The sequence below is a fragment of the Aedes aegypti genome, chromosome 1 (genome assembly GCF_002204515.2).
Source record: "Aedes aegypti strain LVP_AGWG chromosome 1, AaegL5.0 Primary Assembly, whole genome shotgun sequence".
In the NCBI taxonomy this organism is placed as follows: Eukaryota; Metazoa; Arthropoda; class Insecta; order Diptera; family Culicidae; genus Aedes; species Aedes aegypti.
In genome coordinates this window covers 54,413,065-54,701,422 of record NC_035107.1, presented here as the reverse complement: position 1 = coordinate 54,701,422, position 288,358 = coordinate 54,413,065, and the positions used below count along the sequence as shown (strand labels likewise).

Below are 288,358 nucleotides of genomic sequence, written 5' to 3'. Positions count from 1 at the left end.
GCACATCATCTAATGTTTCGTTCAGGAAATGTGTTGTTCGTGTCCAATTGAATGTCAAATATACTATTCGATACCAAAGGGGGCTAATGAATTATGAAACATAAAATTAGTACAATTGCGGTTTAAGGGACCATCCAGGTAGCCATAGAAACCAACTTTTACTATGGTTCGCTAATTCGATATCGAAATATAAAATATCGTGTTGGGGAATGTTGACTGCATGCACCTGCATGTACAATAGACTGATGCAAATTTGAAGTTTTTGCTTCCCTATGCTTAAACCATGTAAAATATGATGAAAAACATTCTCCCTATATTTGAAGTGATTTGATAAAAAATGACTGTGCACACCCCATTTGAAGTTTATATGGAAACAACAATGAAAAAGGCATTTTTTGTGTTCAGTCCTCTCAATCTATGGAAAAGTGAACAAACTTTTCTCAATTGAAATCTTCCCACTACGACTTTGCTGAAGATTACATTTTGATAGTAAGGATAATGTGTTATTGTTGTGTGCGTTTGAAACGCAAATATCAAATGCGGAAACACCAAACGAAGTCAAAGCTTGATTTTCTTTGCTAGGTTGGCGGAGATATGGAGCATGATTGCAAATTATCCTTTGGCTACTTTGTGTTGCCGCATTTGAAGCTTAGTTAGACTAGATTTGCACGTCAAACGCAAACAGCAATATTATTGATAATAAAGTGTGAATCATTCTGTAGATGTAGAACATAGTGATCTATTCTACCCTAGGACAGGACGTGACAGCTCAACTGAGACTGCCCCGTTGTTTTTCAGTCGATAACCTTGACGATACAAAAGCCAGTGTGGCCAGAATTCTTTTTAAGCAAATCTTGTGGACAAATTCAAAATGCAAGGCTCATAATTTGATTGTTTCTTGCACGCCTTATTCATTTATGGCAAAAAAAGATGCCATTTTTTTCCGGTTCAAATTCAAAACAGGCGATATTTTTAGGGAAAATTGGCACAATATCCATTATTTTGCTCTCAATTCAGTATTTTTTGTTTTATTTTAGTATTGTACACAGGCGGTCTGCTAATCAAAGACAAGTTTTTCTGTCATAAAAGTACCTTACCCTCAACCCTTCCGCATGAGCAGGCGTAGATGCAGGGGTATAAAGGGCGAACACGAAATTATTGCGACACCGAAAATGTCATGCCAATTTTCTTATAATGTTTTGAATCAAACCAAAATTTTAGGGTAGTTTTATACATATATTTACTTCAAAAATCAAAAGAAAAGTTAATATATGGAGCCTTGAGTGTAAAATTGAAGGTATTTTCGCTTGATGCCCTACATCAAAGTCTTTACAGTGTCATGCGGTACCAGTTTCTCAGTATTTTTTTTCATTTTCTTAACATGTCCTTCTCGTCTTTGACTGTCTTCTTGCTCTTCCGAAGTTCCCGCTTCATTATTGCTCAGTACTGATCCACCGGACGCAGCTCCGGACAGTTTGGTGGATTCATGTCCTTTGGAACAAAATGGACACAATTGGCTCCATACCACTCCAGGACACTTTTAGAATAGTGGCATGATGCCACATCTGGCTAAAATAGCGGAGCTTCGACGTGCTGCTGCAAGAACGGCAAAAAGCGCTTCTCGAGGCACTCAGATTTTTAGATCTCGCCATTTACTGTGGGGAGTTCTGTACCTTGTATGTATGTAGTCCAACTCTCTTCTTTGCATTCTGGACGTAGCTCTGCGACATGCCGATCTTTTTAGCCAAATCACGGCTTGAGACGTTGGGATTTGCTTTAATCATCCGCTTCACCTTTCCCTCCGTCTTTTTGTTCTCCGGTCCCGGTTTTTTTTCCAGCTTTTTTCCGTGGCCCAACGTCAACCGCTCCTGGAACCGCTTCAATACTCTGGAGACGGTTGAATGGTGAATGCTCAACATTTTTCCTAACTGCCGGTGCGACAGGTCTGGAAGTTCTAGGTGTTTGGAAAGAATGTGTTCTCTCGACTCGCGTTGGTTGACCTCCATTTTTGTTGAATCGAAAAACACGACTTCGAGTTTGACAGCATGTAAACAATACACATCAATGAGAAAGTGCGCAAAATGTGGTTGATTATTACCCAATGGTAGAAAAGTTATGCCCTGTTGAATGTGTCGCAATAATTTCGTGTTCGCTCTTTATCCGGTCTATAATGAGCCAGTTCCAAAAGCAACATCAATTTATCTCCCTTCTCCTGTGGAATACTGGAGTAGCTCAAGCTTTAAACTTCGTATTGCACTGATTTTGGCTACAGTTGTTTTGAAACGGTGAATGCCAAAAGATTCACCTTCAATGATTTCTTTCGGTCATCTCTGCATTCAAAAAATACATTGCGTTTTTCTTACTGGCTGGACACCACTTGCTGAATAGATCTTGGATCACCTATAGATGGATATTCCCTGATTTGATCTTGCGCAACCCATGGCGCAACCAGGATTTGGTTCTGGGGGGAGGGGTTTGTGAAGCTGGAGGTTATGCTTTTTGAAAACCAAATTGACTTTTGTGTCTACGACGAAATTTGGAATCTGAATGTCAAAAATGTGTTTGATTTCACTGTTATGATTTTATGAAAGCTTCGATAGCGTTCTGAAGTTTTTAGTCTCTGTAATCTTTAAAACCCAAATGGCTTCTTCGTAGTTCATGTGCTCTTGACTTAAAGCTGCGCCAAATGAAATATTTTTAATGTTTCTAATCAGTAGGGACAATGGAAATTCGCGGCAAAATTCATGAAATTTCGCGTTTGTCCAAAGCTACAAATTCAAAATTTCGCGGCTTTATCGCGGTCCCAAAATTTTGACTATTTCATACATAAAAATACACATTTTCAGTGAAAATAGCTTTCACGGAATGTTTTAGACGGGGTTGGTGGTTTAATGGCTACCGCTTCTGCTTAATAAGCAGAAGGTCATGGGTTCAATCCCAGGCCCGTCCCTTTCCTCGTACTTTGTAGTTGTATCTTTCACTTGCTTTCTATCTTCCACTCTAAATCTATCACACTCACACACTATCCGTTCATAGCAAACGCTAGAACCAGAAACGGACAAGAAACCGTTTCCCTACGCTTCCACTCTATCGCATGATTATAGCATGCCTTTCCTTACGCTTGCTACATAGGCAGTAGTGTGGGACAAAATTTAGATCCTCACTCCAGTCCACTTTTTGGATTGCATTTAGGTCCCATAATAACTGTGCAAAATTTCAGCTCGATCGGTGAAATTATATTTACGCGCCAGCCCTTGAAAGTTTGTATGGGATTTACTATGGGAAAACTTACTTTTGCAAAGAAAAATCGCCAGAGGTCGCCCATTGACCTCTATAAAAATTCTGAATGCTGACCTCGATAGGTATTTCTGCGATCAAGAATATTGTCGACGACCGCGAAACAATCCGACACTTGTGAAAAAAGTTATTCAATGAAAACCTATTTGCAATTCGACGTTGATTAACACGTAAAGGAATAACAATAATAACAAAATCGGGCAAAATTTACAAATAGTATTTGTTTAATAACTTTTTTCACAAGCATCGGATTGCTTTGCGGTCTTCGACAATGTTGTTCATCGTAAAAATACCTTTTGAGAGCTGTGTTCAGTATTTTTATAGAGGTCAATGCGCGACCTCTGGCGATTTTTCTTTGCAAAAGTATGTTTTTCCATAGTAAATCCCATACAAACTTTGAACGGCTGGCGCGTAAATATAGTTTCACCGATCAAGCTGAAATTTTGCACAGTTGTTATGGGACCTAAATGCAATCCAAAAAGTGGACTGGAGCGAGAATCTAAATTTTTCATATAACCGTGTCCCAGGCTAATAGGCAGTCTGCTAACCAAAGAGCAAACCTCTCTGCCATGCCTTTCCACCAACCCATACACACCCGCATGAACTGGCGTAGATGCAGTGGTATATACGGTCTACCGTGGGAGCAAGTTCAATGCATCATCAATTCCTCCCCCTTCCCCACATTGCTCAGCATTCTGACGTGGCAGGCGCCATTGTTGTCTAAAAATGGAGATCACCGGCACTTATACACTGAGGGTGTCTGTTAGTCCCAAGCAGTCATCTGGTTGGTTCCTTGTGTAAGTGCAGCTGATTTGGCAATACTGGAGTAGCAACCCCGGGCGGCCAATCAAGCTCAAGCTACATATTTAGATGATATGTTTTATATCAGAGTGGTACTGAAAAAATCAAAACAAAAATAGCAACGCAGAAAGACGTCCTAGTTGAAACTAAACGATAAAACATTTTTGATGGAACTCTTCAAGATGATTAAACCATTTTCATAAACAAAAACTTGGAATTCACTGTGGTTATCATAAAAAATCGCCAAATTCAACTAATTTCTCGGCATTTTACGGGGTTTCATAAATTTCGCGGGAAAGGCCAAATTTCGCGGCTTCCGCGAAATCGCGAATTTCCATTGTCCCTGCTTATCAGGTAAGCAGGTATATACCTAAATATTTGACGAACTTACCACACAAAGCCGTCAGTTTGTTTTTCAGAGGAGCAGGATTTTTTTAGCTATATGATAGTAGCAATTTACATTATATTATGAATATGGTAACATTTTGTCGTAATAAAGGGCTTCAGCAGGATTACCAAGGTATTTCCATATTATTCTCATAGGAATCTTAAAGGTTTCCGACAGAACTCCAATAGGAATTCAACAGGATTCTCTCAGTATTCTTACAGGATTCCCAAAGTATACCCACTGAATTCCCATATGAATTTCCTAATGATGCTAATGAAAGTAATGGGGAATTCTTATAGGATTCTCACCAATTCCTGCAGCATTTGTTCACAATTTCCACATTTTTCCTAAAGGTTTCGCACAAAGTTCCCAGAGAATTCTCACATGACTCATTTTACATGACTCAAGAAGTATTTCCTGGGGACTCTCTCAGAAATACAATTTGATTGCCACATAACTCTCACAGGATTTCCTCTGAACAAACACCGGATCCTCCCAGAATTTCTAGAGGATTTCCACAGGACATTCCCAAGAATTTCGACATTCCAGTAAGACTCCCAAGGTATTGTCAAACTATTTCCTCACTATTGTATTGTCAAACTATTTCCTCACTATTTCCGCAGTATTTCCACAACATTCCTCAAAATCTTCTCTGAAATCTCTGGTTTCACACTGGAATTCCACGACCCACGCTACAATCCCAAGATCCAAACTGGAATACCAGGATGCACACTGGAATTCCAGCATCCATACTTCAATCCCAACATTCACACTGAAATTCCACGGTCAATACTGAAATCCCAGAATCCATACTAAAATATCATGATCCATAATAGAATTCAAGACCCACGCTAAAATCCGAAGATTCTAATTGGAATTCCACGATCAACACTACAATTTTAGGATCCATACTGGAAAACCAGGGTCAATACTAGAGATGGACAAACGGCTGTAGTAAACGGATCCGATCCGAATCACTCATTTTAGTAGAGATGGGCAAAATGAATCGGAGCCGTTCAAAACAACCGAATAACTCTATTGAACGAGTGATCCGTGGCTATTTTTTTGGCGAGAGTCGGTTCATTCGATCAGCATCGGATCCAATAAAATGTGACCGGTAAAAAGAACAAACTGATAATTGTCTTCTATTCTCTTTTGTCCGTTTCTCGGCTTTATTACGCTTGACGCGTGTCTCGATTTGCGCGTCACGCCACACAAGCAACCAGTAGCAGTTTGCTACTACTCCGTGCTCTCAGCGCTCTCAGCGCAGATAGACAAATTTTCCCCGCCCACTTGCAAAACGTAAGATAAAAAATGAAATCACAAAGTGCATAGTTTAGCATCTCTCGTTACGTTCGGGTAGTGGAAATCGGCCGAGTCGTGAGTTTCAGGAGAACAATGTACGAAAAAAGAACTGCAAAAGATCGTACAACACAAGGCACGCGAATCGCACAACACGGAATGAACAGATGGATGCGTTCACTCGGTTCAGTTCACTCTGAGAGCTGCAGGGCCACTGAACCGTTCAAAAGATCCGATTCGCGGAAGTGATTGATTGGGATCGGATCTGCTCACATAAAATTGCCGATTTCCCCATCTCTACATTTTAGTGATCCGGATCTTTTGAACGGTTCAGTGGCTCGCAAAGGAAGAGCGAACTGAACCGAGTGAATGGAAAAAAAGAGCGTTTCAACCCTTTTGCGCGACATGCGACGTACCTTTCATATCTTTCGCTCTCTCATTCTTCCCCAGAAACTCACGATATGCTCGGCAGATTTCCCCTACCCGAACCAAAAGGAAGAAGCACAATGTTTGCCTTTGTGGGCACTTTTTCTCTCTATCTTTCAGCTGCCTGTTGCAAGTGGGGGTGTCAAATTTTGGACAATCATTTAAAAAGGGACCAAGAGGTATTGAACCTTTTTTCAGAAACGTTGCTGTTGAGCCCTTTTTAGCCCGCCCACGCAAGCAAAACACTACTATCATAAAGATTGGTGTTAGCTCTTCCTGATAGAGGTATTGGTGAGCGTGATCGAGTTGAATTGGGCTCAACAACTTCGGGGTCATGCACAAATTACGTCACGCTCCAAGGGGGGGAGGGGGTCAAGCCAAGCGTGTCAAGCCTTACAAAATTTTCGAAGGACTCATACAAAAAAAAACGTGACAAAGGGGGGGGGAGGTGGTCTAAAAATTCGAAATTTAGCGTGACATAATTATGTACCATCCCTTCTTGCAAAGTCAATGTTTACCAATGTCGATGTGCCCTTTTGAAATTCTAAAGCCCTGTCCCAATTTTAGTGCCGAACGCTTAAGTTTAGGCTAAAATCACATGTGAACTCAATCTTTTAATGTTTTTTGTTTGTTTAAGTCCAAACAACATCTTGTTTATGTTTTTTTAGATTTTGTCACACTTTTTGGGTTAAACTCAGATTTTTGGGTATATTTTGTATTTCGTGTCCCTTCCGAAATGTTTCTATCTGACAACCCCAGTGCTAAAACTACAACCCCTGTGATGTTTTTGTCGACTAAGCAAACGTCGAACACAGGCCCATGGCACGGGACGATTTTTAGCGTAGTCAACATCTCCATGTGTTTACTCATTTTCGGGTAATTTGAATCGAGAGTACAATCAGAATGTGAAGTTTTGTTTAATGTTTATGATCCATAATCGAGCAAGAGTCGCAATCAAATCACTGATTGCTTGCTTGGAGGCTTGCAGGATGCCTTTTAATGTTTGCTCTCCTTCCAAAGTCATCGAAATGTTGAATGGGCTTCAACTTTTTGGCACATTATTAGCTGATTTAACAATATCAAAAATTGATAATCAAATCATAACAAACAATTAAACAAAACAATGGTCTCTATTTTCACAGTTCTTACAACTGACAGTGGGCGATATTCACTTATCGCCCGGGACATCCTGGCTACAAAGCACACTGTGTATCGATATATGGTCGAACATGACCAAAAGTGACAAGGTTCATTTATGGATACAATTTTAATATTAAAGTTTAAATATGATATGGCCGTTATTTACGCGAGAAAAATTGCTAAAGTAGTTGCAGTAATATGCTCTTTCATGTTATTAAATAAAACAAGATTTCATTAAACATTTTAGGACCCTATTAGTTGTTGGTTGTGTATTAGAGATGGGCGAAATGATCAAATTTTGAGAGCGAATCGTAGGTGACTCACTCACAAAAGTGAATCGACTCTTTTGATCGATTCGGTGACTCATTTATAAAACCAAAAATAAATCATGTATTTAACACAAGAAACAAAAAGTATAACAGTTTTTGATTGAGAATATTTTTCGTACAGCAGCTTTAACTATTAATACATGTCCGAATTGTTTGACTATGACAATTGCAACTCGAAAATATGATTCCTAGTAAATTTTTAGGCCCTCTTCCAAAATATTAGGTGCAAATGAATCATTACTCTTTTGAAAAGAACCGTGATTCGTTCACTCATTTTTGAGAGTCGACTCTTTTGAATGATTCGTGAGTGAGTCGCCCATCTCTATTGTGTATGCTGAGAGTTTGGAGCTGCAGCAAATGGTGTTTGCATGTGTGCCGTGGCGCGCAAAGCAACGCGTGGTAAACGTTATGATAAAGCCGAGAAACGAACGAAATAGAATAAAGGAAAATAATCAAAATCACCGAAAAGAGCCACGGATCACTCGTTCTTTTGAGTAATCCGGATCTCTCTATCGGCTCCGATTCTTTTTGCCCATCTCTAGAATCAACAAACACTGGAATTAAAGGATCTAGCCAGTAATCATCCTGGAATTCCAGGGTCCATATTGATATCCCAGGATCCAAACTGAAATACCAGGTTTTACACTGGAACACGAGTATTAACACTGCAATCTTAGAATCCACACAAGAATACCAGGATCCACATGGGAGTCAAAGGATCCACACAGGAAACCTGGGAATCAAAGTCCACTGATATCTAAATTTTGTGTGTACATTACAATTCCAGGATCCACTTCGGAATCCTACGATCCACGCTACAATCCCAGGATCCACACTGAAATCCCAAGAACCATACTGTAATCCCCACTTAAACACCTGGGTTCACATTGGTAATCCAGGATGCACACAGGAATTCCAGGCAGAGTTACCACATTAAAATCTGTATATTTTCCTTGAAAAATCTGTATTTCTATTTCGTTCAACGCTCCGTCATCGTAATCATCTTCATCATCGAAACTTCAAAAGCAGTTTTTCTGTTCAAAACTAAAAAATATTCGATGAAAATGTGTTCACTGCGTTTCGGTTAGAGAATAGACTACAGTGACCATTTTTTCACGTATATTTTCTTGATTTTGAACGAAAAAACTGCTTTTGAAAATTCCGAAATCAATGACGGATCCTGCCCCCTTAAGCACAATGCTACAAATTGTCAGTGTATTTTCATCAGCAGTAGTAGCAACAGCAGCAGCATCAGCAGCAGCATCAGCAGTAGATACCAGCTATTGAACACTTCAACCATTTCCGCTTAGCTTTCCTATTAAATCCTTGTCTTTTCTCCCTCTGTTCCCCAACAGACTTAGCTCCTAACACCACCAACAACAACCATGGCTGATGATGAGGCAAAGAAGGCCAAACAGGCCGAAATCGAACGCAAGCGCGCTGAGGTGCGCAAGCGTATGGAGGAGGCCTCCAAGGCAAAGAAGGCCAAGAAGGGTTTCATGACTCCAGAAAGAAAGAAGAAACTCAGGGTAAGTTACGATGAGTGTGGAAAATGAGGACACCGTATTGATTTCCTTTCTGTTTTAAATTTCCCTCGAAAACAGTTGTTGTTGCGTAAGAAAGCCGCCGAAGAACTGAAGAAAGAACAGGAGCGTAAAGCAGCGGAACGTAGGCGCATCATCGAGGAGCGATGCGGCAAGCCCAAGAACATCGAAGATGCCAACGAAGGTATTGTTGATCATGTCGCCCATTCTAGAGCGTAGGCGTACTTTAGTCACAATTCGAATCCGCACACCCAAAAGTAGTAGTACTATTGACTGTTGCTGATTGTTTTCCGATTAGCCTCACCTTTTGAGCCTAGTCACTTAGGGAAAATCATGCATCATTCTTTCTATCTCATCAGCGTCATCATTTTTTTAAGTGTCCATCTCTTTCCGCCATTTTGGTCATAGTGTACACTGAAAAAAAAATCATCAGCTCATTTTTTATCTCACCTTCTCATCTCATGCCACATGGAAAAATGCACACATCCAAAAAATCGCATAAAAATATGTTACACACTTTCTACATTACCCCTCGCCATTCCCCTCCACCGCCCAACCACCAACTCAGAGCAAATAAGGAAAGTCCTCCGCGACTATCACGCCAGAATCAATGCACTGGAAGAGGAGAAGTTTGACCTTGAATATGTAGTGAAGAGGAAAGATTTCGAGGTATAGCAGCATTACTACAAACAAACCAACACTCTTTCTCTGTCTCTCAAACTTTCACTGTCTCTATCTTTTTTGGTATCACTGTACAACGACTCTACAAAATTGAACTGCCTGAACACTAGGAGAAACAATCTACGACCCTCTTAACAGTTCTCTGATAAAAATAAGCTCTTCTCAACTGTCTCTGTTTCTGTTCCTACTTCTGTAATCCTCAGCTTGAGTTTCCTTTCGGTGAAAGGAAGTTTTTCAATCTAGTAACCACCGCCTTGCTCGATCTATTTTTTGTGTTTTGCTCTCGGATGAAAAGCGATCCATCATTGGAAGACCCCTCGTTCGGTGACTACACTGAAACGAAAACCTACCCTGGATTGCTAATGTTTTTTTTTTTGTGGAACGTCCATTTTTTTGTCGACTGACTATTTGTTTTTTGATGTTGTGTAATTGTTGTCACTAAACCTTTCGAATCGCGAGAGATGTCTTAGGAGGTAGATGATTTCAGGTTCAGGAGAAGATCGATAGGTGCTAACCAATTCCCCAACCATCCGGCTTGAATCAATCAATCAATCAACCAATCGAGTGAAAGCGATAGGCTTCTGTAGAAGTAGCGAACGCTTGTTGCTTGTTGAAAATTGGGAACCGTCTAAAATTGTTGTCAAAATTTCCCCCTTTCTGTTTTTGTAGCAAGTGTGAAGCACATATGCAAAGAATACCACAAAAGAATTTGTACCCTGGAAGCGGAAAAGATTGATTATGAGTATGAAGTGGCTAGGAAGGACCTCGAGGCAAGAATCGATTTTTGTTTTTGTTTCTACTATGCGATCCGTTTTGCCTTCGGCACATTTATATGGTCTTGTACGAGAAGAGTATTTAACGCCTCCTAAACATTCACACCAGTACACACTGATAGAAAAACAAGTATTCACCATATAAACACTGCCGCCGTTTAAAAACCAAAACTGAAACCGGAATGTCTGACAGTAGCCGCCGTAACTGCCGCCGCCGCCGAGCGCTTGCCGTTGCGCCGCTGCTTCTCACGTGCGCTAATAACGAAGTTTCTCACTCTTCCTCCTGCTCCTCCTCTTCTAGCCTCCTTCTCTCTGTCTACTATCTGTTGCTGAATCTCTCAATTGACCCAGCAGCTTCATTAATCATTTGTGCCAGGCCTTGCTACGGATTTTTTTTTGTCTCTTGATAAACACCGAACTTAAACCAACCGGATTTGCTTCGATTTTTGTGTCTCTAAAACACCATTCTCTCGATGATCCTTTCGCGAAATCCGGCCCTGAACACAACCTGCAACACAAATACACGCACACACATCATACTCGTTGATCCGGGACGCAAACCCCAATCACCGTTTGTCCGCTTCAACCGAGGGCGCACTCCGAGGAAAAAGCTACCAACTTTGTATCATCGTTCAGAACAGACCCAGAACCAAAAACAGAACTTACTATCACATTCCAAAATTCATTTTTGATCCACCTGTCAACAGTTTTTTGACCGCCCAAAACAAATTACAACCAATTTACTTACCAATGATTCAAACCCTCCGTGTATTTATCCACTAGCCGAGCTTCAAACTATTGTCCGCGAATATTGGAATAGGATGTTTCTTTTGGAAGGTGACAAGTACGATTTAGAAAGAGGGGAAAAATTAAAACAGTTTGAGGTAAAATTTTCCAAACGACTTGTCCAAATTTTCACGAGTTTGCCAAATAAAATATTAAAAACCAAAAACAAACGAAACAAACGCCACAAACACAAATAAACACATTGCGCAACCGTCCATTTTTGTTTACATTGACACTGTTTTTTGTTTTTTTGTTTACCAACTGCCAACAATCAGAGCCCAAACAGAATTCAACCCTGTACAATCGGCATTGACACAACCACACTGAAACAAATACTACCCCTAAAAACGAGCAGATTTTTGTTTTGCTATTTTTACTCTCGAACAAATATTTTATTTTTGATTAACCTCTCTCTAGAAACTAAGTCAAGAAAAGAAAACAAAAAAATACAAAATACAATCAAACTACACCTAGATGCGAAGAAAATGCTAAAGAAAAAATAACAAGAGATGATCGTGTCGGAATTTGAACCGTCCGCAAACATGGCCGCAATCGTCATTTCGCAATCGCAGACTCATGACTCATTCAATATCAGTCCAGCTCTGTCGCAGAACTATTTGAAAGTAAACCGCCCCCGAACAACCTGCCCAAATGTCATTTATCTGATCACTCAAAGTGTGCAAACCTTGCAAATACTTTCCAATCGAAACAATTGATCGAAAATCTCAGTAGAAAAATCAGCACCAACCAACGCATCGAAGCGTATCGTTCACTTTTGACATTCCTCTTTGATATCCTCGTTCTCGTCTCTCTCTCTATCTCTCTCACACACACATAAGCTATCTCTCTATGTCACTGTCAAACAAAGGCAAACTTAAATTGACCGTGTTGCACATTCGTTTTCCCATTCGCAGACGTGTTGAGAGACATTGTTAAAGAATATTTCGACCGTATGTATACATGTGAAGGCCAAAAATGGGATTTGGAATTCGAAGTCCGGAAAAGAGATTGGGAGGTACTGCCGAACATATCCACATAATAATCTGTTTCTTATACTCATCTGAAGTTCGTTTTTTAGTTTTTCGTTTTCATTTTGTTCGTTTTCCTAGTTTTGTTTTTGACGTATCGAATTCAGAAATTAATCGTTCCAAACATTGTCCAAAGTTTGCGTATCACTTCGTTACCAAACAACCAGTAAATAGTTAATTAATAGACCCATCACTTGTTTTTTTGTTTACATTTCACTAAAACAAAATAAAAATTGACAATCACTCCCGCGAGCGAAGTTTTGATAGCTTCCTTTGCAAAGCCTTTTCGAATTTGCAATCGATCACAACGGTCGGAGCGATAGCAGGACGCCATAGCGATGGATCAAGACTCGCATCGCAGCAAACCTTGCTTCCTAGCCTGTTAATCGGGATGGAATCGGAGCCTTTGACTGTTTTAAAAAATGTCTTGATGCTTCGCTCTTTTTGATGTCAAAATGACGAATCGCGATCGTTAGCGCTCTGACCGGATCGGAAGTGAAGCCAATATCAACCAAACACCACCCACCACCATCAATGAGATTTTGAATTGGAGTTTTCGTTTCTGACTAATCGACTGACCAATGGTTTTATCGTGTTCCATTTTTTCGTACTGTGTGAAACACGCACACCAACAAAAATTCATCAAAACTAGTTCGCGAAATCGTTGTTTTTTGTTGTTCATTCTAATAAAGTAGGCCACGATGCGTTGATAGTTGACAGATTTTTGCAAAAAAAGTCTTACGCCAGTGCATCGTATGGTAACTTTTTGAATGAAATTTCGGTGTAAAATCGCGTTTTTTTTCGAACGATAGGGATTTTTTTTTCTTCAAAGACAAGTGTCAAATAAATACACATAAATGCGACAATTATTACCCTCCTCAACAGTTGTTTACTAACACCGTAGTTGCGTAGGATTTTTCTCAAAGTTTTTGGTACATAGCTTTAATGTGTACAGTAAGCATAGATTGCCGGGTACTGTTTCATGACTTCCTACTTCCGTAGACGCACAAGTGACGTGTCGAACGATTCGTGGAATGGTACCTACAGTAGAGCAGCTGTAAATATTTAGCGCTAGATCATTGCACTTGCGAAAACGGTTCTACAGCTCAGCCAGTGCGCCCAAACATGTCCAAATTTCAACCAACCTACATCGGGTCGTAGACATCCGCAACCTAATTGTCATGGCCTGCTGTGCATCTGTCAACTAATCGCATGTCATTTTCTTCGTTCTCACTTTCTGCCTATTCTTTCTGTCCAAAGTACTAACCATCTCTTGCAATTGACAGCCGTTTGTATATCGTGTAAAACAAGCTCTTGTATCATTGTATCATACACTGAAGTAAAAATGAATCGTCAATTCTACATGACAATTACACTTAGCACATGCCATTTTTTTCTCAAAGTGACCACTGCGCTTCCTACAAGCGCATGTGGGCGGCATCATTGCCGTAACAATGCAATCAACTACACCATTTTGTGATATATATTTAAACGTAAATATGACTGCCAAAGCAACCAATTGAAGATATCTCTCATAAGTGACAGGAAAAACGGAGAAAACTACAACACTCTCAAACTTCAAGCTGTTAGAATGTTTCCGATTAGAACAGAAAAACTAATTCAGCTTGTTATTTGCCCGCGCGTGTCTCTCCCCCGGTAGTGTAACCTTTGATCTGTCGTTAGGAATCGATCGTTTCAATCGGTGTTTAGCCCTAATTTGCCTATAGCTTGCTACTTAGTTTTGTTTGTTAATAATGTTGACCAATTTGTGACAGAAAAAAAAACAATCAACTGAAAGTCTAGAAACAGTATGGCACAAAACCTGAGAACTGTAACCGTTTTTCGCCGCCGCCGTCGCCAATCATCCCTTCATGTAATCGACCCTTGTTCCATTCATCCGATCCATTTCAGAGTGAACGCAGCTGTCAAAACAATTATTCCTGACCAACAAGCATTAGGAATTTGACAGTTACTGCCATTTTGTCGTCCTAGATGTCAAAACGTTCCCACCGTTTCTCCAAAGCATAACCCCCCGTTATCTAACGTTCGTTTTGTTTATTATCTGTTCATTTCCGTTTTCATTTTTTGTTTCGCTTTTCTTTCCCTCTCTTTGTCATACCGAATGGAAATCCGTCCAGTGGAAACCTCGAAACAAAACTAAACTAGCCCAGTTTTGCACGTGGTTTTTGTGATTTCTTTTATAATTTCATTTTACAGTGTACTAACCTCGAGACCCGTCACATTTGAATGTTGTTATGTGTTATTTGACATGCGATCAGTCCGGGAAAACTTGTTTTGTGTCTAGCTAATTCTTTACTTTCTGTTTGGATTTCATTTGAGTAAATTTAGCTAATATATTGAACAAACGATTGAAATCACTTTATGTGCCATACTGTGCAGTACCTTCACAAGACGACTATCTCTTTCTCATTTTGATATCTGTCAAATTGTACACACACTTTTATCGTACTAAGAATGAATAACCGATGCATTCCGGGAGCTAAATCCACCAACAAATTCTAAATCCATTGAAACAAAGCAAAAAGTGCCTTTCTAAGCTAAGTAAAGTTGAACACTCTACAGCCTGGTCAAGTTGTCACCCATGTAACTGTCAAGCTATCGACGAATTTCAGACAAACAAAAACCTGATTGCAATCAGTCCTGTGTCTTGTTGCGATATCATCCAATCTGTCTCAATGTTGAATATTTTGATTCTGTTTCAACATCGCGCGGGCCGTGTATTTGTCATTGTACTATCTCTGTCTCTTTCAATGTTCCTGCCTTGTTGTGGTGTCTCTTTCCTTCCCGTGAAAGTGACACTACTCGTTCAACCAACCAAATTCCAAATTCGTACCAACCAATCAGTCAAGAAATGTCAATGTAGTAGATGTTTTGTATTTTTTCGTTTTTCCTTTCATTGTTTTGTTCAACACAAATTAAAAATGAACACGTAGAAAAAAACACACACAAGTAAATTTTACCGTGTTTCTCTAACACGCCAGTCTAGTTCTCCGGAAAGGGGAATAACAGTGTCCCACCCTCTGTGTCTGTGTTTTGCGATTGTTGTTCCCCTTTCCAGTGGCTCTACTGTGACATAGATATAATGCCAGCTTTCACGAAAAACACAACTCACCACAATTAACACTGTTACTAATGTAGCTCTTAAGAATACTATTATCTTAACCGACTTCCTCATGGAATAAAAAAAAGAACCTAACCTAACTTTTTAGTGAAGATTCACTTGAATGCTGTGTCTACTAGTAGTAGTCCAATACCACTTGTCTAACACTTGTACATTTCCGATACCTGTATTTTCCACTACTCACTGTATAAATTTCAAACTAGTTTTTCCCGTTAATGTTTTCCCATAAACATCTATCCCCTCAATTCACCAATCGCACATATTAATTTATCTCGTTTTCTATCCCGTGCCCTCCTGTCTCATCTGGATCCGACCGATAGATTTCCGACCTGAACGCCCAAGTCAACGACCTTCGCGGTAAATTGTAAGTACTTACCCTGCGCTTTTCGTCCAGTGTACCGGTTGCTCATTTTTTGCGTCCCTTTCCAGCGTCAAGCCCACGCTGAAGAAGGTCTCCAAGTACGAGAACAAATTCGCCAAGCTGCAGAAGAAGGCCGCCGAATTCAACTTCCGCAACCAGCTCAAGGTTGTCAAAAAGAAGGAATTCACCCTGGAAGAGGAAGATAAGGAGGTAAGTCCACGTTGTGACATTAGAGCGCATTTTTTCCGGCTCAAGGTGCAAATCAGATTTTTGAAGCACAGCAAACAATAAATCGCGAGTTGTTTTTGGCTCAGTGTACGAACGCTACTGGGAGCTCGATCCATCCAAGTAGCCCACTGATGCAATCTTTACGTTTTAAGTTTTGCGCGACAACCACTGAGTGGTCTCGCCAAGCCTGCTGTGATGAAATTTTTGAAACAGCGATGGCCGCCGAAGAAACCACGCGTTCTCAAACGGTTGATTTTTGACGAGACGCTGGCAAAGCTGAACGATCGACGTTCATTAACCGCCTTTTCGTTTTTCGAAACCATTCTCTCTTTCTCGCAGGCTAAGAAATCGGAGAAGGCTGACTGGCAGAAGAAGTAGAGGGAATTACAAAACCATTTTTCTTTTAATTACCATTTTTGTATATTTAAAATTAACTGCAAAACCATATGTGTCTATTTATTAGTTTCGCCAATTATTGTTAATTTTTAACAACACAAAAACGTAACAAAAAAAGGCTTAAAGCTCATGATTTGTTACAAAAACCGTCGCTACCAGCAGTTATACAGAGAGTAACTAATCGAAAATTTCGCAAATAAAAGCATCGTGGTACGGAACAACTGCGTTGGTGTGATTCAGTAGATTAAAAGAAAACGAGTTTTGTATCTGTCCGTCAGTTCCGAGGAACTGAGCGTAAGATTCGCCCAAGCAAAAAGTCAGTCAAATGTTTGTTGTGGAAATAGGTAAACAACGTCAGTTTTAGACTTTTGAATGGATTGTCATTTCCGTGAAGAACCCCTTTCCCGAGAATCTTTCTCTCTGCTAAAGCTTGAATGAGTGAATTGCCATTGCAAACGAAAACATTACGAACCACAGTTTTCAATTGTATCTTAGTAAAGCACCTCACAGGTAGAGTATGGTACCATCGATGACGCACAGTCAAAATCTGACATGATTGTAGAACTGCGCATTTGGCTGCACTGACTACTAAACACAGTGTTGCCATTTTTTCCATTCCGTTTCAATTGTCACAGCTTTAGAAGATTTTGACTGCGCACGCATCGCTTAGATCGAATATTAGCACGGCTTCGAGTCCTACCCTTGAAGATGATCCAACTTAAACCCTTCAGCATTTTACTCACACTACAATTTGCTCATTCCTTAAAAAAATCACATACATGGTTTATACTAATGCAAATATTATTCTTTTTCCATTTATTTCCTCCTCTCTTGCCGCGAGCAGAAGAAACCCGATTGGTCCAAGAAGGGCGACAGCAAGGTAACGGCCGAAGCGGTCGATGCCGAGGCATAAGGCATCTCCTGTGCGCTAATTCTAAATCTTCGTCCTTACCACCACTTAAAATCCATAAGCACTCTCATCTTTATTTGTCTGTTTTTTAATCTAAAAATATTAAATAAAAAGAAGGCAAACACATATGTATGTACAATTGTCAACCGTAGCCGGAGCGTGGAGTTGAACGAGAAATCGAAGAGAAAAGAAGGAGTCCCGTCCCCCTACCCACCCTTATCAGTGTTTCTGTCCCTAATCAACTCAAAAACCCCCTTCCCCAAAACAAAAGCAATCTCCACCAGAGGTGTCACTAGATATCAACCTTGGGCCAGTCTAGTGGTATAATCGCTCTGTCGTCGAACAAAACCTCCTTTAATTCTATATGTATTTATGACGTCAAAATAAACGTGTATTTTGGAACGAGTAAAAATCATTCTGTGAACTAATCGCCTCGTTGGTACCGTGTTTTGTGTCTCAGTGTCAATTTCTTCGAAACCCACATTCAAACTCGACCCTATTCTGTTTTAAGGAGGAGGAAGCTGCCGCCTAAGCCTTGACTCGCCTTTGGAAAACCGCTTCCCTCCCGCATCGATCTTAAGTAAGTGTTCGACGAATCGCCGCACGTCAATCAGTCGATTTGTTTCAGTGTCATTCTTACCCCACATCGACTAAACTCGCTTCCAACTGTTGCAGGAGGGCTGAGCGCCTAACAAAATACCACTCGAAAGCATTCACCATACCTTTTTTATAATAAAAATCCCCGCTGATCGATTTGGACTCATCGCACAACACCTGCCGCCATCTACCGGAGGGAGGAGGATCCGGACGGCCGACCCACCCTGCATGACAACCCTGGAATGTTTCTTTTGATACATACAAATGGCCAACGCAAACCACTCGATAATAAATAGTTTCGTTATAATTTAATGGCTTTACACACTGTGGAGATGTACACAATTAGGGAAATAAATAAGAACTAAGAATACCGATTTTAATTTATACAATACATGGTAGTGACATCTGTTGAAGTCAATCGAAGGAAACACACTCTCATAGTAGGCTAAGGTATGCAAAGGCAAGCGTCTCCTGTTGATTTTCTCTCTCTGTAATGTTCCGATTTTGTTGAGCTTTCTAGTGTATTTCAGTAAAGCTTTTTTAAATAATCTGAAGGAAAATCCAGTAGTTTTCTTTAAGTGTTACTTTGACTTGAATAAAATAGTTTTCCTAGCAAATGTCCAGGAGCATCTTTAAGGACGGGCAAGAGGTAATCCAGATATGTATGAAAGCAGTACTTCGATGAGCACTTGAATGGTGCAGAGAACATTGACAGATGCTCTTGCAAGCGAAGGTGACAACGTCTACACAGCGTACAGTGGAAACCAGTTCGTATTATAGGGGAAGTTGAGGATGTCTTTCAGCATCTTCAAACAACAAGGTTGCCAAGAATGCTACCGGTCCCGAACTCATCAAGATGAGTTCGGAGACGATTAGCCGCTTGCCTGCATTGGTTAGCATCCAGAATCTAGGAGACGGAATCTAAAAAGTTCAAACTGGCGTTAAAACTGTCGGGCAAAGACGTGCGCTAAACGCTGCCTCAAAGAAAGTTACCAGCGGGTTTTATCGATGCCGGTCGCCAATTGGCCAGATCTTTTTCGCGTGACAAACCCTCCGCCAATGTCGTGATTATTCCCGAGCAAAGTCGAATAACAACCGCATAACATAGTGATAACAAGATATACATGATGAATTCATTTTGTTGTCACATTTTGATTTGTCAGATCGAGGATGCCACCGACGGGTGAATGTCGTCGAATGTTTGTTATCATAATTCGATCTTTATAACTAACTGATAACATAATGAGTTATCAATGAGGGAAATTGGCTGTATAACAAAACTTGTTATCAACCTGTTTCAAACGATAACACAATGAGATATTTATATGATATTTTTAGTATAAACTTTTGTTATCACGTTTGTTATGTTGCTGATTATTCAACCAAAATGAAAACAAACGAAATAAAATACTTGTTATCGGATAACTCAACTTGTTATCGTTTTGTCACTCAACTTTGCTCGGGTAAGCTATCAACAATTAAACAACACAAGCAAAACAAATGGAGAACAAAAACGAGGCAATTCTAAAGTTACAAAATTCGAAACTTTCAGTTGGTCATGGAAATTAAGCATGGACAGAACTAGAAGATTTATGTGTCATTTTTGCAGCTACAAGATAAAAATTAGGAACGCTTGTTTAAATGTTCTTATTTTTTATTCAATTTGGCGAAGATATATAGAAAATTTACATTTTCCTGATTCAGTTTAGATCTGAAGTACCGCGAGTTTTAGATTTCCCAAATAAGCCGACCACGAAATTTCCTTTTTCCGTAAATACCCCTTGACTGTAATCACGGTCGTCCATAGTTTTAATTTGTCTACTTAAATCATCCTAACCACTGACGTTCTTTAACATTTGATTCAAATCGTCAAACTTCTAGAATATTCTAGATCACAACTGTAAATGAGCGTTTATATAAACTCCAGTCATTTTTCTTTACCTTTTTGGATAGATTGAAATTTTGCAAAAAGAAATCTTCTGGTAAGCAAAGGCCACGGTAAAAAGCAGCAAGGTATTATACTCCGAGAAATGACATTTGGCAGTGACGTCATTCCTATCGCAAACTCGAACGAGTGCAAAAGAAAGCAAGGCCTGCTCTCCTTTACTATCCTCAAGGCCTCATGCTTGACGATAGGAATGACGGCACATGTTTTGATGGAAAATCGTTGTTTACACATTGGCCTACCTTGTTATGCATACCGTGAGCATAGGCATTATTCTATGTTTATTACGGTAAATCAATCTGAGGCTTAAATGTTCTATCGTTTCAATGATTCACTTTTTAAGTCAATCTTATCAATTGCATATTGAACATTCTTATTTGAGTGAAATTGAAGAACAATCAATGATTGTTTTTTGCCATGCTTCTGCTTCTGCAACCATTGGGCGATTCGTACCCGACTTACGTCAGCCCAGGGAGTCATTCTGATTTAGAATCAGACCACCCGGTGTACGTGAAGGTTGCTGTAGAGTAAATTCCAAAATGTTTGTAACCTAACTTCATGGTTTGTGCAAGCAGTTTTGAAATGAGGAATAACTTGAATAAGTCTAAATTTGCATGTGGCGTCTCACCTGGTCCGTCGTCGAAATCAGATCGTAAATTTTCGCACTTCAATCGATATTCGGTATACATAGGTGAATTCGGTGTAATACGCCCCAACGAGGCAATACTCTCCATTTTCACGGGATTGAGGCTTCTTTTACACGAAAATATGATCACATATCTTGAATATTCGCGTAAAAATGATGCTGAGCATATATGTTCTTTGAGAAGTAGATATAATCAATGAAAATTCTAAAAATATATAAAATCAGGTTCATGTTTGAAAATTTTGCTTCTGATAAGAAGCCTCAGGTTGAATTAACCACATTCTTTACTGTTGTACTTATTACAAAAACTTTTACCGGAAGACGAATGCTAAAGGACCCTCTTAAGCTTAGCAGGTGGTGGAATTCTCCTTGGAAACATTTCTTCAACGCTATGGACCTTTTTTTCTATGGGAGGGGCATACTGCGCGGATTGTTTCGAAACGTAAACATTGGGACCATTTACAAAAAAACATCTTGTACACTTCTTTGAAGCAACCTGGAAAGAAAAAGTTACGTGCAGAGCATGACCAACTAAATAACACCTTGACATAAAAAAAACTTTAGAAGTGATGCATTTGCTACTGCGATAGAGAGGTATTTCCTCAAGGAGAGCGTATTACACCTTTTTACCACGGTCATTTTTGACATTTGGCAGTGACGTCATTCCTATCGCAAACTCAAATGAATGCAAAAAGAAGCAAGGCCTACTCTAGCAACCTCAAGGCCTCATGCTTTACGATAGGAATGACGACACATGTTTTGATGGAAAATCGTTGTTTACACGTGGGAATAGCCTACCTTGTTGTGTCTACCGTGCCTTTTTACCTTATTATACCTAAAATTGATTGAAGTGTGAAAATTTGTAACAGTCATACTCAACAGTCATACAGTGTCACAGCCAGGTTAGTGATCAGCACAGGTTAGTGATTAAAAACCACTGAGTCAATGGGTCACATGAAAGGCCATGTGGATACCTACTAATGAAATATCATTGTGTTGTTAGAAACAGTTCAATAGAGCGGCATTTTTCATTATAGCAAAAAATGATGTATGCAACTCGTTGCAAAAGTCGATTTTTTCAGCACTCGTTGTATTTATCCAACTCGGCGAGCCTCGTTGGATAGATGTACAACTCGTGCTGAAAAAATCAACTTGTTGCATAAATAACTAGGTATTATCAAATCACAAACAATTTTGTCATTATAAAATACATGAGTAAGTCTTAGGACTTTCAATATTTCGAAATTGTGTTATTTCATACGTTGGACCTGTTTGAAACTTCCTGAAGCTCACAAGACCGATTAGAGCGACGACGAACAGTGTGCGAATCTGCGTGAAGATCTCGGGCGAACACTCCGGTGCGTTTGAATTTCGCCGAAAAATATGATAAACTTTCGTGCCTACTGTTCAATAAGGGGTCATCCAAAAATGACGTGCATCGTTTGGGGGAGGGGAGGGGGTCTATGAAAGTGTGACAGTGCATGTATTAGGTATTGGAAATAGTGTGACAGAGGGGAGTCTAGAAACCCGAAAAACGATGGACGTCATATTTGAATCGTCCCTAAGGTTCTGTGTAGAGATTTGGGTTCAACAAGGGACGAAATTCACTAGATCCGGTCAGTTTGTTTGCTTCGCCGGCAACATGGCTATTATCGACTATTCCCGATAGACAATATGCAACGGTGGCAGATATGTTCAGTTCACCCGCCTGAAACTGCTATCGAAAAAAAATTCACCTCCACAACAAGACCGAGAGACTTGGAACATACTGGAAGAGGACCTGCAATTGCTTGGAGTCAATTACAAGAATAATTTAGTCCTAGACTAGTTCATCTCGGGATGAAGGGCTTTACTTCGCTTACTCAATCAACAGTTCATTCATCATAGAAAAGTATTATACAATAAATTCCTTATTCTACAAATAATGAGTTCGTTAGCAACTTTCAACATTAGATCGATTTTATAAGTACAGGTCGGACTCGATTATCCGGAGTATCGATTTTTTTTCACTCCGGATAATCAAATCCTCCGGATAATCGAATCACTAAGAAAAAATTGAAATCTTTGACAAAAGAACTCAAATGTTATCTTTTTTTCGTTATTTTATTCATATGATGCGATGGCGTAGCCAGAAATTTTTTCTAGGGACAGTGAGGTTCCTACAAGAAAAAAAAAATTGACCGGTATACACAAAAAAAAAAAACACTTTTTCAAACCTACGTTCTGAACTGCAAAACCAATCATATGTATATTGCAATACCAAATTATCTCAGATTTATGCATAAAAAATGAAAAAAAGAACATCTAAAAATAAATTCCGGATAATCGAGTCTAAAATTCCGGATAATCGAATCCCGGGTAATCGAGTCCGATCTGTATCTTTACAAAACAGTGATGATGTTATATCATATTGATTTTTCATTTAGAGGAAAACAATCTTTTCAGATAAAAAAGCTCTTACTTGAAACAAATAAAATCTTAAAAGCTAGGACCCTAACACTAATTACATAAAGCACGCAACATATCAAAAGAAGAACTTTCACATTTCTGATAATGGTTTGATCTAACGCTATTGCAGTACTGATCTAGGGTTTCTATACGACTAATTTCATGTAATTCGCTGGTGCTAAACCAAGGATTTACCTCCATTTTTAAACATTTGTTTTGAAAAACTTGTAGCTTTTTCCTATGGAACATGGCACACTCGGACCATACTGGCGAAGCGTAGGCTAGAGTTGATCTAAATACAGTTTTGTACAGCAACATTTTATTTCGAGTATTTAGTCTTGATTTTCGATTAATGAAAGGATACATAATTCTAATCAATTTCTCACATCTCTCAAGTTTATACTGAGAATGTTTTTGAAACGTAAGTTTTTATCTAAAATTAAACCTAGATACTTAGCTTCATCTTTTCACGGTATATCAAATCCATTAAAATTCTTGGACTTCTGAACCTTGTAAAGAAAACAGCTTCGATTTTATTTTCATTGACCTTAATTTTCCATTTTTTGCAATAATAGATCATTTCCGTCAGATCCAACCCCCAGTTTATGTATTTTTCTTCGAAAGACAATCATTTTTAATAAATATTAACGCTTTCAGATTTTGTTTAAATGCGTGGTGATTTTGCAACACTTTTTCGATTCCACCCCTGCATTGGAATGCTTGTTTACATTTGCAAACGTCAAATCAGGTGCGCTCAAACTGACCGTGATCCCGGTCAGGGCGCCCCAAACAGGAGCCCACCGAAACTACTCAAACAAACGTTTTTAAACCAGGTTGGAACTGGCGCACCCCGTTCTGAATAATAGTTCCAACTCCAACCCGATTCAAGTCTTCCTTTAAGAAAATATATTTTCCTCCGCAGATTCGAAATTCAAAACCACCCCCTAACAACAAATCTCTCATCCACCCAGCAGCTACGATACCGCTAGTTCTGCTAGAGGCTATTTTTTACTATTGATGCCGACAAATGCCTTAATCTATCTGTTGGCTGTTGATCCGGAAGATTTCCGCCTTGAGGCAGCAACAGCCGCGTAAGGATATTTTGAGCGGCTTATGCTGCCTCTAGGCGGGAATCTTCCGGCATATTCAATCCCTATTATCCTCGTCGGCACAAAGCAGAGAGATCAGTCATCTGTCGACTACAAACCTTGCGTTACAGAACCGTGCGGTCATAACCGGCCGGCGCGGTGATTACGGAGACTTCAGGAGCCGTGAAGGAAGGAGGGAGCGAAACCGCAACGGAGCCCATTATGATGAATGAAAACATAAACAAAAATCATCTGGTCATGCCAGCTGATCGTAAATTCACCACAACGTGGTGGCAAAATCATAGGGGAAAAAGGGGTCTGCATTTTTTCGAGGTGAAACAAATTGTTGGGGACCGAAGGGTGAACTAACGTGCCGCAAGTTTTTCATTGTTTTCTAACAGTTATAGGCTCCAAAACATATCGGTTCCTTAGGAAAGTTTGTTCAGTAAATTGACAGAAAGCATATAAGCCAATAAAAAAATTTCACGGAAATGGTCTATTGGAATACTGGACTAGACTCGCATTGAGATTATACAACACGGGAGATAAAACGCTCCCTTGAGGGATGCCAGCAGGAACAGTTTGTAACAGAGAGGTTTCGAATGAATTAATTTTACCAGATAAGTAGGAAAATTCAAATTGATCATTTTGAAAATCAAACCATTGTGCCAAACCGTATCGAATGCTTTTTCATTGTCTAACAGAACTAGTTCAGTAGACTTCTTGATTTCGCGGTTATTTTTTATATTCCTAGTTAATCGATGCAATTGGTGAACTGTAGAATCAGCCCTGTCGTCCTGCTTAGTCGCGCTTAGTCGACGACTAAGAAGCTTTTCTCAGATTTTTTTTTAATTTTTGTGCAAAATCAACAACAATCTAACGCCCCATAAGATATCAATCGAAATTTCCAAATTGTACCTACCAACGCTCTGTTACCCTATTTCTTTCAGAACTTCATATTGAACATATTACCGCTCTGTAAAAAATCCATCGAAATTTTTGAACTGTATCAACGCCCTAGAATAATTTCACATTACTCCACGTAGATCAAAATTGTAAACTACAAGCTGAATTAACGCCCTGGAGTAATTTTACTTTGTCCCATATAGATCCGTAGCATCCTAACGCCCTGTATGACATAAATTAAAAATTCAAGCTTTATCAACGCCGAAGAGTAACTTGACCTCCCTTATGTAGACCAAGTGCATCCTTACGCCCATCTTTACGCCCCACATCACTTGAATATTTTAAGCATTATCAACGCCCTGGAGTAACTTGGACTCGTTCCATGTAAATCAGCTGTATATTAACGCCCTGTGGGACAAATATCAAGGTGTACAAACGCCCTTGACTGATTTGACCTTGTCTCACGTAGATCAGGTGTACCTCAATGATCTGCATCGATTGAAAACTACAATCTATTGACGCCCTAGAGTGGTTTGAACTTGTCATATATAGATCAGCAACATTTTAACGTACAGGGCTGTAGGACATTATTAAAGAATTTCAAGCTGTTTAGATGCTTGACTAATTGCCCTAGACTAACTTAACCTCATCCCAAGTAAATCAAGTGCATCTTGACGCCCTGTGTGACCTCAATAGAAACTTCAAGCACTATCAACGCTCTGGAGTAATTTGACCTAATCCTATGTCGATCAAATACATCTCATCGCTTTGTATGACATAAATTAAAAATTCAAGCTTTATCAACGTCCTGGAGTAATGTGACCTCATTTTACGTAGACCAAGTGCACCTTTACGCCCTGTAGTACATCAATTGAATATTCAACACCCCGGAGTGAGTTGACCTTGTTACATGTAAATAAGCTGCATTTTAACGCCCTGTGGGACAAATGTTAAGATGTATAAACGCCCTTCACTTATATGACCTTGTCTTACGAAGATCAGGTGCACCTCAATGCCCTGTATTGATTGAAAATTCCAATCTGTATTGACGCCCTGGAGTAATTCAACCTTGTCTCACGTAGATCTTAGATAAGGTGCACATTAACGCCCTGTAGGACATCAATTGAAAACTCCATGCAGTATCAACGTCCTGGAGTAATTTGGACTCGTGCCATGTAATCAATTCATATTAACGCCCTGTTCGATATCTATTTTCCTTGTCTTACGACCTTGTCCAATGACCTTATCTTACGTAAATCAGGTGCAACCTAATACCCAGTATCCATTGAAAATTCCAAGCTGTATCAATGCCCTGGAGTAATTTGAGCTTATTTTATGTAGATCAGGTACATCGCAACGTCCTGTAGGACATCAATTAAAAATTCCGAGCTTTTGCAACGCCCTGGAGTAATTTGGCCTTATTTCACATAGTTCAGGAACATCTTAACACTTTGTATAACATCAATCGACCAAGCTATTTCAATGATCTGAAGTAATTCTATTTATTCCATATAGACCTTTGCAAAATCTGGAGGATATTTACGCCGTGTTTAAAATCAATAGAAATTTCTTAGTAGTATCAACGCCCTGGAGTAATTTGACTTTGTCCTTAGAAGATCAGGTGCATCTCAACGCTCTGATTGATGTCATCGAAATTGTCAAAATATATCAACGCTCTAGATTAATTTGTTCATTTCTCACGTATATCTTGCCATCAATTGAAAATTCTAGCCTGTTCAACGTCCTGGAATATTTCAAGCTTATCTTATGTAGTTCAGGTGCATCTTAACGCCCTTTAGAACATCAATTGAATAATCCAAACTCTATTACCGCCCAGGAGTAATTTGACCTTATTAGATCTAGACCTTAGTAGATCTCAATGCTCTGTAGGTCATTACTTGAAAATTCCAAGCTCTATCAACATTCTGCAGTAATTTAATTTAAGTCCACGTAACGCCATGTAAAAATCAATCAAATTTTTCATTCTGTATCAACGCCCTGAAGTGATAATACTTTATTTCACGTAGATCAGCTGCATCTTAACGCCCTGTAAAAATAACAATTAAATTTTGTTTGCGCTCTGACCTTAACTAACGTATATCAAGTGGAGAGTAGTATTTGGAACTTTAGTTGCATCGTCTGTCTTTATTTATTTATTTATTTATTGTCGTCAATCATGTTTGTAGACCGTTACAGAGAGTTTCTTATGCGCTAGTTACACTGTATTATTGGTGAGTTCTTTCCGTTTTATAGGGCTCATTCATTTATTTCATAACGCTAAAATTGACCATTTTGGACACCCACCCAACGCTTTTGTGGGACCCCTTTTGTAACGCTTTTTGTGTGAACATTATTCAATTTTTGTATGAGCCGTAACATCCTTAGGACACCCACCTACCCCCTCAAGCGTTATGATATTTGTGAATGGGCCCATACGTTGTTTATAATATCTATATTTTGTCTCATATTATATTTCCATACTATTTGTCAAACGATTTTGCTTCTTTTCCTCGAATGTCGCTTCTGCGAATGACAGTTCCCCGAATAATCCTTTTCCTCGAATCCCATTTTTCCGAATGACCTGTCGCTTCGAGAAATTATGCAGTTCATGAAAGTGCAAGAATAGTTCTTAGTGACAGAGTGCTACCAGATGACTGGTCCGTTCACTACTCTGAAATGTAGGAAGTTGTGAAACGGGATATTCGGAGAACAGACATTCAAGGGACTGACGTTCGAGAAAACGACATTTGGGGAATCAATATGTAGGGCAAAGTAGCACAGTCCCTTAATTAAATGGGCTGTATGCGCTTTATCCCAAATATTCGGTATTATTAAAGAAATTGTTGGTTAAATTATCTTGAGAGATCCTTCGATAACAGCACGTGATTATTAAGAGGTCCAAGACCACTCTCGAAGTTTGATGAAATATGTTAATGTTTATAGCTGAAAAAAATTTCAACTTATATGTTCTTAAGACAGGCAGTTCATACCCTTGTTTATTTTGGACCAATAATTTTCAAGTGAACTTTCATAATCAAGTATGCAAAAAGAGCAGCATTTTCGTGTTATTAAATTTGATAAAATTCTGTAATTGATACTTGACAATTCCAAGATTCACAAATATATCCAACGTAAAATTACAAAAGATAAAACCAAAGCGAAATATATTGAAATCCAGAGCAATTGTTTACTTATTTTTCATTTTGATATCACTTCAAGAGCGATATTTTATTTTAATTTAAGCCAGCCGTAGCGGTAAACGCGCAGCTATTCAGCATGACCAAGCTGAGGGTCGTGGGTTCGAATACCACCGGTCGAGGATCTTTTCGGGTTGGAAATTTTCTCGACTTCCCAGGGCATGGACGGAATCAAAAAAAGTGGGACATGTGGGTTTGCGCCAAAACTATCGATTTTAGCGTTTTGGTGTCTTCTGCAATGTTTCTTCTTTTTAAGAGTACTTTATTATAGAAATAAAAAAAAAATCGTTTTCAATTGTATACACTGAGAAAAAAAAAATAACTTTTTAATTTTTTCTCAAAATTGAAAACTACCTAAGGAAGTATTGTAGGTAACGTCATTTGAAGAAACTTTGTCGAAGACGAAAAAAATCTAGCTCTCATACTTACTAAGTTATATGGTAAAAATTATGTTAACCCCCTTAAAAATGATTTTTTTACAATATCTTTTTTATATGATTTTTTTAATTTTTACAATGTTCTACAATGTTGTAGATACTCCAAAAATACACATTTTTGCTGAAAAGACTAAAGCGCTATCTCTTATTTTGAAAGAGCTATGAACTATTTCTTCTTTTTTATACGTCACCTTTAAGGGTTAACAGCTTGCAAAGTTGCAGGTAGTAGCAGTTAATTTTGACGTTATACTGTTCAGTAACTTACACACTTTCAAAACATATATGAACCAGAGCGGGATCCAATGGGATCAATAATGTTTTTTAAGTTTAACGATCTTGATGTTATAACATAATATTGCAGTTTTCAACAATAATGATGGACATATTATGCTTCTGAATAATTTTATATTGCTTTTGAGGTTCATATGTATTGCAAAACAATAGTAAGCAATTGGTTTCAATATTGGAGTACCTTTTTTAACTCATGTTAGAATATTGATTTATTTTCGGAGATGTTTCCTTCATCCAAATTTAGTTCATATTTGTTCAACAAATTCATCGAATTCTAATATCGAAACATCTGCTCAGCTATATGTAAAGCATTACGACTGGTACAAAATGCCATCCAGTGTTCACCGTGTTCTGATTCATGGCGCTGAAATAGTCAGACATTGCATCGTTCCAGTCGGAACTTTATCTGAAGAACCTCAAGAATGTCGAAATAAGGACATCAAAAGTTTTCGCGAAAATCGATTAAGGAAATGCTCACGGTAAACTTTTCAAATATTTATGTCTTCTCAAATAATAAAGCATACTTTTCTTTTTAACAGTGTAGCAACCAATCAGGACATTTTCAACCGCCTCATGGTATCTTCGGATCCGCTGATTTCATCCATGCGAAAAATTCCAAAGAGGAAAAGTATTCCGTTTCGAAAAGAAGTATTGGAATGTTTGAAAGAACCAGATGTTTCTCACAACGATTGGTCAAATTCCTCCGACGATGAAGATTGGGAAGAAAATGATTTAAATGAGCTTCAATTATAACTCCAGCAGAAGAAAATATTAGAATTCGATGAATTTGTTGAACAAATATGAACTAAATTTGGATGAAGGAAACATCTCCGAAAATAAATCAATATTCTAACATGAGTTAAAAAAGGTACTCCAATATTGAAACCAATTGCTTACTATTGTTTTGCAATACATATGAACCTCAAAAGCAATATAAAATTATTCAGAAGCATAATATGTCCATCATAATTGTTGAAAACTGCAATATTATGTTATAACATCAAGATCGTCAAACTTAAAAAACATTATTGATCCCATTGGATCCCGCTCTGGTTCATATATGTTTTGAAAGTGTGTAAGTTACTGAACAATATAACGTCAAAATTAACTGCTACTACCTGCAACTTTGCAAGCTGTTAACCCTTAAAGGTGACGTATAAAAAAGAAGAAATAGTTCATAGCTCTTTCAAAATAAGAGATAGCGCTTTAGTCTCTTCAGCAAAAATGTGTATTTTTGGAGTATCTACAACATTGTAGAACATTGTAAAAATTAAAAAAATCATATAAAAAAGATATTGTAAAAAAATCTTTTTTAAGGGGGTTAACATAATTTTTACCATATAACTTAGTAAGTATGAGAGCTAGAATTTTTTCGTCTTCGACAAAGTTTCTTCAAATGACGTTACCTACAATACTTCCTTAGGTAGTTTTCAATTTTGAGAAAAAATTAAAAAGTTATTTTTTTTTTCTCAGTGTATACAATTGAAAACGATTTTTTTTTTATTTCTATAATAAAGTACTCTTAAAAAGAAGAAACATTGCAGAAGACACCAAAACGCTAAAATCGATAGTTTTGGCGCAAACCCACATGTCCCACTTTTTTTGATTCCGTCCCACTGTGGGGCATAGAGTATCTTCGTACCTGCCACACGATATACGCAAGCAAAAATGGTCATTGGCACAGTAAGCTCACAGTTAATAACTGTGGAAGTGCTCATAAGAACACTAAGCTGAGAAGCAGGTTCTGTCCCAGTGGGGACGTAATGCCAGAAAGAAGATTTGGCTGAAAATTGAACACCTCTTCTTAAAGTTGAAAAAGTTCGAACGTTCTAGATGTCCTGCTTTTAGAAAACTCAAAAAAAGTTTTTGTTAGCTTAATTATTTGATTTATTTTTTTAAAGAAAAAAATATAATATTTTTCATATATTATACTATGAATACTTTACGTTCAAATATAATCGATCATTTGAAACATTGAATATTAAGTATTAATTTATGTATGCTTAACTTTAAAACTTTTCTTTGCTTCCTAATCAAATTTTCTTAGTTTGACAAGACTGAGAATACGCATAATACTTCGTCAAAAATTTTTTCGAGTTATGTTTGAGTAATTATCGCTGAAATGTGATTACCATTGGCATACATAATTAGATTTACAGTTTGTTTCGTATTTCGCTTCAATTTCATAAAACTAGAGGAGAAGCGTTTTGGTTAATTAAAATTGCGAGGCGAATGAACTGGCTAATCAAGTTTAAACCCTCATAAATAAAAAAAAAAAAACAAAAATATAACTCAAAATGCTGATAGACTGAGTTTATTTCATGGATTGAGATTAATTTTAAAGTGCACATCGTAATAGTCTTAGTTGTTAGATTCTAATAAATAGTCACAGGCATTCTTATGGTAGTTTCAAATGGTACAAGGAGTAAATAATTTTCACCTTTTACATTAGCAAATTTATCAACTGAATCATTTTAAGCCCATGTACTTGATATCTTCGTTCCATATTTTAATAGACATGGAATACAAACTAAATACGTACAAAAGCATATTAGTTCTCGTTTGTTAGGAATGTATATTGAAGTATTTGTGATATATGTAATTTTTTTATATTAAATGTTGCTAAGGGATTTCCGTTTATGATCTGTACAGACTAAAAGTCGAAAACCAATAGCAAATTTAACCTCCGTCATAGTTGATCCCTATATACTAAAATATGTGTGATATTTCTTATGAGAAAACATCATAACGCCTGGAAACAGAAGCGCCCTCTGGGCTATGGTAACGCCCCCCTCAAAAAGAGACGACTAAGAAGCTCAAATTTTACGACGACAGGGCTGTGTAGAATGCTCAGTCCTGAATCCGAGCTGAGTTTCTGAAATTATATTGTTTTCTGAGATATGTTGATTGAGTCGGTTTAGTAAAACTTTCTCGAAGATTTTACTTAAACTGCTCAATAGACTAATAGGACGGTAGTTTCGCGGGTCAGAATGGTCTTTATTTGGCTTCGGAATTGCTATAACCTTAGCATGTTTCCATGCCGAGGGGAAGTACCGTAAATTCGGGTGTAATTGATCAGTAGGGTGAAATTGATCACCTTGTCACGCGATTTTATTTCTTATTAATGATGCACCAAATTCATTACAACATATAGTAAATGAACGTTGTTTGTCTTAAGTAATGTCTAATTGTGTATAGTAAAGTTTTTTGTGCCACAACATCCATAAACTTCTAGTTCTAAATAAGAATTTAGACATGGTGTAAACCTGAAAGTTTGTGAGGATGCTAAAAATATATCTCCAAAACAAAATTTACTAGCAAAACTCTTACCAATTTGCTCGTTTTGTTGAAAAATTTGATTTTCTGCTACAAAGTATGGAAATCCTTCGGAAATTGCCTACATTTAGGCGTTTTTCGCGGTATTCTTGAAATTTAATTATTGATTAGGCTGATACAAATATTAAATTTCTTTTATGTCCGAGACCACTTGTAAGGTTCGAGGGGGGGGGGCGATAAAAATAAATAAGGAACAAAAAAATTAAAATGAAAAAAAAGTTATTTTTTCGAATTTTTATTTTTAACGATACTTGTTTTTACTTGTGTTTACTTGATTTTACTTGTTTTTTACTTTAAAAAATGAAAAAACCTAACTGATGTCAAATAAATGATGAATCTTTTTTTTTTCTCCCCTTCAAAATTTTCGGATTTTTGAAGGGGGGGGGGGGGGTGACATAAAAGAAAATTAATATTTGTATCAGCCTTATTTCCATAAATATTGTCTCGTTAAAAATTTGGCAATCATATTTGGATTCAGGAGGCCCAAATTAAGAATGTAGGGTTGATTTCAAAACTAACAATAATCACATTGACAAGTGATCAATTGCACCCCGAAATGGGATTCCCCGTTATAAAATTTTAGAGCTGATTTTTGGCACTAACATCGCATTTTTTAGAAAATTTCGGTACATGAGCCAATGGGATTCACCGTTGTACTAGTTTTCCTGCATTAAGTTGTATGGTATTGATAACATTTTAGAAAGCATACCTTGAAAACAGTGAAAAATGATCAATTTCACCCGAAATTACGGTAATTCAGTTTTATGCACGAATTGAAAATAAATGTCAAAAGTACGAGAGCTTTTCTCGGTAATCTTTTTAAACACCGATTATTTATTTGGTCAAAGCCAGGAGATTAGTTGATTTTCAACTTTTTTAGAAAGTGTAATATTTCCTTCGATTTGACTAGCCTCCGAGTATCAAGTTCAACTTGTTCGTGTTTTGCAAGAAAATTATCAACTGATGAATTAACTTCGAATTCCATGGGACTTTGATCATGAAAGGTAGTGAGATGTGCTCTGGTAAAGTTATTTCCAATTTCTTCACATTTTTCTTTATCGGTAATCAATAATTTACCGTCTTTTGTAAGTGCTGGTATGAAATTATGTTTGTTTTTGAAAAGTTTACCAAAATTGCACATTTTGTTGCGATTATTTCGATCGTAATTCATGCTCAGCAAGTTATCTGACCATGATTTGTTCCTGAACTCGTCGATACGTTTTTTGACTAAAGTACATACATAGTCATAGACGGATTTAAGGTATGAATCTCTCCGATGTCGTTGCCATTGTCTCCGGCGACTATTTCTTAATCTTATCAAACGAAGAATATCATCAGGTAAAATAAGCTTGTATCTGTCTGGAACAATTAGCGGAATAAATGTTTCATGAGCTTGGTGCATAATAGTGGTAAAATATTCAATATGGTTGTCAATTTGATAGGTTTCATGAATTGTACTCAAATTAAGTTGTTGTAGATCAATGTTATCATTGAGGAAATGAAGCCCAGTCAAGACAATTTTAGTCATTCTGTCTTCATCTCGCACGTAAGTGAAGAAATTTGCTTTTTGCTGTTTCAGGTAGGAAACGAGCTTGGCGTGGTCTTGGATTGTGTACATGAACACATTGACCCCAGTTGATGTTCGCTTGACGTTGAACATTTGCGTGATAGGCAGCACGTTGGTATCACTGCCAGCTAGAGTGCCAAACTGATTTGATGTGGCGATGTTGTAACCGTAGGTGATAGAGGAGCACGAGGCGTTTTGTTGATCTGTTATATCCATGATCGGGAGCTCAATGGCGTATAAGTCACTTTTGCAGCTACGAGTGTGAAGATACATATTTGCAAATTACTTCTTACATCATTATAGGCAATAATAGTACAAATTACAAGGTTTTTCTTGGAAAATAATGGAATTGGCGCTTAGAACAGTTTTGCGATTATGCGTATACTATATGTCATTTATGCAAATTGCAGTTCTTTCCACCAGAAAAAAACTTTTCCCTTCATACCAAGGTGCTTAAATGGCTTGATCTTCCAGTTTTGATTTTTGTCCCGCATCTCCATACATTCAACGTACTGTGCGCCGTTTGATATTACTGTGGAACTATTCCGATTTTGACCAGCGGCCACCGGTGCTAGATCGATGCTGCAACAACGATAGGAGATCACGAAAACAAAAGACTGTTGGAATAATAGATCGAGAATAAAGCGCGATGAATAATACGTCCGATCACAACGAGAGCGGTTTTCAAACTGCTTCGCTTACTAATTACTATACTAGGTCCATCCCCAATCAGCAGGGGAACGGTGTTTTGCGATGAGAAATGGGTTACGTGCTAGTCTAAGTCTGCGGCAAACCCAGCATCCTGAATTTGGCTAAAGCAGGAAGGGTTCGCTGGGAAGGACATGTTGTAATACTGCCAGGTATGTCAGGTAGTAAATTGGTAAAAGAAAGGTTTTCGTGTCAAAACCGGTTGAAACAACAAAACGCAACGAACTAGGTGGATTGGCCAGTTTAGCAACAGGATTTATGGAGCGAGGATCAAATTTCGTAAAGAAAAAATAAATGCTCCAAGCTCGTTCTGAAGCGGAACATGACAAATTGATAGTGTAACCGTTCGTTACAATCTGGTAAACATTTTTTTTTAATTCGTGTTAGTTTTTATTTGTATACTGCAGTCACTTTTCTAGTGTTTAGTAATGTTGGAATAGTGAATGTTATTAATGGTTATAGATTGTTAAAATGTATACGATATGATTGTTAGTAGATTAGCAGAATTGTTAAATTTAAATTACACAGTTGGAAAAATTGCATGCAAGCTCTGGGTACTGGTACACTAAGTGGGCCAGCAGGCGTATTGCACGCAACAGGTAGTAACAACCTTCAACCCACTAGGTGGATCTATAATGGCACTCTAAATGATCAATTTCAAAGAGGGTTATTTTTAGGCTTCTTTTGATAATTTATTTAAAATTAATTGTTTGTTCTAGAGATCAATTTATTTTGTTGGCAGCTTTTGACGATTGGAAAGAATACACTACTAAAATTGTACATCAATGATCAAAATATGTGTTAATATTTTTCAAATTATGTTATGAGTCATTGTCATTGACGGTAATTGAGGTCACGGAAAAATAAACACAACAACCGATGACATTTTCCACCGAAAGGAGATATATTAGTAATATTCAATTGTCAGGTTCTATACCATTTCCAGGAGAGATACATTTCCCGGAAAGACATTTCCCAGAATGGCCCATTTCCCGTAAAGATATTCAAGAATAATTAAAATATTCAAGATTGCGAGAAATGAGCTGTGACTTGATATGTTTTAACGATAATAATACTTCGTAAATAGCCTTTAAATTGTCATAGATTAGTTCTTTGTTGAACGTCAGAGCCATGAGTTGCATCGAAATGGGCGGTCAAAGCCATCCTGTAAGCTCAATGTCACTCGGCGCGGCGGTAATTCTATATGAATGTAACGTTTGGAAAATCTAGGCTTAATTCCATCCTCATTTTTTAATGTTGAATAAAAATATTTAAAAATTAAGAGATCGCAGCAAGCCATGCGCGCGGGAGGCCGCGTTTTGAATTTTGTGTCACGTATACCTCGTCCGCGTTTCTTTTTTTTTCATTTTAAGTTCCGCTGGTGAAAATCAGATTCGGCGGATGGTGCTACGCCACGTGCGAATGTTCTGTGAACACATGTTTTTCACGACCCGTTTTTTCTATCTCCCGTGCGTGTTGATTCAAAAATGGAATGTGGTTCATGGATGCTCGGTTCGGAATGGATTAAGAACTGCAGTGCGAGCATTTCGATGGGCACTGCTAGGTTACGGCTCGCACTATCGTTCATTATTATTAGAGGAGCGACAGATTTCAGAGGATTTTCGAAAAAGGAATTTGGTGAGTTTGTTCTGATTATCAGCGCATAATCACAATGCGTAAATATCAACCATTTGTCGGCCAGAACGTCTACCGAACGTATCCTATGGCACTACCCTTTCCATCAACATTCCACAACATCCCGTAACACCTATGAGAGGACGTAGAGTTCTCTGCATCTTTCTTAAGTAGGTGTTCAATCAATTATCCTTTCCCATTCCCCAGCTTGCGCAAGGACGTGACCAGGACAGCTCTCGATTATTGGAGGATGCGTCAATCTTGTCTAGGAGTTAGAGGTTAGTCCCAAATCTCTGACTTTGGTAACGGACGGGAAGGAGGCAACCCTCATACAATGGTCTAGGACTGTACCACCTACGAAATTGAGCGAAATGCTTAATGCTAATCAAAATATTTATGAAATTAGCAACAAGCAACGTGATTTCAACTTTTGTCCTTATATTTGATAATCTGATTTGAAAACCAGTTTCACCGACTTATTTAGTAGCAAATTATTACAGTGAAACCGCTGAAAAAATATTTGCTGTTGTAATGATTCTTTTCACCATATTTTCAGTTAGAGAGTTAGGTTAAGCGTTGAGCTAGATTTTTCATTAGATCGAGAATTTTGACGGGCGTGATTTTTTTTCGATCAGTCCGATTGCAAGTTAGTTTAGTCTTTTAATAGGGGGTTGTCAAAATAATAAAGTTTAAACGTTAAAACATATCGAGCGACAACTCGTTTTTCATGTCTTGCCATAAATAGAGTAACAGTAGACTCAGAGTGCATATTTGGCTATACCACACTGATAAAAATCCACACGCTCGATCTTTGTGTTTAACATTATGGATCGATTCATGAACGTCCATATCAACTTGCTGTGATTTTCTTGCAAACTTCGTGTGTGCTACACATTAAATTCCATTGTTTTGCTTCATGGATTGATTCATCAAACGACAACAGAGATTCCATATTTTTTCCACATGAGTTCCGGAAGCTTTCTCTTCAGATTCGTATGCATCAACCTATGGACGCATAGATCATCCCTCCAACACGGATTCAGTGTGTTTTGCTCATGGTTATCTTGTGTCGTAATTATCATGTTCGAGTTGGTCGATTCATTGATTTGCGCAATGAGTTTGTTATGATGGATTCGATAAGCTCTACTATCGATTACCATGTTTAATTGTTTGTGATCAACCCACAGTGAACTGAATTACGGTTGGACCTAGTGTCGAACGACAGTCATCATCATGCTTCCAAAGAGAAAAAGCAAATTTTGAAGCTGAAAGTGTTAGATGAAAATTTGTGAATTCGATTTTTCTTTTAATGGTGAAGTTGACCTCTCTATAAGAAAATATTGATTATTATGTATAGTAGAAAAACCGGATTCCACTAACAGATTTACCGGTTTTCAGCTTCGAATAAAATGGAATATGCTAATCCCAGGCTTCCCAAATTATGGATTTGCGACGCCCTACTTGTTGCTGGCTCACACGTTTGAAAAAAAATCAAGTAAGCTTGTGACAAGCAGAGGAGGCTCGGATCCATATTTTGGAAAGCAAGAGTTCTTCTACCAAATTTCTTCTTTCAGTCTCATGACTTTCATGATCTGTCACACATGGCTATCCAAAGTCACTACATATCGTATTCAATAAGCAAATCAGTCGGGTTTCATGATTTAACTTTTAGGCATTCATGTTGGCTTCACATGACAACCTTATGTTGATACATTATACCGTGAAGCCAATGACGAAATTCATATGGCTTCCACACTCGAGTCATGTGGTTTTCCTTATTGCGCAAATCTGTAAGTAAAACACACGACCTTGACGTGTAGATTTTTCACAGTGCAGGTACCCACGTTGGTTTGACCACATTTAATCTGAACACTTTAATTTTTATCCCGCTAATTTGCATATCATTCAGATTAAAAATGGTTCATACATCATTTAGTTGCTGGAACGGAGTAGAGTGAAATGGAACGTTGTGCAACGGAACGCAGAATCTAAAGTTATTAACTGAGAACTTTCTTTGCCAATGTTGCCATTTTCGCATCTCGTTCGATAAATGCCGTAATACCTTTCAATATACTTTTGGCGTGCTCCGTGAAGTAAAATTGTAATATAGAAGTTAAGAGGTCTATTTTGTATGTCCCTGAATATCACCAAAAATAACTAATCTCTAGATATGGAGTAGGTGTACCAGTTTTGGACATAATGGTTCCCTATTTCGTCAAATGAATCTTGATGTTAAAACATTCAAAAATATTCAAAATGTGAAAATTTTCGAGAAAACACATACGGCTAAATAAAAAAACCACTATAGCCATAACTGGTAGGCTTTCCCTGGTAAAATTAGTAAAAAATCTATATAAAAACGTATTAGTGTAAATAAATGGGATTATCCATAATACTATTTTTAAAATGCGTTCGATCACAATAGTAAAATGCTAAAGAAATGATTCTCTTATTCGGAAATGGTTTTGGAGCTATAGATCCATTAAAGCGCTAAATAAAATATTAGTGGTATCTTTTATAGTGTGGGTAACTTGGATAGCGTTGGACCCACAGCATGCTACACGAAATCACATGATTTCTGGTAATCAGTTAAGCAAGCAGATTGCAAAAGATACAAGTTTCTATTTTCGCTGAAATTGAGATTATTCGAGACTACGTTTACGGTACATACATATGCAGATTAGCCATAGAAAACGACTGGTAGGCAGAATTTGATGGAGATTTTTCTGACAATTACGTCCTGGGGAGTATCGTGGCACATATTGTGTTATTTTGTTTGCTCTAATGAGTCTCCAACTCAGGGCTTCCTTATTCGAAAACTTTAGGCTATCGCAAATCCTATCCTCTATCCAAGCTCAACGCCAAAATTAAACACCCCTCGTATGTCCCGATTTAAAAAAAAAGCTTCATTCTGAAAAGCTCCCCGCAAGACTGCCCTAACATCGTTAAATCTTGAATGATGAGCTCGTGTTGCTTCCTCGTTCTTTTGATTTGACGTCTGGCTGTTTTCCGCCGCTTCGAATTCCTTCACACAATCTGCATCTCGGGAAAAACTCACCAACACCATCGCACAGGAACCACGCGGAACAGGTACATGGGAGTGGAAATTCCGCGCATAACGCCCGCTATCACGTAACGTGCGGCGCCCAAAATGCGGCTATAAAAAACCAAAACAAAACCAGGGATGTCGAGGGTAAGTGGGGTCACTTTTCCGGTTATCGTTATCAGTTAGAGGCGATATGCTTTCTTTTTTAAGAATGTTGCTCAGAAAACTACTCAAATATTGTTTCACGATTTTTGGAATCAAAAACGTGGATTAGAAAGCTTTCCCAGTTTGCACCGAATGGGAAAACGCCCGGATGCGCCGACTCGGAACCATCGCACAGGATTTCGAGCGAGTTGTTGCATATCGGCAGGCAGAACCGAGAAGAAAAGTCTCTACACTCCAACTCTTTGGAGGTTTTCCGAACGATGGCTGTTGTTTTCTCTTATACAAGACAAAATTGTCGAAAAATCTTACAAAATCTTCTAAATTGTAGCTAAATTTTACACTAGTTTTACAGTGCAGTAGTTAAGTGTTCGATAGGTGTCGATAAGGTTACATCAATTTAGGCGTAAATGTTAGATTTGTGGAAAAGAAAATCGTACCAATATCAATCGCTACTATTTAGCATAAGACGGAAAAATCCACTTTTCCGCAGTTTTTTCGTGCTCTAGACATAGAACCGTTTGAAGATATCTGCTATTTTGAGGCACAGAGTGATTTTTCGTGCACCAAGTTACTAACATTTAAGGATCGAAGCTCATAAAGCCGAGCAAAACCCCAGAAATCGATTGTTGGTTTGTTGCTTTTGCATGGGTCATATCGATAAGAAGCCAGAGACAACACAGAGAAAAAGCGAATCAAGGATGAAATTTTGCAGGTAGGGGAATCAAGTGGTTGAAGAGTTTTTTTTTTGCCCATTTTCATAACCTTGCGAACTCCACTCCCATTGTCTGGCGTCTCCCCCACGAGGCTCCCATCGCGGTAGCCTTGACTTTCTCCTGATAATAGGCAACATGTACGGCAGCAGTGAAATTTAGAAAAACGCCTATTGAAAACCCCTTGCCCTCTCAATGCTGGGAAAACGAATCAAGCAAAAGACCCCACCTCAGTGACCCACCCATTCGCATCACTGGAATGTGATTTCAATGTTTTAGTATGGAGTCCTTGCAAAAAAGGGTCCTTCTGTCGTCCCAACTGTAGCTCGTCGTGGAATGGGTGGGAATCAACAGAGAAGATCAACGAATGTGACGTGATAAGAGGCTTCTGATTAAGTCCTATTCAGTGTAAATCAAACCTGCTGCCGGTAGCAGAGCCGGGAATAGAATTTTGATGGAAATCGAGTTTTGCCGCCTGGATGTAGGCATAGGGAAATGGGAAACATCATTCCGACATGGGTTAGCACGGTGTGTCTGAAAACGGTATTAACGAAACAAATGACCATAAATTTCGTACTCAGCACTCGAAAGATATGGTATCGCGGCATCCTCTCCGTGAATTTGAAAATTCTACATCAAAACTGATTATGATTTGAACTATTTTAAAGAAATGTTTTCATGTTTAAAAATAGGCAAAAGGTTTTTGCAACTACAAATACGGAAACAAAACTGTTTCATAGAATATTAAAAACTGCTCCATTATGATTGAAGCTATTTACCATTACAATTTATAGGTCCTCGGCACCATTAGACTACTATCAGCAAACATTATTGAAACGTTAAATTCTCATTTTTTTATCATATTACTCCAACAAATACATTCAGATAATCCTTTGCACATATAGCATCACCTTGATACGATTTCCAAGAATGAATAAACAATTTCGCCTGAATTATCATTAATCAAAATCAATACTGTTCAAAAAGCGATTGGTTTCGAATTGCCGATTATAGAACAACAAATTAACTCGCAATTCTTATGGTTAGGTTACCAAAGAAAATAAGGCTTCCGACAATAGTCACACTTGCATTTAAAGTTCGAAGCATTGTAAGAACGTTTCAAAATTTGGACAATTTTGTTTGAATGAGGATTAGCACAAATGCAAACAAGCAAGGGGTCGCCCATTAATTACGTGAGGGTTCTTGAGAGGAGCGGGGTTTGAGATTTCTTACGTGCTTAAAAAACTGTATTAAATCTTCATACAAAAAACCTTTCCATGGGAGGAACGGTCCGATAAACCGTCAAAATTGGCTTACATAATTAATGGAGAGCCCCCAAATACAAAATCTGTCATTGTATGTAAGAGATGATTGCAAGAGAAGTTAGGTAATGGCTAAGACGATCGAGAATTCTTCTATCATGTTTCATAAATAATCAAAATTGATCCATCAACTGTCAGGAAACGGTGCTAAAAATTAGTTCTAAATAGATTTCTGAACAACCAAGTCTTTCGATTTTAAAATTTTTTAATACATAAACATATTCAACATAGCAGTAGCAAGGAACAAAGAGACTTAAAGGATGTGTAAAAAAATGTCTTCCTAAAAATAAAGCGTTACAATGGATTAGACTTCATATCTCAGCCATCAGACAATAGAGGTAGAAAACTATAGAGGACGAATGTCGCTGATGTTCGTTTTTTTCTCGCTCGGAAACATGTCGGGTACATAACTGTCAAACTGCATACATTTTCGCGTTGACATGCATAGCCCCGCTTATCTCCGACAGCAAAAGATGTTCCGACAGTGACATTCTTCCTCTATAGTTTATTACCTCTATTCATCAGACAAAAAAAAATATTTCACCGTTGGAAACATTCAAAACCAGCATTGCAGGGGAAAATATAAAACAGAGTCTTAGCAATGCAAATGAAGCATGGGAAACTCACATTTGAAATGTTTACCAAACCTTTAAAAAAATATTACGGTGCAACTATACCATCAATAGTTGATTTTGCTTCACGATTCGACACTTCTATTGTATTCGAAAGTAAAATAATAAACAAGGTCGTAGCTAGAACAAACAATGTTAAGGGGCTTCCATTAAAAAGATGTACAAAAACTTCAAAAAATCATAACTTTTTATTGAACAGACCAATTTTGTTTTGGTTTTACCATTTGAATGGTTAAAGTTATGTATTTCAGAGAAAACAGTATTACACATAGTCGTAGTAAGATATAAGCTTTATAAAGAGTAGCTCCTATTTCTTGATCCCTTTTTCCAAAATTCAAAGCGATGATATGTAGTGTTTTCCCCATAAAATTGATTATAGAATCAATGGCAGTGCTTCGTGAAGCCCAAGCAGAACGGCTCGTTTTTTTTTTTTTTTGTCACCGTAGAAGTTTTTTTCTTGTTTTCGCGCGCTTTGCTGGGCAGTGCTTCGTGAAGCCCAAGCAAGCTTGCCTTTATGCTTCAAGCTTTTTGGTGACGAAATTGAAGTGATTTCGAGCTCCCCCGTCAGCGATGGATCATCAACTGGTGAGCTCGTTTCATGCTTCTATTTCCAAAGAGTAGAATAAATTTACACATATCTTTATCTTGATAACGGTATGAATGTTACATTTGTGTGTTTGTGTTGTTTACTTATTACATACTTCTGCTTGTAATTACATGAAAACTTTGAATAGTTCGACATAATAAGTGTCGACATATTTTTCATAGACTGACAGAAGATTATTTCAGAGCAAACTCTTTGAATGGTTCTTCACTAGAGGTGTCGACATAATTTTGTACAGAATCTAATTTTGTAGCTTAGTAGAAGACTATGTAAAAAGAAAAGTTATTAAATTGATATTACATGAATCACATCACTTACCAAGGTGAATCCAGATTGTGTAGGTTCTGAAGTAGCAATGGATATCACACTAACATTCCTTCCCTTCCCCGATGACCGTAAGAACGCAACCGGCGCCGTTATTGACTTTTTAATATTTGGAATTCTCGAAATTATACACTGTACAGTATGGCCCATAAAAAAGTGCGTCATATCATGTTTTATGGTAGTTTTCATATGAAAAATGTGAACGAAATATAAATATTGTTCATAATTTTTTTATTCTCCATTTACTTAATTTATTGAGCTTTTATTCACCAGCTTGAGCATCACCAGAGCGGATTCAAATTTGACAGTTGTTCTTTTTAGTACATGTTGATTGGAAACATATTTTAGAAAAGTTGTAAAAGTGTTATGCATAGTTTGGACAAATCACAACTTTTCTTTAGCAGTTAGTGGTTTTTGTGTTACATAAATTGGATAACAATTTTTAGCGTAACAAAATTATGACCGTACATTTCTAGGCATTCTCGGATCATTTTTATGAAAATTTTAGCATGACTGCAGCCTGGCTGCTTCTTGATTTTTAGTTCGCATCCCCCAGGTTAAATCTATGTGTGGATCTGATCCGACGTTACCTGTGATGTTGCTTTTCCAGAGAGAAGTCCATTATTCCTTGCCGTTGGTCGATCGTCATGTTATCCATGTTCGCTCAGAAGAGGGTCAGTTGTCAGTCCACTTTCAGACGGCCATGGTGTTGGACAGGTGGAGCTCGTGTAGTTTTCAAGCGGACTGACGAAGAGTTTTTTGTTTGGGGGGCTGGGAATCAAATCCATGACGATCCGCTTATGAAGTGAACGTGTAGCCAACTACGCCACGTTGCCCCCCAACTTTATTCATTATTTGTATTGTTTGATCTGTTTAAACTCAGTTTTTCGCTTTGAAAATGATTTTTATCTGTTACTTTCGCTTTACTAGAGAGGAATTGGAAGCATACCTTCAAATTTGATCATGCAGTCATCGAGTTCAATATCTTTATGATGAAAGGTTCTAAAACATCAACGATGGGGTGAGGATTATCACAGGCCTTGTCTCCAGCATTCGCCCATATCAAATGATAGAATGGGTTCACATCTGGGTCATTGGAGACTTAAACATATTCTCGAACAAACGGCTCATTCTTGAGAGCCGTGGTTGAACCTTCATATAAGTGTGATAAGCGGCTCTGTTTTACTCAAAACCAATGAGCTAGTATAGATAAGTTGTCTCTAACCGGAAGAACAAATTTATTCTTCAAAAAATTGTTCAGGACCTCTGTGATTATTTTTTTATTAAACTTAAACAAAAAAATAAAGGCACATCAAACCCATAAGACGCAAATGCACACAAAAAAGGTCACAAAATTATTGTGGCCATGAAAAACACGTTTTCTAAGAACTCCTCCATCCTCTGATGCCAAACAAACTAATACTTTCAACAACAAAGTATGATTTTCGAAGGTGGAAAGTTTATCACCAGAGTATAAGGCAATCTGAGTTTAATCACCCTTCTCTTTTCCACAACCGAGCGTAAATGGGTTGTTTTCATACGGAAATCGTTTCCGTATGAAAACAACAAACAAAAAATTCCATTTGATCTTGTTGCTGGAAAGAGAAGGCTGAGAGAGCTTTATAGGACAATCAAACGCTGTTTCTAACTTTGAGCGGACAAAACCTTCAAACTTCTTTGCTTTATTACATTACTTATTTTTGTCAGTACGAAAAATATGACAAAATTACTTAAGATAGCAAAGCTATGTCAGAATATACTACACGGAGAAAATGAAGTACTCAAATTTGGGTTCTTCTAACCCAACTCGGCACCTTTGTGCGTTACCCCAAATTTGAGTAAATACCCTAGTACTCAAATTTGAGTAGTTGCACCAAATTAAGGCAGTAGGTTATTTTTACCCAACATAACCTTTGGTAAAAATACTTAAAAATAAGTAGTTTTCGAAGCAAAATGCATCTGTCATTATTTTGTAATTTATTAGGAGAAACAGAATTTAATTTTAGTTTTGAAACCATTTATTTTCCTTCGTTTTGAAGCTGCATTATTAACATTTATTATTTATTCAAAAACTCAGTATTAATTTATCGTCAAATTACAACTATTAACAAAATGAATTAAGTTGTATGTAAAATAAATTGACGAACGAGGACGACCGTAGAAGTTTTAAGTTTACTATGTGGAGGAGCATTTTAGTTTCAGTGCGCCGCGGTTTGGATCCAATGCTGCAGCCGATGTTATTGCCCGGAGTGAGAGAGCGTTGGTGGACCATGCCCGAGGGATGTTGGCATGGAAGTGCTGGAGTAATGCGCCAGTGCGAAACGCGTTGTACTCACTGTAAGTTTTGAGCTCTCGTACTTTCTGCGCCAAACAAGATCCGGACGATGATAAATCGGTGCCAGAGTCGAAACCGGTGCAATTATCGAGTCAGCTTACAGCCCTTGTGATATTGTTCTCGATGGTCCTTAATCGTCGGAAGCAGTGCCGGGACTCTTCGGTTCTGACATTGTTCACGGTGGCAGGAACGGCAGAAGTAGTAGTTGGAATGGGGTGGCTATCGGGAACCGCACAATAAATTCATCGGAGAAAGTAACTTCTGGGTTGCGACAATCGTGTACAACCAACAAATATCTGAAAAAAAAATGGAATCGTTTAATATTATTCTCATCGGTGAAAGTTATGTGAAATATTTACCTTAAAAATTCCAGTATATTTGCTGGTCAGCTCCTCGAGTTTTGCACAAAACAACGTCAGGAACACTAGTGCAGCTTTAATTAATACATATTGAACAAAATTTTAGTTTTTCTTTACAAATTTTATTCAAAATATCTAGAAAATGACGTTTACGTCTTACACTATTGATGACTTGTCTAGAATGACCATTCCAAAATGGCTGTTGCGTTTTTTCATCCAAATTTGAGTTTAAACTACTCAAAGTCTAGAATTCAGCCTAAATTACATGCGTTGAGTTATTTCTACTCAACTTTGCGTTTTTTGACGTTTGGCAAATTAATGTGCGATTTAAATTTATATGATTGAACATTTAAAATTCTCTTACATTGATAAGATTGCAATTTCAGAGCGATTGTGAATACGTTGAATGACTAATTTAATTTAAAATAACATTTTGTATTGAACAGATGAAAAATTGAACAAGTTTATTTATACTCAAAATTGAGTTTTCGTTGAACAACTCAAAAGTTGGGTTAAATTTACGTATTCAGCAGAATTAAAATCACCCAATTCTTAAGTTCCACAGTCTTTACTTAATTTTGAGTATAAAAAAAACTCAATTTTGAGTACTTCGTTTTCTCCGTGTACAGTATTCAGAAACTACGTTCACTCACAAAAACAACGATAATAACGCCTGTGGATGCTGTTGGCGAAACCACAGGGCAGTTCTCGCACTCCAACGAGTGAGTCCCGACTACACCCTTTTCACTTGAACGATCCGTTGACAGCTACGTCATCTGCCTACAACTATCTACAACACCCTACAACTAAACTTAAACCTTAAAGTACGGATTTGTTAAAATCATCAATTGGATTGTAGTTACATTGAATTCGAAAGGTAATTGCTAGTGATACCTGCTAAAATTTATTATGCTATATGTAAAACTATTATCACAGATTGACATAAAAGGGAAGCACAGTGAGGATAAAATTATAACCTAAAACGTAAAAAGAATACCAAAATTTGAGTACAGAATTTAAAAATATGTGAATTATGTAAATAAAACAATTTTCTAGCTTTCAAGCTGTGTCAAAGGACCTGCTAACGAGGAGTGTTCAATTACAGTCCGAACTGCGATTTTTCCCAACAGATGCTGAACTCACGTTCAAAAATTTTCGCATTTTTTATGGACCATACTGTAGATAATAAGCTACTCCCAAGCTCCATCTTCTGGTTCCTTGTGCAATTTCGATTATTCTGGTCAATCACGGAGTAGCAACTACGAATTGTACGGTCATCAATGCTCATGTTTTTAAAATTGATTATTGAACTAATTTGAGTAGATATATACATTTGAAAACACATAAACTATTTTAAATTTCGCTTAATAACTACTGAAAAAACGTTTTTATAGTCTGTTTATCCGTAGCCCAAAGTTTAAAGCTATGACATGTTGTTTTTTTGACATAAAATTGATTGTAGAAGTCAAGTGAAGATGTATGAATAAGAATAAAAAAAAAATATGATTACACTCAACATTTATTTTACATAAGAAACTGCTAAAACCCCTATTTTATGAGCCTGTTTGCCGGTAAATGTAACTTGCCTGAAGAAGCTGTTTGAAAAGAAACAAAATTTTTTTTTGTTAAAACTTGAAACTTATTTAACCTAAGAAACTACAAAAAATAGTTCTTTTCGTGAGCTTGTTTGTCTATAAATTGAAAATTCAGAGCGACACCCTGTAGCATAAGTTGGTCGGATGTTACGAAAATATAATTCTAATTTCATATTTTTTTAACTTAGTTTTTTTGTTCCGTAGAAATTCGTCAACATTTTTTTACGAGTTGGGTAAATTTGAACAGAGAAATTAAAGTTTTAGGTCCCTGTCCTGGCGAATTTCTCTACGACTAAGCTACTAGGATCAATTTAGTTTGCAAGTTTAAAATGCCCCACAATTCTAAACATTTAGATTCTATTTAGTATACTACGAGGGACCTTGAGTATTCATCATTCATCATTTTATCTGACTGACAAACATTCTTCAACTTCATCCAGCAAGCATACTCTGCACATGCTGAGAAACAAACTGAAATGTGCATAACTTTTCTTGTTTTTCGATGGATTTTGTTTTCAAAACTTCCCAGAAAAAAACTCTTCTAGTTTATTGTCCGGGAAACTTGGGAATATGGTCCAAGTGGTTCCGGAATTATTCCGGATTGTCTTGGGGGTACCAAAATTGGCCAAACAATCCATTCAACGGATATCTCAAGACCCAGATGAGCTAGAAGGCTGATTACTTCGGCAAATTAGTTGCAAAAAGCGTTGTCTTTGTACCAATTATGACAATAGCGTTCCTGGCATTCGACATAAAAGTGTACCAAATATGGACTAGCGAATATTTGCACGAAATGAACTCAAATGCCATCCAGAGCGAATGATAATGCAACGCTTATAAGTAATGAAGTGATTGCTCATATTTTTTTCCAAACAATTTGTGTCAAATCGATGTTAAATCAATTCATTGCAATGGGTTCATGGGAGCAAATGAATTTTCGAAACAGGAGTCAAAATGTAGTGAAAATGCAAAATATGACACAAACCGGCATTGATGAACTCAAATTACCTTTCCAGCACCTAATTTTAACGAGAAAAGAGCGAAAATTCAAAAATCTAGTATCGCTGACAACCCTTCCCTGCCATGAAATTAGCATCTTCCGCTTGCAAACGTTTTCGAACGTGTGATTGAAAAATCTTAGTAATTGAGTACAAAACATGAAAATAATGCCTTACCGAGCCGTCCCGTCGTGGAAGTCACCCGTAAAATAGCTTTATTTCTTTTATTTCACTGATCAAAAAATGTAAACAAACCGCCTCCAGAGTATCGCCATAATTGGGCTCTCATACACTCTTTGTACCAGTTATCGACATAGTGAAAATAACACGATTTCCAACTTAAAATAGTAGATTTAGTTGCTCACCAGCTAAATTTGTTCATTTGTTCTCAGTAGGCAAAATACATTTATCGGTTGAAGCTGTTTACCGGATGAAAACATACATTTCGTAACGGGTGTCCTTAGCAAACTGCTAAGAATGCGACATATGTGTGAGGAAACAATTTCAAATGTTCATATTTCGAAGTTTATTGCACGAATGTTCTTATCAAGGTTTAGTTACCATCAAAAACAAATAGATTTATCATTTCTGTGAATAGTAGCCGTTATATTCGAGTGAAACAATAAGAAAAATCTCTTTTTGTTCCCACTATTGTCATAATTGGTACTATAGCCATAATTGGTACTTCTACCCTAGTTGAGGGGTTATGCCTAAGGTTAATTTAACGTGTAATATAAAAAATCCGTAGCTTCAATATTTTTCTACAATTAACCTATCACAGAAGAATAGCCTGATGGTATTAAAATAATTTCAAACATGTTTTTCCCTTAGTTACACGGAAAATAAAATGTCCAGTTCTCTAGATCTGTGCTCTTGAAAATTCGAGGTTTAGTTTCAATGCAAATAAACCTTAAAGCGCTATTTTGTTGCTTATGACAAACAAATGTTCCGTAAAGGTATTAATTTTCCACAAATTATTTTCCATAAACGATGTGAAAATAACTTACATCGATTTTAAAAAGGAATCGAGATTTGAGTTTTGCTAATAGTAGGTGGATAAGGGGCATAATGGACCAAAGAATGGCAATATTATATTGTTCCACCGCCTTGCTCATAAACTAATTAGAAGCGGAGAAAAAAATAAAGTAATGTTTCAGAAGATAATTGATGCAAAACATAAACTTGTATACCGTCAAACAGTTCATATACTATACAGATTTCTTACAGTGTATAAAATTTTGGTGAAATATGCACATTCACAGAGTATAATGAGGTGTCTATTTCGCCCCGTGTGTTAATTATGTCCCTAATCCCCCTACTAAATACTTAATTTTGATGATAGTACTTGATAAAACAATATGTAATGATGATAAATACGCAAACCTGGTGACCAGGGATGGAATTCTGAGGAAATTGAAAGTATCTCTCACTTATCGCTCTCTGTAACGATCATGCACACTAAGCTCTTACGGTGAATTTCACCGTAATCTCAACAGCTGAACAGTTCGGTGAAATAAAACACCGTAATTCCGTCGAAATTTTACGGATTCCGGTGATTTTTCACGGAATACTGTAAAAATTTACCGTACTCCGTTAATTTATTTCACAGAACTGTTCAGCTGTTGAGATTTTACAGGAATCCGTAATATAATTTAAGTGTGTGAGAGCCTGTTTATCATCTTTTGCTACAGCGCTGGTTTGATCGGAGGGATAACAGTGCATGATAAAACTCATCTAAACAAGCTCCAAACAAAGGGGTCGCTATTGCTATCAGAAGCTCGGGGATTATTAAATCATCTCGGAGATTCTATAAGAGATCTCTCCAACGATTCTTTCAGAAATTTTTCAAGGGGTTAAAAGGGTGTCTACTACCTGGAAAAACCTGGAAAACCTGGAATTATCAGGGAATTTTATTTAACCTGGAAAAACCTGGAATTCTCAGGGAGTTTCGGCCATAATCAAGGAAATTATTTTGAATCAGTAATACATGTCCTTTTTGTGTCATAAAAATTTTCGGCTGCACCACTGTCAAGACACTACTAGAGATGTTCAGTCCTAAAATTTTTATAACGATTTTTATTTATCCAACATAAAACATGTTTAGATAAGGATGCAAAACTTAAAATTTAAAAGATGGTAAAGGCAAGTTCAGTTCTCATTTACGGTTGGGTTTTGTTCATGAGCATATGAAACTCGGTTGAAAATATTCCAAATTTGTTTACAAAAATGTTTTTCGACTCTCAAGTTCTGGAGGAAATTTCTAGGAATGCTTCAGGTATTCTAGTGATTCTTTCTGAAATATCTTAATGAACTTCTTCAGGGATGCTACCAGTATTTTTTCAAGGGATACTCAAACGAATTCCTTCACAAATGTTTTCAAGAAAATCGTAGATTTTACTTCCAGTGATTTTCACATAGATCACTCTGAAAAAAAAGACGGTGGTTATCCCAGGATTTTCTTCAGATGTTTTCCACTGATTCATTCACCGATTTATCTAGTTGTTACTTCTAGGGCTCATTCACAAATTTCATAACGCTGAAGGGGGTGGTGGGCGTCCTTATGATGTTACGGCTCATACAAATTTGTTGAATATTCATACAAAAAGCGTGGCCATTTTTAGCGTTATGGAATTTGTGAATGAACCCCTATGAGATTTACCCCATATCCTTAAGAAGTTCTTCCACAAGGGTTCATTCCATAGTGTCAATATTTTTTTCCAAGAAACGCTAAATCAATTGTATAATAATACGCCGATTTTTTTAAATTTTGCATCTGTATTCTGTAGAAAAATCATTAACAATTACTTTCAGAAATTGCTCCGAAAACTTTTTCAGGCATTATTCGATGAAATCTTTCATATCATTTTCCAAGAATTCCTCAATAAAATTGACCTGGAATTCCGTTTTAAGTTCCTCTAGAAATTTCACTCCGAATTTCTCCAGCATTTCATGAAACTAATAATGCTGTAGTATAACCAAACTTCATAGATTCTTCAAAACTTCATTCAAGGTTCCATATTAGTTATTAAAATGGCTGTATTCTTACAGGTATTTTTCAAATTATTCATCCTTAAATTTTTCCAGGGAGTCTCTCCGAATATCTTCAACAAGTTTTGTAGGACATTATTCAGACATTAGATGTTTTTTTTTTCAGTTGTATTAAAATTTTATCAAGAGAATCCTAAGAAGAATCTCATCAAAAATAAAGTTTTTTTTAAAGATCCTCGTAGAAATTCATCAAATCATACTTAGAACTCACACAAAAATTTTCTTTAGAAATTCCAAGCGGATTTTTTTCAAAACTTCTTCAAAAATTGGAAACAAATTTTTGACATTTCCCTGGAAAAATTTTTGGAAGAATGACAACACTTTTTTTTATTTGTTTGGGAACTAACAGGAATTTCCGAATGAAATTTGAAGATGCTTTAAACGGGAATGTTGGAGAAAGTCCTATGGCAATCAATGGAAAAATTGAATGATATATTTCTTGAGAACATGGGACATCCTTTGAAAATTTCTCCAACGGTTTTAGAGGGCTTCCATGGTTATCCTCAGAAAAACTCCAGATTGAGTTCTTGAAGGTATCCAAAACTAAATTCTTGGAAGAATTTCTTTAAAAAATCTTGAAAAATCACAAAACAAACTCCTGCAGATATCGTTGGAGTAAGATGTGAGAGAAATCCACAGTAAAACAAGCAATCATATTTGTCGTTGTGTCAGTGGACTCTAAAAAAGTCCTAAAATCATTCTTAGAGGAATGTCCGTTCAAATGAGGAACCAAAATCTGATGACGTGGTTCATCTTGGGTTTCTTTTTGTACTCATAATTCATGTATGGTGTCTTTTTGGTTAATGTCTGTTTTTTTATCAGGCAAGAGGTATTTAAAATTCTATTTCCAAACGATCAAACGCTACCAGACGCGATTTCCCCAAGATAAAATTTTGGAATAAAATACAAAACGCCCTCTAGAGATATTTTGTGGGTGTATCGCTGATGTCCATAATTCAGAATCCCATTTTAAGGGAAAGGTTTTTCCTTTAAGTTCGAATAGACTATTATCTGATTTTGATGATTAAAGGCCGTTTCAGATCATTTAACAAGAATTTTTTTTTGTGGAAATTAAAAAAATTTTTTTTTGTCTAATATTGTTTACACGTTTAGAACAAACTGATAATATATTTTTTCTTAATAAGATGAAAAATGCTTTGAAATTTATCTTTTTTTCTTGTTTAAGTGCTTTGAAGCACTTTTTTAAAAATATGTAAATTTTTAATCATGTAAAATAAACTATTCGTCAATCATTTATGTATTTTGGAGAATTTCTAGAAACTGGAATTGTTAACCTGGAAAAACCTGGAAATCTCAGGGAATTTCATTTCTGTAAATGAGTAGACACCCTGGTTAAGATCTACCAGTGAGCCATAATTCTGCCTGCTTCAAACGAAGAGAACAGGATATTATCGTAATCAATGGAACATTTATTAGTCCTTGTTACATTTCAAACCTTGATCTTGAACCAAGAAAAATAAATTAGGTAGAATTCAACTAGGGTAGGTGTACCAGTTATGGCCATAGTGGTTCCCTATTTCGCCATATGTGGTAAATTTAATGTCTCCACATTTTAAAAAGTTTGGTGAGTTTTAGCAGTAAGATAAAGGATATTTCTTGATGTTAAAACATTTGAAAACGTTAAAAATGTCAAGGTTATCGAAATATCACATATGGCCAAATAGGGAACCACTATGACCATAACTGGTACACTTTCCCTACTTGTTTTCTAACCTTCTATTTATTTTGTTTTGTATAGTTTGAAGAAGTAAGGACAAGGATTCTGATGCGTGGACAATATTGGTGTCTTTTCTTGACTTCTTGACGCCTTGGAAAAAAAAATATGATAAAAAATAAGATTTTTAGGGGCCATTCACATACAACGGCATATATCTCAAAAAGTATAAGAGATAGAAAAATCGTGTCTTCGGCAAAGTTATTTTAAATAGCCAATACTCCAACTTTGCCGAAAACACCATATGTCTTTCTAAATGTTATGAAAAAATAGTTTTTCTATCTCACTGCTAGGTGCACTGATCAGAGTTTTGTTTGACCTTTCGACCTTGACGCTTGCTTCTGCGGGGGCGGTGACGAGGGCAAGATCAAACATGTCGAGCGTAGGTCGAGTAGTGAAATGAAAATGCGCAGCGGATCGTTAGTAGTGTATGATCTATTGATCGAGTCGCTTGCTCTTGCGTGGGCGAGTGATGAACACTTGTTCGGCGTACAATGCATGAAAATAGCAATGGTTATCAGATGTCGAGCTCGGTTATATTTCAAACAGTGTTAATCATGCATCACTGGTTAACAGGTGAACAATTCGTTAGGAATCAGAGTCGTAGTAGCAGTAGCAGTACTACCGATCGTTCATGGAATACTTATGGCTCGAAATCAACAAGTCGCTCTCGTTCTAGATCTTTCAATCGGAGACAATCGCGCCCAAAGTGTAGTGCGTCCGATGCACCGTTTCGGAATCATGAACTGGTTCAAGTCCATCAATTAGATAAGGAATGTGATAAAAAATGGGATTGGAAGCTGCTAGTGATCACAATAAAACATAGACAGCTGTTCGATAAAATATCCAATCTGGAGAACAAAAGTGATGAGGAGAGCTTGAAGGATGAAAGCACGTTAGATGTAGACTTAATCGTAGATGAAATTTCGCAGCGGATTCCAATATCAACAAACGTTTCGGACGGTATGAGTTCCAATCATCCATCGACGATAGGTGCAACCTCTACTATAGGCTCGTTGGAGGTCCACACAAGATTCCATTGGAATATCTCTGGGTATCGTGTAACATATGAAGATAGTGTTTATGCTGATCAGGTTGATCTAGAGGAGTTGTGTGATTCGAAGAACTCAAATCACAGTAATATGTATGAATTGAGTACTAGTGAACACGCTGGATTCAATCATCAATACAACAGAAACCAAAGTGTTGACTGGTGCAACGTTGTGATGACGCATTCTCACAATGTTGAAGTGTTTATGATCACGAGCAGAACCAGGCGTAGCAGTTTATTTACTGCAACACAATGCGAACATAGGAGTATCCTTGAGACATTTAACAATCGAATGGTGCAGGGGAGGATATCTTCGAGAATAGATATGGAGATGGTCGAGCTCCTTTCACAATCGATAGGAAGTGCTCATACAGAAGTAGTGCAGTCCACGGATTTTGTACACTGAGCAATTGGTAAAACTGGTCCCATTGACCAGTGTTACGGGGGAGAGACTGTTGCTGCCAGCACTGGTCAGTTGTGTCACTTCAATCGGTTGACTCCGAGCTGTCACCATATCTATTGCCAAGTGTCAATGAAAACGTTAAACAGACATGCAAGTTGTTGTTTGTGGAAGAATAACGTGCAATGTGCGTTAGGCACGCACGTATCAGAACTACATAATTAATTACTACTTAAATCTATAGTATATTTGCATTTGAAGTTGATGTCGAAAAGTTGGAACAAATTGAACTTAATCTAAACTAATTGTATCACAGTAAGTTGTTTCTTAAATCTACTTGAACTAAACCTAACCTATAATTATATCACAGATTGTAAAAGGGGAGAGCATAGAGGCTAAAACTAAGTTAACATTGCTCACATGCCGAATACCGATAAATGTAAGTTAATAATTGAAATTGTAACCAGGAAAACCTAATAAAATGAATATTTACAGCTTTTAGCTTTTTCGCACCTGAAACGATGAGTTTGCGAGCTGCTTATTAGAATTTGGTCCGAGGCACCTCTTTGCTCCCGTAACAATGCATTTATCGAATTATATCGCGAATCCGATTAGGCGTGATTATATCAGGGATCGCATCACCATCCATTGGTGACTCCCAGATCTTTACCTTATCCCACTAATCCAATATACTTTCCATGACAACTATGGAGATGCAGAGGTATACTCGGTCTCTAGTAACAACGGTTGCCTAACTAACATTCCTTCCCTTCCCCGATGACCGTAAGGACGTGGCCAGCGCCGTTATTGACTTTTAAAATTTGAGCTCTCGATTTGTGCACATTGAAGAATGGTAAGCTAATCCCAAACCCCACTCATAAATTCCCTGTGCAACTTCGATTGTTCTGGTCAATCACGGAGCAGCAACTACGAATTGTACAGTCATCTATGCTCATGCTCATGCTCATGCTCACTGCTAGGTGCATTGATCACAAAACTTGTTGCATCAAAAGATGCCATTTAAATACCAAGAAACTTATCCGAACAAACTATATCGCTAAAATCAACTGTTTGGGCACTATTCAAAAAGCGTATGAAATCAACGAAATCCAACACAGTGCAGATAAAAGTAGATCTAAATATTGTTCGCAGTGGTCAGGACAAAGAAAGGATTTCTCGAAGAGTACATTGAGAAATTACTCCATAGATTTATTTATAAGATTCTTTCAGGGATGCTCCCTTTGATTCAGATATATATTTTACATGGAAGCTTACAAAGATTTTTCAAGGTTTTCTTCCAGAAGCTCATAAAATAAAAGAAAAATTTTGGAAAAAAATCCCGGAGGGGGTATTTTCAAAGTAAATAGTAAAATAATCTCTGATAAAATATCTGGACTTTTGAAGAAATATCTGAATAAGTCCTATAATGGCTAAAGTTATTACAAAAAAAACAATCAAATCTCTGGATAACATTACGCAGCATTTTCTGAAGGAATTTGTTGAAAAGCATCCGATAAATTCTTAAAGATTTTTTTGTATGAATGCTCGGATGAATTACTGAAATAATTGCTGTAGTGTTAACTGGTGTGGAGCTTTTAATAAACTTTTGAAAGTTCGAAAAGCTTTTTTTAGATATTCCTTGAGATTTTTTTTATGAACTGCAGGAGTAATTCTTGAATGAAATGCTAGAGAAATTAATAGAAATATAAATTAGGAGAACATCATGATGATCGCAAAATTGTCCCTTGTTCTATGGGTCTTCCTATATACATGGGACATATTTTGGATATGTTTCTACAATTTTACAAAGTATTACCTGAGAAAATTACTTGACTTAGTAGCGTTGGATAGCTCATGGTTTTCATGGATCAAATTCTGGAGAATACCCTGTAAGCAATACTTGAAAAATCACTAGAAGATTTTTTAGGAGAATTAGAGGGATCGTAAGAAGAATTTCTGGAGAGTTCCCTGTAGGAGTCCCTTAAAATGTTCTAAATGAAATCTACAGAGAAGTAGGATAAATCATGAACCATTATTTGTGAACCATTTCTGATCTAGAGGAATATAAAAAAAATCGTTGACGAGCCTCGATAAGTCACATTTTAATCGCAGGATTCACTGCACAGACCGTTAAGAGTAACCCTCTAATACCCAAACTTAAATTTAGGATCTAAATATAATTTTTAGTTATCTGAAATCGTTCTAAACACGTTTTGGGGAATGATTTGTTTTTTTCACGAATCTATGAAATTTGGTTTTTGATTTTTATAATTTTTATATTTTTAAATCCCCATCCTTTTTCATTTTTTTAATTAACGGAAAACAGGTTTGAAATTATTTTAATACCATCAAGCTTATCTTCTGTGATAGGTTGATCGTAGAAAAATATAAAAGGTACGATTTTTTATATTACATGTTAAATGGACCAATTTTTCAAACAATTTTCGAAAATACAAAAGAAGTTTCAAAAATCATTCAAAGCTTTTCTTACTTGCATGTTATGAGTCAAGGTTTAAACCAAAAATAAAATCATTTTGATTTCCGAGCTACGAAAAGTACACCAAATTCCGTCTAAAAGCGGGGTCGGGTATTAGAGGGTTGAAATATGACTTAAGAGAACTTCCATTAAAAATAAAGACCTGCTACCAGCCCTGCAGTTTTCATCAAAGCTTTTGAAATCCAAGGCGAGATTACAAGTATACCAAAAATATATAAAAAAATTAAAAAAAAACTGGTCATTTTTCCATAGACAATGATTTAAGACACACCGTGCTCGGCCGTGGTGGGGGTAGTGAGGGAGACGTGATTCGTTGTTCGCCTCCCCAATGTGTCACTCGTTCAACCACCTGTAGCCATGTTTTTTGCTAATGATGCTTCTTTCCTTTTTCCGGTCTTTCGTCGCTGTTTCCGTCGTCGCAACATCAGAATTGAAAGCACACGAGGAATTTCTGACCGTTGTCGACGCTGTTGTTGGTATTGTTGCAGCATTGTTCCTGCTCCTAAGCATTCAGGGTGCATTTAAGCCAAAATTGCGAGGCCATTTTAGTTCGTTCATTTGGACCCGAAAGCAACGCGATGGATGCTGGTGTGCTGATTGCCTGCCTAGCACTGGTGGGAACGTTGCTGATTGTGCTGATGTTGCTGTGTCGATTAGTGCAGCCGTACGACATTGCCTGGTTTTTGTCCAATCGGGAGGATAAACTTAACCTGTCCAAGATGAGGCTGTATAATGCGAACGGATATCTGGTAAGTGATTCGATTTTAGGCTTGGTTACTAATTAGAATTATTTGAAAAAGGAATATTTACTGAATCTTTATCTCCTACGAGCATTTGAAAAAATCTTCATATCTCACTTTTATATTGCTGAAAAACTATTAGGGTAGGTGTAGTTATCTGCATAGTGGTTTCATATTTCGCCATCAATTGATTTCGAAGTTTTAATCATTTTGTTTGTTAAATACCGTAAAATGGGATAACTTGATTAGTTTTTTGGAAGATAATCTGATTATTTCTACATTCTGTTTTGAAGATTTTGATAAAATATTTTCAAAACTAGTACTTCTTTTTCTTCTTGGCATTATGTCCTCACTTCCACAGTTATTAACAGAGATTTCTTTGCCATAGTTGTTATTTTCGCATTCCTATATCGTGTGGCAGGTAAGATGATACTCTATGACCAAGGAAGTCAAGAAAATTCCCATTACGAAAAGATCCTGTACCGACCGAGAATAGACAATTTCAGCTTGACTTTGCATTGTAATCGCGGACTCTAACCACTCGACTATCTTAATTATCGATTGCAGATAAAGGATAGCATAACGAAACGGGCCAAAAAATGTCGCAATAGAGAGCTTTTGTCGCTATAAAAGTTGTCGTTATAACGAGCTTCGGCTGTAAATTCATAACCAAATACTGATTGTAAATTCATAACCAAATAGTTGCAGTCCGAACTGGATTGGAGAATGTTAATAGAGAACGTGTATTACATTTTAAGCATAAGAGTATAGAATTTATAGAAAACATCATTCTCAAAAGTGTTTTATTTCTTTATTAAGATGAGTTCTAGCCATTGTCAAATGAAAATTAACGAACATAAATAAATTAAATTATTTCGTTTAGTATGGTGTGGGTCCCGCACAATCAAGGCCGTTTCACGATAGTAACATATCAATTATATGTTGATGGTAAGACACTTAAAAAGGTTCAAAATGTGAGAATTTTCGAAATTTTTCATATGGCGAAATAGGAAACCACTACGGCTGTAACTGGCATACCTTACCCATTCATATAAACGGATGAAATTGAGCTATAAGTTATACCGCTTTTTTAAATCATGATCTATCACATGCATTGGTAAATGTTTCAACAAGGTGTCCAAGTCACAAGTAATTTCTCCTTTTTTTGTAGATTTATAGATGATAAATTCTTAAAATTTGAAGTACCGTAATCTGTGGCCAAATTGACCACTATTTTACAATTTTCTGTTATATTATTTTTTGGAATTCAAATATTTTCAATTCAATTTCGAAAAAAAATAGGTACTTCGTTGAATTGTATTAGTTTATGTTTGTTTATGTTTCATGAAATAATATTTAAATTTTAGTAAAATTAGTTTTAATATTAAAAATTTAAAATTACACACTGGGGCAAAACTCAAATCACCACATATAGAGCAGGTTTAAGAATAAAAATATCTCTATCTACTAAATTTGGGTCCCCTGAACCAAAAACGATGTCAAAATTCCTACAACTCGTGTATTCGATCATTTTATAACAAAATTAAACTTTACAAATCTGCACAATATGCCTAAATGTTATATGTAAAACTGACCTTATAAAAATGAATTACTTAAAAATCATCATTAGACATCTTCAAACTAGAAAATATGGTATGCGATGCCAACTAAATAGTAAGCATCATTTGAAGGAAATGCTTTTTGGTACCGCATTTGGCATCAAATTAACGTGTTTGTTTAACTATTGATTTTAGAATACCAATTAGGGATTTTGAACACTTCTGTAAGTATTTAGCTTAGATCTTTTGTTTTAAAATTATAAAAATTTAAAATAGAGTAGGCACTATCAATAAAAAAAAACAACAATCAAATTTGAATACTGATAGTATGTGCAGTAGCTATCGTTTAACTGATCATTATTTTATCAAAACCATTACAAAATACCTTACTTAAAATGCTTTTTCCTGCACAACTTGATAAAAATAACCATTGAATAGTTCGACATAATGAATGTCGACGAAAGACTTTTTTTTTGTTGCAACGTAACGTTTTTTTTTTTTAATTTTCAATCATACTTTAAATGGTTCATCATTATATGTGTCGACAATACCCTTATTTCTGTTACATACAATTTTAAAATACATAAACCTTTCTGTTTTCGTCATTACTAAAAATAACCTCCATGAGTCGATATCTGAAGGGACAATGGACTCATGAAAATATCGAGTTATGGAAACTGATGCCTTTGTTTTGTTTTTCAAAGAAGCACCGGTTTTCAAATATTGTAACTAGATAGTATTTATTTTTTGAAAGTTGGAAACATGTTGAGAAAAATTTTGATACAATTGTTGGTAACATTTCCGTTTTAAAGCAAAATTCATGCTCTCCGAATCTGAATATGAAGACATGCTTCTGATAAGTAAAACATTTTTTATGGTTTTGTTTTATGTGATTAGGGGTCGTTTATTATTTTGTAAGGTTTCGTATGGGGTGAGGGAGGGAGGTTGAGATTTTTTACACACCATACAATAAAAACGCCTAAATGCAGGCAACTAAAAAAGAAATTACTACATTTTATGCAGTAGTTCCATTATTTTGCTAAATCAAACGAACATATGAGAATATGCACGATGAAATCATCTTTGGCAATTTAAATTTAGTAATAACATCAACATCCTTGTCTATACCGCTCACGGAAAGCAAGTAAAGCGTGAATATATATTATAAGGTGGGGACGGACCTGGTGTAGTGGTTAGAACACACGCCTCTCACGCCGAGGACCTGGGATCGAATCCCATCCCCGAGATAGTCACTAAAAAAATTTTAGTGACGACTTCCTTCGGAAGGGAAGTAAAGCCATTGGTCCCGAGATGAACTAGCCTAGGGTTAAAAATCTCGTTAATAAAGATAGAAAAAAAAATATTATAAGGTTACTTTACTTCAAAATTACTTTTAACCGTAAAGTTGCTCGGACGGAATTCGAATTTTAGTTTTCTTATGTATACCTTCCAAATTGTTGATCGGAGAATCTTCTAGTCATTAACGAAATAAATGTTTTGACAACAGATGCTCACCACACCATCCCCACCTCTTGGAAAATGATGGATTTAACACAAACATTCAAAATAGCTTCCGGGGAGTCCCTCTTGATCAAATGTAGAAGTGATGCCATGAGTGAGATGCAACTAAAAAAATGCCTTTTGGAAATTCTGGGTCACCTGTATGAGTAATTTATTGAATACTTGCTAAAGGAATTCCTGGATTGATCATAGAAGGATTACCAGAAATAATTGATTGAAATTTTCAAGGAATCCTGAACTAATTATTTAATGAATTCTGAAGAAATCCCTACAGAAATGTTAATGTTAAATCTGGAAGAGACGTGCCGTCAGAAAAAATCTTAAGCAAATTCTTGTTGGGCTTAATGTTCAAAAAAATTCCATGGAAGAAGCCATGAGATTCTTAGACATTCCTATGTAACAGGAAACGACGTTAATATCTGAGAAATTCTTGGAAAAAGTCTGAAAAAATCAGGACGAATACCTAAAAAATCTCTAGATGAACTCGTAGAATGTCCAACAAACAATCACTCATTTAACAAACACCATTATAGAAGTTTTAATCAGCATCATGTTTTACAATATGTTAATTATTTTTATGTGCAAGCATTGTTCTGACATAGTTCACATAAATTCGGAGAAACTTTAAAGCATGTCGTTGAACAACAACTTTTTTGTTCTACTACAGAATCGTTTTATAAGCATTTAGTACAGCTTTTACTCAATTAGCAACGAAATAATTAAAACAAAAATGACAAAAATTTGCTTCTTAATATATTTTAAACTCAGTGTATAAACTTATTATGAAATAATAATCACTTTTAACACATTACCTGGATACTGGATTCGAACTCGAGACGTTCCCATCGTCACCGGTACGCCTTGTCATCAGTGCCATCCTTAAACCTTCCAGTGTCAAATCTAAAACTCTTGTAGCTGAATGGACCGATGCACGAGTTCACTATTTGACTTTTGAGCGGTGCCGTGTTATTTACGAGACTATGGCAACGAGTGAATTCGGCACCGCTCAAACGTCAAATTAGTGAACCCGTGCACAGGTCCATTCATGTGACCATGGCAACGAGTAAATTCGGCACCGCTCAAATGTTACATTAGTTAACTCGTGCATCGGTCCATCGGTGAACTGGTGCACTGGTCCATAGTGATCATGTTTGAGTTCCTATTCAACAATGTCTAATCAACATATGGTATTTTAATCAACAACTGAACAAGCGTATTATTCCGCTGCTGTTCAGCTTCATCATAATGACTGGTGGAATTTTTAATCCCTTGAAAAATGTCTGGAAAAAATATTTGGAGTATTTACTATGAGATTATTAGTTGTTCTACTCAAGTTAACTTTGTCAAAATCACTTCATCTGCACATCAGTCGTAAACATGGTATACTCAACCACATCTTCTGAACGTACAAAGATTTGTCCATGTTTAAATCGGTATGGCAATCGATAGAACTAGTTTATAAAATTGTCGAAAAAGATGTAAAAGTATGAGTGGGATTCCAACCTTGGTCTATCGAGAGAATGCCGCACTGAGGAAATTGAGTTTAATTTGCTACAAGTCTGGTGATGATCATCGAAATGAGTTTGTTGGCATTTTCATGGATTGAATCCGATCACGGTCTGAAAAAATTATGTGATGGAACTGTGATCATTTAAACATAATTTGAAGAAGTGGACCGTTTCAGAAAACCGTTCCTGGATTCACCAACGACTTTTTAGGGACATTTCCATTCTCAACGGAGCCACTCCAAAGCATAAGATATATGTTCTACCAGGGCCACTTTGGGAACATTTCCGTATTAAGAAAAAAAAACCGTGTGATATCTCATTCTTCGGTAGTTCGGAAGAACAAGTCAATAAATCAAGAATAAAGCCAGTATGTACTGATGTGTCTATTTCAAGGATACTTCATTACGTATTAGAAGATTCAAACCATTAAGCTCACTTAATCATTAGAGAAACAACTATGCTAGTTAGACATTCTAGAACATAATCTATCTTTTATTAAAAGATTTGTATATATGATAAATGCTTATCAAAACGCATCAAATTGAGAACTTTTATTATTATTATTTTTATTATTATTATTCTCAGTTCTATGACTGGTTCATTTCCGTAGCGCTAGCAGAAGTTATGTGAGACATAAATCTTCGGTTGTGTCATCCTTAACCATTGAAATTGTTGTTTCGAAAAGTCGACAAATTTACGCATGAAGTCACTGAAATTTTCGCAAAAATCTTAATTTTCATTAGCCTATGAATATAAGAAGAAAAACGCGCAATTCATGCTTTGGAAATGTTCCTTCAATAAATGATGATACGAACTTTTTACGAGGTAAGTCATTCCGATCAATTTTACCCCAGATTACGGTACCACAATGCTGGTGTATATTCCTCTGTCATTTATATGGAAGTATAGCTTCATAAGGCTAATATACTGTTGCCTCACATATCCAAAACGCTTTTTGTAACAAGTTTCTGATGACAAATCTTCTGAGAATCAGTATCGCATCACATAAACGCGAACTTGATTATATTATGATTCAAATGCGAAATTAGTTGCATGATCGAATTAAAGGGTTGAACCCCACCAATCGAAATTTTCCCTCCTCAGATGCATTCCGGCTCGGAGATCTATCTCGGGTCGACCGGGAGCTTCCAACGGTTTGATTCCGTAGATCGTGACTACAAACCCCAATATGGCCAAGGATCCGGTCTCACCGTCCCGCCATGGCGAACTTCATCCACCGAAGAGGCTGAAATACCTCCTCAGCCATTGAGGCCAGCACCCTCACCCAAGGAACCGAAATTAACCCGAGAGAAGGCTATTCACAAGCAAACGTCTGTTAATTATCATTCTCAATGAACAATTAATGATTGTGCAAATATTTCAGATCGGAGCCCAAGCCTCCAACCGGAGCAATAATCATATCCCCGATACCGCGTCCCGTTCCTCGGAAGCAGCACTCGGCCCCGATATCATTTCCACTGCCAGTACTCAGCTCACCCCGAGAAAAGCGCTTCCATAATGAACCTCACATATGCACTAATCCCTTCCTCAACGAACCTCCTCTCAAAGAAGAGAACGACCCACTCGTCCCGCCCCCATCGCCCCCGTTTCTACAACGGCTCATTAGATCCGCCAACAACCCATTCCTGTCCTTCTCGGACTCCCGCAAGCCCGAAGAAGAATGCATCTTCAACTTTGAACCTGCCACAGTTCAATCGGTCTTTGCCGATGAAGACCCCCTCCGGAGGGCGGAGAAACGTCTCTCTAAAATGGAGAATCTTCGCAAAATGTCCCGACTCATCGAGAGCAATCAAGTCCTGTTGAATATCTATCAACAGTTCAACAATCCCTTCGATCGATCCAACGATAGTGAACCAACTCCGCCATCGTCAGCTCGACAGCAACCTCCGCCAACGCGGATAGCCGGACCCAGTTCATCGTCATCAACATCCCCACTGATTTCCCCAAAACTTCTAGAAACAACCTCAAATCCAGTACCACCTCGAATATCTCCTCCCCCTTCATGTTCACCCGTCCTTCCAACTGTCCGACCCGATCACAGCAAGTATCAGGACTCACCCCGGACGGACGTGGCCGACAACATTCGTATACCAACGGTGTCCAATAGCATCAAACACATCCTCCGGAATCGATCCTTCTCCGAGACGGAGTTCAGCGAACGGAAGCTGATCAAGAGCTTTGCCATTGTGGCCGGGGAAACTAACCAAGGCGTGGGCATGAGTGGTACGTCTCCACCGCCTCCGCCCCTAGTGAAGAACTCATCCTACAAAGATCTAGGGCGATACTACGGAACGACGCAGCAGCAGAACCCTTTCGGAGGCGAATCTGTGCTGCAGAAGACCGTATCGGAATCGTTCCTGGAGCGATACTCTCTGGGAAGGGGAGAGTACCAGGATTCGGAGGTGGCGGGACCGGCCGGAGTTGGATCGATGATCGGAGCCGGGGCGTTCAACAGTGCCAGTTCAGCCGATCGACTGCGATCGGTAATGCCTTCGACGTCCAGCGAATCCGTTGCTTCGCAATCGTCGGTGATCTTCAGCGATCTGGAACCGGTCCAGGCCATTACCGGGTATCTCTGCGTGGGATTGCAGTATGACAAGTATGGGCGGTCGTTGATCAAGGTTGTGATAAATCAAATAAATGATCAATTCTAGATCCAGCACGACAATCGAAGGTATGGAACTGCTGGTGACGATACAGGAAGCGAAGCAGCTGCTTGGTCCGCCGGATGTTGAGATGGATACGTTTGTGAAGGTGTTTATCGTACCTGACGAGAGCAAGGTGCTTCAAACTAAGGTGATTCCTCTTCTACTTATAAGAATGATCAATTCTGGGGTTCTACAAATCGCGAATTTCTATTTTAAGGTGTGCAAGGCTTCCAATTATCCTAGCTATCAGGAAACGTTTAATTTTTGGATCACACATAAGAGCATTAGAAGGTCACTTTGGTTCCATGTGTATCATACGAGTGCGACTGAGCAGACATTAATTGGTGAGTACTAATTTATTTTTCAAAATAGTACGTTTATGCCTTAATAATGTTTATGGTTTGCCTTCTAATAGTAATGTTATCTGTTTGAGTATGAAACTGCATTTAATCAAATTGAATGGAAATCATTTCAATCCTTCATTCACTCAACTACTCTGCTACTCTACTCTACTCTACTCTACTCTACTCTACTCTGCTCTACTCTACTCTACTCTACTCTACTCTACTCTACTCTACTAAAAAGTGTTTATGTGTTCTCGGCTATACACTTTCATATGTTAATAATTTGATTGATTTCGTGCTTTTGTCATCTTCATTTTATCCGACCAATCAGTAAGTTTGATGAACGATCATATGGATGAAAGGACGTAAACACCTGCCCGACCAACCAGTCTTAACAATTCTTTATAGATCTTTGACCAACGATGGCGATCGCTAACGGTTCGAAACGAATCTATATCGATCGCTATCGAAAATCACTGACTGGTTGACCGGGTGGTCACTGTCATAGCAACCTGGTTTATACGCTAAACAAACACTAGTCCAACTGTGCGTTCATTCGGATAAGTTGGTGTGTGTGCTCATGTCAATCCGCTTTCCCCTTATAATTCAAATATTTTCGAACAAAAAAAAATCGCATGTGTTTTGTTCGAAAATATTTGAATTATAAGGGGAAAGCGGATTGACATGAGTTCGCATGTTAAACGAGTATATTATAAGATAAAGAATGCATAGCAATGAAAAAAACGCATTTTGATCATATTGGCGCCTACGTCGACTAAGCAGTACGACGAAGAGAAATCGATCAATGCAGATACGCCTGTATGATACTAAACGCGAGATATGTAATATGCTCTTGACATAACGCCAGATCTGTTAATCGCACTGGAAAACTGAACACTAAATGCGACAGTGCATTTCCTTCAATTTATCTAACGTTAGGGAAACTTCACCGGTGGTCCAAATCACCGATTGGATTCAAATTCCAGACCATATTAAAAATTGAAGTTCGCACTGAAAAAGTTAACACCTGAGACGAGACTCGCGGAGACGGTCTTCTTTTTCTGCGGTTGCTGAGTTTTTTTCTTATTCCACTCAGTGTTTATATCAATCTTTCGCAAGCCGTTCAATCTCTTACATGATCATCTCAGCAAAAAACTATTGCGTTTGCATCACACCGAAGCATGAACCACATTTTGAGTAGAATTCCATGCCAGCAAACGTAGCAGACATTATAAATAACTAGTGTTGTGTTTAGATTTATAAGCATCTTTGGAAAAACTGCTCCGCTGACAGAGACTTTACAAAATAGTTTATTTTGAATACCGTAATTTCGGGTGAAATTGATCATTTTTCACTGTTTTCTTGGTATGCTTTCGAAAATTTTGTCAATACCATACAACTAAATGCAGGAAAACAAGTACGACGGTGAACCTCATTGGCTCATGCACCGAAATTTTCTAACAAATGTGATGTTAGTGCCGAAAATCAGCTCTAAAATTAAAAATCGGGGAATCCCATTTCGGGGTGAAATTGATCACTTGTCAATGTGATTACCGTTTTGATTCATATTACGGACACTTAAGGCCGCGGTGAAGTATAACCGATCAAAAAGCACATAAATTAACACTTTCTGTATGATACCTCTGCATTATCAAGCTTCAAACATACTTAACTTTCGAATGGTGAATGAAGATTTCGAATGAATTTTTCGGGTTTCGCAGCTCAAATAACCTAAAATAAAAAGAAATGAATGTTTTTTCCATGATTTTTATTCCGGACGCAAACTCACTTTTGCTTCAAAATTACGGTCATTTTGATTCGAATTCCGGACAGCACACGAATACCAAAATTAAACTAGTAAAATTACATATTGAACGGCTGAGGGCGTTAGAAGAACGTCAAAACTAAATGCGTATAATAATTTTTCATGGCTCGCTATGGAAAATGTTTATTAAAATAAACCTGAAAGTTGGGAACTTTTGAACGGGAAATTTTGAAACATTTCAAGTGAAACCTTTCCCATACAAAGTTGAGTGTCCGGAATTAAAAGCTGTCTGGAATTTGAATCAGAACGGTATTGTTAGTTATGAAATTAACTTTACATACTTAATTTGGGCCTCCTGAATTCAAATATGTTTGCCATATCCGAGGCAGACAATATTTATGGAACTAATCAATAATTAAATTTTAAGAATACCACGTAAAATGCCTAAATGTAGGCAATTTCCAAAGGATTTCTCTACTCTGTAGCATAAAATCAAATTTTTCAACAAAACTAGCAAATTGATAAGAGTTTTGATAGTAAAATCTGTTTTGGAGATATATTTTTAGCATCCTCACAAACTTTCAGGTTCATACCATGTCCAAATCCTTATTTAGAACTAGAAGTTTATGGATGTCTATCAATTTCACACTAAACTTGATTCTGGAATTTTACATTATTTCCATAGAAATAAACATTCAGTAGCACAAAAAAAAACTTTACTTTACACAAATATACATTATTTAACACAAACACCGTTCATTTACTATAGGTTACATTGAATTTGGTGCACTATTAGTAAGAAATAAAATCACGTGACACGGTGATCAATCACCCTACTGATCAATTACACCCGAATCTACGGTACAACAGTTTTCACTTTTTCAGCCATAAAAACGACAGGCTGCATTTGACGTTTCGTGACAGCCGAATCTGGGCTGCTTATGACGTTGATATTTTTCCTCTTCGCGAATCTCTCTCAGCTAAACACCAAATGCGAAATTTATCTAACGTTAGGTCAACTTCACCGGTGGTCTAAATCACCGCTGGGGTTTATTTTTTAGACCATATTAAAAATTGAAGCTTGCACTGGTGTTGCACATAATGTTCCAAATTTAACTTTATACCAATTTTCTGGTCTATATTTTTTGGAGCACGCTAACTGTCTGGTCCTTTTCTGGTTGGATACGAACGAAGATATAAGCTGTTCCAAAACAAGTTTGGCACATATTTGTTTACTCTGGGGAATACCTCCAGAAATAGCTTCGGGGTTTTCCTCCAGGCATTTTCCCCAGAAATTCCTTCGGAAAATTTTAAATTTATCCGGAGATTTCCTCCAGGAGTTTCATTGGGTATTTGCATCAGGAATTGCTCCGGAGATTTCCAAATGAAATTTCTTCAGAGTTCCTCCAGGATTAACTTCGCAGTTTCTCCAGGAATTCTGTCAGAGTTCCAATAAAAATTAATTTGCATTTCCTTGAGGAATTCATTAAGATTTTTTGCCGAATTGCTCAAAGTTAGTCAGAAAATTCTACCACAGTTACTACGGGAATCCATGTTTTTTTTTCTGTTCAGATGCGCCACTGCAACCAGTATTTCGATAGTGCATGTCGCATTACTCCATTTCCATTGATAGGTAATGAAGCATCGATTTCTGTACAGCTCTTGTTTTGATTCCTCAGATATTTATAAAAAATCGACTATGATAAAAAGGTCCCGCTATTTACAATCTTCATAAAAAATTGAATCTCAGCGAAGGCGCGCCCCTTAGCAAACAAAATCGATTAAATTTCTGAGGAACCAAATCGGTACTACTGATATTTGACCATGCAACGGAACTCTAGTTACATCCTTGTTTCGCTTTTAGTTTAGTCCCAGAAAAATACTAGAAAAAGGGGGCTTCATGCTAGCAGCAAAACCGAATCAAGCTAGAAAATTTGTTTAGTAATCAGATTTCACGTGAGTCCTTGAATTACCAAGCTTAATAGTTCTTGTTGAGTTGGTACTCATGATTGTTGTCCTGGCTTCAAGTGTAGTCTCGGGACTGACCAACTCCGAGTCTTTAATCATCTGCTAGGTAAAATAGATTAATTTTCAGAAACTGTTGCCAGTAACAAGGACCTTGTACCGCAAAACCTTGAATTACCAGAACATATAACCCTAGCCCGACAGACAAGATGAGACTAGGGTTCAAATTGGTAGATCTTACCCCGTAACGCACCACGAAAAGGTGATCTACCCGCGTTACGGGTTACGGAATCCATTAGGAGTTCTTCCGGGAATTCCTTCGGGTTTCTTCCATGGATTCTAAAGAAATTCTTTGAATATTCCTTCGGAAACTCCTCGGTTTTCCTCCAAAAATTTCTCAGAGCTTTTCCAGGAATTCGTTTGGAGATCCTCCGGATTTTCCCCATAGTTCCTTCAGAAATTTCTTCGAAATTTTCTAAAAATTATTCCGCAGTTCCTCCAGCAACGGAGTCCCTGTAGGAATTCTTTTAGTCCTCCAAAAATTTCTTCAGAGTTCCTCATGGAAATTCTTCGGAGTTCTTAATGGAGTTTTTTCGGAGTTTCTCCGGGAATGTCTTCATATTTCCTCTGGAATTTTTTGGAAGCTCCACAGGAGATTCCTCTCAGAGTTCCTCTAGTAAATTCTCTAGAGTGCCACTAGGAATTCTCCTAGAGTTACTTCGAAAACTTTTCTACATTTCCTCCACGGAATTTTCCAGAGTTCCTTAGAAAATTTCTCAAGAGCTCTCTGGGAATTCTTCTAGACGTCCTCCGGTAATTCCACCAGAGTTCCTCGTATAGTTCATCCTGAATTTCTCCAGGATTATTTTTTTGTAGTTCTTCCAGTAATTCTTCCAGGTTTCCTCCGGCTATTCCTCGGAACTTCTTCCGGATTTCCACCAGGAACCCCTCCAGAAACTCCTTTGCAGTTCTTCCAGCGAGTCTGTTGGATTGCATCCAGAAACTCCTAGATAGTTTCTGCGGAGCTCCATCGGGATTCTTTCGAATTTACCCCTTAGTTTCTGCAGGAATTTCTCTGAAGTTTCTTAAGCAATTAGCCTGCAGTTCCTCCAGAAACGCCTTAGGAGTTCCTCTAGAGACGCATCCGGAGTTTCTCCAGGAATGCCTCCTCAGTTCCTCTAGGAACGCCGCCGAAGTTCCTCCAGTTATTTCTTTATAGTTTCTCAAGGATTTTGTCCACAGTTCCTCCAGGAATTTCTCCGGAAATTCCTTCAGAGTTCCTCCGTAAATTTCTTCACAGTTCATCCGGAAATCCTTCCGAGCCTCACCGGTAATTCCTCCTGAATTGCTCACGAAACTCATACGGAAATCTTTTTGCAATTCTTTTGAATTTTATCCAGCATTTCCTCCGAAGTTCCTCCGGAGCTCCAACGGGAATCCGTTATCGAGTTTTACCCATGTATCCACCAGAAATTCTTACGGAGTTCCTTCAGAAATTCCTCAAAGCCTTCCTGGAATTCCTTAGGAGATCCTCCAAATGTTTTTCCAATATTCCTCTGGGTTTTCCTCCATAGTTTGATCAGGAATTTCTCCGGAGTTTCACTAAACATCATTCCTCAGTTCCTCCAGCAAATCCTTTGGAGTTCCTCAAGGAATTCCTTTGGAGGTTCTTCAAGGATTTCTTCCGAGTTCCTCATGGAATTTCTTTGGAATCCCCCGGGAATTTATTCAGATTTCCTCCGGAATTTCCATTGGAGCTTTACCAGGCATAGGATTTTTACCATAGTTCCTCCAGGAATTTTATCGGACTTTCTCCAGGAATTTTTTAGCTTTTATAATGATGAAAAAAGTTTTAATTATTTGGTCTAACTCGATTGGAATTCTAAGGGAGGCGTGATCGGGAAAGTGTGTAATAGACCTGTTCATATTTAAAAAAAAATGTCTGGAAATCTACCGGCAGTATTCGGAATTCTCATGCTAAGAACAATGTCTGGTCAAATTTTCAGCTCATTTGATAAAGATTTCAGTATGCTTCAAGTTGAAAATGTGTTTTTGGGCTTATTTCAAGGTTTGAAAAATCATAACTAGCATGTGGAAAATCAAAACCACTTGCTATTACCACTATTTGAAAGCTAATTCTAGTCTGTTAAAGTTTGTCGAGCACGCTAACAAGATTAAATTGAGTTTTAACATTGTTTGATCCAAATTTGTACTGCGCTGTACCCAGAAATTACAGTTTTCTCAATATACATGGTATATAAAACATGCATTGGTATTATTTTTTCAGGCCCTAGTCAACGGGAATCAAACATAATACATTTATGAGTTCATTGACCATTAACAGATTACATGTTGCTAAAGGCAATAAATTACAATAAATGCCCAAAGATCGAGCACCGCATCGCAACCTGATGATAGTTAAGGGGACACGGGAGACCGTGTTATTTTCCCTATCTTTTGTCTCACTCTAACAATTATCATCAAAACTTTGCCGAAGCAAATCTCGAGTTTTAGTGAACCGATGAAGCTGAAAATTTAATCGATTGTGCACCACATATATATAATATAGTGATACATTTTTCACATCCATATATGGAGTGGTACTTGAGATCTGCTTCTTCAAATGGATAGGATGATTATAATGACGTCCCGTGCGGCCTTAAATCATGCATGACACATGTACCGGAAACGAATGAATTGAACAAGTTAGCATTGCTTTTTCTTTCCATGTGATGATTGTTTTGATCACATTTCACTGATCATTTAGAACGATTTGAAAACAATCATCATCATCGACTGAGAAAAGGCAGTGCTAACGTGTTCATTTTTTGTATTCATTGAAGCTCACGGTGGTGCTCTTGGCTCACCCATAGTGGATTTACAAATGTGCTTCATAATTACCAATTTTTTACAATTTATTTTCGTAAGATAAATGGTTACTTCGAACGGAATTGACTTTTAGATATGCATTGTCATCATGTCTGGAAATTAAAAATCCGAAATTTTCATGCAGGCATGCTGTTCAGTGAAAACAATTCCCGAAAAAAGAGATTTTCAAGAACCTCGAGATACAAACCTCAACCAAACTATGTTAAAACTTGCTCCAATCATAAAATTGTGTTCGGCAAAAGTTCATAGAATTGGATAAACTACTATGTAGAAATATTTCCGATAAATTTTGATGTTTCGTTCGGTAGTTATAATTTTTTAAAGCTTGAAAATAGCCCAAAAACACATAATTGATTTGAAGCACAACTAAATTTACTCTAAATTGAGTGGAATTTTGACCAAAAGTTCATTTCGCAATGAAAAATCAAAGTATTGGTTGACTGGGGAGTTTCCAGACATTTTTGAAAATATGAATAGGTCTAGTGTGTAAGTTCGGCTATTTAAAAAGGTCTAGTCACTACAAAATCCTCCAGATTTACTTCGGGAGTTTTTTATGAGTTTCTCCTGGAATCCTTCCGGAGTTCCTCCAGGAATTCCTTTCTCCCAGAAATTCCCCCGGAGCTCCTCCATCAATTACTCAGGATTTCATCCTGCGATTCCTAGAAAGTTCCTCGGGAGCTTCACCATGAAGAACCCCAAAGTTCTTTCATAAATTCTTCTGGCGTTCCTCTAGAAATTCCTCTAGATTTATTTATTTATTTATTTATTTATTTCCATACCAATACATGTAGAGTAAGGTTATTACCTTTTTTAATTCTACATTCAGAAAAAAAACAATATGTATGTGACGAATTCATTTCTTAACTTCTCCGGAGATTTGATCCAGCAATTCCTCAGTAGCCCGGGAGCACCACCGAAAATTCCTTCGGAATTACTCCATAGTTTATCCAGGAATTTCTTCGGAGTTCCTCAAGCAATACCCTTGGAGTTTTTAAAGGAAAGCTTCAGAAGTTCCTCTAGGAATCGCTCTACAGTTCCTTCACCGAATCCTCCGATGATTTTTTTTCTGATATCCTCCAGAAATTCCTTAAGAGTTCCTCCGGGAAGTCCTTCGGAGCTCCACCTATAATTTTCTCAGATTTTCTTCATGGTTCCACCAGAAATTCCTCGGGAGTTCAACCAGTAATTCCTTCAGAATTCCTCCAAGAATTCCTCAGGATTTTCTATGAGATTTTTTTCAGACTTGCTCCGGGAAATACTCAAGTGTTCCTTAGGGAATTCCTCCAGACTTGATCTGAGGATTCCTCCAGGAATTCCTCCCCAGTCCTATGCATTCCTTCGGAGTTCCTCCAGCAATTCATCCGACATTTCTCTGGAGCTCCATCGGGAATTTCTCAGCAGTTTTTCCGGAAATGTCTCTGTAGCTCTGCCGGGAATTCCTTCGGAGCTCCACCACGAATGCCTTCAGAATTTCTCCGGGAATTCTTTTAGAGTTCATTCGGGTACTCCTTTAAGGTTCCTTCAAGAATCCCTTAGGAACTCAACCGGAATTTTTTTTAGAAGTTGTAGGGAAGGTGTACCGGTATTCGCCATGTTCCAGTTATTCACCATCTCGGATTATATACCGTTTACGACATATATGGTTGCCACCCTCCATAAGAAATCAACGTAGGTGGCTAATTCAGGAACCGAAAATAAAATCGTGGCGAATACTGGTGCAAGTGGTCCAGTATTCGTCATCCCCATTTTAATACAAAAACAAAGTTTCTTATTAGTTTTTATATTTTCCCTGCTGAGCATGGATTGAAAGCTTTCGTTTAATGTATTGACAGTAAGCAAAGCTTGTTTGGTTTATGTATAAACAATATTTTTCCTTAGGGTGGCCAAAACTGGTACACCTCCCCTGTCTAAAATTGCACCGGAGTTTCTCCCGGAATTTCTCAGGAGTTCCTATAGGATTTGCACCGTAGTTTCTTCAGGAATTTCCATGTGAATTGCTTCAAGAATCCAGCTGGCAGTTCTACCAGATATTCTACAGGAGTTCCTCCAGAAACTCCGCCAGGAATGCTCCCGAGAAGTCTCCAGGAATCCCCCCGGGAGTTATCCAGGAATTTCACCAGTAGTTTGTCCGAAAAATCTTTCACGAGTTCCTCCATAAATTCCTTTAGGAGATCCTCCAAAAAAAATTGAGGATTGCGTTCCCAGGAGTTTCTTTAAAATATTTCTAAAAGTTCGTTCAAGAATTCCTCAAGGCTTTCTCCAAGAATTCCTAAGTCCGTCTTCTAAGTCGTAATTCCTAGGGATAATAATACGATAATTTACACCAGGAGTTCAACACGCAAGACGCCAAGAACTCTTAAGTCCACCTGAAATTCCTCTAGGATGAATGAATTGTTTTGCCATGAGGTCCTTTGTGAATTTCGTGATTTGTTCTAATACGCGTTCCTCCAGTAGTTCTTACGTGGTTTTTTACAAAAAAATCAGCAAATTTCGCTTTTTCCAAACACCACCAACATGTTTGTCATTGTTGACGTTGGTTGGTATAGTTGCTGACGCCTTCTCAAGCAGTCTGAATCTCTTGAATAGAATCCTTGCGACAGTATTTTGTACACTAGCTTGTTAAACTCGACTCTACTCTGGGATAATTTCATTCCTTGTAGTTTTGAAAACTTCCAGATCACTTGAAACCATTCTTTAACCTCTCCGATGATCGGCGGCTTCACTTCAAATGATATTCTCTATTTTCACTGACTCTACGCTTTCATTTATAATCAACTACTCTTCAACTTCAACTACTGCAAGCGCTCATTATGCCTAGCCATTACCGTTGTTTTATCGTTCAGGAAATTCCGCTCTTAATCATTGCATAACGGATACATTGACAGAGTTCTGCCTCCACCTAAGTACACCTTTTCTCAATTTTCTCTTCTCACTATGCTTCTTTGCTTTTCCTCCGCACTTGTTACCCAGTGCAGCTCTCTATCAAGCCTACCGGCCCCTTGAATACGACTCCTAGCAGCATTTCTCACGTCTATCACTCTCTGGCACTCTTCATCGAACTGGGCGTTAGGTCTTCATCGTCGTAATACCTCCAACTGTCCATACTACAAACCTCGAACAACTTCTGCAAAGGCTATTACATATGTTGAAAAGTATGTCTATGCTTTTAGGAAGAGCTCTTAGACAAATTCCTAGCATTCCATCCTACAAATGTAAGCACTCCATCCTCGTGTCACTTCCATTTCAGGCGAATGCGAGATGCAAATCAACGAGAACATCAGCCGACCGATGACGACGTGGCTCAAACTGGTGGACTCGAGTCACAAGAAGAGCCAACTGGGTGAACTGATGTTCTCCCTCAGCTATCTACCGACGGCCGAACGGCTGACGGTGGTGGTCGTGAAAGCCCGTAACCTCAACCTCAAGACTCGGACCAATAGAACCAGAGGGCAGCAGTTAGTGCAACAGAGCGCTATCGACGAAGGCGAACCGACAACCGAAGATCAACCGATCGAGGTGGACTCCAACGAGAGCATCTTCGTGAAGGTGAGGAGGATTTCTTCCAGGGGTTATGGAGTTATAACGATGACTTTCCGAATTCTAGGTTTACTTGTTGAAGAATGACAAGAAAGTGTCGAAGAAGAAAACTTCGGTCAAGCGAGGTGAGCGATCGCCGATCTACAACGAGGCGATCATTTTCAGCGTTCCGCCGTATATGCTGAACTCCGTTCAGATCCGCCTGTCGGTGGTGCAGATGACCAACCGGGATAGCGGCAGTACCAATACCATTAACAACAACAACTACAATAGCAACAATCTGATAAACCTTTATGACAATAGTACCAACAGTAGCAGCGGAAGCAGTTTGAACCGGAAGCCCAGTATCAAGCTGGTCTCGATCGGGCACGTGATCGTGGGTAGTGGAACCACCGGGAAGGGTTTGCGTCACTGGCACCAGATGTTGACCACACTGAGGAAGCCGGTGACCATGTGGCACGCACTCAAGACCACTTCCGAGCGGAAGAGGAGGAAGCTGTCGACAGGGTCGGAGCAGGAACAGGACAGTGGGTAGATAATAATCGGAGCAGGGCAATCGCAGTAGGCGATCTAAATAGGCGTTACTGTTTATGATAATAATGGTAATACAGTAATAAATTAAAAGTAAACTATAATTATATAAAGCGATAGCTAAAAGCAGTTGAAGATTAACAAAGAGAAGTATTATAAGTAAATTAAATCGTTAGATAAGGGATAAAGAAGTAAAATTTCGTATATACCGTATTTTTCTTCGTCGCCAAAGTTATATATACATTATTGATGAAGTAATCAACAGTCGTACCATACCATTAACAAATACGATCTAGAGAATCATCTCGAAAAGTTTAGGGAAAATCATTCTTTATTACGGCTCTTCTCGTAAGGCAAATCTACAAGAACAACATCAACAACACACAATGATAACTATTCTAACAAAACTGTCAACTTTTACCTATGGAACTGGAATTAATCACAGATCGGCCTATTCATTGAATCATTGTTTTGTCCTTCTCTTCCATACATTTTCAGTAATTAAATCTAATCCAATCAGTCAAATTTTATCAAAGTGCATTCTAGCCATAATTGATTCAAACTACCTACATATATCCATTTTTATTTATTGACATTAGATTCGCTAAATAGGCCGAATCTTTTAATTATTGTACTTTAGAAAACGAGGTGAAAAAAACCTCAAACATATCTATAAATGCACATTTTTAAATGAAATTGCTATTGATTATTGCATGAAGTTCCATTGAAAAATTGATAACATTACAGGAGGCCATGCACAAATTATGTCACGCTCTAATGGAGAGAGGTAGAATGTGACAAGCCACACAAATTTGTCTCATACTAAAAGTATGGCAAAGGAGGTGTGGGTCAAAAAAGTCCTTGTTTAGCGTGACACAATTTATGAATCATCTTCAGCAATTTTTGAGATTTTTTTCACCTCTTATTCTAAGGGTTTAATTCACACAAACATTATCACAATAAAAATCTCATCACAACAACAAACATTATACTTACCGTTTTTCCTAAGGATTTGATATAATAAAGTACTCTGAAATTCTTTTTTTCCTGCCACTGTTTCTAAAAAAAAACAAAGCGTCATAAATCGCCATCGCACTTTGTATTTCCAATCACAGCCTGCTCTGGTAGAGAAGATCCGCCTCCAACCACCTACGACTCAACGCAAAGCACACTGCGATCAACCAATCGCACGCACCCTCGACGTCGTCAGCGTTGCCGTCTTCTAATGAAACTGACAGCATTCGAATCTCTGCCGCATTCTCCCGCTTCTACGATGCTATGCAGCAGTACTTCCCAAACTGATGCATGCAAAATAGCTTTCCCGTCAGATCGAAGAAGATCGATTTTATATTTCTTTTCAAATGAATATATTTTTATTGATACACTTTAACGATGGCACACATTTTTTATATCCACTCTGATTTTTAAAATACAGTCGTTGGGGTGAAAATGGCCCAAAACTGCGTATGTGCGTATGAATCAAATTTTCATTGATATCAACACAAAACAAACAATAAACCAAGCGTTCCTACAATCCATTGTCCCAACTTTTACGGATAGGGATACAATCTCAAGAAAACAATGTCATGACTAAACAGAAAGCAACATTGTCAAGAACTTACGAATGACCAGTTATTACGAACATGAAATCAAATTTATTTGTTTCATGGTTGTCATTTGATAAGGTGGCACAAATAAAGTTATTGAAAATTGCAATACAAAGTCAAAGTGATTATTGTCATAATCTGTTCAAGTTGTGATAATCCGTTGTTTGCGGAAAAATTGTTACAACAAATAAAAATTAATACCATTCCTTTGATAATAAATCTTCGAGCTGCTTAGTAGAATACCTATAAGTAGATGAAAAAACCGAATTTAGTACTATACCATTTAATCCCACTAGAGTTTGTATCCTTTGACAGAACGCGTATTTCGACCTCAACTGTAAGGCCGTCTTCAGTGTCGTGTACTAGACTCGACCTCTCTCGACCTAGAGTGGAATTAAATGGTATAGTACTAAATTCGGTTTTTTCATCTACCATTCCTTTGTTGCTGCGTGTTGTTTGACAACTGATTCTCGGCAAATGATTGATTTTTAAACAGCTTTCGTAATTAGACTTGAAATGTCTCTAAGTCGACTTGAAACTCGACTAAGTCGAGTCTAGTACACGACACTGAAGACGGCCTTACAGATGAGGTCGAAATTCGCGTATCTGTCAAAGGATACAATTTCTAGTGGAATTAAATGGTATAGTACTAAATTCGGTTTTTTCATCTACTTATATGGTCATTGGTCAATCCAAACCCCTTAGAGGCCAAAATAAAGTAGAAATGATTCGCAAAAGAACAAATAGAGAGAATCGTCTTTCGCTTAAACTTTCTACAGCTTTACGATAACAGTTATATCATCAGGTGCGTTCCACTCGGGTTCAGATTGGGCTCCACTTCTGCATTTGGTCCCTTTGAACTGTAAAAGGTACCCAAGGTTGACAGATCCCAGTACACTTTTCATGGCATTCTAGATTTTGCTCTATTACCTTATGTGCCATAAAATTTTGAGCAACTGCAAGGATCATGGGGGTCTTTATTTCGTCTTTGGTTATATGATGGACATGAAATTGATATTTTAAAATAGTTTTTACCCACCCAAAAATGAGTTATTTTAGTTCCTCACCGATGTTGTTTTTTTCTCAAAATCTGTGTAATAGTTTCAGTTGGACAGTCTCGGTTTGCATTCGTATGCGCTCTAATGCGCTTCACTTTATAGATTTAAAAAGTAGCTACTTCTTGTATGGATAATAAAAAGAATCAAATTATTGCGCATTGAATTTTCCAATGAATAACCGAACTTACAATATTTAAAGTACCCATACAGTTTTTAACATTTAAAAAAAAAATAGAAATTTACGTTGCCAAGTAAGGGTCGTTCATGAGCCAAGTGGTCATTTCTTTTTGGATTTGATTTTCTGTCACAACCCCGGCCCCCTGAGGTCATTCCAACCCACGTTGGAACATTCCAACAATCACGTATTTTATTTTTGATCGGGTTATATTGGGTACAACGATTTACTCTATGTTAAACTCTTATATAATTTTGTAATTAAGATCTCATATATTGTTTGATACTCGTTTTTCTTTTTTATTTTAAGTTTTATTTTTATTTTAAGACATCAAGATATGGTGTTGAGATACCAAGATGATGTTTAGTAAACCCCCTCCCTCATTTTTTATCAAGATATCAATACACACTCAAATCTACATTATGTTGCAGTATATGGCTCTGTTATGTTATTTTTTACCGTATGAGCCTTAAGTATTAGTTTTTTTTTAAACGTTATAAGAAAAGATTAAGAGGTTTTGTGCCTCGAATATCGAAAGGAAATCACTCAAAGGTGTTTTTCCCTCCTTCAAAATTAAGTTTTAAAATAAATAAATAACCACGTGGTTTATGAACGACCTCCTATTAGCAAATCAATGATTTCTAAAATGATTGTCACGAATAATAATACTAAATATGGTGGCTAAACTGACAAATGCTTAAAAAACCTTAAGGAAAGCTGATTGCGATGCTGTACAGATTTATGGCTCACGTAGAGGAAATGTGTTCTGAGAAATTAAACCTGTATTTGATGAGATATTACCGTTTTAACAGGTCCGTCTCACTCGGGCTCAGATTGGGTACCACTTCTAGTACTGCATTTGGTCCCTCGATAGTACAAAAGGTACCCAAGTTTGATAGATCGCAGTACACTTTGAACGACATTCTAGATTACTTCATGAGCCATAAAATTTTGGGCAACTGCAAGGGAGTTGTGTTTGATCCTTCGACCTTGATGCTTGCTCCTGCGGGGGCCGGCGATGAGGGCAGGATCAAACATGTCGCGCGTCGGTCGAGTGAAAGTGAAAAAGTGGCGTGATCGCTTAGTTGTGTTTGATCCTTCGACCTTGACGTTTGCTCCTGCGGGGGCCGGCGATGAGGGCAGGATCAAACATGTCGCGCGTCGGTCGAGTGAAAGTGAAAAAGTGGCGTGATCGCTTAGTTGTGTTTGATCCTTCGACCTTGATGCTTGCTCCTGCGGGGGCCGGCGATGAGGACAGGATCAAACATGTCGCGCGTCGGTCGAGTGAAAGTGAAAAAGTGGCGTGATCGCTTAGTTGTGTTTGATCCTTCGACCTTGATGCTTGCTCCTGCGGGGGCCGGCGATGAGGGCAGGATCAAACATGTCGCGCATCGGTCGAGTAAAGTGAAAAAGTGCCGCGTTCGATAAGTTCTTTTTGATCTTTCGACGTTGACGCTTGCTCCTTGGCAGTGCGTCAAGAAAGCCCGAGCAGTCGTCAGTTGTTTTCCCTCTCGGGACGCGCGCCTATTTTCTCTGTGTGTTTTCATATAGCCGAGCAAACGAGTGAAGCTGAAAGTGGATTGTTGCTGCTCAAGGATGACGGATCAATTGGTGAGCTCGTTTCATGCTACTATATCTAATCTATAAAATATGTATGATTGCACCTTTAATAATTTTTAAACAAACTATGAAATGTTCGTCACTGTGAGTGTCGACATAAACTCTGATTCATAAATTATTTACGTCAAATTTTTTTTACTCAAAACACCTTTTTCCTTTTACTTTTATTTTTGTAATTAAAAAAAAACTTTGAATGGTTCGACACTACGAGTGTAGACTTGCGAAAGGTTCACTTTATTCAACAAACTTTGATAAGTTCGTCACCTCAAGTGTCGGCATAATTTTTCTCTACATAGATATTGTTCACACCAAATAGAAAATTTTATATTTACATATAAGCATATTTATAGCTCACAAATAATTATTTATCATGGTCTAATCACTTATCAAAGTGAATCCTGTGACCCAACGATCCTCCCCATTAACAAACATCCCTCCCAGTAACCTTTGTGGAGATGCAGAGGCAAACACGGTCTCCAAATAGCAAAGGTTACACACTAACATTCCTTCCCCCAATCCCACCTGACTGCAAGGACGTGGCCGGCGCCGTTATTGACCATGTATAAATAGAGGCACTGAATTATGCACACTGAAGAAGATTTTGGCCAATCCCAGCCGATCTTCTAGTTGATTCTTTGTGCATTTTCACTGACCTCGGTCAATCACGGAATAGCAACCATTGATATGTGTAGTCAGTCTAAGCTAAGCTAAGCTAAGCATAAAATTTTGGGCAACTGCAAGGGATATGGAGGTCTTTAATTTTTCTTTGGTTTTAATCTAACTCTGTGTGCTATCTAATATCTAATATCTGTGTGCTAGCCATAACTGTGGAGTGACTGTACTGTCAACTCTCCATTACCGTGATGAATCAAAACCCGGACGGGACCAATATCCGGACACTCCTGTGGAATTTCATTATTTTAATGCTAAATATTTTTCCGAACGTAAAAATATTTCTGCTAGGACAAATTTTAACTACCATTAACCATTTTAAAGTAAAATAACATCAAGTTAGCCTTGTAAAAAAATGTTAAAGACAAAAACAAAAGTCAGTTCCACTCGGACGCGCTTATTTCGAAAATTATCGGAAACTGAAGGAATTCTACACAATGTGCCACCGCAATTCGGCGATGAATAACGCGTTTGTTAAATTTCAATTTTGTGTAAACTCATTTTATTGTGATTTGTTTGAGCTTGCTGCTGGTTAAGTTGAAAAGTTTCGCGAATTTAATGAAAATTCATATGATTCTGTGTTAAAAGAAGACTGTCCGGGTTCTGGTATAAGTGGTTATGAACCCGGACACCGTGCTTGAGCATCGAATTCAAAAGGTTTCAACAACATATATGGCATTACAATTGTTGAAAAACATGGAAAACTATTTAAAAGTGATATAATTGTGATTTTGAACACTATTATCTACAAAAAGTGTAAATTGTGTGTGCTAATTATTGGGAATAAAGCGCACTTAATATTATCTTTTGAAGGCTTGTTAAAACAGTGTTTAAAGCTGTTCGAGACCCTGTAACAGATAAGCAAAATCATTTTTCACAAATCAATGATTTTGTGTAATTGTTAAATCAAGGTATGTTTGATTTTTTAGGGTTTAATGTGAAATATAGCTGTGGTTATTTAAATGTCAGGAATTTGATGCACCAATGTCCGGATTTTGATTCAAGTGTCCGGATTTGTGAACACGACATGACGCAGAATTATCATAATTTTCACTGGATTATCATAAAATTCATTGTAAATTTTATGTTCAGCAGCAAGTTCTAGCCTAACAGTTATCATTTTATAGTAATAAGTTATCAAATACCCGCTAACTATTTGCATACAGGCATTTGAATATCTGTATCACGTTAGGCGTCCGGGTATTGATGCAGCACGGTACTCGATATTCGGTATCTCCATATCGAGTAAGAGAACCATAGTAAAAGTTGGTTTTTATGGCTACCTCGATGGTCCCTTGAATCACAGTTGCACATCAGTTGGTACCTTCAATATCGAGTTATGGAGATTTGACTGTATATGGTTCTTAATCAGGCTAAAATGTGTACCACCTAAGGTATTTCAAATAATCCTTGGAGTTTAGGCCTATGATTATATATGCGTATATAGAGATCCAGTGGCGTACCCAGAGGGGTGGTTTTAGGGTTAAAACACCCCAGAGCCGAAAATTTTGGAACATATTGTGGCATGAAATCACAGGACACTTGAAAATGTTCGCTTCGTGTTACATTTTTACTCTCGCCATCTTTGAGGATTGATAATCCGAAGATGGGGGGCTGAATTACTGGCACAGTGAGGGATATTTTTCTGCATGATTTTTTCTCGATCTGAAGATTACTCAGAAACACGGGTAGTCACAGAATTACTAAATTGTAGTAATTTATGACTATTTTCTATCTGCCTCTCTTTCATTCTGCAGGGAATTTTATTCCTATTTGTCAATTCGCCTGGGTTGAAGCATCGCTAAGCTTCAACCCAGGCGAAATGACATTTAGTGTAGAAATTCACACCATAATGAAAGAGAGGCAGATAGAAAATAGTCATTAATGTATAAACTTTAGTAATTCTGTGACTATTTTTATTTCTGAGTGATAGTGGTGACTATTAACACTAGTATTTTGGTAGATGGTTTCCATATAACATCAATCAAGTTCTATTGAAAAAAAACATACATTTTCATATTTCATATATAATTACCTACCGATTCAATAGTTTTTTACGGAAATCCTGAATCATGTATTCTGAGTGATATCACAAATGATTTTTTGTGGGCTGAGGGCTCACTGATTTAGATTTAACGATCAAACCTTGTCAAAAGTTTGAAAATAACTTTTTTTCTAGCCTAGTTTCTAGTTATCGTTCAAAATAAACACTCTTCTAACTTTTTTCCTTCATATGTAATTAAATAAATTCAAAGTAATTAAACTTTGAATTTATTTGTGCTTATCCTGCGCGGCGTGTAAGGTGAGAAGTGGCGAATGAGGTGACAATTGTCGCATTGCTCCCATTTGATTAACATTAGTCGTCTCACGTCACTCGAGGTGAGAGCGACTCGTCTCGACTCACACGCCGCGCATAATCATATGAAAAATCATAAAAAATACATTTTTTCATTACCCTTGTGCGGCGATATTTTTAAATAGTCGTGTTTGTTAAGTATTCTTCTTCCTTCCTTCTTGGCATTACGTCCCCACTGGGACAGAGCCTGCTTCTCAGCTTAGTGTTTTTGTATGAGCACTTCCACAGTTATTAACTGAGAGCTTTATTTTGCCAAAGTTGCCATTTTCGCATTCGTATATCGAGTGGCATGTACGATGATACCCTATGCCCTGGGATGTCAAGGAAATTTGCATTACGAAAAGATCCTGGAGCGACCGGGAATCGAACCCAGACACCTTCAGCATGGCTTTTCTTTGTAGCCGCGGACTCTAACCACTTGGTTAAGGAAGGTCAAGTATTGTTATTTATGTATTTAGAACAAACGAACCAGTACAAGAGCATTTTGATTACCTATTTGTAAGAAATTTATTGAAATATTTTTATATGGGAAAATGAGGCGGTTAGTTATCAAAGTCTTTTATCGTAACTTACCGAAATTTTTAATGGGTGTTTGTAGATGATCGATGATTTACTCTTTTGGTAATAGGACCCTATTTTTTGGAGACTAAGTGTTGCAAGTTACCCTGCATACAAACATTTTTATAAATAGTTGTTATAACTAAAAATGATTATGGACTTTGACACTAGTTTGTTCAGCAGGCCAATTGATGATGGTTCACTGCGTGGTATTTATTTCTTTTATACTTTTTTAGTTTAACATAGAACATTGATTGTTTCACTTAGGTCGAACTTTAATACAGGCATTCGGAATGAAATATTTGAATTATTTTTTTGTAATTATGGAACTTATCTGTTTGATAAAACGTCTGTATTAAAATTGCATGGAAAAAACTAAAATTGTCCTTATCATATTTTTAGAATACTAAAATCTATCTTCCTAACCACCGGCCAAATATACAAAAACATTCAAGTTATAAATGAAAAAGCGTTTTCCCTTCTGTGTTTTCTATACTGATGCACCACGCCGAAAAGGCGCCACGATCTTTAAACAGATTGGGAACCTCTGCTATGCTGTGGGATGCTTGGCGCTTTCACCATGAACTGCACCAATTCATCGCCACGCGTTTTCAATAATCCTCATATCGTCTTACCGCGCGGTTGTGTTTCCGTTTCAAGCGAAGAAGCATTCAAGATTTTGGCATGGTCTTATAACTGTTTTAAAACCAATAATTGATCTATAAAATTACAATAAAACCATTAGTGTTAAAAGGGCAGTTCTATAAGCTAATCCACTTTCCCCATTGTACAATGATGGATCGTCTTGGACGCGAGGTGGACTTCGGAGATCACGACGACGACGTTTGCACACCGGAACCATCTTCGTCCTGTTCGACGTCGATGCCAACGGGGACAATCCGGCAGCACCTGCGAACGCCCAAATGTGCCCGCTGTCGGAACCATGGGGTAATTTCGTGTCTTCGGGGACATAAAAAGTTGTGCCGTTGGAGAGAATGCTGTTGTCAGAGTTGTTTGCTGGTGGTGCAGCGCCAAAGGATTATGGCCGCACAGGTGGCCCTGAGGAGACAACAGCAGCAGACTGTGATGGGTGGGGGAGTTAATGGGGGACTGGGAAGTGAATCGACGACAGTTTCAAGTGGCGGGAAAGTGTTGAACATGGAAGAACTGATCATACAGAAGCAGATCTATAGTCAGCAACTAAAAGGGGTGCAGCGGTCCAAGATGGCGAGCAGGAATATGATTTACGGTGAGTTACATATATCATAATCAGTCCTGATCAGTAGTGTAACTTTAATTAAAAAAAAAAACTAGGATAGATAAGCAATTATAAAAGTTTAGAGACCGGCCATTTCTTTTTCACAAAACTCACAACACACGGGTTCTATTGAAACACGTTTCATACTGTCAAACAAACCAACAAACTGAGTCTCGAAATTTGATTTTTTCTTAACAGCCTACTTCGATTCAAAAGCCATTTACTTCGCCTTTCACTTATTTGAATCTATTCAATGTTCTTTCTTTTTCTTTTATATTATCTTTTGCTCTTCTAATAATTCCTACAATGAGATTGACAGCATATTATTATACAGCCATTCCATGAAAAACCGATCTAGTGGGTCACCGAATTCCGTGAAAATTTGCTATTTTGTTCCTAATCCAAAATAAGGATACACGTGTTTTTGAATTTTTTTATTAGGGTGACCAGGTCCGTCACACTCGGGCTCAGATTGGGTATCACTTCTAGTACTGCATTTGGTCCCTCGGTAGTGCAAAAGGTACCCAAGTTTGACAGATCGCAGTACACTTTGAACGGCATTCTAGATTACCTTATGAGCCATAAAATTTTGGGCAACTGCAAGGGACATGGAGGTCTTTAATTTGTCTTTGGTGACCATTTCCAAAATCGCGATTTTGCAAAATTTTTATTTAAAAAAAATATAACTTTTGAACCGTTTGACCAATTTTCAATCATTTTGGACGAAATGAAAGCTAAAGATTTGGACAGAAAGAATATGAGTGTTGCAATACGCGATTCCGCACTTATGGTGGGTAGTGTATATATTTAAAACAGAAACTTGTTCGGTGCTATTTTGACCACTCTTGTTTGGGATTCAAATAAGACTTAGAAATTGTAATAAAAATCGAAAAACATAAAAAAATTATCATCTTTGAAAATACCATTCGAGCACTTCGCCGTTTAGTCGATCGAAGTTGTCAAATAATACTTTTAAAATTACGATTCTGTTTTTGCACGTACAAAAAAAGTTTCAATACAATTTTTTCCGCCAAAACTTTGTTTTTGCATGAAACGTCGAGAAATTGTGTTACTTTTTTTTGCACGGTTTTTGAATTTTTGAACTGAAAACTTTTTTTGGCGCGGTACGCATTCCCCGTGCAAAAACAGAATCGGGTGTAGGCCAGAACAAATCTAAAATCTCCAATTATCATATGCTAAAAAATCACGTTTTGTCACATAAACCTGTCAAATCCAAATGTGTTAAACAATAATCGCGTCATAATTTTTCGTTTGTTTTCATTTGATCCATCTGTAATTTTTTAAATGGTATTAGTAAGAAAAAGTTTGCCGTTGCATTGATGTTGTAATGCGGAAATCTCAGATTTTTGACTACAGCTCATATGATCTCCAGCCTTTCAAAATATTTAAGTTGAGAAAAATCAAAATTGTGTTCAAGCTATTAAAAATTTTCAGAGCACTGAGAAAAATTTTCACTTTGTTGCAACTTAATATCATTTGGCTTGATTTTGTTTAAAATCAAAGTTAATTGGTATATATTTCCGTTTGTCAAAATTTACCATAAGGTATATTTAAATAAAGTTGAAGAAAATTTGCAGTATGAAATATATTGTCATTCTAGGCCTACTTGCCCCATGTTCTTAGTTACCCTTATGGACTGCAAGGAAAGTATGCATGAACCATAGTACAGTGGGATTTCGTTTTTGGCACTAAAAATAATGTAAACCTTGTTTTATTTATTCTTTACTTCAGGCTTTTTGGTAAATTTGGTGGGAGAGTGACAAAAGTAAAATTTCATTATTTCCGGCCTTATTAGGAAAAAATAGCAATACAGTGAAACCTCGATTAGTCGATATTGAAGGGACCATCGACTCATGGAAATATCGAGTTATGGAACAGCAATTCTTTGGAAAGCTGCTTCTAGGGACCATCATAGTAACCATGAAATTATGTTTTTAGTATGGTTCCATGAGTCGATATCGAGTCATGGAACATCGACTCATGGAGGTATCACTGAATATTATTTGTGTTTCATAAGGCCGAAAAAAAATCACAGAATTAACCATAGAGGAGACGAAAAAAAATATTCCTCTTTTTTTAGAATTTGTTGTGTTGAACTATTCTATAACTTCTATTCTCAATGAAAAGCCATCAAATTCGCATGAAATATTTTATCTATTCAGTTCCTCATGTAAACCTTATTGATGTTTGATTTGTTTATGAATGATGAATGATTCACCATACAAAAATATTTTCAATCATGGTAATATCCCTTGAAAATGGCTCACACCCTGCATACTAGAATTTCCGGCGATGAAACATTTTCAAATTCACGGAAAGGTTACTGTGATAACATATCTATCGAATGGTAGGTGGATTGATGGTATTTTTTTCCTTATCGTTATTGATCGGAATGACTCATTATTAGTTGGTATCATCATTTACTGATGGAACATTTTCAAAGCTTGAATGTTGCTTCTCTGTCTTATATCCATAAGCTAATAAAAATTAAGATTTTTGCGAAAATTGCGTTAACTTTATGCGTAAATTTGTCAAGTTTGCGAAACAATGATTTCAATAGTTAAGGATTACACTACCGAAGATTCATGTCTCGCATAAGTTCTACAATCGATATGATCGAGGAAAATACTGTTCTCACTAAAAATAGCATGGCCAAAAATGATTCCGTTGTCAAAACCTTCATAAGTACGTTCTGTTAGGCAACATTAACGAATTACTGTTAAGAATGTAGAATTCCCTTAAGAAATTGCCTAACTTTAGGCGTGTTCAGCGGTTCGAAGTGTTTTTAATTTTAAAATAACTCATAAAGTAAATGACTTGTAAGAGTTTGGCCTTCATATTCGGATTTAGAGGCCATGACTCAAGTAAGTAACAACATTTTCAATATTATCGAACGTTGTTTATATGGGTGATCAATGTTACCCCATATCAGCTAAAGCATAAAACTTTTTTTTAAACATGCTCAAATCTTTCAAAAAACAAAATATGGTATACGGTCACGAGCTATGGGTGGCAGTATTTATTTTAAACATATAAAACTCGCCTTTAATCGACTATTTCTTTACGAAAAAAGCGTTTTTATGAAAAGTGCTTGAACAAACAATATTGCAAATGGTCTAAGTTTTTCAAAAATGGTTTGACATTTTGTAAACGTATATATTTATATTAGTATAGAATCACATTCTAATAACTCTTACATAGTATTCATCTGGATCGGTTTGTCTTAAGTTCGTTGAAAATTAATGGAGCTTTGAAGCTACTATGGGAGAGAGAGGGTTAAATAATTTTATGTAAAATGCAAATGTTGCAAGTTTTATATTTTTAAAACAAATACTAACACCCATTGCTGTACTTTGTTTTCTGGAAATTTCTAAAGCCAAATATGAAGACTTCTTATAAATCATTTACTTCTTGATTTATTTTGAATTTGAATTTAAACCGCGGAATATTCCTCATTTCCTAAGGGAATTCTGCGTTCTTCATAAAGGCAATTCTGTGGCATCCGTGTGAAAATTTTGACAACGGAATCATTTTTAGTAAAAATCTAATTTTCCTTGCTTATATCACTTCAAGAACTCACGTGGGACATGAATCTTTGGTAGTGTCATCCATAATCATGGAATTCATGGTTTCAGAAAGGCGGCATCCACAAATTATGTAACGCTCTAGGGGGAGGGGGGGAGTAGGCTCAAGCGTTACGGTTCATACTAAAATTTAAAAATTTTCATACAAAAAGCGTTACGGAGGGGGGGAGGGGGTCAAAAATTTCCAATTTTAGCGTTACGTAATAAATGGACGCTGTCAAAGTTGATAAAAAAACCCAACCCGTGAACAAAACCCAATTTTTACAATAACTTCATTTTTATTACTTCAGGAATATAAGAAAATCAACTTCATGAACTCATGCATTGAATATATTTTGAGCTTCTTACTAGGGGAAACATTCCGACCCTGCTGATCAATGTTATCCCGTTTTACGATATTAAGATTCTCAGCTTCAAACTGCCTTGAAGCTTTCATAAATTTTATTTGAATTTTGTACTTTTTTCAAGCCTTTTAGATATAATTGATTCAAAAAATTTCAAAACATAGTATCTCACCGCTCCTTGTTTTGAGAAATAGATTTAGTTTGGCATATTTTTTATTTCAATTTGAGTATATTCAAATGTTTGAGAATTAGGGAGGTCTGTAGCCTTGAGGTTACGCTTTCGCTTCATAAGCGGAAGGTCATGGGTTCGATTCCCACCCCTCCACAAAAAAACCCGTCCAGCCACCAGAAGACGCCTCACGGAGGACCGTGCTTTGGGGAGCACATCCATCCTCCGTCAGTATCAGATGGTGACTGAGACAAACTGACCCTCTTCGCAGGCAGCATGCCTCTAACGACTCGATTGGACTAACAGCAGAGCTCTCTCCTACCTGCTCGGTGTGAGAGTAAAAGAGTAGGAGAGAGTGAAAAGTCGATGTAAATATAAGTAAGTTGAAAATAGATCTGTATCGGTAAAGAAGCTACAGATCAACTGATTCCGGCACAGTAGTGGCCACAAGCACAGAGTGCCTATAAAACAAATTTTTCTATTTGAAACTAAAATTTTGTTTTTGAAACAACGCAATGTTATTTTTTGAATCAAAGATTATTTTATTGGTTTAAATAGTAAAGCCATTTGCATTATTTGACATTTCTATTTGTTTAAAACTTCGAAAATTTTTATTATTTTTCTAAAAAATAACATTTTAACGAAAAAAAAACGTTACTACATCACATATTTCCGCATGTATAACATGTTAAAGTGATTGGCTCAAATTGTCTTATTTAGCATTCAGATTGCTGATGACTACACCTGAAACAAATATGTGTTTCATTATTTATATGGTTTAATGGAACACAAATAGACGGAATTACCTTCACAATCCTTCTTCAAATTTGTTTCCATTCACAATATTTGTGGGTGGACTATAACTAAGAAAGATTTTAATAAAATATGTAAACAAAATCGAGAAACAATGAACAAACTTACTTCTATATACCCGGTATGTTAGGCTTATTGAACACGTTTTCACTTCACAAAAAAAAAACAATGGCGTGCCACATTTTCAATATTTTGCATTGAGCAAAACTGAACATTTGGAACAACAAGAATTATCATTGACATGAATGGCTGTTACATTCAAAGTGATGTAGATTATTGTTGATTTAAAAAAAATCAAAATTATTTCAACTCAGTACATCCAGTTGTATTGAATTGCATTTTTTTTTTTTTTTGAAACAACAAACAATATCATTATTTTGAATAGCTGATAATTCTTTGCGTGTATGAGTTATTTACTTCATTATATTCCAATAGTTTTACTTACGGTCCAGTACACATATTTTATCACAAAAAAATCTTGTTCTTTGCTTTCGATGTACGAACTTTTGTGTTTACGCCATATTTTACATACAAAGGTATCGATCGTGATAATTATATTGAACTAGTGGTCCCGGCAAACTTCGTCTTGCTATCAAGTAGGCTGTTGAAAAACGCTGTGGATTGGCCCATACAAAATGACAGTTCCGTTCACGCTCGTTCCAGACTTTCCTGTTGAAAATCCGGGTTTTTTCTTATGCACACAAACACGTCGGAACCCTTGACGAACAGAACCGAAAAATAATCATTCAAATCCTTTTACCCGTTCGGAAGCCATTTCGTGACATACAAACACCATTCCATTTTCATTTATATAGATTTGTTTACCGGTATATCGGTCTGATTTTGCTCAAAGTAAGGAGCAAGGAGAAGAAAGCAATGAAAACTAGATGGATAGGTACCGTAAGGGAACGGCGAGAGAAATTGGATTAGATGCTGAAGAGGGCATACCATATGAAACAGTATAACTTGAAACGTCCGTATTATTCCTCATTATCAATTACATTAGAATTACAGCATGTTTTATGAATTTTCTGCAACAATCCACCATTAAAAACAGAAAAGTGAAGGCAAAGTCGTAACCCATTATTGCATTATGTCTTAAAATCTCCACATCTTTTGATCTCATTGGTTACAAGTTAACTTTAAAGTGCTAAAACAAATATTTTATGTGATGAACCAAAATTTGTGGGGGCCCCTAAAATGCTCTGACTATAAGTGTTATATCTTGTCTCGCGTCGCGTTTCGTGAATGACACCTAGAATAACTTTTAATTTAAAATACTGTGTTCGGTTAATTAGGAACTAGGTGACAATAGTGCACAAACGTCAAATAAAAATTTAACTGGCCTCACGGGTGAGCTACTAAATGTTAGAATTGATCGCTGTTCCGCCGAATGGTGATTACAATCCAATATGATGTAATTGAGCACTTCCATGATCCACTTTGGCATGGGGGTTTTCCTCGGCCGAATTGCCTGAAACCTTGCAATAAGAAGCACTTCAATACGACACGTGTTGTGGCCAAATATGAGCTCAGTAACTTTCAAAACATCCCACTGCCGAAGTGAATCAAAAGTGCCAAGAATAGGGACCGCCTCCTATTACGTCAGTGACCTATCTATCATGGAAAATATCTTTCCGGTAGGTCAATGTACGTGTGGTAGGTAACGGCTTACATGCTTTATCGGGCCGTGTAATTACATTATAGTGAGAATGGTGCTGTATAACCGATTTCCTGCATTTCAGATTATTATTGAAATTTGCAAACTTCTTCCAGTTTCAGCAAGTCAATCAGAATAATTTTCTCTCATTCTAACTAATCTTCCCATCCGGTGATTCGGTGCAAATCCGAAACCACGCCGTATGGCTAATATCACACTGTGGCATCAATGTATATCGAAAGCGCATCGCCTCCAGCGAGAAACAAAATAATCAGATTGATTTTTATTGGCCCCGAGGGCCTCAATCATCCGCGTATTCTGATTCTCGCTTTGATGGCCATTTCCCCAAAATAAGAAAACCACTAATTAAAATGAAACAAATGTTTCCATACCGTCGCCCATCGATGGAGGAAGCAACTGGAGATGGACGGATTCTTGATGAATTCGGCGCCCAAGCAGAGAATGGGAAAGAGCGGCCGAGTTAGATATCAAATGTTACACTTTTATTAGCGCCGCAAAACGGGAAAACAACAAATTGAAATGATTTCTCGCGTTGATCCCCCGCATTCTGGTCCAAAAACAATACAATTTCCTCTATCACTGGGTGTTTGAATTGAGGCGGAAAATCTCAATCATAATGTTTACAAACAGTTTTGATTTCAGCCTTTTGATGTTCGTCGGAGAGAAAACTAGGCCAAAAGTTAGAATATTCGAATCAAAAAGACGTTACTTGTGAAATAGTATTCTAGGCTATGCCACGCCAATCCAAACGTATCACAATCGACGTCTAGTTCCGAAGAATAACGGGCCAAGTAACAATTTGAGTTTTATAAATTACTTCCAGGGTGCTATAAAGCAACGCTCATAAAACAATGGTCTTCATAGCATCCGCCAAAACGTATAGAAAAATTTTCTCATTTCACAGTTAATTGTCTCAATTAGTTCGAGATCTTTAGGCGCATCCGCCGCGCCACTCTGTCTGGCGGGTTCAGCGTCGCGTAAAATTTCCTGGTTTATCACCCGTGCAACCACCATCATCCAGGGCTAAGAGCGATCCTGAAATCCGATCGCCGATCCTGCAGCGGAAAATGTAAATTTTCATAGTTTCCAGTTACTACAGCCGGTTGTCCTAGAATAACACACATTCATTCATATGGGCTGGGCTCGGAAGACAGAGGAATGCCGAAATGATTTGGGTGCATGTGGTGCATCTTCGTTCGGCAGCAGAAGCTAGAGAGTAATAGTTTTGAATTTTGCTGGATGCGCATACAGGGAAATTTGATATGATCCATATGTCGGTCACGGAGTCGCTGCAAACGGTTTATGACTGTATCCTTTTTGGCTTTTGCCGCTGAAGGAATGACTTTTACGAGGTGCCAAACTGTCTGGTTCAATCGGACGACTTTCACTCTGTAGGGTTTCTTTCGATTTTATTGGTTTAACGAAAAATGTTTGTCATCCTGATTTTATCTTATAGCTGAAGGTTTCAAAACATTTAGCATTCAAATCCACACCACGAATTTTCAGAGACAAATCTGGAGAACCAAACATACTGTCTTACTGTTTTGTCTCAAATTCCGAAAAAAATTGTCACGATTTTGTTGAAAATTTAAGTGAAATATGGCATCAAACTTCGAGCAAATGCCAGTCCATTAAAACTAAATTATGATGACTTTAACCTTTCGACTTCCATGCGATGAATTTTAATTGAATATTGAAGACAATAGTATTGAAACATCTCTCACATTATCGTAAGCCATTTTCTACATTTAATATGTGGTATTTTATTAGGGTGGTTCACTTATTTTTCATTAGGGTGGGCCTTTCTGTCGAAAAATCATAATTTGAATGGGATATTTAAAACAATAGTATTTTATCACCTCTTTCATCATCGTAGGGCATTTCCTTCATTAGATTCGTGATATTTTATTAGGGTGACTCACTTATTTTCCATTGGTGTTTGCCGAAAATTAAAAAAAAAACAAGAAATTTTGAATTTGATCCTTTTTTTAGCACAATAGTATTTTAACACCTCTTTTATAATCGTAGGCCGTTGTCTTCATTTTTGTTTGGAGAGGCTTTTAATTCCTCTGAATTCATGCGCCTCCAGTTCCACTTGATATGCGACATTATCGTAGGACACTGTTAACATATTTAATTAGGGAGTTTCTCTCATTTTCCATTAGGGTGCATCATTTTTCGTATAGTTTGAAACCATGATTTCTCGCAAAAGTCTCGTCTACTTTCCTTAATTATGGTGTCATTGTAAAAATTTCAACCTTAATATCTACAGACCGAAAGATTATGGTGTGGACTACTACATAATATTTGCGTAATGTTCGACGAAAAATGTAAAAGTTACTTAGTTAACAACAAAAGAGTTTTCTAGAAAGCCTCTCATTGTTAGAAAGGTCCTTTTGAAAAGTTTTGCGTGATTTTCATTCGGAATGCAACACTTCACTAAGCTGAACCAGTTCGGAGTCCTCGTCTCATACAAAATCCGCTTGCTACTTCGTGATTTCAGATGCACTCATCTCAGAGATCAAGCATTGAGCCTCAGTGACCTTTCCAATCCAGTTTTGCACCATCTGTGCAAGCTCAGATAAAAAAAATCAGAGTGATTGGTGAGAAGGCTCTGAACTGTAACTCCGGGGCCCTTAAGATGGGGAACTGTTAGATTTTGCAATGGTTGTAGTAGCAATAAGGTAAGCAACGAAAGGGAGAGGAAAGGAATTGTGATATTAAAAAATATATCATGTTGGTTGTTTTTGGTACATTACATCGCATATATTCCCTAAATTACATCTGATTTGTTTGGACTTTTGTACATTTTTCGATGTTCTTCGACTAATTACAAAATAAACTGTTTCTGATTTTCATCGGTTGACAATTTCGAATTATATGTTATAATTAATACCTCATTCCGCATTGTCATTTACTACTTCCAAACTTTGAATACGTCTTTTGGTATCTTCATATTCTTTTTTGCAATTCCACTGCGTAATATCAGTTTCCAACAAGGATTCCGGAATCTCTAGAGCATGGAACATTTTTTTAGTATCCTGACATCCTTGTACAAACGAGTGTAGCTCGAGTGTTGAAACGTCGTTTGATTCGATTATGGATTTAGCAGGTACATTTTTTTGGGTATCTGAAAATCAAAATATAGTTAGAAAAACAATAATATCGGTACAACAAATTAAACAAAGTATTTTCCTGATGTATGTAAGGCTTCCATAATTCTTTTTTATCTGCTACATCCAACTTTTCGTCAAACAAACACAATACGATGAGATTGATATTGAGATTGTGTTGTTGTTATTGATGATTTAACGAACGCATCATTCAAACCAGAATGGCTTAAAGATCTCAACATTTGGAGATTGTGCTGTTTAAAATTGCAGTACCTTGAATGCCTAACTAACAGCTCGTGTATGTGATGTCTACAGGGAAGTCCAATAAGCTGTCTTTTAAACATATTGTTTAGATGTTGACACGCTCATTTCTTTCGACCAGTGTTTGATGCAGTGGTATCAAATGATGTAAACATAACCCTAAAAAACGAACGTTATATTTTAGAAATTATCAATAATAAAATTGAAGCTAAAAAAACTTACCTGTCTTCAAGACCCCAATCGACAGCTGCATTATAAACTGCTGCTGCTTGTTCTATTCCTGTTCAATTTTGGATGGGGGGAACAGCTAACAACTTACGGATGCCATCACCAGATACAACTATAGCCAATCGTTCAGTTTTGGGGATGGCTTTGGACGACAATATACTAGGAAGCAGCTTTGAATCCCAGTGAACTGTTAAGTTAACCTGTGGCTTAAATGTTGTTTTCAGCTCATGGTGCTTTTGCTCACGATTTTTTTTTTCTTGAATATCTAATGGACTCCTTGTTCAACACTAATGTTGAAACGTCGTGCCCCAAAGATTTCGCTATAGATGAAATTAGAAATACCGCATTTCGATCACTCACTTTGCAGCGGTCCAAAGCAGCAGCCACATCGACAGTAATAACGTTTTTTAATTGTGGTTTAGGAGTTGAAGATGATTTTGAAGGACCTAGAAGAAAATATAAAAATCAAAAATATTAGAATCCATGAAAAACATTTTAAAACATATTTGCAATGTATTCAATTCACACTTACCTGGTATCTGTAAATCTTCGCCGATAGTACCGATCGAAGTAAAGGACTCACTCTGGTTTTGAGATGAGGACTCAAAATCACTGCCAGTCAATGTTTTCTTTTGCTGTAGACTTGCTTCTTTCTGCTCACTAGTTGGCGGATTAGTCTCTTCTGTTGCCTGTAGATTAGCTTCCTCCTCAAAATCACTACATGAGATAGTTTCCGTTGGACCAGTCTCAGTTGTTGTTGGAAGAGTGGATTGTTCTCGTTGTTCTTGCAAATACTGAGATGCTTTTTACTCCTCTTTAGTTTTTGGTTTATACTTCTTCGCGATGTCGAAAAAGTTCCGCAATGAATGAGAGAATTCATTTCTCTTTCTTTTTTCGCCGACATCCTTAGTATGTGCTTCTGCAAACTTTTCCAAGTTTCATAGTATCGCAAGATTGTTTGTTCCACTGTCACGTCGTCGATCAAATGGTTCAAATGCTTTTTGTTCCATGATGTCTTCAAAGCTTGTGTTGTTAACTGGGCGCTAGCTCTAGGCTTTTGCTTCTCTGCTCGCAAATGAAACATGAATTTCCGGAATACTTCACTGTATGTCGGGAAATTTGCAGATTCGGGGAACAAAGGTAGATATTTTCCAACTAGCCGAATATCCTCCATTTTTAACAAAAAAAAAACGCTTGCAAACGCCTTGATAAATTTTTTTGACACACGAATTGCTTTTCTTATTCACCACTGAAATACAATTTATTTGGAGCTTCTATTTTGAACACGCTTAGGTATAGACAAAAATCTACCGATTTGATTTTCTTCACTTTAGGTATAACTTATATTCTATGTAAGGTGCTTTTAGCTACATCTTTGAAGAATAAACGAGAACTGATTGTTAAAACTGGAATTGCCTACGTTGTCACAACCGAATCGCGTGTACTATAGCAAGCAGAAGGCAACGCACTTTTGTTTCGGGAATGAAGGAGCCCAAGGCTGAGAATCTCTTTTGAAAATATAATCTAAACACTTTTGTTGCCCTTCATTGTCGCCCATCAAGCTATTGTCATAATTTGAATACGTCAAAAAATATTTCATTCCTTTTTTATCTATATTTTGATTATGGCAATTAGAGTTGTGCTTCACTGAATTCACTGATTATTATTATTGGAACGTTTTATTTTAACTATTCAAAAGAAAACCTTAATGAAAATATCTTAACGAAGAGTTGCATGCCAATAAAGAATCATGATCCAAAACTATACAGACAAGGTTGATTTGTTAGATCAGTTGAGATTTTTTTTTAAATTTACAAATTAAATGATCACCTTTATGCAAAACTGAGGACAATAACCCTAATGAAATATCACATATTATATGTTAACAGTGGCCTACGATGACATAGGAGATGTTTAATTACTCTTGTATATACTATTCCATTAAAATTCTCAACTTTTTATAAAGGACCACCGTAATGGAATATAAGTGAGCCTTCCCAATGAAATATCACGAATTTTATGAAGGAAATGGCCTACGATGATGAAAGAGGTGATAAAATATTATTGTTTTTAATATCCCATTCAAATTATGATTTTTCGACAGAAAGGCCCACTCTTATGGAAAATAAGTGAACCACCCTAATAAAATACCACATATTAAATGTAGAAAATGGTTCACGATAATGTGAGAGATGTTCCAATACTATTGTCTTCAATATTCAATTGAAATTCTTTTTTTTTAATTTTTCAACAAAACGGTTCACCCTAATAAAAAGTAAATGAACCACCCTAATGAAATATCACATATAATATGCTTTCAGTGGACAACAATGATATAGAATATGTTTCAATACTATTGCCTTGAATTTCTTAGCAATTGAATTCAAATCGTTCATTTCAAATTCAATTCACTCCCCCAACTCAAAAATTTACCAAAAGGTCGATTTTTTCAAAAAAAATCCAAATAACACCAGATCTCGACGTTTCATGCATTTTTAAGACATCTGGCATCAAAAAAAAATTCGATTTCGGAAATTTCATGTACCTTGGGAGATTTTTCATGGGTCAAAAAGCCAAACATTGACCGCTTTGGGGGTCCACTTAATGAAGTCCGATTGAGCTCAAATTTTGCATGGGGACTTTTTTTCGAGGAGACAAAACTTTTGAGCACTACCATTTTTTGAAATTCGATGGCAAAAATTTTCCCATACATTCCATTGGCACCCTAATGTCCATAGTAGCATTCACTATAAAGCATTTCAATCCGTGACACCTACCGTACAGCACAGTGTGGTTCAATCAAGTTTGTTTCTAGTCATCAATACTGCAACTCTGGTTGAATAAACCGAATAAATTTTCTTGTGTAATGATGTTGACTATGTTTCAAAAGAGTTAACAGATTTATGTAGTCGGTTGAAAATCGTTGGTGCGGTTCTTAGTTTTACCATGGATTCAGTAGTTTCTACAATAAAATTCATTTTAGTGTATGATCTTTGTTGCTCTATCATACTAATAGTCTGTGACGAAGAACAAATTGAACTTATTATTGTCAATCAAATAACCCACCATATTCAGTAAGAATGGAATGGAAACGATATGGGATCTTTTACCATGACCATTTACATGAGTTAATTGGGTTTACCGCAGTAATTTTATCCCACATTCAGTTGTTAGCACTGCTAACATTATAGAAAATGCTGAAAATAATCAATTTCACCCGAAATTACGGTACTTGATATAATTATTTAAAAAATATTGGAAGCTCCTTAATGTATGTACATTATAAAGGTACGAAATAGATGGTGTAATGTACAGGAATCGACTGTGATGAATAGTAGTATTAAGATTTCTAGTCAGCCTAGTGAGCGAAGTGCAGGATTGGTAATTTAGACATATCGTGGCTGATTCCGACATTCTGACATAGGATCATTTCATGTTGGGAAATTTCTCGACTTCTTGGGAACAATAACATATTTCACATAAATGCTACAACAGCATAAATAATTAGTTTGCAATAATAAAAACAATACATAGTGGAAATCAGGACCTTCCATAGCCTTCGTTAGTAGGCGGCTACAAAGCAAATCCATGCTGTAGATGTCTGAGTTCGATTACCTATCGGTTCAGGATATTTTCGTATTGGAAATTTTCTTTGACTTCCTTGTTCATGGAGTATCATCGTGCCTGCCACACAGTTTACGACTGTAAAAATGGCAACTTATATAAAGAAACCATTTAGTTCATAACTGTTAAAGTGCTCTTTGAAAATTAAGCTGAAAATCAGGCTCTGTCTCAGGGTGAACGTAATGCCAAAAAAAAAAAGACATAGGGGAAATAGGCAGGATAAGTACCAGTGAAGATGAAAAGTGAGAAAGATAATAAGTACTTGATTAAACTATCGAAAACCTGTACTTCAATGAATGGGAGCGAAGATTAGATCATTGGTGTGGCGAAGATTGAATTTGGGGGACGAAAATTAAAGCACACTATCAATCCAAAATTTATACTTTTTTTCAATAGTAAAACGTGAATTTGGATAACTCTGCAGCTTGATCATCGCAAAATAATAGATGAATAGTTGCATTAACCCAATAACATTATTTCATATTGGTTAATAGAGTCAGAAATTAACTATTCCTGCGATTACATGGTTTAGGGGGGTGAAATCTAGTGCTTCTACCCTACAACAAATGTAGAAAAACCATCATCGACAAAGTTGTTTAGGAGATCAAAGGCTGACATGCGATTATCATTAAGATTCAAAATTCCGCCACCAGGCGGCGCTAGTGTGAAGAAAACATTTGTTTTGCAAATATCTCACACTCAGGCAAATGGACTATCGATAAACATAGGAACCCCTTATGAAAATTCGCCACAAGAAATCGGGTTGAAATTCATAAATTTGCCTTATGAAACCAGAATTTGAAAACAAAAAACTTTTTACGCGGCAACCTGGAATCGAACCAAGAACATTGCGATCGATAGGCCCGAGCGTGCACCACGCGCCAATCGACGCCTTGATTCGGAGTGATGCTAAAACGATACATAAAGCGTTCGTATTGCAATAATCGTTCCACCTTTCATAAGGCAAAATGTATGAAATTCGATAGTCCAGTTCGCTGCGTGCAGGATACTGACCGATTGAGCTATCAGTACACTTTGGCAAATTTTTGGCTTGGATTGATACAAAGCCAAACAAATGTTAGATGTCGCAAAGAATCTGTCTGTATTGAAACCGATGTTTGCCTGTTGGTTTATGCTTAGCCAAATATTTGCACATTTGGGAAAGCATCTACCTACTGATAGCTTTAGAAAGATGGATTTTTCGGCAAAATTGTTGAGTAAGTTGCGTGCTATCTTTATTTGAATCATGAGGTTCAAGATTTTACCACCAGGTACCGCTAGTGAGCGTGAATCTTTTGTTTCGCAGATATTTCAGGAGCCTGACCACTTAGAAAGATGGCGTCTTCGGCAAAATTGTTCAGTTGATCAATGGGTACCATTATTTGAGCCAAGAAATTCGCGATTTTGCCACCAAGCGGCACTAGTGAGCATGAAAATTTTATGGCGTCTTTGGAAAAGTTGTTCAGCAACTCAAGGGTTATCATTGTTGTTGTGGATCGATTGATCCTCAGACCCAAAGATATTCGGCGGACGGTGGCGCTTGCCAGCACTCGCGGATTTAGGAAGCGATAGGCAAATATGATATCGCCACCATTATAGAGGTTGCTGGAGAAGAATGAAAGAAATGTCACTGAAAATGTTTGTTTACGTCCAAAATTCAATTTTTCAACCCAAAAATAGGGTAATAACCAATCGATTATTGAACTATTTTCCATTGGCATAATCATTTGTAACCATTATTCTTGCGATACGCGTGATTTCACAACAAATTTAACCACTAACAAAGGATCCGGAAGTTTATAACCTATGTTACCATACACCAATTTTCCAATTTCATCCCACTAATCGTACATGAGCACTGACCGGATCTGTACATTTTCGTTGGAAAACAAGTTTATTATGTTTTTCAATGCTCTCTGATCGTCTACAAAATAACTATTCCGAGAAAAAGTGTGAATTGTATGCTCCTTCAACTAACTTACAAAGCTATTGGGTACAGAATTTTATTCAATTGTATTGGTAACTGGAACCTACGAGAGCCCTCATCTATTTCCTATTCATCTGGCAATGTGATCGTTAGATCGTTTATCTAGATGTACATTGATACACTTTTATTTAGTATTAGTCTGTATTGGCAAATTCAAATTTTCAAAAGTAAATTCAAGAAAGGCAAAAAATAACAATTAATAATCTCAGACACTTACCAACAACTCTATTTTGACCTGATGGTAATGGATTGTAGGGTTCAAAGATGTGACGTCTAAATCATAGGTAAGGTAAAAAGGTGTAATACGCCCCCCCTTAAGGAAAAAATGCTCTATCGCAGTAGTAAATGCATCACTCCCAAAGTTTTTTACGTCAATGTGTTGCTTATTTTGTTGGTCATGCTCTGCATGCAACTTTCTCTTTCCAAGTTGCTTCTAAAAAGTGTACTAGATGTTTTTTGTAAACCGTCCCAATGTTTACATTTCAAAACAACCCGGGCAATATGCCCCTCCCATAGAAAAAAGGTCCACAGCGTTGTAGAAATGTTTCCAAGGAGAATTCCACCACTTGCTAAGCTTAAAGGGGTCCATTAGCAGTCGTCTTCCGGTAAAAGTTTTTGCAATAAGTACAATAGTAAAGGAAGGACTTCATTAGCGGCAAGGCTTGCTTATCGGACGCATAATTTTACGCCAAAAACCTGATTTTCGATATTTTTAGAATTTCTATTGATTGTTTATACTTCTCAAAGAACATTTATGCGCAACATCATTTATTCTCGAATAGTTAAGAAATGTAATCATATTTACGTGTAAAAGAAGCCTCAATCCCGTGAAACTTCAGAGGGGCGTATTGCCCCGGTGGGGGGTATTACACCGATTTACCCTAACTGTGGTTTTCATAGGGTGTATTCGTGTGGCAACCATATGAGATTTTAGGGTACAGAGTGATACATTTTCACTTATTTTGCAGTGAAAGACAATTTTCACATGAAAATGATGTATGAACGATATGTTCGTAATACTCTGATGAAATACATAGTTGAATTGGATACCAAATATAATAAGATTTTTATCGGTAGGAACGTAATGCAGTGGAAAGGTCCAAAAAACCACAAAATCGATTTGATACACCTCTAAAACTTTACCAAATTGGCTCATTTTTGGACAGATAACTTGTTTTGATAAATAAGTTCGGAATTTGATGTGGCAAGTGTACCTTAGAAAAAGTGAACATGTCTAATATGCATTGTATTATTCTTCTGTAAAAGATTGATTTGTCGCATGGTAAGGTTAGTGCTGATTAAATTTTGGTCCCCACCTGATGCCCCAGGAATCGTTTCCAAGAAATCCGGAACTGACCAGAATGGTTACAAATGAGTTGATAGAGTTGGAATATACTAATGATTCAAGATTCAGTTCCAATCAATGTTACACTATAATACAGTGAAACCTCCATGAGTCGATATTGAAGGGACCATCGACTCATGGAAATATCGAGTCATGGAACAGCAATTCTTTGGAAAGCTGCTTCTAGGGACCATCATAGTAACCATGAAATTATGTTTTTAGTATGGTTCCATAAGTCGATATCGAGTCATGGAACATCGACTCATGGAGGTATCACTGTAGTTTTGTTTGATCCGTGCAAAATAACAAAGGAAATGTCTCAAATGACCCACGGAACATCCGTATAAATCCGGAACCGACCGTCCGACTGAGGTTCCCTGTACAGGTCACGAAAATTGAATAGTGTTGTGGTGTTGTGCCAAAATTCTATTGGAATAAAAATTATGGAAATTAGAGCCAAAAGATCACGAAAATTTGGTGGTAAAAATAGGTCAGGGATGCAAAGGTTAATTTTTGGGGATTTTTTAATAATCACTCTAAGGCCTTTTTTTGTTTTCAAGTGGTCTGTGTAGGGGGGAATCAAATTGAACAATTGGTAAAGAGATTCTGGAATTCTTATCTCTATGTTGAAAATATGGCTTTTTGAAGAAAGTGTAAGTCGCGACATTTTAAATATCGGTGAGGACTTGTTGGCCACTAACAGTACAAAAGAAAAGTGTTTTAGGACAAAAACAAGAAGGGATAGTCGAGAGTGAATTGAAAATGAAATATGTTTTTCATTTTTGGCATTAGGGGTCGTCCATAAATGACGTAGCTTTTTAGGGGGGAGGGGGGTCTTTACGAACTTGTGACGAAGTGTGACGAGGGGGAGGGAGGGGTCCTAGCTAGTGGACGTAGCATTTTGAATCAAGTCCGTAAAAAGAAAGGCGCTGAAAAAAATTGCAGACAATTATTTTTTATGAACCTTTTTTTATTTAACTTATAAACTTGGGTTATAAAATTATGATTAGGCTTCAAAACATTCATATGACAAGATTGAAACTTTGATTGAACTTAAGATTTTCTTGATAAATGCAATCAAACAGATGTTTTGAAGCTTTAAATAATTATGTGAATATTATATTATATTCGTGTCAAAATTAATAAATTTATGAAAAAAAACAAAATAATTTTAATGAATTGATTAAAAATCAATGCTCTAACTACTTGGAGTACATTTTTTTGCCATTTGTTAACATGATGTAGAGTCAGCCGTTTTTGTTTTATCCATATTTTCTTTTGGGGCTTTATTTCTTCAAGAAAATAATATATGCTCTTCTTGGCAAATATTACATTTAATGCAAGATATTTATTCCGTGAATTATGCCTTCAATGTTGCAGGAGATCTCCACCCAATCAACTCATAATTTGTGTTGATATATCAATGCTCTTGATGAAATAGCCCGAATATTAATGAGGATAATAGATTCGAGTGTTAACAAAATTGCCCTATCATTAAATTTTGGTAATAACTCGGTAATTTGAAGAATTTTTATTATTTAACGGTTTCATTATAGGTTGTGTAAGATTATTTCAGTATGGAAACGATAATGAAAATCAACTGAAATACTAATAGAGATAATTGTATTTGTATAATAATCGCTAAAATTTTCTAAACATTCCAAATATTTCAAGTGTAATCTTTTATGTATCTGGCCACTGTTTGCTAAAATGATTTGAAATTGGATAATATTAACGATGATTAATTTCAAATTAATATATTTTCTTGATCATTTTCATTGAAATCTATTTCCTAACAACGAATAATTTAAAAAGCAATCCTCTAATATAACGAAACTTTTGTTCAATATATTATAAAATATATTGGACCCTAACTCGACAGTAACGAGCTTCATCAATGCAATCAATTTATTTTTTCACATTTTTTATAGTAAACTTGTTTTTTTTTATGGTAAGAACAGCAATAGTAATATAATTTAGTCTATAAGAAACTGGACACCAAAATCAAGGAAAATGTTTATTTAAAACTTTTCCAAATTACTTTTGAGCGCTACTGTATATCAAACTGTTAGAATAGATTATCCTTTCATTTCAGTCAGTAATTAATATTAAACTTTGTATTGAGCTTCTCAATTCCAATTTTTTGTTTCAACCCAGTCACTAAGAAAAACAAATAAAAAAAATATAGGGGGGAAGTGCTCGATATGCTACGTATTTTCCAGGGGGGAGTACCAGCATTTGTGACGAAATGCTACGAGGGGGGAGGGGGATGTAAAAAATCAGTGAAAAAATGCTACGTCATTTATGGACGGCCCCTTACACTGCTAATTTGACAAAGTATGCTTCTCGCTTGTTTTATAAATACAGTGGGATTCCGTGTTTGGCATGCTCCGTTTTTGGCACCCCCCGATTTTGGCAACAAAATGGATCCGTTTTTGGCAATATTTTTCATTAATTTTCAATAATTTTCCATTAGCCCTCAAGGCTTGTGTTTGGCTAGAATTTTCTCGTGAAAACACCCAATATAATACCAAATGATTTTACATTTGAATAGGTTAAAAACTCATATTTCAATCAATAATAATAAGTTTTCAAAGAATAAGGTCACTTGTTTCTGTTCATTAAGTAATTGTAGAAAAAACACGATATTGGTTAAGTTTTTGATAGTTACCTTTAGATAGCACTGTGTGTTGCATGTTACCCCACATTAGGGGTAGCATGGAAAATGCATATTTTTTGTCTCTCCTGACCCCAGGAAACCATATTATAATAAAATAAATACTGCTTGGTATTCTTTACGTGGCGATTAGGATGTCAGATTGTTTTTGGTTAATCTGAATCCTTAAATTTTTCAGCCACATAGCTTTGAAGTTGAAAATTGTTGCAAGTTACCCCGTTTGACGGTACCATTAAATTTTGTACATTTTTGTAAATACCATTGCTTTTTTTGTTTCAGTCATTTGAACAGCTTCATGCCTACCATATTCCAGAACTCCACCTTCGTTGATATTCCCTGAAACGCATAGGGCACCAGTTTGGCCAGCCTAAAAGAAATTGTCAATAAAAATTAAATGGGAAGCCGTATTTATACTACAAATATGTCAAATGCAAGCTTTCAATCCATACTTCTTCTTCTTTCTTCTTCTTTTCTGGCGTTACGTCCCCACTGGGACAGAGCCTGCTTCTCAGCTTAGTGTTCTTATGAGCACTTCCACAGTTATTAACTGAGAGCTTACTATGTCAATGACCATTTTTGCATGCGTATATCGTGTGGCAGGTACGAAGATACTCTATGCCCTGGGAAGTCGAGAAAATTTCCAATCCGAATAGATCCTCTATCGGTGGGATTCGAACCCACGACCCTCAGCTTGGTCTTGCTGAATAGCTGTGCGTTTACCGCTACGGCTATCTGGGCCCCCTCAATCCATACTATGTATGTATAATATCAAAACTGAGCTAAAACCATTTTTTCGCTTTGAAAATCCCGTTGGTCAATATAGGCCAACGGAACCAGTTTCGGCCATAGATTTAACTTCGGTTCCTAAATTGGCCAACTGCATTGATTTCTCATGAGAGTGGCCAAATTAGGAGTGCCCTGGCCAAATTAGGTATATGGGAGTTAGTATTATAAGGAAAATGAATTGTTTTTCTTATATTTTGAATCAATTCGGACGAGTAAATGAATGTAGCTCTATAATATGAATGTGATCTACTGAACACAAAAGGTTTCATGGTGATTGGATATGTAAAACAGTATATAATCCACTATGGCTACAACTGGCGTATGGCCAAAACCGGTGCTTCTACCCTACACCAACTGCTAGGGCTCCCGTACGCGCTTATTGAATTCGAGATGGTCATGATTCACATCGTTTCATTAATTCATTCATCTCTATAAGTATCCCTACTAGAGTTCCAACATCTTTTCTCAGGCATTCACACTATGTGACCAGCCCACTTGAGTCTGCCGATTGGTGATACAACTTAATGCAAACCATTTTTCTTCAGATTTGGAACAGTAGGTTTGTATAAAACACAAAAACTGACACAAAAGCAACATTCCCCCATTGAAGCGTGAGATGAATACGATTGAGAGAGTTTCAACTGATAATAAATCATGGAGCTGTTCAGTGGAATACCTATTTTTGTGTTTTAACTGTTTGTCTGTGGTATGAGTGTGTATGTGCATTAATTATTTAGAAATACTTCCCCTCTTCAGTAGTGTACGACCAGGGTTGTTAACGTTAATCAACGATTAACGGCGTTTCGTTGATTCGTTAACGTTAATTGTAACGATCAACGAATTTTCCGTTGATTTTTTGGAGCCGTTGATCAACGTTAACGTTAACGCTTGGCGTTGATTTAACGTCAACGACTCCGTTAATTTTTACGTTAATGCTGGTCTTTGTGCTTTCAATTTTTAGCAGATCTCAGACCGAGTAGGATATGTAGCGTAGCAAGAGGCAATAAATAAAACAGCTTTTTGGCTTTTTTTATTCAATAAAAAGTTTTTGGTTTATTTTTGTGTTGTGTTAATACATTCATAACAATAAAATTATATTGTGTCATATATTTTTTCACAAAATATGAACGAATTTTAAAAACTACATTTTTTTTTGTATATATTTAGTGACAAATTCAATAATCAAATGCTGTTCTTCCATACAACATGTCCTAATTTGGGGGCTCTGTATCTCAGTTTCTGGTAGTTCCAATTGGTGGACATTTGAATGACGTTGTAGTTCGTACATGACATGAAGTTCATATAATCTGAAGTTATGCCTGCACTGAATTGAGTACATTGCAGTCATTAAAAAAATAGGATGGTTTTTCAATGGCAAAAGTAAGTAACCGAGAGATATCTTTATTGAATCTAAAAACTGTAAGCTGTGGCTGGTTTTTGTGTTCTGCAAATTTGCGTAACTTCTGAAAGTGCAACTTTGCAACTTTGCTGAAGAAATTAACCACCGCTTACCTTTTTTTAATTATGTTAGAAAAAAATCTTTTTTTTTATTACTTACTTTTCTTCTAGAACTCTTTGGTAAATGGCCGTAATGTAATGAATTCATTACCAACAAAACTTCAGGCTATTTGTGATTCGTCATTCATATTTCAGCCAAACTAAGATGAGCTGAGACACAGATCCCCAAATTAAAACATTTTGCTTCGGAAAACAGCATTTGTTACTGACTGTAGGAAAAATAATCTTTCAGGAAGTAGCTTCGTGACCACCAGATGTGTATGTTCAGGAGATCACGCCCATGCAAATCCATTTTCAATCACTTGGTTCCGGGATGTGAATTGTCAAGAATTTCAATTTCTCTTTATCCATGCAATAAATCGACCTGATGTTTTGTGATTTCCAAATAACGTTGTTCGTTTCCAGATCCAGTGTACAAATAAGGCAGTATTTGGAAATTTCCTCGGCGGAGGGGCCATTTGGCGAATGTTGATACGGGGGTAGTTTGGATCTGCGGAACTTTATTTTACTCCTTTCATCGTCCTTGAAATCATTGTTTCCTGATTAAAATTTCAGCAGCGATGTAACGTTGGCTCGCTGGGATCACTTCGGTTTGGGATATATTCGTATTGAATGTCGGGTTGCCCAGTGCAATCGCGAAACGTAATGCCAAACCCTCCGAACCATTTCAATCAGTAAATGTCCGGATTCCTTTAGCACTCGTAGAAAATTGATCTTGTCCATCTAGGCTTGCCACCTTTTATACCCGTAAACAGTTTTTTTTCCAATTTCCTTGGTTACGGCATTTGCATGGAAACCATTTGTTTACCCATGTAGAGAAAATTTCCATTGCATCTACACAGGTCATCCAGTAATCAACGATAAGATTACCGCTGTTCGTTGGCGTTAAATCAACGCAACCCGTTGACGCTAACGTTAACAAACATGAAAATCAACGAAACGCCGTTAACGTTGATCTCGAGAAAAATTAACGTTAACGGCGTTAATCGTTGATTAACGTTAACAACCCTGTGTACGACGTTGGTGCTCAGGTTGAAGAGTATACTGCGTGCCACATGAAATAATCAAACTATTCCTCAAGAGATCCTGGTAATCTCATGCTGGGTCTTGGAGTTTTCTGATTGGATCCTGGAGATTTCTGGAAGCGAAATCCTATGTTTTTATAATGGGCTTCAGTTATTTTTCAGCGGATTCTTGAGGAATCTGGACGAAGTTTGGGTATTCTTAGCGGGCATTAAGTTTTTTTTCGGGATCCTGAGAATGTGTAACGGTTATTAAAGGTACTGAAAGAAAATTAACGACACGTACTGCACTCCTAACATTTCTAAAGTGTGTTGTGAATTTCCAGCAGACAACTGTGGATTTCTAGCGTTATTTTATTTTGAGTAATTCTGACACAATCTTAAGATGAAACATTTCGGAATCCAAAGATGGCCGTCACAATGACCGACTTGTAAGCTTACTCGTTTTCAATGACACTAAACTAGAAAAATATTAGGCAAACGTTACTCATCTTCTTATTTTAAGCTTTCTGCTAAAATAAAAACTAAACTGTTGGTAGATGCTTCCTCGAGATGAGTGCCTTTGAAGTTTTAGTGCAATCTTAGTAGATTCCAAACTGTTTCACCTGGTTTCCAGTTTCTGGTTAGGTTTCCAGTGAAATTTGGGGCTTGCTACTACTAGTCTGAGAAGTCCTAATAGACTTCTGAAAATCCGTCGTAGACTTAAGAATTTTAAGCAATATCGCAGTGGAATCCTTAAATTCCAAACGTTAACCTTAAAATTTCTAGCGAACTCTTGGGCAAAATTCAATTTCTATCTGTATTCTATGCAAGATCCTGAGAATTCAAGGCTAGATCTTGTGGATCTCTAGCGAGCTACTGCCGAGTACCAACGGGTTCCTGTAGATCCTTGACGGCCACATGAAGACTCCTATCGGACTCTTTTTCGTTGATTTCATATGGTTGATTTATAACTTATAAGCTCATCTTCTACAGCACAATTAAACTCATTTCAAATGAATATCATAGTAAGCCTTGTAAGAAGCTTATTTGTGTATTGAACGAAATTACAAGTCGCAGTTATAGATCATAAAAGCTTCATGCGGCTTGCGGCTCGCTGAGATAGCATCACTGTTCAGTATAATTTTGCATTTATTTCTGTCGAATTTTAATTTTATATTTTTATGGAAAATCCTGTTAAAGGTCTAGTCAACATTCCGTTTCAAAAAATATTATAATTTTTGTTTACAGAAATTCATTTAAGCTGTTTCTGTGTGCTCTTTTGACTCCAGCCAATCATTTGATTAGAGATGCCTTACCTTGCGAGAAACATATTTTTTAAAAGGTCCATTTTCAAATTACTGAATATTGTCAACTGATATTCTTACGTACATTTATGAAAATATACAGTTTCGTGACAGCTAGATTTTTTTTGCGAAAATACCTTTATGTAAAAATGTATTTTATTTTTATATTCTAACACAGTTTTGAGAGATTGGCCAGTTCTTGAATAAAGGTTACAACAGTTTACGTTTACACAAAGCCTGTAAAGCATCATTGAGGACATCTAAGCAGTAAAAAGTGCGTTGAGCGTCTATCACAATTAACATGACAGGTAAATAAAATCATAGAATACTACTAATTTACGAAATTATGCTTCGAAGTGGACCATTTCAAAGTCTGGCCACCATTTTGGAAGATGTTACAACATCCTAATGATATTCTTGAAGTAAAAAAATGAGTTCCGATTTTGGCACGGTTCCATTTTTGGCAACTGAAAATTTCGACTTTGTTGTCAAAAACGGAATCCCACTGTATATTTACTGTTTTACCCTGAAAGCTTTTCCAATAGGCCTTTTCATGTGACAGGTCCGTCTATGCATTTGTTTACATCGGTGGAGGACCGGTGCATACACGAGGCTGTCATTTTCATAGAAGAACTGTCAAAGAGCTTCCCGATCAGCTGTTTTGGAACGTCAGGTGACTAGGCCCATATCTTGTATATTATGTGTCGGTACTCGAAATGAGTCGGAAATAAGCTTAGTCAAAAGTTGGTAGAGAGTACGCCACATGGAATTTGAAAGATGATACCGTAAAACGGGATAACTTTGATAGTTTTTTCGAAGAAAGCTTGAATATTTTTGCATGCTGTTTTAAAGATTTACAATTTATATTTTTAAAACAAGTACTGGCTTCCTAGCTATCGATTACAGTCAATAAATTGGCAAAAGATTTATTTTGAATGGATATATAATTTGTAATATAATCAAAAGTTGGTTTTCTGTTTTGGGGTAACTTTGATAATGGAGTATGATTCGAACAAAATTGAATGAATAACGAACATTTGTAGGGCATTGCATACCTATAGGCGTTTAACGTTATATGGAAATTTCTGACTTAGATTTCAAAAATGGTCCCAGTTTGTGAAAATGCTTTTCGCTAAGAGATTTGAGACCGTATTCAAGTTCTATGATAACTAGGCTGTCGAAGCTAAATGGCCAACTATTCAAAACTACATCAAATAGTGATCGTAGAACAGATTGTTTGTAAGCGTTTCGAAAATGATAAAATTGTGTATTTTTTTTAAATTCGTATAAAAAGCCTAAAATGTCCTTTATTCAAATGAAAACCGCTCTTACATGAAGTGTCATAATAATATTCTTTAGTTTTGCATTCGTTTTTCTTAACTGATGAACAGAAATTGTCATATTTCGTTTAGTATGTGGTGGGTTACGCACTATCAAAGTTACCCGCATTATCAAAGTTACCCCGTTTTACGGTATTTATATTTTAAAATTTGGTGATAAATTAACCCTCTAATACCCAAATTTTTATTTTCGATATAAATATAATTTTTAGTTATCTAAAATCGTTCTAAACACATTTTGGACAATGATTTATTTTTATTTGCAAATCTATGAATTTTTATTTTTAATTTCTATAATATTATTTTTGAACATCCCTATTCTTTTTAATTTTTTCTTAAAGTCTCTTCTAGTTGCTGATTTTTGGCAATAATAAAAATTTAAGTCTTACGGTACTTTTTGAAATATTATTTTTTTTATTTTTTAGGGAGTTTTTAATTTTCTGTGTAATTAACGGAAAAACGGGTTTGAATTTATTTTAATACCACCAAGCTCTTCTTTTGTGGTATGTTGATCGTATAAAAATATGAAAGGTACGATTTGTTATAATACACGCTAAATGAACCCCAGACATTTGTATGTTACATAAGAATACAATTTTATACAAATACAAATACAATACAAAAGAGAAAAAAAACCTTTATTGTGCTTTTTAGCAACTAAAGTATGATCAGAGCTGGTAATGTATCAGTTACTTTGAGTTCGGAATGCTGTCCGGGTCGATTGTATTTATTTTAAATCCATGGAAGTTTAAAATACCTAACATAATTCAGATCACATTCACAACATGGACAAGTGTTTGAATATTACAAATAGATAATTCCATATGGCTGAAATCTGATCTTCAAATGAAATACAACTACTTAGCCGGAAAACTGTTAAAATTGCGTTAAAACAAACGGAACCCCATACTGGGAGAGTAGCTATAGAGACAATATGTAGAACAAAGTTGAAAAAGAACCTAAACAGCGACTGCCTACCTATCGATCAACGGAACCGAAAAAAGAACCTGCAAGAAAACACTGCACAGACAAGAAGGGGGAAAATCCCATTCGATCCCAAATTAATATGTATATTTGTTTGACTGACGGTTGGACATTTATACTTACCCACTTCGGTTTTTGTTCCATATTATAACTTAATAGAAAAAGCGGCTATTGTATATTACGCTCTGAATAAACAACAACTGCCATTCAGTCGAAAGACAGTTGAAGCATGAGACTTGTTGACGCGGCCCAGCTGGTCCCCAAAACCATGAAGCGGCCACCACTCCGATCCGACGATGTGTTGACTGACTGATGAGAAGACTCTTTCGTATTTTTAAATCGAGAACAAATCCAGGATCGATTCACTTCCCGAGCAGGGAACAAAAATATGTGTATGACAAATTGACATCTAAATTTATTTTGATTAAACAAGGTTTTCACAAAATTATGATAATGTTTATTGCATGCAAAACATTTGAACAACTTAATTTGGTATCATTTAGATTACATTCCCTGCTCGGGAATCCCCACGCAGTTCGCCGGCGTGGATATAATTGAGACACGAGATCGCACCCAGTTTGTTTCATTTCTTATTTCCCTCTAGATGACAGCTTTCATCTCTCGCTCTAAAATTTCACCCCAATTAGCCGCGTCTGAGGAGTGTATTAATTATCGTTTAACAAGTTTTTTGTCTTTCTCAATTTTTTACCCCACAGACTCCCGCAAGTTTGCCTCATTATTCGAGTCGCCCCTGACGGAACGGATCCGAAAGCGACGCGCCTTTGCCGACAGCCGATTGATGAGCGCACCGATTCTGATGGAAATTCCCAGTCCATCTCCGGCGATTCCGCGGACCCTGCCAGCTTACCTAACACCTGCAGCATTCATCCCGCTGAAACCGTTGATCTTGCCACCTCTAGAGTTTGCCCAGCGGAGTCTTCAGCTGATGGAACAATCTCCGCCACTTTCCCAATCCTCGTCATCACCTGCGCCGAGTAAACCGAAACTATCGTTTTCCATAGAATCCATCATAGGGGTCAAATGAATAAGAGCACGCGCCTTTTCTGGTTTTATCTTCTGTTATATATAGGTTCTTTATTTTTCACTATTTAATGTACATAGCTTTGTTCTGTTAAAAATAAACTCCGAGAATATATATTTCAAATAAAATTAATAATAATAAAAACAGAGATTGCTCTAAATATGATAGTGTCTTTCATTAGATCATATGATTTTGGAAGATTCCTTCGAAAATATGGTAAATAAACCTATACCTAAAGGATGGAACGAAAGTTGAAAACCACAGATACTGAGAGAGAGAAACAATTTCGAGGACTTACACTAAATAAAACAATACTTTAAGATTCTTTGTTCTGATCCTGATCGCGTTGACTACTATCACCCCCACTGGCACCACTTTCCACCAGGGTAAGTAACCGCTGGCGCAGCTTCTTATCGCTGCTACAGGCACACTGCACCAGGCCGGTCAAATGTTTCACCGAATAGCCCCGATGGTGGCCCTCGACGAGCCACTGCTCGAGCAGGTCCTTCGGCAGGTAGTACGCCTTGATGTACTGCTCGACGTACGCCCGGTGGTCTGGGTATTTGCCGCCGGAGATGATCTCCAGGATCGAGATGAAGTGGGTGAAGTCCAGCTGCATCAGGGCTCGCCCACCGGCGGAGCACTTTTTCGCGTTTGCGAAACTGAAACGGAAAGAGATATTTTTAAACTATAGATGGTTGCGGTTGATGTTTTTATAATTTAAGATGAAACGTCGCGTCTTCAACATTTTTTACATTACATTTTTTTTTTAAATTTTTTCACCTCTTTACGTATAAATTTTGAATCATTCGACAAACTTTTTTGCCTCCTAAACTATAATAAATATTCGAGCTGTTTAGTAGAATACCTATAAATAAACGAAAACCCGAATTTAGGGATGGTACACAAATTATGTCACGCTAAATTTCGACTTTTTCGACCGACCCCCCCCCCCCTTTGTCACGTTTTCTGTATGAGCCCTTCGAAAATTTTATAAGGCTTGTCACGCTTGGCTTGACCCCCTTCCCCCTTGGAGCGTGACGTAATTTGTGCACGACCCCTTAGCACTATAGCATTTAATTCCACTAAAACTTGTATGCTGAAAATATTTCGGTAATTTTGTTTTGTATAGAGTGAATTTATGAAATGTTTGCCTTTTTACTTTTTTATTATTCCGATATTGAGTTGTTGATTTTATTGTTGTTGTTTATTAGTTTTGAAATATAGCTCAAAGGTATATAACAAATTAAAATCAGGGCAGGCAATCGTCAGACTCGTCACAGTGCGATGACGAAATAAAAAAAGACATCGTCATCCAGTGTAATAACTCTGGCAGGTCGTCGTCTCGTCATCGACGAAAGAATGCACGACGAACGTCAATCCAAAATCGTTAACGAACAACTTTGTCTTCATTCCGTTCGCTTCCCTTTCTCAAACGAAGGAGGCGTTCATTGTATATTCGCTTGCTATGCACAAAACGGCGAATACCATCCCACAATTGCTTGTATTCGCGATTTAACCCGTACTCCTCAAGCTTCAACAATAGCTCAGTTGGTAAGCGCGTGACGTTGACGATATAGATATTGTTTGTTCAATTCCGGACGCGTTTTGTTTTTGTTTTATTTTTTCAAAAGAGGCTCATAATCTATCGACGCCACGGTTCATATTTTTAGTCAGCTCAGAGCTCCCGAACGAAGATAACCATAACGAAGGTAGCTTATTTGTTCGTCATGACGCCGAGCCTTTGTGGCGGACCAGTGCAGCAAATCGTTATCCAACGCTGGTTTAGTGACGATGACGATTCTTTTTTTAGTTCCGTCGACGACTTTTTCAATTTGACGGTGACGATTGTCTACCCTGATTAAAATACATTTTTTAGCAATGAGGAAGACATGTCCGTGTTACAACATTATCTTCGACGCTAAGCAAACTCAACACTGCCTGTATGTTGCCAAATCATTCCATTTTACTTCCGCTTATCTCTCGTATAAAAGATCCCTACTGAAGACGGCCTTACAGTTAAGGTCGAAATACGCCTTTCTGTCATTGGATACAAACTTTAGCGGAATTAAATGGTATGGTACTAAATTCGGTTTTTCGTTTATTTACTCCCAAACTAGTGTAAGGAACTTTATACTAAATGGGCAGAACCCAGTGAACTGTAGAACACTTATACCTACACAATTACACTAATTTGATACGTTTTGAACTTTATAATTTTACAATATACAGTCAGTCTATTCCAAGCCACCGGAGTAATCACTTCGAGTCCGAAACGCTCTAATTCCCCCCGAGTCCTTGTCCGCCGTTGACCCCCCTGTAGTTTGCTTTTTACATTCTGTAGACAGGATTGGGCCTCGAGTCGCGTGCCGGTTGAAAATCACGAAGAGTTGTGCAGATTTCAACGGTAGTGAGCCACAGTGAGTGTGGAGGGTAGTTTTCAACGTCACGGGCAAGTAACGTGGTTAAGAAAGCGGTGCGTCAGGGTCAGAAATCGTGCGAAGTTTCTGAAAAGCGGTTATCCCAGTGGAGGTGGCTTAAGCAAGCACTTATCGTGAATTCAGTACTGTAGACTACCAAGATCATGTGGTGAGCACGTGGTTGAGGATTTGTAAGGCTATCTGAGGCCAAGACTTGGACAATAGCCAGTAAGTGGACATATTGTTCACTGCGAAGAGTGTGTAAGTTTCATCCTCGGGGAACGATTCGCATATCGTCGCATTGAGAGTAGTCTCGCCGTTGGTATAACAACCAGTCGTCCACTCAGCGAAAGTGTCCGTAACATAGTCTGTCCGGAGACTAAGTTCTTTGACATTAGTTCTTGACTTCTAATTACTACCCTTAGGAGTAGCAGTACCCGAAGACCAGGGTGCTAAAGGATGTTTCGGTATGTACAGAGTACATTGAAACGCATAGTATTGGAGTCAGAACAAGACTGACTTGTTCCTTTCACATGGGTTCCTTTTATTTGCCTTTACAATTGATCGGTTACAATTTGGTTACAATGTCAGAAAGAGATAGATGGAGACGCCTGGGACGGCGGTGACAATATTTCGGCGATAGCATTTTTGGGTTGAAACCTGAGCCTTAGCGCATCGTCCAAACGGACGACCACCAGCGTGGCTAAAGTACAATCAGCAAAACATGTGGCGCACTCGAGTGCCTCGATGCAAACTGCTTACGCATGTTGCACCGAGGCCATCGTTCGCACTTACGCGGACCTGACCTACATAATATGCATTTTATTGCTTCCCAAGTAACATTGACAGCTGAATAACGACTTATTCAGCTAAAATTCAGTTTATACAGCTTTTTTTCAGCTGAATAAGCTGTTATTCAGCTACCAATGTTACCAGGGTTGCGCTGAATGACAAGGGAAATATGTGTTTGGGTCGATATGTGTATAGTACATCCGTAAAAGATTCGTCGTCGGGAAGAGTGACTACTTAGCTGAGCCCATACGAATGGCGTAGTGAGTGCTTTGTATGGTATGAGTGGATCTGAACACGATAGTGACAATTTCGAAGACCCGATCGGTCGCCTAAGTGTAGAAGGCAGAGTGCTCCCACCGTTTGTTACCGATCGAAAGTCAAAGCTAAAACACTGTGTTGAGATGGAAGAAATGAAAGCTCAAGTGGCGGCTTTGCAGAAGGAGTTGGCAGAATTACGGCACAGATCGTTGACAGTCAGTGATGGTCCGTCGGGCAGTAACAGTGTGGTTCTGACGGAAAGAGTACCCGATTTCAGGGAAATAAGGGAATATGTAACACCCTTTGATCCCAAACTGCCATCCTGTCCCAGTGCTGAGGTGTGGGTGAAAGGTATTGATGAAACTGGAGATGTCTACACGTGGTCTGCTGCCATGCGCCTCCATTGTGCCCGGTTAAGTTTGAGTGGGTGTGCAAAATTATGGTTTGCGGGGTGCCATGCAGTGATCAAGAACTGGGATGAGTTTAAGGCGGAAATAGTTAAGGGTTTCCCTTCGGCGAAAAATCCAATCTATTACCATAATTTGCTCTCATCTCGAAAATGGAAGAGCGGTGAAACTGTAGAAGAGTACGTGTACGAGATGCTAGCCATGGGACGAAAGGGTGGTTTTACTGAAGAGACGATTGTAACTTATATAACCAGTGGACTAAGATCGTATGTGAGACGCTCCGGGATGACGATCGGGAAAGTGTTTACAGTGCAAGGTCTGTTAGAAGAATTGCGCTGGATCGACAGTGTGGACGTAGTAACAACTACTAGTAGAGCAAGTGATGCTGGCGCGGGTATGGCCACGAATGTTGGTGACGGACGAAGAAAGACTGAAACCGTTGGCGAACCTTGCTACCACTGCCGTGAAATGGGACATATTGCCCGAAATTGTCCAAAGGTGAAGGGCCATCTGTGTAAACGCGAAGGGCACATGAAGAGAGACTGTAGAGGACAGAGTGGTAAAAAGGAAATTCGAGAGCAAAATCCCAAAATGATGCGAGTGGTGGACCAGAAGAGCATGTTTGTGAAAAATGTGGTGATATCTGGGCTCATCCTGAAGGCCTTGGTGGACACTGGCGGAAAAGTTTCAACGATCCAGGAAAAGTTTGCCAAAAAGGTTGGCGAGCTTAGGCCCAGCCATAAAGTGCTGCGTGGATTCGGGAAAAAAGAAGTGACCGTTTCCTCAAAGGTATGTGCAGAGCTGAAGGTGGACGGTATCAACATGCCTGTTGAGCTACAAGTGGTGCCTACGTGGGTGCAAGATCGGTTGATTATGGTGAAAAGAAAAGGTGATGTGAAATTCGCATGGGAAAGAGAGTCAGAGGCAGGATCTCCGCAACCAAACTCCGATGAAGAGGCCGTAGAATTGTCTGTGGCTCGGATGTATACCATTGCGGTTGAATCTGAGAGAGTGATAGATGAACAGTCGTTGAACAGTGATGGCGGACACCTATACGATCAGAAGCTGGTCCGACTGATAGAGCAGTACCGAGATTGCTTTGCTCTTAACATGAAGGAGATGGGATGTGCCAAATCGACGGAGATAAAGATCAATCTGGTGAATGAAAATCCCGTGTATATGAAAAAATGAAGAAGAATTGCTGTGGAAATTTGAAGAGCTGTTAGTGGTCTTACGAGACGAAGGATTCACAATTAATTTGAACAAGAGCCACTTTTTCAAAACATTGGTGTGATTCTTGGGCTTTGAAGTGAGTGAGAGAGGAGTTTGTCCTGGTGAATTGAAGACTAAGGCGGTCTCGGAGTTTCCAACCCCCACCTCAGTACATTCTGTGCAACAGTTTCTGGGGCTGTCTGGATTTTTTCGACGGTTTGTGCAAAATTACAGCATAATTGCTGGGCCCTTGTTTCGATTGCTGAAAAAGGATGCTGAATTTGTGTGGCAGGAGAAAGAGGAGAGTTCATTTCGTAAAATCAAGCAACTTTTGGTGGAGCGACCTTTGTTGGTGCTATATGATCCCAAGGCTGAGATCGAGCTCCACACCGATGCGTCCAGTGTGGGGTTGGCAGGAATACTGCTGCAAAAGTGTGAAGATGTGTGGAAGCCCGTGAGTTACTTCAGTCGTAAAACGTCTAGTGCTGAAGCCGTATACCATAGTTACGAGCTGGAGTTATTAGCTGTAGTGGCGAGCGTGGAGAGATTCAGGCAGTATTTGATCGGGAGATTCTTCATACTGCGTACGGATTGTTCGGCGATACGTGATACCTACACCAAGAAGGAAATGAACCCTAGAATTGCTCGCTATTTTTTGAAGATGTTGGAGTACATATGTGTTAGACAATCATCGCTTGTACCGCAAGGTGGACGGAAGAAAGTGCTGGGTGGTACCGAACAACGTACGGTGGACAATGATGAGAAGCTATCATGACGAAAAGGGGCATTTTGGAGAAGAGAAGGTGGTTTCGATGATGGGTGAAATGTTTTGGTTCCCAAAAATGCGGAAATATGTGCGAGCCTACATCGCTGCTTGCCCCAAATGTGCATTTTTCAAGGCGAAGCAGGAGAGACCCGAAGGTTTTCTGAATCCCATTCCGAAGACACCGATACCGTTCTATACAGTACACATCGACCATCTGGGACCATTTCCTAGGTCGTCTAAGGGAAATGAGCATATCCTTGCCATCATTTGTGGATTCTCGAAATTCTTGTTAGCCAAGCCGGTGAAGTCCACTAACACGCAGCCGGTGATAACGATGTTGAAAGAGATGTCCAGTGTGTTCGGGCTTCCATCCCGAATAATAACGGATCGTGGAACTGCATTCACGTCCAGAGTATTTAAACAGTTTTGTGAAGATTACAGTGTTGAGCACGTGTTGGTAGCCGTTGGTACCCCTCGTGGGAACGGCCAGATCGAGAGAAGCAATCGCACTATACTCACTGCTCTCCGTACGATGGTCGATGAAGCGGAAAGACGATGGGACGAGAAGGTCAAGTTCGTGCAGAGTGCTATCAATACGGCACCCAATTCTACCACAAGGTTAGCGCCAACTACGCTTGTGTTGTCCTTCAAACCGAGGGACGTGGTGCAGAACGAGATAATCTTAGTAATTTCGACTGAGAACCCCATCATACCAGCGTCGATTCAGGAGCTACGTGATCGTGTGGAAACAGCTACGCGCGAGAATCAAGCCAAGCAGAAGAGATATTACGATAAACGGAGACGAGCAGCGGTCAACTATCACGTGGACGAATTGGTGTTGGTAGTGAAGGACCAATACATTGCCGGAGGTAGCCGTAAGTTGGAACCGCGTTTCAAAGGGCCGTTTGTGGTCACTGAGGTGCTACCGAACGACCGTTACAGAGTGAGTACGATCCCAGGATTTAGTGGTCGAGCTTTCTCTACAGTGTATGCGGCAGACCACATAAAGAGATGGTGTGATACAGTGGACTTAGAGGGAGATGCGTTAGTCGGGAGTGAACTATCGACCGATGAGGAAGACTATTAGATTAGAGAGATATGAGATGTAGATTTGAGTAATTGAAATGAATTCGATGCGGACATCTTAAATGTCTGGGTGTCCGATTGTAAGGAACTTTATACTAAATGGGCAGAACCCAGTGAACTGTAGAACACTTATACCTACACAACCACACTAATTTGATACGTTTTGAACTTTATAATTTTACAATATACAATCAGTCTATTCCAAGCCACCGGAGTAATCACTTCGAGTCCGAAACGCTCTAATTCCCCCCGAGTCCTTGTCCGCCGTTGACCCCCCTGTAGTTTGCTTTTTACACTAGTTTATCGAAGAGTCACAAATACGCAAAAACTCTGTAGAAGCAGTGCTTCATCGAACACTTGACGTAACGATAGTGGAGACAGGAATGTTCAAAACAGTAGAGGAATTGACTACATCAATTCGATGAAACGTTCAGCCCAGGGTAGTTTTAGGCCCCTAGATATTCCTGTGATATTATAATAGGCGGGAAAAAACTGCCTAGCTGTCACAATTCTAAACAACGCAAACAAATCGTTATCCCAGATCATTTATGTCCGGCAACAAATGGATTCGAGGAAAGTTAAGTATCATAGGACTTCGATATTGGCCGATCTACAACAGATCTGCTACATTCTTTACGAAAAATGCCGGCAAATTCTTTCAAAATGCCGTATCAAAGAGGTTGAACCTTCAAATTTTAAGGTGATGATCAGAGGTGCCAAAATATTGAGGGGGCAAAAATTGTCGACATGGAGAAGATTTTTTTTGTTGAGTCGAATTCCAAGTAGGTAGGGAGACTTACGACTTCGGTTCCATTCGACTATTACACTGCGGAACACGTTTTTGTCTCAAGCATCAAAATACCACTATTTACTAAATTAAGGGTTGTTGAATCCAATGCCGTTTTCAAAAATATCGTAGCTCGTCTAGTTTTTGAGATATTTGCTGTTGAATATGCAAAATTTTACTATTTCAGCCAACTTGCATGCAAGTTTCTCAGCTTGTATGGCAATTTATTTGCTTAATTTGCCACGGAATTCAAACTTTATGTATATAACTTGCCCAGCAACTCCTATCCCTACCTCCTCGCGGTACTGGCCGGGGTACGAGTAACCTTAGGGAAGATCGGGTAACCAACCCCCGGTGGGAACTTTGGTCGTATGCTGACAGGGAAGGGGGGGGGGGGTTTGCTTTTGCTTTTGCTTTTGCTTCTGCAAACCTTGAGCGTCTGTACTCCATGTTAGGAGCGGCTCACAACAGCGTCTGTTCCCCATGTCAGGGGCGGCTGATCATCGTCCGAGTGCCAGAGAAGGACTCTAAGCTAAACTGCACTATGGTCCTCCGAACATTTAGGGGGAATGGTCCTCCGGAAATCTAGGGGGTTGGTGTCAGGCCCTGCAAGCCAGCCATAAAAAAATCAAGCAACGAATAATCAACGAGAGAATACGAACCGGGACAATCGGCGAAGACGTAAAGGGACTAGCGATTGGAAGCTCGGTACGTGGAACTGTAAATCTCTCAACTTCATCGGGAGCACACGCATACTCGGTGACGTGCTGAAGGGCCGCGGATTCGGCATCGTAGCGTTGCAGGAAGTGTGTTGGAAGGGATCAATGGTGCGAACGTTTAGAGGTAACCATACCATCAACCAGAGCTGCGGCAATACACATGAGCTGGGAACAGCTTTTATAGTGATGGGTGATATGCAGAGGCACGTGATCGGGTGGTGGTCGATCAATGAGAGAATGTGCAAGTTGAGGATCAAAGGCCGGTTCTTCAACTTCAGCATAATAAACGTGCACAGCCCTCACTCCGGAAGCACTGATGATGATAAAGACGCTTTTTACGCGCAGCTTGAACGCGAGTACGACAGCTGCCCAAGCCACGACGTCAAAATCATCATAGGAGATCTAAACGCTCAGGTTGGCCAGGAGGAGGAATTCAGACCGACGATTGGAAAGTTCAGCGCCCACCGGCTGACGAACGAAAACGGCCTACGATTAATTGATTTTGCCGCCTTCAAGAATATGGCCATTCGTAGCACCTACTTCCAGCACAGCCTTCCATACCGATACACCTAAAGATCACCACAGCAGACAGAATCGCAAATCGACCACGTTCTGATTGATGGTCGGCACTTCTCCGATATTATCGACGTCAGGACCTATCGTGGCGCTAATATCAACTCTGACCACTATCTGGTGATGGTCGAACTGCGCCCAAAACTCTCCGTCGTTAACAACGTACGGTACCGACGGCCGCCCCGGTATGACCTAGAGCGGCTCAAGCAACCGGATGTCGCAGCGGCATACGCGCAGCACCTCGAGGCTGCATTACCGGAAGAGGGTGAGCTGGACGGAGCCCCTCTTGAGGACTGCTGGAGAACAGTAAAAGCAGCCATCAACTATGCCGCTGAGAGCAACGTCGGGTACGTGGGACGGAGTCGACGGAACGATTGGTTCGACGAGGAGTGCCAGGAGGTTTTGGAGGAGAAGAATGCAGCGCGGGTGGTCATGCTGCAGCAAGGGACCCGGCAGAATGTGGAACGCTATAAACGGAAACGGCTACAGCAAACCCGCCTCTTTCGGGAGAAAAAACGCCGCCTGGAGGAGACGGAGTGCGAGGAGATGGAACAGCTGTGCCGGTCTCAGGAAACGCGTAGGTTCTATCAGAAGCTCAACGCATCCCGCAACGGCTTCGTGCCGCGAGCCGAGATGTGCAGGGATAAGGATGGGAGCATTCTGACGGACGAGCGTGAGGTGATCGAAAGGTGGAAGCAGCACTTCGACGAGCACCTGAATGGTGCTGAGAGCACAGGCAATGAAGGACGCGACAACGGAGGAAATGCCTTCGTCAGTACTGCGGAAGATGGGAACCAACCAGCCCCCACTTTGAGGGAGGTTAAGGATGCCATTCATCAGCTCAAGAACAATAAAGCTGCTGGTAAGGATGGTATCGGAGCTGAACTCATAAAGATGGGTCCGGAGAGGCTGGCCATTTGTCTACACCGGCTGATAGGCACAATCTGGGAAACAGAACAGCTACCGGAGGAGTGGAAGGAAGGGGTAATATGCCCCCTCTACAAGAAAGGCGACAAGTTAGATTGTGAGAACTTTCGAGCGATCACCATTCTAAATGCGGTCCTTAAAGTATTATCCCAGATCATCTTCCGTCGTCTGTCACCTGTAGTAAACGAGTTCGTGGGAAGTTATCAAGCCGGCTTCGTTGACGGCCGTTCGACAACGGACCAGATCTTTACTGTACGACAAATCCTCCAAAAATGTTGTGAATACCAGGTCCCAACGCATCACCTTTTCATCGATTTCAAGGCGGCATACGACAGTATCGACCGCGTAGAGCTATGGAAAATCATGGACGAGAACAGCTTTTCCGGGAAGCTCACGAGAATGATAAGAGCGACGATGGAAGGTGTGCAAAATTGTGTGAAGGTTTCAGGCGAACACTCCAGTTCGTTTGGATCCCACCGGGGACTACGACAAGGTGATGGACTTTCGTGCCTGTTGTTCAACATTTTTACGAGATCCAGTCAATTTGTTTGCTTCGCGGATGATATGGACATCGTCGGCCGAACATTTGTAAAGGTGGCAGACCTGTACACCCGCCTGAAACGCGAGGCAGCAAAAGTTGGACTGCTGGTGAATGCGGCCAAGCGCGACAGGGCTCGCCTAGGTAGCAGTGTTACGATAAACGGGGATACTTTCGAGGTGGTCGACGAGTTCGTCTACCTTGGATCCTTGCTGACGACTGACAATAACGTTAGCCGTGAAATACGGAGGCGCATCATCAGTGGCAGTCGGGCCTACTATGGTCTCCAGAAGAAGCTGCGGTCAAAAAAGATTCACGCTCGCACCAAATGTACCATGTACAAAGCGCTCATAAGACCGGTAGTCCTCTACGGGCATGAAACGTGGACGATGCTCGAGGAGGATCTGCAAGCACTTGGAGTCTTCGAACGTCGGGTGCTTAGGACGATCTTCGGCGGTGTACAGGAGAACGGTGTGTGGCGGTGAAGGATGAACCACGAGCTCGCCCAACTCTACGGCGAACCCAGTATCCAGAAGGTGGCCAAAGCTGGAAGGATACGATTGGCAGGGCATGTTGCAAGAATGCCGGACAGCAACCCTGCAAAGATGGTGTTCGCTTCGGATCCGGTTGGTACAAGAAAGCGTGGAGCGCAGCGAGCTAGGTGGGCGGATCAAGTGCATATTAACTCCTATTTCGCTTGCTTGGTGGAATAGATCACAAAAAAAGTTTGATAAATCATACTTTAAATTCCATGTAAACATTAAATAAACCAGTGTTTTATACAACTTTGGCGACTTGTAGATAAAAATTGTGACGTGCAGAGACATTTCTTAGAACAGCATCAGATTCAGCGACCCCAAATCTACTACAGACACATAATTTAATCCTTGAGACATGTAAAAATGTTATTTTTGTTACGCTGTGTTGTCGGCAACTAAATTTCAAACGCCAAATAAACAGTATTTCTCTATCAAAATACACAAAAGAAAACATTCAGATGATTTCTTGTTCTGTCAGCTTCTCGCTAACGAGATTTCCGAGACGGAACAAACAATTCCGCCAGAGATGTCATCAATTCAAATGAATGCGCCTCGAAATGCGATTAATTTGGAGTTGCCGAAGAGATTCACTACCAGTTTTTTTTTGGGAAAGCTGCCGAAGAGAATGAGGTTGCCGACAATAGTCACACTGTCAAGAGATGTTTGCAGCGTTGTAAAAACGTTTCTAAAAAGATTTTAGGGGAATTCGGGGTAAAACCGACACCCTAAGCTAATTGATAAAATTTGTGTACTTTCGCTTGTTAAACGAACCTAAAATTGTTGTAGAATCACATATTGGTTATAAATCTATCAAACCTTGCGAACGCTGGATGATATATTAAGGCCCAAGTAAAAATGGAGCAAAAGTCAAAACTGAAAAGCAGTTTTCTCTTTTTAAATAGACAACATGAAGAAAATAAAAACACACAGCTGAGCAATTCTCGCTGAAACCAGGCCGCCATCGGCACCCATGGTTAGAATTCCAATTTTATGTCACTGATCGCTAGTTTTCGATAAAACTTAAGGGTGGTTCTTTCTGTTTTCTCAAATTGGTGGACCCCTCGTACGCCAGCTGGCTGAACAGTTTGCGAAAAAGCCCATTTTTTGATAAATCTTGGGTATTTCTTCACGGGATATGTCTCATATTTCGCTTGGAACACAAAGCAAACTTAGTGGCATCGTATAGAGAAAGGATATAGCTTTCATTTAAACTTGAAAAAATTTTGGCGGCCATTTTGAATTTGGTCGCTATCTTGAATTTTGTTAGAAAAATCGATTTTTCACCAATAGCGCACCGCTAGTTTAGAATTCTGAGACCACCATCAGAAAGCTGAGGAAAAATTGCGTAAGATAGGCTACAAGAACTAGGTGAGCAAACCCTATGATATGAACGATTTTCTAAATCATGTTCTACTATTTTGACGTATATGGCGAATGCAATCAATGCAAACATATTTTTTTGTACAACAAAGAAACAAGTTTTCAATCGTTGGTATATTATTTGAAACAGATAAAGAATAGGAGTATTAATTTGAGTGAAAAAATCTGGCGGCCATCTTGGATTTTGACGCCAAGCTTGGTTTTAAGTAGTAGAATGAGTTTTCACCTTGTTAGCACTCAACATGTTGAATTTCAATGCTACCGTTACACTTATTATTCTTCTTGTTCTTCTTTTTCCCCACGTTACGTCCCTACTGGAACAGATCCAGCCCTTCAGCTTAACTAGTTTTAAAAACAAATGATCAAATAGGATTTTTTAACGCTTGTTTGCTACCTGAATGATTCTTCTGCATATCTTCGAGTTGTAAAATACCATTATTTCCAGTGATGCATTTGAACGCGTTCAGTTCGCGTTCCAGTTCATTTTGTAGGCTTGAACATTGAGCAGTTCAAAAATATGAACCCGTGCGAGCCAAAAAATGAACGCGATCAGTTTTGACTGGTTTACGACAAAATCTAGGTCAATGTTGTGTTTTTGATATTCATTATATCGATGGCTGTATGATTTCTATATTCATAATAAATTACGACAATTGATAGATTCATTTCTCAAGTGGAAACTCCAATCATTATTCCGAATTGAACGGGCCGTTCTTGAGCAACGGCAAGCTCTTGCTCGTAAGTTCATTGACTACTACGTTCAAGCGCAAATTTGGCTCGGGCTCCGTTCACTTTTGGCTCGCGTTCAGTTCAAAATGCACCACTGATTATTTCTTTCATTTATTTGGTCTAAAACCATTGATACAAATGAACAATCAGTTGAACAGCTGAGATAAGATAAGAAAGATAGAATCTGATTGTTTTTTTAACGGAGGCCTTATAATTCAACATGATGAGCACTGAGATGGCAAAAAAAATCATGCAACTGCTAAAAACCAAGATGGCGTCGAAAGCCAAGATGGCCGCCAGTTTTTCTAACCTGGAAATTATACACCTGCCTTTCGGCATTACGTCCACATTAGAACAAAACCTGCTTCTTATCATTCAATTTCGCTACTTTTCACATGCATGTTGGGCGGTACAAAAAACGATACTTTATGACTTAGAAAATCAAGGATGTTTTTTGCTTCAAAATTTAAGACTTTCATTATAAATTAATGCAATTTTGTCAATGTTTTACGTTAGAACTACAGATATTACCACCTACCTTGATACCTTCATGGCTACAGCGTAGCATCACGCCATTGCCGGGCGTATTGTAGAGCTCCATCTTCGTCGGTCTTGGGCGAAACTTCTCCAGTTGCCCCGAACGTTTAGGGTCGCCAGGTCCTCTTCCACTGCGTACAGCCAGCGTATTCGTGGTCTTCCCCGAAGCCGCCGACCTCTACCTGGTTCCCTGCTGAATATTATTTTCGCAATTCTTTCTTCCGACATTCGCACTAAGTGACCAGCCCACTGAAGTCAGCCGTATTTTACACGATTGATAATATTCGCATCTTTGTACACTTGATACAACTCGTGATTCATGCGTCTGCGCCACACACCATTTTCGAGTTTCCCACCGAGTATTGTCCGCAGCACTTTACGCTACCGAGAGCTTTCCGGTCTGACTCTTTCAACGTCCACGCTTCGTGCCCGTAGAGAGCCACCGGAAGAATCAATGTTTTATACAGGGCGAATTTTGTTTCGGTTTGCAAGCTGCGGGACCTAAGCTGGTTACGTAGTCCGTTAAAGGCCCTATTCACAGCCGCAACACGTCTTTTCACTTCGCGGGAAACGTCGTTGTCACATGTCACAAGTGTTCCAAGGTAAACAAATTCTTCAACAACTTCAAACACATCCCCATCAAACACTACCTCAGCACCTACACCACCATGCCTGACTCTATCTCTACCTGCAACCATGTACTTCGTCTTGGTAGAATTGATGGTCAGGCCTATCCTCGCTGTCTCCCTCTTCAGAGGCACGAAGGCCTCTTCCACTGACCTGCGATCGATTCCAATAAGGTCTATATCGTCCGCAAAGCCAAGGAGCATGTGCGGCCTTGTGATAATAGTGCCATTTCTTTGCACGCCAGATCTCCTAATAGCACCCTGAAGTGCAATGTTGAACAGTTAATTCGAAAGTGCGTCTCCCTGCTTCAATCCGTCTAATGTCACGAACGAGGTTGACACCTCGTCTGCGACCCGAACACTTGATTTCGAACCATCCAGCGTAGCACGTATCAGCCTAATTAGTTTCGCCGGAAAACCATGTTCAGAGAGATGGTGAGTCTGCAAGTGATACTCCCAGAATTTGTCTAGGATCATTCGCAAGCTAAACATCTGGTCCGTTGTCGAACGGCCTTCGCGAAAACCAGCTTGGTATTCGCCGACGAAGGACTCTTCGAGTGGTCTCAGTCTATTAAACAGGATGCGCGACAGAATTTTGTACGCCGAATTCCTCTGTAATTGGCACACTCCAGTCTGTGCCCTTTCTTGTAGATAGGGCGGATGAGGCCATCCAACCAGCCGGTGGGCAATTCTTCGTCCTCCCATACTTTCAGCAGTACTCGATGGATCGACTGGTAAAGCTGCTCGTTTCCGTGTTTGAGGAGTTCGACCGGGATCTCGTCCTTCCCAGCAGCCTTACAGTTCTTCAGCTCGCTGATAGCCTTTTTAACCTCTCCTGTGGTTGGCGGGTCCACAGCTTGATCGTCATCATCTATGTTCATCCATTTCCTCGCTACATTTCCATTCTCACCGTTCAACAATTGTTGAAAGTGCTCCTTCCACCTGGCAGCCACCGCCGTTTTATCGGTCAGCAAATTCCCTTCTCGATCATTGCACATGGCGGGCACTGGTACGGTATTGTGCCACGCACCATTGACCGTTGCATAGAATCTCCGCATATCATTCCGGTTCATGCTTTCTTGAGCGTTAGCTACCACACTTTCTTCGTGCTGCCTTTTCTTTATGCGGTGGATTCGCTTTTCTTCGGCTCTCGCTGCCCTGTACCGCTCTCTGTTCTGTCGGGTACCGGCCACAAGCATACGGCTTCTGGCTACATTCTTCATGTCTGTCACCCTCTGGCACCCTTCATCGAACCAGCCGTTTCGTCTTCGTCGTTGACCAGTGCCGATCACTTCCCGCGCCGTTGTTGTCACAGCTTCGTGGATAAGGTTCCGCAGGCTGTCGACGTCTCCAGCAACGTTGATTCTTCTCAACTGCTCGTCTAGTTGCTGACGGTATTGCGCAGCTACTCAATCAGACGACAAGCGTTGTATATTGAAGCGCAGCGTTCTGTTTGTTGTGAAACTCGTGACGCTGGATAACCGCGCCCGAATTTTAGCTACAACGAGATAATGATCTGATCTGATTATCTGAACGAGATAATGATTTGGGAGCAGGCATCTCCACTCGGGTGTCGCCAGGTGTGTTTGCGGATATTCTTTCGTGCGAAGTAAGCACTGCTGATTGCCATCCCTCTAGCAGCAGCGAAGGTTACTAGCCGCAGGCCATTATCATTGGTAACGGAATGAAGGCTTTCCGTTTCAATGACGGGTCGAAAGAAATCTTCTTTCCCGATCTGCGCATTTGCGTCGCCGATGACTATCTTGACGTCTTGTTTTAGGCACTCTCCGTAGGCCTTATCTAGGCTCTCATAGAACTCATCCTTCATGTCATCGGGCTTATCGTTCGTTGGCGCATATATGCTGATCAGGCTGTAGTTGAAGAACTTGCCCTTTATTCTCAACACACAGATTCGGTCGCTTACCGGTTTCCACCGAATAACTCGCTTCATCTGCTTCCCAATCACTATGAAGCCAACTCCACGTTCTGCTCTGTCGCCACCGCTGTAGTAGATGTGGTACTTGAATGAAGTGTTGGCGATGGGGTCCACCGCTCGGAATTCGCGTTCTCCGGTTCTCAGCCAGCGTATTTCCTGGATAGCTGCTACTTTCACGCCAACATTCCGCAGTTCACGAGCCAGGAGCAGGCGTTGCAGAATTCGCTCTCATTTGAGAATGAAGCACGATCAAAGCAAGCAAAGAAAAACATCCCATCTGTTGCGGTCCACGATCGTCATTGTATCGCAAGGTGTAACAAGTCTGATAAATGGAAGCAGCGAGCGAGAGCCCCAACGAGAGAGCGATGATAAAATCCATTTTTCTCGCTTGTTTACCGTTGGGGATAGGTGTTTTTCTTTACTGGCACGATAAACAATCCACGAACTTCCAATAACGACAGTGTCCCCCAGGCTTGGAGCATGTTTAGAGGGGTTTTATCATGCACTACTATCCCCCAATCTGATCAAACTTGTAGCAGTATACGATAAACAGTCTCTCATAATGTGCAGCATGTTATGATAGTTACAGAGAGCGATACGTGAGAGATTCTCTCAATTTTCTCAGGATTCAATCCCTGGCCAGGAGCCCAACACGCGCGGGTTCATTCAAAGTTCTCGCGTTCCAAGATCCAACTTTCCAATCGTTGTCCTTTATTCGTTGCCAGGTCTGTTGCCGTAAAAACAATCCGTTTGCTCTACTTTTGCCTTTCTTGGTTGGTGAAGAGTTTTCGATAGGCCACCTAACCAGGGTTGCGCTACCTACATCGGCCTCCTCGATGCTGACACGATACAGCAATGTCCGTTTGTTCTTTACATGATGACCACGGTCATAGCCATCACAACCATCCACCTTTATCAGGGCTTTGGACCTGTAGCTCTGGTTCTCAATAGTTTCAAGTTCTTTCGGACATGCTACTATGGTGAGCCGTCATGCGCTAGCTGTGTAATTTAATATTTTATTAACATATTATACCAGAGTGTCCGGATATTGGTACTGTTCGGATTTTGATTCACCACGGTACACTCCGTTGAACGTTGCCGACATTAATTTAATAGGATCATGTGAGCCATAGCCTGCGTTTCTGGAATCCAACATTAGGAAACCAAGTAGTCGTAGCATTCGCATGGACCGATGCACGAGTTCACTAATCTGACGTTTGAGCGGTGCCAAATTCACTCGTTGCCGTGGTCACGTAAATAACACGGCACCGCTCAAATGTCAGATAATGAACTCGTGCATTGGTCCATTGGAGCATATATGGGGCTCTGCACAATAATCTGTCCCTCTCTTTTACTCCTTCACGAAATTAGTAAACAACAAGGCCAGTAAACGTCAAAATTACATGCAAAATCAAAACAGTGCAGAGCCCCATGATAAGATTGTTTGTATGAAAATCCAAAATAAATTGTATGGCGCGTAAGAAATCTCAAACCCCCCCTCCCCCCATAACCCCTTACGTAATTAATGGACAGCCCCTTATTAAGTGAAACTGAATTCAGAAGCCTGAATCTTCAGGACATTCTGTTATTCTTAACCCGCTGTGGTAATGAGCTATAGGCTCTCATTTCGCTTATGCGATCTTCCCTCTTCAAGGGACCCCACTCCTATTTCCTCTCATCTTTCCCTTCCCTTTCATCTCCCATCGGGTAGATGATGAAATAGGCTCAAATATGGCGATGGCACAAATCTCCCAACTGGTGGGGAACGTGCCTTTGGAGCCGGCCTTCTGATACCTGATACCTGGAGAAATTTGAGGAAGAAATATTTGGAGGAAATTCTGGAAAATTTACAGGAACAAAATTGAAGCAATTCCTGTGGAAATTACTGATGGTTGGCGCGCTGAAGTATTTCCTGGAGCAAATTCTTGAAGAATTTTTCTAAGCATCTTGAAATCTCTAGAGGAATTTCTGTAGGGATCCCTGAAGGTGCCCCAGAAAGTATTCCAGGAGAATCGTCTGGAGAAATCACTAGAAGAATTCTTGGAGCCTTTATTCGAAGAATTGCATAATAGTAGGTATTAAGATTTTCTTGTAGCCTCTAAAAAATGACTTTGTAGACATTTTTTGTTAGAAGAGAGACAGAAGTTCTCTACCATTAAAAATATAGATTTTTATGAGACTTGCATTAGAAAAGTGCTCAAGTCTCTAAAAACAGATCTGCTACCAGCCCTGAAAAAGGAATTCGAGTCTCGAGCGAGTTCTCCTAATAGATTTAGTGATGTAAAAATTTATATTACTCACCCTTCCACCAGCAGATGGGTCAGTACGTGTACGAAGCAGTCCCAAAGCGCTTCTTTAGGAATGTTGGCTTGCTGTCCGGACAGCTCCTCCAGTCGCATGGCAAAGTGTTGCACCCCCTAGAAGAGATAAAAAGTTTAAGTAAAATCGACCAAGAACGTAGATCATCTTCCACTCACCCGATTGATCGTATCCACGTACGAGCTGTGCTGCACGTTGACGTGGTTGATGTCCCACTTGACCTTTCCCATGGCATGGAGCACGTTCTGGATGTCCACCACCCGGGCGGTGACGCACATATAGATGGGTTTACGCACATCCGCCACGCATTCGGCCGTTTCCACCAGATACCGTCGCAGCTGTTCCGTTGCGTCCGAGGACTGCTGCGAGAGTAGGCCACTTAAGTACTCCTCCATGAGGCGGAATTGGTTGATCAAGCTGAGACAGCTTTCGGCAGCGACGATCCGCTTCTGCAAGCCGTACATGAGGTCCGCGTTGGCCAGATCGTCGTTGATCATCTCGTCCGAGAGGGGCCACTTGCGGAGTTTGGGGATGGTCGCGGATTGGATTCGGGCGAGGATGCGTTTGAGGGAGGCGGAGTAGAGGTTGTCTCGTGGAACCGGGAGGTCCCGGGAGAAAATGTCATGCACTGCGTACAGATAGAAGTCGAGGAGTTCGGTCATGGACATGACGATGTGCGGGGCGATCGAGTGAAGCAGCTTGCAGAAGTAGAGATAGCGACCGATGCAACGGAGGACGGTGAGGGAGGTGTTGGTCACGGTTAAGGTGGAGGACTGGGGAGGGGTGATGGTTGTGGCTTGTGGGGGAGGAGGTTTCTGCTTGACTTCGGGGCTCTGGTCGAAGTAGGTTTCGTTGTTGTCGCTGCTGTCCTCGGAGTAGTAGTACGATGATTCGTCGGCGATTCCGGCCAGGATGTCCTCTTCGAGCATAGTGCAATCGAAGCCTCCGTCGAAGGGAGAGCTCTTCTCGGTGAATCGGAGGAAGTAGCCACAGGAGCCGTAAAGGGAGCTCTCGTCCTGCGAGTGCACAGATGAGGTGCCGTTCAGTGGATGAGAGGATTGTCCCAGCTCGAGAGGATCTATGGATTTGTTTTCTTGGCTCGAGGACCGGCCCCCGTTCCTTAAGGTTCCGTTCTGATTCTTGACCAGAGCGTGTTTGAAGTTCTTGTACTCTTGGAGTTGGCTAACGTCGGTGAAGCTTCCGATTGGGACCCACACTTCGTGATCAAAAAACAGGCCGATTTCCTCTAGACAGGCAATGTGGTAACGGCGGAAGAACTCGACGCTCTGGCGTTGCATGCTTTCCATCAGCTTCTCGGATGGGTTGTCGCAGAACTCGATTCCGACCTTCTTCAGCCGCTGAATGATGGCCAGGATCTGGATGAAATACTCGTACTTCAGCGAACTCAGCTTGGTGCTGTTGATGAAGATGCAAATCTTGGACTGAATGTCGTTCCACAGCCGAAACTGGCCCATCTCCAGCTTCTGTTGGATGTATTCCTCGTGGAAGCTTTCGTTCGATTGCTGCTGTTGATCGGAGTCCTTCCGCTGCGCTTCACGACCCTTTTCATAAAGTTTCTGGTTCTGATGCCAGCATCGAACCTGATAGTACGAAACCAAGATCTTCCAGAAACCCCGGCACAGATCCGTCAAGCAGTGGATGTACTTTTCGCAGGGGACATTCTCGCACATCTGCTCGAACGTTAGCTTCTGCTTGTTATCCTCCAGACTCGCTTCCATGTGCTGCTTCAGAACAGTAAAAGCCGCCGTATGGATCGACGAGATGAAGTTCATGTGCAGCTGGTCCATCGCTATCAGCTGCTTCTCCAACAGTTTGTACGCTTCCTGTAGCTTACTGTACTTTTTCGCATCGAAATCGACAGGGACTTCGTTCAACACCGCTTCCAGCTGAATCTCGCTCATTATGAGCGTGTCCTGAAGCTTCGTTGACAACGATTCAATGCAATTATACTGCTGGAATCGCTCCGAGAGATTCTTGTTCTCCAACAGGATGGAAATCGCGCCGCTGTAATCGGCCTCCGAAAGATGCTTCTGCAGTCGCTGATCAATAGATCTCATGCTTTTCAGCGCGTTCAACGTTTTGAGGAGATTGATCAACGTTTGGCGCTTCTTGTATGCTGCCAAAATCTCCAAATTGGTAGTGGTCAGAAGCTTCTTGGACCCATCCAGGTGATTCCTCGTAGTACGGCATTTGGCTATCGTTTCCCTTAGCAAGCCTTCTGTTTCCTGAATTCGTTGGAACTCCTCATTACAAGCCGGACGTTGTTCCAGTATCAGCTGGAGTACCTTCTTCGATATCACCTTGTGCTGCTGCTTTAAAGTTCCCATAGCCTTCTCAATGCACTGACAATTAAGGAGCTCATCGGTTTCGGAGAGTTTCTGCAAAGAAGCGTAAAGAGAATAATCAGGGCTGGTAACGAAGAGTGGTATTAAAAATACAAGGCTGTTACAGAAAAGTCGATTTAAAGCCCGCGTGACGAGAATAAAATCCAAAATGAATCTTCTCTACTATAAATTCATTCTAGGTGAACCACTTCCCCTGGCCTATTGAAGTACTAGAATCCGTTCAATTCTCAACACGAGTCCGCTGTTGATGTATCGCTAGCCAGCCCTAGCATAGTCAGTCGATTACTTTGAAGTATTGGTAATGACCTGCTCGGCAGCGATCATCATACAATCACTATCTCACCTTGATCGAAGGACTGGATACAATTCGACACCAGGTAACAGGGCAAATCCGTTCAAGCAATCCAAGCAAGACAAATGAAAGGCTAAACAGGAATTAAGACGAAAAAAAAGAAACACATCTGAAAACAGGAGAGAAGTGTTTGATTCCTCACAAAATCTGAGCAGATATTTCTTTAAGAATATTTCAAAGACTTTTTTTGAGAATTCATCGTGCTATTACGACAAGTATTACATCTCGTATTACTGTTCATATTTCGTTATGATTTTCTCCATAAATTTTATCAGAATTTGCTCTAAGTTTTTTTTTCTTATTATTGTCGCACCGCCACAAAACCGAACAGCGTACAACTCACTCGCGAAGTGCCTCAACTCGCCACGTTTTGGAACCGGATTTTTAGCGTGGCGCTGCATTCTCACGATTTTTATAAAGACTATTCAGATATTAGTCGTGACAAGAATATTTGTCTTGATATCTACCGATCCATTATTTTCTCCGAGAATATCTCAAGTGATTTAGGCTGATACAAATATTAATTTTCTTTTATGTCACCCCCCCCTTCAAAAATCCGAAAATTTTGAAGGGGAGAAAAAAAAAGATTCATCATTTTTTTGACATCAGTTAGGTTTTTTCAATTTTTAAAGTAAAAAACAAGTGAAATAATGGTCCAGAGGACGATTAAAAAAAGTTGAACAACTACAGGTCGGACTCGATTATCCGGAGTATCGATTTTTTTTTTCACTCCGGATAATCGAATCTTCCGGATAATCGAATCAGTAAGAAAAAATTGAAATCTTCGATAAAAGAACTTAAATATTATCTTTTATTGTTGTTAGATTTATATAATGCGGTGGCGAAGCCAGAAATTATTTCTAGGAACAGTAGGGGTCTTTATAAGAAAAAATATTTTTTTGACCGGCATACACAAAAAACATTTTTCCAAACCCTTTTATACTTAAATACGTTCAAAATTGCAAAACCATTCATATTGTATATTGCAATACCAAATTATCTCAGATTTAAGCATAAAAATTGAAAAACAAGAACATCAAAAAACAAATTCCGGATAATCGAGTCCAAAATTCCGGATAATCGAATCCCGGATAATCGAGTCTCCGGATAATCGAGTCCGACCTGTATCATTAAAAATAAAAATTCGAAAAAATAACTTTTTTTTTAATTTTTATTTTTTGTTCCTTATTTATTTTTAAACACCCCCCCCCCCCCTCGTACTATCCAAGTGGTCTCGGAAATAAAAGAAATTTAATATTTGTATCAGCCTTATTTAGTGATTTTCTTTAACGGCCTTCATGAAGCATTTCTCGAAGAAATCAAGCATGTTATCCGATATTTTTCTAATTACAAGGCTGGTAGCAAAAAGTGGCATCGAAAAAAGTTATTTTAGTGACCACATTTGAGAAATAAGTGACTAAAAAGTGACTTTCGGTTCTCGAAAAAGTTACTAGAAGTGAGTTGACAATCAAACCGTAATCAGTTTTATTTCAATTCTAATATACTGTTTATCGATCAATATCCAATATTATAAGGATTATTCAATATGATCTTCTGCAGGTAGTAAGTCTAGTTGAGTACCATATTTGTAAAATTTTATTGTACCTCCAAAATTTCAAGATAGGGTGCAGAGCTACTTGGGCACTTTCATGATTCGTTTTGGCATGGGGGTTTATCTCAGCCGAATTGTCTGAAACTTTGCAATAAAAAGCATTTTAGTACGACGCATATTGTGGCCAAATATGAGATCTGTAACTTTCAAAAATCTACTGCCGAAGTGAATCAATATTGCCAAGAATAGGATCCGGCTCCCTATTGCCTACAATTTTTTCAAGCAGAAAAGTTAGCATTTATTAAATATTTTTCAATCTTTCAAAAATGTTGTGTCTATTATATCACCAAAGTATTTTATTTTGTAAATTTGAATTTCAAATGAAAAATGATGATGGAAGAACAAATGGATGATATAAGCCTGAGTGACATTGAAATTTTCCATCAGTAAGTTTAATGGGAGGTACTTTTGGCCGAATGGACATTTAGCATAAAGACGATAGGCTTAATAGGCTATTCTTCTGAGTTATGCTGTCAAAGTAGTTAATAGCACTAAGCTTCTAATATTGCAATCAAAATTACTTGAACACTTTCATAATTCACTTGACATTGGGAATTATAGTTGGTCGAATATAACTCTGTGGGTTTCAAAAACCTCCTGCCGAAGTGAATCAAAAAAGCCAAAAAGAAGATCTAACAACTAACATTTCTTTAAAAAAGCATGCATGATTTCATGAATGATTCAATGAAAACGATAAATTCGCGGTAAATGAATCGTCGAAAAACACGAGGTCTTTTTAACGTCGTTTTTTTGGAATAACGCGGTTTTTTTACGCGGACGACCGACGTGAAAAAAACCTTAGGGTATCCGGCAGTTTTTGAAGGTTTGACTTGCAAATAAAGTCTTTTTTTTACCAATTCATTTATTTAAAGCTCAATCGCGTTCAACGCTTTACGGAGCCGAGATTCATTTTTGTACTTTTTTACAATTGTTTAACTTCTTAAGCTAAGTATGCTGTTTCGCTCAAGAAAAGTAAAGAAATTCCTTGATTGAAAGGGTCAAGAAATTTCCTACAGAGAGCCCCCTTTAAAGTGACATTTTTTCTCAACTGCGTACTGCGATCAGAAAAATGTGATTTTCTTGCCCATTTCTTGGGAGAAATTTTCCACGCATCGAGATAGGCGATTCCTTTTCTTGTCAAAAGCAAACCGGCCTTTAAGTACCAAGTTTAGTCCGGGTTGGTGCCAGGGTACTCGTGGCAACTCGAGGTTAGTGGTCACACATATTTTTAGGATAGGCTAGGTTGGGATTGGGTAACAGGGTTCTTTGCAGCTCATCCGGGTGGTAGCGGAATTTGGGGCAAGTGTGCCATAGGGGCAAGTGTGCCACCCCTGATTTTTGTAAAAACTACAAACTATATTTTTTATTTGAGCTTAACAATATGTTCCCTTATAGTCCATGCACTATGGGCGGTTTCCATACAGACTGGCGGCCAAAAATTTTATTTTTGTCTCATGTCGTATTTATGACTTTTATGATACAAATTTGATGTTTTATTTTCAAAAACAAGTTTTCGAGACTAACTTTTGAATAGGGCCTATCGCGAAATATTAAACTTTGTTACTTATAATGCATTTGAGCCATTTATGCGATTAACGTTGTGAAAACCATTATAAATATTAAAACTTACATAGAAATGATAATATGAATGATTTAGCGAAATTCAGTTATTTTCTGGATTAGTTTTTAGCTGTTTTCAATAGAAAATGGTTAAAAATTTTGGAAAAATTTAAAAAGCCTTAAATTAAAAAAGTGCAAATTTGTGCAGCTGAATTCTTCACGATCCTTTAGTTTACATCTCAAAGTACCCTTGGAACTGAATTTCAGCCTGGGACAACTTGGGACAAAAAGTACTCGATGTGTTAACTATTAGCTTATTCGATTTTTAAACCGCTTTATAAAAAAAAACATCATAAAAGCCACTATTTTGAAGCTTATTTTTATTTTTTTCATTGTTTCTAGGAAGCATTTTTTGTAAGCTTTCAAATGGTGTAAAAACATTTTACGTAAGTATTATAGAAAAAAAGTTATATTCATTTGAGTAAACCATAGTTTTTGTTAATAAAAACAAATTTTTCTCCATAGGCTCAACTTTGGCATCTCATATCTTAGTGTGCAATGCAAATCATGCCCTAATATTTTAGGTATTTCTTAGCAGACATGTTTACAATGAAATGGCGAACAAGAATTTAAATTTGGGGCATTTTTTTGATTATTGGCCACCTGATAAGCCATAGTGCCATGATACAATGGTCAAAATATGACGCAAATTGCTCTATTTTTCACGTATTTACATCGACTTTTGTGAAAACCATAAAATTTCAGTGATTTTTTATAAGATTTCGTTGTTTTTAAATAGCATGGTGAGAGGTAAATTAATAACGAATTTTTCAAACGTACTGTACATTGTGAAGCTATACAAATGTGTAACTAATTGTGGCATTTGAACGAAAAAAATATTTAGTTTTACATACAAAATCCATTTTGGTTGAAATCTATACTTTTTGGGGCAAGTGTGCCACCTATTTGGTAAACAAAAATGGTTGGGGTGAAATTCATAGATATGTAAACATCATCAACAAAATCATGATAATAAACCAAAATGAGGCACCAGTAGTGATTTTTGAAATGTAGAAAAGGAATAGCGAACATTTTTGCTCCCACAATGATTTTATTCACCAAATATTCGATAATAACATGGTTTTAAGCGTTTTAAGAACTATTTTACTTATTTTCATCAATATTTTACCTTTATTTAGTGCTGATCTAGTGTAATATTATACAGATCCTCCATAATGAAAGAGTAATTCATATATCGCATTGAATGGAGACAAAAAAAAAACGATTTTAGTTATTCGAATTGACTAGTAGAGAGTTCGACATGTGATGAACCTTGTTATAAAGCATCCCCTCATGACGGTAAACTTAAAAATATTTTTAAAATTGTCAATTAGGCTCTGCTTTGTTAGCAATATTAACAGGAAATAATGAAAATTGCATTACAAGTAGAATTACATGAACGTTCATTCGATGGCCGTCTTGCCCCATAAGGATGGCACACTTGCCCCATAGTGTTGGAAATCAGGGTATTTTGGATGATTTACTTTGAGGATGAGGATGAGGATATTTGAGGAGCTCCAAAACTAATACTTTTTGAAATTATTTTCTTTTTAAATGGCACAGTGCTTATGAAAAGATGTGAAACTAACATCCTGAGGCTGAATAGGCGGGTTTTTTAAGCTTTAGACAAAGTTAGAGAACAATTTGCTTAAGGTGGCACACTTGCCCCAAATCCCGCTATTTCATGGTTGCTCGTTTGTCGTATCATGGCGTATACCAGCTTCATGTAGGTTTTCGATTGCCGGATGGCCAGGAACATCAATCCAACAAAAATAGGACAAAACACAGAGAAAAAAACTGGGGAAGAGAACACAAGAGGATTAAACTTTTATACAACACAAGCGAAGACAATCGTAAATCGACAACATGTAGACGAGATCGCGGGAGCCCAACACATCTCTAACTGAAACATAGGGTTGTCTACCTCGGGCCGCAAGGGTATCCAAAAGTTGTGCTCTGGAGGCGTCCATATCCGGGCACTGCCAAACTACGTGATCGATGTCATCATAACCGGAACCACACCTATTACATATATTGCTCAGCGCGAGGTTAATCCTGTGCAAATGTGCGTCTAGCGAGTAATGGTTGGACATAAGTCTTGACATCACGCGAATGAAATCTCGACTTACATTTCAACCTTTCCACCACGCTCGCAAGGAAACTCTAGGGATTATGGAATGTAACCACCGTCCCAGCTGGTCATTTAGCCAATCGCTTTGCCAACCGTGAAGAGAACTTTGACGTACTAAATGAAACAATTCATCGTGTAAAATTCTTCTATCATATATCTCACCTTCCTCAGCGCCCACCTTTGCGAGAGAGTCCGCCTTTTCATTGCCATAAATTAAGCAATGTGAGGGGACCCATACAAAGGTAATAGTATATGATCTTTCGACCAGTGCACACATCTGCTCTCTTATTTTTGTAAGAAAGTAAGATGCATGCTTTACAGGTTTCATCGATCGGAGTGCCTCAATAGAACTAAGACTATCCGAGAAGATGAAGAAGTGGTCTGCGGGCATGTTAGAGATCATCCCCAAAGCGAAGTTGATTGCTGCCAGATCAGCTTGAGCTTGAGCTTGAGCTTGATTGGCCGCCCGTGGATGCACTCCAGTATCGCCAGATCAGCTGCACTTACACAAGAAACCAACCGAATGACTGCTTGGGACTAACAGGCATCCTCAGTGTATAAGTGCTGGTGATCTTCTATTTTTAGGCAACAATGGCACCTGCCACGTCAGAATGCAGACCAATGAGGGGAAGGGGGAGGAATTGATGATGCATTGAACTGACTCCCACGTAGACCGTATATTCCACTGCATCCACGTCAGTTCATGCGGGAGTGTATGGATTGGGGGAAAGGCATGGCAGATAGGTTTGCTTTTGTGGTTAGCAGACTGCCTATGTATCAGGCGTAAGAAAGGCGTGCGCGTGGAAGTAGGAAGCGTTAGGGAAACGGTTTCTTGTCCGTCTCTGGTTCTAGCGTTTGCTATGAACGAATAGTTTGAGTGTGATATATTTAGAATGGAAGATAGAAGCAAGTGAGAGATATACAACTACAAAGTACGAGGAAAGGGACGGGCTTGGGATTGAACCCATGACCTTCTGCATATGAAGCAGAAGCGGTAGCCATCAGACCACCAACCCCGTCCGAAGTTGATTGCTGCCAGATCAGCAACATAAACCGTGCAAGGTTCCTGAAGTTTTCGGAAGGCGGAAGAGTTTTCATTGAAGACACCGAAGCCAGTGGATCCATTTATACGTGACCCGTCAGTGAAATATCTCCTGTAGGAATCGACATTCTGGAACTTTGCGTTGAAAATACGTGGAATAGTTATACCTCGAAGTTGATCTGGAATTCCATTAATAGCTTGTTTCATGGACAGATCATATTCAACAGAGGAACTGTCATTGGTGAAGCGTACACATGGAGGGTTATAACATGGAAGGCTAATGTCAGATGACATGTAGTAGAGATAAACTCTCATGAATTTTGACTGAGTATTCAGTTTAAGCAATTCTTCGAAGTTTTCGATGACGAGTGTGTTGCTCACTCCACACTTAATAAGTATTCTTAGCGAGAGCTCCCAGAATCGGTTCTGTAGCAGTAAAACCCCTGCCAAAACTTCTAGGCTCGCATTGTGTGTCGAGTGCATACACCCTAAGGCGATACGCAAACAACGATATTGAATTCGTTTCAATTTAATCAGGTGGCAGTTTGCTGCTAAGAGAAAACAGAAAGAGCCATACTTTAGAACAGAGAGAATTGTTGTTTTATAGAGTTTTATAAGGTCTTCCGGGTGAGCACCCCACCATGTTCCGGTAATTGATCGTAGAAAATTGATCCTTTGTTAGCATTTTTCTACCAAATACTTAGTATGGATTCGCCAAGTGCATTTTGAATCAAACCAGACCCCAAGATACTTTGAAGTCAAAGACTGATCGATGTCTGTTCCCAAAAGCTTAAGCTTTAGTTGGGCTGGATTCCGCTTTCTAGAAAATACGACCAGTTGAGTTTTTTGCGATGCAAACTCGATCCCTAAATTTCTAGCCCAAGTGGATAGATTATCAAGGGAATTTTGCAATGGTCTTTGCAAGATGTCGGCTCGTGGGCCCTTAATAGAGACCACAGCATCATCTGCAAGTTGTCTAAGCGTGCATGGTTCTTCCAAACAGTTGTTAATATCTTTAACATAAAAATTATAAAGCAAGGGACTTAAACATGAGCCTTGGGAAAGGCCCATATAGCTAATTCTGGAAGTTGTCAGTTGACCGAGAGCGAAGCTCATGTGCTTCTCTGACAACAAATTGTACAAAAAAAATATTCAATATTCCAGGTAGTCCACTATTGTGCAGGCTTCCTGACAATATCTCTATGGAAACTGAATCAAAAGCGCCCTTAATATCCAGAAAGACTGAAGCCAGTTGCTCCTTGTCCTGCAAAGGCTAGTTGAATATCTGATGAAAGCAACGCTAGACAGTCATTTGTTCCTTTACCCTTGCGAAAACCAAATTGAGTACTGGAAAGCATATTGTTTGATTCGATCCAGTGATCGAGTCGGGATAGGATCATTTTTTCTAACAATTTCCTTAAACATGATAACATAACGATCGGGCGGTACGAATTATGATCAGACGCTGGTTTCCCAGGCTTTTGAATAGCTATTACTTTGACCTGTCTCCATTCAGGTGGAACAATGTTGTGCTCCATGAATAAGTTGAACAGGTTAAGCAATCGTCTTTTAGCGATATCAGGGAGATTTTTAAGAAAATTGAACTTAATCATATCGCGTCCCGGAGAGGAGTTGTTTGATGAAAGAAGAGACATTGAAAATTCCAGCATAGTGAATGGTCTATCCAAAGAATCGTCTCTTGGAGTTTCCCAAAAAGGCGGGTGAGCTGGAACTGAGTCTGGACAGACCTTTTTTGCGAAGTTGAATATCCAACGGTTGGAGTATTCATCACTCTCATTTGAAGATGAGCGGTTTCGCATGTTGCGAGCCACTCTCCAATGCGTCGACATTGCAGTTTCTCGCGAGAGGCCATCAATGAAACGACGCCAATAACTACGCTTCTTCGCTTTGATTAGATTCTTCAGCTTTTTTTCGAGCTTCGAGTACTCTAAATAAAGCTCTGAGGTACCATATCTACGAAAAACTTTAAATGCATTAGATTTTTCTCGATACAACTGAGTGCATTCATCATCCCAACCAGGTGTGGCTGGTCTTCTTTTGAAGGATGCACTTCGAACTCGTTGTTTTTGGGATTCTAATGCACTTTTATAAATCAATTCTGTTAGGAATCGATACTCATCCAACGGTGGAAGAGTGTTGAATGATTCGATACCAAAAGTTACCGCTGATGCAAATTTTTGCCAATCGATATTCCTAGTGAGGTCAAAAGGAACCTGAATTGACTGTTCTGACCTTTCAAAATTATTTCTGATAGAAGTTATTATGAGCAAGTGATCACTACCATGGGGGTCATCGATCACCTTCCACATGCAATCGAATGATAGTGAACTTGATCCCAAAGACAGGTCTAGACGGCTTTCTTTGCCGTCGGATGAAATACGTGTCACTTCACCTGTGTTCAAAATGTTCAAGTTGAAATCGTCGCATAAGTCATAGAAAATAGCCACTCTATAATCGTCATAAGATTCGCACCATCCAGTACCATGTGAGTTCATATCACCCAGTATTAAAACTGGAGATGAGAGCATGGAGACTGCATTCCAGAGATGACGGCGATTTATTGAAACTCTTGGAGGAATATAAACAGAAGCTACGCAAAGATCTTTACCCTTTACTCTTATTTGGCAAGCAACGATTTCTATGCCTGGATGAGTTGGGATGGGGATTCTGTAGAATGAGTGGCACTTTTTGATCCCTAAACGCCAATGAACCAATATTTTGATAATGACATGAAGTTGTTCTGACCTAACTTAAAACTTAGCCTTAACTAAAAAAGGCCGATTCATTATTTTATCCAGAAAATTTAGCTCAAAACAGTTGAAAAAAGTGACTTTTTGACGAAAAAAGTGACTTTAGTTGAAATGGCTTCAAAAAAGAGACTTTAAAGTGACTGACGTCAAAAAAGTGACCAAGTCACTAAAAAGTGACTCGCTACCAGCCTTGTAATTATAATAACAAGAAGTACCTCAGGATCTCCAGCAGGAATTCCTCCAAAAATCCTTCCAGCTAATTTTTGAAGAAAGTCTTAAGTCTTAACTTAAGGAAAAAATAATTATTAATTAATAGATTATTTATCCAATTTTTGTTTCGCATTTCCCCACAAGACACGTACAAGATGAAATTACTCCAGAAATTTCCGTTCAGGGAATAATTTAAATATTTATCCAAAAAATCACAGGAAAATTTTTTGTTAGATACCGTGGAAAAATACTAGAAGAAATGTCTAAGGAATGCCTGAAGAAAATTTTGCAGGAATCGAACGAGGATTTCTTTTTTTTTTTCATATGGAGGACGCCGCGGTGAAGTAAGACTGTGCGAGAAAGAATTTATGGGGATTTTCTTGTATATTTTTTTTAGAAGAATCTTAGGACGAATTGATAGAAGAATCTTTTGAAGAATTCTTTCACGACTCCCCAAAGATCTATATGGCAGTTCTTTTGGAAAATTCCTGAGGAAGTCTGAGAAAAACTCATGAAGATATCTTTCAATACCAAAAAAAAAACAACATGAAAGAGTCTCATTTTAAGGGTTCTCATGAAATTCCTAGAGACATTTACAGGGATTATGCAGCAATAGATTTTCATGGAAAAATCCTCGCAGTGTAATTCCTAAAGCAGTTTTTGGATTAATTTGTGGAGAAATCAATGCAAGTATACTAATCTAGAAAATCCTGCAGATACTGACGGATTTTTCCGACACGAGAGGAGTCACTCCAAAAATTCCTCATTCGAGGTTTGGGAAAATTTCTTTAGCCCTGTCTGAATCGTGGCATGTATGTAACTGTTGAACAAGTTATGGATGGTTCGTCACCATTAGTGTCGGCATAAGCCTTTTTCCTCTTTTATAATTTTTCAGATACATACCCATGTCTCTTCTATTTAATTTGTCGCAATGACTTAAACAATATTTTTAATCATTGAACATTAAAAATGTCGATGCACTGATGTTACATAAATCGCATCAACCACCAAGGTAAGTCCTGATCATGAAGCTATTGAACCATCACACCAACTCAACTCCTTTCTTCGAAAACTATGGAGATGCAGAGGTAATCTCGGTCTCTAGTAGCAATCGATGTCACACTGTCATTCCCTTCCTCGATGACCGTAAGGACGTGGTTAGCGCCGTTATTAACATTACAAAGTTTGATGTCCTCGACAATGTACATTCAAGATGGTATGCTACTCCTAGGCTCAGCGTGGCCACCAAATATCTATTTTGAAATTCCCGGTTTTCCCGGTATGATTTTTAGAATTTTCCCGGTTTTTAATTGAGGGGCCCAAACGCAGAAAGGTGACCCCTCGGTCGGATTTTTTATTGAATATACTAAAAAAATAATTCAAGCATTTCAACGATATTTCCCTTTGCTTCTAACCACCTCAACTGTGCCAATAGGATGATTTCTACTCTTGGCACTTTTGATTCACTTCGACAGGGGTTTGTTTTGAAAGCTACCAAGCCTATATTTATCAACAACTAGCTGTCCCGGCAAACATTGTATTGCCCAGTAAACAAAAATCCCGAAGCTTATGTCAAATATTCAATTTTCGTTTATATAGATATGCCTTCTTCGTGCATCTTATTATCCTATTTAAAAGTATTTCAATTTCTGATCTTTCGATTTTTTTTTCTTCATAAACATTAAGAGTTCACTAAAGAAAATATATTTAAGATGAGGATTAAACAAACCAGCACATGTTGAAGGATGCATCTCACCTTACTTATTCAATTTTTAGTCGATTAGATTACTAATGATACATTAGAAGCTCTTAGAAATAAAGCATTGTTTACAAGAATATTCGGTTTTATTGATTTATTATTCCGTAACTAAAGAGAAATATGAATCCAATATGTTTGAGTGAGTAGATGAAAAAACCGAATTTAGTACTATACCATTTAATTCCACTAGAGTTTGTATCCTTTGACAGATACGCGTATTTCGACCTCAACTGTAAGGCCGTCTTCAGTGTCGTGTACTAGACTCGACTGATGTTACAGTTGAGGTCGAAATACGCGTATCTATCAAAGGATACAAACTCTAGTGGAATTAAATGATTAAGGTACCGCGGGGCAAGTGGGAACGAAAAAAACGATAGTTCAAACAAATTGTTCAATCAAATTTTCAAATGTCAATATTTTTCAAATCTAACAACACAATCACGTTTTGGCAACATATTTGCTGGTGTGTGCATTAAACTAATCGAATAATTTCGAAATTGTGAAAACCTTGGAAGAAAGTTTTAGAATGAGCCAATGGTCCCACTTGCCTCGCTAAGCGGGGCAAGTGGGACACATCCAGTTTCATGCGTCAATCCACATCAGTAAGTCAACCATTACAATAATAGGGTTGATAATTCATAGATTTTTTATTTTAAGTACATATTTGATGTACATAAGGGATCAACCATAAAATACGTTACGTTTTAGGAAGAAACCCTTTATTTAATAGTATGTCACCTCACATTTAATATTAACTGAAAATTCCTCAATAAAAGCGTAAAGAGGTATTAAACATGTTCAAAATATATCATTTATAAGTTGTTAATTAAAATGTAGAACATAAACAATCAATAATTGACGAAATTATAAATATGTTCTGTTATCATTTATATACATGGCAGAAAACCACCTTATGGGGTGGAATTGTTTTCCATCTCTACTTAATTTGGTAGAAATAACAAATAAAGTTCAAATAAAATAGAAAAGTAATCGTTCTCATGTTGCATTTCCAATATCAGCTGTGTGTTTGTTCAATTTTGAAGTCGTATTTCAAAAATAAAAAAATAAATTTAAAAATAAAGAATAATAACACTTTTCTTCTCCCTCCTATGCAATTACGTAATTTGAGGTTGATCTTTTTTGATAAAAATCATTTGTTTGAATGTTTTAGTGCTACTCTCTAGGAGAATGTATGAAACGTGTACGAAAAGTTTTGATTCTGGTTTTTGTTTTGATAGGTCCCACTTACCCCAGGTACAAATATATTCTGGGGTAAGATAGACCATCGAAAATTTCATATGAGATGAAAACAAAATACTGGTTTATCGTTAGCAGCTTGTAATAATACTCAAAATTATAGCATACTGATGGAAATTCGATTTAAAACACATTTATTTTTTGCGAGTCAATGCAAGACGTGAAACGTGTCACAATTTGTCATGCAAGTTGAAAATGGCGCTGAACTGACAACTGTTACATGAACCACATGGTAATAAAAATAACAATATGTTTAATACTAAATACATTCCTTGTCATTGTATCTTCAACTTTCTAGAAGAATACCCCCATGAAAAACTTTTCCTAGTTGAGCTATGACGAAACGCCCCACTTACCCCGTATTCTCACTTGCCCCGCGGTACCTTAAGTACTTTTTTTCATCTACTTATAGGTATTCTACTAAACAGCTCGAAGATTTATTATCATGTTTGAGTGCTTTAACCTTCTGCAAGAAGTTTTAAAACTTTGAGTCAGATAATTTAGTAAGTAGTAAGTAGTAAGAGAAAAAAATCATAAAATATTTCGAAACATTGCCAATCAATTTGATTTTTTTTTAAGAAGGTAAGTGTAGCAAAGTAGAGTATTTCTACAAGTAATTGAATCATTGATGGTTTAATGTTATTTGGCCAAGATAACAGATGCTTATCATAAACCATATCAACTTTCTATAACTTATTTTTAGTGGTTTGTAGATTTAAAGCTTGAAAATGTTAGTTCAACATGATTTTCCCGGTGACCATCTCCAATTCCCGGTTTTCCCGATGGATTCAAATTCCCGTCTTTTTCCCGCTTTTCCCGTTTTTCCGGTTCGGTGGCCACCCTGTAAGCTACATTTGTTAATCCCCTACGAATTGTACGGTCATCAAAGTCCATGCTCTTAAAATTTGAATCATACAAGCGTATGAAATTCTGCATTGGTGAACCAGCCTTTAAAATGATAATTTTGGAGAAGAGAATATCAATACGAGTAACTGCGAAGATCTATAGGCTTATTTCGTGGGTTTAGGATTGCCAACGCGATATTTTCTCGCACAAAACCCAGTGATTCGGAGGCAAACATCACAATTGCTAAAATTGGACATTTTATAAAAAAAAAAATCGGGTAGTTTCAAGGGAAATCACTGGATCCTGGAGGAAATCAAAATATATTACTTCAGATGCTTTTGACTGTATTTTGGGAGCTCTTGGAAATTCCTAAATCTCAACGAGGATGCTTGAGAAACTTTTTATCAAGTCAAGAGCTCCAAGAAGAATTTCTAGATTGGGTTCTTGAAAAATATCTGATGGATTCCCGTGGAATTGTTTAGAGAAATTCTTGCAGGAATCGTTATAGAATCAGCAATTATTGCTAGAAACAATCGTTACGGTTATTTGGAAAAATGTACAGGTCAAATACATAAATAATTTCCAATTAACCGAGTTGTTCTACAAACTTCCTTGAGGAATCCCAATATGCATTCCTGGGGGTTGAGTATTTTCGTACTTGCCACACGAAATACATATGCAAAAATGATCAATCGACAAGGAAAGCTCTCAGTTAATAACTGTGGAAACACTAAGCTAAGTAAAACGCTCTTTCCCAGTTTGGGGTTAACACCAGAAAGGAAAAGATCTGGAACTATTCGTTATGGTATTTCTTGATGAATTCTTTGAAGAATACCTTGATGAATTCATTTTAGGGAAAGTTAACAGATGCTTGTCAAAAGCTCCATCAAAAAGTTATGGCAGATTTCTTGCAAGATTTATAGCAGACAGTTGATAAAACCTTTAGATAATTTCCGGCAACATCTTTGACAAAAGTTTAATTTTTGTTGGACTCCAAAAATTAACATGAATATCGAAAACAATCTTTCAAATGTCAAAAGATTTTTTTCATTGGTTAAGGAGGAGGCAACGACCCCCCTGGCTACGCATATGATGAGAATAACAAAAAAAAAAACAAACCACACAAGCGAATCGAATCGCATCGCTTACCTTCAACTCGTGAAGTCCAGTATTGCTGCCGCTGTCGAAGTAAATCGCCTCGGTCGATTCGAGTATTTCCTGATCAGACATTCTATGCGAATCTTTGCTTCCACCGTCGACGGTTTCCTTTTGGCCTCCTCCGTCATCATCATCGTCATAGAACGGACAGTAGTCATACTTGGACGACGAAGCTGCCGAGTTCCGCCCGGAAGAACCCGAACCCGGCACCGAGGAATGCTTCTGCTGGGGCTGAACGCTACTGTGCTGCACGTAGTAATCCGTAAAGCCCATCTTGGGAATTTTCACGTCCTTCTGCAAAACGAAATTCATCAACTTAGTAAACCCCTTCTCATTAAATTGTTCATCGATTCACCTTTTTGTTGATCAGATCCAGCACCTTGTACTTGATCTCTTCCACTTTGCGATCCATTGTTGGCGGAGATTGTTTCCTCACTTCTGCTGGATCGATCAAACTCGGAAGAGAAAGTTACGACGCGTTCCTGCCTACTCGAATGACATGAATCACGAACCACTTTTTAGCACCTCTTCGTACATTGATTTGTGGTTGCCCTCCGCCCTTTCCTAAAGAAACATTTTCCACTTCGGCTGATTTCCTCTCGCTCTTCTAGCTGACTAATCCACTAATCACTCTCTTGCGTAGAACACTATTAGATCACAATCGTCGAATCTGTTGTCGTAGTTTTCTGGTTGGAAAAAAAATCCACCATCAGATGCAGCAATAAAAAATCCACAAAACTTTTTAGAAGCACAAAAGGGAAAGGTCACGCAAGGAAACGCATCACAGCGAAGTGCGGAGGAGTTTGTTGACTTGACATGAAAACACTGACAGTTTGCTGGTCGTCACAGCCCAGTGAACTTGATGGCTGACGATTGAACATTGGTGAGGATGGTATGCACCTGCGGAAAGTGTTGGCCGAACTTTGTGTTGACTTAGAGCAACTTTAACGGTGCGCGACTAAACTAAATTACATTGCGCAGCATCATTAGGGTTCATTCACAAATTTCATAACGCCAAAAATGGCCATTTTTGACACCCACCCACCCCCTTGTAACGCATTTTGTATGAATATTTTTCAAATTTTGTATGAACTGTAACATCTCTAGGACACCCACCCACCCCCTTCAGCGTTATGAAATTTGTGAATAAGCCCTTACGCTGATCCGTACCGGGCGCTGCTAACCGGGGTAGCAAAAAGACAGCGCTGCTTTCGGGAAGCATCGGGTGAGCAAATTTAGTTGCGCGATAGTAGCGCTGCTATTCGATTTGAATTTAAGCATACATTGGGAGTGCTGAGATTCTGGTGGGAATTTTGAACATCTGATGCGCATAAAGGGCCCATTCACAAATTTCATAACGCTGAAGGGGGTGGGTGGGTGTCCTCGTGATGTTACGGCCCATAAAAAATTTGTAGATTATTCATACAAAAAGCGTTACGAGGGGGTGGGTGGGTGTTGAAAATTGCCATTTTTGGCGTTATGAAATTTGTGAATAAGCCCAAAGTGGAAATTATGAAGTTTTGGGAATTCGGATAAAATTTCAAGATTTTTATATGAATACTAGGAATCTGATGTAATTATTGGAAATCCGGGAGAAATATTTGAAATATTCGATTCCTCGAAAGAATTTATCTTTCAGGATTTCATCTCAAATCTTTGGGATTCCAACCAGAATCCTTGAGATTCCAACTGGAATTCTTAAGATTCCAACCGGAATTCTTGGGATTCCAACCGAAATTCTTGATATTCCAACCGGAATCCTTAGGATACCAACCAGATTCCAACTGGAATCCTCGGGATTCTGACTCGAATTCTAACCGGAATCCTTGGGGCTCCAACCGGAATCCTTGGGATTCCAACCGGAATCCTTGGGATTCCAACCAGAATCCTTGGGATTCCAACCGGATCCTTGGGATTCCGACTGGAATTCTGAGGATTCCAACCGGAATCTTGAGGATTCCGACTGGAATTCTTGGGATTCCGACGTGAATGCTTGGGATTTTTTGGATCCTTCTCTTGGAATTCCAGTCGGAATCCCAAGGATTCCAGTCGGAATCCCAAGGATTCCAGTCGGAATCCCAAGGATTCCAGTCGGAATCCCAAGGATTCCAGTCGGAATCCCAAGGATTGTAGTCAGATTCACAAGTATTTCCGATTAAATTATAATGATTCCGCACCACAATATCATAGATATTCCAATAGAGTTCCAAACAAATTCCCAACCTGAAAAGATCACCATTATTTTCACAACCCAATATGTTGACCAAAAAGGCAACGGTACCGATACGGAAACGAGTACTAAATATAGTAGCAACCGGTGTGAGAATGAGTGACTAAACTAAATTGACAGCTCTGTGGGTGATCATTTTACTCACCGGAATAGTCGCCCCCGTTAAAGATGCTCTTAGGGCTACGGCAAAATATATATTGTGCTCTGCAAGATAAATCCACGTAATGCGTTTATATGAAAAGGTCGATATACCGTCGCAGTGATAATAAAAATCACCAAATGTTTTAGATTTAACAAAAATCCTTGAAGAACAAAAAATCCAAGCCTACTTGAGTCTTGACGTTGCGTTTGAATTGGGCGCATATCTTCTGCGCGTTACCGCCGCCGCTGGATGTGGATTTAAAATGAGCGCAGCAATATGGGCCCATTCACAACTTTCATAACGCCGAAGGCACAGACAAACAGTCGTTACACTCTAATTATTTTCATCGCACAGCAGAATAGCGCCCAATTCTAATGGGCGGTATAAATAAAAAGCATCTACTCAAAAACAAAATCCACAAAGTTAACTACACTTTTGGTATGAATAAAAAACCTTTCGAACATGTAGTAGCAGTGACTGATGCTGCACGCTAAGGAAATTCTATTCAGAGTGCTAAGTGATGCTGAACGTTAAGAAAATTCCATTCAGAGTGACACTTAAAATCAATAAAATCATGCATATATGCCAAATTTGTCGCTTATTCACACGACAAACCATGTGAATTCCAAGGGGTGGATCACTCTTGATGCATCTTTTGAAGTTCTATGCATTCGAATGCATTTAAATGCATACTCAGCAAAATTTTCAATCCATGGCTAGCTCTAACGATCGATTGTTGTCCTTTTAGAAGTGTCAAACTTGTTATTCCACAAACTCAAGAAGAGCGGCCTTTTTGCCACCTACCCATAAAAATGGTTCTAAGAGGAACTAAAAACATTTTTTTCAGCACTTGTGATACCATGGACGTACGAAGTCTCGGATGTCGGCATTAGGGAATGAAATTATTTCAAAAATCTCCAAATTCATCTCTTCGTGGACAGTAAGACTAACGACATGGAAGACTCCAGCTACGGAGCAGCTTGAAAGCAGTCACACAGCTCAACGAAGAAGTAAATCTGTCAATATTTAAAAGTTTTGTTGTTTGACAAATCCCTAGGCAGCATATTTAAGTGGTGCTCCTGTGTCTGTTAAGATAGGAGTAGATTCGATAGGAAAACTGAATTACGGGGTTTAACAGATTTGTGGTTCATAAAAGGTTGAAGGTAATGACATAAAATAAATTATACTCAATATTGTAGAAGACTCTACTGATGAACTTTATTAAACCATACTTGAGATCATCACTATTCATTGAAAGAGGTAGAACAGTTGGTTGGGGCTTTTCAAAATTTCACGTGCTTTTCTTCTGAAGGAACCACGCGTTGCACTTGAGGAAATACCGTAATGTTATTCTCGCATAAGAATAGAATGGAGCGTGGAAAAAATACGGCGCTTCGTTCTCTCAGAGAAAGGTTGTGTAAAGCTTATGACAAATACTTCAAAAGTTTATCGATCCTGTTCTAAACCGAAATTAAAGTTCAAATATTTCCACCTTCATTTGGATGTGAAACTTCGATTTTTATCCTTCTTTAGTAGGGCATATACCATGGGTTTCTCAGGCAGAAGGTTCTGGTCGATCCTGATCCAAAATTAAACTGTTTCTACGGGGACGTAGGACGATTTTTTCTGGAAAATTTCCTCTTCCCGTAATGTCCACTGCGTATATGATCTTCCATGAATAAATCAATAATGCTCTTAAAAATTGTGGGCATCAGTTAGGTTTCTAATTCAAATGCAATATATTTCGAGTAACTAATAACAGCTTGATAAACTAAAATAAATAAATTTTGTGATTAGGTAGGTACTTGCAGAATATCAAATGAAAATTATTTCTGCAAACAGTTTTGAAACTTCCACAACAAATAATAAAGCGTTGCTATAGATGGTTTAGGTCAGGGCTAAGTTAATATGAATGTCCAAAAAATGCATCTGATGCAAATTAATGTACATTTGATGTGCACCGAAAAAGTGATCCACTCCTTGGTGAATTCCCACTATACATCGCGTAATTGAGCATGGACATTAATTCTCGCATAACTTTTCAAAACGTCCTAAGTAACAAATGTAAACAAATCGAGATTATCATTGCAAATCATTTGCGTTGCACCACTTAGCAGCCAAAAAGTTAATTGAAGCAGAACAGAAGAAAAGCTATGCGGAACAAGTTAAAAAAGCGACAGCAGAGGTTTACGAGAAAGCTGCATTGCAAAGAGAAAACGAGTTCAAGGAAATGATCAAAGCATACGAAAACAAAATCAAGTCACTGGAAATGGAAGTTCAAAAAATTAACAAAAATTACCAAAAGGCACTAAACAGGATGACGGAAGAAAGAACAGCTCGGAAACGCGCAGAGAAAGAATACGACGACCTTTCGAAGTGGATTCAATCCACCGAAAGGAAAAAAACACAAGCTCAAAACATTGAATCCGGAACGAAACATGGAAGGCAAAGCTCAGACTATCAAACGTCACCATTAAGAAAAAAATCCTGCAAAAAAATGGACACACAGTCATTAGGGATTGAATCTGATGATTCAATCATTGAAGAAGACTAGCTCAACAAACAAAGGAACTGAATATGGACCCCTCTATTATACATCAAACAACAGCAGAATTAATCCAATGGAACTGTAATGGCCTCAGAAGCCAAACCGCCGAACTACAAGATCCAGCAATTTGTAGAACATGCGGTGAACCAATCACCGTAAGCCACATACTAATCAAATGTCGTCTCTACGAAACAGAGCGCAGAAATTACAAACTCGGCAATTCCCTGCATGAACTGTTGGGGAACGACACGAGCACCCTTGAAAATACAAAACAATTTCTGAAAGACTGCAAACTCGACAAGCTGATATAAACCTACAAAAAACACCAAAAACGCACACCAATGCTGATCCAACATTAAGCTGCAAAAGCCATCCACCATCAAGCCAACATGTCATCATAATTCTCCTACTTATACCGTCGACGAATGACAAACAAGCAAAAGTAATATTATCGACCACCAGCGGAAAAGTAAACCTCATCAACATCATGGGCAACGACAACTCCAAGAAACCCACCCAAAACGGTGACCAGGACGTCACCATCATCGAGAATCAGGAAGTCCACACCGGACTTCTAGAAGACCACGAATGGAAGATTAACCTGATCCTTGTAATCTCAACAATACAACTGCTCATCGGCATCCTCACTATCCTAAGGAAACAGTGGAAGAAAACCGCAAGAAAAGCTGCAAAATCTGTAGCAGCCCTCGATGTCTAGGCAGAAATCTCCAACCACGGAAACAAATGGAACATAGAACCTTTTAAAAAGTGTTAGAATTAAGAAGTGAACAACATAATAAGACCAAATTGTATTTAACATAAAATCAACGACCGGAATGACCAAATGGTTAAACGGTCTCTAATAAATATACATACATACATACATACATACTTAGCAGCACACTAGAACACTCGTTCTGATATATTAACAACAAATTAATCTATTAAAAGTTTAACAAAATGACCAATGTTCAAAACTGCATCGCTTTTAATCAATTGTTACATTGGACCTTTGATCAGAGAACCAACCACATGTCCTATGTGTGGAACTTCGAAAAGCCACAATCAATCATGTAGTATCTGTAGCGAACATGTAGTATCTGTAGCGAACACCATCCGATCACCGAGCACCTTGAGAATCTACTGCTTACTGGCTAAGGCATGTAAATGTGTTGCGAGTATGCATCAACTTGGCCTGTCAGTAGCGGCGGTTTAGTCCATATTCTAGACTGGCACACACCACACATCCTCCCCCTTCTCTGTAAGAAAAAAAACTGTGCTCTCTTTAAGTTTGTTTCAATAAAGAAGGAAAAAATAGAATAACAAGCCATTAATACTATTTAAAAGTAAAATAAAATATTACCTCTACGTTCTCGATATTAAAAAAAAAACGCTATTAAAATTGTATCTTAGATAGTTTCGTCAGCTATTACCATAAGCTCATATTTACTTCTTCGTATTTATCTAAAGCATGTTTCTTGTGAACAACGTGTTATTCAAATTCTTGATTATTTTTGCGACCAACTCGCTTCTGTCAAAGCCATTCTTTGCCGATCTGGTCAACAACTTCGTCTTTTACTTAGACAATATCTTGTCTTATCTTGTCTTTCGTTTAAATATTTTAATCGCATGGTCGTCCCGAACTACATGCTGCTCTTCATCCTGCTTGGTCATCTCGATCAACACGCTTGTCTTTTCTTTAGACAATATCCTATCAATGCATGGTCATCTCGAACTATATGCCATTACTCTCGTTGCGTGGTCGTCCCGATCAACACGCTTGTCTTTTCTTTAGACAATGTTTTATCAATGCATGGTCGTCCCGAACTACATGCCATTCATATCCTTGTGTGGTCGTTTCAATCAACACACTTGTCTTTTCTTTAGACAGCATCCTCTAAAAGCATGGTCGTCTCGAACTACATGCCATTACTCTCGTTGCGTGGTCGTCCCGATCAACACGCTTGTCTTTTCTTTAGACAATATTTTATCAATGCATGTTCGTCCCGAACTACATGCCATTCAAATTCTTGTGTGGTCGTTTCGATCAATACGCTTGTCTTTTTCTTTAGACAACATCCTCTTAAAGCATGGTCGTCCCGAACTACATGCCATTTCTCTCGTTGCGTGGTCGTCCCGATCAACACGCTTGTCTTTTCTTTAGACAATATTTTATCAATGCATGGTCGTCCAGAACTACATGCCATTCATATCCTTGTGTGGTCGTTTCAATCAACACAATTGTCTTTTCTTTAGACAGCATCCTCTAAAAGCATGGTCGTCTCGAACTACATGCCATTACTCTCGTTGCGTGGTCGTCCCGATCAACACGCTTGTCTTTTCTTTAGACAATATTTTATCAATGCATGGTCGTCCCGAACTACATGCCATTCATATCCTTGTGTGGTCGTTTCAATCAACACACTTGTCTTTTCTTTAGACAGCATCCTCTAAAAGCATGGTCGTCCCGACCTACATGCCATTAGTCTCGTTGCGTGGTCGTCCCGATCAACACGCTTATCTTTCATTGGGACAATAAAGCAAGCAAAGCGACACGAACACCATTACATGATTTGTTTTAGACAGATCAATTTACTTGAAATGATCGATGTTTGTTTGATATTGATTTATTTATGTATACTTGATTCACTTAATTCAAAGCTAGATTTACAATCGGAATGAATGTTATAATATTTTGCCAATAAGTAGGATGTGCTAATTCAAATTCATCAAATATCATGCGCTTTTTTCAACATTGGTCCAACAGCGAAGTGAGTACTCGTAAGCTTTTCTGTTAATGTTACCTTCCTCACAGCAAACAAAGAAAATTCAGTAAACATCGCACTACTACACAGACAATTGGATTGTTTCATAATTCATTTTATGAAACGGCAACACTGATGATATTGCTGTTACTTTCATACGTTACGACATCGCTTCCTGTCAAAATTTCATTCATAAAATAAGCGATCAGCTGTTCAAAAACGTCTCATAAAATGGACTACAGTGGCGATTCGCTCGTTGGCGGTCCGCTACATGGAAGGACTCGATAGTTGGATGTTCGCAGGTTAGAAAAAAATGCCAACTAAAAAGCACTCGAATGTCAGGAGAGGATGTCAAACTGACTTTGACGTCTGACTACCGTCGCATTGAAGTCTTAATATATAGAACAATTGTGTAAGTATATGTGCGTTTCGTAACGATTTGCGCTCCAGATGCGTTAGTCTGAATCATTTTTACCAGCTGAAAGTCGTTTCAACTAACGGGTCGGATTCGTTAAATGGAAGGCAGTCGTGTTCCAACCAGCAAATCCCCGCTGTATATCCATTCAAAGCTATCTGAATTGCATTATTGTGATATAAGTGTATTTTTAGTCGCCTATGGAAAAACGTTCTTATTTTGTTTTTACTTTCACACATTGGACGTTTTTTGGAAAAATCATATGATTTCACCGTTGCATTTCGTATAATTTACTATAACCGCAATTTATTTGTATCCTCGAAAAAAAAGGCTAATATTTTACAATAATCACAAAACTGTAACTATTGATTTGCTATTTTCCTGTGAAACAATCCATGGGAAGCTTGGATATCAGTACGAATACAACTATCTACTTTCACTACTTTAATTCGTGCAAACTATCCTCCAGCATCAATTTTCGAGCACACACTAACACATCATTTTCAACGCTCGGGGATCGAAAGAAACATTGTTTTTGTTAAATACTGCCGGATCCATATTGTAAATTTAGTGCCAATTTCTTTCGCTAAACATGCTCACAAACTTCTGAAAAGATATATCATTGTTTCGGCAATCAAGGCTAAACATGGTAAAATCTCAAATCAATTACAAACGCTCTCTATTATATTGTCTTTAACTTCAGTATGACAAAATTCAAATCTTCCCAGACAACCAGAAATCGCATGAAAGTTTACGTTATAACTCGTTTATTCATACTAATTACATCAAACCCGCAAAACACCGTGGATTAACTCGTCAAATTGATGAGGTTCCGCGTGTAGAACACTCTTTTTCTGAGTTCATTTGTACATTTTGTTCCGTCTCGTACACTCGTACAAAGTAAGTCGAATCAATCCGTAGCAGCTGTCAAATCAACATTTGTTTTCATAAGTTAAGTCGCATGAGATTACAGGTTAGTTCGGTAGAATATTTATATACTCGCATTGTATGTTATTGATCATCACATAATATATGCACGCATATCGCCTCCACTTTTGTACATAGAAGGCCTTTCCGCGACATCTTATAAGTGAAATTTTGCACATACAAAGCCTCCAGGTGATTTCATTGTACGTACATTTTGGTTGTCTGGGTTAACACTTTGCACGAAAAAAAATCTTCCTCTCTCTTTCACTCTTCCATAATAGGCCTTTCAATGTTGGATCGTGTTTGCATTTGTTTACATCGGTGGAGGATCAGTGCGTACACTGGGCTGTCATTTCCATAAAAGTCAAGTCAAAGTGCTACAAGATCATTTAATTTGAAACGTCTCGTGTAAAGGCCTGTAAGAGCAGGAGAAGTCAAAATCCAATACAAAATCAAAACGATGCACAGCCTTGAAATTATACAACTATATCGACAAATCAATGTTGAGTGTCATGGAAAAAGAAGACGAAAAACAGCCCGTCTTTAGCACGAAAAAAAAAATGAAAATTCCTCATTTGAGTATTTTCTAATTTATTCTTGTGTTACCTTTCACTGCCTCCTGCATTCGCTCCTTCTATTATTATCATAGAGTGAAGAGCAAAACAAATCTGAGTTAGATTCATATTGGTTGAATGAATAGAACATAGCCGGTCATGCCCATCATATCAAGATGAGGTAAACGCATGAAATTCTTTAATTGAGTAGAATTAACTTACCTTTGAGTACCTTTGGTTCAGCGTGTATACACCACCAGGCTGGGAGCTAGTACACGGAGACGGAATTGAACTCAATTTTGGGTTGTTTCAACGCAATTCCGTAGTTGAGCCCAATAACTCAATTTTGGCTAAATTTCCAAGGTCCCCACTAGGTAGTTTGGCTTTAATTCCATCAGAAAAATATACTCAATTTTGGGTTGATTTAACGCAAAATTGAGTTCTTTCGACCCAAACATAAGAAAAGTTGCGTTTACCCAAATTTGGCTTATTGGGCCAAAGTACCCCCATTGGGTAGATGCAGCTCTCTCTATTTTTGACAACATTCGTGTGGGAGAAAGAGAAAACCGAGAGATTTTGGGTTGAAACTATAATCGATATACTTAATTTTGGGTAAAGTAAACTCAAAAATTAGGTAAAAATATTTCTCCGTGTACCCACCTCAGATGTATCCACCACCATTAGAACTGAATCAAACACAAAATAGCAAAGGTGATGTCGATGTTTAAACAACGCACACTATGGCGCGAGCATTAGCACGAAAAACACACACATACAGCCACACCGCCAACACATTCGGAACTGCTTAGTTTTCCTTTTCTGATTTTCACTGCACATAACACTTGCATACATGCTGGGTGATTGTGGCCTATTTTATTGATTTTGATAAATCAAACCTAGCAGGATCGCCAATGTGGAACTTCGAAAAGCCACAATCAATCATGTAGTATCTGTAGCGAACATGTAGTATCTGTAGCGAACACCATCCGATCACCGAGCACCTTGAGAATCTACTGCTTACTGGCTAAGGCATGTAAATGTGTTGCGAGTATGCATCAACTTGGCCTGTCAGTAGCGGCGGTTTAGTCCATATTCTAGACTGGCACACACCACACACTATGTAACATTTATGAATAAACACGATTCTAATGTTACATTGGACATTCCTGAATAAAGCTTTGGAATGTAGTTTAAATGGTAGAATGATTTGTAGAAGCGTGTCTGAGACACTACTTAGATGTATAGAATGCCATAATAACTGCTTCTCAATCATTTCAGTCGATATTTCCAGAGTCGCACTGCCTCGCAAAATTGAAAACGCTCAAGTGACAAAAAGATAATGAGTTAACAAAACTGTATTTTGGTCTTTTTGCCAAACCATGTTTTACCGTTTCGCTGGATTGGATCAGCTGCAACTTCTTTTTTCATGTTATTAGTGCATTGCGTGCATATAGGGGAATGATATTGAGCACAAGATTGAGCATCATGATGTCATTGTATCAATCTGATTCAGATGCATGGTCGATCAAGCATATAAATATGCTTCCCGGCTGCAACACGAGCAACGTACATGCGCGACTTGCTCACACATATTTGCAGAGCAATCAATCACCGAAGAGCGGAGAAGCTGTATGTATTTGTTAGGCGTGGGCTCCTTTCTCAAGTCCCTACAACAAGATGGACGGCGTCGTCATCGTCATCATTCCCCACCGCAATTTCTTGTTTCAACCGACGGCTGGAGCTGCTTGCAACACAGCCGTCACCACCACCACGTCATGCAGTGGGAAACTCACACATGATCATGTGGGCGAAACCGTCATAAAAACGGGAGGGAAATTGAGGGAGAATCAGTGAGAGAGCAAAATGTCCTACATACAGCTCAACGTTTCCCCTCCTTCTGTTGTTACATATGACACATAGACGGAGGGGAAGAAGTGACGTCGTGGGATTGAATGAATCAAAACAAAGCACAGCTGGTGTCTCCGATTAGCACACCGCAACAAAATGTCGATATTTTCAGAGTCGCTCTGCCTCGCAATATTGAATACGCTCAAATAACAAAAAGAGAACGAGGTACACAAAACTGTATTTTAGTCTTTTTGCCAAATCATGTTTTAGGCTTACGCTGGATTGGATCAGCATTCGCTCAGCTGCCAGTTCTCTTTTCATGTTATCAGCGTATTGAGTGCATGTAGGGAAATGATATTGAGCATCATGATCTTATTGAATCAATCCGATTCAGATCCATGATCGATGAAGCATACACATATGCTTCACGGCAGCAACACGAGCAACGTGCATGCGCGACTTGCGCACATATATTTGCAGAGTAATCATTCACCGAAGAGTGGAGAAGCTGTATGCATTTGTTTGGCATTGGTTTCCTACAACACAATCGACGGCGCCGTCATCGTCATCATTTCCCACCGCTATTTCTTGTTTGCGCCGACGGCTGGTGCCGAATGCAACACAGTCGTCACCACCCGTCGTGCAGTGGGTAACTCACACACGAACAAGTGTGGGCGAAACCAGCATTGAAACGGGGGGAAGATAGAGAGAGAAACAGCGAGAAAGCAAAAAGTCCCAAATACAGCTCAACGTTTCCCCTCCTTCTGTTGTTACATAGGACACATAGACGGAGGGGAAAAAGTGACGGCGTGGCATTGAATGAATCAAATTGTTGTTGTTTGTGAGAGACTTTAACCCGAAGGTCATTCGTCCCTTCTTCAAATGAATCAAAACAAAGCACAGCTGGTGCCTGCGATTATCACACCGCAACAAAATGAGCAGTTCAACTTGAATGTTGAAGCAGTTCAACGCACGTGGATACAAAATGAAATAAAACATGCTTGCTGTGTGCTCAAATCAAAATGTCCGATGTTACTATAACTGAAAAAAATGACCTAAGTGAATGTCCAATGTAACAATTGTTGAAACAGAACGACCTATGTGATTTATCCTATGTACATATTTTTGGTCAAAACGTCCTATCTGATGTTTTTATAGATTTCAGTGTAATTTCCAAATAAATTGACACAATTTCATTTCTTACGTTGAACTCTATTACACTGCTTCCCTCTACAAGCAACACAGTGGGGAAAAATTGTTTCAGTTTAATACAGTTTCAAAATATATTTTCACAACCTTCAAGCTCGATTTACTCGAAATGTGTGAATTGTTAGATAGGCCGTTTTGAAAAGTTACGCGAGAATTCAGGTAAACTACACTCTGAAAAAAATCTAAACTAGATAGTTTAAATCGCTCACTAAAATGCTATTCGCCTGCTTGACCCCAAGCATGGTGTAACTGGGGACAATACTGGCTTAGTATAAGTTTTGCTTATAATGAATGGAGTATAACTTTCGTATATTTACATACAAACTAACCATTTTCTATTCTAAAATTACTTTATTTACCGTTTTGATTAAAATCGATCATAAAAATTAAAACAGTGATTTAACTCCACCAAATTGAAAATGTTACTGATTCTAATGACATAATCAAACCGATACGATTTTTAAAATTCATGGTAAGCCTTTTCAAATCAGTTCCACTTTCAATTTGTTGGAGTTATTATCAAAAATTCAATTCAATAGATCTTTATTGATAACTTCAATTCAATAGTTGTTCATTGATAACTTCTTTCAAATATTTCTTCCAATTTCACATATTATGGAAGTGCATTGGCAGCCTTGGACAAATGAGCACAGAGGTCGTTAACTCGTGTTACTCGGCTGCGTTTGATGATTTTATATACAAAAACATTGAAAAAGTCAATTGTCTTCTTAGCTTTACTGGGAATATTGATATTCAGCACTTTATACGCCTTTAGAAGCAAATCCAACGCTAAGAAAAAGTCTTCCCCACAATCGATTGCTCCTTTCTCCATGACCACGAAATATGTTCCTTCAGCGAAAGGTAGCGCATCGCAATAAACGAAGGGAACTTCTGACACTTCCATTTCCTCGTTTGGTGATTCTTGCCTCCATTTAACGAACACTGAAGCATAATCCTCCAAAGGCGGTAAGTTTGAAGGATCTGATTTTCGGACGTTGCCCTGGTGTGTCAGCTCCGCCATTATTTTCAGGAGCGCCTGTATACCGACTGAAATGACAAAAATAAATAACTCTTTAATGTTTTAAGGTTAGGATTAAGATTATCGGTAAGTTAAAAAAAACCTAGGATATGTTTATCTTTAACTGTGTACATACTTTCTCATTATTAAAAAACACTTGCATCTATTACCTTATATTTTCACAATTTACTCACACAAGTTTATTTTGACAACAGGCTGTTAATTATCAATCAAGGGTAAAATACCATAAAGGAAAATAGTTATTTTACTGTAAGTGATTTTTATTAAAAACAAAATTATGCTGGCGTCAAAAAGGTTAATAAAATGTTTCTTGAAGCCCTATGAAAAATGAAAAAAAATTTACTTACCACAAGCAATTTCATTATAGAAGTGGTTTAACATGAGGCATAGAGGAACGACGGTTGAGAACTGTTGGGAGGCTTGTTTGTCCGGGAACATCGCTTCAAATTCGTTATGAATCTAAAAAAAAAAAAATTGTGTTAGATAAGTAATAAATCTATGAAGAAAATTAAATTTGCTCATAAAAGCATACACGCTGCCCGTCTTAATTATGAAATCGCTTCATTAAGTATTGCAACACTCTTTTTGAATATTCCAAAAAGTTCAGAGTTACTGGAAAGCATAAGTTGCTGTTGTAGCGATTCTAAACTTGTCGGAGGTGTTGCAATACTTGATGGAGCGATTCCAAACTTTAAGCGGGCAGTGTATAGGCGTAACTTCACAACTGGGACAGGGCTTGGTTCTCAACAAAGTACTTTTATGAGCACTTGAACAGTTATTAACTGAGTGCTTTCTTTGACATTTGGCCATTTTTGTATCCTTATATCGTATAGCAAGCACGAAGAAAAGTTGACCTTGCTAAATAACTGCCCGTTTACCGCTACGGCTATATGACCCCCCAGAATAAGCTCTGTCCCGGTTGAAATGAACAAGTGAAAAATGATTATTACCAATTTTCCATCATAATACAGGAAATAAGGAAATTGATTCAGAATCTCTGTACATGATGTGTTCCGGTTGCGAAGTCCTTCTCGGTACTGGAATGTTGTTTGCATGAGTTGTTCGACGATTGAATAATCGGCAGTCTCGTCCAGTTCCAAAAGTTCGTCCATTGCATCAGATTCGTCACGAGTGAAGCTGGAAGCACTTTTACGCTTTCTTCTCACAGTTGATGGAGCTTGTGGTTGCCTGTTCCGTATCCAAAAATGAATGAAACCAGTGTGCTCTCCTGTAGCTTCTCCGTTATGCTCCCAGAAAAACTCGGCCTGAAAATGACACACAATCGAGTTAGTACCGTAAACTGCTCTAATTTCGTGATACCTTGTAGATGTACAAAACATTAGATAATTTGAGAAACTTAAAAAAAAAACAGGTTTAGGGATAGGCATGGCAAAGTGAGCATGTTGATTATTTGAACATGAATAACAATTAAGTAAACAATATGAATACATTAATTCATCATTCAAATTGGATAGGGTAGAAGCACCGTGTTTGGCCATATTGCTAATTGTAGCCACAGTGGATTAAGCACTGTTTAACAAACTATCATAAATCATTTACATAAGGTATCGTGGGTCAGGTGGGTAATGGATTTCGCATAGTTAGGATTCTTCAAATCCTAGAGACTTTAAATTAAAATAAATGAGGTCGTGTAATTTTTTTTATCTTGACTCCCATCAAATATAAGCAGTATGCTGAAATTTATTTTTATGTAAAATTGAAGAAAAATGTACAGAAAAAGTTTTTGAAAAACGTCTCCTTACTTTTCACTTGCCCCACTTGTGGGGTTATCGTTTTGAACAATAAATTCAAAAACTAACAGTTATATTTACGATTTTCATTACCTTTAAAATTTGTTAAGGCGTTCCAATGAACAATAACATAAGTAACATGTAGACAAAGAAAATTTTGTTCTTGTTACTTGAATTTTCTTCTGTTCAGTTATGTTTGGGACAGCAATTGCATTTCTGCTCTGTAGATTTACACCGCTCGTTATTTGTTAAGAAAATCGGATGGCTCTTCAGGAGAAATCAAACGGAATCCTTCAATAAAGCATTTAGAAACTTTTTTTTTATGTGGATACACCTATACCCCATTTTTTATGTTTTGAACTAGCTTTACATAGACATTCCACGAGATTTCCGTGCGTTCTCTTATATTGGAACTTTTCAATCAACATTCAGTTAAATATACCAATTAATTTCACTTACCCCATTTACCCACTTGCCCCGCGGTACCTTAATAAAGCTACATTCAATTTATTCAAAAGTTATTATAAACAATTAATTTTCGTTAACATTTTTACTGTAGTATAGTGTACACTTTATTTAGCCAGGGATTTCCCGATTTGACTACTCCCATAGGATATCCATGTGATTGGCAAATTTGGGAACCGAGGTTACAGATGTGGCCGAAACTGGTTTTAGCAACATATATTGACCAACGCGATTTTCAGTGAAAAAAAAAACAAGCTACTGCTCGGTTCCTTTATTTTTCATTCATAGAGTATTGTACATCGGCTTCCTAGATATTTTTAGAAAATAATTGCTCTTAGTCTTGCCAAAGCCAGTGCCTCTACTCTACGAACATTGAAATAATACTGAGTTAAATTTAAGACAAGTTGAAACAAAATAACTTATTTGTTAGTATAAGAAAGATAAAAGTTTTGACCGATTCACAGACACACAGACGCAACAAAATGCTAGTGTGAAACGTGAAACACGAAGAACAACGATGCGTGTGCTTCTTTGTTGTGAGGGTTATAACATGACAGATTTGAATTGATTAGTATTGATTGAATGATGGAAATGCATTGGCATGAATACGAAGGGGTTCGGGGGATCTACTCCGCTCCCCTAGAAAATTTAAATTCTTTTGTGGACATAATGTTAGTCTTAAGTATGTTTGTCTTTATCACAGACATGCATAAAAACTTATATATAAAACAACTTCTTTGTACCTTTTAAATTAGTGGTTGTAATATTGCATATTTTAACCCAAGGTGTACTGTCATACAAGTATATTGTAGTATGCAAAATAGTGTAACATCCTTACCGTAAAAATAGTGTTCTGTGAAATTTTCAGCTTTCTAGATGGTGATTTAAAGGTGACCCAAAGACAATGTAGGTTTATATGGAAATTACTATGGCGAATTTTTGAGATATATTCCAAACACGCTAGTACTGTAATGTAAGTACAAACTTATTATCCCATAATCAAAACTCATTCTTCAAACCATAATAAAGAAATTTGATGAAGAAAGAGATTCAATCCGACGGATAGCAGAAGAGATATTCATGAGTTTGTTTGCTATTATTTAGCTTAATAAGGGATTATAGCCCTGCAAACTAGTACAAAAATCACAAACAAAATTAGCTCAAAAGAGATTTGCTACTTCAGCAACATCCTTCATTAAGGTTGTGTTATATAATATATACTTTGTTACGCTTATAAAATTTATCCACTATGTTTGAAAATGTTTTGGAAAAATATGTAAATGGTGCGGTCCCATATTAAAAAATAAAGGCATAACAGTCTCTATGTGAATTTTCAACCCAAATAGCAAGTGCAGAACGTGAATTGTGTTCAATTTTATATTTTTCGCTGATAAATAAAGGCAAAATAAGTTATCTGTGCGGTGGTACTGAATTAATATTGCATGCAGATATGTATTATGATCATTTGTATTAGAAGATAAACTAGAAACTTTGAGTGCTATTTTCTCCATGCCTACTTTTTCTATATAGGACAGTTATGCTTTCATTGGCAGTGAAGATAAATATATATTTATTTATTATAGACAATTTTTGTTATGTTTTCTTAATAACCTAAATAATTTAAGGAGTTCCTAGCGGTTCAACTTGGGTGAAATTGATAAAATTTTTTATTACGAAATTACCTCTGCTGGTTTGTCGTCAGATTCAGATGCAAGGCAATCAAAAGCTTCGATAATTGACTGAGCAAGCTTCTTCTTCACCTCTGATGTGATTGTTCTGAAAAATGTAAATAAAAATAAATATGTTGATATTCTATTGGCTATAAAAATTACCTCCCGGCATTAACTTCATTCGCGAAGAAATGGTCGCAAAGTGTTCGATTGATAAGATGTTTTTCCTTCTTCAATAGGGCTACTCCTTCAGCCAATTTTCCTCTTAATAGCTTCTGACACTGGCTACTCAACTCCAACACATTAATTATCGTATCCTTGTTAATTGATGCATCCAATTGGTTCGTATTATCGTGGCCGATTGATGCTGTTGAAGTCTGGATAATATTATTTTAAATAATGTGTTTAAATCCTTGTTTAATAAATATATTACCCCTGGAAGTGTTTCAGAGTCGCGAAAGTTTTGTTGAAGCTTCTGAATTCTCAGCCACGAACCGAGTTTCATTTGTAGTGTTGACATGACCATTTCTTGAGACAACATCAGAAACGTCTCTATGGTAGTTATATCGTTATCTGTAAGTAAAATTGCAATTAATAAAGTTAGCTGTTATTCGCAATGAGTATTTTTTTAAGATATCATATATATTACGTAAAGTTTAAATAATTCGTGCAGTATTAATAAAGGAATAGTAAGGATTGAAAATGATTGAGCACATATTGTTAATACACGTACAATCAGACGTAACACTAGCATCATTACCATAAACCACTCATTTAATGATTAATTCAAATTCCCTATATTACAAACCTCACACGTAGCGCCTTCTGCAGACCATGGGTCGATCATAAACTGGGTGATGGATTTTGAAGGAAGTATTTCAAAGTTTTACGTCTGCTTGTCTGTGGTTAATACAATAAAATGTTTTAAACAATAACAACCTTGCATTATGCAATAAGCGAAGTAAAACATATCCTAGTAATCATGCCGTTTTGTATAAAAGCTTATATAATGCAGATGCATAGAAGCGAAACTTCGAATTTTCAATAACACAAATCTAAAGTAATAGACAACCAGTGGCGCTAAAAAATTGAACGAGTGTTACAAGCTTAGTTTTTCTTTGTGTTTTTTTAATAGATAAGTTTTTTGTGCTTATATTAATTTAATGATTGGAAAGATAGAAAACATACTCGTATAGATGTTAATTAAAAATATGTTACAAGTTGTCAGACTCACCGCTAGTTTTCGATTTTAATTTAATTCACTTGCATTATGTAATAGTGAGAGTTTGATAGCCTATTTGAAGCTATCATAATATTGTAAAGAAATAAAACAATCTTCTGAATCGTAGGGAATCCAAATACTGTATGTTTTTCTCTTATAAACTTTCACTTCGGACAGCAGCAATTCAATATCGGTATTCGTAACGTGATAACTGTTATATTGTTCAGAAAATCTCACGGTTTCAAGACAGTTTATCACGAAATACAATATCGAATCGATATAGTACATGCTATTAATGATTCCGTATTGTGGTGAATTGGTTTCATCGTCGTATTTGATGACAGCATGTGGTTTAAAATGAATTCCATCGATTATGAGGTGTTTTACATGATGAAGATTTGCAGGGAAGTTCACAAGCATAACATTGTGCGGCGTGTTTTCTTTCCTTACCACATTTTGTGATACGATATCTACACGTTGACTGAATGATCTGGTTACTATTGCCGATATTTGTTTCAAATTTAAACGTTTTGCTAAGCTCAAAGGAACATTTATGTAATTTTGAGCATTTTTTATTTGACTTTTAGGCAGTTTATTAAGAGCTTCGAAGCGCATGCAACTGTAATCATTAGGAATAGATGTAGCCCTGGCGTTATTAGCATAATGAGAAAGATGATGTAGTTTGTTTATAGCCGCAGTCCCTGGAAACAACTCTTTAAATCGTTGTTGTAATGCTTTTATGTTAAATTCCAATCCATCAATCATGTCATGTGTCGCCATATTTGAAAAACATACAAAACAAATTTTTTGGAGTATAACAATCAGATCCAACATATTCTCCTGTTCAGGTATCAACCCGTTCAGAATGAAGGGGAAAACTCTTAGTAAAATCCATGTTTGAGCTGCTGTTTGCTTGAGTTTGTTTCCCTTTTCTGACAATTTGTGTAGAGAAAAATTAGCACAAGGTTTATCTTGAGTTTCCACGGGACCATAATCAAAATTTTTTAATCGGTCGTTGAAAGTATTGCAGTTGAAGAACTTTCTATGCTTCACAAAAGTTCGTAACACCAGTTTGATTATTTGTGGAACAACTCCTTCAAGCAAATCATGCATTGGATCGAAATTTTGGTTTCTAGTTATTCTAAAGTACTCCAATTCGTGTAATGCGCAATCCGATACAACGCCTCGTTCGCTTATTGTCTGGATATGAATTAAAAGTTAAAACAAAAATTAGTCTGAGAAGAATAGTCTTGAGGAAATCTGAAGTAATTAATTATTGAAACAATCGTAACTATTGTCTGTTAGTATTTTTTTTAGTAAAAAAAAAAGTTATATTAGTTTAACATACTCCAAAATATTACCTGCGCTGTAGAATGTTGTCTGCCTTGCCCTTGAGGTTGTGCTGATTCAATTTGACGATTTTTTATTTTTTCCAAATCTTTTGAATGTGATGCTTCAGTTCTTTGCTCGAATACCGCTCCAATGTTTCCGTCCTTCAAGTTATTTTTTGTTATATAGCATTGCCTACAAAAGTATGATGCGCTTGGACTTAATAAACCAAATATTTCGTGTGCCGCTAAAGTGTCTCCAGCAAAAGAGCATAGAACTGCCTTAAAGTTGTATGAAGCAGTTCCAAACTTAAGTCTCACTCCTTTTTCCAAAGTTTGAAAGTCATTGATCAGTGGTTGCAATACTTTGTGGTATCCATGTTTTTTTAGAATTTTAGAATTAATAGATAATACTAAATAATTAGTACTGTATGTGGAATCTCGGCAATGGGCAAAATTTTGGATTTTTATGTAAAAGTGTGTGATTTTATGTTTGCCAGCTCTTGAGCTCAAATTATTAACAATTTCGATTTCGTCAGCATTCATCGTTATTCGGAGTGCATTTGGATTACGGCTAAAGAATGGATGAGTTTTAAATTCTGTCCCATCCTTGAATGAGCATATGTAGCCTTCAGGTGATACTACTTCTTTTTCCACGATATCCATTGCATCTGGGTTACGCATTACCAAAGAAAGAATATCGTACACAGAAATATATTGATATGATTCTTTAATTTTTTTCATTATTTTTTTACGAACAACTCCATTCTGAGTGAGGATTTTTTTATACTGCTCTATATGTTTTTCTTCTAGCATAACTTCTATTGGCTCAGGAATTTTTGATTTGGTTTTCATTGCCATGTATGCTATATGAGTATTCAAGTCTTTGATATTTGTGAATACGTTTCCTACAGAAAAGCTATTTATAGTATTCACCAAGTTTGTTCTATCAATCGTGTTACGTGCTGCTTCTATAATATGCTTGATTTTATTCCACAAAAAGCTCTCTATTTTGGTTATCAACTTTTTGGTGTACGACATGACATTTTGTATAAACTTCTCTGGAATAGACACATTGCAACGCATTTCAGAAATGTAGTTACAAGTGAAGTTCAGAATTTCTTCTATATCTGCAGTGTTTTGGAATATAACCATATTGGTTACACCATCTAGATTATGAAAAAAGTCGTTTATCATGTTAGGTGGCTCTTGAAATTCTGGCTCATTTTGTGGGTCTTCTTGACCTGGATTTTGAATATTCAGAGCAACACGATGACGAGGAAGATGATTCTCCATCAAATGGCTACGAAAATTTTTGAACATGAAGAACTGAGAATTGCATCGTTGCTTATCTACATATTCTAGACAAGTGAATGGTAAAGCATTTCTCACTGATAGACGTAGTCCATGTACATTCCGGAAATGATTCTGTAGCTCCTGTATCCCTCCTGAAATTTTATTGTTCTCTGGTGCACACAAATAGCAAGTATATCCTTAAAATAACAAAATAATAAATTGATAATTTTATAAATAGTTTTATATATTTTAAAAATACATCGTTAGAGGTGACATTGAGTCGAAGTATACATTCTGAAATATCTCACTATAAAACAATGCATACACAAAAGATCTTGGAAGCTAGTAGTTTATTTTCAATAAATTATATATAAAAAAAGGATTTAAAATAAAACTTTGAAGTTTTCATAAAAAAATCTCTCTTTTAGGTGATGAATACTATCTTGAAACCTTATTGCAGGAAACTTGTGTGGAAGACGATTCTTAAAATGTGAGCCGAACGTATCCAGGCTTAAAAACTTGAATTCGAATTTGAAGATAATTTCATACGTTTCTTATTCAATGAAAACTGAACAAATTTTAGATTGAAGTATTTGCAATTTATTCAGAAAAACATTATGAAAGTTGTTGAAAATCAATCAGGAGAATAGCATGTTTGGTCCATTCTCACCCCTAACAACGGTAAATTTTGATTCAAAGATTTCAATTTAAGAGATGGTTGATAATATTGCCCAACGACTAAAATGAAGTCCAAAACGCAACTAAATTTAAAATCTCGCCGAAGACATTTAGAAAAATCTCAATTCTATGCTTTTGAATTTTCTTATTGATTTCAGGAAGAATAATAAAAAAATCCAGAACAAATGTCAACATGAGTCTGTATTGATACTAATTGAAGAATGCTTTCGGCGAATTCTTGAGGGATTTTAATAAGAAATCTCTATAATTATATTTATAAAAATTCCTAGAGAAACAATTGAAGAAGTTTTAAACATTCCGAGAATTTGTTAAAAAATCCGTAATAAAGAATAATTGAATCCCGAAAGAATTATTCAAGGAGTTCTTAGAAAATACTTCACGAGGAATGGAAGCATTGTAGAAATGCGTGGGTGAATGAGAAGTACTATCGGATGTTTTTTATTGAAGAGATATCACATCACATGTTCTTCTTCTTCTTGGCATTACGTCCTCACTGCGACAGAGCCGGCTTCTCAGCTTAGTGTTCTTATGAGCACTTCCACAGTTATTAACTGAGAGCTTTCTTTGCCAAAGTTGCCATTTTCGCATTCGTATATCGTGTGGCAGGTACGATGATACTCTATGCCCAGGGAAGTCAAGGAAATTTCCTTTACGAAAAGATCCTGGACCGACAGGGAATCGAACCCAGACACCTTCAGCATGGCTTTGCTTTGTTGCCGCGGACTCAAACCACTCGGCTAAGGAAGGCCCGATCACATCATGTATCAGAGAGATATCCCATCAATAAAAACTAATGAAAAACCCTACTGATGAATTCTTAAAAAATATTTTGGAAAAACTTTTGTTTGCGTCCACAAAAGAATTCTTCACAAAATTTTGAAGTTTTTTTTTGGGTAATCGTTGTAGTAATTCCTTAAAAACTTCTCTAGGAACTTATAAATGTGTATGACGAAAGTTTATGAATATCTCTTGGTAAAATCTTAGATGAATTAAATGAGAAATACTTGTTGAAGTTTCCAAAAATATCTGTGGAGTTTCACCGACATTTGCGGGAATAATTTACAAACAAATGTATAAAATACCTTTTTTATTAATTAAAATTAGAAAGAACCCTTCTAAAATTCTATTGGGACTTTTTAAGTACTTCTTAATATTTGAAGTAATTTCTTTATAAATCCATATAAATCTGATCTTTTGAATTAAAAAACATATTTTTAGAATTTCTCTTCTATTTGTATTTATATATTTCTGAATTCAACAAATTTTCGTTTTCATATTCAAGAACTTTGATTGTAGTTTCCATGACAAATTCTGAACAAATAGCAAATTGTTGATTTTTATTACAGTCAACTCTCGCATAATTTGTGATCTCGCCCTAAAAGCCAATGGTAAACGAGTGTGTAGCTTCTTGTTTTTAAGCAAATAGATGTCCCAGTATGAAAACTATCACCACTGGAAGATAGAGAAGGATCATGTCTTCATCGTAGCATTGTTGAATAACGTGTAAATCCATTCGTTTGCTCGATAACAGCAAGCTACATACTCGGTTACCAATGGCTTTTATGGCGAGATCACAGGTTATGCGAGAACTCTTCCTTACTCAATATATCGTATCTCGATATCGAGTAACAGAACTTTTAGTTGGTTTTTATGGTTACCTCGATGGTACCTTGGATTGCATTTGCAATTATTTTGTGTTCTATAACTCGATACCTCCCTACATCGATGGTCCCTTCAATATCGGGTAATGGAGAGTTGACTGTATTTCAAAATAAAAATATAATTTCAATAAATATTTTTCTTGAATAAAAAGAACTTTTTTGATGTTTCAAAATGGTAATAAAACTACTGGTTGTATATTTTTATTTTTTGGTTAAAGGTTATTACTATTAATATTACAATAAATATTTTTCTTCAATTAAAATAACTTTTTTGAAGTTTTAAAATGATCATAACTTTAACACATACTGATTTGTTATAGCATTATATGTCTTCTTCTTATTCCTGGCATGAAAATAATTACTAATTAATAATTATTAATCTGCAAAAGTCGGTAAGACTGTACATAACAAGATTATTCTGAGTATATGTAGTTTACATAAAATGGAGCCTTCCTTAGCCGAGTGGTTAAACTCCGCGGCTACAAAACAAAGCCATGGTGAAGGTGTCTGGGTTTCTGGCCATATATTATCATGTATCCTCGTACCTGCCACAGTGAGGACGTAATGCCAAGAAAAAAAAGAAGATAAAAATGGAGTTGAAAATAAAATGTCAATAACAAAATCAAACAATTTTCGCATTAAATCTAATTATATTTGAATGTAATTTGCCTGTAATTTTTAGGTTAAAAAAATATATGTTTAGAAATTTTATATTTACTGCAGTAAACTTTAAAACGATTACATGAGGAATCGTTCAAAAATGCTTTAAAGGTGACATTTAAGAATACTTAAAGTAATACTAAAAGAACTATTAAAGTGAATTGTGAAAATATCATGATGAATATTGATGGAACATATTTCTTAAACAACCACACTAAGCTTATTTTCCAGATTCCGATGAATTTGTCAACAGCTTAACAAATTCATTGAGTACGGTACGCTATTACAGATTCCTGTTAAAAAATATGTTGAATTTAAATAAACTACGTTAATTAAGGCCCAAGTAAAAATGGTGCAAATGTCAAAAATGAAAAAGCAGGTTTCGCCGTTGAAATCGACAAATCGAAAAAAATAAAAACACGCAACTGTTTTATATCCAAAATAAAAAGCCTGTGTTTTTATTTTTTTTCGATTTGTTGATTTCAAGGGCGAAAACTGCTTTTTCATTTTTGACATTTGCTTCATTTTTATTTGCACCTTAAATTAACAAACCATCAACATGTTGAGGAATTCCCAGTAAAATGAGCTAAATGTGTATGATCAGATACATTCCTGAGGGTTGGTTGATTATTATATTATTCATGGCAGAAAACTAGAGAAGAATCTCTCAACCAAACCTAAGGTGTATTTAGGGGGAATTTCTCGGAGGACTTCTTAACCGGCCTTTTGAATCTGGAACAATTTCTGAAGTATTTTTTTTTTTAGAAATCGTACAAGAGTTTTGGATCAACTTTTAGTGAAACTCATAGAATGATTCAACAAAAAAATATTTAAAGGACTTTTCAACATAAACATGCCCTGTAGTACTATCTGGAGATCCTAGAAAAAGTAAAATCTAGTGGATTTTTTGTAGAAGTTATTGTGAGCTCGAGAGTTCTCTTTTTACTATAGGAATAACTGAAGCATTCATGAAAAAAATATTGCTAAAAAAATTCGTCTTAGAAAAAATCAATAAAAATGCATAATTATTTTATGTATATTCTATAAAAAAGATTTGAAATCCTCAGATTTTCAACGGAATTTATAGAACAACCCCTCAAACACCCTGTCACTCAAAGATCATTTGCTAGATAAAATGAAATAAAAAAAGATTTATTTGAGTTATTTTAAGAAACCCAGAAGATGAATTTTTGACATAATCTTGAGGAAACGTTTTGTGGAATCCTTATTGGAGGGCTCCCTGGAGTAATTCCTCAAAAAATAAAATTAGGGATGCATGGAGAAACTGTACTAGGATGCTTGAGAGAATTCTATAGATGTGAGGAACTGTTTCAATCATATTTTTGAAATCCTGCAAAAAATATTTTCTGTGGTAGATCTATGAGGAATTTTCTGGTGAATCTGATTCGAGAAATTCCTGAGGAATCACTAATTAAACTTCTTGAAGAAATCCTTGTGGATTGAACTTCTTGAAAAAATCCTTGTGGAGTTAAAGTCTATAAAATTTTTTTGGTAGAATAAGTGGGAAACCCCTAAGATATTCTTGATTACAAAAATACTGTCTGTAATAAAAAAAAAACAAAAAAGGCAGAAATCAACGAACTTTTTTTTTAAAATCTCCTGGTGAAATCTAGAAAAAAGGTGTAAATACTTTGATTAACCACAAGGCTGGTAGCGACTGAGTTTCAAAGTGGTAGCGACTTTAGAGACCTCAAGCTTATAAAGAGATCAAAACAGAAAACAAATAAAGACCACACAGGAATCAGGTGATAAGATAATGTTTTAAACAATCCAGCCTTACATATCTCTATGAATATTTTTTTTATTCGTATTACTACTCGTGACATTATAACATGTATTAATGTGTGCCTTTTTCAAGATATTGTTTCGAGGAGTTTAATAAGAAACTAATTCAGGTATTATCCGGGAGTTTCCTTCAAATATTACAGCGAAGATTTTTTTCAAAATTACATTTATTAATTATATAATAAATCCTCAATGAATTTTGTTTAGGATACTTTCATAAAACAAACCATAACATAATTTGCAAAACAGTTATTTTGTTACATCATTGAAACACATTTTGTAACAATCTTGTTATACATTTGAAAGGATCTGTAATATTTTTGTTTTATTTGATGCAAATCAAATTTTGATAGATTTTTTGTGATTTTATCTAATAACTACGGTACATGTTTAATAACAACTGATGATTAAAAAAAATCATATAAGAGAAACACATTCTGTTATAATATTGTTTCTGCCGTCTTGTCGGGAAGTACTCCAATAATTTATCCAAGGATCTCCAGGTAATTGTCAAAAATATTATATAGAAATCATTGAATTTCTTTTGAAATCCAGGCGGTGTTTCTAAAATAAATCCTAAAGTAATCATTGTAGAAATTCCCTATGAACTCTTCCAAGGATTCCTAAAAACACTATATTGTATTGGACAAAACATTTGCACCTTTTTAAATTTTTCATACAAAATGACCAACTTTAGAGAGCTATATCTGAGTCACTTATGGACCGATTTGAATGAAATTTTACCAGTTCTTCAGAAATAACTTGAATTTCAACATATATTTTTGAGCGATTCTTTTAATCACGAGTTCACTAAACTGTATTTTTGACATTTTTTTCCTAATTGACATAATTAAATATATTGAAGGAATAGCTTTACAGTATCTTTAGCATAGTTATAGATTTGGACGAATTGAACAAGTTTGCTGAAGATAGTTTCTGTGTAAAGCTTTCATATTTTGAGATAAATAGTTTTGAATTTTTCGTAGGAAATTTCACCATAGTTTATTCGTTATTGTTTGTAAACTTGTGATTGGAAAAATATTTTAATAATGTATGTTAAAATTCAAGTTATGTCTGAAGTTCTGTGAAAATTTCATTCGAATCGGTCCATAAACAACTGAGATCTAGCTTAACAAAGTTGGTCATTTTGTATGGAAAATCGAAAAAGTTGCAAATGTTTTGTCCAATACTGTAGCTCCTAATGAAGTCCTAGTAGATTTTCATGATAAATGTCTAAGGTGACGTTCCCCATCGGAATTTTCTATTTAAGCGTAATAAGTACACCCTCTCTAAGATAACTATAGAAAAAATAATCAGTCGCATTCTTGGATAACATCCTGTACGAATTTCGAACGCAATCCCAAAAATTCCCTCCTTTGCGGAATGGGTTACATTCATGCCCTGATTCGCTACTCGCCACACAGTAATGCACATGCGCTAGTGTCTATGCACGAAAAATCGCTAAAAGGGAACGCGAAAAATGTTTGTATGGCGAAATGCATTTAACGAATTATTTCTCAAAATTGGGAACTGTTTTCGAAAAAAATATTTGTTACCGGTTGTGCGTGATGATGATGGCTATCACGCCTACCAAATATTTTTGATTACGGCTTCCACTCACAAGAAATTTGGAAGTTAGATACCTTTCCCCATACAAAATTAAATGAGAAAACTCCTTCTGATCAACTGTGGACAAGCGCAAAGCAGGTGTTCCATTATTGCAGAGTATCTTGGAAAAAATCATTAACGTATTTCTTCAAAAACTCTGAAATAAACCTGCTAAACCTAACTATTGGAAAAATCGAGGCTATGTGTAATAACCCATACTACAGTTAGGTCTCCCTGTAAGACACTCCCACTGCAATTTCTCAGCAGTAATGGAGTCAATTTAACTTTTAATTTGTGGCTGCAGCGTAATATGTAAAAAAGTCTAGAGTAAGGTGGGGCAAAAGTTCGACCTTAGTGGTATAATCAAAGTTTCCAGGAAAATAATAGCAGATGAATCAAAACAAATACCATACAGCGAACCTTCAACATATTGGCTATAACTTTGCTGAACAAACTTGTGTCAAAATATTTACCCATTTTTAGTTATAACAGTTTCAAAATTGATTGTCTTATTCGAACTTTTGCCCCACCGGTGGGGCAAGAGTTCGAATCTAGTGTGAGGCAAAAGTTCGTTGGCTAAAACACAAAATATCAATATTTTTATGCCAGGCATACTTTATACCAGCCGTAAACTTATGTTTGCCGAAAAATACACACTAAATTTTCATCAAAAAATGCTTTAAACAGGGTTAATTGTAATACACCCAAAAAATAGCAGTTTTTCGCAAAACTAAGTGAAAATGTAAAATTTGTTTGACATTTTTCGCACGATCAGGCAAATTTTGCTAAATTTGAAGATAATATGTAGATTTAAGGAAATTTGAAAATTTGTTCGTGGTTTTATACATGGGTCGAACTTTTGCCCCGCAGATTCGAACTTTTGCCCCGCTATGGGTCAAAAATTGATTCCAACTATTTATGGAAAAACTAATACACGTCAAAGCATCCTTATGATAGGCCTAGAAACGCCCTTACATAAAATATTGAAAAATATTTCATCTTCATTTGGTTCCATGCATCGAAAGTTTGACCAAATATTACAATATTTACGTCGAAAAACAACAAATAGCCATAACTTTTCCTAATCTCAATCGATTTTTATGATATTTGGAGTGAAAGTCTCTTACTTGTATAGCATTCGAACCACCATGACACTTCTAAGTTTTGATTTGATTTGAGCTAGAAATCTTAAAAAGAAACTCTTGCCCCACTCGAACTTTTGCCCCACTTTACTCTACTAAATTTCACCTGAATCGATTGAAAGACATCTGAGAAGTTATGGTGAGCGTAAAGTGAGTGACAGCGTCGGATAGAAAACCTGACTGTATGTCTGAGGAGTCTGGTTTGGACCATGTCACTCTTTGTTGACACTTACTAAAATGCATACAGACTTACCAGCTAACTGCGCTGCGACCTCCGGACCAAGTTCTTGTGGCAACCTGTCCATGCTGAAAGAACTGTACAGCAATCAAGAGGCAGTTGACGTTTTGAGGCGGTCCGGTTCAAGTTGGTTCGGGGTCCGCGACGTTCCAGTGCAAATTAGTTCGGGGTCCGGGGCGGCACGGTTAAAATTGGTTCGGGGTCCGGGGTGTTCCGGTTCACATTGGTTCGGCGTCTGGGGCGGTCCGGGGAAGCATTGTCCAGTGAAAACCAAAAGTAACTCAGCACACTCTACGGTAGTTGAGCAGCGGCACGTTAACGCCGGTTGAAAAACGGACCAAGTGATGACCAACGGCGGCCCGCGAGTGCTTGGATTTGCAGATGTCGGATTCCCTCACTGAAAATGAAAAAAAAAAATGAATCACTATTTGATAAATCGAACAATTAAAAACTAACTCACCTTTCTTGCTGTGCAGCAATCAGAAGTGGACGGCGTCTGGGGCGTTCCGGTTAGGACACTGAAACCACCGGAAACTTTTCAGGGTTATGTCAGGAGCAGAGGTCCGGACATTCCACAATGGCTAATCGTCGAAAGGGAAGCGAAATGTTAGATTTATCGAATCGGATAATTGAGGTTACAACTAACCGCGAGCCAAGAAGAAGAGGAACTTACCGCGACGGATGACACTTGATATTTGGAGGAAATCGGGTGCCACGGCTCTCAAAAGACACTTCTCACTTTCGGAAAAACTGTAAACTTGATTTATTTCGCGAAAAACACTTTCTTTTTAAGCAATTTCGCCTACAAAATCACATCCGACCAAGAGCAAATTTCCGAACGCGTTTGTTGACTTGGTGATTGTAGCAAACTGACATCGTCAGCTAAACACGGAAAAAATAGTATAGCTGAAATCGATCTTAGATTAACTTTTTAGGGGAAGCAAGTATACTTCTTAAACATAGTCAAGTATAAACAATACGAAAGACAAAAAAGCGTGAAATTTAAATTATTTACGTTTTTTTCTGATTCTGAGTGTACACGGAGAACTTGGAAAATACTAGTTAGAGTATGAGTTATGACATCCATTGCGTTTTTGATCTTTGTGCATTGCGCAGCATATGAAATATGCGCCATAAACATAAGATTTATACTATGCCATGCATTTTTGAAAATTATTATTTTGTGTGGATTTTGGCCTTTTTTGCATACACTTGGGACTTGGTGATTTTTCATTTTGTAGTTTCATTAGCAGGCTCTCGCGTGGAGGTAGAATTTCGTGACTATTAATTCGCGAGATTTTTCGGATATTCGTCGGTGCTATGACCCCAAGTGTCCCCCGAGTAAGTTTGAAATACTACAACTAACAAAGAGAACGAGTAATAAAAATTGTATATATTTCAGCCAACAGGATATTAGGAAGGAAAAGACAAGGCTTCCGAGGATCAACAACAGACGTGGCCAAGATGGCAGATGAAGAACAGTAGTTCTAAAGGCGACGTTGAGAATATTGTTAAGTTCAAGGTAACTTCCACAATAATATTATACACCATCATAACCATAATTTTAAAAATTTGTTCACTATTTCAGCGGATTTCACCCCCTACCCTACAGCGTACTCCACGCTGGCAAATGTAATCTACTGGATATTCCGTAGGTCCGCCAACGTATCGGAGACATGAGAGTGTAGAGCCAGGTGTGAATTTATCAGCCGCCGGGGTGATTCCATCAGACTATGGACTCCATCGAAGATTTCGATTCCATCAATGTCACACACGTAGCTGTGTTCAAGTTTCCTGAATGGTGAAGCACTTCATCGTTTATCGCTGATAATGGATCACTTTATTTATCGAAATAAATGCAGTATTGTCTATCATTTCTTTTAATTTAACTAATTTGTTTTTTTTTCCTGCTATTGGGTTTGAATGTAAACAAAAGGATAGCGGCAGCTAAAAAATAATGTAAAATTATGCATTGTAATTCTTAAAAACTGTTTATACTGTGAAGGCATAATGAAAAAATATTCATTCCATGCACGGTGGTTTGCGAATACCCTTTAATGGGTAAAAAAATACCCATTATCGAATAGCAATCATTTCTGTCATAAAATGGGGGAATTTTGAAATCATGAAAAGGGTAAATAAACACCCATTATGTTTTGGCCATTGCTGATTAAAAATGGGTATTCAAAAACTCATTTATGGGTGAAAAATAGTTAAAGCAAACATTCCATGCAACTGTGTTGTGCTCAGTTCCGAAGATTAAGTATAATAATAAATAAAAGTTCATCTTTTCTTTCTTTGCAAAAACAGCGTTCAAAGAAGAGGTAAGGCTTATATAGTAATGTTAAATTTATGTTGATCTCAAATTACACAGACATTTCAGATTTCCCTGTTATTCCTGCCTCGGTTCCAGCCGGCTGCAGCAAAATTCCAACAATTGATAGATTAGAGGAACTTATGTGTGAATAATATAAAAGTAAGTTAATTAAAACTATATTTGTAAAATAATTCTTATTGTTCGTAATAAAAAAGTATTTGTATTGCAATTTTATTTCGAAACACGTTATTAAAGTTGAGGTCATGAAAATTTGCATTCCTCTTCTAAAAATGGGTAAATTTTTATCCTTTTTATGCCGCAAGCGAGATTTACAAAAAGGATAAAAATTTACCCATCATGTGACAGAAACCGCTTTTACCCGTTAAAGAGTAAACCGTGTTTACTCTTTAAATGTGGAGAGGCACTTCTAGCGGAAATGGGTAAATTTTTACCCATTAAAGGGTATTCTGAAACGACCGTGTGGGGTGAATACACGGTGGTTTGCGATTACCCTTTAATGGGTAAAAAAATACCCATTGTCGAATAGCAATCATATCTGTCATAAAATGGGGGAATTTCATAATTACGAAAAGGGTAAAAAAATACTCATTCTTCTAACTCACATGCAGTGTAAAAACGGGTTAAATTTTACTCTTTAATGGGTGAAAAAATAGTTGGAATGGAAAAGTCGAACCTGCGCGACCATCATCAGTTGGCAGAAGAGACACTTGTGCCGTTGAATATTAATAATATCATTCTTCAGAATGCAAAGCAGACAAGTAAGCAGCAAGTAAGTAGAATATTGTTTACGAATAACATATTCTTATATAGATATTACAATTGTATCTTATTTATTCAAAATTTCTTTCATTTTTCCAGAACTTCAACCGGACAACTTTTGATGTGAATGCTGCGTCCAGCTTCTGTGTCAAGGCCTTTTTTAATGATAATGTCAATCATTGTATAGATTTAAATAAAAACGGAAGAAATCGATGTTTAATTTCGATATTTTTACTTCACATGATAGAATTTCCTTATTTGCATTTTATTGAAACGGCTAGCATTATATTTTTGCCAAAAAGGGTATTTTTTTACCCATTTTGTAGTACATTCGACTGTTCCACAATGGGTAAAAAAATACCCTTTCCTTGACAGAAACCGCTTTTACCCGTTAAAGAGTAAACCGTGTTTACTCATAAAATGTGGAGAGGCACTTCTAGCGGAAATGGGTGAATTTTTACCCATTAAAGGGTAATCGCAAACCACCGTGTAGACGGAATATGGTTTTAGTATGGGTTTTAAGCATTTCAGTATTTAAATATTTAACCGTGTATGTAAGGGCCCATTCACAAAATTCATAACGCTTTAGGGGGTGGGTGGGTGTCCGAACGTTGTTACGAGTCATACAAAAATTGTAGAGTATCAATACAAAAAGCATCACGAGGGGGTGGGTGGGTGTCCGAAATGGCCAATTTTAGTGTTATGAAATAAATAAACAAGCCCTAATTTTACACGATTTGAGGCATAAATTTGCGTACATGTGAATTTTATGATGATGATTACAAAGATTTTTCTGAGAATTTTGGAATTTTAGCTAGAAAGAGATTACAGCATTTGTGGAATTATAATGTTCCTAACATTTTCAAGATTCCAGTACTGAGAATTTGATGAAATAGCAATAGAATTTTGAGCTTCCTCTGTGAATTAAAAAAAAAATAAACAGCATGTTGAATTCCGATGATGGATATGAATTTATTAGTATTTCTGTGGTATTCTCGTTATTTCGGAAGGTTTCTTAGTAGTATCCCTGGAATTCTTAGAAATAAAAATAAATTCTCACAATGGATTAAGGGATATATGGGATTTAACATTGTGACAGCATTGCTGATCTGTCAAACACACAAAGATACGGTGGCGCTATCTATGCTTTCCATAGCGGCCGTTTTGGTTAATTTAATGATCCATAGCGGTTGAATTAAGGATTTTTTTTTTTACATTTTTACATTCAAGCGAAGTATGCACTTCAACAGAAAAGTAAACGTTTATCTCGATGCGTGGAAAAGGGCTTATTCACAAATTTTATAACGCTGAAGGGGGTGGGTGGGTGTCCTTAATATGTTTCAGCTCATACAAAATTTGTAAGATGTTCATACAAAAAGCGTTATGAAGGGGTAGGTGGGTATCAAAAATGGCCATTTTCGGCGTTATGAAATTTGTGAATGAACCCAAATTTCTTGCAAGAAATGGTCAAAAGCATTTTTCTTTGATCGCAGTACGCAGTCGAAAAGAACTGTCATTTCAAGTGGAGCTCACTGTAGAAAATTTCTGGACCATTTCTTCAGCAGAAGTTTTTACTTTTCTTGAGCGAAACAGCATACTTAGCTTCAGAATTCAAAGGTTTATACTATAATAGAAGATTTCCTCTGAAATCTCAACGGAACTGGAAATCAAAGGGATCTAAAATTTATAAAAATTCCAAAGATTCGGACCAGAGTTTGCAGGAACCTCACTGAAATCTTAGAGATTCAGAAATACCGTCTTGAAGATACCCGAATAATTTCAAAAGATTAATAGCCAGATCAAATACCGGATTTACAATATTCCCAAAAGAATTCCAGAGTGGCTTCCATAATTCCAGAATTGTAATAACAAATCTAGAATGCCTATCGGAAATCCAGAATTACTATAGAGATTCCAGAATTCCAAAAGAAATCAGAGAATCTTGGATGTCAGTTAGTCAGTCATTCTTACATAAAATTAAGAATTACTTTATTAATTAGCTGAAATCCATCCGACATCTGAGAATTTCTAAGAAACAACATAATTATCGTAATACCAGATTGAACATAATTATCATAATGAGCATCTTCCCAACTAACAGTTTTAGCGCTATAAGCCAATATTATTTGCTTTGTGCTGTATAACAGTTGAATTGAAGCAGCGAACGCAGCAAAAAATGAAAGCTGTCAATAATAGAACGATTAGTGTTAATACAGCTGTAACACAAACGTTTTGCAGCTACAAATCTTAGCTGAATAAATTTCGTCAATTATCGTTTTTGCTGCTTTCACTAAGCTGTAATTCAACACCGTAAAAAATAGCAACCTAATGATGTGGAATAAAACTCGCCATTATCAATCCGGCTGCTTTTATACAATATGATTTGTTATGCTGCTCAATATATTGCTGTTTGCATTTGAGATGCAAGTGTTGAGTAAACGCCCTCCGAATGCGGTAACACAAAATAATCAAAGGACACCTAGCAACGATTATATAAATCACCGCCGCCCTAGCAAGAAAAATCTATCTTTGACATCGCATTTCTTGTGAAAAATCTTAACGCGTTTGGAGTTTCCGCATTTGATATTTGCATTTCAAATGCACACAGCAATATATTTAAGAAGCGCTTTGTCGTTAGTTATACAGCGAGCATACAGCAGTATGCTGTAAAACAACAACTTGTGGCGCAGGGGACGGACCTGGTGTAGTGGTTAGAACACTCGCCTCTCACGCCGAGGACCTGGGATCGAATCCCATCCCCGACATAGTCACTTATGACGTAAAAAGTTATAGTGACGACTTCCTTCGGAAGGGAAGTAAAGCCGTTGGTCCCGAGATGAACTAGCCCAGGGCTAAAAATCCCGTAATAAAGTCAAATCAATCAATCACTTGTGGCGCATCTACTCAGCTTGTTGGATGTAAACATTGCGTTTGACGTTTCGCACCCTTTTACAGCCTGATGAAGTGGTGTAAGCGTGGCTATGGCATCTTTTACGATCATTTTAAAATATTGTGTGAACCGTTTTCGATGTAGAACAAAACGGTGTGTTTTCTTTGCCTTTCAATATAGACTGTGGTGGCAACAAGGACAGCGTCGAGACTTGTGGATGCAGAGATCGTGAGTTCGATTCCAAGCGGTGGCAGGTAACGTTGGGAACATTAAATTCAGATACTTATGACACAGACAAACAGACGTCACACTCTCACCAATGTCCATCGACCACCTTTTTAACGACCGATTCAAATATATGGTAGGTGGCCAATCCACCACCCGCAGCGCTCGCATCGTTTTTGTTCGCGTCGGCCAACACACCGATTTTAGCATTGGGCGTACATGTCTTTGTGACTATGATTTTGATCGCGATTTGTTCTAAGTGTTACGTCTGTTTGTCTGTGCTTATGATATGAATTCCGAAAGCTGTGAAACAGCTTGAAAATAATATTTAATCCGATAATACAGCGAAGCTGTATAATAATTATTCAACAGTTACGAAATGGTTGAGAAAGCGCCTTCCGAAGATGTTACACAGCTACTTGTCATATAACTGTCGAGATAGAGCAATGATCGGTATGAATAAGAGCTGCCAACACAGCTTAAAAGTAGCTGAGTAGATTCGCCAGATTTGTTGGTAAAAGGATCGCATAGAAGCTTTTGTTCGTATGTACAGCTCCTTTACTTAGCATAAAGCCGTATAAAGAGGGCCTAGAGAATGTTTACATTTACAATAAATGTTAGTTGGGTTCGTACCTGCCACACGAAATTCACATGCAAAATGGTCAATTAACATTGAAAGCTCTCAGTTAAAAACTGTGTAAGTACTCTCAAGAACGCTAAGCTGAAACTTAGGCTCTGTCCAGGATAGTACCCATTAAATCAGGATTCATCGGAACATCCTCTCCGAGAAACGCACAGCCGCCTAACAGTTACAAAACTTAGGACCTGAGACAAGACTCGCGAAGACGGTCTTCTTTTTCTGTGATTGCTGAGTTTTTTTTTCTTATTCTACTTTGTGTTTATACCAATTATGCGCAAGCCGTTCAAATCCTCACATGAACCTCTCAGCAAAAAATGATTGAGTTTGCATAACATCGAATCATAAATCTGGAGCTCGATTTGAAATGGTCCTAAGTAACAAAAGTAGAATACTCGTGTTTATTTAACCATTAGGTAGATTCTACTCAGCTTAATATGAGGGTAAAGTACCATTTTGATATTATATTTCTTCAAAAATACAAAAATAATTGACACTTTGACGTAATTAACAGAAACTAGGAACAATAAAAATTTGTTCATTCGTCCTATTGCGCTTTCAGTCGAATGTAGCTAAATCTGAAAAAACGCGTATTCGACCTTTTGTCTTATATCTTCAAGTTTACAAAATCCCCCCAGAATCAGACTCTGGTTGAGCTACTAAGCAAATCATTTATTGAGATGAAGGCAAACAGCAGTGCTGGTGCTGTCATTTCCAAGGAATTCATTTTTTAGTGTTCCCGATTGTGAAAGATCTTAAGGAAAAGTTTAAGAAAACCGACAGCGACAATTTGCTCTCTTCGTTCAACTTTGGTTTAATCTTCGGCCTGTTGCTTTCCGAGCATCACCACATAAGTACCGATGATGCCTTATGAAGATTTTTTCAAAGATACGAGCAAGTAAATCTATCCGACAGCCGCATCCGTTGCATCTTCTGTAAAGTAGACATTTTGCGGAGATGTGAATTTGCACTGAGTAACATCGCTGATCGCATTAATCGCATCGTCAACGTTATGCAATACATACCTTTATGTAGAAAACTCCAGAAATTCTCTGAAAATCTCTATTTCTGTTTACAACGGTGGGTCGTATGTGCTTCACTGACCATCAATCAGTCCGATCGTACTTTGACGTATGGACATTTTCAGACGTCAAACGTCTGAACGTGCCCGTTCGATGTGCAGCGGTGACTGGCATTAGGTCGTATCGATTAGGTCGAATGAACCACAAACAATCTCAGATAGACGGAAAACTTATGTATGCTCGTAAATTAAAAAAATGAGTGTATTCTTTTGCGTTTGTTTAAAGGTTTACTGGGAGGGATTTCGTTTTGTGTCTTAATACGTATATTGTGTGCTTTTTAGCTGTTTGCTTGAAATAGGAATTGAATATCGTTTGAGAAACTTCATAGAGAGTTATCTCAGACAGTCAAAAATGTCACATTCGACCTTTTCAAATCGAGCTCCAGAAATAGTCGTTTGAGTGAAATTTCATGCCAGCAAAGTAGCAGACATTAGAAATAATTAATCTTCTGGTTAGATTTATCAGCAACTTTGGAAAAAACTGCTCCGCTGACTGAGGTTTTCAATAACAATTTACTTTGAACACAATACTTTTCACTTTTTCAACCATAAAAACGGTGGACTGCATTTGACGTTTCGTGAGAGGGGAATCTGGGCTGCATATGACGTTGATATTTTTCCTCTTCGCGAGTCTCTCTCAGCTTAGGACCTTTTGTAAAGATAAGCAAGAATTCATACTTGTTTAAGCCCACTGGGATTCAATGACGACACCTCGTCCACGCATTTGCAGCCCGAATTTAAAACGTCAAAGTACATTATTTTGTAAACACCGTCCCATATTCAGTTTTCGCTGCGAAATTTTCTCTTTTCCTTTAATTTTTCTGTAAAAAGTGTATTTTTCCAATAGTTAGCGAAGTGCTACCGGTAAAGCAGCGCGCCCATCAAAATGCAACGCGAGGAGAAGCAAATGGACATGCTCCTGGAAGCCGTCCTCAACCGGCTCAACGACCTGAAGCACTCGATCGGAGCAATGATTCACCGGCTCGAAACGGAATACGAAACCATTAACTGGCCAACATTTTTGGACAACTTTGCGCTGATTTCCGGACACGTAAGTTTAGTTCTCCCTTTATATTTCGGTTATCCTAAAATTGATGTTAATTTCCGAACAGCTGACGGGTTTATCGAAGATTCTTTCGTCGGAGATCGGAACTCCCCTCCGGAACTTGACCGTTCTTCCGCTGCTACTGACCCCGGAGCGAGATGAAGCCCTTCTCCAGCTGACCGAGGGTCGCATCCCAATTTTCTCGCACGATTTGGTACCAGATTACTTGCGTACGAAGCCGGACCCCGGAGCGGAATCTCGGATGGCAGCCCACGAAGCCAAGGCCAATAATCTGCAGCCGGATACGGCCGCCAAACAGGTGGCCCAGTATAACAAGGTAATTTCCCATGTGTGGGACATCGTAAGCAAAGCGCGGGAGGAATGGGACACGGAAGCGTCGTCGCGGCCGGGAATTCAACAGACCAGTTCCCTAGCGGACACACAGGCTTTGGTGGCCGCCGTCGGAGTGGGCAACGGACTGACCATGCCGGTTGGACCGGGAGGGGTGCCCAACGCTGGTATAATGATTCCACCGGCCATCCGCCAAGCGTCGCCGATGAGTGCCGTTTCACCCGGAGCGGGACCACTTGGGAAGATGCCCTCCGGGATCAAAACCAACATCAAATCGGCCAATCAAGTGCATCCGTATCGGTAAATAAAACAAATTTAAGTGTGTAATGTAAGACGGTTGTGGTTTGTACAAATTTATTATCTAGTTGTGAAAGCTATTTTGTGCAGGAAACTTGCCCTTAGAATCTACATCTTTTCACACGTAACAGTCAGAAGACGGTTTACTCCTTGATTTTTTCGTCCTCGTAAATGCATTCCCCGAAGACGTCGCAGTGTCCGACTTCCAGCGGTTTGAACCATCGCAGTTCCGGCGGGATGTCGCAATTGGCCCGGAGAGTGCTTCGGGGCGGACTGAACTCGGTTATGGGGGCTCCCTCCCAGTCGTAGCCCTCGAAGCGGAAACCATCCGATCGGTTGCACTGCATGCTCAGGGGTTCCTCCAGGTAGTACTCGAACAGCTGATCGGAGCGGGTTTTGGTCCAGTGGATCGAGTGGTAGTTATCGGAGCGCGCTCCGGCAGGGCTCACCGGTTGTTTCTCCACTCTGAGAAAAGGGAAGACATTTCGTTGGGTGATTTAATGTGTGCTGAAATAGGTTATTGCTTTCTTCATTCGGTCAATCCTTTCTCTATTTAATCAGTCCTGCCTTCATTTAATCAGTCCATTCCTCATTCGGTCAGCCTTTTTTTTTAATTCGGTCAGTCCTGTCTTCATTAGGTCAATTTTCTTCCATTTGGCCTGTCTTTTTTCTTTCGATCAGTCCTCTCTTCATTCGGTTATTCATTCATTCGATCAGTCCTTTCTACATTCGGCCAGTCTTTCTATCATTCGATAAGTATTCTCTTTTTTCAGTCGATTATTTTTTCATTCAGTCAATCTTTTCTTCACACGATAACTGTTAGATATAAGTGAGCCATGACTTAAATTTTCACTTTCTGTTCACACGTTAAACGAACAAGTCGTTTTCTTTCTGATCTGAACATACAATAGGTTATAAGCCTATCGTTTTCAAGCCGAAGTTCTAAAAATTCAAGATGAAATCCGGAAGTCAAGCAGGACCAAGCGGCACTTCCGTACAAGAAATTTCAAGTCTGCCAGGAATCGAGCGGTTATCCTGACGAGAGAACTGGGCTACGTGGAAGTTTGCCGTTCAAACGTACCTCGAGCTGGAAGATCTCTGAGAAGCCGTCAAGCCGGCGCTGAGAGAGGACGGAACGCAAAAGCCAAGGTAATTTTTCTCCTCGAACCCGTGAATTATGTTCACGTCAAGGAGGCGAAAACGGCACAGGAAGTGTGGGGAAACCTGGAGCGGGCGTTCGAAGATTCCGGCCTAACCAGGCGGATCGGTCTCCTTCACAAGGTAGTGAAAACGTGAATCGGATAATTTCAACGGTTCTTCAACTCAACGGAATCGGATTCAACATTTCGGAGGAGTGGATTGGTGCCCTGCTGCTTTGCGGTCTGCCGGAGGAATACAGGCCAATAATCATGGCCCTGGAAAATCCTGGAATCAGAACCACCGGCGACGCGATAAAGAGGTGCAAATTCCATTGGCGGATGCGGCGTTGTTGTCGAAGGGTAAACGTAACCATGGTAACCCCTGTTCTCAAGCCCGTCTGCAAGGACCAAGGAAGTGGAATATCCGTGAGCGATGCCCACTCCATTCCACAGCTGTCCGTGAATCTCCTCTCTGTCAACAAAATCATAAGTAATGGGTACTCGATGATATTCGACAACGCTGGCTGCAAGGTGATGAATTTGACCGACAACCTGGTGGCTACTGGATGCCATGAAAATGGACTATTTAAGTTGGAACAGCACGAGCGCAGCGGAGCCGGCAAAGCGTTGGCTGGTCCGTCGGATGATTCCATGGACGTCTGGCATCGGCGCTTGGGCCACCATGGGCAGGTACTACATCCTGTTTGTGGACGACAAATCACGCCGCATGTTGGTATACTTCGTACGAACGAAATGCGAAGGTGAAGTTTTGAGGGCGTTTCAAGCTTTCCTCGTGATGGCTGAGTGGCAGACCGGTTCGAAAATCAAAACCATCTGAACACAGAGGTCGAGTGACGTTTACACGCGAGACAAGTGAAGCTATCCGCAGTGACCAAGAAATATACTAAATTGGACCAGAAAAACACCCAAATATTTGGTGTATTACAGTGAAAACGGAAGAGCAAAGATTAATACATAAGTGTTAATAATAGTGATAGTTTTAAAAGAAAAAAAAAACAGAAGAAGAAAATATAAATTAAGAGAAGAAAAAAATAGTGACATAACCTAGAAATAAGTGAAGAAAAACAACAGTTAGAAGTGTAGGGAAGATGGATTGAGCGAAAACCCAAATAGTGACGAGAAACAGGTACAGCAAGGTGCAAGCCGGAGCAACAGGAGCCAAGGAAAAAGCAACACCACTGAGCCAAGGAGATGTCAACCAGATGGCAAGGAGAACCAGCAACAAATCGACCACACCACCACTCCAGGAATCGCCGGAAATGACGACAATTTTCGTGGAACCGGCAAACGTTGAACAAACGATATTCAAGCACCCAGCGGAGATCGCCAGAATATTCTCGAACAGTGGAATATTCGGATACAAAGATATCCGGAGCGTAGGAAGATTCCGCTTCCGAATATCATTCGATTCGACGGGAGAGGCGAACAAAGTCAACGACAAAAGGCTTCACGGAACAGGACTGAAAAAATACAAACCCATCGTAAGGAACGAAATAATTGGCCTGATCAAAGGAGTTCCACGTAACTTCAGCGAAAAGGAGATGAAGGACAATCTGGAATCCAACCAAGAAGTCACACTAATCGAACGAGTCAAACGAAAGGGACGAGGAGAGGAGCTAAGAATCACGGAACAGGTCAAGGTAACCTTCAAAGGGAAGGAGCACCCGGATTCGGTTCTCATCTACGGGGTACCGTTCAAGGTGGAAATATACATCTTTCCGATCAAGCAGTGTACAAATTGCTGGATGTACACTCACAAGACGACCGATTGCAAAAAAAGAAAAAAATGCGGAAAATGTGGAAGCGAACATGAAGACCCAAATTGCGACGACAGACCAAAATGCATTAACTGCAAGGGACAACACAGCGCGAATGCCAGGGAGTGCCCAGAAAGGATGCGACAACGGAAAATCAAGGAGGCGATGCAGAAAGAATGAATTTAGATGACGGAAGCCACAGAAAAGTTCCCGAAAGAAAACAACAGGTTCGCGCTGCTAGCCAGGATGGACGAATTCTCTGAGCTGAATGAGGAGGAGGAGGACAGCGAGGAAGAAACGGATACGCAAACAGTGGACCATGCAAAAAGACATAGAAACGAAAAGCAAAGAAGACAGAAAGGAAGAAATCCGGAAACTGGACCGGTCCGACACGAGAATCGAAATAGAGCGGAAATGGGAGTACCAGCATACCAGGAGAAAAAAGAACAGAACAACGACGCAGAAATCATCAAGCTGAAGAGAAAAGTGGACCGAATGGAGAGGAATTGGAAAACGATGGGAAAAATTATCAGGTTGCAGAAGGCAGTGGATGCGGAACTACGAGTGTCGAGGGACCAATTGTCGCTCGAAGGATTAGTGATAAAAATAAGCACAGTGTTGAAGGAGATAGTTAGCGAAATAGGAGAAAACATAGAAAACGAAGACATCAGCCCAGAAGAATCAGAAGAGATCGACAATGAATAATAGAATAAAAGTATTACAATCGAACATTCAGTCAGTGAGATTAACAGAAAAACGCGAAGAGCTAACATTTCTCCTAAATCAAACACAGATAGAATTAGCATGCCTACAAGAAATATGGTTGAAGCCAGAAGAAACATTTAACATTAAGGGATACAATTTCGTTAGTAAACGTAGAACACGAAGAGCTAAATATTAATTCACTCCTCCCCCTGGAAGTAGTAGGAGTTAGAGTAACCAACATGCAATTCCCATTCCTAGTTTTTTTTTCTGTATATGCACCACCAAACGCTCAAATTTCAAAAGAACTAGAAAAGAAAATTGTAGAATTTTTGGAAATGGTTGATAGGCGACATGAAGAAGCGATTATAGCGAGTGACTTTAACTCCCACAATCCAATTTGGGATGATACTAAACAGGCTTGTGCTAAGGGAAAAGCTATGGCGACGGCACTGGAATCCGCACGATTAATAGTATTGAACGACGGGGCGATGACAACAATACCACGAGTCAATGCTACAGCGTCAGCGATCGACATCACAATTGCATCCAAAAAAATCGCAGAAAAGTCAGTGTGGGAAGTAAAAGAGCACACATTCGGTGGATCAAACATGACAATAATTACGGAAATTCAGATTAGTATGCCTATAGCAGAAGTAACAATCAAAAAGGTTAACATAGACAGGGCAATAGCAGAGCTTAACAAAATGCAACCACAATACATATACGATGTTGAAGAAATGCAGATTATTTTTGAAGAAGCGATAGAAAAGTCAAGCTACATAGTAAGGAACAAGAAAGCCAACTACTTGAAACGATGGTGGAGAATGTTTGAAAGCCCATAACAAGCAAAAAAGCCTGCAGAGCCAAATGTTATTCCAGAAAGCTCAAGCAAAACTGAAAAGGTTAATTCGATCTGCCAAACGAAAAGATATACACGAGCTTAGAGCGAAAATCGATAAAGACACTCCGTCTGCTCAACTCTGGAATATCATCAGAGGAGCGAACGCTGCACTTACAGGAAAGAAGCAATTGGCACAACACGTGGTGCAACAGGAGACAGCCGAGAAATTCTTGGAGATAACGTACGCGAACCCTCAACTGGACAGGATGAGTCCAAGATGGCAATCCTTATCGGAACACCCAAAGTATGATTCAGCGATTTCAACAGAAGAGTTCGATAAATCAATTCTCAAAAAGAAAGACCACTCTGCACCAGGATTAGATAACATATCCTATCGAATGCTGAAAAATCTGAAAAGAGAAATACTTCTGGAGATCTACGAAAAACTAAACACCGTATGGAGAAACGAAAGGATACCGGAAAAATGGAGAGAAGTAAAGCTAATCCTAATTCAGAAAGCAAACTATACTGCAAACTCAATAGAAGGAAAAAGAGGTATAGCATTGCTAAATGTATTCCTAAAAAGCATAAACAACGCTGTGAAGGACAGGATAAGCGAATATGCAGAAGCAACAAAGCTACTACCGCAGCTATCATTTGGGTTCAGAAAAAAACCACTCAGCTATCGGCTGTGTAAACTACATGGTCAACACTATCCTACAAGCAAAACAGGAAAGGAAGGGATACATTGTAGTATTCATGGACATCAGCAAGGCCTTCGACAGAGTTGACACACGAATACTAGTACAGATGCTATTAAACAACCAATTCCCAGAAGGCATAGTGCGTTGGGTTCACGAGTACCTAAGAAAAAGAGCAATGGTTATCAATACAACGGAAGGACAGAAACGGAAAATTACGAACCAAGGATTACCACAAGGATGTCCACTATCGCCGGTGTTATTCAATCTATACACGAAGGATATCCACAAACTAAACGACGATGGAATAATACTACCCCAATTCGCAGATGATTTTGCTGCAATCATAACAGGAGACGAAAATGAAGTGACATCCAAAGCAAACAACTTCATAAGGAATATGAACAACGAACTGAAAAAGCTAAATCTCAACTTAAACGCAAGAAAATGCGCCGCAATAAACATTGGTAAAACACCGGATGAGAAAATTAAACTAAAACTAGGAAACGATGACATCGAAATCGTAAACGTCCACAAATATTTAGGATACGTAGTCGACAAATCATTGAGGCACAGAAGACACATCGAATACGTGAAGGAAAAAGTGGAAACAAACCTGAACGTAGTCAAAATGATCTCAAGCAAGAGGAGCCCGGCTAACCCAGAAACGATCCTAAGAATCGGAGACGCCCTGATCAGATCAAAACTCGAGTATGGTGCTTCCATATACGGAAAGGCGGCAAAAACCAACTTAAGTAAAATGGAAACTACGCTAAACGCATACGTCAGATCAGCGATGAGATATCTCAAATCCACCCCCGTGAACACCATGCTGGCGGAAAGCGGGAGAATGCCGATGACAATCAGGGCGGAATGGCTGACTCTAAGGGAAGCAATACGAATGAAATACCACGAAGACCCCAATAAACACTTCACGACAAATAGCAGCTACTTAACCGATGTGACCAATCTGCACAATGACGTACTACATCAGACGGGAAGCAGAGGACCAGACAGCCAAAGGGAAATTAGTGAATGGATACTGAGAATGCAAGACGTCAGCACACAGGTGGGACAACTGAAAGAGAAGAAGGAAAATATAAACAGGAACATACTGCGAGCACAGGTACTAAAAATGCTGGAAACAAAATACAAAGATCACTACAAGATATACACGGATGCCTCAAAAACAACTGCGGGTACAGCAATAGCATTCGTGGACATCCAAAAGGGTATTCAAGTTGGTAGGAAAATCAACGAAAATTATTCCATAATGAATGCGGAACTACTAGCCATCAGAGAAGCAATACGTTACATACAGGAAGAACAAATAAATCTAGTAGTCGTGTTGACGGACTCGAGGAGTGCTTGTGAAGCAATACTCAACACCGAAAATGCGAACGATAACTTTTTGGTCTACGACATCAACCAAATGAGAAACCAGCTGAGACATCGGAATATGAAAATCCAATGGATCCCCAGCCACATTGACATAGGAGGGAACGAACTAGCAGACAGAGCAGCAGTATCGGCAACGACAAGCACTCAGAACATGTTTACAGGCCTAACTCTGGGAGACACACTTAGGTTGGCCAAGAAAGAAATATGGAGTAGGTAAATGGTTACGAAATTATCAAGAATCATGCAACGAAAAAGGGAAATACAGATATCAAATACACAACGAACCAGAAAACAATATATGGTGTAGTACGATGAATCTGAACACCCACGAGAAGATAACACTATCGAGAATTCGAAGTGGACATTGTCTAACAAAAGAACGGAAATATACGTGGAAATGGGAGAACACAGAAAACTGCGACACCTTCGGGATCAAAGAAGACATCGAACACTTACTGTATCACTGTTCGAAGTATAACACGATAAGAGCCAAACACGTGATACTCACCAACCAAAAACCACTAAATGAAATACTGAAGGAAGCAAAAGAACACGAATACAAATCAATTACGAGATTCCTAACGGAAGGAAAAATCGACATATAAGTAACAACACATCGAGCAACATCTAGCATCACCGAGAAAAAAGCGACAAGACGACGGCGAGATGGATCTACATAGGTCCGAGCCGTGTCCAAATCGGACGACACAACAAATAAAAGAAAAACCATCCGAACAGACAACGGGCTGGAGTATACCAACAAGAAATTCCAGAGCTATTTGGAGAAGTTTGGTATCCGACATCAGCGAACGACTGACTACACCCCACATCGTCGAGCGTGATAGGTGTGTGCTATTTGAAGCAAACCTGCAAAAATCGTTTTGGACAAAAGCAGTTTCGACGACGGTGTACCTCATCAATCGATCGCCGATCCGGGGTCATGGGATGACATAAGAATGCTGGAGCGGAAAGAAGCCGGATTTGTCGAACATTCGGATCTTTGGAGCGAAGGTAATGCTTCATGTCCCGAAACCGAAGCGGCGTAAGTGGGATGCGAAGGCCCATGAATGTCGTCTAGTTGGGGACCGTTCAAATATTACGTAACGCAACAGGGGGAGGGAGGGGGTCTTACATAGTGTTACGGTCCATACAAAAAAAAATAGAATTTTCCATACAATAGCTGTTACGTGGGGGTGGGAGGGGGTCTAAAATTGTCAAATTTTGTGTTACGTAATATTTGAATGAACTCTTGGATTCAATGAAGACACGAAAGCTATCGTGTATACGATCCGGCAACGAAGACTACATCAAGAAGCCGAGATGTAACGTTCATCAATGTGAGCGACGCTGGTACACCGGCGGCAACAATCAAGAGCTGCAAACCATTGATCATCAAGCTAGACGTAGAAGAGGCGGTATCGTTTCCAAACCCAGAAGAAGCTACCGGCGGGCATCCGACTCCCGCGGATGGTGCAACTGCTCCAGTCCAGTTGAAAGCGATTGGGACGAAGAAGAATTCAAAGAAGCTGCAAGCAACATCAGAAGTTCATCCACAGATACCGTGACTGACATAACCGTGCTCCCCCCACGACAAACTTCAAATCCACCTCCGTCACAGGTGATGGTCGGGAGCACAAACTTCCAGGCAAGTATAGAGATTTTGCTATTTCGAGCAAAGGCTTGCCCTGTTCTCGTTTTTCCCAGATTCCTGCAATCGATGACAACAACCCATTGAATTCCGATGTGGCAAGCAGTGAAGCAAGCGGTTCATCGATGGGTCCTGAGCGCTCGAGGCAATTTACTGGTGTGGCCTCAGCAGCAGAGTGACGAACGAGCCACGATTTCTGACGACCCGACCACGCATCAACAAGCAATGAGTCAAGACGATTCGGACAAATGAAAGGTTGCCATGCACGAGGAGTTTGACGCTCATATGGCGAACGAAACGTGGATCTTGACGGAACTCCATGAGGGTAGGAAGGCAATTCGTTGCAAATGGGTCTACAAAACGAAGCTGGATGCCAGTGGAACCTTTGATCGACACAAGGTGCGACTTGTGATCAAAGTGTTTTCGCAACGAAAGGAAGTAGATTATGACGAAACTTACGTCACAGTTCGCTGCGATATCTGTTCGCTATAGCGGCGAAACACAATTTCGAGGTTCAACAGATGAACGCTGTCTCCGCTTTTCCCCAAGGTGAACTGACGGGAGAAATCTTCATAGAGCACAGTTCGTTGATCGGCGGAATCCATCCCTAGTGTGCCGCCTCAACAAGGCGCTATACGGGCTGAAGTCGAGTCTGGAACCAGAAGCTGGACCACATGCTGAAGCAGTTCGGGCTAACTCAAGCGAAGTACGATCACTGCGTGTACTACCGCATCGAGGGTAGCAGCATGATGTTCGTGGCAGTCTACGTGGATGACGTCATGATACTCTCCAATGACAGCGAATAGATTGAGCAAACGAAGACGTTTCTGAGTGGTCATTGCCGTATGAAGGATCTTGGTGCGGCAAAGAACTGCCTTGGAATCCGGATCACCCGAACGGATGGAACCATAGCGCTTGATCAGGAAGCCTACGTGGAAGCGATGCTGACAAAGTTCAACATGACGAACTGTAAACCAGCGAAGGTGCCGATGACCGACAAGCTCACGAAGAATATGTTTCCCAAGACGGATCAAGAAGCGAAGCAGATGGCCAACATTCCGTACCAGGAAGCAGTTGGAAGCCTGATGTACCTCGCTCAATGTACTCGGCCAGACATTCTGTATGCCGTGAATCGGTTGAGTCGGTACAATTCCAATCCCGGAATGCAGCACTGGGGTGCTGTGAAGACCCTGTTTCGCTACTTGCGCGGAACAGCATCGATGAAGTTGGTGTACCGCAAGGATGACGACAACAATATCAACGGTTACAGTGACGCAGACTAGGCGGCCGACGTGGACGACAGAAAACCCACTACCGGCTACATTTTTACGCTGTAAGGGGCAGCTATCTCGTGGTGCTACAAGCGTCAACCGACGATTGCCTTATCGACCTGCGAGGCAGAGTATATGGCACTGTCTGCTACTGTTCAAGAAGCATCGGGGTGGCAAGGACTCGCTGCACAATTCAGAGCGACGGGCCCAATATCCATCAACTGCGACAACCAGAGCACCATTGCGATTGCTAAGAACGGTGGCTATAACCCTCATAGACCAAGCACATCGACATCCGTCACCATTACATACGGGATGCGCTGGAACGAAAAATAATAAATATCAAATATATTGAATCAACACAATCAACGATCAACTCGCCGATGGCCTCACGAAACCATTACCACGCATGAAGCTTATTGTGATATTGCCAACAATTAGACGTGCAACTCGTACAAAAATCCTTTAATCAAAAGAAGGCAAAATCACCGATCAACATATGCATATGTGTAGTTCCGGGTCATTTGGCCGAAAGGGTCAGTTGGACAAACGCTATAAATTTTTAGATGTAGCCGTAAATCAAACTACACTGTTTGACGATTGTTAGGGAAGTGAAAATTTTATTCTAATAACAAAAGCATAGCCTACTATAAATAGTTTGGTTCGGACTGGACGCATTGCGCCTACTTGTTCCGACACTCCTCCTCGGACTGATCCGGACGCAAACCTATCTCCCAATGCAGCTTCTCCAAACGAACTCTTTGAAGAGGTTTTGTCAGCACATCTTCTTCTTCTTCTTCTTGGCATTAACGTCCTCACTGGGACAAAGCCTGCTTCTCAGCGTAGTGTTCTTTATGAGCACTTCCACAGTTATTAACTGAGAGCTTTCTTTGCCAAAGTTGCCATTTTCGCATTCGTATATCGTGTGGCAGGTACGATTATACTCTATGCCCAGGGAAGTCAAGGAAATTTCCTTTACGAAAAGATCCTGGACCGACCGGGAATTGAACCCGGACACCTTCAGCATGGCTTTGCTTTGTAGCCGCGGACTCTAACCGCTCGGCTAAGGAAGGCCCCACAGCACATCTGCGAGCATCGATTCCGTCGGACAGTAACGCAAATTAATAATACCTTTCTCCTGCAGGTCTCGTACGAAAAAATACTTCGTCTCGATGTGCTTGCTGCGTCGCTCGATCTTGTCGCTCTCAACTAGCTTGATGCAGCTCTGGTTGTCCTCAAATACGACGGTTGGACCTTAAGCTGCTTCTCCAATCTCCTCGAGTAGTCTTCTGGTCCAGCACAGCTCCTGGCACCCTTCAGCAAGGGCAACGAATTCCGCCTCGGTGGAGCTCAGTGCAACACAAGTTTGCTTTCGGGAACCCCACGCGATGACTCCTCCTCCAAGTAGCAGCAGGTGACCAGAATTGGATTTCCGGTCGCGGTAGTTGCCGGCCCAATCGGCGTCAACGAACATTTGCAGCTCGTCACCAGATGAGCCAAGATGCAGCTTGTGGTTGCTTGTCGTCGATAAGTAGCGCAGGACCCGTTTCGCCTCGTTCCAATCTTGCTGATTTGGACAGTTTGACTTCTGCGCTAGGATGGACGTGCTGACTGCGATATCCGGTCTGGTTTGAACCGCTACGTACAGCAGACCACCGATCAGACTCAAATAGTCCTTGTTGTTCGGCAGCTGATCCATCTCCTCCTTGTGCTGGAAGTAGCCTGGGTCGAGAGGGGTCTTCGATGGCTTCGCGGTCTCCATCTTGAACCTTCCAACGAGCTTCCGGATGTACGCTGTTTGGTTCAGTTTGTAACCGGCTGCGCTCTTCTCCACCTCAATTCCCAGGAAGTGACGGATGTCACCGAGGTTCGACACGGTGAAGTTCGCTTGTAGAGAATCGAAAATGGACTTGAACTCCTCCTCGGTTTGAGTAACAATAACCATATCGTCGACGTATATGAGGATGTACGCCGTCTTGCCGTTCTTCCGCCGGATGTACAGGCACGGGTTCATCTTGGATTGTTGGAATCCCATGGCCTTAAAGACGGAATCCACCTTCCGATTCCAGACGCGCGCCGACTGCTTCAATCCGTACAGGCTCCTCTTCAAAAGACACACAGTACGGTCATCGCCGGTAGTGTATCCCTCCGGCTGGCGCATGTAAATGGTTTCTTCCAGTTCACCATTCAGGTACGCCGTTTTCACGTCGACGTGCTTGACAATGGCTTTCCTCCGGCTGGCAACGGTCAGCAGTGTCCGGAACGTCACCTGTTTTGCAACCGGTGCGAAAACTTCATCGTAGTCGCTGCCGTACTTCTGGGTGAAGCCCTGCGCTACGATTCTAGCCTTGTGCCGTGTTTACATCCAACGGCTTTCTTGTTTGGTGGTAGCTGAAGCAACTCCCACGTCCCGTTGTCCCTCAACGCTTGTAGCTCCTCCTTCATGGCAGCTTGCCACTGGATCGCGTCGGGACCTCGCATCGCTTCCGCCAGAGTTCGGGGGTCATCAGATCGTTTCGGCAAACACCTGCTCGCCTTCAGTCCTTGCTGAACGTCACTGGGACCGGATTGGTCCTCAGATGTGAGAACGGCTCGATCTGTTGGATGTTGGAACGGAAAGCGATTGTTCGGAAAGATATAATCTTTGTACTTGCCTGGTATCGCGCGCTCCCTGCCACTGCGCCTCAACACCTCGCGTGACACGGGTGGATTTGAAGATTGTTGCGGAGGGAGCGCCGAAATCGTCACATCGCCTATGTCGTCAGTGGAATCTTGATCTTCGCCACCGCTGGTTTCAACTTGCGAGAAATATTCCACCTCGGAGTCCGACTCGTCTTCTGCTTCAGAAAAGACTTGATCTTCATCAGCCACTTCGTCAACAGGATCTTCATCTTCTTCTTCCATGAACGGCTGCTCTTGCATAGTAGCGACTTCAGGTTCAGGATCATACTCCAGGCTGACGTACGTCTTCGTTCGTTGCTGCTCGCGCCGGGTGACTTGCTGCTGGTCATCAGGTTGCTTCTCGGAATTCGCTTCGGATATGAAGACGACGTCACGGCTTTGGAACACGTTTTTCTTGACGGGGTCGTACAGTCGGTAAGCTTTGGTGTGCTCTTCGTAACCGACGAGCATGGCTTCCATTGACTTGGCGTCCCACTTCTTCCGTTTTTGTTTCGGAATATGGGCCATTGTCTTCGTACCAAAAATCCGTACGTGCGACAAATCGGGCTTGCGGCCACTCCAAGCTTCTTCCGGGGTCAGATGGTGTCCTTTGGTAGGGGATCGATTGATGAGGTACGTCGCAGCAGCTACCGCTTCCGCCCAGAATGACTTCGGCAGCTTTGCTTCGTGCAGCATACAACGGGCTCGTTCGACCACGGTCCGATTGACTCGTTCAGCCAGCCCATTTTGCTGCGGCGTGTATTCCGTCGACATTTGATGCTGGATTCCAAGCTCCCTCAGGCGTCTCTGTAACGATTTGTTAATGAACTCCTTACCGTTATCACTGCGAATGGTCTTCAGCTTGCGCCCCGTCTGCCTCTCCGCGAGGCTGTGGAACTGGTTGAATGCATTCATCAACTCGGTTTTGGATTTCTGCTCCAGGAAGTAGATGAATATCCTCCGCGTCTTATCGTCCGTGAACGACACATAGTACCTGCTTCCGCCTAGTGATGCTTCCTCCATGGGTCCACATAGGTCTGTGTGGACCAGTTCCAGGATCTCGGTTGCTCGTCGTCCTTTCTTGGGAAACGGAAGACGAAACTGCTTACATTTAGCGCACTCGACACAGTTGGACATCGCCGATTCCTTGAACTGCACTCCGGAGGCCAGGCCGTTCTTCAGTTTGTGCAGACTGTGCACGTTGAGGTGGCCCATCCGTCTGTGCCAGACATCCAAGTTTGCTGGCGAGGATGCAAGGGATAGCGCTCTGCGATCTTTGTGCTCTTGGAACACGAACAATCCGTTTTTCACGTCGTGCCTGCCGGTTGCAATGATTGCTCCTTCCGGGTCCGTTACCGTCACTCCGCGATCGGTGAACTTCACTTCATGACCACGCCGGACGATCTGACTTACCGACAGCAGGTTATGTGACATCGTAGGGATAAGCTTCACGTTATTCACTGTGATCGGGCCTTCAGGACAGCATTTTGGCTTCAAATTCACCGCACCGGTAGCTACGATGTTCATCGCACCTTTGTCGGCCGCCATGACAACACCACTCGCCACTCGGTCATCCATCAGTAGGCTTCGATTTTTCGTAAAATGGTCTGAAGCGCCTGAATCGAAAATCCAGCAGTCATCGGTCACACCAGCATCCGTTGCGAGAACAGTACAGAAAGCGGATCCTTTCTTCGAACGACAGTCCCTGGCTATGTGTCCGTACTTACTGCATCTCTTGCACTTCGGTCCCTTCGGCGGATCAGCTGACCTGTCCTCGGTTACGCCTTTCTTCTGCCTTGGGGGGAACGGTTTCCTTCCGATGAATGCGGTCTTGCCCGCCGATGCCTCGACCTCTTGAAGTAGCTTGGTCTTGATGCTATCCCCGGTGATCGCCAGACCAGAGTTCTCCAGCGCCATGATCATCGGCTTGTACTCCTCTGGAAGTCCAGCGAGGAGCAGCGTGCCGACCCACTCTTCGGAGATATCGAATCCTACGCCGCGTAACTGATGGGCGGTGGAAACGATTTGGTTGACGTAGATGTCCACACTGCCGCAGGTCGCAAGATTGGTCGTGATGAGCTTACGTAGAAGAGCGACCCGCCGGGTCAGTCCGGTGTCCTCGAACGCCGCCTCCAGTTTCTTCCACGCGTCACGAGCCGTTTTTGCGTCCTTGACATGGACGTAGTTAACGGGATCCAACAGCAAAATAATTTTTGCTCGTGCCTTGCGACACTTTCGCTCGTCGATTGCTGGCATCGTTCCGTCTGCACCTGGGACCGGCTTCACAGCTTCCCATAAATCCTCCAATTCCAGGAAGGTCTCCACGGCAAACTTCCAGGTCGGCCAATTGTCCCGGCCGGTTAGCCGCTCGATGGACGGAAGACTGTTCAGGTTTTGGACTTGATACGGGGCTTGAAGATTCGGCTGCGGTGCTTGAGGAACTGCTTGAGGATAGCCTTGTCCGTTTGCGAAGGACATCTTGAGTTTTCTTGAAAAACTTTAAACTTCTTTTGCTGGACCCATAACCTTTTAGATGTAGCCGTAAATCAAACTACACTGTTTGACGGTTGCTAGGGAAGTGAAAATTTTATTCTAATAACAAAAGCATAGCCTACTATAAATAGTTTGGTTCGGACAAGACGCATTGCGCCTACTTGTTCCGACATAAATAAATGAGTTTCGAAGATACATTCCATAGGACGAATTATGCTTAAAGAAGGACAATTCTCCATTGATATAGAAAAAACTGCCTTTGAAAATTAACCGGTGTGAAGGTGCTAAATTGAAGGAAAATACTTCTTATGACAGAAGGAAAAATCTCGGATAATAATGTGATCGTATATCACGATAGTATGCACTTTAGAGACAGAAGAAAAAAATATGAAGACACTGATGAACGGGTCATGAACTTCAATGGCAATAATCATGAGAAAAGCAAGTTTTAAAAGAACAGCCTTCGATCAGAAGGAAGAAAAATCTCTTATGAAAATATAAGAGGGTATAATACAAATGACCGTTGAACCAGTATAACTACAAAAAGCTGCTAAGGACTTGCAAAATTTTCAGTTAAAACATAAGCGAAATTTTGCCGAAAAAATCAAAAGAATTGGTAATCTTATGAAAAGCTAAAATGCGTAGATAGCGCTCTTCTAGAATAGGCATTAGTGCATCTTAATCAAAATTTCTAGTGACAACTTTAGACGAAAAATCACCAGAATCATTTAACTTACAAGATTTTTGCAATTTAAGGCACATGAAATTGTAAATATTCATTTCAATTTGAAAAACTTTCGCAACCAAACTTCTTTTTTGATCGCTAATAGCTTATGTTTAAATAAAAAGAAAAAAAACCTTTTTAAATTATAAAAGAAGCAGTAGGATTCGTCATTGAGCCAAAAGAAATCCTACATATCAGCGATGTAGCTATCTGATAATTTTAAGTCCACAATATGGCCAAATGCCATTCGGTCAAATTGCTGGACACCATTCAAAAAACCAGTCAGCTCTCCCTTACTCGAGTTAGATCCGAGTTGAGCCTGCCTCGGGCTGCAAATCTCGTTAATAAAGATAATAATAATAATAATCGATAGTAAATCTGACGAGCTGTTTAGTGGAATACCAATGAAATGAAAATCGGAATTTAGTACTATACCATGGTCTTATCCACTGATGTACTAAACTGACTCGGCCGAAGAATTTTGACACTAGAGTGGGTCCAGATCACGTGGGGATCATACGGGAGCGTGCCCCGCTCAAGTGTCACAATTCTCAGACCGAGTGAATTTAGTACATCGGTGGATTAGACCATTGATTCCACTAGAGTTTGGTATCCTTTGACAGATACGCGTATTTCGACCTTAACTGTAAGACCGTTTTCAGTGTCGTGTACTAATCGTGTTAGAAAACCACAGTAAATGCTGGTTTTCATTACTAACTGCGATGGATCGCAGTTATACTGGTTTTGTGTTCTTTGACTTGATAGTTCCCTAACTTGATGGTTTTTTTAGTAATGAGTTATGGAGAATTGGCTCTTATACCTTATAATCTAAGACTAGCGGTAACCGCGACAATGTCGGACAACCAAATCGTGAAGCCATAGGAGTAGTAGCTTAAGGAGGAGTGTTAGATATAAGTAAGCCATGACTTTGGTTTGAATGATTTTTCACCTGTTCACACGTTAAACGAACAAGTCGTTTTCTTTCTTATCTGAAGATACAATAGGTCAGTAATCCTTTATTTGATCAGTCCTTCCTTTATTCGGGCAGTCTTTCCTATACAACCTTTCCTCCATTCAATCAGTCCTTCCTGTCTTTGGTTAGTACCTTCTTCATTCGTTCCTGTCTTTTTTCATTCAACCAATCCTTTCTTCATTAAGTCAGTCATACTATCTTTATTCGGTTAGTCAGGTCTTCCTTCTCGTAAGGAATTCGAATCGAATTTGATTCGATTCATATTCGAATCAATTTTAAATTTGAATCGATTTTGATTCGCCAGTCAGTCAATCACATAGAATCCATTCCCTCTTTTTCATGCTTGAAAGAAAAACTTACTCTTTCATATATTTGAAATAGTTGTACAACGATTTCTCCGATATGGCGCTCTTGCACAGCTCCAACTCCGTCGCCGGATAGTAGTGAATGTAATTCACGCACATCTCATCGCTGATCGAGAATCCACCGAGAGTGGCCGTCTCGTAGCCTCGGGTATCGTAGTAGCACGTCGTCATCAGAGCATCACCCTAAAAATAGATAAACCAATCATCAAATCAAGTTCCTCACAGATAGATGTCGCCACCCACCGGAAGAACCTTCGGGCGATACCTCAACTGTCGTATCTCCTGGTAGTGATGCGAGTAGAAATCATCCCGGTTGACCTCGGGCAACTCGACTCCCTTTCGGAAGTGCCTCGTCAAAACCCGAACTCCCCTCAGGTGCGTATGTAGTTGGGACCCGAAGATCTTAATTCCGCCAGATGGCAGTGCCACCTTCGTACACTCCGCTATACAATACCCAGTCAGCGGAAACGCCACCTGTCCCGGAGGAATGGCCATCTTGTCCGTGTACTCCAACCCCAGCTCCATAATCGCCGCGTCGTACTTTCTCAACTTGGACACCACGTTGATCCGCATTCCTGAGCTATCCACGATCCCTTTCTTCAAGTCCGGATTGTTGAAGTGCACCTCCAACCTTATGTAAGGATTGAAACCCTCCCCGCCAATCGGAAGTCCCGTTTCGTGCGGATAGGTGAACGGCCCCGCTCCCATCGCCCACAGTGCCATCACCTTGTTGCAGATCTTCGCTTCCGCCGGCAAATCAGAACAGCTACCCTCGTACAAAGGTATCTCTGTCCCAGGATCTGCTACGCACTGAAACACCTCCATGTGATGAACGACGTGCTCGTGCGTTATGACCGGCTCGAACTGCACTATGTGATGCTTCTTCTTCGTCAGCCATTCCTCCAGCCGTTGAACCTTGCACCAATACGTCGTTTCCACCGCCGGAATCTCGGCCTTATCTAGCAGAATCTCCACGCGCTTCACCGCGGACTTCGCCTCCGGAATCGTTATGGCGTCCGCCCTCAAAATCTGCACAGGCAGCACGCCTCGATCGGCCTTCCCCACCGTTGGCATCACGGTCCAGTTCTTCCCAAAGTCCAACTGCTTCTTCCCCCGCAGCCAAACCACGTACATAGTCCCACCGTGAATGCTCACATCCTGCGGATCGCAGCTGTCGAACTTCCGCCGGAAGGCAACCGAGTTGTCGTCGATCCGCATGACGTCGCAGTTCTGCTCGCTGTCCACGTAGATCCGGTTGAAATCCCGCGAGGTGTAGGTGTCGAGGGCCTGCCGATAGGCGCCACCGGCGCTGGTCGTGAAGATACACAAGTCGGTTCGTTTGAGCTCGCCCCTTGGCGAGAATCCGAGGGCGAAGAATTTGTAGCGACCGTGGTGAAAGGTGTTCTGCACGTGGAATAGAACTTCTTTTTTGTACCAATCCATCATCCATGTTAGTTTGAGGCTGTTATCCAAGTTCAGCGTGTGGATTTGGGTTGCAGATATGTCTGTGGGGTGGAAGCAAGAAAAGGTGATGTAAGATTTGGATGTTAGAACATGGAAGCAAGCAAGATTTAAAAAGCACTTCCGGAAGCTTAATAACAGTACAAGAAGAACCAATCTCAACATTCTGTAAGAGTACATTCACGAAGCAGAGACCACAGCTGATAGGTACTCTTAAACGACCCAGAACTGGTTTGGTTCGATGAGGAGTGCCAGAAGGTGACGGATAAAAAGAATATGTTAGCCGACACAAATTTGGGACAGAAGTCGACCAATGTTACAAGGTACCAAACTGGGTTCAACGCTATGAAGTTTCACGTATTACGGAGTTCTTACGCTAAAGCGTTTAAGGAGGTGTTGAGATTGTCGGCTTAGTGGACGATGTCGTTTTGACAATAACTGCCATAGCATCCATGTTAGGGTTCATTCAAATATTACGTAACGCATAATTTACCAATTATAGACCCTCTCCCACGTAACAGCTTTAGTGTGGAAAATTATTTTTTTGTATGGACCGTAACACTATGTAAGACCCCTCCTTCCCCCTGTTGCATTACGTAACATTTGAACGATCCCTTAGAGGTGGATTCATCGAAACCTGGGAAGACTGAAACCAAGCTGCAGTTGGCGCATCTCAAGACTGGTAGTGGGGTGGTTCAGAAGTTAGGATCTACAGTGCTGTTCTGAATAATAGCAGCGCATGTCGATTTTCATACAAAATGCTCTACTTTGGGATGCTGTAGTTTTGTTCCCTTCCAAGCAGTCAAGCTTAAATTTTCTCCACAGAACTACACTGAGAAAAATCCACACGTTTGATCCGTTTGCTTACAATTATGGATCGATTCATGAACCCCGGAGGTGGAAGTTCTTCCGGTACCGATGCTGCCCGGATAGGTGCCAAGGTCGGTCCTGCGATTCCGGTTGGCGGATGACTTCCGGTTCACATGTGCCCTGACGACCAATTTGACAAGACAATTTACACCGTCTTCAGCTCAAGGCTGCACAGACTGAACAATCACAAACATTAGGCAACGGACAACACGAAACACCCAGTAGCCCAATGATGAATTTTTCGTTTGACGAAAAGTTTCCACCGACTGGAGTGGGAATCGAACCCACACTTCATGGCACAATATGCCTAAACGACTGACGCCGCTAACCGCACGGCCACGAAGCCTACAATTTCCGGTGCTTTTCCACGATCTACTCGGTCTTGTCCCCGACGGTGCACAGTACCAAAAAATAATGTGATTTACGTCTTTTGGGATGCACATAAAAGAAGCGAGCCGAATGACGTAAATTTGAGTCCAATTTCAAAAACGTTAGTGTCTGATTTGGGAAATGTCGATCACAGTTCCATCGTTTTCGTGTCCTTTAACATGTAAAATTACATTTTATGTTCAATACATCTTCAAGGACACGTTTTTGTGTCGTTCCATCACTTACATCATGTGTCATTCAGTCATAACCAGAATTACGTCCAGAGTAATTTTCATTATTTTTAAGAGTGTGGATCAAGCTTACCTACCGGTTGGGTGCCGAGGTTGGTTCGGTGATTCCGATTTCAAATTCGTGTGTGTCAACCTACGGGTGCATATATCATCATCCAACACGGATTCAGTGTGTTTAACTTATGGTTATCTTGTGTCATGCTCATCATGTTCAAGTTGGTCGATTTGAAATCAATGAGCTTGCTGTCGATTTCCGTGTTCCAAATTTCTAAATTGTTAGTGATCAACCCATAGTGAACTAAATTGCGGTCGGACCTCGTGTCGAACGACTGTCATCATCATGTTCCAAAGAGAAAAAGCAAATTCTGAAGCTGAAAGTGTTAGAGGAAAATTTGCGGATTCGTTTTTCTTTCAATTAGTGAAGATATCCGAGTGAAGATGATGAGTTCATTCTAATTTTCTATAAATGAAATGCATTACTTCCAGCATTGGATATAATGTATGGTGTTAGAGAATCGAATTCTACTAACAGATTTTCCTTGCTTTCAGCTTCGAATAAAATGAAATTTGCTAATCCCGGGCTTCCCAAAGTATGAATTTGCGGCGCCACGCTTGTTGCTGACTCACTTGCTTGAAAAAAAAAAAAACATTCAAGTGAGCTTGCGACAAGCAGAGGAGCCTCGAATTCATATTTTGGGGAGCAAGAGCTCTTCTACCAAATTTCTTCTTTCAGTCTCATGACATTCATGTTCTATCACACATAACTATCTAAAGCCACTACATTTCGAATTCAATAAGCAAATCAGTAGGTTTTCATGATTTAATATTTAGACATTCATGTTTGTTTCACATGACAACCTAATGTTGATACACATGTTATTATACCGTGAAGTCAATTACGAAATCCATATGGCTACCACACTCAAGTCATGTGGTTTTCCTCTTTGCGCGAATCTATAAGTAAAACACACGACCTTGACGTGTAGATTTTTCTCAGTGTACAAATATGATCAATTTTGTAACTACGAAAACGAAATTACATTTTTTTCTAATTCCCTGCCAGAAAGTGAGACACTAGTTAAAATTGTTTGAATAAATAGCAGTTTTTCATTTTGAAATTTTTCTTCTACAAATATTTGAAACATTTTTGGTTTGGGTGTACGTTTGATAAGTAGGTGGAGATTGTTCAAATGGACAGTAATATAAAATTTAAAAATTCAATGTCAAGCAGAAATTCAAAATTTCAATACTGCTATTTTTCGAACAATTTCACCTAGTATCTCACTTTCCGGCAGGGGCTCAGAAAATTTCGAAATTTTGTGTTTACAAAATTGAACATATTTGTAATTCTGTGGAGAAATTTTTAACTCGATTGCTTGAATGGGAACAAAACTAGGGTAAATGTTCCAATAGTGGAGGTACTAAGCACGATTCAACTTCACTTAATCGCTCAACATTCAAGAAGCGCAAATAATGTACATATTGTTGTTGTAACGGGAAGTAACGACCAGTTACTTAATGAGAAAAAATAATTCATCGCAGTAATCCACGGCATGTCAGTGAAAAATAATACCTCCACTATTGGTACACTGTTCCTTTAGTTGCGGTATATTTTTAATTTGTGTTCCTATAGTTGCGGTATCCGTTGTTTTCTTATGAGATCCTCCACTATAGGAACACTTTACCGCAACTATTGGTACAAGCAAGAACAGTTTTAGTTATTTTAGTGATATTTCGTCAGTTTTAAAGCAATTTGAACGCTCTTTTCAACTATTCCGTGTATCAATAAGCCAATACGTCGATTGGCAGTGCCGGTTCTGTGGCTAATGTAATAAAATCAGTGAAAATGGTACTACCGCAACTATAGGATCACCCACAACTAAGGGCACACTTACCCTACAGCATACCAAAGTTGAGCATTTTGTATAAAAATCGAGATGTGCTACTATTATTCAGAAAGCACTGTATGTCGAAGGACACGTGATCACTTCGATGCGTGCATTGTAAGAAAATCAGTTGGTTTTGCACTGACACAGCTGAAAAAGTATCACCATATTTTATGTATGCTAGCGCGTACAATGATACTTTTTCAAGTCAACAGAAACTATCAAGACTGAGTTTTATCGCTTTGAAATGCAAGCTGAAAAGTCATCATTGTGCCAAAACGAATGACGGGCTACTTAGCCTTAACGGTCGTCTGAACTCTTCGTGGTACTCAATTTTGGCCAGAGCACATAGAACACGTGGTATTCTGTATTTATCTGTTGTAGATTCAAAGATGTACCGTAAAACGGGGTAACTTTGATAGTTTTTTCGAAGAAAACTTCAATATTTATGCATTCTGTATCAAAGAATTATATAGGGAGACTTACGGCTTCGGCACCATTCGACTATTATCGGCAACCAAATTTCAAACGCCAAATACACAGTATTTTTCTATTAAAACACATCAGTGGAAACATTCAGAGGATTCTTTGTTCTGCCCGCTTCCCGCTGGCGAGATTTCCGAGACTAAACAAACGATATCGCCGAAGATGGCATCAATTCAAATGAGCACACCTCAAAATGCGATTGATTTGGAGCTGCCGAAGCGATTCACCAGCAGTTGTTATGGGAAAGTTGCCGAAGAGAGTGGAGGCTGCCGACAATAGTCACACTGACAAGGGATGTTCGCAGTGTTATAAAAACGTTTCCAAAAGCATTTTGACAAGTCTGTCGGTGTTAATCGATAGAGGATTGGGCAACGCATAAATGTAAATAGACAAACACGGAAATTGTCTGCTGATGTCCGAGAAAATTACAAAAGAAGCACGGCATCGGCTTAGGCTGCCGAGAATACGTAAGTTCCCCTATTATATTTTTAAAACAAATACTGAAATCCTAGCTATCGATTGCACTTCTCGCATAACTTATGATCTCGCCCTAAAAGCCATTGGTAACCATGTGTGTAGCTCGTTATTTCTGAGTATTTGAACGGATTTACACGTTATTTATCAACTCTTTGGTGAAGAAAGGATCATTGTTTACCTGCCAGTGGTGTTGGTTTGGATGCTTATTCATTCATTTACTCAGAAACAACGAGCTACACAAGTGGTTACCAATGGCTTTCAGGGCGTTATCTCAGATTATGCGAGACTTGATAGATTGCCAAAGGGCTTGTTCATATATTTCATAACGCTAAAATTGGCTATTTTGGATACCCACCCACCCCCATGTAACGCTTTTTGTATTGATATTTTTCTGTTTTTGTACGAACCGTAACATCGCAAGGACACCCACCCACCCCCTCCAGCGTTATGAAATTTGTGAATGGGCCCAAAAGATTTATTCTGAATGAATATATAATTTTTCATATAATCTAAAGTCGGTTTTATGTTTTGGGGTAACTTTGATTATGGAGTATAAATCGAACAAGATTGAATGAATCACGGAACATTTATAGAGCGTTGCATACCTCTAGGCGTTTAATGCTATATGGAAATTTCTGACTTAGATTACAAAAATGGTCCCAGTTTGTAAAAATGGTTTTCGCTAAGAGATTTGAGACCGAATTCATGTTCTACTATAACAAGGCTGTCATGGGTAAGTGACGAACTCATTATGACCTTATCAAATAGCGGTCGTAGAACAGATTGTTTGTAAGCGTTGCAAAAATGCTGAAATCTTGTAAATTTTTAATATTTGCATAAAAATCCTCAAATGCACTTGATTTCAACGAAAATAGCTTTGACATGAAGTGTCATACTAATACTCTTTACTTTTGCATTCGTTTTCCTTAACTGATTGACAGAAACTTCGATGTTTCGTTTACTATGTTGGGGGTCTCGCACTATCAAAGTTACCCGCATTATCACAGTTACCCCGTTTTACGGTACCCAGTCCTGTTGAGTGTATTGAATGTCCTTGAAGTGTTGTATAGTGAGGAACACACCACAAGCGCCGTCGTTTTAGCCTTCTCTTCATCATAATATTTTATGGAAAAGTGAACAAACTCTTCTCATATGAAATCCTTCTAGCTACAACTTTGCCGAAGACCACATTTTGATTGGACGTCTGGATAAATTGTTATTCATCATCATAAAGTGGGTTTGCATTTTAACTGCTTCACCAACGGTTCGGCAGGCAACAGTGGAGCCAAAAATTAGATCAAAGTAATCCAGGCTACCATAGTCCATTTTACGAAACGGCAACACTGATGATATTGCTACGTTACGACACCATCTACTGTCATAATTTCATTCATAAAATAAGCGATCAGCTGTTCAAAAACGTCTCGTAAAATGGACTATGTTCTACAGCAAAAAGGCAGTGTTGCTCTGAAAGTAATGGAATGATCATCTCAGCATAATTTGGACTTTGTTATCAATAATAACAAATTATCATTACGTCCCATCAAAATGTGGTCTTCGGCAAAGTTGTAGCTGGGAATATTTTAAATGAGAACTTTTCCATTGGTTATTATGATGAGTAGTTAGAGGACTGAACACAAAACGTTTGCCATTTCCATTGTAATTTCCATTCATTTCATTTATTTAGTTAACATCTACACAGATAACACTGAATCAACAATTTCACGCCACAATACTCGGTTCGTGGCCGCATCTCTCCATCCTCGGTTCTGCCCCACGCTCGCCAAATCGATACGCACTTGATCCGCCCACCTAGCTCGCTGCGCTCCACGCCTTCTTGTACCAACCGGATCCGAAGCGAACACCATCTTTGCAGGGTTGCTGTCCGGCATTCTTGCAACATGCCCTGCCCATCGTATCCTTCCAGCTTTGGCCACCTTCTGGATACTGGGTTCGCCGTAGAGTTGGGCGAGCTCGTGGTTCATCCTTCGCCGCCACACACCGTTCTCCTGCACACCGCCGAAGATCGTCCTAAGCACCCGACGTTCGAAGACTCCAAGTGCTTGCAGGTCCTCCTCGAGCATCGTCCACGTTTCATGCCCGTAGAGGACTACCGGCCTTATAAGCGTTTTGTACATGGTACATTTGGTGCGGGCGTGAATCTTTTTTGACCGCAGCTTCTTCTGGAGGCCATAGTAGGCCCGACTTCCACTGATGATGCGCCTCCGTATTTCACGGCTAACGTTATTGTCAGCCGTCAGCAAGGATCCAAGGTAGACGAACTCGTCGACCACCTCGAATGTATCCCCGTCTATCGTAACACTGCTACCTAGGCGAGCCCTGTCGCGCTCGGCCCCACCAGCTAGCATGTACTTTGTCTTGGTCGCATTCACCACTAGTCCAACTTTTGCTGCCTTCGCGATGTCCATATCATCCGCGAAGCAAACAAATTGACTGGATCTCGTAAAAATCGTACCCCGGCTGTTAAGCCCGGCTCTACGCACAACACCTTCTAGCGCAATATTGAACAACAGGCACGAAAGTCCATCACCTTGTCGTAGTCCCCGGTGGGATCCAAACGAACTGGAGTGTTCGCCTGAAACCTTCACACAATTTTGCACACCTTCCATCGTCGCTCTTATCAGTCTCGTGAGCTTCCCGGGAAAGCTGTTCTCGTCCATGATTTTCCATAGCTCTACGCGGTCGATACTGTCGTATGCCGCCTTGAAATCGATGAAAAGGTGATGCGTTGGGACCTGGTATTCACGACATTTTTGGAGGATTTGCCGTACAGTAAAGATCTGGTCCGTTGTCGATCGGCCGTCAACGAAGCCGGCTTGATAACTTCCCACGAACTCGTTTACTACGGGTGACAAACGACGGAAGATGATCTGGGATAATACTTTGTAGGCCGCATTTAGAATGGTGATCGCTCGAAAGTTCTCACAGTCTAACTTGTCGCCTTTCTTGTAGATGGGGCAGATTACCCCTTCCTTCCACTCCTCCGGTAGCTGTTCTGTTTCCCAGATTGTGCCTATCAGCCGGTGCAGACAAATGGCCAGCCTTTCCGGACCCATCTTTATGAGTTCAGCTCCGATACCATCCTTACCAGCAGCTTTATTGTTCTTGAGCTGGTGAATGGCATCCTTAACCTCCCTCAAAGTGGGGGCTGGTTGGTTTCCATCTTCCGCTGTACTGACGAAGGCATTTCCTCCGTTGTCCCGTCCTTCATTGCCTGTGTTCTCAGCACCATTCAGGTGCTCGTCGAAGTGCTGCTTCCACCTTTCGATCACCTCACGCTCGTCCGTCAGAATGCTCCCATCCTTATCCCTGCACATCTCGGCTCGCGGCACGAAGCCGTTGCGGGATGCGTTGAGCTTCTGATAGAACCTACGCGTTTCCTGAGACCGGCACAGCTGTTCCATCTCCTCGCACTCCGTCTCCTCCAGGCGGCGTTTTTTCTCCCGAAAGAGGCGGGTCTGCTGTTGCCGTTTCTGTTTATAGCGTTCCACGTTCTGCCGGGTCCCTTGCTGCAGCATGACCGCCCGCGCTGCATTCTTCTCCTTCAAAACCTCCTGGCACTCCTCGTCGAACCAATCGTTCCGTCGACTCCGTCCCACGTACCCGACGTTGCTCTCAGCTGCATCGTTGATGGCTGCTTTTACTGTTCTCCAGCAGTCCTCAAGAGGGGCTTCGTCCAGCTCACCCTCATCCGGTAATGCAGCCTCGAGTTGCTGCGCGTATGCCGCTACGACATCCGGTTGCTTGAGCCGCTCTAGGTCATACCGGGGCGGCCGTCGGTACCGTACGTTGTTAACGACGGAGAGTTTTGGGCGCAGTTTGACCATCACCAGATAGTGGTCAGAGTCGATGTTAGCGCCACGATAGGTCCTGACGTCGATTATGTCGGAGAAGTGCCGACCATCAATCAGAACGTGGTCGATTTGCGATTCTGTCTGCTGTGGTGATCTCCAGGTGTATCGGTACGGAAGGCTGTGCTGGAAGTAGGTGCTACGAATGGCCATATTCTTGGAGGCGGCAAAATCAATTAGTCGTAGGCCGTTTTCGTTCGTCAGCCGCTGGGCGCTGAACTTTCCAATCGTCGGTCTGAATTCCTCCTCCTGGCCAACCTGAGCGTTTAGATCTCCTATGATGATTTTGACGTCGTGGCTTGGGCAACTGTCGTACTCGCGTTCAAGCTGCGCGTAAAAAGCGTCTTTATCATCATCAGTGCTTCCGGAGTGAGGGCTGTGCACGTTTATTATGCTGAAGTTGAAGAACCGGCCTTTGATCCTCAACTTGCACATTCTCTCATTGATCGGCCACCACCCGATCACGCGCCTCTGCATATCACCCATCACTATAAAAGCTGTTCCCAGCTCATGTGTATTGCCGCAGCTCTGGTAGATGGTATGGTTACCTCTAAACGTTCGCACCATTGATCTCTTCCAACACACTTCCTGCAACGCTACGATGCCGAATCCACGGTCCTTCAGCACGTCGGCGAGTATGCGTGTGCTCCCGATGAAGTTGAGAGATTTACAGTTCCACGTACCGAGCTTCCAATCGCTAGTCCCTTTACGGTGAAGATCAATCGAAGCCAAACCTCAAATGTTCAAGAGCACAAATCTGGAGAACGAAACATCCGTTTAAGCTGAAAACTTAATCGATTGATCATTAGCAGGTGGTGACCAACCGATAAAGTTTTCAGCTCAAACGGGTTTTTGGTTCTCCAGATTTGTGCTCTTGTAAATTTGAGATTTGGCTTTGATTCATCTTCACCTTACGTCGCTGTGGTCTTCGCCGATTGTCCCGGTTCGTATTCTCACGTTGATTATTCGTTGCTTGATTTTTTTACGGCTGGCTTGCAGGGCCTGACACCAACCCCCTAGATTTCCGGAGGACCATTCCCCATAAATGTTCGGAGGACCATAGTGCGCAGTTTAGCTTAGAGTCCTTCTCTGGCACTCGGACGATGATCAGCCGCCCCTGACATGGGGAACAGACGCTGTTGTGAGCCGCTCCTAACATGGAGTACAGACGCTCAAGGTTTGCAGAAGCAAAAGCAAAAGCAAACCCCCCCTTCCCTGTCAGCATACGACCAAAGTTCCCACCGGGGGTTGGTTACCCGATCTTCCCTAAGGTTACTCGTACCCCGGCCAGTACCGCGAGGAGGTAGGGATAGGAGTTGCTGGGCAAGAGGCTAAGGACCGCACAAAGGGGTCTATTTTATTCCTTCAGGTACGCGAGGTACCAATGGTACGCCATGCCCAGCCATTTACCAACCATTGTAATTTCCATATTAACTTCAAATGGCTTGTGCACAATCAAATATATTCCAAATCACTTCGAATTTTGGGAGAATGATTTTTATCATAATTGACACCATAGCATAGGGGAACAAAAACTTCAAAATTTGCATCAGTCTAATATACATAGAATCAAAGACGTCTTTCATGTAACCACTGGTTTCGTGTCGTCGGAGCTTTAATGATTCTGCTACCGAAATTATTTGAGCTGTATCAGTATATTTTTTGCGAATAAGCACATATAGTGATTCTTTTTCTGATCAATATTAACTATAATGACTGAGTTTTATTCATTTAGAATTACGAGCTGCTATGTCAACATGGCTTCCAAAATGAATGACGGGCTGCTTAGCCTTAAAAATTTACAGCAAATCGATCATTGCAGTTCAGCATGTTATTGAAGAGATTCTGCGAAGTTCAAACTTATGATGGAGATGAATGATGGTTCGATGCTCGAATCTCGTATACTACGGTCTGCCATGTATTTTGTTCAACTACGCATAACTACGTTCAAGGCCACAGTAGTTGGAAACCGTAGATAAAGTGTTTCCTACAGCAGTTATTGTATCATTCATAACTTTGCCGAAGACCGCACTTAAATCGGACGCTCCAGTAATAAGTTATTGATTTTTGTATGAGTTGAAAATCTTTGGCTATAATAATTGCGCTGCTCTGCAGGTATCACTGAATATGCGATGCAGTGAAACATATTAGCCATGATTTGTGTATGCTATTCCTCTTTTTCGCGTAAGATGCATCAATGTTGCCTGTTCCGAAGATAAATAAACACTGTTGAAGAATTTTAATTTGGATATAAATCAAAAACTAATTACTGAGTCATCCGATTTAAAAACGGTCTTCGGCAAAGTTGTTGCTAACAATTGTATCTAACAGTATCAGCGTAGCTCTTATCCTCAAGAGCACATGGGCAATTCTGTGATTGAATGAATTATTTGTTTTTCCCATAGTAATTTCCATATAAACTTTAAAGGGCTTGTGCAGTCTCAGTTTTCATCCAAATGAGCTCAAATTTTGGGAGGACACTCAGAATTTGATCTGGAATCGAATGAACGATGTGGAGCAAAAACGATTTATTGGACCACCCTAATGCACAGTTTGATGAGCGTTGTATAATCTACCGAATCCATGGTAGAATTAAGAACTGCACCAACGATTTTCAACCGACTACAAAAATCTGTTAAGTTTACTATAATCTGGTAAAAATCACTGAGCAGTTCAGTAAATTTGACTATGTTCGTAGTAACCTCAACTACAAAGCATTGTATTTCAATCCGTGACACCCACCGTACAACACATTGTGGTCAAAAGTCCAATGTCAAACTTGTCAAATCTACAATGTTTTTAGTCATATATACTACAACTCTGGTTAAATAAACAGAATATATTTTTTTTGTTTAGTGATGTTGACTATGTTTTGGTAGAGTTAACAGATTAATGTAGTCGGTTGAAAATTGTTGGTGCAGTTCTTAATTTTACCATGGATTCAGTAGTTTCTACAATAAAATTCATTTCAGGGTATGTATTTCGATAGTCCATTTGTATTGTATTGTCCATTAGTATGAGAGTGCTTGCAGCGACACAACAACGAAATCGTGGCGATTTTTTGTCGCCGATAATAATCGCGTTGATTTGGGGGAGACTTTAGCCAAAAATCAGTTAGTGCTTTATGAACTAATCTACGATGAAGTCACGCTGCAACTTCCAGCGGGAAGAAAATCTTTACAATCAGCTATACTTCTCAGCAGCGTACAGCTCATGTAATTCCTTGACCGTTTCTTGTCCTATCCTTTTGCACAGTACTTATGATCAGCGTACCAGTCATTGGAGTGTAATGGTGGTTGATTAATGAGTTTTGAACTGCTCGAATGATTATTTGTGTGTTTATATTAGTATTATGATAAACCTCTTTTTAGAATACGTGTTATGATTGAATCAATTTTAACGCCTTTAGCATGATTAAAATGTTTTCTATTAAAATATCAATCGTGGTTGCTACTCCAGTATCCCCAGATCAGCTGCAGTTACTCAAGGAACCAATCTGATGACTGCTTGGGACTAACAGACACCCTCAGAGTATAAGTACTGGTGATTTTCTATTTTTAGGCAACAATGGCGCCTGCCACGTCAGAATGCATACCAATGAGGGGAAGGGATAGGATTAGGCCAGGAGATGTGGATGAACTTGCCATTCATTTACTTGTAAATTTGCATACAAAATGTACTTTTTCGCTGCTATAAATTCACTCTAGGTGAATCACTTCCACTGGCCTATGGACCGATGCACGATTTTATTAATCTGACGTTTGAGTGGTGCCAAATTCACTCGTTGCCATGGTCACGTAAATAACACGGCACCGTTCAAATCATTGATGATGCGTTTGAAACTGGCCCTACAGTAGACCGGATATACCCCTGCATCTACGCCAGTTCATGCGGGAAGATTTAGGGGTGGCAATTTTATGGTAGGTAGGCTTGCTGTTTGGTTAGCAGACTGCCTACAGTATTGGACAAAACATTTGCCACTTTTTTTTATTTTCCCTACAAAATGATCAACTTTAAAGGGTTATATCTTAATCATTTATGGACCGATTTGAATGAAATTTTCACAGTTCTCCAAAAATTACTTTAATTTTAATTTTTCCAGTCACGAGTTCAAAAGCAGTAACGATTTAACTAAAGTGATTTTTTGTCATTTGTTTTGAAATTCACGTCACTAAACATATTGAAGGAATGGCTTCATGGTATCTTCAGCAAAGTTGTAGATTTTGATGAGATGAACAAATTTGATGAAGACAGTTTTTGTGTAGGGCTATCAGATTTTAAGATAAAAAGTTTTGAATTTTTCGTCGAAAGTTTCACTTTAGTTAAATTGTTATTACTTTTAAACTCGTGATTGGAAAAATTATTCATTGCTATTGTTTTGTTCAATACTATAGGAACACCGACAACTAAGGGAACACTTACCCTAAAGCTCATAATTTTTCGCACAGACACATTGTCCTACCGTAACATCATTTGGCTCCCGCTAATTACAGCCTTCTTAGAGCCCTGTTAATCCAATTTAATAAAGTTATCTTACTTGTTTCAACGTCCGTCGTCGATGCCAAGGGAACATAGTATTTTTTCTTATTTTTATTAGGTATCGCGGTACACTTCCCTTGACGCAGCTGATGATAATGATGACACTGCAAAAGACGAAACAACCACGTGCGCCCATTATGGACATCATAATTCTGCATGATCTCCGCGTTCCGTTCCGTAGCGGTTGGGTGCCAAGGCACTCGGCACTTCGTGGGTGGCTTAGAATCGATGATGATGAGTGAGATGCGAAGTGCAAAAGAGCAAACATTCCTTGACGCCCTCCACTCTTCAACGGCTCACTTTTCCTGAATGGCATTCCTGGTCGGTTGGGTTCATGTTGGCGGCAAATGAAATTCTTCCGAGCATATTTCCCATCATTGTCCTCCTGGGTAGTCTATGCCCACCCCCCCGTTCCCCATTGCGGCGGTGATTATGGGACTTGTTCTATATTCTTTCCTAGGGTCGTATCATCGTGGTGTCGTTGCTGGAAAACAGTACACCTAAATGGGTTCGAAATTTCTCCGCTTTCCAGCATCACGACTGTTTGCCAATGCATAACTTCAGGCGCACCCAACCGACCGATAGGTGGCACCAACCGTTCGTTGTCAAGGAGCGAGCGACTCCCACTGCAAAATTATCGCATTCCAGCACGTTTCGATCATCTTTCATTTTTGCACATTTTCCCATCTTGAGAGGGGAGTTCCTCGTTTCAACGACCCTAAAGATTCTGTTTGATATCATTATTCTCGGTATAATGTAAATGTATGCCAGTGTAGCTGTGAGCTCATTATTTTGCGCTAACCTCCATGTCATGTCGTCGTCGTCTTTTTTCGTTGACGCCCGCCACCCCGACTGTGTTGACCACTTTTACGATCAACGCGTTCCTGATTTTTTTTGTCTTAGCACGTCAAGTTTACTGCCTTTTTTCCTCATTTCCACTTTGTATTTCTTTAATGACTACAAAAATGCATGAATAGAAGGACGCCAGCTGACGATGACGACGACCTTGCTTGGGGAGTGAAAGTTTTGTCCTTTTTTGTAGAACAAATACCTATCACTTACCACCATCATTAGGCGAATTTCCCCACGGTAAGGGACGAAGTCACAACTTTCCAAAGGGGGAAATATTATCATGCCCTAGGAAAAGAATGACGATCGCAAGTTTATCCAATAACAACAAATAAAATAATTCAAAATTGTTGGGTATAATTTCGCAATAAAAAAAAACCAATAGCATTCATGAATATATATTGACGAAAAATTGAAAATCAGCTTTTAAAAATCTAATATTTTCTAAGAATAAACTCAAAATAATGATTAAAATATAAGAAATTTTCAAAATAGAAAATAGCGTTTAAAATCATATAAATAGCAATTAATCACTGCTTTTTTTATTGTATTTTATTTAAATTTTTCTTTGGATTTCTTCTACATAGTTTATATTTTTTATTGGATATTTTTTTAGGAATTTAGTGTTAATGGTAACATTTTCTTGGAACATTTCAATATTTTTGTTCAAATTCTTATTTTTTTTCTTTGCTTTTGTCACTACGACTGGGTTGACCCATCTCGCCTATTCGTTGTTTCGATCAGTGTTGTTGGTTCGTGCTGTTTTATGCTAGTTAGATTTGTATTTTCGCCTCGGTGAGGAAGCGGTGTATCTGTGTCATTTGCGGTAGGGGTCATCCAAAAATGACAAAAGTGCGACAGTACATGTATTAGGTATTGGAAAAGGCATGACAAATGGGGGGGTCTACAATCCCGATCTTCCTTATCCTAGAATTAAAACTAACCAAGCTCATTTTACCCGGATTTCCCAATTTATCAGGTTTTTGACAGGATTTCTCATATTTAAAGCAGGGAAACTGTTTATGAGCTATTGAAATAACATTTTCTTAGCGATAACAGTCTGAGTAAGTGGAGGTGTTGAAACTGACCGTACGGATCGTTATCGTGTCCATTGCACCCAAATTCCCCATTTCTCCAAGGTTTTTCGAAGGATTTATCATATTATATGTAGGAAAACCGTAATTAGTTATTGGCATAACGTTTAATTAGCGATAAAAATCGGGAGAAGGGAGTGCATGAATTAAAACTTACTGCTAAGTTTACCTAAATTCCCCAATTTATCAGGTTTTAGATAGGATTTCTCATATTATATACAGGGAAACTGTTTATGACCTGTTCAAATTACGTTTTTAGACGATATGAATTTACATTCATACAGGAGTTGGATCTGATCGCACGAATTGTTATCGTGCCCATTTCATCCGAATTCCCCATTATATCAGGTTTTCCATATGTTTTATCATGATGTATTATATGCAGGGAATCTGTTTATTAGCTATTGACATAATGTTTTCCAAGGAATAATAGTCTAGAGAAGGAAGTGCATGAATTACAAATGATCACACAGATCGGTATGCGCTCATTTTACCCAAATTCCCCAAATGATAAGACTTTCGTTAGGATTTCTAATATTATTTGCAACTTTTCATGAATTATTGAAATAACGTTTTCAAAGCTATAAAAGTCAACGGAAGGGAATAACATAATTACAATTGATTAAACGAATCGTTATCATTCCCATTTTACCCAATATCTCCATTTGTTATACTCTCGGCTTCTCATATTATATTCAAAAAAGCTATTAATGAACTTTGCAATAACGTTTTCGAAGCGATAAAAGTCTAGAAAATTTAATTTAGAAATTTTTATCCAAATTCCTCATTTTATCATATCATGAGCAAGAAAATTTATTATGAACGTTTTCTAGGCAATTATAGTCGAAGGTAATGAGTGTTCGAATTAAAAGTTATCACAAGACAGTATCGTCTTCGCGAGTCTCGTCTCAGATGATTTACGCTTGTGATTGCTTATTGCAGCCGCCTCTGTATCCGAAGGAGGTTTCCGGCATTAGATCGTTGATCACTACAATTTCAGTTTATGTTCTTTTACGTCTTTTCGAATGCGATAGGTCTTAGCGTAGAGTCAATCCCTAGCTTCGGAATTGGTTTTATTTCCGTCAATCTCCACCTGTCCGGAATCTTTTTTGTCAGAAACACATCCGAAAGCATTTTGTACAATCTTCAGTTGTAGGTTACCATTCCATCTCAGTATGCGGTAGGACATATTGTCTTCGCCTGCTGCTGAGTGATTTTTCTTTGTTTCAGGTTCTTCAACACTTCTTCGTCTTTCAGAGCAAGCTCGAAGCCCTATAATTAATTTTCCGTTTCGCCAACGCCTTATCGATCCCCTTGATGATGTTCTGAATTTGTCTGGGGAGAGTATCTTCGCCGATTTACTCTGACAGCTTCTTGATGTATCTTCGCTTTATCTACCTGAACTCATTTTTGAATATGGCTCGCTTTTTCTGCAGATCTAGGCAGTTCGTTTCTCATTTGTTCCGGTTGTACTTTCTCAGCGCCTCTCTCTTGGTGTTGTTGAGCCTCATCAATTCGTCCGTGCACCATCTTTTGGGGTAGTTCCTTTCTTATGTTTCACCACGTACGATGCTTCCTCCAGTGTTTCTTCGAAGATCTTCTGTATTTCTTCCGGGTTGAACATGAACTGCGGTCTAATATTGTTCAGTAACTCGATCGCCTTTTCATGGTTCGCTCGTTTTTTTGTCCTCTTGATTATAAGAATGCCTTCGCCAGTTGATATTCTTATTGCCAAATGCCAACTGCCGATTTCTTCGTCCAAAACTTTCCATTACACTTTTCAAGACGCTCGCTCCGTTACTAACGTCAAATCTATCACTGATTCACGATTGCGTGGGACCAGGCACATCGTTGATCTTCTGTTGTTTAGAAGAATCATTTTGGACTTTACTGTCAGCTGATCTGCGATCTTGCCTCTGGCGCATTCCGGGAAAGCCATATTGTCCATATTGTTTTTTCCATAAGAAATGTGAACAGTTCTTTCGTATCGGATGGTCTCAAGCTTTGTTCGTTAAGCCTCAAGCACAATGTGAGCGGCAGCGCGGTACAACGGCAAAACGGCAAGCCCATCTTGAGCTACATTCTACTTGTCAAGTCAATTTTGAAAAGGATTCAGTCAACATTGGATTGATAAGTAAAGTGTCGATCAAGATGGGCATGCCGTTTTGCCGTTGTACCGCGTTGCCGTTCACATTGTGCTTGGGGCCTTATGTTGTAGGATAACAATTTTATTGGTTTTTTTTTTTTTTTTTTTTTTTTTTTTTTTTTTTTTTTTTTTTTTTTTTTTTTAATTTCTTTATTAGTATCATTCTAAACATTACATTCATTTCTTATATCTAGGTGTTCTGTGTTATTTGACAACACTATCATCCTAATTTGGTAAAACAAATTTAAGATTTAATTAACATTTTGTTAACAACATATTACATTTCATTTGCCGTAGCAGTTCAGTTTTTTTACAGGTGAGTTGATTTCACCTGCTTATAAGAGAAAAAAAACGTTTTTAATATACTTAACCTAACTTAACCTAAACATATAACGCATTAATCGTGGCAATAGAAGATTGTAACGATTTTTGCCTGAAATTATTAATGATTGTATTTGACATTTGTTCCAATGTTTCAACATTGGATATTCTATGTAACTCATTGGTACTATACCAGGGAGGAAGCCTCAGAATCATTTTCAAAATTTTATTTTGAATTCTCTGCAGAGCTTTCTTCCTGGTATTACAACAGCTAGTCCATATTGGTACAGCATACAACATGGCTGGCCTGAAAATTTGTTTGAATATCAACAGCTTGTTCTTAAGACAAAGTTTTGATTTTCTATTAATAAGGGGATAGAGACATTTTACATATTTATTACATTTGGCTTGAATGCCCTCAATGTGATTTTTGAAAGTTAAATTCTTATCTAGCATGAGGCCTAGATACTTAACTTCATCTGACCAATTTATTGGAACCCCTCTCATCGTGACAACATGTCTACTTGAAGGTTTCAAATAAAGAGCTTTTGGTTTATGTGGGAATATTATTAGTTGAGTTTTGGAAGCATTAGGAGAAATCTTCCATTTTTGCAAGTATGAAGAAAAAATATCCAAACTTTTTTGCAATCGACTACAGATGACCCGCAGGCTTCGTCCTTTGGCGGAGAGGCCTGTGTCATCCGCAAACAAAGATTTTTGACATCCCTGAGGTAGCTCAGGTAAGTCAGATGTGAAAATATTGTATAATATTGGTCCCAAAATGCTGCCTTGAGGAACACCAGCTCTTACAGGAAGTCTTTCAGATCTGGAGTTCTGATAATTAACCTGAAGTGTACGATTTGACAGATAACTTTGAATTATTCTAACAATGTATGTTGGAAAATTAAAGTTTTTTAATTTCACAATCAAACCTTCATGCCAAACACTGTCGAATGCTTTTTCTATGTCTAGAAGAGCAAGACCAGTAGAATAGCCTTCAGATTTGTTGGAACGGATCAAATTTGTTACACGTAAAAGTTGATGAGTGGTCGAATGTCCATGGCGGAATCCGAACTGTTCATTGGCAAAAATTGAATTTTCGTTGATGTGGGCCATCATTCTGTTCAAAATAACCTTTTCAAAAAGTTTACTGATGGAGGAAAGCAAACTGATTGGACGATAGCTAGAAGCTTCTGCAGGATTTTTGTCTGGTTTTAAAATTGGAACAACCTTAGCATTTTTCCATTTGTCAGGAAAATATGCTAATTGAAAACATTTGTTAAATATATCAACTAAAAATGATAAGCTACTTTCTGGAAGTTTCTTGATGAGGATGTAGAAAATTCCATCATCGCCAGGAGCTTTCATGTTTTTGAATTTTTTAATAATAGTTCTCACTTCTTCCAAATCAGTCTCCCAGGCATTTTCGAAAACGTTCTCTTGATTGAGAATATTTTCGAACTCCTGAGTAACTTCATTTTCAATTGGACTAGTAAGTCCTAAATTAAAATTGTGCGCACTTTCAAACTGCATAGCAAGTTTTTGAGCTTTTTCGCAATTAGTTAGTAATAATTTGTTTTCCTCTTTCAATGCCGGTATTGGCTTCTGAGGTTTTTTCAAGATTTTCGATAATTTCCAAAAGGGCTTAGAGCCAGGGTCCAATTGAGAAATTTCATTTTCAAAATTTTTGTTTCTTAATTGAGCAAAACGTTTCTTGATTTCTTTCTGCAAATCCTGCCATATAATTTTCATAGCAGGATCGCGAGTGCGTTGAAATTGCCTTCTCCTCACGTTTTTAAGACGGATCAAGAGTTTAAGATCATCGTCTATAATCACGGATTCAAATTTTACTTCACATTTTGGAATTGCAATGCTCCGGGCTTCAACAATGGAGTTTGTTAAAGTTTCAAGAGCATTGTCAATATCAAGTTTAGTTTCTAAAGAAATGTTAACATCAAGATTGGAGTCAACATACGTTTTATATATATTCCAGTCGGCTCGTAAATAATTGAAAGTGGAGCTGATAGGATTGAGAATCGCTTCTTGGGATATTTGAAATGTAACAGGGACATGATCAGAATCAAAATCAGCATGAGTAATCAGTTGGCTACAAAGATGACTAGAGTCGGTTAAGACCAAATCAATCGTAGATGGATTTCTAGAAGAGGAAAAACATGTGGGGCTATCAGGGTATTGAATTGAGAAATGTCCTGAAGAGCACTCATCAAATAAAATTCTGCCGTTGGAATTACTTTGAGAATTATTCCATGACCGATGTTTGGCATTAAAGTCACCAATGACAAAAAATTTTGACTTATTGCGAGTCAATTTACGCATGTCAGTTTGGAGCAAATTAACTTGCTGCCCAGAGCATTGAAAAGGCAAATAGGCAGCTATGAAAGTATATTTACCAAACTGTGTTTCAACAGAAACACCTAAAGTTTCAAAAACTTTAGTTTCAAATGATGAAAACAGTTGATGTTTTATACGCCTATGAATGATGATTGCAACTCCCCCACATGCTCCATTAAGTCGATCGTTACGATAAACAAAAAAGTTAGGATCTCTTTTGAGTTTAGATCCAGGTTTTAAATACGTTTCGGTAATAACTGCTATATGCACGTTATTAACCGTAAGAAAATTAAACAGCTCGTCCTCTTTACCATTCAGAGAACGAGCATTCCAATTTAAAATATTTAAATTATTATTTGGATCCATTAGAAAAACGTAATCCAATAACAATTTGATTTGTAAATTTTACACCTACTTGGACTGCTTCAGTCATAGTGGTGGCTTTGAACATTGCATCAATCATTAGATTCAATTGTTCAGTTAGAAAATTAAAATCAGAGGCAGACATGTCATGTGATTTCCCATTGGAATTTCCGGTAGACGAAGAAGCGGAGTTACCTGTGGCGGTAGGGTTTTTTCCATTTGATTTGAAACAAGTAGAATGGGTACCCATGGATCGAACAGGGGAGGAGTTCGAATTTCCTGCTACGATATCGGCAAAGGATTTACCGTGGGTAGATACATTCGAAATAGAAAGATTCGAACGGCTACCCGACGGATTAAAATTAGTTTGTGAATGAGCATGATTATGATCTTCCTGATGGGTATGATTCATGATCAAGCGATCGTTAACTGAAAAATGAGCATTGTTCGATACTCTACCAGGCAAATTCCGGAAACGACCGTTATCGTAACGGATATTATCTTTCATCTGCCTGGCACGAGCCTCAATGACCTTTTTGCGTGAAGGACAATTCCAAAAATTGGACTTATGGTTAGCCCCGCAATTACAACATATGAATTTGGTGGTATCTTCCTTCACTGGACAGACGTCTTTGGCGTGAGAAGAACCTCCGCAAATCATGCATTTAGCATCCATGCGACAATTTTTTGTACCATGACCCCACTTTTGGCACCGACGGCACTGAGTGGGGTTCTGGTAATTTCCTCCAGGTTTCTGGAAATGTTCCCATGCCACACGGACATCAAACAAAAGTTTTGCTTTTTCTAAAGCTTTAATATTATTTAGTTCTTTTTTGTTAAAGTGAACTAAATAAAATTCTTGAGAAAGCCCTTTCCGAACAATGCCAGATTGGGTTCTCTTTTTCATAATGATTACTTGGACTGGGGAAAATCCAAGTAAATCATTTATTCCATTTTTGATCTCTTCAGGTGATTTATAGTCACTTGAGAGACCTTTCAAGACAACTTTGAACAAACGTTCAGTTTTGTCGTCATAAGTAAAAAAATTGTGCTTCTTCTCTTCAAGATGTTTGAGAAGGAGCTCACGATCTTTAAGAGTTTCCGGCAAAACGCGACAGTCTCCTTTCTTTGCGATTTGGAATGAAACCTTGATTCCCCTAATGGAGTTCAAGATCTCCTGCCTAAATCCCCCAAATTCGGAACAACTGACCACGATAGGCGGCACTCTTTGCTTCCTCACTTGAATCAAAGAGCCTGGGCTAGAGGCTGCTTCGATTTGGTGTTCGGAAAATTTGTCTAGAGCATCGAACTGATTGCTCATTTCGATACAATTATTCATTTCACCCTTGGAAGAAAGTTCGCATTCCGGGGAAGCGTCCTTTCTTCCATTCTTGCCACGTGTAGTGACAGTTTTAAAACCCACTTTTTTGGAAGGAAGTAGTGAATTCAGAGATTCACCCTTCCTTTTGTTTGTTGTTGATACCATGTTTAATTAATAAACGAAAGAAGACGTGACCTTCGAAAGGTTTTTTCCCAAGACGGTGTCCAAGAAGGATTACCACCGCTAGCTTTCGCCAACGGGTCCAACGAAAAAACGAAGGCACGGGTCCAAACAAGGATCGTAAAGGGATCAATAGTAGAAAAAATAGTACTGAAAAGTACTGTTTTAGTAGCACTGAAAAGTACCGTTTTTAATTTTAGCACTGAAAAGTACTGTTTTTGTAGCACTGAAAAGTACTGTTTTATTGCTTTAGGTAGTTTTTAAGAAAACTTCCAAGAGCAGAGAGAATTCGTGTACGCACAGCACGAAGGTACGATGCGCACTGACAATTTTATTCGTCATTTCTATTCTTTGGTGTCCGTGTTGCGGTTCTACACTCAGAAATACGGGTAGTCACAGAATGACTAAATTTTAGTAATTTATGACTATTTTTTGTCCGTCTCTTTTTCATTCTGCAGGGAATTTTGTTCCTATTTGACAATTCACCTGAGTTGAAGTATCGCTAAGCTTCAATCCAGTCGAAATGACAGTTATTGTGACAGTTCACAGCAGAATGAAAGAGAGGCAGATAGAAAATAGCAGGCTATCGACATGATGGAGACACTATCTTCTATGGTGACAGAGGGCTCGATTGGCTTGTCAGATAGATCGGGCCCGGGACATCCTGTCTACTGCAAATCTCTGCAGTTGATATAGGGCATGTCCATTGCCTGGAAAATAGTCATTAATGCATAAACTTCAGTAATTCTGTGACTGTTTTTATTTCTGAGTGTAGGTTGTTTTCGAGGATTTCGATGATCCTTCCGAAAATGAACAAAACCAGCTTCTCTATTCAGCGGGAGATTGTCCCAGTCGTTGCTACTGCTACTGGCACTCCTTGATCCCTTTTGAGTCCTCTGTAATCTGCTGCTTGGACCTCTCGTTTTTTCAGTTCTGGAAACTCCTCTTCTGAGTCGATGCCTAAAAGAGCGAACGCATTCGATGTCTACGGGTAGTGTGTTTCAGCTTCTGTGTAGCTCAGTTTTTCCCGTTTTTCCAATCTCATCATGGTCCGAATGTTGTCCCTCCGATAGCGTTCCGCGCACTGTTTGTCGCCTGCTTGGTACTTGTCTGGGAGGGAGGCACAGATACTACACACGAAATATGAAAAAACACTTTTCCAAATTGCAAGATAACTCCCGCTCACCAACGAAAATCAAAGCAGGCTTGCGGAAAAATGCTAGTTTTTTTTTTGTTGTGTACCTTCGATCTTTCTGGACAAACTTGGAAAAAGGGCCATAGTTAAACGTGCATTTAATTTCAATTTTGATTGGAAAAGAGTAAAAAGATGCGTGTTTTGATACTTTATATTCGATCAAATTAAAAGGTGCTATCATAGCATTGCCTTTGGGTATGCAGGAATTGATTTTCAACCGATTGTTGTCAACTTTGTTGAAATGTAAAAAATATGTTTTGATCAATTACGCGCTTTTCTCATGTTTGTCCACTCTTAAGGATCTGGGCTCATAGTGACAGTTCGTGACAGCAGAATCTCGGCTCACTATGACGTACACAAATTTTGTATCGGTTTCTCCCTCCCAGGTATTTGTCTCCACAATTGATGAATTTATCGTCTTTTTTGCAGGAGGTTCCTTGTTGGTGTTCCCTGCACACTTTCCGCATCTGCTGTTCTCTCTGCAGGCCTTCTGCGAATGTCCAAATCTCCAACAGTTCCGACATTGTTTTACCGGAAATACTTACAGCTCCGCAGTCGAACAACCTCACCGAATTCGGCACCTTTCCTCCCTTGACGCTTACTTTGATGTTTTTCGTTTGTTCCCGTTCGTCCCCTTAATGCTACAACTAGATAACTCGAAAATCAAAATTTTGTGATGTGCAACATTGAAAATATGATCGTTTTACAAGGAGATGGTAAATCGCAGAGAATATGATTGTAAAATAAACTTTAACTTGTGTATTTTGAATCACACGCTAAAAAGCCGTGGATATTTTAAAGATCTAATTGAAAATATTTTTTTTGACATCTTCTTCTTTCTGGCATTACGTCCCCACTGGGACAGAGCCTGCTCCTCAGCTTAGTGTTCTTATGAGCACTTCCACAGTTATTAACTGAGAGCTTACTGAATAGCTGCGCGTTTACCGCTACGGCTATCTGGGCCCCATTTTTTTGACATATTGAAGACAAAAATTTCAAATTTCGAGTTATCTAGTTGTAAGGACTGTTCATTTTATAAAGTGGACACCTTGTTTATGCTATATCTTTTTTATTTATTGATGAAATCGTAAACGGTTTTCTGTGTATCGTTCAACTATTATTCTACAATGTTATGAAAATACAGAAACTTACAAAATGCTTTCGGTTGAAGAACTAAATAGTTTTTGTAAAAACTCCTAAGAAAAAACTGTTCGTCAAGTTTAAACATTATTTTTCGCATGAAAAAAATCCTAAATATAATGAACAAATGGTATGTTGGTATCCTTTTCTATTCAACTTAAGGTAGAGCTTTTAAAAACATCAATAATATTCCTTTAGTTCCTGACGCTGAGTCACTTTAGTGATCTATTCCTTATGGTCAAATTTGCTGATACACCATCTTTTTACTACCAGCAAAAAAGTAAAGTAATTAGCGTGTTCAAAACTGGTTTAGATTACTAAAGAAACTATATATGTATAAAAAAAAGCAAAATTTTGAGCTTTAATCGCATTCTTGGGTACCAAATTTACTCTTTATGGTCGTTTTATTGAAAAATCCCATACTTTTAAAATTATATACGCATGTTTATCGATCTAGAGCAAACTGTAAGCGTTTTTCTCAAAATATTTTGATAGGTAGTCTCAGAATAACACATTCTGGAAATAATACATGCAAAATAAATTTGATTTAATTCAAGCAGTGTTCCCAATCTTGATGATTGTCATTGTGCTTTGAGTGGTCTTCCGAAAAAAATATTTGTTTTTCTATTGTGCTTAAAATATGACGTGGGGACTAAATCAGCAACTCTATGAAGGCGTAAGTTATTTTTATTATAAACTAGCGGTCCCGGCAAACTTCGTCTTGCCATCAAGTAGGCTGTTGAAAAACGCTAAGGATCGTCCCATACAAAATGACAGTTCCGTGCACTCTCGTTTTTTAAACTTTCCCGGTGAATATCCTGGGATTTTAATACACACGAACACGTCGGAACCCTTGACGAACAAAACGGAGAAAGAATCATTCAAATGCGTTGACCCGTTCGTAAGCCATTTCGTGACATACAAACACCACTCCATTTTTATTTATATAGAAGATTATATTATTACTTCCGTCTGGACGTACTTTAAACCTTGAAATTCTACTCATATCAGTTCCATTTAAATTTAAGATATTTTTCTTTAAAAAAATGATTTTATGATATCTGCAAAATTGCTTCTCCAAAAATAACTTGATATTTTTAGCAAGCTTCTAATTGATGATGCTTTCTAAGTACAACCATTTTTTGAAAATAAAAAATATAAATTGTCGAATTTTCCTGCCGATTTTTAATAATCCTTGATTTTGATAACCTCCAAAAATCGACCGTTCTAAACGTTGTGCCTTATTAGTGTGAAATCATATTATTTTGGTAACTTTTTTATTACCACAGCATTGTACAATATTAGTCGAACGATGTACAGAAAACCGATTTCGATTTCATTGATAAATTAAAAAGATATTGCGTGTCCAAAGTGTCCACTTTATAAAATGGACAGTCCTTAGCATCAAGAGGACGAGTTGCTCTGCTATATCCGATTGTGCTCGGCGTTTGATTCGCTTCACCTTAATAATCGGTACTGTTGCCTTTAGGTTTTTTGATTTTCCTTTTCGTCAAATTTCGTTGGAACGCCCTTCACAAAGCAGATGGTTTGTAAAATGGGTGTTGGTGCAAAGCAGGTTATACTTTTGAAGATTTATCTTTTCCAGCTCTAGATACAATTCCTTCCGCTCCAGAATAATCTTGAATCGTTGTCTTCCCAGTTTGACTATGTCCTTCTGTTTGTTTAACCTCTCTTGTGAAAGGAATTTTCCAACGGCGACTTGGGATTTCCTTTTCGAAATCTAATGCCTCAAGAAATGCCACCTCGGATAGGATTTGTTGATTCGTACTTGCTTGATCTTTGGTTCCTTTAACACTAGATTTGTTTACACTTTTCTTCTTTTTCTTCGCTTCTAAATGTTGATCCTGTCCGCTTCTAACCTCTCTAATGGAGGTTGATTATTTTCACTCTTTATCTTCTTAAAAGTAGTTTATAATGCTAGAAGTTTATATTCTACTGGATATTTGTTACTTGATTGTTCCGTACTAGCTACTTTATTTGTGTTTTAATGCTTTTTAATTGATTTTTTTTTAACTTAAATTTTTCGCTAGACTGAACTAGAACGTCAACTTGACTCGTGCACCACCAAAATCTTTACAGATGCGTCACTTCGTCGAGCAAAACAGCAGCTTTGCACACAATTTTTATAAGAATGAGTTCCAATTTATCATTAACCCCTCTACCGGCAGCGTCATTTTTCTCGATATTTTTGCACCATTTTTTCACAAGATCTCAAAAAAATTTTCTAGTTTAACTATCCGTGTCGGTATGAATAATTGGTGATCTGGTTTTAAAGATATTCCGATGTTCCTTGGGGGACCGACATTGTTTTTGGTCAATTTTTCAAAAAAGTAAAATGTGTACTACACAATGTCAGGTAATAAAGAGCTACTCTGAAAAAATCATACAAATCGGTTCAGTATTCTTGGAGATATCTGAAATTTACATACTCGCATTAATGTCTCATTCCGAGGAGTGAATATCCGGATACGATAAAAAAAATCTGTAGCCAAAGATATTTACGTGGGTAGCCAAAACGCGTCAGTTCTCCAAGAAATTTTGGAATAACTCCAGACCCAGATGACCAATTATCAATATCAACATATATTCTAAAACTAGAAGAGTTTTTTGAGAGCTTGTGAAAAAATGGTGCAAAAATATCAAGAAACAAACAAGTTATCGCGATCTGAAAATTTTTTCAGTGGTAAAAAATGAAGCTGCCGGTAGAGGGGTGAAATTATAGGGCTGGAAGCAAGTCTCTATTTTGAATCGAAGGTGGAGTCATTATTTTCCTTCTTCTTGCAGTGTATGCTGATTAGAAATACATAATCAGAAATTAATCTAAACAATTTTCAGAATGCTATTCCTAGATTTCGTTTAGAGCTTTTTCATCAATTCCAGTTTGGTACCGATTTTTCAGAAGTTAGGATAGCAGATCTTTCGGAGATTCCTACAGAAGTTCTTCAAAGAAAATTATCAAGGGTTTATTCCAAAGTTTTTGAAGTAATTCTACCAAGGTTTTTTCAAGGAATCTCTACGAAATTCTTCTAGGAGTTCCTACGCCGAATTTCTCAATTATTTCTCTAGACAGTTTCATATGGATTTCTTCATGAATTAATATACGCTTTATCTCAAGAATTTCATCAATATTCTTCCAGGGATTATTGCAGCAAATCTATTAAGAACTCCATATATTCTTCAATATTTCAGTTGTGGTTTCATATCAGCAATTACTACATCAATTATTACGACCATTTTACGCAAGTTTCTTCAGGAATTTTGTTCAGCGTTTTTTCAAGGAATATATCCAGAAAATTCTGCAGGATTAAAAACATCAATCAATTTTAATCAATGTGTTACATATTTATCTAGAAAAAAACTCCAAGACTTCCCAGAAGCTTCGTAGTTTTTCAAAGATCCTCGCAAAAGTTAACCAGGAGTTTCTACAGAAGTTTATTCAGAGATTCCAATAGGATTTGTTATTATGGCAATATTTTCAATAATTTTTAATGAATATCTTCAATAATTTCATAAAAATTGTCTTTGATTCCCTGAAGAAAAAGTCCTGGGTAATTTCTTTTAGAATTTCCTCTTTTTGTCAATGCAATATTTAGTTGTTGTTTTTATGCTGTTTATTAGTTTGGAAATGTAGCTCAGACATCTATGTATAACGAAACAAGATATACTTTTTAGCAATGAGGGAGTCATGTCCGTGTTACAATATTATTCTTGACGCCGAGCAAACTCATTACTGCTGGTCTGTTGCCAAATCATTCCATTTTACTTCCGCTCATCTTTCATATAAAGGATCACTACCTAAAGCAGTTCTGAAAAGTGCTACTTTCCAGATCTGGTTTGGGAATTGGCAATTCAAACTAGCCAAACAGTTTCCGATTCTACGTTCGTTGTACGATCCGAATTTGACTCAGGTGTGGGATTCTGAGTGAAAATAGGATCGATGCTCCTAGAAATAATACAACTATAACAACCATTTTCGTAATTGTAAAAAAATTTGTATGCAACTCGTTGAAAAACACATGTTTTTCAGAACTCGTTGTATTTAGTTAGTTTTATTTTGATATTGTCATTGATAAACTGATCAAACAATCGCTTATGTCTAATTATTTTATTAACTACTTTTTGAAGAAACACATAATGTTTTCCTTCTTTGAACGTTTGTTAATTTGGCTGCCCTTCCAAAGTAACCCATCCCTGGTGGGATGTACAACAAGGGATTAGTTACGCTTTAGCCGCGAAAGGGGCTATGGACCAGAAACTTTTCAAAGTATTATGGAAGCGTTTGTTCGGCGAAACATGTTTCGTACAGATCAGATCGAATACATCACATCCTGTCTCGAGTCGAGACTCTCGATTGTGAACCCAACGTCCCTCGCGTCATAACTCGTGCCAAAACTTTTCCTATCCTACCAGCCCGCGCGTCCGGGAGTAAGATGCAGATAAACTCATTTCCATACCAATCCGGTGGGAAAATTGGTTGGATGAAGAATCAGCCTGTGTAAAGGACGTGAGTTGTTTCGCTGATTTTTTCATGAGCTGCCATCAAAATCAATCAAAGTAACTAACTTTTGTCGTGTAGTCATGGACCAACTCATAAACTACATGGATTCGGGTGGGGAAAATTGCGGAAAATCGACGCTTGTCTTCGAAGGGATTGGAGGAAGTTCTCCAATACAGACAACGTAGACTTTCTGTTTCAAAAAAAAAAAAAATATCATTGGTGACATTAATGCAGAACATCGCTCATGGAATAATTCGCAAAGGAATTCAAACATATTTTTTACATTTAAATATGCCAATGCCATAAAGCGATTCTAAATCCTATCAGCTCCACTTTCAATTATTTACCAGCTGACATGAGTACATATGAAACATACATCGATAGTAATCTTAATGTTAACATTTTTGTTCAAACAAAACTTGATATTGACAATGCTCTCGAAACTTTAACTAATTCCTTTAACTTTAACTAATTCCATTGTAAAGCAAACGGCATTGCAACACAAAAATGTGAAGTAAAATTCCATTCCGTGATTATAGACAATGATCTCAAAATCTGGATCCGTCTAAAAAACGTGAGGAGAAGGCAATTTCAATGCACTCGCAATCATGCTATGAAAATGATGTGATAGGATCTGCAAAAATAAATTAAAAAACGGTTTTCTGAAATAAGAAACAAAAATTTTGAAAATAGAATTTCTCAATCGATCTCTAAGCCCTTTTGGAAATAATGCTAGATAAAAAAAAACTTTTAAAAATCACATTGAGGACATTCAAGCTAAATAGATAAAATGTCTGTATCCACTTATTAACAGAAAGAACTTTGAAAATGGTGGCACTTTTTTCCATTCTGTACCACCCAATTCAAAACTCTCCCACAGAAGCACCTCGTGCTGAGAGACAAATTCCACCGCGACTAAAAATTCTACCAAACCCCCTCGCCAATAGCGGGTAAAAAGTTATCGCTACGGACCTGCCCGGTCGCAGTCCTGCGGATATTTAAATTGATGGATGGCTTTTCGGTTTAATTAATGGCACAACACCAGCTGCATCCGCCGCCGATCTTCCGGTTCCGAGAGAGTGTCCTCCTTCACAGTGTGTCATCCAGAACGGGTTGAACTCCTTCCGTCTCTAACGATGATGATGACGATGGCACTGGATTATATGCCTTTGGCGTTTTTTAATCGGCTTTACCCCTCCGATGGTTGCGTTTCCCCAGCTAGATTCTAGATTAATTTATTTCGGTGCGGGATGGGTTGGAATTTTCACCGGGAATTCGTTGTAGGTTGCGAGGTATGTCGTTTGGGAAGATCCGTTCGTTCATTCAATGGGGAACGTTCACGGGTGTATAATTAAGTTTGGCCGGGTTGAAATTTGTAATTATGGTGATTTAACCTGAAATCATGTGCACTGATGGCGGGGACGAGGGTACGGTCGTGTGTGTTTGAGGAAAATCCTTAATCTGAACGAAGCGGACAAGTGTAAGCATACGATAAGATGACAGTGGGGGAGGGAGTGAAGTGGATGTGAGTTCTCGGAAGAACTACCAACTGCTGCCTACGCGATGGGAAGCTCGTGGGAAAATACAGTATTGGACAATACATTTGCAACTTTTCGATTTTTCATACGAAATGGTCTCTTTAGAGTATGGTCCATAAACGACGGGATTGGTGGTGTAATGGCTACCGCTTCTGCTTCATAAGTAGAAGGTCATGGGCTCAATCCCAGGCCCGCCCCTTTCCTCGCAATTATTCATACTAAACGCTAGAACCAGAGACCGACAAGAAACTGTGTCCATACGCTTCCATTCTTCCATCATTATAGCACGCCTTTTCTTACACCTCACACATAGGCAGTCTGCTAACCATTAGCAAGCCTCTCTGTCATAAAATTACCTTACCCCTATACCTTCCTGCATGAACTGTCGTAGATGCAGGGGTATATCCGATCTTCAGTGGGCCAGTTTTAATGCAACATCAATTCCTCCCCCTTTCCCTTGTTGGCCTGTATTCTGACTTGGCAGCGGTCATTTTTTCCTAAAAATAGAATATCACCAGCACTAGATTAAGAGTGTATTTTAGTCTTAAGCATTCATCTGGTTGGATCCTTGTGTAATTGCAGCTGATCTAGCGATACTGGAGTAGAGTAAAGTGGGACAAAAGTTCGAGTGGGGTAAGAGTTTCTTTTTAAGATTTCTAGGTCAATTCAAAACAAATCTTATAAATGTCACGGTGGTTCGAATGCTATTCAAGTAAGTGACTTTCAATCCAAATATCATAAAAATCGATTGAGATTTGGAAAAGTTATGGCTATTTGTTGTTTTTCGACGTGAATATTGTAATTTTTGGTCAAACTTTCGTTGCAAGGAACCAATTGAAGATAAAATCTTTTTCAATATTTTATGTAAGGGCGTTTCTAGGCCTATCATAAGGTTGCTTTGAGGTGTATTCGTTTTTGCATAAATGCTTGAAAACAATTTTTGGCCCATAGTGGGGCAAAAGTTCGAATCAGCGGGGCAAAAGTTCGACCTATGTATAAAATCACGGAAAAATTTGCAAATTGCCTAAAATCCACATATTATCTTCAAACTTAGTTAAATTAGTCTGATCGTGTGAAAACTGTCACCAAAATTTTACATTTCTACTTAGTTTTGCGAAAAACTGCTATTTTTGAGTATATTACAATCAACCCGGTTTTGGGTAATGTTTTGATGAAAATTTAGTGTGTATTTTTCGTCAAACTTAAGTTTACGGCTGGTGTAAAGTATGCCTGTCATAAAAGAATCGATATTTTGTGTTTTAGCCAGCGAACTTTTGCCCCACACTAGATTCGAACTCTTGCCCCACCGGTGGGGCAAAAGTTCGAATAAGACAATCAATTTTGAAACTGTTATAACTAAAAATGGGTAAATATTTTGACACAAGTTTGTTCAGCAAAATTATAGCCAATATGTTGAAGGTTCACTGTATGGTATTTGTTTTGTTTTAACTGCTATTGTTTTTTGGAAACTTTGATCATACCACTAAGGTCGAACTTTTGCCCCACCTTACTCTAGCCACGGGCGATCAATCGAGCTCAAGCAAGCTTTCGAAATATTCACTCTAGTCAAATCGTTAGTCTGTTCCATCTCGTGAAAAAAGTTATATCCGACGTGCTGTGAAAATTTCATTCACATTGGCCAACAAATAATTGAGATACAGTCCACAAAAGTTGGCCATTTTTATGGAAAATTTAAAAGTGGCAAATGTATTCCCCAATACTGTAGGTAGATGGAGACGCTTGGTGTCGGTTATTTACTGCCCCCAGGGGATTGATGTCGCTTTTCCTGCTTGTTTGTTGACGGTGTCGTCGGCCATGCAGGTGACAAAGTGTGTTCACACTTTCGGTTGATTAATTTTGGTTTGCCATGGAAGAAGGCAGCTCGGGGAATGATTCGATTGGACTCAGGATGACATGTGAAACAGAGAAGAACTAAAGCAACAAAAACAGTAAACATGGTGAAGTTATATCATCTTGGGAATTAAATCGAAGTGAATGAATCGTAGTTCAATCCAGAGTATTGCTCCAGAAGTTTTACCAGGGATCATCCCTGGTAAATGCGCCAGTAACTTTTCCAGGATTCTGTCCAACGATTCTCAAGTATTTTTTTCTTGAATTCTTTAAAAATTCATCCAGGGTTTCCACAAAATAGTGCAACAGCATTTATTGCAGTTCCATTTTTTTTTGTTCAAACCAAATTTTCTCTAGAGATTCGCCCAGCCGTTTTTAAGGAATACAGTTATGTTCCGTTTTTATCAACACGATCGGCAATTTTCATTTGATAAAAATGGAATAATTTTCTCAGACAAAATATTTTACAAATTTTAAAATAAAACTGCACATAAAACTGTCAGAATAATATGCAATTTCATCATATAAATCCACACTCAACATCAATTTAGGAGCTGCGATGAGCATTACGATTGTTCATTCGTATAAGTTCGTAAATAAAGTTGGCCTCGGTGTCGTACGGTTAGTGTCGTCAGGCATTTAAGCGCATCGTGTAAAGAGGTTTCTCGACTGTGCCACTGGAGCATGCTTAGGCGTACCAGATAATTTTTTTTGGAACGGAGGGCATTTCCTATGACTAGCATTGAGAAAGGAGGACATCTTTTTTTTAAATATTGAGATGTTCTGGCCACGTCCTTGGAACTATAGAGCATGTTTCATAAACCACACGGTTTGGAGATCGACATCACGACCTTCTGTTAAGTAAGCTGACGCAGATGACATTGGATCTTCTCAAACATCCCAAAACGACAGCAATCCGTATTGAATCTAATTTATATCACATCAAACTCAATATCCCCGAATTTACCTTAACCACAAATAATTATAATAAATCTTCGAGCTGTTTAGTAGAATACCTATAAGTAGATGAAAAAACTGAATTTAGTACTATACAATTTAATTCCACTAGAGATTGTATCCTTTGACAGATACGCGTATTTCGACCTCAACTGTAAGGCCGTCTTCAGTGTCGAGTCTAGTACACGACACTGAAGACGGCCTTACAGTTGAGGTCGAAATACGCGTATCTGTCAAAGGATACAAACTCTAGTGGAATTAAATAGTGTAGTACTAAATTCGGTTTTTTCATCTACTTACAAATGATTCATTACCCAGAATTTGGCACAGAAATTCAGGGTAATAGTTCTATTGAGATTATAACATTCAGGGTAATTTTTTTTTCACTTAGAAGTTTATTCAACAGGCTCAAGAGCCACTAGGCATAGCGGTGCAGAATTCAATTGATTTTTATACAAATTCATAATTTCTTCTTAGTAATCTATGTCAGTTTTGAGGAACCGTAAAACTCGCGGCTTGGCCGAGGCCAAAGATAACTAAAAAAAATAATTTGAGGAAAAGATAGGGTTTAGGTTTACATGTTATGAAAAAAACTGCAGGCGAATCTCTTCTGCAGCTTCGGATTAGCCTCGTTTTGAGGCGAATTCGTTTGAATTGATCACATCTTTGGCAAAATTGGTTTTTTTCAGTCTCGGAAATCTCCTCAGTGGTAAGCTGACAAACAAAGAATTATCTGAATGTTTTCATTGGTGTGTTTTGATAGAATATTGAGCATTTGGCGTTTGTAAAAGTTGGTTGCCGATAATAGTCGAATGGTGCCGAAGCCGTAATTTACCCTATCTAAAATATTTCGAAAATTATTCTAAAGTATTGTTATCTAACAAAAATTACAACAACAAAAAAAAAGTTGTAAACATTTTGATATTTTTTATGAAAAACAACGAATCGAAAAATATTTTGACAAAACAAGCGTTTAAAACGTGATGAACTTTCGTTTCACCCTAATTCTTACAGCTTGAATCTTGAACAGAGTTTATTCAAAATAGAAATGCTGAAATATTTGAACAAATCCAGCTTTTTACGCTTTGATTGAATTTCAATAAATGTAGAATGGAATATTAAAACGATAATCACCTAAATGTGCTTTGCATCATGCGATGGGTCATATTTGTAAAAATAACTTCAAAGAAGTGGGTCAAGCTGATCATTATTTTTTTCATAAATGATTTAACAAGAAACATTTTTTTTGTTCTCTTCATCCTCATCCTTCTACTTCTTATACAAACATTTCAGTAAAATTATTGTGGTGTTTTTTCTTCTAAAGTTATCACTACCAACTTCGACTGAGAAGCACTAATCGCTATTCTAGAACAGCGCCACCTTTACCTTTTAGCTCTCCGTTAGATCACGAGGTGGGACGTAGGTGACGTGGGACCATCAAGTATCAACAGTTTCATAAATTGTCAGCCATTTCAGCCCTTTTCCCTCTTCCTCGATGTTAGCTTATTGTATGGAGATTCCAAAATTTTATAGATTGTTAAGTTTTGCTGGACCTCTTCCCCTACCCTTGGAACAGGACCTAATCAACGGCTGTTGCTATAATCTGCGACACGCTATCGAGTTTGAGAGATAAAATATAACGATAAAATATGTACAAAATATGACAAGGTTGACATTCTTATCCAAAACAAAATGAACTCGATCATATCTCTTGCCATTACTAAAACATTCTTGAGTTCATTCTCAGGTACATCCCTTAGAACAAAGGAATGAACATTCTCATTCATATATGTCTGACACATTTACATCGAAAAATCTATGATGCCATGTTATACAAGAAAAAGGAGAGGTCTCTGCAACTGTCTTAAGTACGTATTCAACTACTTAATCACAAATTCTAGTTGTTGTTGCAGGCTTGACAACACTCCTCAACATCACCAGAGTTCGGTGACATACTCTAGAGCAGCGTGCCGCATTTGCCTCTTTGCAAGGGAGCGAAAAGCCGAGAGCCAATGAAAACTAAACGAGGAAGATGCAGCACGAAACACAACAGAGTAAAATTCCATAAATAAAAGAGTGCCATCCAGGGTTCTGAATTTTCGTATCAATGAATCTACGAATTTTTGCACGTAAGGAGAATGCTTTTTTCGCTTCCTCACGTGAACATCTTTTATCGTTCACTCTAATTTTTCCTGGAGCTACGATGGAGGATAACCGAAAATCACTCCACTCTGGGGATAATTTATTTTTCACTCCATCATATTTTCGCTCACCAACTGCTCCCGAGAATTATCACTATGTGGATAAACAACATTGCTAAAAACCACCCGCGATGCGTGCACGCTAACCATGCTACCACACCAACTTGACGAAAGGAGTGGTTAATTTGGTGCATATGAGCAACTGCTGCTCGTGGCTATGGATATAGTAAAAGTTCTCCATGGATCGGAGAAAGAGAAAACAAACTTCTCACAGCTACGCTGCCGTGAATCGCAAGTCAGTCCCATCTGCATTTTGGTCATAAATTAGTTGAGTTCAGTTTTCAACATACCTTCCAATGCTCTTTCAGCTGCACTAATAAAAAAATATGGTTTGTTCAGAAAAATTCGGAAAAAACAGCAAGTCAAAATGTCCCATAATGAAATGTAATCGCATATCAGTCCCACTACAGATTTCCGAACCGTATCACACAAAAATCAATCGTGTTTGGGTCATATTTATATTTTTCTCCGAAAGATATCGTAGTGAAAAGAAAATTGTGAAAATTTCATTAAGATATGAACATGTTCCAATTCTTTGGAATTTTTTGAATATTTATATGGAAAACGAGTTTGGAAACTTCACAGGCCATTTTCTCAATGCCTACTTTTTACATATGGGACTGACTTGCGATTCACGGCAGTACGGAAATGTGGAATTATCTACTTTCGCTTTGTTTTGTGGACGGATAAAATCGCAAGGCAACTTATCGCTGAAAATTGCTGTGAGGGATAAATCCATTATCGTGAGAGTGAGTGAGAATGGATCATTGAAGGTAGTTTTTGTCAGTGCTCACCGCATCAAAACAAAGGCGCCACTGTATATGGGATTTAACATTGTGACAGCATTGCTGTTCTGTCAAACACACAAGACTACGGTGGCGCTATCTATGCTTTCCATAGCGGCCGTTTTGGTTATTTTAATGATCCATTCGGAAGCCTGGTGCCATCATCACTCCGTGAGGGCTGTTTTGTTCGAGCGGGACACTCATGAGTTCTTTTAAAGTGAGAGTAAAGGTGAGCATGGTGAGGCCTTCCTTAGCCGAGTGGTTAGCGTCCGCGGCTACAAAGCAAAACCATGCTGAAGGTGTCTGGGTTCGATTCCCGGTCGGTCCAGGATATTTTCGTGGTGGATATTTCCTTGACTTCCCAGAGCATAGAGTATAATCGTACCTGCCACACGATATACGATTGCGAAAATTGCAAGTTTGGCAAAGAAAGCTCTCAGTTAATAACTGTGGAAGTGTTCTTAGAACACTACGCTGAGTAGCCGGCTATGTCCCAGTGGGGTCTCAATGCCAAGAAGAAGAAGAAGAAGAAGAAGAAGAAGAAGAAAGGTGAGCATAACAAGAAAAGAGTAAGAGTACCGCAAAAAATCTTCGCTTTTTTTGCACTTTCAATCGAATCGTATAAGGATCTGTGGTGAAAATTTCGAGTGAAATTTTTACTCCTCAGTAAAACGCAGGGGAGTTTCTGTCAAGCCTGGTTGCTAGGGCGTAGCCAGAGCAACTCTCGACTGTTGAAGGATGCGTCAATCTTATAAAACAGCCCATGTCAAGTTTGAAAACACTAATTGATTAGAGGATAAGAAGGAGTGAAACCTTAATGAGTCGTATATGACTTGACACCTACCATGTATCGTAGGTGCTCAACACTTATATAATGTCAAAAATTCATCCGTGAGGCTTTTAAAAATCATTTAAATTGTTTCAAAATAAAAATAAATCTTTTTTTATGGTGATAATAACAAAATCAATTCTTGACGAAATCGGAACTTGGCATAATCGATGCGTGACAAATTCGGAACGTGACAAAAACGGAACACACTTGTACTTAACAATTCCTTAGAAACCCGACCAGACAGATGACACAGGATTATAACAGAATGTGCTTCAAATATATGATTTTTATTATCAGCGATTGTGTTACTGTTGGAGCATAAAATCTTTATTAAGTTTTCCGAGAATAAACGTATTAAAATAGTCCGTAAAAATTGTAACGTTCTAGAGTACTATTTGTTTTTAAAATACTACAGTTAACTCTCCCTTACTCGATATTCCGTATCTCGATATCGAGTTAGAAAACCATAGTAAAAGTTGGTTTTCATGGCTAACTCGATGGTCCCTTGGATCGCAGTTGCATTGGTTTTGTGTTCTGTAACTCGATACCTCCCTAAGTCGATGGTCCCTTCAATATCGAGTAAGGGAGAGATGACTGTATGTACAAAATATTTACCTTAACATTATTAACCCATATCCGCCCAGCGTCCTAAAAATAGGACAGAAGCCCCGAACGCCCAGCGTCCTATAAATAGGACAGTACTTATAGTGCAAATATCTTGAAAATAAAGAGGTTTACGAGAAAACTGTCTTCTGCAAAGTTGATCACAGGACTGCTGACTTCCACTTGGTAACTATTTTAATTCAGACTGACGCCAACAAATGTTGCATATATAAGCAACATATGAAACAACTTTCGGACGTACAAATATTTGCTTCGTTTATATCTCAGTCCAGCGATGAGATACAAAATTGGTGTCTTCGACAAAGTTGAACAACTAAATAATACCTATTTGCATAGAACCTTATAAATTCGGAAAACACTCCCAAAATGGCGCTAGTGAGCCAAAACTTTATTTGCTTATATCTTAGTCTAGTTATTAGATACAAAATTAGTGTCGTCGATAAAGTTGATCAACTTAATGAGACCTATTCGCCTAAAACCTTATTAGTTCGGAAAACACTCAAAAGATGGCGCTAATGGTCGAACATTTTGATTGTTCATATCTCAGTTCAGTGATGAGATACAACATTGGTGTCTTCGACAAATGTGGTCAACTGAATGAGATCTATTCACCCGAAAACTTATTAGTTCGAAAAACTGCTTAGATATTTTGCTAATATCTCAGTCGAGTGATTAGATATAAAGTTTGTATCTTGGACAATGTTGAACAACTAAATGAATCCTATTCGCCTAGAACCTTATTAGTTCGGAAAACACTCAAAAGGTGGCGCTAGTGGTCAATTTTTTTTATATATCTTAGTTCAGCGATGAGATTTGAAATTGGTGTCTTCGACAAAAGTGTTCAACTAAATGGGATCTATTCGCCCAGAAACAGTAGTTTGAAAAACTCTACCAAGGTGGCGCTAGTAGACAAACATATTATTTGCTTATATCTCAATTCAGTGATTGAATACAAAGTTAGAGTCTTTGACAAAGTTGAAGAACTAAATGAGACCTATTTGCCTGGAAACTTATTACTTCGGAAATCACCTACTGGGCACACATTTTATTCGCTTATATATCAGTCCACTGAATAAATTCAAAGAAAGCTATTCGCCTAAATCCTTCTTATTTCGGAAGTCATTCTCATGATGACGCCAGTCGGCAAATATTTCATTCGCCTATATTGAAGTCCAGTGATGAAAAATTTGGTATCCTCGAAAACGATGATCAACTAAAGGAGATATTTTCGCAAAAAAAAAACTTATTAGTTGGGAATAGCTTCTATGTGCGAAACATCAAGGAAACAACCAATAAGATATTCGTCTGCCTAGATCAAAACAATGGATACTTACTATCGAGTCGATCAACAATCGCTTATTTCGGATGCAATGCTCCTTACATTTCTAGATGAACCTTGACACCATTTATTGAAGACTAAAAGAAGAAAACACATGTTTCTAGCCGTCGAATGAAAAAGATGATCTTTTGAAGGGAGTGAAGAACGAAAAAACCGACAAATTGACTTATCCATCCATGAACTGAACTGCAAGGGTGAAGGGCGGCTGTCAAATGAGAGTAAAATTTAATAGCCACCAACCTAAGTCCTGAACCAGTTTTATGGCTGAACGTGGAAAAGTAATAATTATTGTTCGCAAAATTACAGGTAATATATGCGCTTGAAAGATATTGTTTGCAAGCAGTTACTTACTACGTGCTACTGCAGTGCATTGTTGCCAATTTAATCAGAAAATTCTACTAAATTCCTAAAATGAATGTTCGAGAAAATTGATTACGCCTTCACCATTGTTTGGTCGTATTTGTGTATGGTTGTTTGACTTTTAGAACCAGCGACACGTTGAGGTAGCAGTAAACAGCCTCCCTTGCTGAGCTCACTCGGTCCAAGAATTGTGCGGGTACGCTTCCGTATGCTCCACAGGTATTCTGGCCCAGTATTCTGATGCAGTAATTTCAACGTTATATATGAATAATGTTGGCTTCAAATATTCACGTCTGTAAAACATGTAATAGTTGAAGTGCAATATTTGACTGTCATTGGACTGGAGGACTAACTTTTGATTATCACTAACGAAATTCTGATATTGCAAATATATATTTCAATCGCTGTCAGATCCTAGCCACATATACTAATAACACTGACAAACAGACGTCACACTCTCACCGATGTCCATCGACTAGCTTTTTAACCGCCGATTCAAATATATAGTAGATGGCCAATCCACCACCCGCAGCACTCGCATCGTTTTCGTTCGCGTTTGACGTTTACACACTACCGCAATCTGTTGGTTCATCGGCCAAACACACCGATTTTAGTATTGGGCGTACATGTCCTCGTGACTATGATTTTGATCGCGATTTGCTCTAAGTGTTACGTCTGTTTGTCTGTGCTAATAACTTGACCCAGAAAAAAATATTTTGATAGTTATGTTTTCATTATCAGCTGGCAAGTTTTATAGAATCTTTTTGAAGACTATTCTGAAACATCTGTAGGTTTCTTTTATTATTAAAAAAAATTGACGTTAGATTTTATTTTGTTTTCGGTTTAAAGGATGTAAGTGTGCATAATTGTACATGTACATGTATGGAAATGTATGTATGTCTGTATCTTACTTACGTGGTAGAGCAGAAATTTGATTTGAAGTCACCATATGGTTTAGTTCTGGCATGCATCTTTTGCCTCTGAATTTTTTATTCTTTATTTTGCAATTTCTTTATCAGGGTACGTCCATAAATTACGTCACGTAAAGTTTTGCCATATTCATCCTCCTCAATTTTCCTCTACATCACACTTTTTGTATGGATTTCAATTTTTATATGGGTAGTCACGTTTCCTTGTAACCCCCTGCTTTCTCTTCTGTACGGGACGTAATTTATGAATTACCCCTCACCTGCAGTTTTTTCAACTTGTTTTCATTGTAATGGGTCGAACTGCATGAAAATATATTTGATTAATCTCGAAAACAAACGTATAGAACAACTAGATATGGACGACACACTTTCAAAAATTTTTTTGGATCGCCACCATAGACTTGAAATTTTTTGGTGAAATAAGGTTTAATTTATGGGAATACGACTATGAATAACAAAAACTGAGCTGAATTCCAATTGTGAGATACCTTGGACGTTAACGGGTTAAAATAATTAACTAGAAATAAGATATAAGCATGCACACAGAATAAATTAAATAAAACCCCATTTCTTCAAAATGTTACATTAAGAACAAAGTTTGTAAAACACAATTAGTACACAACACAGAACACATTAAAAGTTGCTGGATGGTTGCGTTATGTGGAATTGTCGCGAGTTTCATAAAGGACGGCTAAAAGGAGATGAAAAAAAGGAATATCACACAAAAGTGTAGGTTACTGGGTACATTGGACAGAAGACTCACTCTCTTTCATACAGTGACCGCCAAAGAAGGAATTTAGCTCTTAGCTAAAATATACAGAGATCCTCGAATGTACTAGTTCGCCCATTAAGTCTCGGTGAAGTTAAAAAGTTTTAGTAAACCTCCACAACACTCCGTTCAAATAAACCGTTAAGTTTGCGAATCAGGTATGATGTTCAATGTCCATGTACATGTACCCTATCATGTTTGCCCAGTAGCACCCGTAAATCTAACCTCCAAATGCTGTCCCTTTGTGTGATTAGGACCCAATAACGCTTGATCTTAAAGCCGTGGTCCGTGGACCAAAATCTACGCTGGTCCAGACCAGGGCTGTAAAGCAGGAAGGTCTACATCGGATTTCCTCCCAACTTCGGACGAGGTTATTCACGACAGGAAGCTCAGCATATAGTCCAGATTCAGGCCTTGTACTTCCACGCTGGAAAGAACCCTAACGGATATCGGTTACCAAGCCCATTAGCACGTCCTTCAGCACCGCATTTGCCATTGCGTATAGAAACCGGCCAACCACCGGGTACCCACACAAATCCACAGAAATATAATGAGTAATTATAATAAAGCTGTGATTTCTAAGGGGCCTTCCTTAGCCGAGTGGTTAAAGTCCGCGGCTACAAAGCAAAGTCATGCTGAAGGTGTCTGGGTTCGAATCCCGGTCGGTCCAAGATCTTTTCGTAATGGAAATTTCCTTGACTTCCCTGGGCATAGTGTATCATCGTATCTGCCAAACGATATACAAATGCGAAAATGGCAACTTTGGCAAAGAAAGCTCTCTGTTAATAACTGTAGAAGTACTCATAAAACACTTAGCTGAGAAGCAGGCTCTGTCCCAGTGAGGACGTTAATGCCAAGAAGAAGAATAAAGCTGTGTAAGAGTGTCTTGTCATTTATTGAGCCTTGATTAGCCTCTCGTATAAAGCCGACCCTGATAGCGAAAAGCTACTGGTATTCGAACGCTATAAAGGGGTCATCCGACTCCCAAGTAACAATTGTTATTAAACAATTACCGTTAGTAGTTAAAACAAAAAAAAAATAACAAAAACTAGTACCAAATAAAATAAGAAGATAACAAGTTTTAATATAATTATGACACAATTATTACAGAATGTGCTTCAAGAATGTTACAAAATAACAAAATTATTGTGAATAATGTTACAGTTAAAAGTATCAGATGTTATTTACAACAAACGTACAAATGCAATGTCAAAAATATATATTGTTATATGTTATAAATATGCTACAAAAATATAACAAGTCAAGAACGAATTTATCTTGATAACATAATTTTATCAACGTCTGTAATTTGCATCTGCAGTAGATAAAAATGAGTTTTAATCTTGTTATGTGATTCTGGTCGGGAAATTCTGTTCAATTCACAAAAGATAAAGAAAAAGCTTTATATTGGCATCTTAACAAATTACTTCAAAAAAAAAATCCAAGAATTCCATGAAAACCTTGTTTTCAGAAGTGCGCTAGAATTAAATTCTGACATAAGTTTGTTACTGAATTTTGGCTACAATTTAATTCAATTATAATGCTAGATTATGAAAGACATATTAAGAAGATTTTTTTAATGTTGCGATCAGTCATACTAGAATTTTGTAAAAAACACTCCATGACAGAATGTTTTTTTTTTCGGGGGTTTGTGCTAACGTAAGAACTTCATGTACATTCACGGAACGCGACACGAGACCGGACATAACACATATTGTTCTTACAAACGATCAATAAAGGAGTTTAAATTTAGTCGACCGATTTCGGGCTCGATCTAGCCCATCTACGGGACGAGGGCGGACATCGTCCCGTAGATGGGCTAGATCGAGCCCGAAACCGGTTGACTAAAAATTTCCTCCAGAAGTTCTGTTCATTTTTTTTAGATGAAAGCACCCCAAATTCTTCAAAGCAGACCATATAAGGACTGTTCATTGTATAGAGTGTAAACCTGGTTTATGCTATATCTTTTTCATTTATAAACGAAATCGTAATCGGTTCTCTGTGCATTGTTCAACTATTATTCTACGATGTTATGGAAAGATCTAACAAAATGCTTCTGGTTGAAGAACATAATAGTTTTTTCAAAAACTTTCAAGAAAAGCTGTACTTCAAAATCAAACATACTTGTTCCCATAACAAAAATCCTAAGCGTGACAACCTCTTACAAAAAGTTTGGAGGACTCGTACAAAAAACGTGACAAGGGGGAGGGGAGGTGTTCAAAAAAGTTGAATCTTTACAATTATATCTGAAAAATTGTTGCTCCAAAAATAACTTGATTTTTAAGTGGCTTCTTATTTATGGTGCTTTTGAAGATCAAGCCTGTTTTGCAAATATCAATTATAGATTGTTGAATGGTTCAACTAATTTCTAATCATCATTGATATTGTTAACCTTCAAAAATTGTTCCTCGTTCGTGTGAAATTAAATTAAATTCAGAAAACTGATTTCGAATCCATTGATAAGATAAAAAGATATGTGTCCTGTCCACTTTTTAAAATGAACAGTCCATAATTTCCAAATTAAAAATTGTATAAACATCTGGCTTCTCTTTTCCATCATCAGTTCTGTGTAAATACCTGAAAGATTTTTTTGAAAAAAATGGATGATACTTTAGAGCAGGGACGAAAATACTCAATCTACCCTCGCCTACATTGATACTTGCTGGATAGAATCTTCGTTGATTTTTATTTGTATTTATCCTCACCTTGACAACACAACAAAGATTGGCAAAGCGCTTGCGCAAGTTGTCAGTTTCCTTTCAACCTGCTGCTACTCAACCGCTTTTTGATAATCGGAAACAAAAAATGATATTCATTCTAAGCAGCTTGACTTTTTAACATTCCACTTCGGGAAGTTGTAATTTTTGCACGAGACACACTAAAGACGCGTCAATGTAATCCATTCCGTGCATTGGATGCTTCATTACCTGTATAGCAGCATATTTTTTTATTAATTTGAACCTCATTGATAATCAATTTGCTAAAACTGACACTCTTCTGCTTCTGATAATCAAAAACACCAACGACATACGGGCATCGTTGTTTGTTTTGCCCATCTACTTTTGTGCCATCTTCATTGGTACAATCATATTGGTGGTGGTGCGGTTACTTTGATGGTGGCATAAAATCAGTGAATTGAGTATAGTGAGCATGATTTTTTTCGTCCCTGCTTTAGAGTATTATGTGGAAACAACTTTTGAAAAATCTCGTGATCTTTCTGCAGAAAAAGAAATAATTGGATGAACAAAAGGCAGGATTCCTGATCAATTTCATAATATAGCTCACATAGAGTGCCATGAATATGTTGTAAAATTTACTTGAGAAACTCTCTTGAAGAATGCCTAATGAGAAATTAGGGAGAGTTCTGGAAGTATCGCTGGTGGTTATTCTAGAAAAAAATCCTTAAAAATCATGGACAATTTGATGGTGCTATTTATGGAAGGAAGCTGGAACGGATGTCAATAGAAAACTCTGAAAGCATTTCCGTATTCATTATTCAAACAGTATTGCAACAGTATTTACAACTTCTTTCGATTTTACATACAAAATGGTCAAATTTGATAAGTTAGATCTCAGTTATTGATGGATCGATTTGACTTAAATTTTTACAGCACACCAGAAATAATTTGAATTTCAACATACATTTTTGAGTATCTTTGTCGAATCGTGAGTTTTGAAGTAATAACAATTTGACTAAACCAAAATTTTTGATGAAAAATTCTAAACTTTTTATCTGAATATGTATATGTCCTACGCAAAAACTGTCTTAAAGAAAACTTGTTCATCTTGCCGAAATCTACAACTTTGCTGAAGACACAATGAAGCTATTAATGTATATTATTAATTATTATTTACTGCTCCAGCTTGTTTAGCTATGTCAAGTATTAAAATTCGTCAAAAATCACTTTAGTTAAATAACGATTTAACTTTTGAACTTATAATTGGAAAAAAAATATCACTCAAAAATGTATGGTAAAATTCAAGTTATTTCTGAAGAACTGTGAAAGTTTCATTCAAGTCTGTGCATAAATAACGCAGTTAATCATTTTGTATGAAAAATTGAAACCGTTACAAATGTCTAATATGTTTTATCATTCCTGGAACAGGATATAATGGAACCTCTAAAGGAATGTAAAGATCAGTCGAGAATTTTGTGAATGATTTGTTAGTTATTCATAGGGAAATATTACATGAAAGCAAAGTAAAATTTCTGAAGCCATTGGATAAACTGCGGAAATAATCCTTGCAAGAGTGCTTCTCAGCTTAGTGTTCTTTTGAGCACTTCCACAGTTAAGTATTAACTGAGAGCTTTCTCTTCCGATTGACCATTTTTGCATGTGTATATCGTGTTAGAGGTACCAAGATACTTTATGTAGGGGAAGGGCATTAATTTTCGACCCATTCATACGATTTAGGCCTCCTTTGTACGGAAATCCGAAAATTGGAACAGAATTCTAATAGGTCGAAAATTAAGGACTGTTCATTTTATAAAGTGGACACTTTGTTTATGCTATATCTTTTTTATTCATTAATAAAACTGTAAACGGTTTTCTGTGCATCGTTCAACTATTATTCTACAATGCTATGAAAATATAAGATCTTAGAAAATGCTTTTGGTTGAAGAGCTAAATAGTTTTTCCAAAAACTCCTAAGAAAAGCTGTTCGTCAAAGTTTAACATTATTTTTCGCAGAACAAAAATCCTATTTTTTATGAACAAATTGTATGTTTGTATCCTTTACAATTCTACTAAAGGTATAGCTTTAAAAAAAATCAATTATACTCCACCATTCTCTGGCAATAGGTAACTTTAGTGATTTACCCATTTATGGCCAAATTTGCTGATACACCATCCTTTCACTCCCAGCAAAAGAGAAAAGTAAAAAGCGTGTTTAAAACTAGTTTGGATTACTAAAGAAACTATATTTGTATAAACGAGAGCTAAATCATGAGTTTAAACCACAGTCTTAAGTATAAATTTTACTGTTTATGGTAGTTTTACTAAAAAATCTCATACTTTTAAAACCACGTGCGCATATTTATCGATCTACAGCAAATTGTTAACGGTTTTCTCCGAATATTTCAATTGGTAATCTCAGAATGACATATTATGAAAACAATATGTGGAAGATAAAATCGATTTTATTACAGCAGTGTTGCCAATTTTGATTATTGTCAATGTACTTTTAAAGGTCTTCTAAGAATAAAGTAATTGTGTTTCCATTGTGCTTTAAATGTGACGTGGGGACTAAATAAGCAACTCTATGAAGGCGTAAGTTATTTTTCATATTAATACTTTATAAGCACTTCCGTCAGGACGTACTTTAAATCAAAAAATTCTACTAATATAAATTCCCTTCAAATTTAAAATATTTTTCTCTAAAAAGTATAGGGGGAAAATGATTTTATTTTATCTGTAGAATTGTTGCTCCAAAAATAACTTGATTTTTTCCATCAGGCTTCTTATTGATTATGCTTTTGAAGAACAAACCTTTTTTGAAAATGAAAAATATAAATTCTTGAAAACGTATTCAAACAGACTCAAATCAAAAAAGTATACAAACTTACTTTATCGATTCTACGTGTTCCGCAGACCAAATTCTACACATTTTGCTCTAAACCAACTCGATTTTTCACTTCTAGAACGTTTACTTTCCGGATTTACAAAACGACGAAAGTAAGATTTTCAACTTTCGCTACCTAATCACTACTTTCGCCGCTCCGCTGTATGGAGAGACAAAGTGACTTAACCACGAATCAAAACAAAACACTACTTGAGTCGATTTTACACTGGTACAAAAACGTCGAAAGTAACTGAATAAATCGGCTTATCTTTTTTTTAATAAAATTTTTGTGGGAAATAACAGGAACTCCATAGTTTTTTAATGCAAGCTTATTGAATGCAAAATTTAAGCAATTTACACGGCGAAAAAATGTCAAAAAGGTGATTCATTTTAAAACAGTTTTAGAAGAAAGGTTTTGATTCTTCTAAATTAATTTTCTCAAAACCGTATGGAAGTTACTTACGTCGATTTGAAAAAGTAATCGAGAATTATCGAATTTTCCAGCCAGTTTCTAACAATCATTGATTTTGATAACCTCCAAAAATCGACCGTTCTAATCGTTGTTCCATATTCGTGTGAAATTTAATTATTTTGGAAAATTTTTATTACCACTACATTGTACAATACTAGTCGAACGATGTGCAGAAAACCGATTGAAATTTCATTGATAAATTAAAAAGATACAGCATGCACAAGGTGTCCACTTTATAAAATGAACAGTCCTTACGGCTTTTTGCCTACTGGGAAGTCGAGAAAATTTCCCTTGTCCGGTGAGATTCGACCCCACGACCCTCAGCTTGGGCTTGCTGAATAGCTGCGCGCTTATAGCTACGGTTATCTGGGTCCCGAATATGCATAACGAATTGAGACTTAACGATAGACCCTCGGAAATCACAAAAAGTTCAATGACCACTGCGGAACTTTGTTTGTCTCAAGCATCAATATACAGTTATTTATTCAATTTAGGGATGCTGAATGCATTACCATTTTAAGAAATATTATAAGGGGCTATCCAATGGACAGTGTCCATTCATTACGTAAGACAATTTTGGCCCCCCTTCCCCTATAGTAAGATTTTTGACGTAGAAGTACGTCTCTCTTCTCTATACAGGAGTGAAATTGGAATTTCAAAACCAAGAGCGTTACGCTGGCATGAAATATTTTAAACGTTTATAACTTCTCGCTGGCTTAACGAAATTTCTTGATTAGCATCTCAATCGAAAGCCAAGACATCAAAGCTTCATGTCGTTTACTTACTGAATCCCACATACCTGTCCAAATAGTTTAATAACTGTTTTAAAAGAGAACGTTGATTTCAAGCAAATCTATAAATAGGGGTGACTAGAGAAAATTTGACGTCATTTGCTTTTCACTCTCCGATTGGCTCGCATCTCAGCAGGCGAGAGATCGGCTTGTTCTGACCGGGCGTGCTTCTCAGGCACAGACATCGATAGTGAAGGACGCCCCCGTTTGTCTTGCTTCGCTCAAATCAAACTGTCGAGCGAGCGAGAGAAGATGCCGTCCGAAGCTAAAGCCATCACTGCTGCCACCGCCTAGAAGAAGAAGAAGAGAAGCAGTCCACAGGAGAAATTGCGGTCGAACTGTGAACACGGTCGGGCGAGTCTTTCTCGCTTTGTGGTTCACCGCTTGTTTGCGTTCACCCAGCCATCGTCATCGCCGCCGCAAATTTCATCGGCCGAGGAGCTGTTGACCCGCGCTTCAAAATTTCGACTCGCGATGAAATCATCATTGGTGGTCAAGAAGCAATCCCGTTAGGAGCAAATACCAGAAGCCCCCTGAGTTTTGCTGGTCCGAGCAGTGTTATTTATCCGTAACAACATCGAAGCTAACAAACCCATCGGTTCTTTTCAGAGCCATCAAATTTGTGGAAAAGAGTTAAAAGAGAAATATTTCCGATTTTATTTATAACTTCTAGTATTCCTAAATCAATTTCACGGCCTCATACAAAATTTCATTTGTCGTGAATAATTTATGACTCAACCATTTGGGATTGTACTCGCGGACGCTGCTGCAGTGCCGTCGGGTGAGTGCTCATCATTTCACAACGATTGCAAAATAGAGTGGCTTTTCCAACAGCGCCTTTTATGTTCCATATTTTATGGGAACACTTTGATTAGGAAAATTATCCCATGTGACAAAATTGCGACATATTTAGAATGCTTTTGAAAAGACATTCTCATTGAACAATTGTAATAATTTTGGCACCCATGGATCAGGAATTAACCGTCATAATAAAGAAAACTATTAATTATCAATAGCTCGTATTGAATATTTAGGGAATGCCAATCATTCCAACAATTCATGTTCGACCAATTTCTCTCGTATTATTCTCCGCAATTTTCAAGTAATTCCAAGCAAAACACATTATTGGCACATACCCATTTCCCAGATTGGTCGATCAGAAAGCGAAGAGCACAAAAGGGAGGAGCATCATCTGCTATTCCAATGTTATAAAACATGCTGCCTTCGTTGGATTCAGTTTCATTCCATTTCCACTCCGAACTTGCTTAGCGAGAAGTACCTCGCAGCAAGGAGCCTGCTGAGCTGTTAATCCAGAATCTGGTTTGTGAAATCGCTCAAGATTTCAAGATTGAGCTACGTTTCCAGATTTCAACTAAATCCCTGTGTACGCTACTCTGTTGCTGTTGTGTACCCATGAAATATTAAGCTTGTTTGTCGAATAAACAGAGAACTTATTCACATCTTCTTATTCTTCTTCTTCTTGGCATTAACGTCCTCACTGGGACAGAGCCTGCTTCTCAGCTTAGTGTTCTTATGACACTTCCACAGTTATTAACTGAGAGCTTTTGTTGCCAATGTTTCCATTTTTGCATTCGTATATCGTGTGGCAGGTACGATTATACTCTATGCCCAGGGAAGTCAAGAAAATTTCCATTACGAAAAGATCCTGGACCGACCGGGAATCGAACCCAGACACCTTCAGCATGGCTTTGCTTTGTAGCCGCGGACTCTAACCACTCGGCTAAGGAAGGCCCCAACTTATTCGCATGCATTTGCAACTTTTTCGATTTTCCATACAAAATGACCAACTTTGGTAAGTTAGATCTCAGTTATTTATGGAAATGTTTTCGAATGAAACATTCACAGAACATCAGATGTAACTCGAATTTTAACATATATTTTTGAAAATTTTTCCAATCACAAGTTTATAAGTAATAACGGTTTACTAAACTGTAATTTTCGACGAAATATTCAAAACTTTTTATCTTAAAATCTGATAGCCTTACACAAAAACTGTCTTCAACCAACTTATTCATCTCGTCAAAATCTACAACTTTTCTGAAGATACCATGAAACTATTCCTTCAATATGTTTAGTTATGTCAATCATAAAAAATCGTCAAAAAAATCACTTTAGACAAACCGTTACTGCTTTTCAACGTGTGATTGGAAAAATCACTCAAAAACATATGTTAAAATTTAAGTTATGTCTGATATTCTGTTAAAATTTCATTCAAATCTGTCCATAAATAACTGAGATATAGTTTATCAATGTTGGTCATTTTGCATGAAAAATCAAAAGAGTTTCAGTTTTTATTTCTCAGCGAAGAATCACACCATCAACGAAAATAGCGCGAAAGCAATAACCAATCGCGTGCGAGTAGCGAACGGTGTGACGAAACAACCAAGCGAGAACCCCACCACTCGCCATCGGTGAACGGAGCTCGAGCAAATAAAATCACTGGTTGTTCTGCTCCCAGCTCATTCACAAATCGAACAGCATAACGAACGGATCAAGCAGCGGAGCAGCAAAGAAGAGTGCGTGAAAGCCACAGCAGTGTGCGAGTAGCGAACGGAACCAGAGAGCGAAAGCAACAACTGAAAATCATTCAGTGGACGGATTAGTAGTCAGCGCCAACCGGCGACCTGTTGGAAAGTAACGCCAGCAAAATATACACCATCTGCCTCTCCTTACCATTCATATTCTTGTACTTGATGAATTCAATGAAATGGTTTGGTTTGGCGATGGAGCAAAGAGTTATTAAGGATGATTTTACTTAACAAAGAGTTGTTGATAAATATTCCAATCAATAAGAGTTGTTTTGAAAAAGTTCACTTTTATCAGAAATTTCTGCTTTACCAAAGAGTTGTTAATGAAATTCCTGCAGCAAAGGGTCGAGTTTCTCCCCACGAATATTTCCAGCCAGGACCAGTCATGGAGGACAATCCATCCCGAGCATCACGGCCCCCGCTTCCAAAATTCTCGAGTACGGAAATTGGAAAATTAATACATAATGCTCATCTTGTACATCCCTTGTCAAGACATCAATTTCATATAGCCTATTTCTCAGATTAACGCAATAGACTAACATGTAGAAAAATTTCAGATCAATAGTTGCTTATTACAATTGGTCAGGAAACAGTTTATTGAACAGTATTTAAAATCTGTCGCAATTTTAATACATTTTCCAATTTAATACTCGAGAATTTAGGAAGTGTTCCCCCATTATATGATAAATCAACGATGCTGTTAGAAATACCATACAATGCTGAGTAGCATGATGTTATTACGTTCCGACGGCGCTGCAGTGGTAAATTCTCAAATTCATGTAATTATGTGGGGTAAATTATGTGAACCAAATTGTAGTATACCGCGATATTTAGATCATTATAGATAAATCAGTAAATATCATCCAATAAACCCTTTTATGAACGTATGTTGGCCCTGAAAAGGGCCGATTGAGCTTGGATGCTGTGACCACGAGTTTACCACGAGGCGAAATCTAGAAGCGCGGATCGGTCAACCTAGAAATCTTGAGCGATTTCACAGACCAGATGCTGGATTGGCAGCTTGAAGAATAACAGCTCAGCAGATTTCTAGCAGCGAGGTACTTCTCGCTGAGCAAGTTCAGAGGAGCTCTTACCAGCTCGAAAGCGGAATTAGAATGAAACTGAATCCGACGAAGGAAGCATGTTTTATAACCTCAGAATAGCAGATGATGCTCCTCCCTTTTGTGCTCTTCGCTGATCAACCAATCTGGGAAATGGGTATGTGCCAATAATGTGTTGGGCTTAGAATTACTTGAAAATTGCGGAGAATGCTAATGCGTGAGAAATTGGTCGAACATGAATTGCTGGAAGGGTTGACATTAACTAAATATTCAATACGAGATAATGATAATTAATAGTTTTCTTTATTATGACGGTAAATTTCTGATCCATGGGTGCCAAAATTATTATAATTGTTCAATGAGAATGTCTTTTCAAAAGCATTCTTAATATGTCGCAATTTTGTTACATGTGATAATTTTGCTAATCAAAGTGTTCCCACAAAATATGGAACATCAAAGACGCTGTTGGAAATGCCACTCTATTTTACAATTGTTGTGAAATGTTGAGCACTCACCCCGACGGCACTGCAGCAGCGCCCGCGAATACAGTCACAAATTGTTGAGTCATAAATTATTTATGACAAATGAAATTTTGTATGAAGCCGTGAAATTGATTTAGGAATATTAGAAGTTATGAATAAAGTCGGATATATTTCTCTTTTAACTCTTTTCTACTAATTTGATGGCCTTGAAAAGGGCCGATGGCTTTGTTAGCTTTGATGCTCTTACAGATAAATAACACTGCGGGATGTTATCAGTTGATTGCCATGGTCAAACGGGGAATCCTCAACTCAAATGTATAAATTTGAGCAAGTTATTTGCTTAAACGACGAACCGAAAGTTTCGTGACGTGGATGGCGCACAACAGTAACAGGTAGTGGATCACCGGGCTTATGTCAAAATCTGATGATGGCGGCGATGACGATGGCTGGGTGAACGCAAACAAGCGGTGAACCACAAAGCGAGAATGACTTGCCCGACCGTGTTTACAGTTCGACCGCAAATTCTCCTGTGGACTGCTTCCTCTTCTTCTTCTTCTTCTTCTTGCGGCAGGGGTGATGGCTTTGGCTTCGGACGGCATCTTCTCTCGCTCGCTCGACAGTTTGATTTGAGCGAAGCAAGACAAACGGGGAGGTCCCTCGCTATCGATGTCTGTCTTCTCAGTTCCATCACGCCAAAGGCAGCAATTCCAAGGGTTGACTTGAGGAATGAGCTGCAGCGCTTAGGCAATCATCGATTAGTGACGCTTTGAGACGTGAAATACTGGATCATAGTAGCCCAACCTGCATATTGATGATAATCAATGTACAGAGCCTAAATGCTGATGCAATGGATATTGCTACAGACCATAGCACTGGACCGATTCAATCGATTATCACGATCGAAGCACCCGAGCCATCAAACATCTAATCTACTGGAGGAGTTTGGCGAACTACAGCTGGAGCCAGAAACCGATCACCCAACCAAGCAACACAAGGAAGCAACGACCAAACAAACAAATTCAAACATCTGGCATTATTCCTGGAACACCATACACTGGTTCTCGAAACCACAGAACGACAAATGGTTCTTTTCAGGACTACCAAAATGAGTCCAAAAAGAGTTAACTTCTGAAAACTTCATCCGATCAATAACAACACAAAAATAGTACACTTACAAATTCATACACATGACAAATCAAATTATTAATCATCGTAGTTCTACGTCAACCCCGCGGTAATGTAATAGACATTACCCACCCCAAATTTTTGTATGAAAATTCAAAATATTTTGTGTGTGATCAGTGATCAAAGGATTTGTTCAGCACTGAAAAAATAATTTTTTCTGCACTGCTCTGGCTTCCTGAATGACTTATTCAACTAGTTTCTGATTCTACCTCCGTTGGACGATCCGAATTTAAATCGGATGAGGAATTCTGAGTGAAGTTAGGAAATAATTTTACAATAACGACAATTTTCATTACTGCAAAGAATGATGTACCAACTCGTTACAATTTTAGATTTTTTCAACACTCGTCGTACTCATCCAATTCGACAAGCGTCGTTGGACAAATGTATGACGTGTGCTGTGAAAATCTTCATTTTTGCAACTTGATGCATAAATAACTATTGAAAAACAGTCGACTTTCCACATCTCGATATCGGTGAGACCATCGAGATAGGGAGATATCGAGACAAATAACATTTTTTTTAAATGCATACTACATTGAAAATCACTCAATTATTAGGAAAATAATAAACAAACAACATCATTTCAAGTTCGTTAATTTTTTTTGGATCATTAAAATCTAGCTTAGTAACCTTAATAACCGGCATATCAACATATGGAGAGAAAATCGAGAATTAAGATCAAGTCCAGATAGGGAGACATCGAGATATAGAGTGAAATTGTATGCAGAATTAAGGGACTGAAGAAATCATCGGCATAGAGAGATATCGAGATGTGGAGAGTCGACTGCACTTCAATCTATTTTTAAGTTAAGAATAAATCCACTCGAAACACTTCCGTAATTAGTTACAAAAATAAGAACTGTTCTCATCCCTCTCCACGTGTTCTATTATACAAGCGTTCGAAACGATGAATATCCATTCCTTATAGATGACAACACGGAAATAACGGAAATCGCACTCGAGAAGTATCTGACCTACTAGATTGCACGTATCCTTTCCATCTACAACGCTGTTGAATGATAACACTCCTCAAGGTGTCCTCGATAGTAGTAGGCGAAAGTAAGACACTGCCTAGAGGGGGTGAGCAATGTTAGGCCAACTTACTGAAACACGATACATCCTGGTGAGTGACACCGGTGACGACGAGAAGAACTGCCCCGGCCAGCACTATCTTCCAAGAATGGCACTCCTTCCGCTTTGGCTGCCACTTGGTGGAAGCCATGTTCACTTGAAGAACTTTTTTTTCTAATTAATTCATGAATTATGAATTTTTCTTCGGGATTTTTTCCCTGTTCTCGTTTTGCGCTTTTCCAAGATGTAACCTGTCACACGTCACGTTCTTGGCACCTCTTGAATCCAACACGCGGCGGCTTGTCAACGAAGTTCGTTTCTTTTCCCTCAACCGGCTTGCTTTGCTCGCGGCCGTGAACTCATCGAACAACTGCTGCAACTGCAATGGCAATGGCAACTGCGATGCACTCCGGCGGTAACAAGATAAGAAAAGAGTCTACTTTCTGGCGCGCTTTTCCGCTTCACTTCCCAACAACAGGAGAACTCCAGAAGATACCACGGTGAGATGTTCCGCTCGGTTGTACGGTTACCGGCAAACTGAAGGAGTATCACACTTTTCGATCTAATTTATTCGCAAATTCTTTCTGCCCTTCTTCTTCCCGTACCAGGTCGTCCCTCGGTCTTATCGTGCACTCCGATGGATCCGGAGGACCATCGGACCGGTGATGTGGTGGTATCTCACCGCAAGCCAGCAAGTGGTTGTCTTTCGGTGCCGCCAGAGCACGAAGACTAAACGGAAGGATACGCGAGACATGCTTCCGCCACACGCCGCCACGTAGGAGTAATGGGATCAATTTCATGGACATAATTTCAAATTCGAAAAATTCAATGCCGCTTGTTGTGAGAAGTGGTATTCTAGTGGGGTTTTCATGTTTTTCCATTATATATCCAGGGATGATAGCAGGCCTCCAAAGTCTCCAAAAAGTTTTTAATAGAAGCTTTTCTCTTTGCAGTGAATGCTGATTCGAAATACCTAATCAGAAATTTCCACAGTGATTACTCTGAAATTTTTCCGAAATTATATTCCAGGATTTCCTCCCCAGTTTTTGTTGAAATTCGTTAAGGAATTTCCCTACAAGCAGGGCCGGATTTACAAATGTGGGGGCCATTATCTTGTGGGGGCCCTTTGCCAAAAAAAAAAAAACGTTCTGACGCTTGAGCATAGAATAGAAATTTGCAATGTTTTTATAAGGTTTTCTTTACCAGAGTCAAATTATTTTATAATGTTGAAAAGATCCCTATGAACAAATTGAAATTTAAATTAATGTTTTTTTTTTATTTTAAAACATTTTAGTAGATTTTATATGTGTACAGTTTAAATTCAATGTTTTTTTCAATGTCAACAACAAAATTCGTTTAACGATTCTTTTATTATAGGTACATTCATGTTTCATATTCAAGTTGTTGAACAAACAGAATTATATAACATTTTTGAGTTGAAGAAATTTCTGTAGAGCTGGTAGCAGGTCTTTTTTCTAGAGACTTAAGGTCTCTATTTTAATGAAAGTCTCTAAATATTCTCTTATTTTAATAGAAGATCTCTTTTTTAATCAAAATGCTCTCTAGAGTTTTTTTCCCTCATTAGGATTGCAGTGAATCCTGATGCAAAATTCTACGGGCTCCAAAAATATCAAGGACTTTAATACAGCTTTTCAGCAGGTTCTTTAGGAATTTCCTCTCACATGTCTCATAGAAAAGTTCATAGTAAGATCCCTCTAGTTTTTTTTCTTTCAGCGATTGCACTTTCTTCAAGAAAACCTTGAGCACTCCAACCTCCAGTTATTTCCTCAGGGATTACCCCGAGTTTTTTTTTTTAATAATATATTAGGAGTTCCTCCAGGTATTTTTTCACAAATCCTTCAACCGAATTCTACTAAGGAATTTGATGGAAGAATCAACTGATAGAATCATGGAGGACTTAGGCATTCCTTGAAAAATATCGAAAAGAATCTTTGGAGAAATTCCTAGGTAATTTCTATTGTTATTCTTGTTAAAATCCATGTTATATTCTTGAGATATCCGAAACAAAATTCTTAGAGGAATTCATCAGGGAATTATAACCTAATCTTTGGAATTATCTCTGAATCTTTGGGAAAATACCTACATTCTCATGAAATTCCTAGAAAAAATCATGAAAAAACACATAGGGTGCAGAGCTACTTGGGCACTTCCATGATTCACTTTGGCCTGGGGGTTTTTCTCGGTCAAACTGCCTGAAACTTTGCAATACGAAGCACTTCAATACAATGCATATTGTGGCCAAATATGAGCTCAGTAGCTTTCAAAAAACCCCACTGCCGAAGTGAATCAAAAGTGCCAAGAATAGGATCCGGCTCCTACAGTAATACGAGCAGTAACACTGTCGTAATGTCGTAATGAAACATAACAAAAAAGGGAAATGACTGGTCTGATTATCTTTTCTTCTGGTTCATTTTAGGTTACATTTTGTTTTTCTGTTATCTGTTTCATTCATTTTCGGTCTCTTTTTGTTTCCTGTCTGGTCTCTTTTTGGTCCATTTTTGCAACTTAGAGTTCTCTTATGTTCCTATATTCAAGGCACTTAAACGCTGCCAGGTCTGCAGTGTGATCGATAGTGTAATTTTGTAAATAAATTGTAAATATGTAGGTAAATAATTAAGTCTTATTACTAGATCTGCATATATATAAATTGCATTCGAACCTAGTCTTATACTTTATTGAGCAAGCTTTCGTTGTAGTTGGAAAGTCATGTTAGAAAATGGTTGAAAATTTGAGCAAGAGGATGGCATTCCATTTGTTTTTTTTCCAAATCGTTTTTGAATCTTCCTTGATCTTTTTGTTTCTTGTAAAGTCAACAAAATCCCATTCTGAATGTTTGGATATTTTGTTCTAGTAATTTTACATATGTATAAAAGTTTTTTTTCCAAAAAAAATCGCCCCTTAATACGTATTTATTGACAAAAAAAAAAGATTTTTTCAAATCAATTTTTCAATATTTCTGGGGGCCCCTAAAATGTGGGGGTCCGGGAGCCTACAAGAATTCCTCATGGAGTCCTTACATCGATTATTCAGTTATTTATCCAGCCGTTTCCATATAAACTCTTTCCAGAATTCATATACGATTTATCTTAGAAATTCCTCCAATTTTTTTCCTAGAAATCTAAGAAAGTACTCTTCTATGAATTCCTCAATAAATTTCAGCAGGGATTCACACCAACTATTATTATCATTTATCAGGGACTCTGTTCAATGTTTTTTCAAGGAATGCCTTCAGAAAATCCTGCAAGATTTGTTCCATGGGTTCAATTGATTATTTTTCCAGTAATTATCTTTGCAATCCATCTAGTTAAACCTTCAAGACTTCGTTCACAGTTCCTCGCAAGGTTTCATCAGTAATTTCGACAGAAGTTTAATTTAAAATTATTATAGGATTCATTTCAGCAATACTGTCTGGATTTTTTCAAAGGATTTTTTTAATTTCTAAAAAATACCATTAACATTTCCCTGGACAAATTATTTGAGAACTGCCTTGTGAAATTTCTCATATAATTTCTGCATGACTTCCTGATAATATCATAGCACGAATCTGTGGAATAATTTCTGAAGTTATTTATTGACGAATTCTTATTCGAAATATTGAAAAAAAAAACAAAATTCCAAGGAGGAAGTATTAGGAAATCAGACGAGGCATCTCTCTTAATAAAGATGTCCTAAACGGCAATCTTGGAGACCTAAACGATATCCTAGCGAAACTTGAGCATGCTTGAGCTTGATTGGCCGCCCGTGGATGCTACTCCAGTATCGCCAGATCAGCTGCACTTACACAAGGAACCAACCGAATGACTGCTTAGGACAAACTGGCATCCTCATATAAGTGCTGGTGATCTTCTATTTTTAGGCAACAATAGTGCCTGCCACGTCAGAATGCAGACCAATGTGGGGAAGGGGAAGAAAATGATGTTGCACTTATACTGGGGCCCACTGTAGACCGTGGAGTCCGACTGCATCTACGCCAGTTCATGCGTGACTGTATGGATTGGAGGAAAGGCATGGCAGAGAGGTTTGCTTTTGTGGTTAGCAGACTGCCTAATTATCAGGCGTAAGGAAAGGCGGGCGCGTGGAAGAATGGAAGCGTTAGGGAAACGGTTTCTTGTCCGTCTCTGGTTCTAGCGTTTGCTATGATCTAATAGTTTGAGTGTGATAGATTTAGAAGGGAAGATAGAAGCAAGTGAGAGATATACCAACTACAAAGTACGAGGAAAGGGACGGGCCTGGGATTGAACCCATGACCTTCTGCTTATGAAGCAGAAGCGGTACCCGAGCAAAGTCCAACATCAAAATGAAAGCAAGTTGAAAATATATATTGTTTTCAGCATCAAGTTGATATCATAATTCGATATCGATTTATCAATGAAATATTCGATATCATATTTTGTTTTCGTTTTGCTATCATTTTAAATTTTTGTTTATATTTTTTTTATTTAATTATAAATTTATTCGTGCTACATGTTTAAATACTATGGGAATATAAAAATAAAGCATTTATCTAGTCGCAGCCACATTTCAATATCAATCAAAAATATGTATATCTCAATGAGTTCTCAATTAGCGCTCAATGATAGCAGAAACTGTTTTCAATTTGCTTTCACTGACAGCAAAAAGAGTTTTCAATTTGATATCATGGGAACATTTTTCTGCTCTCAGTTTTGATATTTTAACCGTTAAAACGACCAAAATGACAACAAACTGAGTTATCAAAATCCGCGACATCACAACATCAAAATTAGTTTTCAATATGATCTCAAGCTTTGCTCGGGTAGCCATCAGACCGCCAACCCGGTCTTAAACGAGATCTTAGCGAAACTGATTAAAAACACTGGATAAACTTCTAGAGCACCATGAATTTTCTTGAGAAATTTTTGGAAGAATATCTGGAGAAATTAATGAAAAAATGCATGTTGGTGTCTTTCGAGTCATTTTTTGAGCTTTTCTTTAAATAGCCGGTGGAATTCATGAAGGAATCTTGGACTGAATTCACAGAGAAATTTCTTAAGAAGGCCGTCAAAGAATATATAAAGAAATCTACGGAGCAATACCTGGAGGAAGTTTTAAGCAAAGGTCTGAATTTTCTGGACAAAAATCTTGAAAAAATATCATACAGAAAGACTGATACTATATAAAAAATACTTGTAGATCCCAAAAGATTTCAAATATTCATAGAAATATGAAGATATTATGAAACCTCTCGCCCTTTATTGGCGTTTTAATGTTTTTTTTTTGTTTTCTTGGTTTTAGTATGTTTTTTTCTTATATTTTTACGAACAGATACAGGGCTGAACAAAACAGGTTGGCCTTTCTCATAGTGATTTCCGTATAAACTCTAACCCTCCAATACCAAACCTGCCTTTAGACGGGGTACCCTTTGGAATTTTGTATATTTTTTCGTAGCTTAAAAATTAAAAATTCTGACCTAAACATTGGACTGTAACACACATACTATGAAAACTTTTTGTATTTAAGAAAAATGTTTGAAAAATTGAATTCTTCATAACATTTGTAGCTTGATTTTTATTTAATACATTATACATATAATCTAAAAATTCTTACATATTTTATTTTTCCTCAATCAACCTTTCGCAGAAGTAAAGTCTGGAGGTATTAAATTTACTTCAAAATTATTTTTCCGTTGGTTACACGGAAAATAAAGAATATTTTAGAAAAATATAAGAAAAAAACATATTCAAAAGTATTGTTACACATTTTTAACATTGGCAATAATCGGTAACCAGAAGAGGCTTCAAGAAAAAATAAAAAAAAAACAGAACAGGGATGCTCGAAAGTAAAATTAGATAAATCAAAAACTTTAAGTCCGCAGATTAAAATAAATCCTTGCTCGCATCGTGTTCAGATCGATTATGCATAGCAAACAATGACATTGAGATCAAAAATAAAAATTTGAGTATTAGAGGGTTGCGCACAATCAAATTTATTCCGAATGATTACAAACGGGGGAAAGCTATTTATCATAATAACCATCGTTCAAGCGTAGGTGAGCAAATATTTCAACATTTGCATGACTTCTTCTGCTTCTTCTTCTTGGCATTACGTCCTCACTGGAACAGAGCCTGCTTCTCAGCTTAGTGTTTTATGAGTACTTCCACAGTTATTAACAGAGAGCTTTCTTTGCCAAAGTTGCCATTTTCGCATTTGTATATCGTGTGGCAGGTACGATGACACTCTATTCCCAGGGAAGTCAAGGAAATTTCCATTACGAAAAGTTTCTGGACCGACCGGGAATCGAACCCAGATACCATCAGCATGGCTTTGCTCTATAACATTTGCATGAGCTCTCAGTTAATAACTGTGGATGTGCTCGTAAGAACAGTTGAGAAGCAGGCTTTATCATTCTTCTGTTACCCGGTCGGTCGGAGGGACCTGGCTCAAATATAGAGACTCTTAGGGTCGGCTTAAGCTTATCAAGGGTTCAAGTAAAACACACTCAATTTATTTTATCTTTTTATTGAACTTATTGGGTGTGGTGTGGGTGTGAGGTGTGCCGATGCGGCCGGCCGGAAGTGGAGCACGTGGGGGTTGATCGGCACGTTCTATGCTGAACGCGAAGTCTACGGGGCTTGGATGACTTGGTGCGGTCCAACGGTCTCCGAGTTGGAGTTGATATCGGTACTCTAACGGGTTGTACCAGCTTTCTAGGGCGTCGAGGTTTCCAATGGTCGGCTTCAGGTATCCTTGGTTTTGATCCTTGGACCATAGGCGGGCCTTCAGGACAGCTACAAAGGTTCACCACGGGTTTAGACGGGTCGTGGGAGCCTCTGCCTAATTATTCAGGCAAACAATAACGGGTCCTGGTAGTAGGGTTATGGGTAGGGTGTTAGGATCCAGGATACCGTTTATATTGGCGCTACTCATACCTGATTCGAATGTTCTTTGCACGTATGCACTTAATAGCTTGAAATCGAATAACCAATTAACGGTCAACTTAATCTTGGAAATATTTCCCTGTGGTCTCGATGAGATCTAATTTGGAATAGACCTTTTTTTAGCTCTATTCAACCCAGTAGCCTGCTCATCCTGTTCCCTTTTCCATACCCTTTCTGTTATTCCCTTTTTGACGTGGCATACCTTATGGCTGACCGTGTTCCCCTTTTTGGTTCACTACGTGCATGATTTTTGTTAGACGTGGTGTTCAATGTGTTTCGTGTGTAACAAATTTTGTTCCCTATAACTAATTCCGGAGTTTTACATTTATTAACAACAGAATAACAACCATATACAAATTTTACTAACATTTCTTCATAATTCTAATAATTAACTTAATTTTACTAAACAATGAACTAACAACAAATACTAACAATTATTCTGAAAAATAAATAAACAAATTAAGATCTTCGCAACGGTAACACTTCCAAGAATATCGCTAGAGGTTTATTCCAATTTTTTTAAAGAATTTCGTTAAGGGATTTTCTAGGAATCCCTACAAAAGTTCCTCTTACGTCGATTTTTTCAGCTATTTCTCCAGCATTTTTCATCTACGATTTGTCTTAGCTAATGCTGGTCTGAAATTCATCTAGAAAATCTATTGATCTCAATAAATTTGACCAGAGAATCATCATTAGGATCCCCCAGAAATTTATCTAATCTAGAAGAGTTTTTTTGAGGTCTTGTGAAAAAAATGGTTCAAAAATATCGAGAAACAAAAAAGTAATCACGATTTGAATATATTTTTAGCGGTAAAAAATGAAGCTGCTGGAAGAAGCGGTAATAAATGGAAGCTACTTATCAGTGCTGGGAAGGGTAATAGTACAGGTATGTTCCGTTTTTAGCACGTTCCGATTTTGTCACGCTCCGATTTTGTCACGTTCCGATTTCGTCAACAAATTATTCCGTTTTTATCAACACACAAAAATTGATTTTTTTTTAATTTTCAAAATGTTTCAAATATAAACTAAATACTTGTTTTCAAGCAATTGAGATGCTTTTTATAGCCTCAGAGTAGAATTTTCGACATTTTGTTAATATTGAGCGTCTACGATGCATGGTAGGTGTCAAGTCATATACGATTCAATAAGGTTTGGCTACTTCTTATGCAACTATTCAATTGGAGTTTTCAAACTAAGCATGGTCTGTTAGACAAGATTGACCCATCCTTCAACAATCGAGAGTTTCTCTGGCCACGTCCTAGCAACAACTCGAATTTGTGATTAGTTGAATACGTTCTTAAGAGAGTTGCAGAGACCTTTCATTTTTCTTTTACAGTCTAATTTCGTTCGTTGCACTATCTTTAGGTGGACTTCGTTTTAAATGGGCTCCCGTTAGGTGGGCTTTAGTGCACTAAAAACGAAGACAAACGTCAATGTTTGACAAAATCTCGATTTATCAATGTTGGTAGTCCTGAATTTCTATTGTATCCGAATTTTTGGCAGCTGAAAACTCATTTCGATTAGTGAAAGTCTATCACTAGGTGGGCTACCGGTTTAGTGCAACGAACGAAAGTTGACTGATATGGCATAAAAGAATTTTCTATGTAAATTTGATAGACATATATACCCCCCTCCCCATATGGTTTGATTTTTTGTATGAAAATGAAAAAAAAAATGCATGGCGCTTAAGATATCTTAAATCACCCTGCCTCTCCCCATAACCGCTTACATGATTAATGGACGATCCCATATACTTTCAGCTATTTTTGATAAGGAGAATGGGAATGAACTCAAGAATTTTTGGGCAACGGCAAGAGACATGATTGAGTTTATTTATTTATTTATTTATTTTTTTTTTTTGATAAGGCTGTCGACCTCGTCTTATTTTTGGGACATTATCTTTTGTCTCTCAAACTCGATATCCTTACATAAACCATAGCAAACAGCAATTGATTAAATCCTATTCCAAGGAGTAAGGGAAGAGGTCCAGAAAAACTAAGCAATCTGTTGAAGATTTTGCTGCCATTTCAAATTTGCTGGAATTTTGATCTTTGAGCAGACATGAACCCCTTCCCCACATGGAGACTAAAAGGTTGATTAGGAGTCTTGAAACAATAGCCATACGCTTGTTCAGAAAACTTTGCAAAAGAATTTCTTACCAAAAAGTTCTTATTTAGTGATGCTTGTTCTAGAGTTTGTACACTTTTGTGTTTTGATGAACTTCTTTATAAATAAAAATGGAATGGTGTTTGTACGTCACGAAATGCCTTAAGAACGGCCTGATAGACTTACATGATTATTTCACTGAAGCATTGGTCAAGTGTTCTAACGTGTTTGAGTGGAGGAAACAATTTTGAAAATTATCTGAAATAATTGGAAAAACACATGGAAACTAATTTGTCGTTTTGTATGGGAGATTGCATGCCATTTTTCAGCAGCCTACTTGATGGCAAAACAAACCTTGACGGGACCACTAGTATTTAATATAATTTTTACTCAACAAAAAACTAGACCTAAATATTAGTTTATTGCCAGTCTATTTATGATCTAACGTAAAGTTAAAAAGCGATGGTGGTGCTGTTTTAGATTGGCGTTGAGTGCATCCTTGTCGAAGTTGGTAGTGATAACTTTAGAAGAAAGAACACCACGATAATTTTACCGTTAAATTTAACAATTCAAAGTTCCTGTAAGTATTAATTTCAATTTGCAAAACTTTCGCAACATAACTCCATATTTAATCATCAATCGGATGTGACCAAAAATGCAAAAAATGTACCTTGGCAAAAAAGCTCTCAGTTGATAACTGCGGAAGTGTATATAAAAACACTAAGCCGAGAAGAAGGCTCTTTCTCAGTTGGGATGTAATGCCATTAAGCAGAAGAAGAAGCAATGAGGATGAACAGTAGAAAAAGAAGTTGTTTCTTGTTTGATCTTTCTTAAACAGAAAGCAATAATCAGCTTGCTTGTAGTTATTTTTACAAATATGGCGTACCTTGTGATGCAATGGACATTTATATGATTATCGTTTCAATATTCTTTATTACATTCATTGAAATTCTTATCAAATAGTTTTATAATGATTTTTTACAAAATCATATTGATTGATAGGAGTCGGCAATCAACTTCCATTACGAACCTATAAGAACGAACATTCTAAAGGCTCCTCACAGCTTCTAAACATCAATATTGTGCATTTATATGATGAAAATGTGTATTATCCCGACAAACCTGCAAATTTTCATTTCAAATTTGTAAAATATTTTGTCTAAGAAAATTATTCCGTTTTTGTCACGGTTCCGTTTTTGTCAACTGAAAATCGCCGACCGTGTTGATAAAAACGGAACATACCTGTAGTAGGCTTGAATTTCGCGAAAATCACGTGGCTCTTCCCAGTACAGTAGTTAAAAACGTGAATCTCATCAAGTAGCCTATGTTGGGTGCATGAATTTTCTAAAACGTTAGTGTCATTGAAGGCTTTAAATGCGGGAAATGCAGCAGGAAGTAGAACATTTTTCTACAGTAATTTTGGGTTGCCCTTAGCAACGGGTGTTTTGCAATTTTCAAAGCTTTTTGCTTACAGCAGCGAAGGGCGTGATTTTCACTGGCTTCGCTGACTGTGATTGGCATTGCTTGGCTTCTGTAGAGTGAATTTCAGATTTTTTTTTCCCAACCCTGCACTTCAATAGAAAAGTAATCGCCTATCACGATGCATGGGAAACTTCTTGCAAGAAATGCTCAAGAAAAGCATTTTTCTTTGATCGCAGTACGCAGTTGAAAAGAAATGTCAGTCAATCTCATGAAATATTGAAAATACACTTTTTACTAATGTTATGGTCTCAATTTTCTTGTTTTGATTATTTCTACTATTTTTGTTTTTCCATAATTCTAAAGTAATTAAGGGGGTGTAAGTGACAAAAACCTAGTTTAGAGAATATCTATTTTGAAGTTTTTCCAGCAATTTTTCATTCCATACAAAACTGAATGGGATCTAATAAAACTAGCCAATCTTCTACGAATTTTGTATTTTTTTCTGTTTGACGAATTTTGTATTTTTTTCTGTTCTCTTTCAAATTGCTTTGAAAATCTCATGTAGAATTCCATAATGTTCTAGAAATTATTTTAATAATTTATTTTGTAATTACTTGTTCATATGAATTCCAATTGTTAGTTCAAAATATCCTCAAGTTGTTCATTTACAAATTGTTAAGGATTTACAGGAATTACTGGTTCTCCAAAAATTAGTACACAAAATCCTAGGAGTCTCACCACCTTCTGTTTTGTCTAACTTTGCTTTTGAAGTTCTTCCTAAAGTTTCTCTACGGGATTGTTTGAAAACATCGCAGCACAGATAATCTAAAAGACTTTCTAAAAAGAAAAGATTCTTCTAGGTGTTACTCTAAGCATTCCTCGTAATATTCCACAAAAATTTCATTAGCTATTGAAAATAAATCAATAGGGCGATATTCAAAACTGAAAAGGCAATAGATGACTCTTTTTCAGTGGTAGTAAAAACGAAATCCTGAAGCAAAGAAAGCACAATGGAAGATGAACTAAATACAGAAAGTTATGTATTCATATTACGCTTGATTTTTAATCACTACTTTTTCGATCCAGTTTCCAGTAATTTACGTGTTTTATTATTTCCCATACGTTTTGACAGTTCGCCGACTACCATTCTTCCATGCGTTTGTGTTTGAAATTTGAGAAACTTGAGAATCCAGCGTAGCGCGATCAGTGAAAGGAATACACGCATCAGTGTCGCCGCTAGGCGGCCAGCACAGATAAACTGAATGTTCGAAGGGTTGTTGTCTGTACTTTTTGCCACTGGCGCCAACTGTTAGCGATTAAGATCAAAATAAACAGTCGTTACCCTATTGCAGCTTAAGTTTTTAACGAATTATAAAAACTACCAAAATTCCTGTCGTAAAAATGCAAGAAATGAACCGTATAGTTTCTAAAACTCGTTGACAATATACCTCACAGAAAAGCTTAAGTGACCATTTTCCCATTTGTCGGATTTACTACAAAAAATCTTGTTTTTTTTTATTCGTCTTTTATAATAGAAAACGATTGGTGTTGAAACGGATGGAATTTTTACTGGATGTATTTACAACTAAAATCTTAGATAATATTTTGTATGAACTCCAAATTTTCTTGATACGTTGGTGAACATATTGATGCAGAAAGAACCCATTTTTTTCCCTACCTTTTGGAATTTTTATAAACAAACTTTTTTGAAAGTCCAATTATCGATTATTATGTACCACTGTTGTAGTTTAACGCCAAAAATTTATTAGAGAAAACTTTTTTAGAGAAATTCACAGAAGAATTTCTAATAGAAATTTCAGCGAAATATCTTAGTTTAAAATTTGACAGAATCAATGATTTTTTAGAGGAATCGTGAGAAAAAACTGAACTTTTGAAAGATTAAGTAACATTATTTAGGTAAATCTAGGAATTATTCCAGAATTAATTTTCTAATAAAAGGTAGACATAGAAGGAATGAATGTCCACCACGGAGAATTCGCTTTGGAAATATGAACAAGTGCCATAAAATGATTCGACTAATTTCCAAGAGATTTGCAAAATATTTGAAGCCACCCTTTGATACTCCTTGAGGAATATGATTAAAATCATTGATTATACTAAACTTCTATAAAGAAAATCGAAAAATTTTGCTACAAATAATGTGGTTTATTGAAAAATTATTGTATAAGCAATAAATTTATTCATGCGAAATACTTAAAAAATTGATCAATATTAATGAGTTAAATTATTGCTGGAATAAGACACTATGGACGATTTTGTTACATTTTTCCATAATAAATAAAAATTGCCATTAATTTGATGATAACTTAGCTATGCCGAATTGCCTTGAAAGTTAAGCTTTATTTTTTGATAAATAATCTCGCTTTGTCTGAGAAATTCCTATAGTAATTTTGTCTGTTTTTTCAATTATTTTATCGGAGTTGAAGTTAATGTATGGATTTCTTTAGTGAATTCTCACAAGGAAAATCATCATCACTGAACAACTCGAGCAAAGTATCCTCAAAAATATGCTGCTTTATGCTGAAACAGCATTATTTGCATTATTCAAACGAAACGAATTTGGAAATCAAATTTCCAGGATAGTGACGCTTTTTTATACCACGGTATTGTTTGCAACGGTGATTTCTAAAAATTACGCTTATCGCATACAACAAAATGCTAGTTCTAACAGCAACCAATTGATCGACAGCTGGACGGTTAGGCTTACGGTTGTCGCGCGATTCACCGAAGTCAGAACCACCACGCTGATGCTGTGTACAACAAGCGATGTTTTCTCACTATATATACAACAACATAAAATAACGTTACTACTGAAAAGATTTTTGTCAATAAAAAGAGCCAAGTTAAATTTGCTTCATGATTAAATTGTTTTTTTATTACCATCATAAATTCTGGGGGGTGGGGGGGGGGGGTGTGCTGCATGATTCTGGAGGGGGCCAGGCCCCCCTGGCCCCCTGTTCCTACGCCAATGTTGAGCAATTTAAGTGTTTTTTAAAGTTTCATCATTGTTCTTAAATTTCGTTTGCACTTATATGCTTATATTATCTATCAATTACAGCATAAAACTATTTCGCATTTTATTATGCGATATGAGACTTTAAGCGTATATTACGTGAAATGAGCTCTTCGTGGTGTTCAGACTGGACCAGATGATAGTTTGGCATTCAAAAGATACGTTTCCTGATAATTTCTCTTATTATTTTAAAAGTGATGAATTGTTTTTTTTACAGCCTTTAACCATAAAACATATGGTTTGAGAATGTGTTAGTTGTCCATGAGAGGATTTGTCAAAACAGCAAAACGGTATCTAAGATTTTCTAACAGCAACCGGTTGAGGCAACATGGTCGAGGCAGAATAATTCATTTAAAACTAAACTACAATCATGAAATTTAGATCATTTGAAGTTCGTATAAACATTTTTTGCAATTTCTCATCGTAATAGGCTGTTTTTCATCACGCCAATCTGTCGGCTACTTTCCTGCACTGAACTATGCTGTTTCGTAATAGTCATTAAGCCACTGAAATCGGTTACGTAATGACTATTACGCAAGGCTTCTTCATTACACAACTCAGTGGCGCGGGAAGTGGGTAGGACAGGTAAGACATGTACTACGCACGAAAACATCTGGGTAGGACAGTCAAAGGATTGTCCTACCCACGATTCGACAGCAGAAAGGTTGAAAAATAAATTAAACAATTTATCATTTGTTCAATATACATCCAAACTCGATCAACGTCGAAAGACACGATAAGGTATTTGATGGAGTTTCTGCGTGATAAAACATTTGTCAAGCATCTTCAGTTTCTCCTGAAAACTTTTGCGATTAGGGTCACTTCTTTGCAAAGAAAAACAAACTACATAAATTGGCACAATTTTTGGTGTTTATCCATTTGTTATCTACAAATAGATGAGGAAATAAAAACAACCTCTTTGGTTATAAAGGCAAGTAGTTTGGCCTATTTTTGTCAAATTTGTTTAATAAAGATATAAAAATAAAGGATATTCATTTTTTCATTCATTTACAAGAGTTGATCCAATGAGTAATCCCAAAGGCAGGACTGATATTAAGTTTCTTTTAAGAGATTTGGTCTCTATTTTAATGCAAGTCTCTAAGAAACCTCTATTTCCAATAGAAGGTCTCTAAACTATCCATTTTAACCAAAATGGTGTCTAAAGTCTCTTTTTCCTTAATCTGATTGCAATGAATCCTGAAGCGAAATTGTACAAGCTCCAAGTAACCTTCGGAGACTATAACGTGTTCAACAGGCTCTTCAAGAATTTCGTCTCAGATTCCCCGAAGAAAAGCTTTAGGAATTATCATATTGATTCAGTATACTTTCAGGGTCTCCTACAGGGATCTCTCCAGAAATACTTCTAGCAATTTTTCATCCGATTCTCCCAAATTTTTTTCCAATGATTTTCCAAAGGATGCTTAGAAAAAATCCTTTAGGTGTTGATCCAGGAAGTCCATGAGAACTCCAAAACTACTACCTCCTGTAATTTCCTTAAGTATTACTTTGATTACCAAAACTATCCTAGAATTTCTTAAGGTTTTTTTTTCACTAATCCTTTAGCCGAATCCTCCAGTTGTCACTCTAGGAGATCTTCCAAACATTCGTACAGAATTTCTTTTTAGGAAATTCATAATGGTTTAGTGCAGAGTGTTTGAAAACAATAGCTCAAAGGATTTTTTTTATATGTAAGAAACCCTGCAAGAGTTTCTTCGCCTGTTCATGTGGATTTCTTCAAGAATTCATTCACGTTTTCTCTCAGAAATCGAAAATTCCTTGAGGGGTTCTTCAAACAACCAGTTTTACCAAGCATTTATCGAATAGTTTATCTAAAAAATTCCATGCAATCTTCAAATTTCATTTAAGTTTTTTTTCTAAATTTCCTTCAAATATTGGTTAAGGAATTTCTATAGAGCTGTTTTTCAAGAAATTTCTTAAGAAAATCCTAAGAAATACTACTCCGAGATTCGAGCGATTTTTAATCAGAGAGTTATTTCAGAGAACCTTGTTCATTAAGGGGGACTTAAACAAGTTTTGTAAGCGGTTTATCTAGGATTTCTTTAAAAATTCCTCACGTATTTATTTTTCAGAAAATTTTCTAGTTATTTCCCAGGTGACATTCCTGGAAAAAAAAAACTTTCAAGATTTATGCTTAGTTTCCTGTTTCTTTCAAGAAAAGCAAAGAAATCTCTTTACGGAATGGGTCAAGTAATTTCCTACAGGGAGGTCCATTTGATATGACATTTCTTCTAAACTGCGTGCTGCGATCAAAAAATGAGCTCTTCTTAAAAATTTCTGGAAGCAATTTTTTCATGCATCTAGATAATCGGTTACTTTCCTTTTCAACAGCAAACCAGCATATAGGTACTTGAGAAAATCTCAAAGAATTCATTTTTTGTAGAAATCTTAGATGGAATCTCTGGAGCAATTGCCGAAAGTAAATTTGAAGAAATCTCAAGTTAAAATTTTGCAATAATCCTGAAAATCAAATTTTACAGGAAATCCTTTGAAATCTCTGGTGAAGTTATTGATTGAATTAAAGTAAACGTTTGGCCGGAAATATTGGAGGATGTGCCAGAAAAATCTGAAATAATTTTTGGAGATCATCCATTTCTGTAGTTCTCCTTGGGAAAATTCATGTTGAATTCTTGAGGTATCCTGAATAAAATTCTTAGAGAAATTTCCCATGAAAATTCGTAGAGAAATTCCATGGAAAACAGTAAAAAAATTAAAAAAAATCGATTAAATTCCTAGAGAAAATCTTGGATCTTAGATCTTAAGGCACTCAGTCGCTACCAGCTTTGTTAAGACGAAAAGCATTCTAAGTCTTGTGGTAACGTCTCGCATGGAAATGAGGGGGTTAGAAGCAATAAGGGGGGTTAGGGACAAATACCTTGTTTTAAGAAAATCTATTTAAAAGTTTTTTCCGCAATTTTTCATTCTATACAAGTAGTATGGGAATCAGAAAAATAAACAGTCTTCTAACAAGGGAAGGTCACGATGGTGTTACACGGGGTTTTAAACCGGACTATTTTTGTTAGATTTTACATGTCAAAATATGAAAAACCCCAAAGTCTTTCTGGTGATGGACCAGTGGTGTAGCCAGGAGGGGCTCTAAAAGGGGCAACTTCATACGTATATTATATTATTAAGCTAATTGGAAATTTGACAAAAAATATTTTTTAGTAATTATTGCGATGGTAGAGAACAGAATTGATATTGATGTATGTTTAAAATGTATTTCATCCATGCCATATGCGCAATCGGGATGGGTTTCTTGTTGGTATACTATTTCAATAAAACCTAATTTGTTTTGGTGACCATATTCCATGTTAGTCACGCCAATGGCATAAAAATACATTACAAACATATATTAATGTCAATTCTGTCCATTACTATCGTAATAAATACTAAAAAAAATTTTGTCAAATTTTCAATTGACTCAATAATATTATATTCGTACAAAATCGACCCTTTCTGAGCCCTTTCTGGCTACACCACTGGTCCATCACCCGATAGACTTTGGGGTTTTTCATATTTCGACATGTAGAATCTAAAAAAAATAGTCCGGTTTAAAACCCCGTGTAACACCATCGTGACCTTCCCTTGTAAGAATCATGATGTTTCTTTTTCTGCTGAGCGAAAAAATCAATTTGCCAATGTTTGTCCTACCCATGCTTTCGAACGTGGACGCGCCTCTGACGCAACTGTTTTGAGTTGCGCAATGGATCATCACACAAAAAATAGCCAAAATTGCTAAATAATGATCCAAGTATGATTTTTTAATTTCATAGAAGACCACTAGAGGGTATAACCCTCTGAAATTAAAAATAGTAGATTACGGAACAAGTTGCAGAATGATGATTTTTACAGCACGAGTCGTAAATTTATCCTACGAGGCTTGCCGAGTAGGATAATAACGACAAGTGCTGTAAAAATCGAGTTCTGCAACGAGTTACGTACAACATTTTTTGCAATTTCGTAGAAGACCACTTGAGGGTATCAGAAATTATATCGGAATGCATTCACCATTGTTTTACAATTTCTGAAAAAGTGTTGTGTTATGATTCATTACGCAACTCAAAACAGTTGCGTAATGAAAAAGCGTTGCGTAATGAATCATTACAGCACTGCTTTCAGTTAGGTAATGTCTATTCCCGCACTGCATACTTCAGTGCAGGAAAGTAGGCCGTTTCATGACAGATTGACGTGATGAAAAACAGCCTATTACGATGAGAAATTGCAAAAAAAATGTTTTGCAATTTTTCATCTTAATGGGCTGTTTTTCATCACGTCAATCTGTCATGAAATGGCCTACATTTCTGCACTGAAATATGTAGTGCGGGAATTGTCATTAAGCAACTGATACCAGTGCTGTAATTATTTATTACCCAACGCTTTTTCATTACGCAACTCTTTTGACAACAATTCTTCACAAAATGGAAAATAATGGTGAGTACATTCCGATATAACTTCTGATGCCCTCAAGTGGTCTTCTACGAAATTGCAAAAAATGTTGTACGTCGATTTTTACAGCACGAGTCGTAATTGTCCTACTTGGCAAGCCTCGTAGGATTAATTTACGACTCGTGCTGTAAAAATCATTATTCTGCAACTTGTTGCGTAAACCACTATTCATGCACAATTGTATCATCTTGTAAGCGTGGATTTTGAAGTAAAAATTCAAGGTTTGTCGATGAATAGAATAACGTTTAAAACACACTTGCCTCTTTGTTGAAGTGTGTCTTGCCCCTCTGTTTAGGTGCGTTTTGCCCCAAAATGCAGTGAATCGTGCCCGCATAAATACACTGAACCAGAGAATCGTGTCATATTTATTTGAAATTGTATATAGTGTTTTTTTATCTAGTTTTTTTTTTGCATAACGCTCTTCAATTTATCAGATAAACTTGTGCGATTTCTTTCGTCTAATAAAACACATAGGTACATTTGATGCAAATTCATCATACGAAACCAGGTATTTTATGTTTGCATTATAGTGCGCTATTAGATTTTGTTTTAAAGTGACTTAATTTTACAGAGCCCTTTAAAGCAGAATTAAAGTTGAAAAGGGCTTCACTAAATTAAAAAAAGCATTAGGTGCAAGCTGGGAGGGAGGCACAGACACTACACACGAAATATGAACCAGCACTATTCCAAACTGAAAGATAATTTCCAGCTCATCAACGACAATCAAGGCAAGCTTGAGGAAAATCCCTGGTTTTCTTTTGTTGTGCACCTTCGATCTTTTCGGACAAACATGTGATAATGGCCAAAGTTTTATGTGCATTTTATTTTCATTTTTATTGGAAAAGAGTAAAAAGATGCATGTTTTAATATTTTATATTCAATCAAAATAAAAGGTGCTATCGTGACATTGCTTTTGGATGTGCAGGAATTGATTTTCAACCGATTGTTGTCAACTTTGATAAAATGCAAGAACATTTTCTGATGAATTACGCGCTTTTCCCATGTTTGTCTACTCTTTAAGATCTGGGCTCACAGTGACAATTCGTGACAGCGAAATCTCGGCTCATCTTGATCTACAGAAATTTTGTATTGGTTTCTCCCTCCCAGGGTGCAAGCATGATCGTTAACACTGAAAATGTAGCTTTCAAGCACAAGCCTTTCAATAGTATTTAGATATGTATATTTAAGGTTTATGATGTATATTGGTTTCAAGCCATGTACACAGGCCCTGATTTGGGGGGTGTCAAGGGGACAAATGCCCCGGGCCCGCCGATCAGGGACCCCCCCCCCCCCAGGAATGGAAAATAATGAAACATAATTTAATGAATTATTTTTTACATACCCAAATCTGATACAATTTTCAGTAGAGATATTTGCCATGGGATTATTCTAAATATGATATGTAGTGAGTAAAAGCTCGATACGATGTTTGTCTGAACCTCTCTGCTTCAATTAAATTCTTTCAACTAGCCATTAAGGTCATTCAAACCATTAAGGTTATTCAGTCGATCCTTTACATTTTGATATCAAAGGGACCATTTTGTGTTAACATTTCTTTGGTTTTGTTTACATATTGCGATTTTTTGTTTAAAGCTTAGAATTCACCATAATTGTGACCCGAATCCACATAGTTTGTACTAGTGATCCTATATAGAGAGATAAGCGGAAGTAAAATGGAATGATTTGGCAACAGACCAGCAGTGCTGATTTTGCTCGGCATCGAGAATAATACTGTAACACGGACATGACTTCCTCATTGCTCTAAAGTGTATTTTGTTTCGTTATAGATCTTTGAGCTACATATCAAAACTAATAAACAGCTGAAAAAATCAAAAACTAAAAATCGCATTGACAAAAATTCAAAAGAGTAAATATTTCATATTTTTGCTTCATGCAAAATTACTTTTACCGAAATAATTTCAAGCGGATTACATTACTCCTCAAGAAAAAATCAAAACAAACATAACGCATGTTCGTTTGGCTCACACCTTGACAGCTCTCGCTGCTCGATTGGCTCACACTTTGACAGAAATGTCAGCTTCCGCGAATCTCTCTTATAAAGGATTTCTAGTTTGTACCATCATCTGTAAGTTTTCTAAGCGTGCATTTTCTTCCAAACAGTTGTCAAGATCTTCACAAAAAAATAAATAAATAAATAATGCTAGAGATTTAAATATGAGTCTTGGGTTAGGCCCAATCAGCTTTTTCTGGAACTAGTCAGTTGATCAAGAATGAAGCTCATGTGTTTCTCTGACACCAAATTGTACAAGAAATTTTGCAATATTTTAGGTAGTCCAATATTATGCAGCTTTTCAGAAAATATTTCTATAGAAGCTGAATAGAGCAAAAAAACCTGAAAAGGGCAATAAAATGGGTAGGGCACAAAATCCTGGAGTTTGACAAATTTCGAGATTTCCCGTGATATTAGTTCTGAGGAAAATCCCAGGATATTCACCGGAAAAGTAGAAAAAAAAAAACGAGCGTGAACAGAACTGTCATTTCATGTGGGACGATCCATAGCGTTTTTCAACAGCCTACTTGATGGCAAGACGAAGTTTGCCGGGACCACTAGTGATAAATAACAATTTATCCTGACGTCCAATTTTGTCTACGGAAAGTTGTAGCTGGGTATTTCAGGATCCTGACCACCTACAAGATGGCGCCTTTGGCAAAGTTGTTCAGTAGCTCAAGAGTTATCATTATTCTGCCCGAGAAATTAAAGTTTATGCCACAATGCGGCGCTAGTGAGCATGACATTTTTATTTAGCGAATATCTCAGGATCCTGATTCATGACCATTAAGAAAGATGGCATCTTCAGCAAAGTTGTTCATTAGCTCAAGGGCCATCATTATTTTAGTCAATCTCCAAAGTAAAGATAGTCTTTGAGCTACTGAGCGCAGAGTTGAGACGCCATCTTTCTAAGTGGACGAGATCCTGAAATATCCGCAAAACAAGTTTTATGCCTACTAGCGCTGCCTGGTGATAAATTTTTGAATCAACTGCCTCTAAAAATGATAGTACTTGAGCTACTGAACAACTTTGCAGAAGACGGCTCCTTAGATATCCCTAAAACAGTTTCATTATTGGCTAAAATAATGATAGCCCTTGAGCTACTAAACAACTTTGCCAAAGACTCCATCTATCTAAGTGCTCTGGCTCCTGAGATATTTGCAAAACAAAAATTTCATGCCCACTAGCGCCACCTAGTGGTGGAATTCCGAAACTGAATAATCACCGCATGGCAGCCCTTGATCTCCTAAAAAACTTTGTCGAAGATGGTTTTTTCAATATTTAATCTAGATCGCGAGGTATTTCATGTTGAACATGAAAAACCCAGGGTGTGCTACAAAGTACAACACGCGACCTCTCGCGTTACAAAAACTCGCGCTACAGAACTTGATTCTCAGAAGAGTAAATTAATGAACTCATCAACAACTAGAAAGTTTAGAACACGTTTGAATTGAACTTATTTCCTACTAGAAGGCAAATATTATTCTCCATAACTACTTAAACGAACCTTGTGTAAACTGTAAAATGCGAATTATTACTTAAAAAGTTTGCTGATTATACCAAAATATGCCATTTTATCCGAACTTTTGATAGCTCGGGAGGTTCTTCAACTAGCGCCACTTGCATGGGTCTGCAAAGATTGATCGTTGTTGTTATTTTATGTTGCATATTGTTCTGAGCTATCCTAAACGTAGTTACTAGGGTTGGTGTACCAATAGCCGCACAGCTAAGAAGTAGCCAAGAACAATCTACAGTATAAAAGAATAACAACGATCAATCCAAAGACAAATTAAAGACCTCCATGTCCCTTGCAGTTGCCCAAAGTTTTATGGCTCATAAGGTAATCTAGAATGCCGTGAAAAGTGTACTGCGATCTGTCAAACTTGAGTACCTGTTGCACTACCGAGGGACGAAATGCAGTACTAGAAGTGGTACCTGTAGAATTAGAAAAAGTTGAAATCAGTTTGAAATAATAGATGAACTTGAATAACGAGAACATCAAATTTTCAATGTGGTGAACTGTGATATAAGCGTACTTTAGAACAGCGAGCGATTGAATGGTCTAAACTTGTAAGCTTCTGCTCTGGATGATGTTCTAAACGTGAGCTTCTGAACTGTAAAGTACAGCACTGCATTTTAAACGTGAAAATTTTCAGTTTTGAGATTGATGTTGTGAAGAACGGAATGCTTTGAGTAGTGCTCGCGAAGTTCGTTGTTCCGAAGTGAAAGGTTTTTAGTGCGAATCCGAATTCCGGAGGAATTATGGAGACTTCCTACAGTACCTAATCTGAGCCCGAGTGTGACGGACCTGATCAATCTCTACAGACCCATGAAAGTTATGCAAACAAGAGAAACATAAATTTTTAAATTTTCTCGAAAATCTTATGGAAAAAGTACGTTAAAAACATTCCCTTTAATTGTTTAGGGAATCAAATTATCGAAATGCATGCTAAAAATGTAATGTTTCCGAAAGATTTGAAATTTTAAGCGTAGAACGCAGAGGAGTTTTATGCTAAAGCTTATAGATAATATCTTTGAGCTACACACTACGACCGAAACTCAGTTCTTGTCGTTTAATATAACTTCTTCTATGTTGACATTATTCAAAACCTACTTAACACTATATTTAAAAACTATAGCGGAATCAAAAAACTGAACTTTCCAAATTTGAAATTATATTCATGTATTTGTTTTAAGTACTCCCCTGTGCGTCGCCACTAGGGTTTCCAGGAGCAGTGGCTTCTCTCCGTTGGGCCCAAGTCGTGGATGACGAGACGATGCTCGGTGGGGATTATCCCGTGTTTTGCGGGATTAACTTATCAAACTTTTGGATCCTTTTTGGGGCGCGAAGGGTGCAGAAGTTACCCGGGAATAAGTTGTTTCAATGCCGATGGAGAATGTGATTGCATTATCGGAATCTGAACAGGTCCTTGAATGTGGGAGGAATTTTTAATGGCATAGGTATCGGTTTTGAAAACAAGACGTCACTAAAGTTAGGGATCAAACTAAGCTCTTAATTTTATCAATCTGAGGAAAGTAGAAAGTTAGCGAAAGTGTTAATTGCACTCTTGGGCATGTAGGGAATCCGACTCTATTCTTAGCACTTTTGATTCGTATCGGCAGGAATTGAAAGTTATTGGGCTGATATTTGGCCACAAAACATACCAAAGTAAATCATGAAGTGGCCCAATTAGTTCTACCCTACATCTTAAATTTAGAAAAGAGGGTTAACTTCATATTTTGACATAATTAGTTTTGAAATGTGGCGCAATATATTTATTGCAATCGTAATACGCAACTGATTAAGGTGAAACAGTTTGGAATCAACTAATAAGATTGCACTGAAACTTCAAAGGCACAAATCTCGCGAAGAAAGCATCCAACAACAGTGAACTTTTTATTTTGGCCTTGTGCACTAGCCGAAAGCTTAAAATAAGAAGATCAGAAGCGTTTGCCAACTATTTCTCCAGTTTAGTGCCTTTGAAAACGTGAGTAGGATCATAAGTCGGCCATTGTGACGGCCATCTTTGGATTCCGAGATGTTTCACCTTAAGAGTCCCATTTTGTGCGAATCGTATTGATAAATTTTGTGTAACTTATGAGTAACTGGAAGTATTTTAATTAGTGAGAGAACGTTTCAAGGATTGCATGATTTGAATTTAGATTGATGGCTCAACGTAGAAGTAGCACTAAATCAGTCATTAAAGTATTCATGTGCTCAAAACCACCGAGTTACACACTTGATTATCGATTACTTCTAGGCCCCTATTATTTATGTGAGATATGTTTAGAATTATTCACTTTCCGTCAAAAATTCATTGCAATATGGAAACCCTACTGCCCAGCCAGTTTTCCTAACTAAACAGTGATAATCACCATAGGAACACCAGCAGCATCACCGTGTTGTAGCATTAGAAGCAGCCACAGCAGGCCACGACAGCACTAGTTGTTGACGAAAGATGAAAGGAACGCACTGCCTGCCTACTAAGGTAAACTCTACAAACACTTTTTTGCGTTTACATAGCGAGTCGTGCCTGCATCACCACCGTCAAAAACAAATGACGGTTTGCTTTGCCTCCCCGAAGGGGCACGCAGTGGATTGTTTGTTTGCCAACTCCTTTCGATTTTTTTTTTCGTTAGTCAAATTTTCCGCACATGACATCTGCATGCCCCGGAGTCCTCTGCCAAGATATAACGAAGAATTTGGTTGTGTCGTTTTCTTGCTCACTTTTGCTGAGACAATTGCAACAGTTAGGCTAACAGGTTGAATTGGATCCGTTCATATGATTTTCTGTTGTTGCTTCGATTTTGATACCAAGAGCGCTAGGGCACAAGACAAAGTTCATGTCTGAAAACGAAGGAGCCTTTTTTGCGCTCAATTCCGATTTGTTCCGCTAACTTTTGGCCCCATCCAAAGGTGGAAACTCGCGATCTTGTTCTGTTTCCCGATAAAAAAATAAGATTTCGATTCGATTCGATTCGATTCGATTTCGATCGATTTCGATTCGATTTCGATTCGATTCGTCATTCGATTTCGATTCGATTTCGATTCGATTTCGATTCGATTTCGATTCGATTTCGATTCGATTTCGATTCGATTTCGATTCGATTTCGATTCGATTTCGATTCGATTTCGATTCGATTTCGATTCGATTTCGATTCGATTTCGATTCGATTTCGATTCGATTTCGATTCGATTTCGATTCGATTTCGATTCGATTTCGATTCGATTTCGATTCGATTTCGATTCGATTTCGATTCGATTTCGATTCGATTCGATTCGATTTCGATTCGATTTCGATTCGATTTCGATTCGATTTCGATTCGATTTCGATTCGATTTCGATTCGATTTCGATTCGATTTCGATTCGATTTCGATTCGATTTCGATTCGATTTCGATTCGATTTCGATTCGATTCGATTCGATTTCGATTCGATTTCGATCGATTTCGATTCGATTTCGATTCGTTTCGATTCGATTTCGATTCGATTTCGATTCGATTTCGATTCGATTTCGATTCGATTCGATTTCGATTTCGATTCGATTTCGATTCGATTTCGATTCGATTTCGATTCGATTTCGATTCGATTTCGATTCGATTCGATTTCGATTCGATTTCGATTCGATTTCGATTCGATTTCGATTCGATTTCGATTCGATTTCGATTCGATTTCGATTCGATTTCGATTTCGATTCGATTTCGATTCGATTTCGATTCGATTTCGATTCGATTTCGATCGATTTCGATTCGATTCGATTTCGATTTCGATTCGATTTCGATTCGATTTCGATTCGATTTCGATTCGATTTCGATTCGATTCGATTCGATTCGATTTCGATTCGATTTCGATTCGATTTCGATTCGATTTCGATTCGATTTCGATTCGATTTCGATCGATTTCGATTCGATTTCGATTCGATTTCGATTCGATTTCGATTCGATTTCGATTCGATTTCGATTCGATTTCGATTCGATTTCGATTCGATTTCGATTCGATTCGATTCGATTTCGATTCGATTTCGATTCGATTTCGATTCGATTTCGATTCGATTTCGATTCGATTTCGATTCGATTTCGATTTCGATTCGATTCGATTTCGATTCGATTTCGATTCGATTTCGATTCGATTTCGATTCGATTTCGATTCGATTTCGATTCGATTTCGATTCGATTTCGATTCGATTTCGATTCGATTTCGATTCGATTTCGATTCGATTTCGATTCGATTTCGATTCGATTTTCGATTCGATTTCGATTCGATTTCGATTCGATTTCGATTCGATTCGATCGATTCGATTTCGATTCGATTTCGATTCGATTTCGATTCGATTTCGATTCGATTTCGATTCGATTTCGATTCGATTTCGATTCGATTTCGATTCGATTTCGATTCGATTTCGATTCGATTTCGATTCGATTTCGATTCGATTTCGATTCGATTTCGATTCGATTTCGATTCGATTCGATTCGATTTCGATTCGATTTCGATTCGATTTCGATCGATTTCGATTCGACTTTCGACTTTCGACTTTCGACTTTCGACTTTCGACTTTCGACTTTCGACTTTCGACTTTCGACTTTCGACTTTCGACTTTCAACTTTCGACTTTCAACTTTCGACTTTCGACTTTAGACTTTAGACTTTCGACTTAAGACTTTAGACTTACGACTTAAGACTTACGACTTAAGACTTTAGACTTTAGACTTTAGACTTACGACTTTCGACTATAGACTTTAAACTTTCGACTTTAGACTTTAGACTTTAGACTTTAGACTGTAGACTGTATACTGTAGACTGTAGACTTTAGACTTTAGACTTTAGACTTTAGACTTTAGACTTTAGACTTTAGACTGTAGACTTTAGACTTTAGACTTTAGACTTTAGACTTTAGACTTAAGACTTAAGACTTTAGACTTTAGACTTTAGACTGTAGACTTTAGACTTTAGACTTCAGACTTTAGACTTTAGACTTTAGACTTTAGACTTTAGACTTTAGACTTAAGACTTAAGACTTTAGACTTTAGACTTTAGACTTCAGACTTCAGACTTCAGACTTTAGACTTTAGACTTTAGACTTTAGACTTTAGACTTTAGACTTTAGACTTTAGACTTTAGACTTTAGACTTTAGACTTTAAACTTTAGACTTTAGACTTTAGACTTTAGACTTTAGACTTTAGACTTTAGACTTTAGACTTTAGACTTAAGACTTTAGACTGTAGACTGTAGACTGTAGACTTTAGACTTTAGACTTTAGACTTTAGACTTTAGACTTTAGACTTTAGACTTTAGACTTTAGACTTTAGACTTTAGACTTTAGACTTTAGACTTTAGACTTTAGACTTTAGACTTTAGACTTTAGACTTTAGACTTTAGACTTTGGACTTTCGACTTTAAATTTTGTGTTTAGAATTTTGACTCAAGAATTGATAATTTAGACGTTAGACATAAGATTTTAGAATTTAAACTTTTGCTTTAGACTTTTGACTTTGGTTTAGTTTTTGGCTCAGACTCTTATTTTGACTATTACTCTGACTCTGACTAATTACTCTGCTTCTGACTATGACTTTAACTTTGACTCTGACTTTGACTCTGACTCTGATACTGATTCTGACTCTAATTCTGGCTCTGACTCCGACTCTGACTTTGACTTTGACTTTGACTCTGACTCTGACTTTGTCTATGATTCTGACTCTAATTCTGACTAGAACTTTAACTTTGACTCTGACTCTGATTCTGTCTCTGGCTCTAACTCCAACTCTGATTCTGATTCTGACTTTGACTCTATCTCTGATTCTGACTTTGACTATGAATCTTACTTGGCCTTTATCTCTGACTCTGACTCTGAATTTTTCTCTTATTCTGACTTTTACTCTGACTATGACTTTGATTCTGACTTTGATTATGAATCTGACTCAGCCTTTATCTCTGACTCTGACTCGGTCTCTGAATTTGACTCTGACTCTTACTCTGATTCTGGCTCTGACTCTGACTCTGACTAGGACTCTGTTTTGGACTCTAACTCTGACTCTGACTATGACTTTGACTCGAACTCTAACCTGACTCTGACTTTGATTCTGACTCTGATTCTGACTTTGACTATGAATCTTACTTGGCCTTTATCTCTGACTCTGACTCCGACTCTGACTTTTAATCTGACTCTGACTCTTATTCTGATTCTGGCTCTGACTCTGACTCTGATTCTGATTCTGATTCTAATTCTAATTCTGATTCTGACTTTGACTCTTCCTTTGACTATGAATCTGACTCAGCCTATATCTCTGACTCTGACTCGGTCTGAATTTGACTCTATCTTTGACTCTGACTCTGATTCTGACTCTGACTCGGACTCTGATTTTGACTCTAATTCTGACTATGACTTTAACTCGGACTCTAACCTGACTCTAACTTTGATTCTGATTCCGACTCTGACTGAGACTTTAGAGTGTAGACTCTGGTTTGGTTTCGATTTCAATTTTCGGTTTCGATTCATTGACTTTGATGTGGATTTCTATATTTTTACTCGGGATATCGCGCCGATATGGATGTGACCTTCGCTGATACCACTTATGATGGCATGTGTGGTTGCATAAATTGAGGCTCAACGAAGATGAAGGCGCTCCGTCAGATAGACATATTATGTATGAGAGAGCGAAGCTTCGTAGGAAGTGAGATGGATTCTTGGGAAGTCCTGATCCAACCTGAGATTGAACTCTTCTTCATGTTTTAAGTTTTTGATTGAAATTCTTGATAATGGGGAGGGTTTTTTGACGTTGGATAACGTCTTACGGCAACATACTGGGGTACAATTTCGAAAAACGAAAAATCGCTCGCGTCACGAAAAGTGGTTAGATTTTGACTGTTAATAACTTACTAACGCCGGGATAGATTTTCAAGATTCGTGCACCAATCGATTGGAAATCTTTCTACGAATCTACTCCAACAATGAAAACTATTGATTCTCATGACTAAACTATTGAAAAATTGGGAAGTATCGAGATATGTCTTATTTTTCATAGAAAAGCACATTTTTCTTGCTGTTATAAGGTTTTGACGTTTTGAAGTTTACATGTACTGTAAAACGGGGTATCTTTGATAATGCGGGTAACTTTGATAGTGCGTTACCCACCACATACTAAACGAAATGTCATAATTTCGGTTAATCGGTTAAGCAAAACGAATGCAAAACTAAAGATTATTAGTATGACACTTCTTTTTAGCATTTTTGAAACGATTACAATCAGTTCTACCAAATCA

General features: G+C 38.3%; 7 protein-coding genes across 18 annotated transcripts in view; 4 read left to right on the top strand and 3 right to left on the bottom strand.

Annotated features, from left to right (window-relative positions):
* The window catches only part of LOC5574015 (troponin I), a 22,965-nt gene extending 4,434 nt beyond the window's left edge, over positions 1-18,531 (top strand). For 2 of the 11 annotated variants that reach the window (XM_001661051.2, XM_021852174.1), the window contains exons 2-7: positions 9,039-9,212; positions 9,288-9,411; positions 12,382-12,482; positions 15,958-16,001; positions 16,067-16,208; positions 17,467-17,960. In XM_001661051.2, coding sequence (XP_001661101.1) covers positions 9,069-9,212; positions 9,288-9,411; positions 12,382-12,482; positions 15,958-16,001; positions 16,067-16,208; positions 17,467-17,535 — 624 coding nt within the window. In that variant the 5' untranslated portion in view covers positions 9,039-9,068 and the 3' untranslated portion in view covers positions 17,536-17,960. Of the gene's footprint in view, positions 1-9,038; positions 9,213-9,287; positions 9,412-9,795; positions 9,897-10,577; positions 10,679-11,464; positions 11,566-12,381; positions 12,483-15,957; positions 16,002-16,066; positions 16,209-16,565; positions 16,967-17,466; positions 17,961-18,043; positions 18,113-18,207 lie in introns of those variants that run through there. The other 9 variants (XM_001661052.2, XM_021852431.1, XR_002502025.1 and 6 more) reach the window with 9 other exon arrangements.
* A 21,224-nt stretch (positions 18,532-39,755) lies between these two features.
* LOC5574016 lies at positions 39,756-76,550 on the top strand. The gene is made up of 8 exons (XM_001661060.2): positions 39,756-40,256; positions 57,583-57,903; positions 63,587-63,813; positions 63,867-65,102; positions 65,158-65,299; positions 65,369-65,495; positions 75,362-75,660; positions 75,719-76,550. The coding sequence occupies exons 2-8, from the start codon at positions 57,733-57,735 to the stop codon at positions 76,184-76,186; spliced, it is 2,670 nt and encodes an 889-aa protein (XP_001661110.2). The 5' UTR covers positions 39,756-40,256; positions 57,583-57,732; the 3' UTR covers positions 76,187-76,550.
* A 7,503-nt stretch (positions 76,551-84,053) lies between these two features.
* Positions 84,054-113,561, top strand: LOC110678717 (doublesex- and mab-3-related transcription factor 2). The gene is made up of 2 exons (XM_021851975.1): positions 84,054-85,477; positions 112,986-113,561. Exons 1-2 carry the CDS (start codon positions 85,021-85,023, stop codon positions 113,312-113,314), a joined length of 786 nt encoding a protein of 261 aa, XP_021707667.1. The 5' UTR covers positions 84,054-85,020; the 3' UTR covers positions 113,315-113,561.
* On the bottom strand, positions 113,330-149,807 carry LOC5574017 (syndetin). Its single transcript, XM_021851907.1, has 5 exons — positions 149,342-149,807; positions 148,978-149,280; positions 132,021-134,261; positions 131,845-131,960; positions 113,330-113,973 (listed from the first exon to the last, which is right to left on the bottom strand). The coding sequence occupies exons 1-5, from the start codon at positions 149,396-149,398 to the stop codon at positions 113,628-113,630; spliced, it is 3,063 nt and encodes a 1,020-aa protein (XP_021707599.1). The 5' UTR covers positions 149,399-149,807; the 3' UTR covers positions 113,330-113,627.
* Positions 149,808-162,150: 12,343 nt separating this feature from the next.
* Positions 162,151-179,243, bottom strand: LOC5574018. 2 transcript variants are annotated; one of them, XM_001661062.2, is made up of 10 exons: positions 178,883-179,243; positions 178,670-178,790; positions 178,225-178,606; positions 169,133-169,295; positions 166,983-167,122; positions 166,712-166,926; positions 166,562-166,655; positions 163,614-163,928; positions 163,011-163,122; positions 162,151-162,671 (listed from the first exon to the last, which is right to left on the bottom strand). In XM_001661062.2, exons 5-10 carry the CDS (start codon positions 167,088-167,090, stop codon positions 162,238-162,240), a joined length of 1,278 nt encoding a protein of 425 aa, XP_001661112.1. In that variant the 5' UTR covers positions 167,091-167,122; positions 169,133-169,295; positions 178,225-178,606; positions 178,670-178,790; positions 178,883-179,243; the 3' UTR covers positions 162,151-162,237. The 2 variants fall into 2 exon arrangements, with proteins under 2 accessions (XP_001661112.1, XP_021707474.1); XM_021851782.1 differs by lacking the exon at positions 169,133-169,295.
* Positions 179,244-186,864: 7,621 nt separating this feature from the next.
* LOC5574022 (mediator of RNA polymerase II transcription subunit 8) lies at positions 186,865-187,867 on the top strand. Its single transcript, XM_001661063.2, has 2 exons — positions 186,865-187,190; positions 187,252-187,867. Exons 1-2 carry the CDS (start codon positions 187,026-187,028, stop codon positions 187,837-187,839), a joined length of 753 nt encoding a protein of 250 aa, XP_001661113.1. The 5' UTR covers positions 186,865-187,025; the 3' UTR covers positions 187,840-187,867.
* LOC5574019 (tyramine beta-hydroxylase) lies at positions 187,856-260,170 on the bottom strand. Its single transcript, XM_021851620.1, has 4 exons — positions 259,678-260,170; positions 204,776-206,037; positions 204,528-204,715; positions 187,856-188,297 (listed from the first exon to the last, which is right to left on the bottom strand). The coding sequence occupies exons 1-4, from the start codon at positions 259,793-259,795 to the stop codon at positions 187,976-187,978; spliced, it is 1,890 nt and encodes a 629-aa protein (XP_021707312.1). The 5' UTR covers positions 259,796-260,170; the 3' UTR covers positions 187,856-187,975.
* Between the last annotated feature and the right edge of the window lie 28,188 nt (positions 260,171-288,358).

Bases quoted from the DNA above. Each gene is read 5' to 3' on its own strand.
- LOC5574016 (XM_001661060.2), top strand. From the start codon at position 57,733: ATGGATGCTGGTGTGCTGATTGCCTGCCTAGCACTGGTGGGAACGTTG. The intron at 57,904-63,586 runs GTAAGTGATTCG...TTCCCTCCTCAG, and splicing joins ATAATGCGAACGGATATCTG to ATGCATTCCGGCTCGGAGAT. The intron at 65,103-65,157 runs GTATGGGCGGTC...GATCAATTCTAG, and splicing joins GTGGGATTGCAGTATGACAA to ATCCAGCACGACAATCGAAG.
- LOC110678717 (XM_021851975.1), top strand. From the start codon at position 85,021: ATGATGGATCGTCTTGGACGCGAGGTGGACTTCGGAGATCACGACGAC. The intron at 85,478-112,985 runs GTGAGTTACATA...TTTACCCCACAG, and splicing joins GAGCAGGAATATGATTTACG to ACTCCCGCAAGTTTGCCTCA.
- LOC5574017 (XM_021851907.1), bottom strand. From the start codon at position 149,398: ATGGATCGCAAAGTGGAAGAGATCAAGTACAAGGTGCTGGATCTGATC. The intron at 149,281-149,341 runs GTGAATCGATGA...TTCGTTTTGCAG, and splicing joins TGGATCTGATCAACAAAAAG to AAGGACGTGAAAATTCCCAA. The intron at 134,262-148,977 runs GTAAGCGATGCG...GCTTCTTTGCAG, and splicing joins CTGGACTTCACGAGTTGAAG to AAACTCTCCGAAACCGATGA.
- LOC5574018 (XM_021851782.1), bottom strand. From the start codon at position 178,276: ATGGACAGGTTGCCACAAGAACTTGGTCCGGAGGTCGCAGCGCAGTTA. The intron at 167,123-178,224 runs GTAAGTCTGTAT...TTTTACTTACAG, and splicing joins GGTCGCAGCGCAGTTAGCTG to ATAACGATATAACTACCATA. The intron at 166,927-166,982 runs GTAATATATTTA...AATATTATCCAG, and splicing joins ACTCTGAAACACTTCCAGGG to ACTTCAACAGCATCAATCGG.
- LOC5574022 (XM_001661063.2), top strand. From the start codon at position 187,026: ATGCAACGCGAGGAGAAGCAAATGGACATGCTCCTGGAAGCCGTCCTC. The intron at 187,191-187,251 runs GTAAGTTTAGTT...ATTTCCGAACAG, and splicing joins TTGCGCTGATTTCCGGACAC to CTGACGGGTTTATCGAAGAT.
- LOC5574019 (XM_021851620.1), bottom strand. From the start codon at position 259,795: ATGGCTTCCACCAAGTGGCAGCCAAAGCGGAAGGAGTGCCATTCTTGG. The intron at 206,038-259,677 runs GTAAGTTGGCCT...TCCACCCCACAG, and splicing joins CCAGGATGTATCGTGTTTCA to ACATATCTGCAACCCAAATC. The intron at 188,298-204,527 runs GTAAGTTTTTCT...CCCTTTTCTCAG, and splicing joins TATTTCAAATATATGAAAGA to AGTGGAGAAACAACCGGTGA.